Source organism: Oenanthe melanoleuca, chromosome 3 (assembly GCF_029582105.1).
Source record: "Oenanthe melanoleuca isolate GR-GAL-2019-014 chromosome 3, OMel1.0, whole genome shotgun sequence".
Classification (NCBI taxonomy): Eukaryota; Metazoa; Chordata; class Aves; order Passeriformes; family Muscicapidae; genus Oenanthe; species Oenanthe melanoleuca.
Window position 1 is genome coordinate 88,630,415 of NC_079336.1, and position 236,603 is coordinate 88,867,017.

The following is a 236,603-nucleotide window of genomic DNA, read 5'->3' on the forward strand; positions in this document are numbered from 1 at the left end:
TAGATAACTCCCAGTCTAAAAAGAAAGCCAGTGTGTCACTACAGTGAAGCTGTGTGTCAGTTCCAGGAAGGCCTGGGAGCTATGGGTTCAGGGGTTTCACACTGCCTACTCCATAGAAAGCAGCATCCTGTACCTGGAAAACTTTCAAATGCACAGGTAGAAATTGACTGGCAAAGGCCCAACTTAAAACCCAGGCTGTCACTTCATGCTTAAAGTTGTCATGGATGTACCCATGAGGTAGGAAGGAGAGGTAAGATTTTGTGCATTTTCAATTTGTGCTTCTCATGCAGGTACTATTATCATGAAGTCAGAAACTCTTTCCCCTTGGTTAATGCCTCGCAATACCAAGGGTGATGAACAGTTTGTGAGCATTGAATTGAATGAGCAGAAAAGCATGTAAACTTTTTATAGCAGTGCAAGAATGAGAAAAGCATGGCATTTTCTGTAGACGTGTTACCAAATGCCTGAACAGCTCAGTGGTTATGGCGAGTTTTAAGTAATTTCTTTGAGCTGGACTAAGTGAAACATAATAGTTAATTTCTCCTCTCTTAATTATTGCTGGAATAGACCATCTGTAAAGATGTGTCTTTCTGTGCACCCTGTTGAATGAAACATTTCCACAGATGCTTTTGCAACCAAAAAAACCCAAAAACATGTGAGGGCTGGATTTCACTCTCAGAGGTAGTCAGAGGACTTCTCTGGGCTTCTGGAAGCAGAGTTCATCAGCTGGTGTCAGGGGGAGCTGATCTCATGCTTCTTTGATGGCAGAACATGGCTATCAAACTGCTGGTGTTTCCCTAACAATGACAGGTGAGCGAGGCTCCAGAGCTCTGACATATCACATTGATCACACATTTCCGGACAAGATTTTTGAAAGTGGCTTCTAAAAGGACAAGAAGAAAAGGCTGAAGTAGAGAATAAGGGGCTGGCCTTGATCTGGCAGTGTGACATGAATTCAGTAAAACAGTGAGGGCTGCCCAAGTGTCTGTTTGCCACGGGAATGGTTCAAGTGGCTCCTAGTGCAGGTGGGAGAACTCCCCTTGCCGGAGGGAACAAAGAATAGCAGTGAGGGAATACTTGCTATTATAAGCATGCTGGCCACTGGCCGGCCATGTATTAGCAGTTCTGGAGCTGTGAAGCCATATTTCCGTGATAAAAATGGAAAATAATACCTTTATGGAGATTACCTCAACCTTGCAACTGCCCTGCAGTTCATTAGAGTGATTGCTTTTGAATCATTTAAAGCAAAGGGTGAGAAGGTGGTGCTGGTGCCTGAGACAACTTCTTAGAATGAATTACTAAAGTTTGGAGGTAACTGTGGTTTTTAACACTCACCCATTGTTCAGGGCCTTGTGAGAGTGGCACAGTCCTTCTAGCTGGGTGTTTGACTCAACTGTGAAGTGAAAGTGACATTTAGAAACCAAGAATGAGTTCAAAGCATCCCAGCTCCGAAGCCACTTGGAGCACAATGCACCCATTAAAGAGGTTAGGGTAGTATTTGTGTGCTCCTGAAAAAGAAGGAAAGACCATAGTATCTCCTGAGAAAGCTGTTTTATGGGGTTCTTGTACATAAGCAGCCACAGAATCAAGCCACTAGCTGAAGGCTTTTCTGCTTGATTGGTTTTAAACTACAAACATTCAGAGATACCCCATTTCTTTGACTGCTTTCAGCACTGGTTGTGACCAAAGTCAAGCACAAAGGTACAAAAGGCTTCCAGTGCATGCATAACTTTCATATTAGTTCTCACATGGAGAGGGGAACATGGCCATAAATGCACGGGTAAAATATCAAGCAGAGATTTCTTTCCTTAAAGACAATTGTGCTTGTTTCCCCTCCTGCTAATTATATCCTATAAATCCCCTACTCTCTCAACTCAGACAGTAACATTTTGTTACCTACATTCTGTCAGTAGACTTTACAAAGATCTCTAACACATGTTATAAAAGTTATTGCTATAGTACTATATTTAACAGCTTTGCATAAGAGAATAGAAGGCTGCCACATTTAGAAAATGCAGGTGCTATGTAAGCCCCTTTCTGAAAGAAAGAACTTAGCTCAGTTTCCTTTGAAGAACCAGAGACTTGAAATTGAAAACTGTATTAATGCCATTGTCTCCTTGTATCAGCAGGTTCCAGAGAGATTCCTGGAAGTGGCTCAGATCACGTTACGGGAGTTTTTCAATGCCATTATCGCAGGCAAAGATGTTGATCCTTCCTGGAAGAAGGCCATATACAAGGTCATCTGTAAGCTGGACAGTGAGGTCCCTGAGATTTTCAAATCCCCAAACTGCCTACAAGAGCTTCTTCATGAGTAGAGAGTTCAGCAGCTATTTATGAATGTATGAAAGTAGCAGTCCCATTCTGATGCCCAAGTCATGTGTGTCTCTATTTTAATTTCATATATATGTGTATCTCATACATATATATATGTATATGAAATTAGACTGATCCCTCCTGGATATAAGTTTTCGTTCAGTTCCAAGGGGATGGTTGTTTTACTTCAGCCTTTGGTTTACTTTTGCCCGAGACCCTTAACATTTGAAGAATCAACGGGGTTAATTTTCAGGGAGAAGAGTTTGGAAGCGTGTAAAAACCTGTCTTAGCAAGTTAGGGCATTATGTTTAAAAATGCTTTGTCAGATTTATTGCTTGCTGCAAAGTGGCATTTTGTCTTGGTGAGACTAATGTCATGGCACAATACTACAGACAATGAAGTTTATATTATGTTTATACTGCTAAAGGTCTGAACTCTGTGGAGTCACTTCATAAGCTTCGAGCTTTTTTATTTGTATTTATATGCTTTTTAGTCAATAACTAGATTTTGTTTCATACTTCAAAAAAATACATCTGTTTTAGGTACTCACTCCAAGAAGTGACGCCCAAAAAAGCAAACCCTATGCTTCATGTTTTCCTTACAGAAATGACAGATACCCTGCACCAGTAACCAACATGCCAGGTTCTTGTTACTCTAAATTGCAGCAAGGGATGTTTGCACAAATCAAATACTGTTCTTGCAGGGTTAGGCCAGTAATTCATGCACAATATTGTATCAACCACACTAATTTTGGAATATGGTCAGCTTACTAAAGCGGAAGCATTTCACTCTCCATAGAGTAAAAATGAAACCTTCAACATCGTATATTGCCATGTCTCAGTCTTACTTTAAGTGGTATTAGTCCCTACATTTTTTCTTTTCTTAGTCCATTCTGCCCCCCAAGATCCCCTTTCCAGCATACAAAGTTTCCTGTCCATATTGACATCTGTCCTGAAAAGCACTTTTTGAACCATCTTAGACATAGTAGAAGAGTCTTCACCTCACAGTGCTGAAGCAAAGGAAAGAAAAAAAAAAAAAAAAAGGCTTGTTTGTAGCTATAAAATATAATTAGTCTTTTCCTAATCAGAAGAATAAAAATTACATTTTCATAAAAATATAATCCAAGCATTATACAAAAATCACAGTGTCCTCCTGGCTATGCAGGGTTAAGATAGCCAAATTGGATTTTTAAAATTACAGTAAGTGCAGCTTTAAAAAAAAAAAAAAAAGAAAAAGAGAAATAAAAAAAATCTATTTGAGCAATGTGGCTGCACTTGTCTTCTGAGCTGGAGCTAGTGGTGACCAAAACCTGAGCTATGACTAGTGTACAGTCCCTGTGGATCTGGGTTTGCCTGAATGCTACACCACGATGTGACAGAAAGGAAGAAAGAAAGCTAGCTGCTAGTTCTCATGCTTTCTTCAGTGGCTCTCCTTTTCTCATGTTTTCAGAAAGAAATTGTCTCCAGAAGTTTGGGGGAAGGTTGAATATGCTATGGCACAGTGTATTTGTCATTTTCTTTGTCGTCTTTTGTACGGATGCAGTAAGAATTTATTGTTATCATCAATACTATTTACCCCTACATAATTCAATCTAAATCTAGAGGAAGCTCCTAATTAGCCATGAATTATATTTAGACCATTGAGGATATTGGTATCTTCTTTATTTTAAAATTACATTTTGACTTTGGAGAGTGAAAGTTTACCCATGTGACTGAAGAGCTGACCTGATCATTGCAATTTCACTTCATTTACAAATACTGCTGATAGACAGAAATGTATGAAAGCAATTATTGTTAGCAGAAAGCCTTAAAAACCTGCTGACTTCAAATTAAACAGCACAATCCTCCGACTCCCTGTCATTCTTTTCAAGCACTGGCAGTATCTGTGGAGTATAGGCAATGCAGACAATAGCATGGGATGAAGTGCCAACATTTTCACTATGCATTAAAAGCAAAACAAATCTTGATCTTAGACTCCCTGAGAGTACCTAATACTGTACTTATCCTTACAGTAGACAGGATTTTTTTTCTTTCTTTTATTTCCTTTCATTTTATTTCATTTTATTTTGTTTTCTTTATTTCATTTTTCCTTTTTATATTTTTTTTTTTTTCTGTGTGTGTGTATGATTTGGTAAACATTACACTTCATAAAGATGTAACTCCAATGAATTCTGAGTAAGAAAGGATGAAAATTGTGTTCATGCACTTTTTTTGATTTATGGGAAGAAGTGGCATAAAATGCTCAAGTTTTAATACAGTAAGTTCATCATTGGCATACCATCAGATGCAAAATATTACTTTGCATTGTTACCTTGGACATAAGAAAGCAAAGCCATACTTTAATCATACTATGTGGACATACTACTAGCTACCATCTCAACCTGTGATTTAACCGTTGCTTTATATTATTATTATTCTATTATTATTATATTATTATTATTAATGTTATTATTATTATTATTTGGCAGCAATGGGATTCACATAATCTAAATAAGTGAAATTGTGTACTCAACACTTGATGTTGTTGCATTTATTTATTTATTTATGGGTAGTATAATCTCGATAGTAAATGAGGCATAGGAATTAGGAATAGAAATTTCATCTTAAAAACAAAATAAAAACCTCCTTGGTCTGAAAAAGGAATAAATGATAATTTGATCATTTCAGTTATGTGATTTTTCTGCATTTTATAGCCATATTGCCTTTGTGCCTCCCAATTCACCTAAAATTACAAATACATGGCATAGCTTGTTCTAAATTCTAAGTAGAATCCAATCCGGTTTCTTTTAAATGATCTCAATATTATTTCACTAAAAATGGCTAAAAGGCAGGAGGCTACTTTTATTGTAATGAAATGTTTACATAGGAAAAGAATTTCAAAATCCATGTAGAAACCCCATCTTGCCATTCATTTACTGCTAATTCAGATTTATTTCTGCATATAAACTTGAGGTTATAGTCTGTGCCTAGACCTTAAATACACCAGCGGAAGGATAAAAAAAATCCTTCAAAATACCAGTTTTTCCCCCACAAGTACAATTGTTCTTGTGCCTTCTGTGGCTTACAATTTTCATCTTTTAAACTTTATTTTTCAATTACTACAGCTGCAATAAACACTGACTTTTTTTTTTTTTTTTTTTTCCCGGCTGTTTGACATAATGTTGATAGCTATGCATATTTTGTGTCTTTTTAAAAATTAAAAAAAAAAATAAATAAAAAAACAAAGCAGGAGAATACGTTTTTGAAGAAGAGAATTTTTAGAACAGTTTGATAACGCAAATTATTTTTTTCTCAATTGTTTGAGCAGCATTCGAGTTTTGAAAATTCTTGTAGAAGCCAATTTTTTGTAACTGTGGTGCAAATCTTGTGTTTTCTTAGCCTGATGAAAAGTAGTATAGAAGCAATATTTCATACGTGACATATGTGCATATACAGATACGTATGTGGTCACACACACAGGACAACATGTGTGGGCATATGTATGTATATTTACACAAAAACACACACACACACACACAAGAGGCGTATGAAGTGAAAAGCTTACCTTTTTCCTATCTAGATTAAGAACCTATTTTAGACATTTGTTATGTTTTGTGAAAAGAATGTTCTATTTGAAACTACAAAACATTTAATTCTTACTGTATCTCTGGTTGTTTAATGGGAACGTTTCACATTTAATGGTAAACACGTGGAAGATGTTAGAATGTAGTAATTATTTAAGGAAGTGTTCACCCATGTATTCCTGAGGTTTGCTTTGTGCCTCTGAGTATTATTTAATTAAAGTGTTTTAAGTTTGCAGAATCTTTGTTACTGTACCAGGTATGTGGGTGAACATTGAAAATCGAGGGGAACTTTTATAAAGCAATGTAAATATTCAACCTTACGGCTGTTCTTGCATAAAGACATAAGATTTTAATAACTACATTCTGAAAACATCTGTTGAATTTATAAGAAACACTACAGTAACTGTGTAGATAGTTGAAAGCATTCTTGAAAATCCAGCTCTCTACTTTTAAAAGTTAAGTCTCTTTCATCAGATGTCAAGGGAATGGGTAATACAGTTTCTGTAAAATTGCAGAATTTTTTTCTATGTATATGAAGTCAGTTAATAGAAAAATGTTTTTTTCCACAGGTTAATATTAATTAAGAAATAAAGGTGAAGATTTTGTGGCTTTAAAGATAGGATTTTCACCAGCAGCATTGAAAGATTATACATATATATATATACAGAAAGATATATATATATATATATTAAAAATGGAAAGTGGTTTACAAAACCCCCAAAATGAGCACTGTACATGAGAAGTGAAAGCAAAAACTATATTTGCCATGTGTATTATATAGCAATCATTGGTGTTAATAGTGCAAATGTTTCCTTCTGGTACCAACTCTGTGTTTGAAAATTCCGATACGCATTGTTTTCAAAAAGCTCCCCTTAAGGAATGTAACTGGTTTATATGAGTAAGCAGTTACTGTATTGCACTTAAATGTTCTGTTGAAGGAAATGCAATTTTGTTTTCTGTAGAACTGTTGGTTGTAAACCATCTATAAACTGAAGATAAAAATGCTCATATTTAGAGCTGGGATGAAAACTGGTAGTTAACCTTTGTATCTTCTTAGGAATATCCTTTTTAGTGTATGAAAGGTGGTGGCACTATGACTTTATTCAGTCTTTTCATCTGAGCCACAGTCACCTCTCTCCCAAAGCAGCCACCTTCCAAATGCACAAATACTGGGATATGTAGAAACAAATCTAGAAGAAACAGTGAGCTTACATTTTTCTCTAAAATCCATACCTTCTGCATTAATTGTACCACTCGAGTAAGATAGTAGACAAACACAATAACCATCTCATTATCATGTAACATGTAAGAGTCAGAAACTAAAAAAGGAGGGGAAAAAAAGCCTCTTTAGGTTGGTTTTAATGCTGCCCAGAAGAGTCAAAGGTTAAGGTTTAAACTAATATTGTCCCAGCCATTACTCATATGTATATAGTTACAAAAGTGACAAAACACTGCCTTTATATTATTTAGCAATATGTTGTAAATAGCATTATTAAGCTCTTTTTTTTGTAATAAAGACCCTTTAATTTGAAGATAGTACAATAACTGAACTGATAAAGTCAATTTTTGATTTTTTTTTTTATTTTATTTTTTAGCTAGAGGCAATTTCAACTGTGGATTTTTTTGTTGTCGTCTATTGTTCTGAAGACTTTGCATAATTTATTGGTTTAATTTATCCTAATTTATTTGATGAAGGTGTACAATTTTGTATTACCAAGGATGTACTGTAATATTAATTGATGACAAGATAAAACAATAAGACTCCCCTGTCCGTTTGGAAAAAAAAAAGGTGCAGTAGACAATTGATTGAAAAAAAAGTTACAATTCTAGCTTGGCAGCTACTAAATTTAAGATAAACACAGGAAAAATGTTGGGGGGGGTGGATTTTATTTTGTGTGTTTAAAGCTTTTGTATACTCTCCAGACTTTTACCTTTTTGCTTTGTACCACTTAAAGGATACAGTAGTTCAATTGCCTTGTGTGCCTTCCATCTTCTCTAAACTGAATGTATGTGCAGTATATATGCAAGCTTGTGCAAAATAAAATATAAATTACAAGCTCATTGCCATTGTTTACATTTATTTCCAAAAGTTTGTGTTGCCCCACGTCAAGAGGTGAACTCCTGAACTGCTCGGCTGTGGCCTGGCTGTGCCTAACACTGTGGTCCTCTGGAGGTTTTCTTTTCCCCTTAGTTCAAATTATTTATTAATGAAACCACCAGCCCTCTTGCAAAATGGATATAATGATTGATGGCCTGGGTGTCCTACCTCCAGCACAGCGCCGGTTAAGATAATGAATGTTATTTTGCAATAGTCTATCTGCCAAGGAACAACTCCCAGGAAGAGACCTGCTATGTCTGAGGCATAGACAGCCCTTTAAATTAAATGGAGCCAATGTGAGCTATTTTGTTTGTACTGTTTAATCATTTCCTGGTGTCCTGCAACAGGGAGTTCCCCAAGCTGGTGAATGCAGGGATAGTGCTTGTTGAGCTGTGGTGGTTCACATTTGGCTCATATTTGTCACCCTTACCAGTTCAGCCTTGTTAATGGTAGCGACCAGATACCATCCTCTGCTCTTTTTCTTACAACCCATCACTCATGGATCTCTTATGTTTCAAGTTGTTTGTTCATCAGCACTACGTATAAATACTCTGTTCCTACACAATTCTTCAAAATGTATTAGTTCACTGTTTTTCTTCTGCTCTTTTCTGTGTCTGCTGTTTCATACATACTTTAACATTTTGGGGTTGAGTGGACCTTAGGTTTACACAATTGTCTGGGTTTCAGATATGAAAGTTCTCTTTTTGGCTTAGAATTGGTGCAGATGGCAGTGAGACTGTAGCTTATTTAGATCACAAAATCCTGCAAGACTCTTCTGATTTTGAAGGAGAAATATATTAAAAATATATTTTGATCTGAGGTCATTTATTTTCAGTATCTTCCCTGATTCAGCCTCAGGGCACTAGAGCTGGAGCCTGAATCCAGCTTTAGGTTCATTGTAACAACCAAATAAATACTTCATATCTGCAACAGCAGCTAAAACTCCAGGTATTTTTATACAACTGGAGTTGCATTTGTTGGGCCACATCAACACCAGGTGTAAAGGAGACCTGTGGGAGGTCATGAAGCTACATCCACATTACTGATAGTCATTTAAATGTGTGATCTTCTCTGGTTTTACTGCAAAGAAATTGACTCTCCTTAGTTACATATATCCACTTTACCACACCAACATACTAAAAAATAATTTTTGTCTTAATTATAAAGACTTAACTAGATGAGGGAGAGGGAGATCATCCTCAGGTACCCAGCTAATGGACCAAAGGAGCTGCATGGGTAATTGTCAGCTTACTCTGTGCCTCTATCAGTTTTTCTCTCAAATATAGTGGTTCTATGAAATGCAGGACACTATTTGCCATTTTACCTTGCAGTGGAAAGCACACAGATCTCTAAATAAGAAATCCTAGTTGTTGGCATCTCAGAATACTGCAGGAGTTCAGAGCTAGACTGGAACTTGGCAAGTAGTCCCTGTCATTGCAGAGGGCCAAATCAACTTTCCCAGGCTTCAAGCACCCTGAAATGATCCAAGTTCTGCAGATCTGGCCATCTGTGCTTGGAAATCCTCAGTTCCCCTAATACCTGGAATTTTTACAATAAGAAAGATACTATGTTCTAGCTTTAAAATCACAAGGAAGACATGAATTATCCCTGAGCAAGGCAAATAATTGAATAATTGTATATCACTGAGACCATCACTAGCAACTGGGGTCTTTTACACATCACATTACTGAGCAGCTGATTGTGGAAGACTGCATTTTGTCATTTGAGAGCCTGAAAGGGTTAATTGCTCTCGTTTTCTTGGTCTGTACACTTATTTATGCCCAGTCTAGGTTGTGCCAACACAATTTCTATGGAGATGATCCCTTCTGATCCAGTCTTCCCTCTTTGTTAGCAGGGAGAGTGGCAGCATACGACTGACTGCATTTGGGAAATAATGGCAAATTCATCCCTCACTCTTTGCAGTGGCTTCCAGTGCTTCCCCAAACTCATCACAGTGACTTTTAAAATATGGCACTGTGTTTGTTTCAAGAACACAGTATGCAAAATTAAATCTTTGCTGAGTTCTGTTGTTGAATGGGGATGGAGGGCTCCCAGGGTGGAGGCAGAGCTGCTAGATAAAAAGAGCTGGGGGTAAGAGGGTTGTTCCCCTGCCTGGTCCAAGTGTTTGACCCTCTGGGCACATTGCAGGGCCTGCCTGTTCTCCCAGCTTTTCAGTGGGCAGGGGCATTTGGAGAAGCTGCCTATCAAAGCTTGATGGATTGGTGGGTGCAGAAAATCCATCAATTGCCACAATGGCCATTTTTGTGGTTGGTTTATTAGAACCACAACCATACCTGTACCTTAAAGAGATGAAAGAGGTATCTTTTATTTAAATAGTAAAATAATTTTAAACACCCAAAGAGATGCTTGTTGGCTTAGGTTAGCCTGACTCTTTCCAGAGCTACAGAGCAGAGTGAGGCACTGAGTCCCTTTGAGAGAAAGGACCCCCCCACCTCACTCTGCCCAGAGTCTGGGAGGCTGTGATTGCATTTTCCTGAATAAATCCTGGGCGAGTGAACAGTGGTGCTTTCCCATTTATTTGGGAATCAGTGTGAAAAAACAAACAAACAAACAAACAAACCAGCTATTTGCTTCACAACAAAACACATGAAAATGAACTGCTGTTCGTACCCAAATGCAGTTAATTGCATGCACGGTTTAATTTTATTCTTTAAAATTAGGCTTAAGGTTGAGTCTCTGTCTAGGCAAAGCAAAATAAAAACCGAGAAAGATGGCACAGATAGCTAAAGAAATACTACTTGCTCCAATGTAAATATGTTTGTGGTTTGCAAGAGACCTGCCAGTCAAGCAGCTGTGGGAGGTAACAGGGGAGAACGCATGAGAGGAAAAAGTCTTGTGGCAACAGTGGCCAGTTTCATTATGGCCACTGCCAGACTGTGAAACAACTCTGGGGGCTTGAAATCCTATTGCCTATTAAAACTGGGCATGACAGCTCTTTTTTATGCTTCACCAACCAGAGATGGAACAGTGTCCTAGGGGAAATAAGGAAAAATATTTATTACAAGTGTTTAACACCTTTTAGTACAAAACAACCCTAATATGCAGCACTCAAGGATAATTCATGCCAGCACATGTAAAACCAAGGGAAATCGTTTATCAGCTCAATAATTTGGTCAGAGCTTTTAAAGGAAGAGATGATGCTCCAGTCAAAACCGTAAGGCCAGATTTCTCTGAAGTGGAGGCACTCTAGATTTTTTTTATTATTATTTCTACAGTTTCTCAGCAATCCACGCAAGGCTCTGACAACACACCCGCCCCAGGGACTGCATGCCTGCCTGACTCGGGCTGAAGCCTGGCCATTCAGACTGGGGGTCACCTGCCCCTCCTGCATGGCACTAGCTGCCGGCATATTTAAGAAAGCCACAAGACAGTCAGGGTTGGATCTTGAACAACACACGAGGCAGAGGTTGAAACTGCTTCAAAGGCTTATCTGAAAACCAGAGCTTGTCTCACACTGCGAACAGAGTGGGAGCGTAAGGACGCGCGGGTCAAGGGGTGTCTTTCAAACCTTTCCCGACAAAAACGCGTGTTTGGAAGCGGTACAACATAAAGTGAGCTTTCTCACACCAACATATGGGTTGTGACTTCCCAGATTTGGGAGAAACCTACAACTCAGGCGGGGGGAGCTCCGCGGGGGAAAAATCAAGAGGCAGCGCTCAAACCCATTCCTGCTGCGTGCTCCCGTTCAACAGGGGGATGCGGGATGCTGGTATCATCTCCCCAGGACCTCCTGCCTGCCCAGGGCAGGGCTGGGAGCAGCCCCGCTCCCGAGCCCGGGCGGCGCTCATTAATTAACCCGGCTGCTCATTAACCCGGCCGCAGCCCGCACACGCACGGGGGTCCCACCGCACCATGCACTGCCCTGCCAGCTCCATCTCCAGGCTGAAACCTTCCCGCCTGGCATCCTCCTGCATCCCTGCGATGTGTTAGATAGAGCACTGAGCACCCGGCCACTCGCTTTCCCGGAGCCCGGGGAGCCGCGGAGGAGGCTGAGAAGCGCATCCATGGCCGGGATGAGCCCTGCCCTGAGCCAGGCTTCTCCTGCCATGCCAAGAGCTGCTCAAACGCTGTTCCTGCCCTTCCGGAAACTTCCAGCGCGTTCAGCAGCCCTTAGGCGGGGCTGGAGCTGGTGGCGGCACAGGCTGGCAGGGGAGGGAAGGGTCAGGGTGTGCTGTGGTGGGATAAGGGGAAATCAGCTCTGCCACAGTGACCCTGTGCCCTGCCGGGCAGATGGGCGCTGCTTGGGCCACAGAAGCTGCTCCCTGCTCCGGGCAGAGGGGCCCGAAGCCCTTTTGGCACCCAGGGAGTGCTGGAGGACAGCGGTGGCAGGAAGGGTCTGGACCCCCACCACAGCAGTGCCAGTGTCAGGCACCCCAGCCCTCCACGCTGCTCCCTCCCCGTGTTCCCAGACTTCAGTACCCTCCTTGGAGGAGGGGAGAGAACGGGGGTGGCAGTGCCTTTGACAAGGTGAACGTGGCAGCAGCCCCAAGCAAATAGGCTTGTATGTTATCCCCAGCAAAAGACAGCAGCCCAGTGATTCTGGATAGGGTGTTACACCACTTGCAAAATTCAGGATGTGTCCAAAACATGGTACTCTTTTTTTATACATAATATCAATAATACATAATAACTATTACTGTTATTATAACCTTAAGGAACTTTGTTATTCCATAAATATAAATAAAGTGTAGTTATCCTTAAGCTGATTTCAAATGACCTGAAAAGAGGATCAAAAAAAGTGCAAGAGAGATGTACAGCAGGGGAGAAAATGGCGAGTGGGGGAAGGGGGGTGAGGGTGTTGACTGTAAAAGAAAGAAAATTATCCCAATTCTAGCACTGCTGGAAAAACGTGAAAGTTATTGCCGCACAAAGAACCTCTTGAACTGCTCTGCCTTCCAAAATTTCTACTGCACTCTCTGCAGTTACTTGTGTATGGCAGAAGCAGCATCTTTGTATTATATGAACAGTCTGCTTCATAATCAAATACCATCTGTCGCTACATCTGAACTTGTTTTCAACATCTGTGCGTTCTGGTCTTAACAAAGCTTTAAAAACTAATTCAAAAACTTTCACAGATCACTGACTAAATATGTACATTTACCATCTTTCATATTGGTTTAAAATATTTCTTCTATAGCTGCATCCCCTTGGCTGGGAATAGTTAAGATGTATACACTGAGTTGCTTTATTAAGCTTATTTTCTAATGGCCTTGGGTAGCCAAGTGCAAAAGAGGGACACTTGCTCAGGCACCGAGAGGACCCATCATATTCTTTCTTGGTGCCAATACAGTCCCTTTCTGCCAATGAGAAACCTGAAAGTTGATCAGCTACCATACCCCAATTACTCAAAATGACACTACAGATAAAACTGCAACCAAGGGGAGAATCAACTGTATGGCTTATATGCTGCTAAAGTGTGTCTGAACAAATGGTGAAGTAAAATCATGAGAGCCCTCAGGAGGATAAGTACGTTGTTACTTTGCACATGCTTCAGAAATGTGAAGTACATCTTTACAGAACTTTTGGCCAACCCCCTGGCAGATGTTGACCAGTTTTGCTTATGTATACATCAGTTGCAGAACACTAAAACAGAGATTGGAAATTTTAATTTAGTCAAGGCAGTTGGGCTAAAATGATGGCTTTTGTTGAAACCATTAAATAGAGCTGCCTAATGAAGTACAGTACAGCACTGGCAAACCGAGCCCTGATGAGATGCAGCAGCTTCCAAACTGCAGCCCTGCAAAAGGGAAGAAGGAAGCTTGCAAGTCTTTAACTAGAGTGGAATGGCGACAGCCCTTGTAAAGCTGCGTTTGATTTTGTGTTTGAGGGCAGATGCACTTGTACATTATCACCCTGACATTTTAACCATTAGTTGGAAATGTGCCTTTGCAGTCCCTGCCATATATTTCTCAATCCTATTTGTTAGCAAGTGAGCTAATAGACAGTGTGATGGAGTGATCATAAATTCGCTTTCAGAGGGCATTTGGGTTCAGAGCCTAAAGATTGAATATGGCAAATTCTTAGGCATGGGGAAGAAGGTAGGGGCCAGGAGGGTCATTCTCACTGATGGGTTCAGTGATTGATTCCACTACAGAACTATATTTGCCCTTTACTTGGCTGTTTAACACAGAATAGCTATAATAGGTTCCCGATCCATTATTCCTCTTCTTCCTAGGGTCACTATGAAGTGAAAGAAAATATAACCTTGGCTGCGATAAAATAAACTTTAGCATTATCAGGTGTTTGGAAATTGGAAGGTGTCTGATTGCTTTGTATAGGATAGACACAAACACACACACACACAAAGGGTTATAATATAATCCTCCGTGCTGCCTCTGACAAATGGTTATTACTATTTAGTATTGGTTTTTTGCTCATGCAATAATATGGTGTCATGCAAGTCCACACAGCCTTGAATTCTTCTTATTATACACAGCCTTCCAAAAATCACGTGCAGAATGTTGCTCTTTTAATGGTGATTAACAGCATTTTTTTAAAGATAGGTGTCTAACAACAAAATATGCTTTGAGAGAGAAAAAAATTATCTGAAAGGCAAGATGAAAATGAGTGTTTTAGCACAAGGCAGCCCCAAAATATTTTCAATAATTAGAAGAGACTTATGTTCCATTTCACTGTTTTATGTGTTATATAGTATAAAGCAAGTGCCACTGTAGTTGTTTGTCAGCATTTCCCTTGTAAATCCTGGTTTTCCAGAGGGTTGCTCTAACTTGCCAATTTCAAATCACACTGGGCTAACACTCACTATCCACATTGTCAGCCCAGATGCAAATTTCTGTTGTTGTTATTACCAAAAATGAAATCAAGTGAAGCTGCTGGTTTTTAGTTCATGGCAAAAGATGATGGTTGGGAGGTGGGGGATGGTGTTGGCTTGTGTGCTTTTTTCCTTTTCCCCTGTTGCTCCTGGTTGGGATTTTGTTGCTGCAATGGTCTGATTCAAATGGGTTTGTTTTGAAAGGGATGTGAAAGGATATTTTTTTGTACACCCCCAAAAAATAAGTGACACATAGAGGGCTCAGGGAGAGTGTTCTTATCTGGTACAACTCACTCCCAGCCAGACAGTTGGCATCCAAGGATGCACCTGCTGACCCCATTCCAGGCTTGGGTTCTGCATCATAAAGGCCTGAACATGCTAATAAATGTCCATTAAGCAGCTGAATCCTGCAAGAAAACACAAAATTAATTGACTCAGCTGGAGCAACTCCTATGGAGCACAGGAACAAACCCATGTTTCCTCCTCCCAGCCTTTGGGGACAACTTCTGGGCTCCCTACAGGACCTTATAAATAGAACCACGAAGAAGGAGACAATCCTTCTTGAACATCCCCAAAGCCCACATGATCCCACAATGGACACAGGACTTTGGGGCTGCAGTCCCAAATGTTCTGTGCTTGGCAATGGAGCAAAGGGGCACCTCCTCCACTTTTAAGTAATTAAAATTATTTTTCCAACTTGAAAGAAGAATTCTGAAGCATTGCTGTTCTCTTATTGATTGAGTCTTTTATTATTTGTCTCCTGATCAGTTTTTTTATACTGGAGAAGGCTGTACTGAGATGTTCTTGGCTGCTTTTCTCTGTGGGTGTGCAGGGCTACACCTGTGAGGCATAAACATGTGAATCCAGACTAAAATCAGATTTGCAGGGGTCTATTATAAGTGGAGAAACAGGCCTAAGGTTGAAGGTTTGCATTGAGGAGGAGTGCACCTGTAGGTGTTTGCAAATCTAGGTGTTTTCTGCAAGCAAAGAAATGGGGAGTCCCTGACTGAGCAGTTGTTACCAGCTCTAGGGAGGCTAAAAACTGATAATACCACACTCCAGCTGCCTGGAGAAAGACAAATTAGGGAATAGGTTCATCTCACTTGGAAGATGCCCACAAATCCTGTAGCACTTTTAGATCAGCTGATGTGGCTGCAGGGCTGGCAGCTGGGGAGTTTGTCTTGCTGGGCAGGATGGGGTGGGGCTGGTGATATTTTTGGTGCTCTGGACTGAGAGACCAAGGTCAGCAAAAGAGCTGATGACATTAGTAGTGTTACATCAGCTTACATCAGGTGAGGTTTCAGTCTGTGCTCAATAAGAGCAGGTTATCTTTATAAGCCATTGCTCAGGTACCTCCTCCAAGATCTGCCCTGATCAGAGCTACCCCATGCACCACTTCTGCACAGAAAACAAAAACAAAGGGCAATTCCCTGCCTATTTAGTGCTAAGTCAGAATGCCACTTTAATTCTACATCCAAGCCCCAAATTGCCACATATTGATGCATTCCACCACAAAATTCAAGCTTCAAGATCAGAGGACCCCAGCTAAATGTCAAGATATTTCCACACGAAAGAAAAACTGGATTTGCCCTCTATGTAAGGCACACAGCAGATAAAACCAATAATACCTTATCTCCTCCCATGACTTCCTGGCCAGGAGCAGCAGCAATATATATTAAGATATCAATTGACTGTTTATAGGATTAAGTAAGGAATAGCTGAAATCAGTCCTTGCTTTTATTTGAGTTTAATTCATCCAGTCAGAGATCTGTGTGGTAACCACCTACAATAAAGTAATAATAGCAATAACAATAGGGCTTTGCACTTTTACAGCATCTTCCACTGAAAGTTATCTTTGTGGTTCATAAACATTATTCTTGCATCCATTCCTTCAATTCCTCCACTTTCTCCTCATCTTTATCTGTAGAATATGCAGTAATATGATAGCATGGATGGCTTACAAATAAACTAAGGCAAGCTGTTACTTCAGTGAAATAGAGAAAGAGCAAGGTAAAGTTATGTGAAAAATAGGAGGGAAATTCAGTAGGCTAGAGATGGGATATATTCATTTTTCCAACATATTATGTGCTCAGTTAAGGATAAAAGAAAATCCATGCATTCTGCTAGGTTCACTGATATTCTTGCACTAAAGGAACATAAATCTACCTGCACCACTCAGCATGTCAGGTTTCTGAGACATAAAATGAAGAGGAAGAAAAATATCAATGAAGAAAGTTTGGAAAGACATGAGTTTTATTTCTTTAGAACAGATAATATTTTCTAAAATCTCAGTCTTATGAACACATATTTCACATGTAAGTCACAGCATTGAAAAGTGGCAGGAGATGTAGGCATGGGGTTGCAATTTGAAAATCCCCAGAAAAGCAGGGCTGCCTTATTTAGGATTATAGGGCAATTAGCTCACTAAGAACTGTTATGAGACAAATAAGAAATACTAACAAATACTGACACAGGTATTGTATTCAGTGTCTTGAACTGACTTCAGAACAAGGAAAGAAGATGCTATTTTCTCCAGGAAATTCATCCCTGGAATCTCTAGCCTGTTTCCAGTGAAAAACTTCCTGGAGTGAAATTCTCTCCAAGTGGATAGCAGCACAAAGCCCATACAGCACTAAGCTTGTGGTAATGGCATCTTCTATTTCAGAGCTTTAATGCAAAGTGAAAGGTAAACAACATGTAAAAGATGAGGACAACACCTGAGAATGCATAAAATTATGCAAGCAGGCAGATTTGGGAGAAAAATGCACAGTAAAGATGAGTTTTGTAAATGGAAAGGGCTTCTAAGCAGGAAAATCCCGATATTCCACCAGCATCAGAGGCCTTTCCCCTCTTGCACTGGGTTAGGTTTGAAGATTCTCTCCACAAAGAAATTGTTCCCTCTATGACTAAGTGGCCATTTCCTTTGCTGGGCAAATCCAGGTTTTAATGGAGCACAGTGAAATACTGGGAGAGGCATGGATAGCAGAGGGAAAGGGAAGAGGCAGTGCACACCAATGGAGGACCAGGAGAATAAGAGAACTGTGGTCTGTGCCTCAACTTCCCTATCCATAAAAGAGCAGCAGCAGGAAATATCTTCCTGAGCCAAGTGGATTGAGAGGAAACTTCTTCCAGCTATTACCCCTCAGTAATTTCATTCTGCCCTCCCCCTTTTCTCAGTCTGACAGTGACTGTAGCACTAGCCCAGTAATTGGATATTTTCGTGCCTCAAATTCACTGGTATTTAATTTTTGTATCAGCCTCAGAACCTATCACATATTTGTTTTGATTTATTCAATATTGATCCTTTCTCTGACTTTCGAGCAGCTATCACCTTCCCCACTCGTTCCCAGGGAATCTGCCAAGCCAGCAGTTTGTGATTTTGTCATAATACATGTGTTTCATTTGCTGAGTGGCTGTCACAAGCATCTCACAAATGTTACATCCCCTCTTTCTATTCACACGTTCTGTATATTCAGTGTTCCCAGAGATGGGTTTTTCTTGTGTGGAGAAGCAAGGCTTTTTGTATCAGTTTGCAGGATACAAATCTAAACCTGTTTTAGCAGAGAAAGAGGAGCTTTATTTTTGCTGGATTTGAATAAATGCTCTTATCTGGCTTTCCACAATACACTATGCACACGAGAGCAGAAAAAAGACAGCTGACTGAGGCCAACCCAGGGCCACATTTTCTGAAGTGTGGAGGTGGCTTCAGCAGGTTTCACTTTGTTAGCAGTCACTTGCATTTTGCTTGCTCATGGTACAGGAGCACGTCCTCATTTCAGAAAATCAGTGTAAAATATTCTAAACTGCTTTCCCCAAATCTTTTCTTCATTAGTTCTGTATCTCACTGCTCCTACAGCGTGGCTATGAGAAGATAGCCAAATATCACTGGTCTAAACATTTTACTTTTAGGAGTTACCTTACTCCAAGTAACATAAAGCAAAGCCCACACCAAGATATGTCAAGAGCACAACCAGACCAAGGGAAGTTTTCATCCCCTTCTATTTAGACCCATCTGGAGTATCACCTCTCTCAACTCTGGAAATCAAAGAGGATATTGAGAAACTGGAAAGGTCCCAGTAGAAGGAGACCAGGACCATCAGCACATGAGTGTTGAAGAAAGGTTGAAGCAATTGGTCATATCTGAGAGGGTGAAGAGGAGGCTGGGAAGGGAGGTCAATATTTGAGAGGTAGTCACAAAGTCAGTGTTGGAAGGGTAGTAACAAGGACAACTGAGCTGCTCTTCTTTGGAGTGACAGACAGTAAAACAAGGTGCAACAAAGATTTTTTGCTGTTTACATATATTTTTATATATTTGTAGCTTTGTAGATTTTTAACATATAGATGCATAGTTTCTAGTATTTTCTTACACTTTAGAATAGTAGATTACCCTTCCTAACACATTATGTCACATTCTTGAAATTCTATTTAGTCTTACTTCCAAGAGAAGAATTTCTAACAAGGACATCTTGTTTTACACCAGCACTTGGGAGACATAACAAAATAAAGGGTGAAGAACCCCTTGGAGTCTCTCCAGTAAGGTAGGTCCCAGGGTGGGTTCCCAGGACAACTGGTCTCCTATTAGATGTACTTGCTAGATATACTAATGAATTAAACTTATAAAATGGTGATAATCTGATGCCACAAGTGCTCATAGCTATATTTTGTGCACATGAAAGATTCATTAAAGAGCTGCTCTTTATGTCAACCTCTTTAATGTGGTTTGGAAAGTTTTTATTTCGATTCCAGACAACCTAACCACGATCTGTGGCTCAGAAGACTCAGAATAGACAATAAGGAACACTTACTCACTAGAGGAGTAAGTTCCTAGTGCAGGAACAAGCTACCCAAGAGCTGGTATCTCAGTCCATGGAGGCTTTCAAGATTTATCAAGAAAAAAAGCCCCAAAAAACAGATGTGACATTATCTGGCCAGTTAGTAATAGCTGTACATTGAGCCAGAGGCTGAACAAGACCTCCAGCAGGTCCTTCACATTTCATACTTCTATGGTCAAAATGTGTTCAGAAAGTTCAAAGGAACTTCTCAAGGAGCTCTCTGAGAGCATACACATATACACACTAACAGAGGGAAAAATCAAACAGGGCTTCCAACACAAGCAGCTTCCCAAGATATTCTGCCATCAGAGTTAAGCTCCTGTGATCTCCATAGGAATTTGAGACATGAAGAAGGGTAGAATATAGAAGTCTGAGAAAAATAGTCCCTATGTAGTTTACACCCAAGTTTTTCTTCTTATCTCTCTATAAAATTCTTGTACTTGGGAAACCCCCAGCTTTCTGCAGAACCAACTGCCAGCTTCCCCCTAGCTCTTCCCTAAACAATTTTTTTTTTTTTTTAACTGTTTTCCCTTCTTGTGAGCTTGCATTCTTTCTAATTCCACATCCTGACATTATTTGGGTTTTGTCTCTATTCTCTCAGGAGCATGCCATCTTGTGTAAACCCGAGATCTGGCTCCTTATCTCCAGTAATTTCCACTCTCAGCAGCCCCGAAATAACTGGTTAATTGGAGGCATATGCTTGGGGGCTGTGTCTATTTCCACAGTTTATGCTGTGTCACTCAGGGGAAGCAATGGTGGAAAAATCTATCCTCTTCTGTGGAGAAACACCTTTTGTTTGCCCAGGCAGCTTACAAAGTAAAAGATGGTTTTGCAGAGGGAAATAGAGAGATGGGGCAGACTTTTTGCATGGATTCTTTTCAGAGAGCATTTTGCAGCATTACCATTTCTGCTATCGCGTCCAGTGTCACCAGGGAACGGTTCAGCATAAACACCTCCTGAGGAACTGTTCCAGAGCCTAATGCCAACCTGAGACAGCTGCTGATGCTGAACAACATCATCAAGGGCCCACTGTCCCTTCCTGCCACTCCTCCTCCTTCACTACCAGTGAAAGAACTATGAAAAGACCAAGAGCTGGTGTACAGCCAACAAGAACTAAAGATCTTGCAGCTGGTTGTACCACCTGTGCCTTGTGAAATTCCAGCCAAAACAACGTCCCCTCCCTCCCCTCAGATAACCCCTTTATTAGAGGGAAGGGCATCCCATTTGATCACTTTATCCAGCAGCAGGTATGGCAGGCAGTGGCTCCTGCTGTGGCCAGAGGCTGAGGGCCACTGCTTGCCCGTCCTTGCTGGGTGTGCTGGCCCTGGGGGTGAGCTGTGCAAAATGGGCTGGGAGGCACACGCAGCGTGCAAGCCACGTTGTGCCAGATATATCTAGCTGCTCAATGGCACCCTGCTGAGCCAGTGCCAGGGCACAGCACGTGGTGCTGGCTTTATTTGGGCTGGCTGGAGGGAGATGTGCAGAGCCCACCCGGGAAAGCGCTGATACGGGCGGCTCCGACACAAAAGGAAGAATCCTTCACTTAGGGCCACAGAGCAAACCCAGTGTTCTGGATTCCCCCATCAGCATCAAAGGGCATTGTACCTGTGTGGCCACAGCACATTGTCTCGGTGCACGTTCTGCCACGCAGCTCTGAGGGGAGAATTTTGCCTGAAGAATGCTGGAAATGAGTCTACAAACATTAGTTGATAACATCATTCAAGCACCAAAATATTAGACCTATTTGGTTTTGTCTTTTACTAGCAACTAATATTTTGATTAATAATGCTTATTTTAACTGAATTAGAAATGGCAGAGGAACAGTTAAGATGGAAATTAAGCACCTTCAGTCCATCTCAGCCATGTATCTATTGCAATTTGTGTGTTTTCACATGTGACATGAGCTTACACTCTTGTCCTGCTTGTGCCCATGTCCTTGTTTAGATTCAATACTGGTGAATGCTAGAGAGAAAAGGACCCTAAATAAGCATGTCTGGATACAACCAGAGTTGCTGTGATTACGGTGCATGCCCTGGTGATTAATGAGAGAGGTGAGACCTTACTTTCTCTGAGTGCTTGGTCTAAAGGGAGGCTCCTGATGCCAGCAGTAGCCCTGCCTCCAAACACCAGATTTAACTCTATTCAGTGAAGGGCAGCAGCATTCATATATAGTGACTCATTTGAAAATATCAGCATTTCAGCTTTTTTATCCAATTAAAAACATCTGGCACTAGGGTGATCCAGCTGGCAGCCCATGGCTCCATACCTAAGTTGTGGAATGGCTGCACCCTTGGTTGCCTCAGCAGAGACCCAGAGCAGCTGCTAGGGCAGTGCTGAAGGCTGAGCACCTCTGCTGCATCCCTGCATCCCTGCTCAGCTGAGGGCTTCTAGACAACCCCTGGAGGCAGGACTGCTGCCCTGGGCACAGCTGGAGGCTCAGAGGGTGGGCATCTCTTCCTCTTGACCTACAGCAGGGAAACATGGGCTAGGGGCAACCCCCTAGAAGTTTGGGGCTTGTCCTGTACAGAGTAGCTGGAAATCTATTGTCTATTTGATGCCAATCTCCTACTGGGGGTCACCCAACATTGTACTGGAAGCACTGGGAATATTTTAGAACAGTCTTTCAAGGCAGAAACTGCTTAGCAGGAGGATTTCATTTTGCACACTCAGTTCTCCCTTTCTGCCACAGAATTTTCACTCTTCCCTATTGACTCCTGAGGGTGGAACTGGGAGGAAATACACCATGACCTTCATCAAAATAAGAAGTACCATTAAGACAAGTCCTATTCTTTCTCTGCTTTCCTCACAGAGTTAAGCAAGGCACAGGAATCATCAAATTAAATGGCTGGGTCAGCTTAATGTAATAAATCTATTAGTTCATATCATCATATATTTGATTTATACTACCCCAGACAATTACTAGCATGTCATTTCTTTGTTTAGGGATTTTTAATTTGAAAGTGTTCTAATCCTTAGTGTCAGCTGTTCCTGGTGGGTGATGACATATCTACTGTGAGTGAAATATTCTGATGACATATAGAGTGTAGGAATCAAATGTCATAAGCATAAATATTTAAGCAATAAGACATGACAGGTAGAGCATTTCTTGGCCATTATCACACACCTCGGGTGGTGTTATGAAGAGGCATTTGTCCAAAGGCCAACTGACTTTAACACACTAAAAGTAGCATGATTGCCTGGAAATGTGCTACTTGAAGTGCCTTATTGACATTTTTCCCTTCTCTTGATGATTTCTTCATTTTCCAATGGGAGCCCCAAGGAATTACCACTTCCTTCCTTCAGGACATGGAAAGATTACACCTTTGAAAGATCTGAGCACCTGAAGCTACATGGAAAGGGAGCCTGAAAGAAGATGGACCTAAACCTTAATAGATGACATTCACTGCCCACATTCACAGTCTGAAACAGTAGGTCTGCCACTTCCTACCATAATAAGTGCTTTCTGAGCCAGGAAGACACAGTCAGCATGGCAATGAGGAGCTGAGTAATTTCTTAAGAAACATCCAAGCCACAGACAGCTCTTGAGGAGAAAAGACCACATCATCTTTACTTAGAAGATGCTTTCTGCAGTTCCTTGCTCTGGTTTAATAGCATTACCCTTTGTATGAGTGATACAAGGCTGTGCTGTGGAAAGCAGAGGGGTTAGTCTTGACTGAAAGTGTATCAAACACGTATTAATCCTCAAAGTTATAGCTTCAGTTCAGTCATCCAATACTGCCAAAAGCCACACTGAGATAAGCCAGCCTAAACCACTACAAGCAACTAGACCATTCACACCTCTGGATCTCAAGTCTCAGGACTTGTTTCATTTCTGTCTGAGCTGGATTATGTTAAATAGAACACTATACACAAAAACAAATGTTGTGGACCTTCAGTGCCTCTAGTAATTTTTACCTATTTGCTTGCTGTGAAGGAAAGGAAACATACAGAGGAATTTGCCAATTTGGCCAGATCTGCACCATCCATGGTGATTTCTGCTGTGATCACAATACCTTGCCTTTTTGCATAAATACTTGGCTGGGCATAATACAAATAGGTGGGAGAATATAAATACACATCTAGTGCACCTCACTGAGGAAAACAATGGGCCACATTCATGGTATGAAATTAAGAGTTGCAATGCAAATTTTAGGCATAACTGAATCCCTCAGCAACACAGTTCCTTGGCAATGTGCAAGCAGAGTCTGGGTTTAATATTACAGATATCTAAGTCATGCTTAACTTTTGCTTTTAGATCAGAAGGAAAATGCCACATCTTTTTCTTTTACCTCCACCATCCACAGAACTCGCTGAAATGATAAAGAGTAATAGCAGTAGCCACTCCAGATGAGACACTGAAGTTTCTATGGATGACTTTTTGCTTAGTGCTAAGGTGAATCCCATTTTTGTGAAGAAGGAACCATTCTCTCTGATCTGGATGCAAATCTCCCACTCTTCCTTCCTCGGCTGTAGTTCCACAGGTTCAGCACCAAGGTTCAGGTTTGTTCCTCAGCCTACAAAACCCAGGAGCAGCACTTAACACTCAAATCACAGGAAGGCCAACAGGACCATCTCAGGCAATAAAGTAACAGGAAAATTCAGAGATGGAAAAGACACCAGCAAAGTTTTCTTTGTGATCATTGTTTAACACTGTAAGTAATGAAATATTAATGAAAGTATGCTACTTTCATTTTGTGAGCAATTTAATTCAATTAAAAATAAATGGATCTCCGTGGCTCAGTGGATATACTGATATTCAGCACTGCCCTTAACTTAGTTTCAGCAGCATTTAAACCCAGCACAGCACAAAGTACAGCGAGTGAAACATAGCCCCCAGCTAACATCATTAACTCTTGCAGTCCCAGTGGCACGATTCTGTCACCCTGCTGAACCAACAGGGCCTCTCCCAGGGAGCATTGGCTGTGCAGTTTAACTTGCAGGAGCAGTCATTTACACCCAGTGTGTTAGCAAAGATATCTTGCACTGGGGCACTGTTTTCTTGAAAGGAAGCAATTTCAGAAAGACTTAGCAGGCCTGCATGGGCCTGGATCTGCTTGCATGCCGTGATCTGGTTAAGAAATATATCTGGGAACTTGATGTCACATAATGTAGAGCTATTCTTTTATTGCACTGCAAGAGCTGTTTTAGATTCCCTCTGAGCCCATATGCCATGTCTTTCTGATAATAAGAGTGTTATCAATGCTTTAATATTGAACTCAAATCTCTGCGTGAGAGAGCATCTAAGAGCTATTACTCAGTGCTGAAAGCAAAACCCAACTGTTCTGAATGGGGAGGAAAATGCCAATCTGTTGACAAAAAGTTAAACAGAGGTGAAATCTAAACTCTGGCCAACATTTTACAGCCTTAGCGCATTGTTAACTTTTCAACTTATCTGTCAGGAATAGGAAACTAATGTTTAAAAACAATGTATTGCTTTTACGAGCAAGGTCAGCATTTGTTAGATTTCAGGGTTATGCTGAGCACAGGCAGCCAGGGATACACAGAAAGAATTGCTTCAGCACCCATGGCCTGAGGTTTTCCAAAAGTTAAAATGTACAAATCCATTTAATTCCCCTTTTTTTCCACGCAACTAACAGGAGCTCTGCTCTGACATTTTCTGTTTTCACCTGTGGTAGTACAAGCTGGAGCTTAACATTAAGGGGCTGTGGAGCAAACCCCAGGTCAGAGAAATGGCTGCTGCATTTTGCTTTTGGGGGAGCTCGGGTTCAGGGTCACTCTGCTCTCTTCCAGGGCGAGGTCCAGATCTGTGCGTCTGCCCCTTGGACAATGCCAGGCTTTGTTCGAGCAGCAAAGCATCCTTGCTCAGCCATGCAGTTCCCAAGGAGCTGTGTAGGTAAGATAATACAGGGGAAGTGGAACAGAGAGTCATTCTCTGGGAGAGAGACAGAGATCTTGTTCAGAAAACGTGGCTCAAGGGTGTTTTCCCCATATGCTTTTATATTAAATAATCCCACCCCGTACACTCAGGAAGGATTTGATCCATGAAGCAACTGCATGGACTAGCAGATCATGGTGTCATTAGACAAAATCTGTGTGCAATGTCCACTGCACAGTAAACAGGCCAACAAGAGAGAAAAAAAATTAGTTTAATGCAAAACAAAGAGCTTTTAAAACATGTGCAGTGTGTGCTGCCACATTCATGGATTTGCTTTCCTGACAGGTACATCCCCTTTCTTTCCTTAGCAGTAAGCAGGTGGGCAAGACTTACCCTTTTCTGCAAGCAGTAAAAAACACCATGAATGCCAGTTTGGGTGAATATGGTTGGAAATCCCAGTAACAGAGGGGAATTTTTTATCATTCATATTGAAAGGAAATTTATTTCCCATAGAATTAAGAATATTTGTGGGTTCCATGCAAATAGGCAAAATTGCTTCTGTGAAAAAAAAAATCACAACACAGTATGATTTAGCTGATCAATCCCATAAAAGATCTGAGAAATTGCAAATACTCAAAAATTACCAGCTTTTGAAGAAGCTGTAGATCCAACTACAAAACATAATACTTAAATACAGGTATAAAAATCACACAAAAAGGCACAACAGGTCTCATAAACAATCTGGGATGAATTATTTGACCCATTCTAGTTAAAGTATATTTTGTACCTTCTGCCCCATGTGCTTGGAGACTTCCCAGCTTGTTTTAATCTCTCTAAGCAAATGAGAGCCCTCAAGGCTCATTAGGGCTATTTACACAGTTCTCAACTGGAAAAAAAAAATAGAACTAAAAAAATGAATAAATAAACAACCTGATGTGGGGTATGAATGGGAAATTATGTTTAAAATCAATTTCCAGGTCTGCTACCAACATGGACTTCCCTGGGTCTACTTCAGAAAAATAGCCATGGGGGAAAAAGAAAGAAATGGTGGAAAGGAAAATAAAAAGAAAAATAAATGGGAGAAACTATAAGAGTAAAGGCTAGTATTCATGATAAATCAGAGATGGACTCTGTAAAAAAGACCCATAAATACAACTCAGAGAAGAAGGGAATCTCAAGCCCTGTGATTTAGTCTTACCTCTCCACAGGCAGCCATTTTTTGATCTTCTCATTATTTGTAAAATAAATGTAATGGCACCATTTTTCCCCCCAAGTTATTGGTTCCATTTCTCTATGGGATATCTCTTCCTGTGGATGTACACTTCTGTGGTTATTAAGGGAGAGGGACTCTTGTTCCATGGGACTAGAGGAGCATTTGCAATCATATTGATCTCCCAGACGTGCAGGTGCAACTACTCATGGCCAGCCAGTTCCTGCCATCCATAGACACATGTTCCTTTGAATGGCAGATTGTACCTACCCACCCATCCCAAAATAACATCTATCTGATTAGCATAGCACCTGGGCTATCCACATTTTCCAGTGCTGAGCCACTTCTTGGAAAGCAGAGCCTTGCTTCTGGGAAGGGGAGGGGGAAAAAATGGATATTGCAGTAGAGGTTATAAATTGCCAAGTGGCCAATTCAAGTGATGCATGTGAAAGGAGAGGATCTCCTCATCACATTTCTTCCTAGACCCTGCAATTCTGTCAGCAGAAAATGGGGTCCTTCTCAGCCCAAAGCAGGTTTCAGTCTGCCCTGCTGTTTGTTTCCTTACAAGCACGTTGCTCCAAAGAAGAGAGCTCTAAACTGATCCCTTTGCATCTTGGAAGGCTGAACTGAAGGCTGGGGAGGAAGCATTTTGTGGTCAGTGACACCACAGCTGAGGTTCCCAGCTCTGGTGGTCTGATGCATGATCAACTTCAGCTAAATCAAGAGGAATCATGCATGCACACCCAAATGAAAATCAGCCTTGCATCCGTGGTGTGCACTCTGCATTGCAGCCAAGACACATATTTCTGAGCAAGACAAAAGTTAGAATGGACTTTGAAATTACAATCCCATCAAGTAGAGCTAACTGAACAGCATTTGCTTGGGGCAAATTCAAGATTATACACAAATATCAGGAGCTCTATCCTGAGGTTTCATCCAGTCTTCAACAATGCATTTTTTAAAAAAAATCACAAATTTCCAATACAAATGAATAACAGGATACAAATATAACATTGTTCAGCATTAACTATTAAACATGGCCTGCAGCTGTACCACCTGGGGCTCTGATCTTGACAGCTCTCACAAGTTACAAAAGACTTGACTCTGGCCAGAACTTGGACAAAAATCCTCAAAGGAGAATATAAATGCTACAGATTTTTGCTATTCAGTAGGAGTTTGTGGTATTTGAAGTGTGTTGTAACTGATGGCTTTTAAAGGCTCTTTCACTTCTTGGGGCAAGGGTGTTACCTGCCACATTCCTCCTCAGCTATGAAATGACTTCCCACTTCTCTGAATTCCCCTCTATGATTTCCACATGACACTGAAATGTCCAAGGCTAAATTATCAGGTACTGTGGCTGTGTGATCTCAAACAGTTGCTGCTTTTCTCTCCAAAGGTAACTGCATTACCACAGAGGGCAAATCACTTCCTATGGATGTAAAGTCTCTAATAAATTGCTTGGGATCCTTTGAGATGACATATGCATGAAGCAATGCTTTTAAAATAGTACTAGAATTCAAATAACAATTATGTGAATTAAAGATGACAATAAGAAAAATGTCTGCTTTTTGCTATCTATTTCTCTGTCTTACCCCTTCCACAAAAACAACAATTTGAACACATCTGCAGAGTTAGATCCAGGGCTTCACCTTCACATAATCTGGCAGCTGGAAGTGGTTTTCCCTTCAAATAGCCCCTTCAAAAGCTTTTGAGCTCCATGTTTGTTTCCTCAGAGAGTCTTGAGTGGGAGAAGCAGCACTCAAACCCTTTCCTGCACTGACAGTGATTGTTTCCCCTGCTTCTCTTCCCTTACCTTGTGGTGAAAACTCCCTGGGACTGCTCTAAGGAAATTCTGTTATGTGCTGACATTTACCAGGTGACAACAAGGTCGGGTCAGGTGTTTGATACCCAGGTCTTTGCATGTAATTATCAGGTAGTATTACAGGTAGCTGAGGCTCAGCACATTTTGAAGGGTTATGATGAAGCAGCTCCTTTACTTATCCAAGCTTTTTCTCAGTAAGATTTTTTAAAGAGGCAGGTGGAATTTTATTCCTAATTCTATGCCTCCCATGGTCAAACTTGGAGGTTACTTTTTGTGCAACTAAAAATTGTGAATAAGCAATGAGTGGGTCTGTCAGCCCAGAAAGGTGATAGTCAATAGTATCTGTCAGTGGTATGCTATGAAGTTTTGATATTTGCCACCAGATTTCTTCTCTGATGTCAGCAGATCAATCCCCGTTCTCTAAATCTTCTTAAAACCTCAAACGAGTGCTGCTTTCAACTCTTGAAAGAAAAAGCTATCCACTTTCTGGTTTTTTCTTCTATGTCCAGAAAACAGTCCAACAGAAGCTTCTTAAATCAACGAGAAGCTTCACTTGGGATTAGAGTATCAGTCGGTGGATCTGACCAGACCGGAGTTAAATTACATTTCAAAACAAAATTTTAAACTCTACAATCATCATTTCTGAGTCTTGTTTGCACACATTTCTGTCTGTTTGGCTCCTTTTAAGCTCAAAACCTTGCAGTCGCTGCAAAGTTGCTGTCTTAAGTGTAAATCCAACCTCGATATTTTCCAACAGAGGGGAAAAGAAGAAGAAGGAGAAGCGGGGCGGGGGAGGAATAACTTTGTGAGCGGCGGCGGCGGGTAGGGAAGCGCTCCCGCGGGCAGGCTGTGCGCTAACCCAGAGGCTCACTGACACCCAGCGGCTGCGGCGGAGAGCGCACGGACACGCGGGGACGGGCGGGGCGGGGACACGGGCATGGACACGGACGGGGACGGGGACACGGCACGGACACGGGCACAGGCATGGACACGGACGGGGACAGGGACAGGGACACGGCACGGACACGGGCACAGGCATGGACACGAACTCAGACACGGACACGGACGGGGACGGGGACACGGGCATGGACACGGCACGGGCACAGACACGGACACGGACACGGACAGGGACAGGGACACGGGCATGGACACGGACACACATGGACACGGACGGGGCCAGGGACACGGACACGTACGGGGACACGGACACGGCACGGACAGGGACAGGGACTCGGACATGGGCACGGAAAGGGACAGGGACAGGGACAGGGACAGAGGAACAGGGAAAGGGACACGGACACGGAAACGGACAGGGACACGGACACGGACAAGTCACTGACACGGGCACGGACATAGACACGGACTCAGACACGGACACGGACGGGGACAGGGTCAGGGACGGGGACAGGGACGCGGACACACATGAACACGGACACGGACAGGGACCGGGGCAGGGACACGGACACAGAAATGGACAATACACGCACACGGACACGGACATGACACAGACAGAAGACCGACAGGGGCACGGGCAGGGACGTGGACAGGGGCACAGACACAGCACTGACATACACGGACATGGACACGGACATGGACATGCACATGGACACACACGGACAGGGACAGGGAGGAACAGGGACACAGACACGCACACAGGCATGGGCATGGCACGGACACGGACACGGACACGGACACGGACACAGACACGGACACAGACACGCACACAGGCATGGGCATGGCACGGACACGGACACAGACACGGACACGGACACAGACACGGACACAGACACGCACACGGACACAGACACAGACACAGACACAGACACGGAGCTCCTCGCACACAGCTGGCAGCCCGGCTTAAAGAAAGCTTTTTCCTTCATCCCAGAGACCCCTGCTCTTGGCTTATTCCTGCCTTTGCCACTGCAGGGTGACCGGTTCTTGACAGGCGCTGAGTCTCTCCCTCTCCCGGCTCTGGTACCTCTCAGGTGCTTCCAGAGTCCAAGGGAAAAAGCTCTCCCTCCTTTCACGCCCAACGAGGAAAACTACATACACGCCACTGCAGTTTTTTTCTTCCTAAATTGTTTATTTGTTGCCCCAGAGAGCAGCCACCACCTAAATTCACTCAAATACACCAGACCAGGAGAGTGTGCCCTATAGCTGTAGGGCCATGGTGCCTCTGATCACCTGGGGGATGTGCCCGTGGCTGGCAGGGCTGAGATATTTCAGGGGAATAGCTACTGATCATCTGAGAAAAACACAAGAGTGGGCATTGGCAATAGAGGTACAAAACCACAGGGGGCAAAGGCCAAGAGAAGACAAAATACTTAAAATGTTCGACCTCCATCTCCTTGAATACTGTAAAAATAGGGCAAAATAATTGCATGTAGAACAGTGTAGCAGTCACAGAAGACAAGTGTCCAGTGCCTTAAAAGAAGCCCATATAAACTGACTTTAGCCTTCAGTGTACAATAACAGAGCTGCTCCACTGAACATCCCCTAACTCTGAGGATATTCCTGGTTGAAGGATTGCATCTGTCTCAACATCAGTTGTTAAAAAAACAAAAACAAAAACAAAAACAAAAAAAAACAAACAAACAAAAAAAAACCAAAACCAAAACAAAAACAAAACAAAAACAAAAGCAAAAACAAAACAAAAACAAAAACAAAACAATAAAAGGCTGTGGACTCCTGGAGCTGCAGGACTGGATGCCCAACCAAGCATTTGTTGGTACATCTCCAGCAAAGACCAAAGGCATCTCCACTGTGGAGATGGGTGTGACTGTGCTTATGTCAAAGATTAACACCATGCATGGAGTTCATAGCAGCAACAAGCAAGAGCTTTGCTTCTTTTTGATATCAGGGTTCTTGCCATGCTCAGTTTTCTGGATGCTTGATGAACACCAAAGGGAAAGTGAAAAATCAGTCTCACCATGCAATCTCCTAATTCTCACCTCCAAAATTTGAAATCTGTCTTCTTTTACTGACCAGTACAAGGAGGAATTTTCTACCTTATTTGAGACTTGGGAGTGTTGTCTAGAAAAGATGCTGTTCTCATTTCACTTGCAGTTTGTGTGTATGAGACAAAACACTAGGAGTGTAAATTTCTGGTTTAAAAACCAGAAGTGTAAATTTTAACCAGAATTATATAATCCTGACTAGCAATAGATCTGGGGCCAGTTACATCTCTTTATTTGCCCTCATGCTGAGCACCCAGTAGCTGCTGGGCACTTCACAGCACACACTGGAGTATCCTTTGAGCAAGTGGAGATGCCCCATTAGCAGCTGGAGGTGGAAAGTGTCTTAGAACAGGGCTGGGCTGGCCCCAAGCAGCCCACAACACTGCAGAAACATGCACTGGTCACAGTGTGCATTTGATTTCCTTGCATGGGTTTTCTGGCTTCTCTTCAGATGTTACTGTCAGCTTTTGCAATCATCCACAGAGGAGGTTTGTTCCTCCCACAAGATCTGGAGTGGCAGCCCCATGTGTGACACTAATCTTTTGACAGAAAGTTCCTTCAGTCTCCCTTCAATAAGCATCCCAGCAGGACAAGAGAATCCAGAGACAGTGCAATCTAGAAATTTTGACAGAAAAACAATCTAAAAAATGTGGGATGAGGTCCTAAATTTAAAAGAATGAATTGTTTTGCTGGGGTTTTGTTTTGTTTTGGTAGAGAAAATAATTCTTCTTTAGCAATTTGCATTTGAATAGGTGGATCTGTTCTTTACATTACTTTTGAGAGCCTGCATTTCCCAAATTCCTATCACACCACTGGGCTTTCAAGGACAGGAGGAAAGCCAAAACATTTCCATCTAATGCAAACACGGATTACTGGAAGCATGTTCTCATTTTTTAAAAATGTACTAGGAGCAAGAGCCAGGTTTGCTAGCACCTTCCCTGCATTGCTTCCTTGGCTTGCTGCATGTAGAGAAAGAAAACCTCACCAAAAGGAAAGGGCAGAAGCTCCTGGAACGACACAGCATGCAAAGAGGGATGAGGAAAGTGCTACTGGGCAGGCAAGCACACCCACAGCAGCTGCAAGGAGAGTGAGCACACTGATGGCTGCAGCCTTCTCCCACCAATCTCCAGAGCCAGCATCCCATTTTATCTGGGGAAGAACACCTCCAAGGCAAAAGATTCAGTGCAAGGAGAGAAGACATTTAATGCCTCACACAGTAGCAGAGATGAGATTTCAGCTGCCACTACTACCCCCAGGCAAATCCAAGTTTCCAAATGTCCCAGGTATGGTTCCAGGAGGCATCTTCAGTTCCAGGAAGCAGACCTCTGTGCTAGCAAAACCAGCGTCCAAAGCACATCTTGCTTAGAGTCTAGATGGAAACTTCATGTCAATTTGAACTGCTCTTGCAGCCAATGGATACAGCAAAGTCCTGAGAAATGCTGGTGAGATAAAGTTGTCATCTGTGTGTGTGTATGTATGTACTGTTTTAATGTGTCTATCTATCTATATATATATATATAAAGGTATTGCCTCCACTTGACTCTTCCTCTGCTCCAAAAAGTTTGGGGTATCTGGGGGTCTAGTCAAGCACAGAGTGAGAAATCTCAGCGTGCTGCTGATACTCCATCCCTGCAGAACTCATTACATGCCAGTTGCTCTACTTTGGGTGGATTGGGAGGGGGATCTATTAGAGAGAAAAAGTACAGAGTAGAGTTAAGAAGCATTTTTTTTTCCTTCTAACTGCTGTCCTTTCATCTGCTCTCCTTCTCATGTTTCTGGGCTTTTTTTTTTTTCTTCTTCCTTCTCCTTCATCCTATGGAAGTGGCACTGAATGCTGATGAGATAATAAATGGTCCAACCCCAGGCAATCATTTGCTGGTAATTAGTTCAGCTAGTGAACTTCTAAGAGTAATTTTTTTTTCCACCTGCCCAGCCAGAAAACTTGGGTGGTTAGTTACCCCATCCCTTCCCTTTGGGGAAGGGGCACTCAGAAGCTCAAGTAGCTGAGCTCCTGGATACACTCTGTAATCCCTAATTAAGCCTAGCCCTAATATTTAGTATTTTATTTACTTTTTATGGAATTCCTTACTTAGGCCAAAAGGCAAATGCAGCCCCAGTAGGACCAAATCTGAGGTTTGTTGTAAACTTCTGCTCACAATTACACTCAAGATCACAGGTACAAAACAACTGTTTAGGGAACTTGGGGATGGTGGGGGGTGCCCTTTCTCTGTTTCAGAGAAGCCATTTCAAAATTTGCCTTAGAAGTGAGATTTGGAGAGGGAAATTGTGGCATTTGGTTTAATGGGGTTGACAAGAAAGGTTCCAGCTTTTCCCTTTCCCAGGATACCCAGCCTCCTCACCCCCACCTGGCTTCTGCAGCTCCCAGCCCTGTGATGAGGAGCCTGTAAAGCCTTAGGGCTGCTGAACATGAAGCAAGCATCCTTGGAGCTGAGGGTCAGCAGGGATCCAGCTCCAGAGTGCTCCAAGTGATGCAGAACCCTTGAGCTGAGGGTCGGCAGGGATGCAGCTCCAGAGTGCTCCAAGTGATGGAGAAGAGTTGGAGCTGAGGGTCAGCAGGGATGCAGCTCCAGAGTGCTCCAAGTGATGGAGAAGAGTTGGAGCTGAGGGTCAGCAGGGATCCAGCTCCAGAGTGCTCCAAGTGATGGAGAACCCTTGAGCTGAGGGTCGGCAGGGATGCAGCTCCAGAGTGCTCCAAGTGATGGAGAACCCTTGAGCTGAGGGTCGGCAGGGATGCAGCTCCAGAGTGCTCCAAGTGATGGAGAAGCCCTGGAGCTGAGGGTCAGCAGGGATGCAGCTCCAGAGTGCTCCAAGTGATGCAGAACCCTTGAGCTGAGGGTTGGCAGGGATGCAGCTCCAGAGTGCTCCAAGTGATGGAGAACCCTTGAGCTGAGGGTCAGCAGGGATCCAGCTCCAGAGTGCTCCAAGTGATGGAGAAGCCCTGGAGCTGAGGGTCAGCAGGGATCCAGCTCCAGAGTGCTCCAAGTGATGGAGAAGCCCTGGAGCTGAGGGTCAGCAGGGATGCAGCTCCAGAGTGCTCCAAGTGATGGAGAACCCTGGAGCTGTGGCCCCTGGAAACCCACCAGGTGAAGTGAGTGAAAGGATAGTGGCATGCAGGAAGGATTTCAGGGCACCAAACCCACCTGGATCCAAGAAACACTCTGGTACCAACAATTTGGCTTTTTCTGACAAAGATTTCTTCCATCCAAGAATTCCTTTCTGGCTCTGGTGTACCCTGAGAGCTTCAGGGGTGATCTCTGATGAAGTGAGGGGAGATTTGGGGGTTTGGGTGTGCAATTAGCTTCTTCATGGTGTAACACAAGGTAACCAGGTCTGCAGGTGAGGAAAAGGATTTCTGTGCAGGCAAATAGATTGGGGGTTGTGCCCTCCCTTCTGATGGTGATCAGCATCAAACACAGAACACAAGGTTAAATAAACCAGCCATTTGTCTGCTTTGGTATTGGTAATTTATGTTTGCTGCTTATTAGATGAAAAAATAAAGCACCTTGAAGACACACAGAATTTATCAGGCAACACTGCACTTCCTGAATCACTAAAGGAAGGGCATACCCACACTTCTTCCACACAGATCATCTCCAGAAAGTTTAGTTTAAATCTTCATTTTTTAGTCTCAGATTTTTTTTTTCCAATTGTCCCTTTTCTCCTCTTAAAGTCACCTTGGGTGACAGATGTCACTAGACCTCAAAAGGGCTGCTTGGGTAAATAGGTAAATAATATTCATTAAATAGTACATGGCAGCATATCCCACTTTGCTTTTTTATCTGTTCTAACAATACCAAATTCCTCATCCCTGAGACTCACATAAAGCCCACGACAGAGGGTTCACATTCAAACTCCAATCAGCAATTCACAAACTAACAGAGAATGATCTAGCTGATTTCACTAGGGACCTCCATATGGTGATGAAATTTATTCTGAGCCATGTTTAGGTTTTGTAGTTGTGGACACCATACAAAAACCCTGAGAGAAATGGAGATTTTTAAAGCTGAGCTGGGAATACAGTTCCCACTGAAAAGAATGGATGCTATTTGCCCTCAGAATCTCAGTCACCCTAGAAGTCAGACAGAGTCCTCTATACTGCATGTTTGTTTCTCAATCAAAATTGGGATAATATCTTTCAGCTTTTTAAGTCTACAACAATTTCCCAGGATACACTTTTTTAGGCAGTACTTGTGATGTTATATCCTGGAGCTGGATACATCTTGTCCAGTTCTGATATTTTTAACCTATAAATTGTTCAGTTGGATTCAATTTTCAAAAGGGTATAATAAGAAACTTATATTCCCCAACTCTTTGAAGCATGTAACAAATGTACAATTTTATAGTACAGTATAGGTCACAGGTTTGTGTAGCTATTTTTCAAAAGAAACTTACATTCCAGGTATATTTTATTTTTTCTCCCTACAGTTATAAAAATTGATTGATTTTTTGCTTTAATTTTTGCCTGTTTAAGTACAGGACTTGGGTTGTTTTTTTCTGTGTTTTTTCCCTTCAGACAGCATATTTTCCTGATGGAACTCCCCTCCCCCCAATACACAATGTGCTTTTCTGATTTACCAGCTCTAGCATTTTCTCAACAATCATGTGAGCAAGAGCAAGGACTGAATATTTTTAGACACTGGAACTAAGCAGATGGTGAAGGATGCAGAAGATCAATAACTAGTTTTTGTAAAGTTTGCACTTCTGCTTATTTCAGTGTATTTCAAAATGCAACAGGAAGAATATAAAACTTCATGGAGTGAAATGTGAGGAATCTGCTCTGGCCTGTGTGCCTGGTATGGGAACATTTTTCCAGCCATTCTTTGAAAGCAAGCCATGCACTCGCTCCAGCTTTAATTGTGAGCTCTCCTTTTGTTAATTTAATTGTACTCACGTTGCTGCTTGGTAAAAGGTCTTGGACAGATGTGTACTCATCTGACATTCTTCCAAGCATGTCTGCATGGTCAAACTTGAAAGGTTTTTGGGAGCTGAAAGTCATCCCATCAGGAACCTGAAACAACACCATCTGCTTTAGGTGACTAAGCACATGTCAAGAATAACCACCTCCCTCCTTCTGGGCTCGAGCCTCCTTCTCCCTTGGGCTTTTGCCGGGGAGCAGCTGCCCTTCAGAGGTGCAGAGGAAGGGGAAATCATAAAGCAAGTCCTGGCCCCAACACAGTTTTCACAGCTACTTCAGGAGCCTGAGGGCTTAACTGAAGCCAGGGTGGAATCAGGCAGATGCTCCAAAGCCAGCAGCACAAAGCTGGAACAGGCACTCCTGGCCCAAAGTAAGGGCACTGAGCAGGAGAAACCAGTGTCCTGTTTTGTGACAGTGAGTAAACGTCTCCACCCTCCTTCACCATCACTTCCCAGCTGCAGAATGGGGCAGCACAGCACATTGCTGTGCCTCCTTTCCCTTACAAACAGCAAGGCTCCCAGGGCCAGCCCTGGGTCTGTCCCTGCAACCTTAAGCACCAAGCAGAATTAGGAAGGCCAGCAGCTGACAAAGGCTGACACAAGTCCTGTGAAGTCCTTAAGAAAGATTTCACATTATGGAGAGTGTTCTCAGACACTGGCTGTGGTGCTGCAGAGCAGGCACATCTCACCCTTCAGCAGGATCTGCTGCAAGCCTGGTGTGAGCAGCTCAATGCCAGAGACAAAAGGGCTGGGAGGCAGCAGCTCCTGCTGCAGCTTTCATCCCCAGCTGCTGACCTGTGCAGCCCTGCAGCTTCTGTTCTTTAGTGGCAATGCCTGCCCCTTGCTGACGAGGAGGAACTTCACACATTTCCCTGGGCTTGAACTGGAGCTGTCCCTAAAACTGGACAATGAGCACGGGCCAGAGAAGGCCAAGACACATTTTGAAGCTTTGCTTTCAACAGAGAAAAGGTGGCTGAGGTTTGCATGGCAGCTTTAGGGCTTGTAACATCCTCAGGCTCTTGGTGCTTGGTATGGCAAGGCAAGTGTCCCACTGCTGCCATCGTGTCCAGCACAGTCCAGGGCACTGGAGGCTGGGACCAGTGAGGCTCCTCATCCCACAGGAGGTCAGGGTGGAGATGCTTCCTCACACCAAAGAGCTGCTGTGGGGTTTCCAGCTTCCAGGCAGACCTCAGCACCCTAAGGGGGCCCCACTAAGTGTGTTGCTGTTGTCTCTAGCAGCTGTCCCTTCCACCGAGCAGTGTCAGCCTTGGAGCCAGGCCAGCAGCTACGTGTGGAAGCTGTTCCCTCCTCCAACCTTCTGGACCTTAGGCAAAAGAGCTACTAAATGAGCCATACTGACACCAATACTGCAATCAATTTGTTAATAAGGATCAGAGACAGACTCTGCTGCTGGGAGGAGGAGGCGAGGGGAAAGGAGATCATTATTTTTAATTTAAATAAATCAATATGTTAATAGGGGAAAGGATGCACCCTGCACAAGGATGGTGGAAGGGGGAAGGCAAATGAGTACAGCTATTCTCTTTCCTTTTTTTTTTTGGAGGAGAGAGGGAAGGGACATGTAGTTTGTCATTCGGGCTTTTTTTTTTTTTTTTTTTTTTTTTTTTTTTTTTTTTTTTTTAAAGAAAATTATTTAATATAAAAAGAGTGGGACCAGACAATTTTAAAAGTCCTGTAACAGCAAATAACTAATTCTACCCGTCTGAGACTCAGAAGCATGCCTGGCTCTTTTCTTTCTTTAAAACAAATTAAAGAAAAAGGAATGCTTGATTCCCAGGAGGGCTTATCTAAGGCCTCTCATCTCTAATACATATCTAAAGAGACAGAGAAAATATCTTTTATCACTTAAATCTCCCTGAAATTTAAGACCAGCTGGGAATTTTTTTATGTGGATATGATTCATTAAATTCATATCATTCCAAAGAAACCTTCCTGCCGGTTTATCTTTGCCACTGCAGTCATCTCTCCAGAAAAGCACAGTTTCCCAAATGTTGTCAACCCGGACAGCTCAATTTTTGGCTGAAGGTTAGATTTCATTCGGAAACTATGGAACTGGCCCGACATTTTTCTTTTCAGGGAGCTGTGTTTGCAAATCATTCTTGAAGTCAACTTTTTCCCCTCTGCTGAGACAATAGGAAAATCCCGCACCACCGTGCCACTTCCATCAGGCTTCTCAGTCCCGAGAGGTGGAGGCATTTTATTTTCACGCCACACTGCAATATTTATGCACTGTACTTGTGGGTTTAGAGTCTTTGATCAAATAAAGGTACAGGAGCTCTGAAGTGGCTCGGAGAGGAGCCGCATCCAGCTTCCTCCGGGATCAAATGCAGCAAGTTTGTGTTTCAGCGATCCTCGGAGCCGCTCCGCGGCGCGCCGATGTGCGAGCCGACAAACAGCGGGCTGGGCGTAGTTAATATTCCCGAAAGCTCCGCGGAGTTTTCGCAGGCAGGGGAAAAAATGTATGTTTTACATAATGAGCTCCTTCCCATGTAGCGCCACAAAAGTTACTAGGGAGACGGTCTGTCCTGGGCGCACGGAAAAACAAAGGGAAGTTCACGTGGCGAGATCGCTCCTAGGCGGCTCCGTCTCGCAGCCAGCGCGGAGGGTGGGGAGGCAATTCCGAGGGCAGAGTTTGAAAAGCGGAGCGGAGCCGGGGCAGCGGGGAGGAGAGGCTTTGGGAAGAGGTCAGGCGGAGGGCAGGGTGCATGGAGCTCAGGGCCGGCTGTGGCAGAAAGGAGAAATGGCCTCGGCAGATGCTCGGGGTGCAGGGAGCGCTCCACTGACACTGCATCCCTGCGGCGCCCGCACCCCGCACCCCGCACCCCGCACCCCGCACCCTGCATCCCGCATCCCGCACCCCGCATCCCGCATCCCGTAACTCGCACCCCGCATTCGCATCCTGCATCCCGCACCCCGCATCTCGCACCCCGCATCCCTCATCCCGCATCCCGCACCCTGCATCCCGCATCCCGCCTCCTGCATCCCGCACCCCGCATTCGCATCCCGCATCCCGTAACTCGCACCCCGCATTCGCATCCTGCATCCCGTAACCGCACCATGCATCCCGCATTCGCATCTCACACCCTGCATCCCGCACCCCGCATCCCATAACTCGCACCCCGCATTCGTATCCCGCATCCCGCACCCTGCATCCCTCACCCTGCATCCCGCATCCCGCATCCCGCATCCCGCACCCCGCACCCCGCCCGGCAGCACCGGCCCTGCCCCGGCACACGGCCGGCCCTTCCAGCGATAGGAAATGACAAATAACTGCAAGAGAACGTGCCCTCAACTCCCCGGATTCATCCCAGGGTACGAGAGGAAACAGTTTTCACCCTGGGATTTTTATTTTCCCCCATTCATCACAGCTCTGCCTGTTGAAAACCTCTGTAGGACGTGGCTCAGAGTAGAACTTTGCCCCTGGGCTTCCCGTTTCGAATTCTTCTTTCCCCCAGCAGGTCCCTGGGCACATCAAGCTTTGGTGTTTCCCTGGGTGAAAGCATCATTTTTCCTGTTCTGCCCTGGAGGAGCTCACTACTTCCCTGTATTTCAGTCGTACTTACTTCTCTAAGATTTAGAGTTATATTTCTAAGGTTCAGAAAATTCAAGTAATACAAATATTCTCTGTTAGTAAAGGCAGTATTATCTGCTTTAGATATAGGCACAGCCCTTAGATTCACATTAGGGCTTCCACCACATTTCCAGAATCCTCACAGACGTCCACTACCTTAAACACAGTGAATGTGATTAAAAGTATCATCTCTTCTCACCAGACTCCTGTGGGAGTATCAGATCTAAACTAGATTATTAGACTAAAACCCTGCTTTTCAATTCAATTCAACCCAAGTTAGCAGTTGGGATCCTCTGGTTACAATTTGGAGCAATCAGCAGCATTTTGAGGCCAGACTCATACAGGAATCACCAGCAAGAGCTCGAACCACAGATTTACTTTGATTTTGCAGCTCCTACGTGTGACACAGTTCTCTGCTGATCTCCAAATGCAGCCAGTAATACAAGCAAGAAACCTCCACTAAATATTCTTAAAATACCTGTTTTTAAAAGCCTAGAAAAACTAGAAAAATTTCCCTGGTGGAATAGTTCTCATACTAAAAACATCTTTTTTTGTTCAATAATTGTTTTTGCTTTAGCACTTCATGCCATCATCACAAGAACAGTTTTACCAGTGGGCAATATTTTGCTGCTGCCTTTAGACCAGCAATTAGAACAACTAACAGACAGTTCAGACAATAGCAAATTTATCTGCAGAAAGGGAATTTGCATTTCTCTTTATACACCTTATGTTAAACATACACAGTATCATACAATAATTATCACTATATAAACAAATTGCAATTCTATGGTCTTCAGAGCACTGACCTTTTGTTTTATTAGTGCACCTGCACAAAGGCTTTTAAGCTGTTTAAAATATTCTGATCTTGTTCATAGCTTTTGAGTACTTGTATTATATAATTATCAAATAGTTGCATATATAAAATATACATGGTATAATTATGTATAATTGATACACTAATAACACATTAAAATATTGTTATTAAATGTTAAATTATATATTGTAAATTATGCTTTATACATTATATTATAATCTCAAATGATGTGTCATATATTGTATATTTCATGGATTTTTTTTTGCCTATATTTCTAAATCAGTATTTCACATGTCTCCACATATGATCACACCTAATATAAGCACCTGTGTGTATTGTGCACAGATACAACAGCACCATGTTATTAATTCATAGCTGTATTTGGGACTGCTGTTTTTTAAGCATATGGTTTAAAGGAATTTCCTTAAGACATATTCAGTAACTACACAAATAAAATATATTATGAAAGTGTACATTGGTATCAGGTGTTTTCTGTTAAGGAAAGTACTATGAAGAAAAGTATTAGTATCTGAGCCTAATTATTGGTGCTGAAAGTAATTTCATTTCAAACATCCTATTAACTAAAGTCCATACACAGAAATTATTGGCTGCTTGCACCAATCCCCATTATAAAACCCGGTGAAATCCTTTGCAAAAAAAGGGAAGACTACAGCTTAAACCTTAAGTACTTTGATAAAAATATAAGATCAGTTTCATCCCAAGGTACAAATCCCAATCTCCATCTAAAACTGCCTGACCCTAAAATATATTCAGAGCTTGTTCTAATCACAGGAGATGTATTCTGAATAGGACAGCCCTCTATCATCTGCTAAGTCTCTTTAAGTCATCGTTTTCACTGTATCTGAAAAATTAATTCCTTTTCAGAAATATTCTCATCTTCTACTAAAAGAAAAAAAAAAAAGCTTTTTGATGTAGAGTGACAGGATTATGAAGTGACCCTTCAGGTCAGAAGGAGACTTTTCCTTTTCTCATCAAGGAAATCAATTTCTAAGTCCAAGTCTCTTAAAATAATATATTCTTGTGGCACGCATACAGCTTTTTTTGATCTGCTATGAAAAGAATAAGAGGTAAAGAGGATCAGGGGTGGCGATGGAATATTATAATCTGCCACACTCACACATCAGCATTTCACTAAGTAATTCCAGATAAATTGAGGATTTACATATTTAAGATTAAATGGGGAAAGAGTAGCGATGCATAAATAGAAGAATACAAAGATACAATTTAGGGAAGTTAACTCTTAAAAAAAATTTACCTGATGTTTGGTACCCTTCCACTGTACCACCTCATATTTTTTAAAGCATATAATGTTTATAAGGAAATAACCAGGTTAATCTCTTTGAGATCAACTGAGCACAAACACAGATGCCTTAGGGTTTCTCTCCTCCACCCCTCCCACCTTCTCTACTGAAAAAATACCAATTACCATGACAAGAAACAGTTAAATGCCTCCAAAGACACATACACACAGCAGATGGAAAACAGGAGGAAACCAGCTGGAAGTGTGTTTCCCTTAGAACTGTTTTTAACAGCCTGTGCACAAATAATGTCTCACTAATACGCAGATAAAAATAAAACATAAATATTTAAAAGGTGACTGGTCAAAGCAACAAGATGGCATTCGATATGGGAACTTTCCCTTTTTTACTCCCTTCCCTGCCCATATTCTGGGTTCAGAGACATCCTGATCCAGGGCTGTGATTCAGGGAAGGTAACAGAGAGGCAAAAGCCCTGGTGATGGCTGTAACCTCTCGTGTTGTGTTTGCCAGGTTTTTTATGACTCACCTGCCCAGCCTTTGCCTTTGTGGTGAGCTTCCTGCATGGAGGGTGTCCCAGCACAGCCCAGCTGAGCTCCAGAAGCAGGTGTTCACACCAGCACAAGATAAGGAGGCCAGCCCTTTACAAAATTCCTTCTGCTCTTGGGTGCTTAAACAGAAGCATTTTAAAGGAACTCCTTTTCCAGAAACTACTAAGCACTTTCTGACAATCTGGATATTTTAATAGATCTCTGTCCAATAGATCTCTGTAATCCATATTTACCACCAAGTATCTTGATCTGACACCTCAGAGTTCAGACAACATCCAAACTCCCTTGTACTCCTGCAACTTTGCCATTAGGGAGAGCAAAATCAGAGGAGATGGGGAGAGATGGAAATGTCCATGATCCCTTTCTAGGTGAAGAATAAAAGCAAGGACAGGAGCAAGCACAGGCATTACTTGCAAGAAATAAGAGGGATTTCAGAAGTCTGGGGCAAAGATACCTGCAGGGGGCAATGAAGAAGGGAAGTCCACAGTTCTTCCCTGGAATTCTCCAAGCCAGAAGCATTTGTGATATATCCTACTTGTCCTGTCTTTGATCTTAACTATTATCATCAGGTAGAACAATCTTGAGTAGATGGGTTGTCTGCCATTTATTTAGGTCCCTTCCTTTACAGTTCCTTCTCCACTGATTCTCATTAGGCAGCCCTCTTGCACTCACCAGGAATTCAGCACAGCAGATCCTTAGCTGGTGTTAATTGGTCTAAGTCCATTTGCTTCAAAGAAGCTGCTCAAATTTACAGTGCCCAGAAATTTGACCCAGTTTCACTTCTCTGCATAATGTGCTCTCTTGATGGAGGAATAGATACATTCCTTCTGCTTCTGAAGTGTTAAGCCATTGCACACATTTTTGAGAATCTAAGAAATCTGGATTTTTTTTTTGGAGCAAATAAACCCTGTGCTTGGTAACTTAGGCTCTGGAACATGAGGCAGAAAAGTAACAGGGTATCATGCTGGTCACTCAAAGGCAGAAAGAGCAAGAAAATGCTGTCATGACACATCCAGATGACAGCAGAAAACAGGTGAACACATGAACACCTGCAGAAATCTTGGCCTGAATGACCTGAGACCATCAAACACACTCTCTAGATGACTGGTTAAACGAGAAATCAAGAGGGATTTGGTGCCAATAACACTTTGCCAATCTGACCAATGGATGCATGTAGTCTGATCATTCAAAGAGTTTTTGTTTTGTTGTTTTTTTGTGGGTTGGTTTTTTGTTTTTGTTTTTTTTTTCTTTTGTTTTTTTTTTTTTTCTTTTTTTTTTTTTGTTTCTTTTTTGTTAATATATTTTTACAGTTTTTTTCACATGCCTTCAGAACCAAGAGAGGTGAGTGAGTCCTGGCCAACCCCACTCTCTCTTTAGGAGCAGCCCTGGCTTGATTGCAGAGGGTGGCTGTACCACAGAGCAGCAAAGGCAGTGGGGGGTAAGCAGAAAGGACAAGTAATTGCTGATCTGTGAGGCAAAGATGGAAAGAGAATGGTCTTACTCAGGTGGCTCCACAAGGTTCAGCAGGTAAGGAGGAGCACTTTTCAGAAGATTTTCCTGTTAAAATTCTGGCAGCACATCCCTTGCCTTTACCAGAATATTAAACATGATTTTAAAGTTGCTTTTTTTTTTCTTTTTTTTTTTTTTTGGAGATCATTTTCCTTGTTGAAAATCTACAGAAAAAGAAAGGTCTGTTTCCTCTGATGTTTCTTTCCCTCCATGAATAAACTATGCCTTTGTCTGTTTTTATTTTTGTAATGCTGCATTTATACCCAGCACCTTCAAACACGTATTATTTTAGAGATCTGATACCATCTAGTGTTATTGCTGGCTTTTCACATCTTACACTTATCAAGTAACCACAGTCAGCAACATGTCAGAGTTCATCACTGCATCACGTCAGCAGCAAAACAAAACCTGCTTCCCACCCAATATCTATATTTACACACCCCACAGGTGGGTGAAATTTGCAGTTCATCTAGGAAATCCACTCTCCTTTAATCTTTGGAAATTAGTTTGTCTGTGTGTACATGTATCATTATCATCTAGTGCTCTGCCACTGATTTATTTCAGGCTCTGTAGAAAATAGGCTGGGATTACTAATAACAAACACAAGTGTTTATAAACAGCCTTTATGCAATTTTGGGCAGGCCAAAGTCAAGGGTACATTTACTTCAAACCAACCAATGTTTTACTCCATTTTTCAGGGAATTAGGTGAGAATCAATTTTGCAAGTACTAGTGAGTGGTGCAAAGTCTTCCTAAATATTCATAGCTGCTGAGGGCTATCCAGGAGGAAGATGCTTACATGATTTCACACTACATCAGAGGGCAAGACCACCAAGAAAAGCCAATCTCTGCAGGACAACAAACTGGGTTCATCTGTTTGGGTGCTTTAAAACACAAAGGACTGAAAATATGCAAAAGCACAGTATTCATAGAGGTAAGAAAGAAAGGAAAGAACAGTGTGGATAGTCTGATAGAAGATGGTGGATTAGTATCCATGGAGACTCTTCTCTGCATTCACCCAATACGTACAGGACGTTTGGTGGTTTCTCCACAACATCCCCCAAGTGCCTTCATCTGGACAGACAGCAAACACTCTAGCTGGAAGGGTAATAGGACTCCATGTCCCTTAGCTCAAGGCCTCTCTTGCTGTATAATTGGGATGGATGTCAGTTACTACAGTCATTTCTGCAGTAGGGCCACTTCGGAGCTGCACTGGAGCCAAAGATAATTTTAAGCCACTCAGCAACCTATATGCTACAGATATTTATTGTTAGCCCTTGTAAACAACTTCCTGCCTCTAAAGGAAATTATTCTTTAATGATTACATGGACTTCATTTGGAACAGAGGGAAGGGAGATTATAATTTTGTAGTTTTGTGGAATGTATTACTATTATATTTTTTCAACGCTGGGTTTCATTTGCTCACTTATGATAGTTGGCAGGGGGTACTTAAATACTTTTACACCCTAAAGGTGTGTTAGACACTAAAGGCGTGCATTTCTGTGATGTTTACACATGCTGAATGCCTGGGGCTAGGAAACAGATACCTGTTTTTTTAGGTGCACTCTTCCAGGCAGACTTTTTCATTATACAGGCCATGTGAATGAGATCAGTTTTAGAAGGAAATGCCCTTGTGTGCCTCCAATATGAAGGCAAAGAGAAAAAAAAAAAAAAAAAAAAAAAAAAAAAGGGGGGAGAGAAAGCCCATCTAGAGAGGGCTGCCTCCAAAAAAAGAGATGTTTGTGCATGAATATTATTAAATTATGACAGTGGAGAAACAATTCAGAAGATAGAATTTCCCACCTGCCTCTGTTGTTTCAAGATGTATGGTTAATTTACAAAACAACCACTGAAGGTTAGCAGGTTTCATACGCTCCTGTGCACATTTGGAACAGAACTGCGTTGAGCACTGACTCAGCTGCAGGAGCAGCCCCTCTGCAGGTCCCCAAACCCGGCCACACCCTCCAATAACTGCAGCACTGTCAATCAACAGCTTCCCCAAAATGGAAAGAGTTGTCAGAGCACCCTGCAGCCCACTCGGGTGTGGCCCCACCCTTGTGGAAGGAGGCGTGAGCTAAAATAACAGCGTGCCAGTTTTAGAGGCTGGATCCAGCACACAGGTGATGCCAAAGCTGAGACAGAGACTTTTGGATACGTCTGTGCTTTGGTTCTGCTCACCCAGTAATCTTTAAGGCTTTACTCAAGGCTGTTAAACTGCAGTGAGAGAGGTTCCAAGGAGAGGAAAATGTTGATAGCAGAGGGGCAGTGACAGCCTCAGGACCAGCTGCTCATGAGAATAACAATACACATCCCTACGCCTGTTATCTAGGAATAGTAACACTGCTAGGCATGATGTGACCCCAAGAGTGGTTTTCCATTCCTCAGCTTCATCTCCCATCTGATTTCCTTCCACTTTTCCAGTTACACCTCTTTAGTCTCTGAGTTGTGCATGTCTCTGTGGCTGGTCTCATTCTCTCTGGAGAATGGGTGAGAGAATGTTGCATGTGCAACAGCTCTGTTGGAAAGTTTTCAAGAGGAAGGCCGTGAAAATAACTTTTTTTTTTTTTCTATAGTAACATTTTTCAAGGGCTGAGAACTGGCTTGGATATCATCTTTTCTCATTTCTCATAAAAAGAAGTGTTGACATGCCTTTATTTTGAAACAATGATTTATCAAAGAAAAAGGAAAGAGCAGCTGTTTCTCACCCTTTGAAACCAATCTGACTAAAGTATCTCATATTTCTCATTCGACTTTAAATGCTTAATTTTCATCTATATGAGAAGAGACTTGAGCAACACCTCTTCTTTCTCCTAGCATTGGATCCTTTTTAAGGTGTTGTTTGTTCTGGTTGAAGACTTGAGGAATTCCAAACCACTAAGTTCTCTCATGTGAACACAAGAATTGGATGTCACCAGCACATACAGCAACAAACACATGCACAGAAGTTTTGTGACTGAGCAATCTACCTCAGCTGATGCCTGAAAGCTGACAACATTTTATTCACTCTTATAGCACGTGAGGGCTTTCCAGTCTCAACTACTTTCTGTATTTAAATTGAATATATGATACAGCTGTATGCTGAAATGCTTTCCTTGTGAAAGGGTTCCTTGATGGACTGCAATAATTAATTTGCTTATACTTAATTTCAGAAGATAACTGTAAAAGCCCCCTCAATTTGACACTGAGTGCCTTTTATTAACAAAGCAAGTTCTTAAAGTATCCTTGTTTTTACTGTTACTACTATGTTGGCAGCTGAAATGTGATTATACCTTTGAGATCCATCATGTCACCTATGGTTATCTGAAATGCTGTTCTCAATTCATTATACACAGAAATAAAGATACAAATCCAGTTGTACAATCTCATTTCATGTGACAGCTCTCAGTCATGTGGGAGACGTGTACCACAAAACTGCATTTATTATAAATCTATATTAAAAGCCTGTCCTATATGAGCATGTGGATTAGAAAACTTGTTTCCTGACAATGTCTACAATGTCTACAGTCCAATCCACATTCCTTGCCTTAATACAGATCTAATAAAAATGTTCACAAAATTCTTAAGGGTTAGCTGCCTTTCAATTTCTCCCCCTCAGGTGCTTCCTTCCCAAGGGACTGGTTGTTTTAAAAACAAATCTACCTACTAGTCTTGTTTTTCCTAGAAAATCTCCAGATAAGCACAAGTTGAAATAGCTTTTTTTATCATCAAAGCTATTTCTTTATATCTTTGACATTGGTTTTTGTTCTTTTAAATTAAAGGGGGAATCTGTAAAGCTCTGAAACTGCAAAGCACTGAATTGCAGGTCAGTCTGGAAAAGGCCATGGTTTAAGGCAAAGCTCCCAGCTCCCACCATGTGTGAAGAGCTTTCCAGCCCACTGCACCAACAGCAGTGCCTGTGCACAGGTGTGGCCACCCCAGCTCTGGAACAGTCTGGTAATGTTAAATCATATGTTGCATGGAGGGGTCAAGGGAGGAAAAGGGAAAATGTTCCATTTCCCATTGCTTCCCACCACTTCCAAATTTAGAAGTGAGGCTGGGTGTATGGAAAAAAGGCATTGCCTCCCACAACACACCTTGACTCTCTTCTGTCATTTGGACCATCACAGTTCCAGCCATTTGACTGGTACAGGCTTAGAAGCAACAAGAGTTTAATTACACAGATATTCGGTGGGGGAATCTTCTGGGTAGCTGCAGCACGTTCAGAAAGAGCTGCTTTGAAATCCTCTGAGCAATTCACAGCATTCCCTGTGAGAGGCTCCCTGCTCTGCTGAATGGATGCAGACCCCTCTCTAAGGTAAGAGACACACTTGCACGAGCTGGCAGAGCCCACGTGAAAGCTCAGAGCTGCTCAGGGCTTTCTTGACATGTTTGCATAATTGTGGTTTTTCAGACCAAAAGAGGAAGGTAAACTTCATTCATGCCTGACCTGCTGGCCTTCACAGCTGGAACATGTTGGAATCACTTCTGGCACTGAAAAGGTTAATTGTCTCCTGCTGTGAGGTAGGAGTCTAGAAAAGGATACCACATTTGGTGGGAATTATAGTAAATGAGGTTTTCTTTATAGCACTGCTCATTCTCAACATGTTGAAAGGGCATTAGTTCACAGTCACTTTCTCTGGAATTATCAAATCTGCTCAGGAAGCCTTCATTAGGATATTAAACAAGACTTAATAAGTGAAAGTGATTTGCATCGCTGATAATCGTGTGCATTAATCAAGCAAGCTTCTGTCTCTCCCTCTGCAATATGTTTCATGTTCCATTGTAAAGCCTCTTTAATTCTGTAGGGCTTCTTAAAAGGGAAACGTTACATTTAGAAAGCCATTTTTAAAATTATTTACTTAGCAAAGATCACTATAAATAATGTTCAACTCACTCCTCAGCTTTAACCATCAATATAATTAATACTGAGGGGGTTGTATCAGGGATATGGACCAGATGTGTTCCCATTTATCAGATATAGATTGCACTTACTCTAATAAATGTGTTTTCATTCTGAGTAAGTTTTGAAACCAAATAACTGCATGTGACACTTTAATCTGAAGTCACAATTTTAGGCTAAGGCATTTATTTCTCATGCCATGGTGGACCATGCAGGCTTTCACTCCATCATCCCACATACCAGAGTCACCCTGGCAGTTCTTAATGAAATTGTTCAGTAAATATCCCCTGCTCTTTAGTGATTCCAAGGTAACTTTGCATGATTTATTCTTAGGGGCTGATGCCACTCCTGTAGAGCACAGCCAGCTAGCATGGTGTAAATAATCCTCACACTTCTGCAGCATCTCCCCCTCTCAGGATCCCACAGAGGTTTGTAAACAGGTGGAATTTTCACAGCACCCCACAAGACAAGCCTTTTGCACCAACACTCAGGGCACAAGTATTTCTGCCTACATCAGCAATGCTTGAGAAAACAGAATTAGACCCTCAGCAATTAGAATTAGACCCTCTGCTGCCCTTGCCACCAGCCTGCACTGTGCCCATGTTGGCCACCCCCTCTAACATGACCCTACATCACCATGAGGGCTCTGCACACCCATCAGTGCCACCTGCACATTGCACAGCCATGAGAATAAAAAAACATCCCAACAAACCAATCTTGATATTACTGCTCTTCACCAAACATCTCACCAAGGACAGCTGTAAGGAAAACTTTGTCACAGGAATTAGAAGCCATTGTGAAAAACGTGCAGATGCTGTTTATAGTGCAACAGGAGGGGCTTTGGCTATGGGCTGTGAACATACAGAAGTGGCCAAACCCTAGTCTAAGGAAGGAATAACACTGATGTCAGGATGAAGGAGCACATCCTCTAAACAAGTTCAGCAGTGGGGGTGACCTCTTATCCACCAAAATGAGCTGGAAACAAGGGGTTTATACACTTTTCAAGGAGAGCCTGAGCTCTTGTCCATATGAGAGACTGTGCAATCATGATCATGTGTGGCTCTTTCTGACACAGCTGTGGTTCTGTTTCTAAAGAAGGGGTGGAAATAATAGCTGGGAATCAAGGCCCACTCTTTTTGCAGGTAAGGTTATTTATCCCACTCCCTGGAAGAGGCTGCCATTGCTTACTTCCTTCATGGACTTTTTGCATTGTCCTTACTGCATTTTGTGCCATTTACATTCTCCCAAGACTCAAAAGCATCTTTTAAGAAACCATCACTAAAATTATGACCATGAAAGTATTTATTGTTCCTCAGAAAATTCTGTTTGCTGGAGCTCATGTTTTCATTCACTGAGGCTGAGCACATAGCTTAAATGGAGCTAAAGAGATGATGTTTCTATAAAGTTGTGGAGACTCAATTCATTCCAATGGCCTGAAACATGAATTATGTGCCCTGCTCCACTAACTTCATGGTTCAGTAAGCTGCTATAGCTCAGATGGAACCATTTATCTGAAGAGAGAAAGGTGTTATTCCCTGCTTGCCACTGATTTCCTTTTATTTGTGTCTATATGTGTGTTTATGTGAGGTGTTTTCTAGCTAGCAGGTGTTAAACTTCATAGTCTAACTGAACAGTTTTCTCTTTTTTCTAGAGTGTATTTGAGAAGATCAACATCCAGCAATTCCTTCCCATTTTCAATATCAAGTTTTATGGTTGGACCATTCACATGGGTGAGAAACTGTTCCTCTCAGCTTTGAAATCCCTTATGTGGATTCCCTCTGACAATAACCAAATGGGAAAAATATTCCAGAGTCCACAAGTAAGAGCAGAAATGCAAGCTTTTTTTTTTTTTTTTTTTTTCTTAATTGCTGCACAAAAGCTTTAAATTTTCAAAGCAGGAGCATAAAGTTTAAGCTCCCAAATCAATGCTTTGGTGTTTGAATGGATTTGGCCATTTATTTTGCAAGCATGTTGGGAGTTGCAGGGGAGGTCAGTGCAGCCTGAGCACGGTCCATTACCCTCTGCAGCAGCAGCAAACGTGGAACAAAGGGACCCCCTCATTATCCCACACTAGGAAAACTCTGGCAGAGCCTGAAAGAAGGTAATGAGTATATCTCCAGCGAGCAAATAGAGTGCCACATGAAGATACCCAAGCTAGCTCTAATAGACCAAAATGCAGTTTCTCTACGTGGCATTGCTCTGTGCCATGCAAACACAGCTTAAACCTGTGTTTGTGGTGCTGCATTCCTGCTAGTTCTGGGTGAAGTTAGCTTCAGGGCCAAGACCCCCTCCCAATAGTTCTGACAACTAGAAGATCAGAGATAATGCTAATGAGATCCCTCTATCCTGAATTATTGCTGCCAACTGTATCAGAGTTAAAGCCCCTACTCCTGGGATCATATGATTTGCTGAGAATCTCTACTCTCATTTAATAATAAAAAGGTAATTTCCATCAATGATGCAGAGGAAAGCTTGGAAGCATGACCAGAATATGTCCTAAAACCTCTCCTCTCCTGCCAAAAAATCCCTCAGAGGTAATAAAAGAAGTCTAAAAGGTATTATTTTTAATCTTCCAGTATTTAAGCCAATGATACAATTTTCTGTGCTGCAGCATCTTATGATTTTTGAGCGCTCAGAAGTGTTAATAATGCAGCCTGAAACAGATATTTGTGAAAATGCAGCACTAAATGGCACAGGAGAGAGGCACATGAGGCCTTCAACACAGCAGAGCAGGGCTGGGAAGGGAGGGAGGGAGAGGAATGGCCACACAAGCTGTGCCAGTGTCACCAAATAAAACATGTCCTTGCTGCCTCTCTGCTTGGAGACCAAGAGGAATGAAATTCTGGTGCCACATCCACCAGATTGCTCTCCCCCAAAACAGGGTGGGTGTGTGCAAACTGCCCCCTGGAACTAGGTGGCCACCCATGGGTTTATTTACCACGCATTTCCTGGGATAATGAGAAGGGAGAGCTGCAGCCTTGGGAATGTAGGGACAGGGTACACAGGATCTCTGCCACGGCGGGAGGAAGGAGGCTGGAAAGGGTAAGGGAAGCACAAAGGGAGCGTGTCTGCCAGGTGAGGAAAGGAAAGTGTGCAGAGCCAAAAGGCAGCAAAATGTGCAACTCTCTGAGCACTAAAATAGAATGACTTCCTGGACAGAAAGGCACAACTGCCCTTCTCTCTTTGCTGTACAGTTTTACCACGCAGCTGCAGTTTGCCACCAGCTCTCCATCTTAGCACTTGTGGAAGTTTCTTGATAAATAATAAGCTTTACTAAGCCAGACTGGCATATGAACCAGAAAGAATTCCATACCAAGTTTTAATTTAATCTTTACATGCCACATTGAAAAATCAGGCAAGAGGATATCAACCAACTGCTTTCAGGGAAAAAAAAGCCCACAAACATGCAAGAACTCATCTAGAATGAGATTGTTGGTTTGGGCTTAATTGGAGCAAATGTTGCTATAAATGGCTTGTGAATATAATTTCTCAGACTGCTGAAATATATGAGTAATATTGGTATCAAATACAGACCTGTATGATTTTGAAATAGGAGAATACCTACAAATGTAGGGTCTGCATCTCTTCATTGCCTCTGCCTTATTTTCATACCCTGAGAAATATATTACACATTAGAGACAAATACACCAATTTGGAGGAAAAAATTTGGATGTGAAATTTTTGGGCAGGCTCATCTCATGACCTGAGGCCAAGTCTGTGAAAAAAATTTTATAACCATAGGGCACAAACACAGAGGGATATGGTCACAAATATTTTTATTAGTGGAAAAAGCAAAGCAGAAAACTCTGGCCTTTGAGATGTAGGAGGAAGCAAGGAAGTTGATTGCACTAACGTAATCAAAGCACTCAGACTCTGCCAGAAGCCTTGGACATCACCTGTTTTTAACTGTGAGGGCCAGGAGGTCAGATGGAAACAGCAATAATTGCTTTCAGAAATGATAACAAACATTAAGCAGTCCTTCTCATACAGCATCAGTCTGATTTTGGTGATCATGATGTGCAAATAATAAGAGGAAATCCTTTCAAGGTTTTGTGCAAGCTTGGCTGTGGATTCTCCCAGCCACCAGCTTTCTCACTGTTATGCATTTATTGATTGCTAATCTCTGTTTGATGGCCCAGTTGCAGTGGGATCTGCTCTCACAAACTCAGAGAGTTTGTGCCTCCTCTCAGAAGCCCCACTCCTCTCCCCAGAGGCACCTTCTGAAACCTACAGTAGACAATAGCTCACTGGTAATTTCTATAATGATGTGCCAGTGGTGCTAAGATACTTTCCTTCTTGCTGGAAGCACTTGGATAACCTGTCAGTGCCTGTTATGTTACCATGTCATATCATATTTTATGTGACACTGCCCACAGGGCTGCATATATGGAGTTTCATGAGCCCCTTCCCAGTGGTCATGGGGCATGTTTGGAGCAATATTATTTTTTACAACTTCTGGAGAAACAGAAAACATTTTTGGAATTAAAATAATAAAACTGACCTCAAACTGAGACTTTGCTGTTGGCCTGATGTATGGTGCACCATGAAAAAAAAAAAAACAAAACACCAAAACAAAAGGAATGTGCCTTCTGTCCTTCACAGTAAACTATCACAAGGATCCAGCAGCCACATAAAATTGGATTCTGGCAGAGTGATCAACTCATTTGTACTCATATTTCCTGTCATTTGCCTTGTGATCTGCTTAGCAATGTCCTCTTGGTGAACCTGACATTACATCCTAAATCTACAGGTCTTTTTTTTCCCCCAGCAGTATTACCCTTCCCACATGCTGCAAACTCAGCTTTGTTGTGGAAAATACTCAAGTAAGAGAAAAACACAGATTAACCAATCAATATAAACCAGCACATAACCAAAGAAACTTAATTAATAGCAATGGAGATTTGTCATAAAGAGAGTAAATTCAAGGAGAACCATTATAGTCAGTTCTTCAAAGCAGGTTTTATATGCCCTAGTAGCAACTGCATCTTTCTTCCTGTTGGAGATGGACAGTACAGAGAGGAAGAGAGAGGAAGGAAGGAAGAGCAAATGATGTGGCTGGTTTTCTGTTTTGATATGTCTGGGTGGCACATCTTCTTCAAGGAAAACTGAAATACCAGTAAAGACTAGGCAGGAATTGTGGGAGGCCAGGAATCTTGTTTCATGCCTTAAAAAAATACATGTATTAAGACCTTTTACAGATTGGTGTTATTTTATCCACATGTCTCAGAAAGCAGCTCACCATTGTAACTTTAAAGAGGGGAGGATAACCTGGAGTACATAAAATGCCTGTGAGTGACAGGGTCAAGGATGGAACCAGGGGTCTATAAATCCCAAATTCTTGCTCTCACAAATAATTAATACTTCCTCTCAAATGTGAAGAATGATTATTTTTCTCTTTTGGGGGCTATATAATCTCTTATTAGCCAAGAAATTAGTTGTTCAAGATCCATGCAAAGTAAGCACACTGCAGTGAAAGGTGAAGATCCCATATTAATTTGTCTGTGATAGCCTCCACTTCTGAAGAAAAAATGCTCATTTCAAATGATTTTATTACAAGAGCAATAGAAAACACTCTTTTCTTAAATGAAGTTATAAAATGATTTTTACCACATCCTTCCTCATCTCCTTTTTCTGTGGATCAGAACGACAGGAACCAGATGCTAAGGCAGAAAGGACATTGTTCCACCTGCAACATCTGGCTCTTTGGCAAGCCAGACGGGAAGCTTCAAAGTTGCATCTCTGCCTTTCACATGGTAAGGCTGCTGGTGGATTGCTTTATCTTTCTGGATGTAATTTTCCTTTGATTCACCTATAATTCTGAGGAACTGATGCATTTGTATCCATTTTGAATAAGGTTCTGTGCAAATGCCACATTTGATCTGCAGGCAGATCCTTTTATTTTCATTTAAATGTTCTTTATTTCGTGCACTAGCTCCACTGCTGCTCAGCTACACTGTGGCTGATACTTGAACACATGCCACAGCCTTTTTTTCCTACACTAAGTTAAATAGCCAGGCTCTCAGCCATGCAAAGCCAAGTAGAAATTAAAATACTTTTCTAAGTATTACTCCCTGCTGCAGTGAGGCATTTTTAGAGAAGAAGCAGCAGCCTGTTACTTGCAAACATTCCTTGCTCACCCCTGTCCTCAATTCCTTAGTCCTCTTCTACCAGACTTTTTCCATTTCTCTGTTTCTTGGGAGCATTAGATCAAGTAAATTAAACATTAAAGTAACTTTCAGATGAACCAGAAAAACAAGATGACTGCAAGTTAAGACTGAGCACCAGAACCAGCTGGCCTAGTGAGGTAACAGCTAATTTCACCTGTTCCCAAGCACTTTGATGTCAAATTATGGAAAAGCCCCTGTCCCCACAAAAAGATAATTGAGATAGCAGAGGACTGTATGAAGCATGCATAGCACAGCAGTGTTCTGGCTGGGCTCTCTAGAGGGTGCTGTGAAACACACTGTTAATTAGTAGGAAAGGAGTAATGAATTACTAGCATCCATTCATTCAGGATTTAAATCCTGATTAGAAATGTATCCTGCCCTACAGCTATCAGTAAGTTTTTTACTTTGTGTTGTAATCTGTAGAAGGGAGCATGGTTCCCATCTTCATTCTGCTATTCCCTTCCTCCACCTGCACCAGCCATCAGACTGAAATGTATTTTCCTAATTATCCCTGCTCTGAAGCAGATAACATATAGTCTGTCTGGAAGCAGGATAAGGTGAAGCCTAAGAGAATTATTTTTCCCTTAAAGAACCACTTTTCTTTAGGTTCTATACCTGGGGCCAACCAAAACTCAGCAGGTGCTTCAAAACAGAACAACCCATGACAGCAGGTCAAGAAATCAGCCCACAGAAGGCAATGAGTGTGTTCCATGATGTGGCCCAGCAGTACTTGCTCCATCCATTCACTTTAAATACAACTATTCACTTTAAACACACTGGGTCAGGCTCTGTCTCATGATGGGTGGACTCTGACCTAAGTCAGAAGGAATTGCAGTTTTTCCTGTGTCTAACTACCAAGCTCAAGGACAGATCCCTTGCCACCTGCAGACATAAAGTCACAAAAAGTAAAATCAGTGGAAGTGAAAGACATGCAGGTTTCACCAGTGTATTGGCAAAAATATGACCCATTGTGTTCCAGCTTCACAAAAATCAGCAGGAGTAAAGAAAGCATATTTTCATCTAAATTTAAACTTACTTGAAAATATGAAAAGAGTACCCAAAATTTGTTTTGCCTTTCTGAGTTTTAAGGATCATTCCACTCTGAGTCAGAAAAATTGGATTTTCTCCAACCTTCAGAAATTTGTTGTCATGAAAGTTTCTAGCAACAGAGGAAGCTGAAAGTGAGGTTATGGCCCAGTTCTCCCAGCTACTGTACCAGCTCAAGGTAATGGATGGTCCTGCAATAAAAATAAAAAATAGATGCAGAAAGTGGCGATGGAAAGAGAAGCATAGAGGTGAAATCACTTACTAAGGGTACACAGCAGAGCTAAGAGCAGAATACAATTCTACTTGTGCCTTCTCCAAGTACCCACTGGAAGAGACCATAGACATCCCTCAGTTTTTCCAGGCAGTCCCCCAACTTTTGTTACCCTGGATTGGGTGCCTTCATTTGGTCTTCCTGGAAAAAAAAAATTAAAAAAAGTCCTTGGGCTGTACTTCACAGTGTTGACAAAGGACTCATAACTCCAGTGGACACCAGCAGTCACAGATTCACTGGGTTTCTCTGAAATTGCCCAGCTGACCAGTGTAGCTCAGTAGGGCTCACACAGACTGTTCCCAGCCTTTCCTTAGCTTGCTGACACCTTTGCTCGGGACTGGAAGGAATTTTTTTGTACCAAAACTCACACTTGATTTTCTAGCCTGACCTGGAAGTAGATACTTTTCTTCTGAACCTTTCCTCTCTCTTGCTGGGCTCTGCTCTCTTCTGTCTTTCCAAAAACTTTGCTATGACATTATCTGAAAGATTCATGAGCTCTGTCAAGAATGCCACCTAGCACACTCCAATATCTTGAGGGAAGGTCACAGAATACAACAAAGGAGCTGGGAATTTGGTGGGCACCAATAAGATTAGACAGGATAAAAATGTGGCCAACAGAGATGGGAGAGAGATGGAAGACAGGCATCCTAAAAGAGGTGGGTACAGACCTCCTTTGAGTCAAAAGTCTGATATGCCAGTGAAGGCTTTGCTTCCAATACCTCCCCTAATGATGGCAAACAATGTAGAAATACAGATTTATCATCTGATGAACACTGCTTTCCAGCTTTACAGATGTGCCTTTCCTCTTTCATTTTTAAGCTGTGCAGGTACAAAGATAATTCTACAATGTAGAGCTTTCACTTCTGTATAAAAGCTCTCATCTGGTTTCCAAATGGAATTAATGTTTTTCTCCATAGATATGATCTTATAATTTGTTCTTCCTCATTTACAGGTATATTGTAGTTTCTTAATGGACAGAAACCAAAGGCCCAATATTTGAGTATTGAGGACCACAAAAAAAAAAACCAATTCCCTGTGAGATGAAGATCCTTGTGTGTGTGCTCAGCACCTTTGAAAATCAGGCTCTCTTGTGCTTAGCTATCAAAATGATTGGCAGCAGTCGTATCCCTAGACAGTGTGATCTGTATGAAAGTATTCCTCCTTCAAAATCTTGTCATAATTCCAAATCACATTGCTTCAAGACTGTCAAAAATATATTAATTTTCTATATAATCCAGTCCAGTTTCTGTCCAGAAGAAAGTTTAATTTGTCCTGTTCAAGCTGGTGAGGCTATTCATGTTCTCCATTCAAATAGGCCAGCTCTACTTTTGATCACATCAGCACCAGAACCAACATCATTTCCCAGATATGGTCTCAGGATATTCACCTTTTAATGTCTCCAATCAAACTGCTGTTTCGATGCTTCTCCTTCTGTTCCCAAATCCTCTTCCTACATTTCCTACATTTTTCAAAGGATCTCTTTCTGTGGTGCCCTGTGAGACTTTCCTCCACCATCTCACTGAGTGCCCCAAAGTGAGTGGTGATTTGCCTTCTCTTCAGTCATTGTTCTTCATGTGCACCTCTGCAAAATCAACAGCAGTCTCCTTATGAATGCAGTGAAACTGTTCTTTCACAAACCAACATTAGTATTTCCCTGGAAAAATGGAATGACAGAGGGTGTCACGACAATGGTCTGGCAATTCTTCCCATTTTTGTTGACTGTGCTTACATCAGACCAGCTTGGATGTGCACACCTACCCACATGCATACATATTTTTGTAGCAAATTCTGTCCAGCTAGTGAATGAAAATCAAAAGGGCTGCACTGCCCTGTGACACATCTACCAAATGCCCAGGAGAAAAACTTAGCACTAACCTTCAATAAATGAATGGATTATATTGCAAATAATAAGATGGCTAAATATAGGCATGATCTATGAATTAAACATTGCCTAACTTTGCATGATGCTAATTTATTTTGGCATATCTTGATGATTGCACTGTGGCTGTGTCCTTCTGAATGCTTTTTAATTGTCCAGTGGTTGTCCTTTGCAATCCAGCTGCTGGCTACAGTAGAATATACAGTACTCCTTGTCAGCACAACATACACAGCTGCACACACACACTGTGCACCAGACATGGGTGGCACTTTGTGAGGTACACATAGACAGCATATATGCATACATGGCCTCATTCATTAAAAAAATAATAAAGCAAAAATTCAGTTATTGAAAGGATTAGAAATATTAGGATAAAGTCAGCAGTGTGTGATGACTGCAGACTAAAGTTTTCTGTGCCTTTCCAAACAACAAACCATTAGCATTGCCCATGCAGTAAAATGTTGCCCTATTCTTAGCATTAAATCTCTTGCATGTGGCTTTCTGTGAAAACTAGAGGGAGGCCTCTGCCAAGAAAAAGCAGCCCTACAACCACAGAAGAAGAATGAGCCAGTGCTCCAAAGGCACTCCAAGGTACAGGAGAGGTGAGAACAAGCTGAAATTAAATACACAGGGAAGGGGCTTGCCCAAAGTCCCAGGGACATGGCAGCTCCTGTAAGCTTCTGTCTGAGTGCAGGATGAGCCCAGCCCCAGACAGGAGACAGGACAGCCACTGCTGGCAAGGCAGCTCTAGGAACAACTAAAGATGAGAGAGGCTGCTGGAAGACAGGGAATTTTCAGAGGAGCAATGAGGAGCTGCAAAGCCCCACTGCAGGGTGCAGAAGGTGCTGTGCTGAGTCAGGAGGATTGCTGAGCCTGCCCTGGCCAGAGACACCCCAAGGGTAAGCACAGGCTGCACACTGGCCTGAAGGATGCTCAGCATTGTGAGAGCTTTGCTTTTACACAGCACAGTCACTCAGAGCATGGCCAGTCCTCTGCAGCACATGGCTTTGTCCTTACATGTTCATTTCAAACACAGGGGCACTGCAAGTGCCATGCTCCTTTCAGCCAGAAGGGCTGTTTGATCCATAAACATGCTTTTCACTCTTTTGGTCCTCTTAGATGCCCACCTGTGCCTTAGAACTATTTCTTGAGTAGGACTTTCAAATGCTCCAAGGGTGCTTGTAACCCTCTCCAGTCCCAGAGTTTTACCATTCTGTTCTTCTCCCAGTCAGAAAATGCATCTGAGAACAATGTGCCAATGCTTTCCTGACATGGTGCTGACTGTTCTACTAAAACACAGAAATTCAGCCTCTGTCACCTTCCCCAGCTTCCAAATGCATGGTCACCTGGAAGGAATGTGCAAAAAAGGAAAAAAATATATTTACCATTGGCCACTGAATCCTGTAAAACCTCCTGGATCAATCCAGGCATGACATACCCTGATAATCCTTCTTCCTAAAGTAATTTATGCAGATCCTGCTCAAGTTTGTCAGGTACCAATATCAATGATTTGTGTCATGTAAGGGAAGGCTGGACAGGGGATTGTCCCTTTAAAATGTGTTAACACCTTTTCTATATTTTTCCTCTTTTTTCCTTTCGAAATCAAAATATGGAATTTTGTGTGGCTTCAGATCTGCAGGGAGGAAGGTTAGCCAGCTTTGGAACATGGCAATGTGCTTCTGAGCAAGTGGCAAGCACCACCTCAAACACACAGCCCTAGAAGATGGGCTCAGTAAACTAGTATGATTTTTTTTTTTTAATGAAGAGATGAGCTTCCCATTGCTCTCTGTCATGTAAAGCTCATTATGGAGGCCAGTTTCACCAGTTGATCCCTGTGTTTACCAAAACTATATACTCAGAGCTCAGAGAAATAAAAGAAAATGCCAAAATATAAAAAATAATAAATATTGGAAATTAAATGTGTAATTTATAGAGCAAATTAACACACATTACTTGCACAAGTAGCCTGCAATGTCCTTAAAATTATTCTTTAACTGAGGAAAAGTTTTCTGACCTTTGGAGGAAATGCTTGCTTCTAGCTATGACTAAAAAGAGATTTCCTTCTTTCTCTGTTGTGTTAAGAATCTTTTCTTCTTATAAAGAAGGCACCACAGTGGTTTATAACTGTCATAAAAGCCTGCAATCCTTTTGAGGTTAAGCTACTCAGCTATTCAACTTTTACTACAGAAACTTTGAAATTCAAAAAGAAAAAATAATGTAAGTTTTTGAAGGACATGTGTTGCTGTAGGTGATCCTGTTAATTAAAAGTGATTGCCTGCTAGGAAATCATACTTTAAAAAGTTTCATGAATTTATTAGAACCCTGAAGGTATCTTTGTATGCACAGGGCTTTACATGCCATTTATGCAATTTTGTTTCAGATCTGTTTAAAGCTTCACTGACGCTCCCTGAGCAGGGAACGGCACTGCCAGCATTTGTATGTATTTTGGCTAATTGAATTATGTGAAAATACATACTAATGAAGCTTTACCAGGGATGTTTGCTGAGGAGAGTTTAAGTCTCATTTTCTTCTACATTAGCAGTATCTTTTCATACCAGATATACCTTTTTGAACAGCACACATTCCTATAGGTTTTTGTGCAGAAACTAAGACTTATTTTTTTTTGCTGTGTTATTCAGTAAGCAGTCATGTAAATGTATATGTGAATGCATGTCAATTGACACACAGCTTTCTACAGAGATGAAAAGATAAAGAGTAAACTACAATTTAAGATTAAAACATACTAGTTTTTATTAGTAGAGAACAAATTCAAATGGAAAACTAACTAAGATCTATCTCAACAATTTCTTTTTCCAACTACTAGATTTACAGACTGTATTTTAATTGGTCATTACTTAATTATCAATTTCTGCACAAATCCATCTGTCAATATTCTTACATAGACTCTTGACAATGGTGTTTGAGGGATAAATGATTGAGACAGAGCAGTTGTTTATCAGGTGTGGGTTTTTTTAAGCTGAGCCATGGGAAATATCAAAGCTGAGGTGTATGAATCCATTGCACTTGAGATGTGTGGGGATCCAAATCCCTGTGCTCACCAACGGACTGCGGGTAACTCAAGTTTGTGGCCACTTCACAAAAGCAATCAGCTTAATTGCCTAATAAAAATTGCAGTCGGGTTTGCTGCTCACATTTTCTTTTTTAGGTTAGACCATTTAAAAAGTCTTTTTTTCCTTTCTGTCATGTCATTTTTGTACTTTATAGTGTATTGCATAAACTAACCCAATGTGCAGGCAGCACCCTGCCTTGGTGTAATATCAAATACTGAAATGTTGAAAGGAAAAAAAATCCTCTGTGACTCTTACCAGCCAAGAAAAAAAGAGCTGAGGAAAAGTAACAGGAGATTTATGAAAGTTCACTGTGCACTTTGATGAATGTGTGGGCAGGTAATTTTGCACATGCTTTGGAAGATGTTGTCTGCTGCAGAGAAATTTATGCATCCCAGAATTGCTTTGGAATGATAGGTGCTGGGAGTTGTTTGGGCTTGACTGGGCAGTTGGTGATGTTGACATCATCTGAGCCACTGCACTCCCCTTTGCTGAGCTTTTCCAGATTCACACTGCTTTAAATAATGCACCAGCACAGCTCTGGACAGTGCGTATAATTATATTTCTTTTTAAAAAGCATATTAATAGCAAACAGGGAAAACTGTCATGTGGTATAATTCAGGTTTGTTTTTTTTTTTCTTAACTCTAGAGTCTTTTAGATTATTGTGCTTTGTATCAGAAAGACTGGAATTGAATTTTTTCAATATTTTTTTCAAAATATTTTTTCAAAATATAGGCTTCCCTTATATTTTCCCCCTATATTTTTAAAATTTAATAGAGGTAATACTTAGGGTTTGCATGTGGGTGTGCATGTCCATGCATTTCAGAGTAAAAGAGTTCTGCCCAAATTTTATCTTTTTAAAGACAGAATCTGTATTTATCTATCTACCTGCTGTGGCATGAACAGTTTGCTGTGTAATGCATGAAAAAGGTTTGTGAATAATGAAGCCAAGAGTTAATACTTTAGAGGATGGTGTAAAGTACAGTAAGAAAAACAAATATTCAATTTTTTCAGTCTCCCATTAACACTAGTACTGTCGATCTGGACTATAATGTCTTTTAGGATTAAATAAAAGTGTCAGTTCATCTGAATGACTGAGTGAATAATGTATTAATGTGCATTTGATGTGCACATTTACGAATATGTATCTGCCAAGCCCAGTAAAAAAATTCCTTCTACAGAGAGTCCTTCTTTCAGAAATGATACCTCTTGAGGCATTAGAAACAAACAGGGCTTTTCCCTCAAGCTCTTATAGTCCCTCTTCACCATCCAAAGTAATCAGATAAACATTATTGACATGTCAGTGAATTCATTATTAAATAATGATGAATTATCACTTCTATCACTATAATAGCAAGGTGTCTCAGAAAACTTAAATGAAGGAAGGCTGCAGGTTAAGGGGAAGACTTTTGTTCAGTCATGTAAGAGATGTACATAATGTGGAACAAGGCATCTGTAAAAACCCAGAGCCTTTTGAAAAAATTGCAACTCCTGATCAAGAGAAAAGAAGCATTTTTTACATTTTGTCTTATTTATCTGCCATGCCTTTTTGCTCAGTGCTGGTGTCTTGAAACTGCTTCTGCAGCAGGAGTCACAGCCAGTTCTACTGCAAGTTCTCTGCCACCAGCACACACTCAAACATTCACCAGCTGTTTTGCTCTGAAAAGAAAAAAAAAAGACAACCTGGTGCTGTTACTAAATGCCAAGACCCTAGTTGAGATGCAGACAATGTCTCCAGGCTCCCATTATGTTGCCTCAGCCCTGAGCTCTGAAGAGTATCGATAAGGGACACAAAATAAAACAGGGAAATCAAGAGACGCTGAGTAATAGACCTTTGAATCTTTGTTATTGTTAGATTTACAAATAACACAAACTGGTTTGGGTAGGGAAAGGAAAGCAGTTTGCAGTTCAGCTTTGGCCTTGATACAATATCATTCCTCATATGTGGAAAAAAAGCATATTTGAACACTGAGATTCATCGAGGTGCAATGAAAGTGAATAAATCATGGCTTCTGTATTAAAGGGTCAGCCCCTCCATACCCCTGAGAAAGGGGCAGCAGTGCTTGTGCTTATCCACCTGATTACATATGGGCATTGAGAGAGGGAAGAGTTTTGTGCCCTGAGTATTTTCCATCTTGCAAGATCATCTTTCCTCTGTACCAAGTGTTTTTTCATCTCACTTCATATTTTGCCTGTGGCCAGTGAAATCTTATGGTTTTCAACTCAAATAAAGATTTAGATTGAGATTCTGAATTTTGGATGAAGAACAACTGTAGATGCTGATTTTGTGTGTGTGTGGATGTCAGTTTGTGTGTGCAATTGTTCAGCCTTCTAGAAAGAATTTATAGTTACTTGCTCTTAAAAATGGCACCAAACCCAAAGCATTTTAAGCATAACACAATAGGCTTTATTAAAAACCAAAATTATTTTGTCTCTTCCTGGAAGAGGTGCCACCACAAGGTTTGCTAGTCTTTGTCCCTGGGTGCTGTCTGTCTCTGGGGGAAGCCTGATACCTTTTCCTAAGTCCTTGCTACATCACTGGCCTTCATCCATTCCAACAAAACTGTGGTGGCATAGTAGTCCCATTCCCTGTCCCACTGGTGCTACTTGCTGTTGTCCCCAGGGCAACAGACTTCAAAATGCAAAATAACTGGGATGATTAAAAATTCAATTTAGGGCAATTGTTTTAGCTGGGTTGTAGATTCAGGTTAATTCAGTTCAAATTTTTGCCATGTCTGTACAAAAATGAAAGCTAAAGATTATGCATTCAAGGGAAAACTGTGTGTTTGCCATCTTTGCATGTCTCTGTAAATACATGGGCTTATTGTGACTCTGCTGAAGCTGGAACTCTAAACACATCCTTGGCTTCAGGTAGAGCTGCTAGCTGCCTGCTTTCCAACCACACTGCCCAGTTTGGCCCACACATAGACTGATCTGTGCCTGCACAGCAGGCCTTTGTCTGAAGTGACTTGGGTTTTGTATTTCCAAGGCAGCAACCCTAGATGGAGCAATAAATACTCTTTTCTGGCAATGTTTTTCTCCTTAAGATGGCAGCTTGAGTCCCATTATTTTTAAGGTAGCCCACTGAAGCAGGCTGTTGCTTTGAGACAAAACCACAAGGAAGTGCTGAATGTGGTTCCTGGGTAAAACACACCAGGATTTCCCACCAGACTTGTGCTACAGTAGAGTTTTAATCCTCCCCAAAAAGGTACATCTTTCTTGAGACTCAGTTCCAACCAGTAAAGGATGGGTCATTCAGAATTAAAAAAAAAAAAAAAAAAAAAAAAAAAGAGAGAGAGAGAAAACAGACATGGCTCTTTGCAGTTTGCAGTCCTGACAGAACAGCCTCCCCAGCCTCTGGGGGATCAGGTAACAATGGGGTTTGATAATACTGCCCGAGTTTATTTGAGGGATGTTGACAAGCCTAATTGCTTGGCAGCTCCGAGCAGCTGTAGGGCCCCTGGCTGGTCTGGGGGGGGCATTAACTCTTGGTTTGCCTGTGGGGCTCCTCATCACAGCCAGAACAGCGCCTGAGAGAGGTTACTGTGACCCCAGGCTGTGAGAAACACTCTGGGAAAGCGTTTGAGTCTAAATCATGGGAAGAGACTGAGAAAGATACTGAGAGGATGTAACAGTAGTACAAGAATGGATAATGTGTTTTAAATGGATAGCAGGTCTAGAAGGGCCTTTCTGCATGTGTCCTCTGCACATTTAAAGCAATGTGCAGCAGTGTCAGCTCTTGCAATGGAAGCTTTTTCCTGTGTTATCCAGATAGTTGCCTGGAAAAAAAAAAAAAAAAAGGACAAACCAAGGCGAAAAACCCATGACAAATCAGTTCTCTAACAGAGACAATGAGTGAACTTCCCTCAGCAGTCTCTCCATCATTTATTTCTACTTTTCACTGAACTCTGACTTTTAAAACAAATTCTACTGAGAAACAGAAGTGAATGGGGAAACATACCCAACATCATCATTGCTGACTGTGATACAAAACATTGCAGATGAGAGAATTTGCATCATTTCCACTCTGTGTTCTACCCTACTGAAAATGTGTCATTTGCAAGTCTAGCAGCAGGTATATAGCTGTAACATGGCAGGGTAAAGTTGTTTTGGGAGTTTCAATCATGTATTTCCAGATTATTTTAGTGAAAGTGAAGTCCCCATTTTGCATTATAGCAGTGGTTTTGCAAACAATGTAGTTATCTGATGTGGAAAATAAAACACACAATTGTGCAATTGTTTTGGAACACAATAAAACTGCCATTCTCATTAGGCAGTGACCATTTGATACAGAAATCCCTGAATTATGTCTTAAAATTCTGGATTAGTACTTGGCATTTCACCCTTTAGTGGCTTGTGCTAGCAGAAGACTGAATAGCCAAAATTTTAGCAGAAACCAAGAAGCCTGCATCTCTTCACCATCACTGCCAAAAGGTCTGCATGGTGTTAGCCACAATATCTTCCTTGTCTCAATTCTCTGTCAATTGGGAGACAATCCTTAAAATTTGGCATGCAAGGGCAGCTCTAAGTCAGCCCACTTGGCACAACCATCCCAGGCCCAAAGGATTTCTAGGATTACTATCTTTCAGAGAGATCCCAGCTGTGGCACAGAGTGTTATGACTTCTTCCTGCCATGTACATAAGCTGTCCACAGATCTACCTGGTCCAAAACATGTATGCTGTCTCTAAGGGTCAAAAGAAAGTATATTCCTTCCCTTAATTATTAATCAATTATTCTCCTTGATTTCATATTTATTTAAGCATTTAAAATAGTGTTCTGAACATATGTCCCCATTTCTTCATGAAATCAGGAGTTTCAAGTCTGTGTCATCTGTATGCTCTGCACATTAGAAATATTTTAATTCTTTTTACTGATACTTGGGCATTAGTTCAAAGGTTTCTAACATGAACTAAAATCCCTAGGAGATCTGTGAGTTATTTCTAAGGAATGCCTAAGAAAAGAGTACTGCAAATAGTTATATTTTCTTTTGTAAGCACCTAAACATTCAGCAGAAACATTTTCAAGGGCTACAAATCAGAAGCTGTTGAGAGCTCCTGCTTCAGTGAATTCTTTCTGGGAATGCAATTCAGACACGCCTGCCGAAAAGATGACTCCCTGAGCTCTGAGAACACTGAAAGCTTCCTTTGCACAACTCATGTGACTTCTTTGTGTTTGTCATTTGGCTTGGATCAGTGAATCCCACACAGTGCATCATTTCTGATAGGAATGGCCAGAAGTGCTTATATATCAATCCACACCGTCTGCTGTTCAGGGAATATTTTGGCCACACCTCCCTTTGGTGCAGACATTTGGATTTTTCCTTTGGTGATTTGCAATGCTGACTTTTATTTTCTTGGCAATGTGTAAACTCTGAATAGGATAGAGCTATTTTTAGCTATACATCAACACATTAAAACAAAGAAATAAGTCCCAGTACCCATACATGAGCTAAAGTATAGGAGGATTTTAGATAACTAGTAAACTCAAGTTGCTTTTACAGGCTTTAATGTCTAGCAAGATAACTGCTCATTTTGCACTGTAAGTAAAAAATACCCTCCTATCCCTTTTAGATAGTCTCTCCTTTCATCACTTCTATCACAGAAGAATACTTTGTTTACTAGGTGCCTTGTCCTCTTAGAGTGCTCCAAGGATTGATAAAAGCTAATCAGTTCCAGCATTTAAGATACAGTAAATGACACAATTACCATCTGTGTATTAATGTACATCAAGGTGATTAATTTGATTTTCTTCCAGCTCAGTGAAAAAGAGCACAGTAAGGTAAAAGGGGCCCTGGATTCCCAACGAGTATTTTCTCCTGCATAATTTTTTTTCCACCTGAGACAGGTTTTACTTCTTCAATTTTTTTTTTTTTTAATTATTTTTTTAATGCAGCTCTTAATTCCAGGCCACCCTAGAGCATGAGCCACCCAAAATGGCATTTATGGCAAGATATCTGAACGCCACAGGACTCTGCAAGCAATATCCATGTGATGTCCAGGGCATACTAAAAGCCTGCTGTGCCGTGTAGTGCCCTGAGGACTCGGACACAAGCTGCACATTAAAAGTAATGCTTGCTTATTCTAGTCCCTTAGGCCACAAACAGCTTTGTTCCTAAGTGGCATGTTAAGGACAAATAACTGCTTGAAATATTTCCAGGTAAATACTTTGAGGCAGCACTAATTTGAAACACCAGAGATCTGCTCAAAAATAACTTGAACACCTGTGCAGAAATCCTACACCTGGTCTCTTTTCCTAATGCAGTTTAGAGTTGGTTGTGGATGCCCCATCCTTGGGAGGGTTCAAGGCCAGGTTGGATGGAGCTCTGGTACAGTGGAAGGTGTCCCTGCCCATGTCAGGGGGGTTGGAACTGGGTGGTCTTTAAGGTGCCTTCAAACTCAAGCCATTCTGTGGTTCTATGATTTGCAATTCTTCATTTCAGTTGACTCATCCAGACCATGGGGACAATCACAACAGCTCCTGCAACAGCCAGGGACCACTCCAGCCTTCAATTGCTGGTGCTTGTGAAGACCCTTAAAGGCACCTGGTTGAAGAGCAGCTGGAGTTTTATTCTGTCCTTAACTCACCCTTTGGCTGTGGATGGATGGATGGATGGATGGATGGATGGATGGATGGATGGATGGATGGATGGATGGATGGATGGAAGCACTGGCCACAGACTCCTTCCTAAGCAGGGCAGCCCATTAGAGTTTCCCTCTGCAAACATAGGAAAGGGATAGTTTTAAGTGGAGCCAGCATGGCCAGGCGAGCAGCGCATTCTGCCTGCACCCCTCAGTTTCCCGGCTCTCCCAAAAGCTTCCTCGCTCTTCGGAGCGAGGAGTTTTCTCCCAGGGACACGCTCGTGTCCCTCCGAACTAGTTCGTGGCGCTGCCAGCAGATGTCAGCAAGCGATAATAAAACGCGGTCCCGAGCCTCGCAGCGGAGCGTGAATTTGGGGCTGTGCCTGCACCAACCTGCGCTGCGACCTCGGGGCACCCGAGCCATCCCATCGCCATCCAGGGCAGAGCCGCGACCGCCTGAGCCACCTTCCAGCTTTCTGTGGGCGTGATCCCTCCCAAAACCCTCCTGGAATGAGGAAACCTGCCGGGATGCCAAGACCGGGCACTGCCCATCAGGACACGGGAGCATCAGGCGGTCCATGCCCCGGGAAGAGAGCAGGGCTGGTGCTTCCCACTAATAAATGAAATGAGCACAAAGCACCAGTGCTGGGAAGCCCTGGCTGGCACCTCTTGCTTGGCCATATACAAATAGCCAGTGTGTCACTGGATATGCTGAGAGGCCACTGCTAAGGAGAGCAGACAAAGCAACAACAGAACCAAACTGGAAAGCTCTATCCCCAAACTCTCACTGTACAGGTTTAAGCTCTATCCCCAGACTCTCCTGTACAGATTTAAGAATCACCTCAAGTGGCAAAACAGCATCACAGCAATCCCCATATTACAGTGTTTATACCACTGTGACAAGCTTTTACACAGGTATAGCTGTAGGTTCTAGTATGGCCAGAGCCAGAAGTGGGAATGGAATGCCTTCAACTCAATGCTGATCCTCTTCATAACCTCAAATAGATCTGCTGACACTTCTCAGAAACACTGTTTATTGTAAGCAGGAAGTTTTGTATCAGGATTTTTTATCAGCTGTTGGGTCTAAGAGTAGTTTAGTTCTGACTGTGGTTGTAGTGCTCCAGGCAGAAAAACAGATCCCAGAAAAACATTCTGCAAGTTATTTGCTGACTACTGACTCAATCTTGGCCTCACAGTTATTTGCTGACTCCTACCTCACTCCTGGCCTCACTATCAGAAATAAGGGTAAGGTAGCAAATTCTAATTCTTTGTGCACTTCTTGATGAACAACTTATCCCCTCATCAAGGAAACTTGAGCCATGTGAGTATTGAAAAGGCATGTGGAAAATTGCTGTCCATTTGCTACAGGAGATTGAAGCAAAGTATCACAATTAAGCTTGGAGTAATCTGTGTTTGCACCAAGCCCCACAGGCTTTCAGGAAAGCAGAATGAAATCAATGTCCTGCAGCTGAAGTTTTGAGTGAAGCACCTGGAAGCAGACAGGTCAGCACACACCAAGAGGCAATGCTGGCTTTAAGTCTTCTTTGTTCTTTGGAAAATGTATCTACTTTTCTCACTCAGGGCCACACATCAAGTTGTTACTCAGATTTCCAGCCTTTACAGGAAGACTGGAAAGCATCTGATTAAAGCAAACAGGTTACAGAATCATTTGATTTAAAAGCAATTAAGGAAACTTTTTAATAGAATTGAAAGACATTCAAGTAGCATCACCTGGCCTCATACCTTTTGCCTAACTCTTTTTCTTGTTATTGGGCTTTCTTTTCAAGTCTCAACTATCCACAAATAAATCTTTCTCACAAAGTTCAGCCCTCATATTTCACTGAACATGTTTTTCTGCATTGGATAATTTACATTTTTTGGCCCTGGTTTGAAACCCATTTCAGGTGGTTTGGAATTATCTGAGCCTGAAAATGGATTGGAACCTATACAGAAAAATATGAGTATGCCAAAGGCTTTGCCAGTTCTGTCCCAGCTGTCTGAATTGTCACCAAGCACAGAAAATACTGTCCCCAAAGGAATTGCTCCTTGATATTTATAGACTGCTAAAGTGAAGCAAGAACAAACCCTTCTGCCTTGGTCCTCTCAGGGAATTCTCCAGGCAGACAGTACTTCATCTATGCTCTAACCAATGAAGAAGATGGATGAGAATAACAAGATGGAAATTCACCAGTGCAAATTCTGGATGATGTCAGGAAGCTGTAAAAATTTCCTGCTTGTAACCTATGTATGGGAAGAATACAGGGATAAAAAGGCAATGGGGAGATGGGGCTGGAGAACATCTAGAAATACCTGTGCACTGGATTTAAGTCCCTTTGGATGAACCAGAAAGTCTGAAGCACAGGATACAGATGCTCCATAAAGATGTGTAGTTTCAGGTGTAAAGGATGTAAGAACATTGCTGAATAAGATTTACAATATCAAAGTTGGAAATCAAGAAAATTAAGTTCAAAGACCAGTTTATGGTATCTTACATCTCATTAATTGCAGCAGCTGATTCTTCAGGTACCCATGATGCATTAATAAGAATCCACCAAAGCCAGAAGGTATCACTGGCATTAATGTTTGCCTCACTGAAACCGGGCAGAGCAGGTTCCCTTGGAGCTCAGCTTGGTATTTTCTTTTATGCTACATTGCTATTGCTACAGTAACCTCAGGAAAACACGAAACCAAGGGTGTTTGCACAGGTGTACTTGTTCTTGCAGGGTTTCTCCCGAGGCTGCAGCACAGAGGAGTGAATACAGGTGCTGGAGGCCAGCAGAGCCTGACACCCACAACACAGCTCCCTGCCATCCCACCCTGCCCCTTACCTTCCTACAAAAATACCCTTGGACTATTTGTTGCAAAACTCAGCTAGGGAGGCTGTAATCTGAGAGGTTTACTGGTGCCAGTGTGAATTTTTCCTCAGGGTTTCCACAGGGTCCAGATCCAGCCCTGAGGTTGCTATTCTCCTACCCAGTTTATTTGCTGTAACCTTAAACATGTACTTGCAGGATTAAAGCAAGTGGTGTTTCAGTTCTGTGCCTGAAAGGAGAAAATTTAAATTTGTGCTTAAATGATTTGTGGAACTAAGCCTGGAAACCCCCAATTTCTCCTCAGAGTAAAGAAAGAAACAACAAATTACATGAGAAGTTACTCATGAAGTTCAGAGAATTACCTGGAAGGAAATTCAGGGAGGAGGAAGGTATTAAAAAAAAAAAAAAATTCTTTGGATACTGCTGGGAACCAGGGAAAAAGCAGCCTTGAAGCCTTGGGTTTCTCAGGCTGCTCAAGGACAAGAAATTATAGCAATGATTAAACACCTGCTAGAGACATGAGAGACGTGATGTTTTGCAGAAAGCATGTTTGCAAAGAGGTGTTGCCTTCTTGGACCAATGAGCCTTTTCTGTTCTGTTTTGCATGAACTACCCTATATAAGTGTGGAGTTTCTTTAAATAAAGCTCTCCTTCTGCTTCTCCATTACAAGAAGAACTATGTTGCATTCTCCTTTCAGCCACTCCTATAGCCAAAATGCAACAGAAAAACAAACTCAAAACTCTTCTCTAGCACTTCGTTCTCACAGAAAATATCCATGGCTTCCAGAAGAATTTAATTTATTTTCCAGTATCCACCAGAACAACAGTCTTTCTCAAAACACCAGCACAGATGCAGCATCAGATGTGATGTTCTGACAGCTGCAGGAAACAACCTTTGCAGTCCAGCAGGAAAAAGGTCAGATCCTCTTGTCCCTTTTTCTGCTCAGAAAACCCTCAGAAACCTCTGCTCTAAGAGCTGTGCTCAGGTGTGAAAACTTTGCCTGTCCCATGGCAGTTTTTCTCTCAGCATGAGGAGATGGACCTACCTCAGCTAGTAAAGATCTGGAATGATATTGCAAGATGTTCAATATATTATTTTCTAAACATTTGATTCTCAGCTTAAATGTCATGTTCCTTCTCCTTTAATTAGAGATATAACTTGGAACTATGAGTTTTTTCTCTAGTCCAGAATATATATATTTAAAAAAAAAAATTAGTGGGATGTTTGTTACCAGGAGGAAGAGTCACACAATTTCAGCATTTCACACAGTTCCTTCTAACTTATTATCCCCCCTTCACACTATTTAGGCTTCTCACTGTTCCTTTCTTTGTCTTGCCAGATTTCTCTTTCAATGATTCAGTTAACTCTGATGGAAAGTTCTTTCAGCTCTTTTCCTCACTGCTGCTCTATCTTCTTTTTCTCACTGCTATTCTATTTTTTCCAGACAAAACAAGGGTGCATCTCAGCTGCTGATGCACTGTTCCCAGCAGCCCATTGTGTCCAGGAAAGCAGAGATTTAGGAGGCATTTAGGCAATGTCCCTTCTCCTGTGGAACAGGAGGCACCCATGGATTTAATCAATTTTTTCCAAAGGTTATCAGAAGTCTGTTATGACTTCTGTCCCCACCTCTCTTTGACCACTCTGGAGTCATCCTGAGCCCAAACCCCAGCTCAGGAAGGGTGAGCACAGGTTCTTTGGGAATCTCAATGCTCTGTTTGTGTGCTGAGGAAAAATAATTCAATGTGCCATGAGACATGGAATTTTCTGATTGTAAGCAATTTTAGAGGGAATCCAACAGAACCATGAATTGGCAAAGGGCTACTCTGAGCACAGCAATATTTTCCATCAAGCAGTTGTTATCAAATGGATGGAGGTGCTGGTGTTGCTGTTTTGGTCCTGATACTGCACACTCCTCTTAGAATTTGCTTGTGCTAAGCAGCAATCCAAATATCTTTTTGTGTATGTTTTAGGAGGTAGTACAGGTTCAACAGGCACTTTGAATGTAAAGCAGTAAGAAAAATTATTACTTGTGATAACTGCAATTCCACTGCAAAGGACTGCTTGAGAGGTTGCAATATTTACCATGAAAGTGAGTTTTTGAGAGAACTGTGGCCAGAACTGAAGTAGGATCAAAGAGGAAAGACAGCAACACTCACTGAGGCATTGAGATTTATATCATAAGCCTGACATAAACTGGAATTTACCTAAGGGTCTGAAGAAAAAACAAATAAATTTGCTCCTTAGAGCAAAGCTGTCTGTATCCTCTCTTCATCCCATGTCAGTTCTGTAATCCCTGAAAAATGTTTTTAAAAATATGTTCTTCATCTTGTTTATATAAAAATTAACATTGAAAACTTGGAAGAAAATGCAATTTTCTGTGACTTGTACAATCTCAGACAGCTTTAAAATTATCAAAGGTGTAGTGAATATAAGAAGCTGCATAAGTGCCATCACCATGCATCTGTCTAAAGATCACAAATGTAGGTAGAACAAAACAATAAAAATATGGATTATGGACTCATCCTTCTAGAGGACACTTGGCTTCTACAAATTTCATTAAGGTGCCAGTGTGCATTGAGAGCACTCAGCTTTTAAAGTTAGATTGAGATATATTTTTCAAGTTGCATAATTATTTGAATTATCCCATTGGAATGAAGAATTAAGACATCACTTGAAACTGATAAGAGTATCACAATCTAACCTTAAAAGCTGAGTGCTCTCAATTCACACTGGCACCAGGCTCATTGCCAAGAAAATTAGTTAGACTTCTGAGGCAAATAATATTCTTTGTTTTACACAAATTGTATTTTCTACCAAAATCATGTGAGAAATTTCTAAACTTATAGACTTAAATCCTCTGAGGGAGGGGAGAATAGCTCCAGTTTCACTGCCTAAGTGTCTGTTCCATTTAAAGGGTATTAGCTAGCCAAATGAAAAATGCATGAATCAATCAGCAACAAGGACCTTGATCTCCAAATTAGACAATGCTGAGCTTTGAGATTTATGGTCTTGCTTCCAGAATTCCATTATTTGGAGGAACAACAACAATAACAATGGGAGATGACATCAGAATAACGTGTGTTCTTCTTTTCTTTTCATTTCCTGTTGATCACAAGATGCTGACTTTGTGTCATTCACCCCTGTCAAATGAGTAAATGTGCAGTGCTTTAAAACCTCACCAGATGCACGCTGGGCTCAAAATAAAATGAGAATATCTTGAATGAAAAGGCATTAGTGCCACTTGCATTTTGTATTGCTAATTAATTTATCCACAGAGCTATTTCTTCTCTTTTGCCTTTATTCCTTCTGCAAACAGAACTTCTTTTGATTTTTTTCACAGAGAAAACTTACTATTGGGAGGCATGCTGCAGTGGTGTAAGGATTTCATTCTAACCACTCATGATTCTTGTTTTCTTTTCTCTATAAAACTGCAGTTGCCCCTTGATTTTATGGTATCCACAGTGGGTGAACTTCCTTCAGACATTGCCTGGCAAGACCTGCCACAAGAGGCTTAAATGCTTCTGCCATAACACCAAAAGTAAAGGTAAGGAGGGGATAGATTTACTGGAGGAGGCAAGAGGAACTCTCATTAGCACCATCTGGACACAGGAACATTCACAGTTTATTTTATCTTATAGTGAAAATATGCATATATTTAAAAGTGCCTGTAAAGATCAGATTCAAACTCAGCCCTAAACTCTCTCCAGATGAGGGGATTTAGATTTTAGGACACATCAAACTTACCAGGTAAACATCTTTCCCTGATCACATGAGCCTCATTTGGGATGACAGTGAGTTTAATATAGAATACATCAAATCAGGGAGGTAAAGAAAGAATTTAATCACTCAAAATTTCCTCACCTTTCAGGAGTAACTCAGTAACTGGTTTTCTGCAATGAAAATGGCATCCACAATGAAATCATAGCCCTGTGTACCAACCTGTGCATAGAAAAAGGTAAATTGCATTGTTTAACTGCAAAAACAACAACCTCATTGACATGGAATCTCTTCTCAGCAACTTTGTGCATTCTCTTGCAAATAAACCAGCATAGAACATTATTTAGTTATTCAGCTAGCAGAAAAAAAAAAACCCTCTGAAGAAATTGGTGTACATGCTTGCCAACAGAAAACTATGCCTATTGGGGTGCCATCTCCAGTAACATGAGCAAAAAAATACACATAAATCTTAGACCTGAGGTCAATGCAGTAATAGAACTGCTAGCAAATCATTATTTCCACATTGCTAGTTGACACGTTGCTGTGAAAAGTGAAAGTCTGACCACTGAACTGCAGCAGTGTTGTTTGTAGCATGAATGTATTGTGTGAACTTCTTGTTATTCTTTGGAGGATGATCCAGTGTGCCACAGTCAGAACAGCCTTCAGTTCTTGGTAAGGAATCCTCACCTCCTAGCAGGAACACACATTAAACCAAGGATGATTTCTTCCACAGATTATTTAAACTAATATTTTGGTCCCCTCTCAGCCTATATATGCCTATCACTCATTACTTTTGCATTTGCTTTCCCAGAAAAACATCTGTTTACCATCTCAGGATACATTTTACAGACTTATGATGAAGACTATGAGGAGGAAGCAACTGCTTTTCATACTTCTGACATGAAACAAAAGCTGCTGGAGTGAACATAGGAATTCCTCACTGGCTTTGGTAAGTTTAGGATTAGACCATTTTAAAGACAAGACAATGGAAAAGAGCCATGGGAAAATTTGGAAAATATGGTGGCTAAAAAACCATCTGGCTTGGAAAAATATTATATTTAATATTAAAAATATTAGATTTTTTTAAGCAGGCATTCATTTTGTACACTTCAAATAAGTTGTTATTATCTTTTATATATTATCATTACTGGGGGTGCTTGCTTAACAAGAAATTCTTATGTTTTCAGAGATCACTTGCTCCTGCTGTTTATAGGAGCAGTTTGCTGAGCCCAGCAGTCCTCTGGTCATTTATTTCAGACAAACCAAGCTCTCCCTGTCTGGCTGCTGCTGCTGTCCTGAGTGATGCCATACAGAAGGCACTTCAGTGTAGGGCATCATGGCATTGCCTGGTGCTGGTTAGTTGATGACTCAGTGCCATTTCCAGGGAAACAAGTGACAGAAAAACCCTGTCTTTGTACTTCCTACATACCCAGGTGAATTGTGTTTTGGAGAGAGAGAGGATAAGGAAATGGACTGCACTCAAGCTCAAAATGAATCTGAAACCTAAAAAAAATAGATCCCTATGCTTTATGGCCTTGAGGAATTAGAAAGTTTGTACAGCTTTGGGAAGAAAAACACAACTCGGTGTGAGGGAAATCAGTAAATGCAAGCTGAAATTAGTTCCTATTTTGTGGCTAAATCTACCTTGTTGACATTGTCCCTGTTCTGAAAAAGAATAAAATTTCTTCCCAATTTTTCCTTGAAGCTAAGACTAGCAGAGAAAAAGCATTTAAGATTAGCCCAAACATTTTCCATATAAAGTTTTCCTGAAACGTTCCTGACAGGCAGGGAAAATAACTGGTCACAGGTCCCAGAGAGTTTTTAAAATGCATCCCACTGCAGCAGGTAGCTGCATGTACAATAAGGCTTTGACTGTTCTAACCTGCTCTCAGCACAGAGTTTCTTGACCTGCCTTTGCTGCTCCAAATGTTCTTTTAGACCATTAATGTGAAGGAAGGGTCCTTGTGGTGCTGTGATAACACTCCCTTATTTATCAATAGATGTCTGCTGAAAAAAATAAAAAAAATAAGAAAAAAAAAAAGAAAAAAGGTGACTTCAGTGGCTCCCTGCAGAAGGAGGAATCTGGAGGTCTGAAGTTGGATTTCCCATTCCACCAACACATTGTACTAACTCACAGTGGCTCTTCTGTTAGCTAAGAGCATCACCCAGCTTCCAGCAGGGCTACAGCTGCAGGAAAGACTGGCAGCTAACACAGTAATGAGTAAGTATCTATTGAGATTCACTCATTACTATTAATTTCCCCATTGCTTCCAACTGATTCAGGAACTACTTATGGAAATTCTTCTTCTGTCTTGCTGAAATCCAGCGCTGTTGCTGTCAAACCTGCCAACAGGCGCAGCAATTCTACTGTGATAAAATAAGTCCAATTCTCTCCCAATCTTGCTTTCCTAGGGAAGAACAGAACTCATTAAATAATTATCAACTGTGACAAGAAAGTAGCTGGCCAAACACTTGCTGCTAATCTAGGCATGACAGCAGGACTATACCTTTCAAAGCAGTAATTAGTTAGATGAACAGCAACATAAGTACCAGACAATGACACGGAAAGGACTGTCCCTAAAGGACAGATCCATTATTCGTAGGGTTCAGTGTTTGTGTGACTTATGAATGTTATTTTGCAGTATAAAATTACATTTCTCCTCTGCTGCCTTTCTCTTTGTTTTCTGCACAGTTTATGGAAGGGGACTGAGAGAAAATCTGGAGCTGAAGCCATGAGAGAGCAGGTGGCAGAAGCTCTGCAAGACCTTCCTTACATTCATGAAACGAGGGTGGGTGGATAGATCTCACAACACCATCAGCCCACACTCCCTGCCTGTGTGGATAAGAAATCTGGTATTTGCACCCTGCCCTTGTTTTATGCTTGGACAGATACTCACCCAGTATAGATTTGTAGGTTAGGTCTGGTAATCCTCACGACTTTCCTTTCTCAACTGGGCAGATTCTTAGGTGGTGTAAACTGGTGTAATACAACTGAAGCCAGTGGAATAATACAGATTCATCCTCAGCATACACCAAAACAGCAGTGAGTGCCAGAGGTGTTGTCCTACCAGCTAAAAGAAATCACAAGCCCAAACTGCTGCCATTGAATGTAGAAAGCAGGATTACGATCACAAGTAGAGTCGAAGCTGAAATTACACCCAGCCAAACTTGTTTTCAACGGGACTATTCCAGTGCTTAAAGTTAAGTATACACATAAGTGTTTGCAGGATTAAAGCCTTGGTTTGTAATGACAGAGCAAATCCAAATAGAGATGGATTAGCTGGCAGGGGGCAGGTGAGGTGGTCAAAGGCACATGCAGTTCATCATATGGCTCTGTAATTTACCACGCGATTATCACAACTACATATTTGGTGTGGGGATATAGATATACATGCACACATGTACACACAGAGCCAAACTTTATTGGCACAGAGGCCCCACAGTCATTTCAAATTTAGACTCTGGGCTGCACTTGTTCCAGGATTGTGTGTCTATTGCCAACACACTGAAGCGCCTCAGGCTTCAGTCTGATTCTTTGTTTGCTTGCCCATTAAAGTTCTTATCCCGCACTCCCTTTTGGCAGAAAATTTTGTTATTTCTGCTTTGTGCTGGCCTAGGCCCTTCTCTTGCCTCTGTTCCTATTAACCTATAGCAGTGACAGCCAGGAGCAAACTGAAGCAGCTGGTTGGAGATGCTACTATCAGACTGAGAAACAGCTGTTGTGCAGAGGGGCCACCCTTAAAAACTTCCATTGCAGCACTGCCGGGCTGTAGTTTGGCCATTGCAGTCAGGGAATTGGGGAAAGAAAGCACTTTCATTTTCAGATATTTAATTGCTGAAAAATGTAGGGGTGTGTGCAGCATCTTTATTGGATGTCACACAGAAGTAATGCTTTCCAGGTATTTTTTGGCACTTTGCATCATTATCCTCTTACTGCCAGCATGGAATGGCCCCATGTTGCAACTCAGCGTGAAACCGACTTCCAATTTTCCTGTTTAAATTAATATTTACCAGTTGGTTATTTTTGGCAGACTTTTATTGATAGCACTGATTCAAAACAAATAGTCAAATTCTGCCCTTGGTCACAGCCTATGACATTTGGAGTTAACTCCACTTTTACCAAAGCCACCAAGGGCAGCCATGGTCCTTTTCCTGCCTTTTTGTAGCATGACCTTTGCTCTGCCCTTACCTTTAGAAAAGAAGTGGGCTGCAGTTTTAACTTTTAGTAAGTTGGAATACAGCATTGAGTAGAGCTCCAAAATGTGTGGATTGGGCACCTCTCTAAGATATTTAATAATCCCTGCATTTTACCCTTCAGCAGTCAGTCACTTCAGAATACCATCGTGTATGTGCAGAAGAAACTCTTGCAAAAGCCCTATAAATTAGATCAGAAAATCAGTCAAAAAAATTTATTACTGGAGTACTTTTTTCTCCATCAAAAATCAGATGGACTAATCACTGCAGACCTATTTTAGTTTTTTCTAAACTAAAGATGTAGCAGAGTTGACCAGGGCATAGGACCTACACTGTAATTTGAATAAGAGCAAGTGAAGTACTTAGAGAAGCTGCAGAGAATTTCTGCATATCCTGCTGTATATTTGCCTCCACACCTCTGTAAATGGGCAGCATTCCTGAATCCAGGACGTTGACATGAGTAGAAGCCTCAGCTATGTCTATAGAAAAGCTATAAAATGCACAACAGTGCCATGTAATTGGCATGTGGGCCTCAGAACTGTTGCATTCAGCTCACATTAAGAGCTGTACTTGGAACCACATGTCCTGTTTGTCATCTTAAGGGTGGGAAACTGCGGAAAGAACAAAGTCAGCCACCAGGGCTGCCAAGCTAAGTTTGCTGTGACATTGATAAATATTCAAGCCAATGTCTTTCAAATGTTATTGTGAATCACCTTTCCCTCCTTCCTTCCCCTGCTTCAGTCATCTTGCTGGCTCAGAATATTCACCTTTGTCTCAGACCTCAGCTGCCTTCACTTTATTGCATATGATTGCCATTGTCTTTGTCTCTTTTATCCGCTTCACTGTGTCTCATTTTCCTAAAGTATCTGGCACCCACTTTTCCATAACACTGTTCCTTTGTTTCAGGAAAACATAATTTCAGGAGGCAGCAGAAATACAGTTCCAAAGGCCACAGGGTGACATCCTCTCTCACCTGATCTTTATTCATATTGGGGTTTAATGGTACTTTTTTTTCCATTTCTCAAGCACCCTGCAACACCCTTCCTCCCTGACAGGAAGGCATATTTTATTTCTCATAAAAATGCTTTCCTACCAATCTTCTGTTCTTCAGAAGTTTCATAGACCTTTCTGTTAATGCTGGTTTTCTCATGTGGATAGAACTGTTGACCTGGTTGTGGTTTATTACTGTTTTGACACTTTTTTCTCCTTCCTAGATTTGGAAGAACTTAGACGCTTCTGTCATTTCCAATTCCTGTCATATTGGCCTCAGCAGCAATCTTCCCAAATTCTGTTTTGAATACTGTGGTAGGAACAATTGAGTATTCTAAATATCTGACCTGTCTGGCTTTCTAAAAGTAATATTTTTAACTAATACCACTAATCTTGTGTTTGTGGCTCATACATAATCAACCTGCCCTGGATAGCATAAACAACACAAAATAAAAACAGAAAAGGTACTTTCTCTCAATTCTCTCATTTTACCAACTCAGGCAAGGATGCTGTTATACTGTCCTTTATGTACACTTTCTTAGCTCCCTGGTGCACTAAAAAAGGGCCCTCAGTCCATTGAAATAACACAAAACCTCAGTTGCTGATGGTAGTGGTATGTGGTTTCCTGTGTACGTTTTACACCAGAAGGTACAGTGCCTATTGTACGTCCCCATTTAGAACTCAAACACAATGGCTCATGCAGCTGCATGGTGACCTGCCAATAAAGTTTAAGACAGCATAGACTTCCACATGAATCTGCAGATTAATGAGACAGAGAACTATCTTCTTTTTTCCCCACAAAAGGCTACTGGTGCATTCAGAATGTGCTGCAGACTAAAACCAAAGTTCAGCTCGCCGCAGGAGCAGAGAGAGAAGAAACACGCACAGGATACACTCAGAAACAGCCCAGCCCTTATGGAAAACTCCTGTGGAATTTAACACAAAACCATACGCTTTCTACAGCTTTTTTTTTTTTTTTCCCTACCATCCTATAGCTCAGATACCTCTTCTATTAAATTCTATACAATGGCTCAAAAAACTTCATATAAAAGATATAATGCTCCATAGGTTTTAGAGTAATTTTATAGTGTTCTGTTACATTTCTATAGGACCCCCTTGTTTCTATTCCAATTATATTATCCAGAACTTTTCATAAAAGGCCTACCTTATAACAGGCCCTTTCCCTCTCTTTCTGTTTTCCTTTAACAAAATGTATAGATGCACATGACAAGGTGTGTTTCTTAAGATTCCATTATTTTAGACATATTAAATTCCCATCTGAGGCAAAAGCATTATTTGTCTTTTGGATAGGAAGCTTAGAAAATTAGTAAGAAAACTGTCAAAGCCAGACAAATATAAATTTAAAACTGCCTTCTCATCTTGATTAGGCCAATGAAACAACACTTGTGTGGAAGAGGAAGAAAAAAATGAGCTTTCAATCTTTTTTTTCCCTTAATTTTTAAGCAAACCCCAAACTATAAGCACTTATATAAACCTTTCTTGGCAAATGTCCCCTCAGGACCTTATGTTAGAAGGTGAAGTAAGTAGAGCAAGGGTTAATTTAGCTCCTTGAGAAAAGTCTTCAGGAAATGCTTGGCACATCACAGTCCTAAAATTATGATGTAATTCTTACATGTCTGTCTTTTTGGAATACAGTGGTTTTGTCTTGGGTATAAATTCATTTTCATTTCTAAAATAATTTCCATGATTTTGGGTTGCTTAGTGTTTGTCAGTGGACAAAGACAGCAGGTACTTCAAGGGTGATCTGACACCTTTATAATCTGAAAGTGCTAATCCACTGTGGAAAGATAGCTCAGACTATTGTTTGAGCTAATAATTAGAGGCCAGGTTATTCCAAAATGGACTGGAGAAATGACAGTAATATAAATAGAATTTTTCATTCAAAAGGTCACCTAGCTAACTGTGTTATAACAACACTGTTGTTATCTGTTATCACTAGTCCCTGTTTGGCATGGCCATGGCTCCAGACACAAAACTGTCTTCACATACATTGTTCAGATGGAAAAGGAATACAAGATATTACATATGGCCTTATGATGAGCAATGAAAATTACAGTGACTAAAGAGATGTTGTCTAAGAAATCATTTTCATTACTCACTTTTTGCATTTACAGAGTTAGTGATCAAAATAAGGAATTCCACATCTGTGAAGGCAATTGCTGGGTATATTAAGAAATGTACAGAAGACTAAAAGTTAAGGTAATTGAACCAATCAATATCACATGGCCTATTATTTTTTCTCTTAAATGAATTTCACACAGTAACAGTGTTTTGATCTCAGAGAGGCAGGAGATGGAAGCTTAAATCAAAGTGGCAAGATTTAGCTTATCAATCTGAGACAACCATTTTTAGTCATTGATCCTTGACACAAGGATACTGTGCCAGTTTTTATGGCTTGAAGGCAAGGGACCCCAGGAAGGTTTGATAAAATGACAATATCTTTAAAAAGGACCCCTAGATAATATAAGAGTAAGAGCAATCCTCCTTGAGTTGATTAACTTCATTTATTAAATAATAATTTTATGTCAATTTTGACTCATCATGAGCTTATTTTGTTCATAAGAATGCCTTTGATGGTGTAAAAAAGGTTTCTGAATACATGAATCACAATTCAATACCATCCAAAGCATCATCAGATGTCCTAAAAAGAGATAAGTTCAAATTCCCTAAATGTTAATGTGGATTGTGTATCCACATTATTAATCTTTATTTCATTCCTGAGATGACAATATTATGTCTTACTGCTTTCATGACTGTTTCCATTCATCTGGATCCTGCATACATTTCAGGACTTTTCCTTTTTTACATAACTCCCTTGAGAAGCAGCTTTGCATTGACTTATTTTCTTTCTTTCTTTTCCCTCTTTCAGAAAGTTTTGTCACTGTGGATTTTCTCTGAAGATGTTTTAACTGATGAGCTGTGATTTCAACACTGATTTCCCAAACTGGCTGAGCAGTGGAGTCACATTCTCTCTGTGAGTGTGTTTTCTGAAGTTGAACACAGCTGAACACAATTTTCAACTGACAATACTGCAATCCCAATGCATCTTCTGTTCTTTGTCTTTCTTTTGTTCCTTAAGATATTTCTTGAAGTATGGAGAATCTGTACTCCCCTTCTAGCAGGAAGGAGCAGGAGGAAAATGTCATATTCATCTTTGGGACTGCAGATTTCTGTTCCTAGTTTTCTAGTGTTTGAAAAAAATCCTGACTTTATTAACACAGTCGTTTTCTGGAACAGAATTTATGATCGATGTATTTGTCTGTGAATTCCTGTCTTTATTGTTTTCATGAAACAGAGTAAAATTGCACGTAAATACATCCACAAAGTGCAATGAGGCCAAGAGCAAGATCCTGCACACGGGTCAGGGTGATCCCAAGCACAAGTACAGGCAGGGGATGAAGGGATTGAGAGCAGCCCTGCAGAGAAGGACATGGGGTGTTGGTGGGTGAGAAGCTCAACAGAGCCTGATAATGCAGCCTGGCACCCAGAAAGCAACTGTGTGCTGGGCTGCATCAAAGCAGCATGGGCAGCAGGTCCAGGGAGGTCTCTGCTCTGGTGAGACTCCACCTGAGGTGTTGTGCCAGCTCCAGGGCCCCCAACAGAGGAAGGACATGGATCTGCTGCAATGAATCCACAGGGGGCCACAACAATGATCTCAATGTTATATCAAGACGGGCTGGGAGAGTTGGGGCTGTTCATCCTGGAGAAAAGAAGGCTTGCAGAAGTTTTATGGGTCAAAAGGGACCTACAAGAGAGATGGAGAGCAGCTTTGTATAAGGGCAGGTAGAGACAGGACAAGGGGTAATGGCTTTAAACAGCAAGACAGCAGGTTTGGATAAAATATTGGAAAAAAAATCCTTATTGTGAGGGTTGTGAGGCACTGGAACAGGTTGCCCAGAGAAGATATGAATGCCCCATCCCTGGCAGAGTTCAATGCCAGGCTGGATGGGGCTCGAGTGGGAGGTGTCCTTGTCCATGGCAGAGGTTTGGAACTAGATGGTCTTTAAGGTCACTGACAATCCAAACCATTCTATGATTCTATGCAACCAAAATATATTTTTTACTTTCATTTAATATTTGGACCATACCTGTGAGTAGATCTAAACCCATCTGTATTACCCAGATCAGTTGATGAATAACCTCATTTTCTCTCCAATAGACTGGGATTTTCCAAATTGTTGTCTTAAAGAACATTTGCTTTTCCATCTGGTCAATTATATCTGCCATATATTCTTGGGCCCTGAAGTTCATTTACCCTCTGCATGTGCTCCAACTGCATATATGAATTCTGACAACTCCAAGATCCACACAGCCTTTCTTTCTCACCCCATTAATAGGCTTCTCAGTGATATAAACTTGCAAGGCAGTCACACTTATGATAAAAGTTCTTGTAGTTTTATCACTATTATTATTATTATTATTATTATTATTATTATTATTATTGTTATTGTTATTGCTACTGTCATTCTCTTAACATTGAAACCTCATAGGCCCTGACAATGGACAAGGGAGATGTGGATATGGATCTAAATACTGAATCTAAGTGTCTGGATCTAAAATACTTTCACAGCATAATTCTCCACAGCTGAATACCTGAAATCCCTGGTCAATTTACACTTATTCTCTCTCTGTTCTGGATGTTCCAAGAGCATCCCCAAAGGAATGCAGTGGCCATGTGACAGATGGTTTCCTCCAGAAAGCATTCCCAAAGGCAATAGGGACAAGACTGCACCGTGTAATGCAGGACTACATTATCTCACAACATCCAGCCCCTCAAGTATTCCCTGTGCCACATCCCTGAGCTCACAGAACTCTGCTCAGTGGAACCAGCACCACAGGGATTGCACCTTCAGAGATTAATTATTCCACATACATTGAGCAAACACCACAAATTAAGAGTGCTCTCCTAGGCTCATTAGCCCAGGTCCAGAGCAAAAGTCCCAGGCTCTGATTACATTTTTCTTTCTTCCATCCACTTAGTGGATGCCCCATAAGCTAAATGACCACAAAAAAAAAAAAAAATTGTTTCAAGCAATGAGAATTCCCAAAGCCACTGATTGTAATAACTCTATATTTGACTTAATTTTCAAATGCACTCTGGTACCTAATGCAGAGGTGGGAGAGCACATATTTCTGTATAAACACATCTGGAGCCTTCCAGCTGCTGCTGGTGTGACACTTCTTGCCACAGTGTCCCTCTACAAATATTTAGCACTCTGCTGGATCAGGTTTCATCTCTCAAGAAGTAGAAGTACCTGTCATCTGATGATGGATGGTGGCTCTTGTCTCAGCAAAATCTGTGTATTCTCTGCTTCTGTCCATGAAGAAAAGCAGGCACAGAAGGAAAAGCAGAAGAGGTTGACAGAGAAACCACCAACAATGTGTACGTGAATTAGCCTGCTGAAAGATGGGCTCCTCAGTCAACAGGGAACCATGCCCTGTAAGAGGGAGCTGGTACACTTAAAGAAGGCTCCTTGGTTTCCAGAATCCATCCACTCAATGCCTTTTTTTTTTTTCATTCTTTATATTAAACCAGGTCAGTAAGGGAGGAAGGTAAGAAAAATGTTAATTAGTTTTCCCTTCTTCCTGCTATTACTTCATTTTGTTGGAGAAGAATAGTGGTCTGCAGCAAAAAGGAAGAAAGAGGAAAAACATGACACATAAGAAATTGAAGATTAAGATACTTGTATCTTAATCCAGCAAGACAAAATAAAAAAAAAAAAAAAAAAAAAGGGAGCATTTGAAACATATTATACACAGAAGAAATCCCAGTGATAGAATTTGCCAGGAACTAGATGAAGGTAGTAAAATCATTAATAATGAAGAAAGCCATATTCAATAAATATGTCTCTCCTTGATTTGGAAAAAGCAGGATAACAGCAGTATCATATCAGGCAGCCAAAGCCTTTTTCAGTCCATTAGTAACCAAATAGGATGTTAAATATCTACTTGTGATAAAAACCTGCAATTCATCAGGCCCAGATAACTTGCACCTGAGGAGTCTCAAATAGTTGGTGGAGGAGATTCTTCCTTCCACATGTTAATTTTTAATGGGTCTTGAAATAACACAGAAATTCCAGAAGACTGGAAAAGGACTGATGTTTTGTCACTATTCAGCAAGGACGAACATGATGACCTTGGTAAATACAAGCCAGCAAACCTAACTTCAAACTGGAGAGGAGGTGAGGGGGGAGCAAAATAATAGAATATGGGATTCAACTGATAAAGAATGAAAGGACAGGAAGTAATTAATGCCAGTCAGCATGATTTTATGGAAAATAGGTCTTGTCAGACAAACCTGATTAGATTACAAATTTGGTTAAAAAGGTAACTGCCTCAGTGTGATATACTGAGACATTTGTAAGGCATTTGATTTAATTTTGCAAAACATTCTGATTTTTAAAGAAAATATTGTACAGCCTCAGTGAAATACCCCCTAGCAGAACAATGTTTTTATTAAGCAGCAAATCTCAAAAATGTTTTATCTCTGGGAAGTCATCACTGAATGCAGATATTGTTAGTGGCTGGGAAAGGGTCAGTCTCAGGCATGGCATTTGAGCATTTTTAGCTGAGTTCAATATAAATTACTATTGACTGTACTGCTAATGCAATCTCTGCAAAAACAAATAGAAAAGTAACCAATATATACAGGGATGTGATGTTACATCTTTATATAACACTGGCATGGCTACTGAAATACTTCACAGTTTCAGTGATATTTGTTTCAATGCAGGGAAAAAAAACCCAGAGGTTTAAAGAATAGCTACAAAACTCATTGTTAGAACTGAAGAAAATGCCTTACCTGAGAACTTTAGAGAATATGGAGAGATTGTTTGGTTACAGTGAGCAAATACCTCCATCAGCAGAAAAGCAGCTCACATACTTTCCTTTTTCAGCACCCCCAGTGTACTTAGAAAAAAAGAGTTAGGAAGTCTTAGGGTCCAGGTCACCCTGAAGGGTTTCTGTTTCCACATCAGTAGCAGGATAGGTTAAATACAGCCTGGTGGCAATGGGGTGTCCCTCATGTCAGGAGGGGTGCCTGACCTACTACACACAGCAGCACTCGTGTAGGTCGTCTGCATCTGTGAAAGCTCCAAGATTTTTCTCTTGTTTGTAATCCCTCTCCAAGTAAAAGGGCAGATAAAATGACCCTGGATAACTCAGAAAGTGTCCCGGCCAATTATCCTAGGGAGCCTCAAGGAGTTATCAGAGGATCAAAGATCCTTCTCTAGTCTTCAACTCAGAAAAGTTGCAGCTAGACAACAAAAGGAGAGGCAGGGGAAGAATGTGACAACCTAATGATGCTACAGTAGCACTGGGTAAGATCCTCAACTTGAGCAAGCAGGTGCCACTCCTTCAAAGTCAGTGGAGAGTTGCTAATTTACACCAATGGAGAATCTGACTTAATATGTTTTTTTATTTGCTTGAGTCCTGCCGTGGCTCCATAAGCAAAGGTTAATGCAGGTCTGCCAGGGGCAGGCTGGAGTTAACTCAGAAAGGCAGTTGTGAGGTTGCTGATTCTGATAAAAGCAAATTGTGAACTGCAAGCATCTGAGTGTTGAGTGTCACATTCACACCTAACTGCTGCCCTTGCCTGTTCCCCACAGTCATCCAGCTCTGTCATCATGATATGTTCCTGAAACCCCATTTGTGCTGCTGTCAACTTTTTGTCTTTGGAAATTTGTGTACAGGCTTTCAATAATGACATACTAAAAATGCTTGTAAACTTCAAATGAGCGGATCACAATATGCTTAACCCAGGCAAATCACTTCCATATATTAGGCAGAAACTTGATTGTTTACTTCTTCTAGTTCTGCACTTACAGTAGGGATGTTAATACTGATAAAACTGTAGGAGGCACCTGATAGGTGAGGACAGTGAGGAGTTTGTTCTTTTCATGAAAAAAAAAATTAGGAGCCTCTTTCTAGATCTCTGGGTCTTTCACATCCCAATGTCTCTAAAGAGAAGAATCCTATCTCCATAGGGTTGCCCATCTTCTCCACTTCCACCAGTCCTCTTTGATTTGGAACAAAATTCTGACTATTAATAGAACCATGGCATCTCTAGAGTATTGTTGTCTATGTTTCAGTAGTGGGCAATGTCAACATGTCAACAATTAGTGGCACAGATGTAGAAGATAACATGAGGACAGATTTTGAATGTCATGCCCAGTCCCCTCCAGGGCTGGGAGTTAGGAGCACATCTGCCTAGAGAGGCATTGGGGACATCATCCTTTCAGCCCCCACTGAATTCTGGACTCACTGCCATCCCTGAACTCCATCCCACCTTATTTCCTCAAAGCGATTAACTGCACTTGTCTTCCTTGAAAGGCAGCATTTCCCAGCTCCTGCTGAGTTTTTACATTCACGCTTAATCTCTGGTTCACAACCTGCTGAAAAGGCACAAATCTGAACCCAAACTACCCATAAATTGCAAAGATACCAGAAACAGCTGCCTAGCTATAGCAGGACAGAGTTTTGGACAAGCCATTAAATCTACCCACAAAACCTATTAAACCAACTTATGCTTTTTTGTTACTTACACTGCACTGGGATATGTTTCCAGCTGTCCCTGTTGTGAGTACCTGTCCTGGTGAGCTGAAAGCCGCTGACAGTACCAAGAGGTTCAGAAAAAAAGAAAACCCCAAAAACAAACAAACAAAGGAAAAAAAGAACCAAAACCAAAGGATAAAAAAGACAAGGTTACTATACCAGATCTCTCTGGAAATAATTGCATCAAATATAGAAAAGGTTATACACCATTTCCTTTGTCCTTTCTCTCCCCACAGGCTGCTGGCCTATGATTGTTTCTTGTACCTACCCTGTAGCAGATTTTATTGTTTATTCCTAGCTCCCCCTCCAGTTCGCTCGGGGCCCTGTGTCTTAGCGAGTGACTCCCTGCTCCCTTCCCAAGTTCAGAACCTTTCTGGCTAAAGTCTGCAGTGACACATAACACAACAAGACAGCTCTGGGCACAGGGCACGCAGCCCTTCCTGGAGAGTGCCGGCTGCGGTTCGGCCGTACCGTTTCTGGAAGATTAAGAGATTAAGCCTAACTAAAACTGACTAATGGGGATGGATATTTTCCTGTCAAACACACAAGGTTTTCCAGAGAGCAGCTCCAAGGTTGTGAGTGAAGGTGAACAGCTCTGCTTCTAAAGACTCCTTAATTTTAAGAAATTCAAAGAGCTGGCATGACACTTTGTTCTGTGACTTTCTTAAACCTATACCCTACTTCACATCCTTTCATGAGCCATCTTCTTTCTTATTTAAAACAGTTAAAAAAGACAGAAGAGAAGTGCAAGTCTCTGCATATGTAAGGCATAATTTAGCAAAGTATTTTATCACCCAATCTTGCCAGGTCCTCACCACATTCCGTAGGCAGAGACTCCTCCACTCGTCGTGTGAACAGTGGGGAGAGAAAGCTCTCCAGTCTCTTTCTGGTGGCAGGAAACTCCCTGGTGTTGACTGTTCATTCAGCTCTTACATGCATATTTATATGGCTAAAGCCTTGAGAGTCTTCATGAATTGATTACTAAGTCTGTGTTTTGCAAAAAACCATTATTTATTTAGGCACTCATACTGATTCATAAATATGCACGTTCAGATTTTCTGATGAACGTAGTATGAAAACACAGATAAAATAAGGAGATCCAAAAGAATATGTTTTATTTACAGGTTTCTTATAAATACAGAAAACATTGGGATAAATACTCTAACAAAATACTCACCAAACTGTTTTCATTAATAACTTATCAAACCAGTTTTATTTTTGAAAACAGCCAAGGGAAGCTAAAAGCTATGCAGGCAGCTGGTTGAATTTCTCCTGGAGGGTTTGAATGGGACTGCAGGCCGGCGCTGAATTTCACTCTTGTGAATAAATCCATGGATTATCTTTTGGAAAGCAATATTTTTCTGGGTAGAATAAAGCCTATTTAGTAAATTATTATTTTTGTTTTTAAAACTAAATGACTCTTTATTAACAGAGAGACCTAGTGAAATTTGAATTTTTCCACATTACCTGAGGCATAATCAAATTGTCAGCTGTTTTACAAGGGTGATAATGTGGAACTGAAATGTGGTAACACTTGCCATCATTCCAGCTGGTGTCCCCCAAAAGACACCTTCTCACAACGCTCTCATCAGTGAACCCAGATAATCTTAGAGAAGCACAAGTTATTGTTTAGAAGGGATCTTATAATGAACATCATAGAATCATTAAGGTTGGGGAAGACCACCAAGATCATCAAGTTGATAGCTATGAGTTTTTAGACCTGTTTTATTTGGACACAGTGTCATCTGGAACACAAATTAAATGCTGACTTCTGGGAAAAATGTAGGAATCTGTCACTGATTTCACGGTGTGACCAGGATTTTTCTACTGGACTATATCATGCTGTTTTCAGATTTCAGAAGCAAATTCTCAACCATTTCATTTCATGTAGAGAGAAAAAGAGCTAAGAATATTTCAAAATAGTTTATAATATATATTATATAGCAGCTGAAGAGATGACTGGGCATTTTAAGGGTGAAAATAAAATATATGAGTTTACTAGGAGGGTTTTTTTGTAAAACCACTTATTAAGAACATTTTAAAATCAAGACTAGCTATTTCCTAGAAGTTTTGTTGTATTTTGAGCAGGAATCATTTAAAGGAATTTACTTCATTGTGCAGTGTAGGAAGTCAGAGTATAGGATATATATATATCCTATAGGGTATAGGAGCTTTGACTCTATTTGTCTAACTATAATGGATCTATAAATTAAACTGGATTGACCATAAGGGCAGTTTCCCAGTTAATGCTAATTCATTCTTAAAGTGAATACATTATCAATCACTATTTTTAAATACACTTAGATATAGAATAGTCTGTAATTAAGAGTCCAGACCTTTGAGCCTGACATCCTCAATCTACACTGAACTGGGATATAAATGGCAGTCCTCACACACTGGATGAGGTACTTGCTTAGACACTGCTCTCATTACTTTAACTGGATGCCCTAATTCTATCCCTGCAGGTCTACAGCTGGTCATGACCAACATCTAGCTCAGATGATGAGGGTGATAGGGTATTTTTCAAGGTTTGCACCTATTTTCATCACTCAGTCTTTCCTTGTGAAAAGAGTGATGTTTTAACTAATTCAAATAATGCTGGTCCAGAAAGAGACATTATTTTTGCAGCGGATCCACCAATTTTATCATATAACAATGGATGAGAATATCAGAGAAGTTAAAGATATGCAACAGGATATAAATTATTTATACGGAATAGGGTATTGTTAGGGCTCTGAGGGCACAACTACACCTTAATCTTCCTGTCCAGCTTCCCTGGGGACTCCCACCCACCCTGTCTCCTGCTGCCCCAGGGACCTGGCTCACTCCTGAACATGCCTGGGGCTGTCAATGAACCCATAGGGAGAGACTGGGCTTGCCACCTTCTCTCCCTGCCCTGGTTACCTATCCAGGAGGCCACACCACCTGAGCTCCCTGTGACCTGAACTGCAAACCTGCTCACAACTGGGGTGCCTTGATCAGGGAGGCCTTGCTGCTCCTCTCTGCGGCACTTCATCACCCTGGTGTGAAATAAGTTTCAGATTACCCCACTAACTATTCTGCTACTGCAGGCAGTATGATCCTTGCTCACTGTGCTCCTCTAGAGTTCCAAAGGAGAAGCTTGCATGGATAACAAGCAGCTGCTCCTGAAGATATTTAAAAGCTATTCCCTGAGATAACTACAATATCTTCACAGTATCATTGCACAGCAATGGAGCATGGAAGTATTTCTTGGTCCTTTGGCAGACAGAAATCTTCTGAAAGTGGTAAAACAAAACCAGCCACTTTCTTTGACACAAGAAAATTTGCAGTTAGGCATGTAAGTTAAAAAAAAACAACCAACCAACCAAAAAATCCATAGAAACTAAAACAACAGCTCAACACAAATTTTAGAGGCTGAAAAAAGCCACTGGAGTGATGGAGGAGAGCAAAATCACCTGAAGTATAGAACAGGACTCAAGTATAGAATAGGACTCACTTCACTGTCTTCACCGGGAAGTGTATGAGGTGCTAAAACAAACGAGAGGGCTGCGAGGCCAGCGGAAGAGCCCCTTCCCCGGCGCCCTCGCTGCCCGAGATCCGGCTGGCTCTGGGGGATGGATAAGCTTCCACCGCACACAGGTTGGCGTGGGCAGCGTGTGGGCGGCAGGGCCGGGGCAGGGGCCGCAGCCAGGCCTCAGGACTCGGGCTCGGTGCCGGAGCCAGGCCTCGGCGGGCAGGACTCGGGGCTCGGACTCGGTGCCGCAGCCAGGCCGCGGCGGGCAGGACTCGGGGCTCGGACTCGGTGCCGCAGCCAGGCCGCGGCGGGCAGGACTCGGGGCTCGGACTCGGTGCCGCAGCCAGGCCGCGGCGGGCAGGACTCGGGGCTCGGACTCGGTGCCGCAGCCAGGCCCCGGCGGGCAGGACTCGGGGCTCGGACTCGGGGCCGCAGCCAGGCCCCGGCGGGCAGGACTCGGGGCTCGGACTCGGTGCCGCAGCCAGGCCCCGGCGGGCAGGACTCGGGGCTCGGACTCGGGGCCGCAGCCAGGCCCCGGCGGGCAGGACTCGGGGCTCGGACTCGGGCTCGGTGCCGCAGCCAGGCCCCGGCGGGCAGGACTCGGGGCTCGGGCTCGGTGCCGCAGCCAGGCCCCGGCGGGCAGGACTCGGGGCTCGGGCTCGGCGCCCGGTGCCGCAGCCAGGCCGCGGCGGGCACGGCTCCCTGAGGCGCGCAGCCGCTCCCGGTGCGCAGCCGCCGGCGGGCCCCGCGCCGCCCGGAGGAGGCGCTTCCCGCGGGCGGGCGGGCGGCAGCGGCGGCCCCGAGTGCCGGCGTGCGCGGCCGGGAGAGCAGCGCTGCGAGCCCGCCCGGCAGCCCTGCCGTACCCTGCCCGGCTCTGCCTGCCGCGGCCGCGATGCGCTCGGAGGCGGCGGCGCAGCTGGGCGGCCTGGAGATGTTCGCCAGCGCCGGCAAGGGCCGGGGGCTGCGGGCGCGGCGGCGCTTCGCCGTGGGGGAGCTGCTGTTCAGCTGCCCGGCCTACGTGGCCGTGCTGGCCGTCAGCGAGCGCGGCAGCCACTGCGACGGCTGCTTCGCCAGGTAGGGCCCGGGCGGCGCCCGGCGGCCGCGGCTCCACGGCTTTCCCCCTCCTCGGCTCTGGTGCTGTGGCAGCGTGGAAGTTTGAGCTCACAGCTGGTGCTCAGCAGCTCGGGAGAGAGAAAGGGAAAGGGGAAAAAAAAAAAAAAAAAAGTTCTGCTCTTCCTGTTCGCTGTCGGTCACGTAGACACGTGCGTAACCATCCTCTCGCAGGAAGTTTCATTGATCCGTCTAGTTTTGCAATAACTCCGTGTTGGCTGGTTTTAATGAAGGTTTGATAAGGGAGAAAGGGTCTGCACTCGCTTAATTCACACCTCACGTTCCATAGTGTGGATGGAATATCTATGAATGAAATGTCCGTATCTCCGTAATGAAATATACAGAAATTCCTGTATATCACCTCTGTCGGAGGTTACTTTGGGGCGGAGCGCAGGCAGTGCAAGCAGTTGTTTGTCGCATGGCTGGGAGCAGTGGGGCTGGAGCGCTGCCTGCTCCTGCCTGCCTCGCCATTCCTGTGCTGGAGGGATGCGGGCTCGGCTGTGCCTCCTCACCTGTGGGAAGCGGGGGTATTCAAGGGTTTGCCTCAAGCCTCTCAATATGAGCTGCTATAGGAAAAAAGAAAGATAGGCCTATTAGGGTTAGCAAATGCAGCATGGGTATGACACTCTGGCATGCCACACCACACCATATTTTTAGAAGGTGTAGTACTTTCGTGGCTTCTGACAGCTTACTGAGGAATTAAGTGCTTACCTGGTTATAAAAGAGCAAATGTTAGTAGTTGCCTCAGTAAAGAAAAACAACTGTTGCAACTGTGCTATTTTTAGCCACACATCCTTTTTCTTTCCTCATTACCTTATCTACTTGTGACTTGTTCACTTGATTCACCCCTCTTTGCACATGAGCACCTAATATAGCTCCTAGTGAAGCTGGTGAAGCGAGTCCCATCAATTTGAAGAAGGGTACAGCTGAGATGATTTTCCTCACCTCCTTTATGCCTTTTCCCAGCCTTTAAGACTTGCGTCGAGGTGTTGTTTTTTTGGTTTAGGGTTTTTTAAAGCTCTTGTACCTAACCACAAATTTCCTTGTGCCGGAGAAACTGTCTGGTTTTGTTTATCATATTCAGATTTGTCTGCCAAAAGACCGGGGAATACTTCCATACTTCAATGCTGTGAAGTAATACTGTAAGGATAATAGTTGTCTCATGGAATAGCTTCTAGTTATCTTCGGGAGCAGCTGCTTGTTATCCATGCAAGCTCTTCCTTTGGAGCTCTGGAGGAGCACAGCGTTCGAGGGACAGACTGACTGCAGCAGGACAGCAGTTAGTGGTGTAATCTGAAACTTATTTCACACCAGGGTGATGAAGTGCCACTAAGAGGAGCGATGTCTCGGTGATGTAAGGCGATCCGCCAGCGCTCAGACATGTGTTCTGTGTCTGTGACTGTTGCATTAGCACTGAACTAGCACGTACCAGATTCCGAACTGGGCTTGTTGAACTCGCAAAGAGCCCTAGCAGGGAGGTGGTGGGCTCGGCACCAGCCGTGGGAAGGGAAACTTGGCGAAGCTGTCATGAAAACTTTCGTGGCAACATGGGCAAAACGAGGCTGTAACATTGTGTTTGCATGAGATAGTGGTTGTTACTTTAAATACGCGGTTGTAATGTCAGCAAGAGGAGTCATGATGTTAGCCCGGCTCGCTCAGGTTGCACCTTGTGTGGTTTGCAGATACAATCAGGGGATGCCAGGCTTGCTGGGGTTTATGGGCTCCAAATGCCAGTGACCACCAAAATGTTGTACACTATCACATCATATGAGGACCCTCACCCTTGATTTACTCCAGTGAGCTTACATCAGCTTGAGACTTTTTTTTTTTTTCTACTTACACCAGGGAGGGTGTGCAGACATTTTAAAAGCATTCAGTACTGCTGAGAGATCCCTGTTGCTGTCATACCAAAATGTCACTTGTTGGGTAACACATGTTCTATTTTTGGTGGGATCTTGCAACACATGCACTTTAAAGCAGAAAAGGACCTTCCTCATGGCAGTTCCCCCTGTTGGGGTATATACAAATATAAAAAAGGAGAGTGTGAGCCTTAGGTCTGCTCAGAATACGCAGATATCAGAGCAGACAGGGTGAGACAGCAAGGGGCTCTCAGGTGACAGGAGATCAAACAGTATATTTAATAACTCAGTATTTTTTCTTGGCCTTCAGAGACACTTACTCAACAAAGGTCATGCAATCTATAACCAAAGAAACAGTAGAATGATCATAGCAGAGCCAAAGGGTCAATATTGGTGAACAAGTGCACAGGGCAGTTTTAAAGTTTGCAAAACCCAATAAGTTTAGCTCATTATGCATCATATAGTGGCAAAAAATGATGCTGTCTGTCAAATAGCATAGAGTAGCATGTTTCTAAACCCAGCAATTAATCAAGAAAGCAGAGTGCTTTTGCATAATGAGAGCTGCTTGGAAAAATGTGCTTTTGAAAGTCTTATACAGTTTTCATTGTGAAATGCAAAATACTGTGCAAAAAGTGATCCAGCATACAGTTTTATTTCATTCAGGTTTCTAGAACAGAATAACTTCTGTGTTCTTTTTAAGGAAAGAAGGATTGTCCAAATGTGGAAGATGCAAACAGGCCTTTTACTGCAATGTGGAATGTCAGGTATGGTCATGCAATTTGTGAGGGTGGGGGGGAAGGAGGGTGGGAGTTGCAGAACTCCAATTTTTGTTTCTGTGGCACTGATGTTTTCTAATTGTAGCTATGGTTAATAGCAGTCCAGTCAGTTCCAGCACCACACAGATGCTGACCCTGAAGTTGTGCATTGGACAATTACAGGATTTCAACGTGGTCTGCATGAGTCTTTCAAGATCAGCAGCTTCAGGGCTTGGTACCACTGAGACTTTGATTAGAGTTGCCTGTCAACCCACTAATTATGTCTGTATTACTTCTTCTTTTAAGGACAAACCACATTATTTAGCATTAGCTCACTAAACTGGTAAGAGATCCTGTGCCTAATGGAAAAAATCACTAAATAGCCATCTTAGGAGAGAGGGGGTTTTTTTTAGGATTTTTTTTTTTTAAATATTTGCAAATATTTTGAGTATTGAGACTACCTCAGCTGATGGTAGTCATAACCATTTGAAATCTACCAGGCTTTCTCCCTAACTTACTCACTGTGACAACTTTCATTCTTTTTGTATACTTCGTTTTTTAAAGGCCCCTGAATGTAGAATATAAGTGATACTAAGGTAGAGCAAACATCCAAACATTTGCATGCAGTTTTAGATCTGTTTTTAATTCAAATTAGAATAAATTTTTAAAAAAATTAGAATCTAGCCTTTTTGGGCCCTTGACTTGATGTAGAAGAATTATCCAGTTTCAGTGTGGAAAAACTCAACAGGGTTGCTGATGAATGATGTGAGCTATGCAAGGTCTGTGGTGCTGGACACAGAGTGTGGAACAGTGCTTATGAAGGATTTGAGTCACCCAAGGTCTGGCATGAAGCTGTGTGTTAGCTATAAATAATGCAAACCTTCTCCCACACGTTAACATGCTGCTGGGTGCATGGGTTCATGCCAAGTAGTCTCTGTTGTCATTACCTGGGCAGAGATGTAGTGATTTGTGCTGGTCAGTTCCCAGGCACTTTGGACATGGCTGTTGCTTTTATTTCGAGGATGTATCTTATTCTCCTGTTGAACAAGTTTCGAAAGAAGCCTGACCTATCCTCAGCTTTCCTTCTGTTACCTTCCCTACTTCCTGCTTTCCCACAAAATACTTGTGAGTTGTGGGTTAATCAAACAGCCTTTTGGTTTTGAAGCACCAGGAGAGCTCAAAAGGCTTAACAGAAACTAGTTTTTTACAAAATTTGCTATAGTTAATAGAATGTCCAAAGTGAAAGCCTACTGTATGAGCATCCTTAAGGGTCTTGAGAGGGATCTGGATGAGCTTTAAAGACAGTGTAGAGAAAGCCTATGATTCATTCATGGAAAATGTTCTAAGAAATGTTTCCTCATGTCATTATTCCTTACAAGATTTTAACTAGATGAGGGAAGGAAATCCTTGAACAAAACAGCTTTTAGCAGCTTTTATCTGAGACTGTGAGTTCCTTCTCTTACTATATAAGATGTACAATGGTTTATGAAACAGCTATGTGAGATTTTCTGGAATAGGAAAGCTCAGTAATTTGTGCTGGGAAGAACAGCAAGTAGTTGTCATGTTGGAAGTAGAATAACTTATTTCTTCTCATCCATGGTCCTTTGCTTTCCTCACCAAGTGGCCTTCCCTCAGTGTTCTGACTTCCAACCTTGACAAAGTTTATACTTTTATATTTACAATCAAGGAAGGATTGATTTTTTTTCTTTCCCTGGTAAAGTTTTGTACATGTTTTGCTTTTTTTAGATTGATTTTTAAGAAAAACAAAAATTTTTTTGGTGGTCAGAATTCTCTCTCTCTAGAGGGACATGTTCCCAGGGTAAAAGCCTGAGCTGCTCAAACTGAGTGTTCTTAAGTCTGCAAAAGTTACTGATCAGCAAAAGATTGTCTGTCTGATAAGTTAGTGATTTAGAATCTTTCCTACCTGTTGGTGTGTGGTATGATGCTCTAGATATAAAAGACTTTTTTAGATTTTGTTGATGTCTAAACTACAGTATGACGTGCACAGGTACCAGCACCTCCCTCCTGCTGGTGATATACATGTGACTTTTGATTCCCTAGTTGATATAACACTGTCTTCCATCTTTTGGGCCCTTCTGAGTCAGCCTGATGAAATTTATGAACATTGCTGAGTTTGAATTCTTTGACATTCTTTCAAAGTTACCTTCAAGCACAATATTCTCTAGAAACTGGTCTCCACTGTCTGTACATGCTACACAGACAGTCTGCACTGCATCTTCATCCCTGCCTCGTTCAAAGGCACTTTTCAGCAGTTCAGCAATTCTTTGTCAAAGCCAAAAAGGATATCTGTGCCTTGATACTGAATTTGTAACACTGGAATGTACAGGAAATGTGTCCCTTTTGCCTCCATGGATGTGAGACACCATACAACAGTGATAGAAGGCCAGGGCTGCGCTTGAGAACTGTCATGGTATTGTTCATTTCATTTGTATTTTATAAGTTAATTTTTCCCTGTAAATCCTTTTTTTTTTTTTTTCTCAGCTCAGAAAAATTGTATGTACACAACAAGGGCTTGTTGGTTAGTACCTTGTTAGTCAATACAATTCAGTTAGGCAAATGTTTACCACAAGAGGCATACTGGGATAAAAACCCAAAACTTTTGAGCTTGCTCTCTTCTTACTTTAAGATGTCCTGTACCACAATTCATAGGAATTCTTGCTCGTTGTAGGAGGTGGATCTATACACACACACACACATGCACCACACAGGCTTTGGCACAGCTCCCTAATGTTCCTGTTTTGGTCTCTTATTTTGCTTTTAGGGTAGATAACCGTGTGTTTGGCCTATATTAAGCTGGATGTTTGCGTGGGTGTGGATTCAGGGCATGTAAGAGTGGAAGTTGCCTTCACTGTCTGTCCTTGCTGCTTTTAATGTTTTGTGGGTTGAATCTAGTCTGGGTTTGCTGCTTCTTTCTTTTGCCAAGCCCTAATCCATGTCTCCCTTTAAAAAGGGATTGTGATTTCCAACAGATTCACACCATCCCACTCTCTACTTTCACCTCCTTGGAGCACAGGACTGTTACTATAACAGTGGCTTTCAGCCCCCATCTGCAGCTGTTTGGGTCTTGACTTCTTAAATTGTAATAATTTAGTCAAGCAGGAGGAGACCTGTGCTCATTTTTTCTCTTTAGAAATTAGCTGCTGAAACACTCTGAAGAGAAATGTTTTAAGAGGGTTATGTGGTTGCAATTTTGCAATTGGTGAACTTGAACCAGCTACTGGAACTCCTCTTGCTGTTATTACACATGGCTATCATTTATCCCAGACTTAGTGGAGATCAGCTAGCCAGAGTGCAGAAGGAGATGTTTCTGTGGTGATTATCAGCATTCAAAATACATTTTGAAACATATGTGTTTTTCTTAACATGTCATGTTCAAGGCTGTCCTTGTTTTAACATGTCATGTTAAAGGCTGCTGTAGTTGGTATTGCTGGAGTAAGTGAAACAGTTATTTTAACCAGCTGCTAAAACTCAAAATGTACTTGCACATCTGTAATTAGCATTAAGTAGGTGTGTTTTAAATGGGACCTTGTAGAAATTGCCTGCTTCTCTTTGGTGAGCTGTAGAAAAAAATACAAAATCTTTTGCTGTAATGATTCTGCACAAAAGAATTTTGATACTGCAAGATTGCATTGGGTGTCTGTCCCCCTATAGAAAAACTTTTCCAATGTATTGTTCTTTGGTAAATGTCTCTGTGAACATGTTAAATGTTAACCCATGAAAGTCAAGGACCCTCTATAGCCCAGCATTTGGTAAATGATGAGAGGGAAGGATGGCTGTGAAGTATATAAAACTTCTACCTTCACTGCTTGTTGAAAGGCTGTATCAGACAACTTTACCAATTAATATCAGATATCAGAAGTTGCCTCACTGAAATTCAGTTCAAGCATTAGATGCCATTTGATCACAAATGGGCCTTAAGATTTTGAAGTGAGCTTAACCCCTGCACTGGCTTGTCCATCATTTCTTTCTGGTATTTGTGTGTGTTTCTTTTTAATTGAGTGAAATAGAACAGAGTTTTTATTTAGTATTGAAAAAGTCCATGTGAAAAAGGAGGTATGAGGACATTTGTTTGGACTTGAGTCTTATTTTTTTAATATTATATTTTGTTACTTGTTGTTTTTCTCCTACTGGGAGGTATAAGAGTGTTCTGGGAATCAATCCAGTAGTCCTGGATGGCAGAATCTTTTTGAAGAAATTGGTGAAGAGGAGTGTTCCATTCTTTGATGTAAAAGGCATAACCTTTAAAGAACTTCCCTTCCAAAAGTGTTGTCACTCTTAAATTAAGGGAAAAATATTATGGATGTAATGAAAATAGGAAGAAAATATCATTAATGTAGCATTAGGGATTCAGCTAGAACAATGCTGCTTGTTATAATTCAAACTACTTGGAGGAAAATATAGAAAAGAATGCAAAATAGTCCTGCTGTGATCGCAGGGAAAGCTGCTGTCATGGTGTTTCTATCCCAGGTATTACTCAGTCATCAGAACTCTCTTTTTTTGTGGTGTTTCAGGCTTTTATCTCATTTTGCACAATTCAGCCGTATCTTGTCCCTTTAACCTCCCCACCAGTTCACATAACTCAGTATGATTCTGCCTGGGGAAAGATTTTAATTAACGATGTGTAAAGAATAAAGGGAGAAATGGATTTTTTTAAAAACACTGCTTCGAGACAGGCACGTGATTTTGCATTTTGATTTTTTGTTTTATCAGGTAATTTCTCCTGTTTATTTAATGAGTGTGTGTGGATGAGAGTCCTGCAAGGTTTCAGGTTCAGTGCCTTCAATTTTTGAACAATCATGCTAAAGTTAGTGGGTGTCCTGGATAAGCAAGAAGAGGTGAGAGATGAGATTTCCCTCTGTCTCTTTGTAGCCTTTAGCCTGTAGATTCTATAGCAAAGGCCATCAGGAGTTTTCCAGAAAAATTTTTGGGGCTTACATAGGAAATGGGTCTCTCTGGGGATGCATTTTGTAGTGTGACAGCTGTAGGAGAGTCGAGAGTGTAATTTCACATGACATGATTACAGTGTAATATACTATTTTGGTTCTGGTCTGTATTGCCATATCCTCTTAGAATATTTACACTGGAACTTATTTCAAACAGCCTGTATGTAGGTTTTTTTGGAAGTACCATATTGAGATATCAAGGACAGCAAAGTTGGCATTGTGAGGGGTTGAATACCCTTGTAGTGTTACACTGCTTCAAATCCTACCCAAGGCTGGGACTGGTGTTGACCTTTCTTTTCCTAATAAAATAATCTCCTAAAGCTGTCTGTGCCCAGGACAGTTAAAATAACTGTTTTCAGTGGAAGAATTTTTGTTTTGATCTACAAAACCTGTGAATAAGCTAAGCAGCTGAGGCAGGAGGCACTGAGGGTCCTGATTCCCCTGACTGGTTCCTGCTTTGGGTTGTTGTATGTAGCCTTCAGCTGTAGTTCCCACTAGGAATCTGTCTCCCAGCAGACCTGTGACATATCTACCTGTCCTGTGTCCTCCTTCAGACAGCCTTCAGTGTGTCTCCCTAGTGTTCCAAATGGCTCTTGCCTTTGGTGGTTAGACACCTGAGGGGAATTGTTCCTTCTGTACCACTCAGTCACTATGATGGGCCATATTGTTGAGATTTTATAATTATTTTTAAAAATTGCAGGTGAGTGGGCCAAGACAGGGTTTGCCACGCTGAGTGAATCACCATAATGGGATTTAAGAACATTCTAGAAGGTGCCTTTTAGCACCTTGAAACTTGAAAACTTGAAAAGTTTTCACTTACAGATTTGTGGGATTAGTTGTGAGATTTTTCTCTGCTAGTGTTTTGCACCAGTTTGAATCTGGTATGAAAACAAAATTTGATGCTCCTTATGCAGACAGAGCACTATAGGTCTGTTCTAACAGTTCTATAAATCCATGTTTGGGTTGAGATGTAGCAATAAATAACTGTGCATTTCTTGAATATTTCCATGTTTAAATGAATTAATAAATAAGTAAATAAAATCAAATTTGATGCAGTCTGAGGACAGCCTGTGCTGCTGCAGATGGTTAATATGTGATTCTGTGCTATTCTTTGGAAGATTCTGTGGCCTTATGTGAAACTTATAGAGTGACAAAAGCCTGTGAGTGCCTTGTGCCATCACTCCTGTATGTTGTTACTGTCTGTTGAGCTATGAGTACATTGCCTAAACTATAGTCTGTACATTTAACTGGAATGTTTGTCTGTATTAGTGTGTTTTCATTGTCTAGCTGTACTTTTATTCTTCAACATTTAAGGAAAAAAATCTGATAATTCCATCAGAATGTTTAGGTTTGACCTTACAGTCAAATGATTCTTAGTGATTGTGAATCCATTGACTTCAGACACATTACTCCTGATTACACCAGGGTCACCTCTTAATGAGGGGCCAAAGTATTAAATGGAAATGAGCCCAATAAAGTCATCAAGCTCAGACCTACTGCATCCTCACATGCTTGGTCTGAACAATAAGAACTGGTGATTTATAAATCATGTTGTCTGTTTGCTTCTTCGTCATTTAATACTTTTATTCCAATGAGTAAATTAAGATGTTCTGACTTCAGCTTGTCCCTTGTGAATTTGTTTGAAAAAAAAGCAGGATAGCTGTACCCGTTAAATGTGACTCAAACTTTTGTTCAGATTTACTGAGCATCATCTTATTTTTTAAAGGAAACACATTTTGCTTGACCTCTAGGATCTGGCAGGACTTGCTTCATCCATCCCCTTTTTCATAAGTTTATCTCCATGGCACTTTTTTATTATTATTATTATTTTTTTCTATGTTTTCAGAAGGAAGACTGGCCAATGCACAAGCTGGAATGTGCCTCCATGTGCACTTTTGGGCAGAACTGGCATCCCTCAGAGACTGTGAGGCTAACAGCAAGGATCCTTGCCAAACAGGTGAGCAGAAGGCGAGGCTTGGGAGGTTTGCTCCTGCTCTGGGTGCCAGGAAAGGCAGGAAAATGAAAATTGACCGACAGTAACTGTCCCTGCAAAGCACACACACACATACTCTTAAGTTTCCTGTGTACAGACAGGTGTAACACAGAGCTTGAGCAGCTGAATGAGCTGACCATCAGACCACTGCAGCAGGGTCAGGGCCAGTATAGTCCAGCTGGAGACTTTTGCAGGAAGCTGGCAAAAGGCGAGTGAGGTCTTCAGCTGTAACCTATGGCCAAGATACTGCTGAACAGAGTCTGGAAATGTTTACTGATGGCTTCACATTGGTGTTTCAGCCTCTGTTCTGGTATATTTGAGCTCTTGGTTACACATGTGGGCAAGCATCAAGGCTACGCTGATGAAGAGAAAGAAGAATAAAATTTGACATTTGGGCTTAAATTTCAAGGAATGCTTCTAGAGTTATCTGGCTGCAGGCACTGGTACATACCTTTATGAGGCAGTTGCCTGTTGTAGTATTTTTCAGCTACAGTTGCATAGCATTGTGCAGCATATAACTCCCAGTACATTTGTGAATCAAAAACACCTCTGAGGTATTCAGGTATAAACATTTATGATCATGAGTTAGCTGGTGAAAACCAGAGTTTGAGAGAGAAATCTCAGACCCTCGGTCTTTGGAGAAAAAGAACATTGTAAGGAAAGAAGATTGCAATGTCAGCCTCCATTTACAGTGTTCCTTAACTATATGGATACTGAGGGAAGCACAAGTGCTGACAGGGAGGGGATGGGATTCATGAGTTTCAAGGTTATTGTGCTGTGCATCTTTGTACAGCCCTAAACTCTCTCTGTAAAAACAAATCCTCTTTGAAGCATATTTTTCTGATTGAGATCTGCTTATGTGACAAGGGCAACCTGGAAACTGTATGCAGGGAGGATTTTCGTGGCCTGCTGGGAAGGTAGCTGCATCCTTGCTGTGTGTGTAGATGTGTGTGCATGAATGTACATGTGTGTGACTTAATTAAAGCTCAGTTTGGTAGTGGTCCACAAACAAAATCGAATGTTTAATGACAAAAAGTCGTTGGAGTAAATTTCTGCTTTCATTGCTTACGGGGAGGGGGGAGAACCCTACATGTCATATAAAAGCTAAATATGCAAACCATAGTCCCTGAACCTCAGCTGCTGGGCCACCTGCAAAGCCATATTTAATGGCCAAGATTACAAAGAAGTGGCCTTAGGCCAGCAGTGGAGCATTGCTTTTGAACTCTGTCAACAGTCAGTTTATTCACTTTCCTCAAAGCAAAGCCTGTCTTCTGCCTGCTTGCTATTGTTAGCAGCTTTCTGGGTGTCTAGAACAAAGCAAATGACATATTTAAAATACTGTTCAGTTTATGTATATAAATTTGATAGGAGTTCATCTTTTGCTGCCTAATTTGGTGTGGAGAGAATATTTCTATGCCTTTACTTAGGGCAGTCAATTTAACTCATTGCTATTCATCAACTCTCATAAATTCCATAGACTATGCATTTGGATCTGTCTTAGAGGTAGGAGTTCCCAAATTCTGAATGAGTACACAAAACTGCCAAAGTGAAACATTAAAATCTTTTCTTATTTTTTTCCCCTTGTTAGAAAACTCACCCTGAAAGAACACAGTCAGAGAAGTTGCTTGCTGTAAAAGAGTTTGAATCACGTAAGTAAAAAAGGCTTGCAGGTAAACAGAGGTTTTGATTTATCTATATTAATGATTTGTTTCCCCATGGCTCCCCTCTATCAACAACTTCCAGACCATCCTGCTCCTGCTGGAGGAAAGGAGTAAACAAAGAGAATTGGTTCATCATTTTTTCAAAAGTGCAGTGCTCTTCCTTTTTTTTTTTTTTTTTTTTTTTTCCCTTGGCTCTTTGTGGGAGCTGTGAAACAAGGATGAAAACCTAGACAGAGTTAATTATGTAGCATACATCCATCTCTTGCTTCTCTGGTGTTCTAGTGTCTTTTGAGAATTGTAATGTTGTAAAATTAAAATAGCTGGTATTTGTTACCAGGAGGCATAAAATCAGAGACAGCACAGTTGCTTGATGGTGACAGTGACTAAGGGGCTAATTGCAGCACCCTCTGGACTGTGCTTCAGTATCTGTCACTGCCAGTCAAATCTGACATGTTATATATGATTCCATGTCCTAAATGCTCTAAAATAATCCAAAGAAGGAGATAAGGCAATGGCTTTCTTTTTACTGGAAAGCTACTGTTTACATCCAAGTTAGAAAATGACCATTAGTAACCATCCTGGCACAGTTTTCACCAGTCTGTTGTTTTCTTTTTTGGTGCTGAGCATAATATACACAGAGGCAATGGGTTGTATATTCACATTACTTACTCTGATGGCTTCCAAAACTTTTTACAAAATGCTGAATAAATGTACTCATTGCTAGGACTTGAGGTAGCAGAGTAACCAAGCACAGTAGTCTTACTTGCTTCCTGAACAAAAGCTCCTGTCATTGCTTTTGGGACAACTGGGAGAAAAACGGGGGAAAATTCCAACATTTAACTTTGTCTAGGGCAAGTGTAGTTCTACAGGTAAGTTGGCAGGATTGAAGTTGAGGAGAATGGATAAGTGCTGAAGTAATTTCTGTGTATTCTTCTGCATTGCAGTTTGTCTTCAATAGTTTATTAATTTGGGAGATAAAAGGCTGAAATTGTTTTTCTGTTGCAGTGTCCCTGTTGTCCTCTAGAAGCCTTTGTTTTGCTAGCAAGCACCCCTGTTCCTGCTGCTTTTTTGACTCAACTCACTGCTTATCACACCTCTATAAGTGTCTTATGCTTTGCAACATACAGAGGACAGGAAAAGGCACCTGGCTGTCAGTTGGAAGCTCAAAATTTCTTATTTCTGATTTGTCTTAAATCTCCTTAAATGGTCCAATTTAATTTTCCTCAATGCTTTTTGTGACTCCCCCATCGTTCACATATGCTCTTACAAATAATTTCTTTCTTCCACTGCTGTGCAGCATTTTCTCTCCATTATTGTTTTCAGTTGAAGAGAACAGGAGAGAATAAGTAACACTGCCACTGTGAGAGAGTGGATTAGGAAAACATTTCCAAACACTGCTCTTCAGGGAATAGAGAGGAGACCAGGAGTATGTGGTTGATCATCTAGCTTACTCTGCATGGACTAGGTAGGGAAAGATTCAGTGACCATGGCTTTGGTTAGAAATTGTCATGAGCCTGCGGGTAAATCTCTGAAGAAACCCATCATGGAATACAGTTGGCAGGAGTGATGTTGCTGCTGTCTCCTATTAGTGGATGTCTGAAGTCTAAACACATCTCTGTTGGTGGTCACCCCCAGCCCATGGAGACATGGGCACTTTCAGGCACTGTTTGCTACCTCCTGAAGCAGGTGGATTTCATTCCTGGAAACCCTCATGTCATCCTCCTCTTGCTGCAAAGGAGAGGCTCTGTAACCAGCCCCAGTGCTGTTGCTAGATCCCTATCACATGTGGCCACAAATAGTTAGGGTTTCTGTGCTAGGAAAGACCATGTCTTTCAAAAGCAGCAGGGATAAACAGCCTGAGCAGCAGTTTGGGATGGTTTGTGCTGGTAAGGACTAGGTCTGTATGAGAAAGTTTCATTCTATAAAGCATAATTTCAGGTGAGTGAGGTTTAGTGTGAGTTCACACCACAGTAAGTGGGACCTACCAGGGCTGGCTGGGCTGTTTGCTGCAGTTAACAAATGTACTTTAAAGACTACAACCCAAGAAGGTAAAGTCTGTGTCCAATTATCTGCTAACCTAAAGATGTGAGAAAATGCTTTTTAATCCTTCATGTTGGGCATGGGCTGGACTTGATGACCTTGAAGGTCTCTGCCAACCTTGTGACTCTGTGTTTTTGTAGTGCTCATGTGGCTTTAGCAGAGGCAACGTTATGTTTGTGGAAGAGCAGGCACTTATTGCACTACTTCCAAATGGTTTGTCCCTCAGGGGTTTCTGTTAAAGTCTGGGCCTCTTCTAACCTTAGCCTACCTGGAGGGATTTTCCTATTACTGAAATGGAATGTATTTTTTATCCACAGACCTTGACAAACTAGACAATGAAAAGAGAGAGCTGATTCAGAACGACATTGCTGCTCTTCATCACTTTTACTCAAAGCACTTGGACTACCCTGACAATGCTGCCCTTGTAGTTCTCTTTGCACAAGTAAGTTGGCTAGAACACAGCCTGCTTAGGTGGATGGTGCTGTAGGAGTTTAGCCTTTCTAAAAGGGGGAGGATGTTAATGGCAATGGAAAGGGTAGCTCTTTGCTTATGTTAGGGACAGATGACTATACTTGATGGAGATTGCTTCATTGAGCAGTAGTGGCTGGATATGCCCCACTTCCATCCTGAGGGGAGAGACTCTTATCTGCAGACATTCCATGAGGTGCTTCTTAAATACTGAAGAAAAGGGGAAATAGCCTTTAATAAACCCTGTCAAAAGTTGAGCTTCTTGTGGGCCAAACATAGTGTGGCTGTTGTTGAACTAACATGGAAGGCTGCTAGCTTGAGACCCTGCAGAGGCAAATCCTTCATTCAGGCTTCAAACTTGTGGAAATCCTTGCTGGTCAGGTCACCATTGTATTTGACCTTCACAGGGAGTAAACTTCAGAGACATAGAAAGAGCAGCAGAAAGCACAGCCTAAAACTTTCATCTGCTGTGTGGCTTTTAAATGTAGTCAGGTGGTTTGGCCATCTGGAGAGATGAAGGAAAGACAAGATGTCTTGTTAGATAACTTCTGATAAGTCACTTCTTTTTTCTCACCTACTTTTCATATGCATCTGAATGGAATGTATTGTAGTGGATGGAATAATACGCTAGTGGAATACTGAAAGATCCATTTTCTTCTTTTTCCTCTTTTGCTTTAATATAAGCTAGTTTTGTACTTAAGTTTCAGAGTAAAATAGTGTCTTGAGATGAGGGCAAATGTTGACCTCTGTGATGAAAGCTGAGATGGAAATATCCTGTTTGGTAGAGCTGGGCATCTACCAACAAGGAGGCACAGTTACTATTTTCTTCATACAGAAGTACTCTTATTCTGTAGAGGAATGATTCTTTAGGATGTTTAGCATCTGCTTATCATCCCTTGTGTTGTTTCTAATTACACATTTCCTTTCAATGATGAGAGTTTTTTTCTCTTTTGAAGACTTTAAAATTTATGTTTGTCAGAGGGATACTTTGAAGATGTTAGTACAACCAGTTTATTGTGGTATTTCTGAATATTTTTGTTAGAATGTAGCCAGAATTCCCCAAAGATTTCATTATTTTTGGCTCGAATGACTTTTGTTTCATGTCCTGTCCAAGGGCAGCTCCACCAGATTGTGGTACTTTAACTGATTTCTGTGAGCTGCTGACTCCCAGATCTCATATTCCATCCAGTCTTCTCTATGGAGGTTACCTGTAGGTGTTACTTGGCTCATCTTGATCATCAGGTAACACTTTGCTACTGTGGACATTAGAATTTTTTGAACTAAAATCTCCAGAAGTCATCTGGATGCTTTTCAGAAGTGTTTTACAGTAGGCAGCCTTCTGAGGTGTTAGTCCCAGAATAAATCTTTCCAGAAGAAAGGGAGGTATGCTTGTACTTGAGCTGTACAAACATGTTACCTAATGATTAGTTAACTTGACCTAAAACCAGTAGTATGGATATGCTGCTGCTCCTTTGTTTTCCTTCAGCACTTACTGTGGCCTCATGTGGTCTTCTTTTGCTCCTCCATTCCATTCCCCATTGTTCCTCCCTGTGGTTCAGGGCAGTCATTTGGGACTTGAGTACCTCTGACTCCTTCTCATTGCTCTTAGTGAACTTTGCCTGATGCTCTTCCTTACACAGCCTAAAGTGTAAGTGGTCCTTTTAAGTGAAATAAGTTCTTTTGTCTGAAGTCCTTGCCTTTCACTTCTCTCTTCTCCAGCTGTTGGCATCATTCTACTCTCTTTTGTCCCTCTTGAGGCTGGAGCTTTTCTTCCTCACCTTCTCATACTCTTCAAACAGTTTCTCTCTTGCCTCAAGTTCCAGCATCTCACCGTTTCCCTGAAGACCTTGCATGTTGTGCCTTCTTTTGCACATTCTCTTTTCCACCATTGGGAACAACCTTGAACTCCAGTTTAACTGCTGTTGTCTCCTCACTCCCTCCACTTTGCCTGTTTTTAGTCATGCATTCATCTGGTGAAACCAATGACATCTCATCCCTTCTAATCCCTCCTCTTGTGTAATTTCTAATATGATACTTTCATGAAGTGTGTTGGCTCTGGTTTAGTGGAGGGCAGTTGATGATAACTCACTACATATTTTTATCTATTTCCCTGTGATTTAGAACCATCAAGCAGTTCTTTATCAGCCTTTGTAGCCTTATGTTCTCACTTGCTGTTGATATTATCTTTCCCTTCTATTGTTTTTGCATTCAGCAATTACATTTTGGTTTTGGTTCAGGTGTGTTTTTACATTGGCCAGTGGAGCAGCATGCCCATCTTGAGAGACTGGGAACCTTGGGCACTATATTGCTAAAAATAACAGAATAAAGATCAAGCAAAGATAGCAGAGATACTGATGAGTGCATCAGGATACTTGCCTTAATTGTGAACTCACCCTGAATAGTTCATATCTGAGGAATGGCTTTGGGTATTTGTGTCTTTCTAAAAGCCAGTCCAGGCTGCATTCCAGCTTGTGGGCATATCACTTTGCTTGGTGAGCAGCCTGGTCTACTGGAAGGTGTCCCTGCCTCTGGGGATGGGAGAAAAAACAAGAGATTGGAATTCAATCTTTACAGTCTCTTCCAACCCAAACCATTCGATGGTTCTGTGATTATTTTTGGTATTATTTGTTTTCCAAAACAACTACTGCACTATGCTTGACTGACTGTTCCTGTGCCTTTTCTAGATTTAACTGGACTTGGCCATATTGTTTTAGTGAGCAGTTGTTTTAGTGCATTGCTGGTGCTTTTTTTCATGTTTGTAGTGAAATAATGGTGAATGTGGAGAGGGTACTCTTTGTGTCAGTATGTGTGTGATTTGAAGTGGAAGTGGAATAAAGTACTTGACTGAGGTGCATTTTGGCCACTTAAAGTCGTACAAACCACATGAAAAAAGCTGAAACTTCTCTAAGATTCCTTTGACTTGGATGAGAACAAAAGTGAGAAGGTTTTAAAACCTGCTTGAATCTATTCTATAAGAGAGTTTTGTGAACAAGTTCTTTTGATCCTATGTCTGTTAAAATTAGGAATACACTTCCTCTCATACTCTGTCCTTTTTCTGTCCCCTCCTATTCTATGTCTTTATGAGGTTCAAGTCTTTCTCAGTGCTTTTGTTGTTTTCACATGTGCTTTAGCTTTAGCTGACATGTGCAGTCTTGGATGACAGGTGCCATTGTAGCAGGTCTCTGTGACATATGCTCCATCAAAGCTCTGCACTGCCCCAGCCTGGCTGAGTTTGCTGCCCTTCATTCCCACATTGCTCCTTGCATGTGTAGTTCTGCTTTGGCCCTTTCCTTATCATGGCCCAATAAAGTCTCTTTGCCCCATACTGGGGCAAGGTTTTGTGTGCTCTTTTTGAGCCCCACTCCTCTTGGATGGCCCTCCAAGGAGCAATTCACTAGATGTGTCCTGAACAGGGGCAGGTGTTGGGCTGTCAGTTCTTTAGTGTCCTGTGCATTCCTTTGGAACTTCACTTGTCGAGATGTTATGGAGCTCCCTGTGAGTCCTGGAGAGGTGGATGGAAAATTGTAAACAAATTTCTGCAATTGTGTTTAATGTATGAGAATGTGATGTGTGTACATGTGGAGTACTCAGCTGACCAGAAGCTGATCCAGCACCTTTCTCTTTTTTCTTAGGTTAACTGTAATGGCTTCACAATTGAAGATGAAGAACTCTCTCATTTGGGATCAGCCATATTTCCTGAGTAGGTTGATTTTAAAATATAAAATTATTAAAAAACAGAGGAAGTAGATATCTACCAAAAGAATTAATGTATCTTGTTTTAAATATCTTTAATTGGCTAATGAAATGTGGCTGATTATTTGCAACAGTTTTTCTGAAAAATCCAGTAATTTTGGTAAAATTGCACATGTAATTCATTTTGAAACTCAGATTGTGAACTATATTCAGATTGGTAGAAAACACTTGTTTGGGTAGCAGGTTCTGGACAGGGACATCAAGTAATGATCTAAGCCAAATGAAAAGGATTGCAGGTGACTTGCTCTATTCAAGCTTTCTGTTTTGGCTGGGTATAATCCTTCCCCCAGTGCTCTGTGAACAGTATCCCTTCTACCTTTGTTCCTTGGCAAATAGTAAACCTCTTTCATAGCTTCTTTGAGCCTCCTTGCTATGACAGTGGGAAAAAACAACATGTAGAAGCTTCTTAGCTTTACAAATAACTGCAGATGTTAAGTGTTAACTGCAGTTTATGAATGGGGGACTACAGTTTTCTTTAGGGCAAGAAACATTTCTTGCATTTTTAAATCTGCCCTTTCCAGTTAATATTGTAGCAGAGGAGGGTATTTTCTGCCCCTGATCTTTGCACAGCCTGTATGAAGGTATTAGCACTGAGGCTTAGTTTGACTTCCTGGTGAGGCTTGGATTACTCATAGCTTATCTGTGTCAAAGTAACCTGAAACTTGTGGATGCCCACTTAAAGCTGGATGTGATTTTGCCAAGTGCTGCAGACAAGCAGTAGTAGCTAGTCCTTGCTTCACAGATTATTCTTCTTCTTCAGGCTGATCTGTCTGAGGTTCATATCCCTGATCTACAGATTGGAAATTAATGCCTTGAAATGCCCAAGATCAGAGTCATTGTGGGAAGAGGAGAGTATTAAACCAGGATGTCCTAGAAAAATGTCCACCACCATCCTTTGTAAATGCTCAGGATACAAGAGTCAGATACTTCCTACTTAACAGCTATGCCTGTGAGCTAAAAATACTGAAGAGACAGTTGTTATTTTACTAGACTGGAAGAGAAGGAATTAAAATTACAAATTTTATCTCAGATGAGCAGTGAACTGCACTTTCTCCAAGCTTGGTAATAAGGAGGTTTACTTTTCTCTATCCATCCAGGTTTTTGTCCAAATCATGTGCTTATATAACAGAGAGAGATCTTTTCCCTCCCACTTCAAACATGGAGGCTGTTTACATTTGAACAGAAGCCACCTAAAATTTTAACACCCATCTTAATTTGCAATGCAGCAAAGACTTTTGGTTTTTTGTATTTTCCTGTTTCCTTTTAGATTAAACATGTTTTTCTTTCTCCTCTGAGGGAAATAGTCTATCATGTTGATATTAAAGCTGTATGAACATACCTGTCAGGTGTCCTTCAGCACTGTAAGAAGGGGAAAATAATAACTTGCCTAGTTCTGCAATAATAGGATTTAAAAATGTAATGATTCATTAGCACAGCCATTCTCCATATCATTAGAATAAATAACAGTACAACAGATTCTCCCAAGGTTACCTTCATGTTAAGCCTCAGAATAAAAACAGCTTAGAGAGACAGACTGACTCAAATCTTTCAGAATTATTTATTTTGTGAAGTGGTGCTTAACTTCTTGCCTGTTGCTTGTGGTGGTGGTTGGGGAAAACATTTACTTTTCTACTTTTACAGTGTTGCATTGATGAACCATAGCTGCTGCCCAAATGTGATTGTGACTTACAAGGGAACCTTGGCTGAAGTCAGAGCTGTTAGAGAGATTGAGCCTGGAGAGGAGGTAACTGCAGTGTTTGAATGTGCTCTGTTCTCCTGCAACCTGACAGGATTCATTCTGCTTCTCAGGGATCATTTCAATTAGATGGCAATTTAATAACAGGAAGGAAGGATCTCTTGTTTCTCAGAGAAATGCAAGATGGTGCTTTGGAAAAAAATAGGATTGAAGGGATTTTTGGAGGCAGTACCCTATTTTTTGGTAAAACATGGGAAAGGCACCTGCAGCAGTCACTGTGTATCTGCCAGCCTCTCTCTCAGTTTATCCATCTGTAAAATGAGGCTGAGTTTACTGATGTTTGGCTGCTGCTTTGAAATTCCAAGATCAAAGCAAATTATTACTGCTATAATAGTTCCCAGTATAATAGTAATGTGTTGAAATTGAAGCCAGAATAAACAAGGTAAATGGGTACAGATAAATCCTCTGACTTCTGTTTGGACAGAGCATCCACAAAACATGGGACTTGGTCATATCACCTCAGTGGCATTTGCTGGGAAATCACAGAAGAACAAATGTGTGGTTTTAGGTGGAGTGAAACTGAACAGAGAGGAATAAATACCTGTGAAATTGAGTAAGGCTCTGGGTTTACCTTGAAACTTTCTCAATCAAATAATGAATTTGGCAGGGAGTTTTAAACAGTAGAGCTGCACTTTACTTTAAAACAAAACAAAAAAAAATATTAAACAGAGTTGGGGAGGATATTCAAATACCTGCAGGGAATGAGGATTCTGAACATCCTCTCTGGGGATGGAGTTTGCACAGAATTTCAATGGCTCATTTGTAAATGTTAATTCAATGGGCAAAGTTAATGCTGATAAGCTCAGATTTGATTTTTGATAGCATCTACTGTTTTCTGAGGTGTGTGATAGCAGCCTGGAAGAAAGGTAGAGAGGTTATTTTTGTGGATTATAGCTGTTCCCCCTTGGGAACAAAGTGAATTTATTTGCTGTAGCCAAGGGTGAACAACTCAGGTGAGCAACTTCTTTTGATGCCATTTGCCAGTGATGATTTGTCTGTGATGTTGGCAGTCACTGCAAATGCTTTGTGGTAATAGCAAGGACTGATTCTGGCTTCAGAATTTTGTTGTGGAATCCCAGGCATTTTTAGCATTTTGGGGGAACGTGTATCATTAGAGATAGAGATGTGGAGTCTTTACCTTGCTCAGCCTCTTCTTCAGGTTGAATTCTGCCTTAGAAGCTGCATCAGCTTTCCAGGACCTCACAGCATTTGCACACTGGCTTTTCTGACACTTCAGGGTTTCTGTACAGGAGCTGTGGCTGTGTGTGGTCGTGGTGCAGTCTCCCAGCCTGTGTCTCCATCTTCAGGCTCTGTGCAGCTATTGCAGGGCAGCATTTTAAAGTTGTTTTTTTTTGTGCTGTTAATGTGGTCCCTGCATTCCACATGCTTTGAAAATATCGAAGAGAGAAGTGTGAGGGAAAGCGTGAGATGACACAGTCACACTTAAGAAGGTGCACTGTATGAAATTGCATGTAATTTTACTTTTAAAGAAAAGAGAAACTTTAAGTAAAAAGACTGAGCAAAGCATTTGAAATAATTATAGATGAGGAAATGGAGCTAAAGGTGTTCCTTGGTCTGCAGAATGATCAACGGCGCTGTGCATAGGACGTGTTTCTTGGGGGAGATCTCATTCTAAAAGCACTGCATTAAAGCTAGTTGCAGGGGTTCTTTTCTGAAGACCATTGAAATAGAGGAAAACTTAAGAATAGTGTATATGAAGGGCCTTTAAAATGTTCAAAAGCAGGTTTCCTTTGCTTTAAAATATTGCTGCTGAAGTAAATCTGATATTCTTTCTCCTTGAACAGGAGCACTGGGCCTCTCTTCTTTTCAGAGATCTAAAGGTCTTGTCCTAAGTTTCTAAAGCTACTAGTGACTGCTGTTGCCCCAATTTTTGTAGGTTTTCAGAAAGAAAAATTTGAGATTCCAGCCTCCAAAAAACCAGGCCACTGTAATTTATCCTAGGCTGGATACCTGAAATCATTATTTTACTTCTGAAAAGTAGGCATCTCTTTGTAGTCTGACAGGAGCCTGAGATTTATGCTGTCATAGTTTCCTTATCCACACCTGAATCTTGCTGTCCTGGGTGCAAGCCAGGGTAATATTTGGGGGAAATTCCAAAAGGAATAGGAAAGGAACACTTCTCTCTCAGGTTGTATTTGCAAGTGACAAGTCCTGATGCTGCCAAGGGGCTTGGAATGTGGGGGAGTGGGCAGGTGAAGTGGCTGCAGGGATCCACAAGCTGCATGAATATGTAGTTGTCATACATACCACATATATTAGAACTAGTATAGGAAATATGTTTAGTGATGCTGCTTCTCACTAACAGTTTTTTGGGTTTCTTTTTTACCACATAGATTTTTAGCAGCTATATTGACCTGCTGTATCCCACAGAGGACAGAAATGACCGGTTAAGAGACTCCTATTTCTTTAGCTGTGATTGCAGGGAATGCACTACGAAGGAAAAGGTAATGGAACTGGTGTGAAATATACTTCTGACTGTAAAGGACCTACCCATGTCCTTAGATGTAATATCCTATCTGGCTTAATTACATTTTGGAAAGTAGGATAATGGGGATAGGGGGAGGTGGTTGTGTTCTCTGCCTTTCTGTCCAGAGTGCTTTCTGGTACTCATTCTTTCCACTGTAATTATGACACATCAGGAAATTTCCTGGTGGAGATCTATTTAAAGTTGAGCTACAAAGCAAAGATTGTTAAAAGTAGATAATTACACTGTATCTATGCTACCTGGCCAAACCAATTTAGCTCAGAACAACTCCCAGCGAGTAAATCTTGCTTGGGGCATTTCTGGAATAGGGTGCTGCTGCATTTCCCAGTTGGGACATTTCAATCAATTCTAGGGGACATTGTGTGGCATGTCTGGATGGTTTGGAGACCCAGCATAATTTGGGGAATGGTCTTTTCTACAATAGCATCATATTGGTCTGCTCAGGGACAGTGCAGTCATGGGTCACAGCCCCTTGTGATGTGCAAGCCAGAGTTATGTTCATTAGACATGAGCTGGTGCCCTTCAAAGGACAAAGGAAGATCCAGGCAGTGTTCCTGACAACAAGGTGTTAGGTGTTTTAAAGAAAAGCACTTCTTGGAGGGAAAAAGTACTAAACCCAACAGATACTGAGACAGCTGTGCCTGTGCAACCATTTCCTTCACTGAAGGTCCTACAGAAATTGAGTTCTGTGTAGCTTGTCTGTCATTCCAGATCAGTGCATCTGGCATAATCTAATCCTTAAGTTCCAGATCATTTTTCCTCCCATTTTTACCAGGAATCATTTTGAGAGCTGCTTCCCACCAGACAGCCATCTCCTTCCCCTAAATGGTGTAATCTTTTTTTTTCCAGATAGTACCCAGTATTGTTGCTTGAGACTATTCTGTTGATACCATATCACTTGTGTTTTTCCCCACAGTTACCTTGATAATTTTGCCACTGAGTTTAATGAAGCCAGGATTTCATCTGTGATTTTCAACAATGTGCTACTCTGGGATTCGCCTGTCACTCAGCCTCCTTCAGTTCTGGAAAGAGTCCCTGTAGCTCTCTCAGCTGGCAGATTAAATAAAAAAGGAACAAAAATCTTGCAACAATACGAAGCTTAAGCAGCAAAAAATTGTCTCCAGATTGTAGCTGACTCTTCATGAAATAGTATGTTAGATAGAGAGATAAGAGTAAGTGGAGCTGTCCAGCAGAAATAACAAAATATATGGAAATGGGGTTTTGTCTGTAGATCTGAGGGTTCCTTTTCTGTGTTTAAGATCATGTCACTTTCCACAGAGATATCATTTGGTAGTCAACCTGAAGTCCTTGAGCTATTATAGCCTTAAAACTAAGCCCAAATTTGTTTTAAACCCTGATCTTTTGGAAGCAGTGAAATTTCTTATGTAAAACCACTTGCAAGACAAAATCAAAGAGCTCTTCAATCTTTCAAAAGAAAGGGACTTCTTGGAAGTAGAGAATGGCAGATGAACTGGAGGGCTAGGGGATCTTAGGATTTCTAGCCAAGGCTTTAGAGAAAAATTGCAGGTGCACATTCTACCTTTGTTTTTTCATCCTTTGAAGAGCTTAAGTTCACATCTGTGTCTTTTTATTAGAGAAATTTTGTATAGCAGGTGCACTTTTATTTGTAGGAGTTGGAACCCGCCTTTGTAAGGTCCATTGTGTTTCCTTCAGGATAAAGAGAAACTGGAAATCTGCAAGCTGAATGATCCTCCATCAGCAGAGACAGTAAAGGACATGATCAGATATGCCAGGAACGTGATTGAGGAATTCAGGCGAGCCAAGCACTACAAATATATCCTTTGTCTTGCCTTGACTCCACTGGTGTGTAACATAAAAATCTTTCTTGCTGGACTTCAGAAGTTCGTGCAGGAGAAATAATAAGATGTAGAAATTAAACTTACCTCTTTCCTCTTTGTGTCCAAAGGCATTGTCAGGTAGATATATAATGAAAGGCCATAGATTTATTGCATTCCTTGACTTCTTCCTACCCCCTAGTGAATTACTGGAGATCTGTGAACTCAGCCTGGACAAGATGGGTGCAGTGTTTGAAGACAGTAATGTTTATATGTTACATATGATGTACCAGGCCATGGGTGTATGTCTCTACGTGCAGGACTGGGAAGGTGCACTGTGTTATGGGCAAAAAATTATCAGACCCTACAGGTAAATATAAGAGACTGGTTTTTTTTTTTAATACTCTAATTAATAATCTGAACAATTAAGACAAGTCTGGGCAGAGAACACTTCTCTCAGTGTATGTTGTGTAAACATTCTACCCATGATACTGCTTCTCAAAAAGGAATATTTAAATGCCAGGACAGTGTTGTTGCTATCAGAATGTGATCTGAATATATAGCAGGACTGATTTTGAAATCCTTGCTTTGGGTTCCCAAAATAATTTTGTGCCACCTTGGGTGCTGTGCTAATTCTGCTTGGCTGGGTCAATCCCGGTTTCTAAAATACTGTAATTTTTTACTAAAGAAGGGCTTCAAACTGCATCTGCAGCCGGTATTTTGTACGAGGTAATGGAGGCAAAGGCTGTGTTGTTGCCAGTCTCCCAGTGCTCTCTCTCCTGGGCAGGGCTGCAGGAGAGCAGGGCCGTGTCCCAGGGCTGGGGCTGAGCAGCAGAGGGAGCTGGAGCCGAGCTCAGCTCTGCACCAGAGCTGGGGGTGCCCCGTGTCTCTGATCCCGCTGCCCCGGAGCGGCAAGAGTGGGAGGATGCCCAGGGGGAAGCCCTGCGTGGGGCAGGGCAGCACACAGCCTGTGCAGGAGACACGAGTGCTGTTTCTGATAGAATTCTCTGTTTTTGCAGTAGTGAGCCCATTGGTTGGAGCCAGCCAGTTGTGCTGGCTGTGTCTGGTCCTGCCTGAATCTCCCAAACAGATTCTCGTCTTGAGACGTGACTCTTGCCAGCCGGGGGGAGCGCAAGGAAAGCTCTCCCTTTGGAACAGATGCCAACATAAAGTCACAGATCACTTGGCAGAGAGCAGTGATACAAAGGAGGAGCCAACATCCCCCCCTCGCCCCGGGGGCTCAGTACTATTTATCTTCCCTGGGACTTGCCCAGCTCCTCTGGCTCTGAGCCTGGCATTCCAGGTCAGCTCTGCCCGCTCAGTGTGAGCGAGCACAGACGGCCATGTGTGCCCTGCACACTGCGGCGGGCCCCTCGCTTTCCAGCCCACCAACCATTGTGGAACACACAGAGCTACTGCTGCGGCTGCAGGGTGGCTCCAAAAACTCCTAACAATGCAGGCTCTCTCTGTAGCTGGCTAGATTAAAACTAGTGGCAGAAAGTCATTGCCATCTGACAGCTGCTCAGAGGCATATGGTAGTTTCAGTCCAATTCCCAGCTGACAGGCGTCCCCATCCCAGACACAATTGGCACTGGCTCTTGGCAGTCACGGCAGAGGGGATGAGCACTGAATGGGCAGGGGCAACGAGAGGCAGCTTCTTGCCCCATGAGAGGGGGACAGAACTGGGAAAATGCTGTGAAACTGCCAAAGTTGATAAAGCTGAATTTCTTTCTGTCTTGCAGTAAACATTATCCCTCCTACTCGCTGAATGTTGCCTCCATGTGGCTGAAATTAGGGAGACTGTACATGGCACTGAAGAACAGGACGGCTGGAGTTAAAGCCCTGAAGAGGGTATTTATTGCCTGGTTTCTCCATTAATAACACCAGCTCAGCTGTGGGGTCATTGAAACCCTGTGTGCTTCTCTGTCAGTGAGCCTGGTGTGGTAGGAAATGCACCATGTGTTGATGTATTTGGTCACTGGATTTTTGGCTCAGGTTTGGTTTTTCTGGAGATGGAGGATAGGTCTGCTCGTGGGTGCCTTTTCACAGTGGGTTCATGCTGCAGCAGCTGGAGTGAGAATTATGCTTAAACATTTGCTCTAAGTTCTGAGCTAGAGCTGCACTAATGTAAATGAAGCAGAACTCTATGTTCCCCTCATTTGCTGGGTAAGGACAGGAAAAATGCTTGGCTCTTATAAAAGGCACATAGTGTTTCATTGAAGTCTGTGATTTCTATATCCAACTTAGACTAGGCATGCTTTTGGTGGTTATTTGTTCTGGAACCAATCGATTTTTACATAGCTGAAGGGAATTCAATGCATCTGGTAATGCTGAAATTGGCAAATACAGCATTTTGGTTTTATGTTTTTCTTCACCCCTTTTTGTTAGTCTGTGCATTATTCCTAAGTTTTTTATTCTGCTATTTTTTATTAGTCTATACTATGTTTCTTGACTGTTTTCCCCTATTGTTGTTGGACAGAAATTTATTTTAGTTTCTTAAGCATCAGTGGCTACTGTAGCATATAATGACTCAGTGTGGAATGTCACAATGTATTTATTTCTTCTCGCATTTAGATGCTGGCAAGTTTTTAGCCAGCAAATAAGAGCACCATCCAACCATGGTGAAAGATGCTAGAAGAATGTGTGCTCTAAAATTTAACTGTTACCTAGTTTAAAATTGGCATAGGTTTTCCTTCTCTGGGATGTTAAACCCTTGAGTAGAAATGGGAATTGTGCCAGTAGGAGCATGGGATAGGGAGGGTAGGGAACTGTGAGGTAAATTTGTTGGCATAGTTAGTTTCCTAACACAAACATTTTCTAATGACTCACTTCCAAAAGCTGTCTACAGGAACTGCCCAAAGTTATCCCAGCCTCTGATGTTTGGGATTTAGTGGAAAAGCAAACCCATTGTTCCCTGTCAGTTTGTGAGCAGCTCATCCAGAAGGTCCTCCTTTCTTTTTTGGAGCTGCAGGAGCGGTGGAGTCATTTCTTGCTGCTGAGGTAGAACCAAAAGCCCTTGTTGTACTGACTTAACAAATACGAGAGCACAAAAGTTTCCCAAGGATGGAATGACTAAATACTCAGAGAGCCAGGATACTGCCATTCCTTGCTCTGTCTTTGGTCTTTAAAGATTCTCAGACATACACTGAACTTTTTTCTCAGCTCTCTCTGGTGCTGCCTTTTATCTCATCTTTTCCCAAGGTGAAATCTTGCCCCTGCACACACTCCAGGGCAGGAAAGGTGCCAGTCAGGGGTCTGGCTGCCTGCAACCTTCCCTCTCGGGCCTGGAGCAGGCTGCAGGTGAAACACCAGGGAGCTGGGCACAGCAGTGTCTGTCCAAACCTTATGGGATCTCACTTCTGCCTAAGAAGTTGCTTCCTTCCTAAAGCACTGGCAGCCCCTGGAAGGAGCAAAGGGTTTACAGGCTCAAGTTTGAAATGCCTCAGCATTACTCCTGCACTAGGCCTGCATATCTCTGACAGCTTAAGGATAAATTGGTAGGAGCAGAGCTCTCTCTGATACTGGCTAAGTCCTCTGCCAGAATATTACCCACCACACTTGCAGTTTTCTGTCCTGGAGCTGGTTGCATTCAAAGTAGTTTTGTCAGAAATATAATTTTAAAAGGTGCTTTGGGCTCCTTTAAGATCAAAGATGTATTCTCTGAATATAAAACCTTTATTACTTAGTTTTGAATTTCATTTTATTTCCTACTGGGTTTATGACTACAAGGGGACAAAAAGTAGCTAGAGGTGTCAGACTGCTTCAAACCTCTAAAGAGAGTATTTATAGCCTGGTGTTATATATGAATCAATTGTGTGAATATATTTTTTTTTTCTTTTCATAGGCAATTGCTATCATGGAAGTAGCACATGGGAAAGATCATCCATACATTTCAGAGATCAAAAAGGAATTAGAGGACCACTGAGCCTTTGAATCTATGCAATCCTTCAAACCTTTATTTAAAAAGCCTTGTTATGGAAACCTTCAGGAGCACTTTGAAAAGCGGTAGAGTATGAACACAGTTCTGTCCTATAATTGGAATGACAAACACATGCAGGCCTAGCTTCCACACATCTACAATTGCCTTTTTTTTTTTTAAGGAAGCATCCATGGTTTCTTAAAGGTCATGCCTTTTGGTGGCCCACGTGCAAAAATGGCCATCTTTTTTCTTTAGGGATGTTGGTGTGGATTTTATTTGTGTAAACTAAATAAAGTGGTCTTGGCCCCTCTTGATTCCACTTGTACACTTAAATGGGTGCAATAGTTTTATGATATGTACTTTTGCCCTAGTAGTATTGCTTAATCTGACAAATTAGCAAAAGCCCTATTTTTCTGTTGTGGTTTGGTACCCATTTCTTTTTTTTCTTGCATCATTTTTTTTTTTTTGCAGTGGCTTAACTGAGAGAGAGGGGAAATGGGGTGATGGATTCTGTATGTTTTACAGAAATGCCACCAATGTTCCCTCAACCAGTTAGTCTGCAGGTCCATCACTGCTCCTAGCAGATGAGGATTCATCATAGCAAAGACCTAGAGCTCAATTTGTCTTGTACAGAAAGTACTGACACCTATGTTGGAGCTTGAAGGCTTGCACAAGCCATGAACTATGCAACTTCTGGCTTTTTCGACTCCTTTACAAGTTAAAGTGAGTTAGTGCCAAGGAGAACTCATATTTCCTTCCTTACAACCCTACCTTCACCTCCAGTGGATTGCAACTATTGTAATAGGTTAACAATTATTTTTAAGAGAGGAAGAGGAACATTTTCTGAGGAAAAAGTCCAGGACTTTACTTTCTCTACCCTTATATAAAACAAAATAATTTTCCCCCTCCATTTAGATCAATGGCAAGAGTTTGCTTTTAAGGATGGGGGAAAAAAGAGTGTAGCTGCAAACTTCTAGCATCAAAATTGAAATATGGTGCATAATAATATTACCTGCCCATTCCTTACTGTTGTCACAGCTTATAAAGTATGATGAGAAAGAACACATCACCCTTAAGAACTTCATTATATTTTCTTTCTTGTAAGCACTGCTCTGAAAATAAAACTGCTCGAACAAGGCTCTGTCAGCTCATTTTGCTGGAATCTTTCATTGCTCTCCAGCCAGCAGTTGTTGCTGGAATACATAAAACTGCACCACGTCTACAATTCCAGAAAGCCAAGGCCATTTAAGTACAGCCAAGCCTAGGAAGAGGGCACTATCTCACTATTTTTATCCTAACCTTGTCTTGTCAAATAAACTTTTGTCATGGAATTAATACCTTTACTACAGCAAGTCTGTCCAGAGCCCAGACCACACTTCAACACCAAAGAATTGGATTAGCTGAATATGAGGCACCAGTGGGAGCCTTGCCCCTGTGAAACTTGGATTACTATTTGCAGAAGCTTGCCCTTCTGTGTCCCTGGCTGCGCCTATCACTTTAACACGGGAAACCAACTCAGGTGGTGTAGGTGCAAATATAAACCCCTTAAGCTGGTTAAGAAAAGAACACAAACATTGTTTTCATTGAAAAAAAAAAAAAAGGTTTATTGTATACTGTGAATATGAAGAAGAGCCTTACCAAAAAAACTTTAGAGACTGAAGACATTCTCACATTTGCAGAAGCATATAAGACACTATTTACACAAAGGCAGTGAAAGGCGTAAAAAATTATTGCAGTCAATTAATGCTGATAGAACTTTTTATTATAAAAAGAGAAAGAAAAGAAACAGTGCAAAAATACTGTCAAAAGTAATCAGTTCTATACACAAGATAAAACTGACAAGCATAAGCTTATGTACTGATATGAATAATACATTAGAATATAAAATAGCATGCATAGATTTTTTTAAAGGCTTTCAATAGCATAGAATAGTTCTGCCATTCAGCCCTAACAGGAGGGGTTGGGGGCAGGAAGGGCACATAACTGATGTCTCATTTCTCTACAAAATGTGTAAATACAATGAGGTGGTGAGATTCAGATCATTGTTTTGTGCTAAACTGTCAGGTACAGAATTACAGAACGAATAAAACAGAAGGCATCACAATACTGAAGTAAAACAGGACAGTAAAATCCAGTGACATAAACATGTTATCTCATTTAACACATTCCACACAATAACATATGGGAATATTACAGTCATCTGCATGTGTAAACTTTTTCCTTTGTAAAATAACCACAGAAAGGTACTTTACTAGTGAGGAAGATGTGTTTTCCATATGGAACAACCTCAACAAGATAAACATCCTATTACCGGTGTTTCTGGCATTACAGATTTGCTTTCTTTTCAAGACCAAGCAGAAGCAAGAAAACACTTTTATTTAACATAGACAAAAAGGAAGTTCATATACATTACATCTCTAAGTTGTGGAACTCACCAGCACAGGACATTGTGAAGGCCAGAGGAATAAATGGCTTCTAAAGAGAAGGTAGTGTGATTCATGGAAGATGGATCCATGGATGGATCAGTGAGCGGGATACAGTTTGTGGGAAACATTCCTCTTTTCTGCCTTCCTGCCCAATCAAGCAGCACTACCCTTGAAATCAGTGGAACTGGCTGTCCAACCACTGAGTCCTTACCCAGATGAATCAGTGGTAGTCCTTCCCTTGCTGTTATATAGTGCTAGAATGCTCCAGTGGAAGCTCCTGTTTATCACTGATTTCCAGTTCACTCTCTGAAGGCAAAAGTCCTGTTGTTACAGAGTGTGGGAAACTCTTGGTAAAGCACAGGCAACAAAACTTCAGAGAAATGCCAGCCAAAAAACAGCAGAGAGAAACCAATGGAACTGTAAGCTAAGATACTCCAAAAACACTGACTAAATTTATTTACTTTAAATATTTATATAAACACAGCTATTTTTGACCTGTGCGCTGTTTGGTTTCACAATCTAACAATAGTTTATTTATAGTTAATACCTCCATCTTGTTTTCCCCACAGCCATCTGTTCCCTTCCTCAAATCCCAGTCCCTGCAAGTATCTGCATGTGTAATGTCCTTCTCTCTAAAGACTTAGATGGCATCTATAGATCCCTTAGCACCAGATAGTACAAGAAAACCTCTCTAGAAGACTAAGAGCAAGCTGAGGACAATTGCTTTTGGGGTTCTGGACTTGCAGCCTTTCTCTTACCAGCACAAAAACCTATCCCAAACTCCATATGTCTATGTATACATCAGCAGCTTTATACTCATTTTGTAGAAGAGTGGTCAAAGGCTTTTCATGCATGTTTTCATGCAGTCCTTCCTCTCATGGCCAGCTCAGGAGTTTGCTCCTGCAAATGTGATGCAGCCTTTATTTCCTGCAGTGGCTACTACCCTAGTGTTTCTTATCCACCAAGATAAGCAGCAAAATTTAACTCGGACCTCCCTCAGAGAAGCATGAGAGCTGCTACAGCAGAGATCAGCCTGATGATTCCAGGTTCTGAGCACACAGACCACAAACTGTTAGCAGGCTGACAACAGCTAATTCAGTCATCATCTCCTCCCAGGGGACTGGTGGGAAGTCGGCTGTTGGAAATGCAGCATTGTCAGTAGCTCTACAGATTTCTGTGCTATATCCAAGTACAAGATTGCCCATCAACATTTCTTTTAAGTTGATTGTGGACTACACAGACATAGAAGGTATTAGATCAAAAAATTATATCCTGGCTGACAATGACAAGCACTATTGAAGCACTTGGGCTGGAAAAGAATTACGATGTTTTTCCATTTGCTTTTCTGTTTGTTTACCAGAAAGTAATTTTAAAAACCCCAGCTTTTGAAATCATGCAAATATTTAATAATATTTGTACCTGAGGCAGCTGATTTAAATAAGTAGAACAGAAATGCACTTCAATGTACTTCAAGGACTGGCAATAGGTTGAGTAAGTTCTCAGAGATGTGTCTTCTGCCAGCTAAAATTAGTTTGGGGAACCTCTGATAAGGCTGAGCATTTAGGATCTCTGTATGCCTATACAGGAAAATGCTTGTGGGAACAAGCTTCATCTTTCCCCAGGTAGTCAAGGACAAGAGGTGCAAAACAAGCCTTTGTAGGACCTGAAACAAGTAGGACCTGAGCAGCTGATGCCCACCATCCTCCAGTGTGACTGATGGAGGACAGAAACAGGATCCCCGCAGCACTGAGCAGCATCACAACTCAGCTGTCATCTCTCCCATCCCTGCTCGAACAATGGGAAGCATGAAATGCTCAGACCATAACCTTAACCAAAAAGCTGATGCCATCACCTCAATACTACAGTTGGTAAGAGTTTAAAAAGGCAAAGGTTGTTAAATAGATGAGGAGTGCACTAGAAGGAAAACAGACACAATGGATGCCCAAGCCAGACTTACTCATCTGCTGCAAGTTCTCTCTTGGAAAGCATCAAGGAGTGTAGGCTGAACATGCCAGCTGCAAGGTGGGTGCCCTGGGAGAAGACTGCTTGGGTCAAAATTCCATTCATTGATGAATCATTGTGATATTTTTTTCAATCCAGACTTTACTCCAAATGGATGAAACTGGTCTCAAACTACTGTTATGCTTTGATGATAAAAAACATGAACACAACAAACAGCAACTTCAAACTGCCCTTGTCTTCTCAAAGGTTCTGCTGTTTAAAAGTCTGCTTGACAAAAACTAAACAGCACTGTTGCTTTAAGGCTCATGTGTTCATTCCTTCTATGACTAAGAAAATTGGATGCAAAATGCATTTTCCTGTCACTCCCTAAAGGTTAGGAAATACTGCCCAAGCAATTTTGGCCTGATAAAGCTACAACAGGTTCAAAGTGAGGAGGTTCATTTTTTTCCTTTACAAAACTGTATCACATTTCAACCATAAAACATCAGCATGCTGAGGGCTGCTTGTAAGCTGGGGTGGAAAGGAACCTCTGAAGACATGCACCAGCCCAATTCACTTATGATATTAACAGATCTAGTCAAGATAAAATCTAGCAGGGAAAAATACATTGAAGTCAGATGAAAGGAAAAGTTTAAAATTACCATTCTTTGACAATGAAAGGGAAAAAGTGACTCACATTGGCCTCTATCTACCATACCAGCCACATTAGGAGTTAATTGGAAATGACTGTTTACCACATGGCCACTTATTTGGCTCATTAATAGGCACTGACTTAATTTGGAAAGGATTTTTTGTGCCTTTTTCTAATTAATGTTTTTCTAAGACACCTATGATGCATCTTTGCATAAAAAAACATTTGCTTAATTTTCTTCCCTTCAAACACAGCTCTTCACACTCTCTTATGCAATGACTTTCCTGTGCTCACTGTAGCAGCAGAAATACACATTTCAGCCAAGAGCAGCTGAATAATAAGACATAAGAACAGATTCTTTTCCCTCCTGATTTTCTACTTCTCACATCCAAGTGGAGCAATGGGACTTGACAGCTCTGAGTTCAAACTTAATTCATCATTAGGAAATTATTCAAAAAGTTATAACAAGATAACTAATTTAATACACTTTGCTTCAAGGTTTATTCCTTGGCTTTTTTCCCAGATATAAAGCATCTCTCTGCAATTATCATGCAGATGCTGCTGAAAAGACTTTAAATGGTTGCTGCTAATTTAACAAGAGATATGTTGGCACCAGCAGAAAAAATTAGATGAAAACTGAAGTTGACTGAAAACTCAACTGATCCCTAAAAAGAACATGGTCAAGATATTACAGTGAAAAAATTGCTCTCCATTTTTTGGTGCCTACAAGTCTTCACCAGAAACTCTGTCATCATGTTAGGCCTGTATTGCAGAGCACCAAATCAACAGTGCAGTTTTAAACACAGCCAAGAAACATTCTGGTACAGAACCTTAGTTTAAGCTCCCCACTAATTTTAATCCCCTTAGTGCTGAAATTCAGAGTGCTTGTAGGCTTGGGCCTTTGTATATTGAGGGTTTGGACATGGGGATGCAATAGAAAAGCAACAGTAGGATTAAAATATTAAAAGTATCTGGGGAAGGGATACCGAGAAAGGTGATTTCACCATGACAAAGTAACTGCATTGCATCACGTGCCCTGAGAGGCTGTGAAATCTTCACCCTTGGGAATTCTGAAACTGGATGTGACCCTGGAGAAGCCTATCCAAGTTTAAAGTCAGCAGTGGGGTGAGTGGGGCTGAGCCCAGAGACCTGCAAGGCGCCTCTCTAGCCTGATTCTCTGTCTAACCATCCAACAATAGTTCACACACAAAGACCAAGGCAACTGGAGATGCCTTATTTCAATGAGATTCTTTTTCTACACAGGGTGAGCCTCAAGGCAATAATACTTTCAGTGTAATTCATGAGAAGGTGCTTGATTTGGATCTTTTTTCCAGATACATTTGGTTGAAAGTCCTCTGCTGTTCAACTCTCAGACCACCAGAATTATTGGAAAGAGTCATTCACTGACTTCAGCCTGTTGTAGGTTACTGCACTTCACCCTACATTGCATCCTATGAATCCCTTCAAGGCTTGCACACAGCAGCAAAAGGCCTCCTGAAAAAGACACAATATTGATTTTTTTCAAGGACTAATCTAAAATGGTAATTCTTGTGGAATTTGAACAGTTTAGCACCCAAAACTTTCTGTCCTCACAATGTCCTGTGCTTGAGCCCTCTGTAATGTGCCTGGCTGCACGTGCAGAAGCTCAGGTCTCCGTGCTGTGCCCCCTCAGCTTCCACTCACACAGAGCTGTAGCTGACTTCTAGCAGGTCTTGTTTTTACCAGGGAAGCCACATACTGCGTCCAGAACGTCCTCATGTGGGAAAAAGCCCACTGCCAAATAACTGCAGGTTTCAGAAGCTGTGCAGCAAAATAAAAGCCAGCAAGTTACCTTGACAAAGGATTGTTTTCCTTATAGACACATTATAATGCAGACCAGTCATGTCAAATGTGGTTCACTTTGAAGGTCACTATAAGTTTTACAAGTTATTAAAGTAATTCAAAAGTTATTCCAAGAAAAATAAATTATATCTTGTATAAAATAATCCACGGGAGACTAGTAAAGAACCATAATTCCTTACTTTCAAGACAACTTTAAAAAGTGCAATATATGCACACAGTGTTGTCAAGGCAGTTCCCCTTGTTCATCAATAAGGTTCAGTCAGATCCACAATGCTGGGTCTGGGATATTTGAAAAGATTAAATAAGTCTCGAGTTTTGCAGGAATTGTATGAGCACTTGGTAGACAAATTTGTACTGGGCTATGGTCTGGATCATAAACACTCTCTGCTCCCGCAGGTGTCTCAGCATCACAGGAACGTCCATTTTCTGTAAAGCAAAGGGGGAAAAAAAGCATAAGGATGTGGGTTCATTAAACTAAGCAATCACTGTCTCAAATATCAGTTATCTGAGAGAGGGAACCATACTGTAGTTAAAGAAGACAAAGGCTCTGTGGACAAAATTAAATGTGCAGGCAAAGATACAGATCTTTTCACTGAAGGGGAACTTATTACCACCAAATGATCTAGAAACTCCAACATCTGATCTGCCACAGCCAAGCGTACATTAGCAAATAACATTCCAGGAGAAACAGGTCTGCAAAGTGAAACACGGATTCAGTATCCACAACATGTGTTTTGCAGACTCCAGGCCAGCGTAAGTTTGTTGCCACCTACTGAATATCCACTGGGACATATTAGGGGTTCTCCAAGAAGGCATCTTCCAGCTTAGTTTTACCCAAAAGAAACTCACTTTTGTGCCCTGAAAATGCTCTGCAGCAGGAACTAAAGTGCATTAAGTAGGCACAGATGAGGAAATCCACTGGGAAGGCACAGCCCTAACCCCACTGAGCAGGCACAGGCAGCCTTTGATGGTCTGAACTCTTTAGCAAATGAGTTCTGTGAAACAGAGGCCCATGAGGTGAAGCATTAGAAATCACTGCACATTTCATTTAGGATGGTATAATCAGATTTCTGGCATTTAGGGAGCCAAAAACCTATGATGCTGTTGTATTTTATCTGTTCCAACAGGTACACGAGGAGCTATTGAGGAGTTGTTGAGCCATGAAGCTCAGCCTGCCAGGCTCAAATTCAAACAGCGTGTAATGTGAGCCAAGCCCAGGGACACAAACCTTTGATGGCAGCAGTAAACGTGAGCACTAACATACACACTGCTTTTGAGGAGGTTCTTGAGCAGTGCAAGACAGAAAACTGAAGAACAGCTACCCTACCAGGCAACAACATAAACTGCACTTTGTAATGGCTGCTTGCAGAAATGCCAAGAAGAACTTAGCAAGTCTTTTGACTGAGATTGCTGCTAACCCTTGGAGGCCCAACTGAGCATGGAATCTGCTTCCAGGCACATCTGAAGTTTCCTGGAAAGTTTAAAATAAAAGTCACGCTGCATATCCATTTCTGTCCATGTATATAAAACTCAGAATCTCCATTCCATGTAAACAAGTATTAACTCATAGGCTATCACTTTCTGAAAACAAGGCCAAATATTCTGCCACATACCCCAACAAGCTGTTATAGAAGGACATCTCTAGAGAGTCAACGAGTGTAAATATTTGGGATGAGTAATGTCATATTATTATCAACAGGTGCAAAGAAAAATGGAAGCTCTTTCCAGTTAACTTGGCTAACTTAGAGAAAGCCTCCCTGTGGACTCAGATGCTTATGAAATGGTCCTTGCTGAGCTGAGTCATGTGGAACCTGATCTCACCTGAACAACTCTAACAAAAATGTAGGCCAGCCTTGAGCTGCACATAATGTTCGTCTCTCAGCTTTTTGTTGCATGACAGTTCATTGGTTTTTAGTGGGCACACAGCGATCCATGCACCTCCTGAAAATGGAGATGGTTTTGCCTTATCTCAGAAATGGAAGAAAATCCCATCCTGCCTATTCAACCTTGCTATTTATAGCCAGCTTAGTATTTGGTTCCAGGTAAGGAGAATCCTTAAATTCACCTTCATTGCCATGTACGTCCAAAAAAAATTAAAAAAAAAATACACCTAATGCTTTGCTAAGCTGGCACTTGCAAACAGAACAAACAAAAATGCTACTCATTTCTGCCTCCCAAACCAAAGACCTCCCATGTGAAAGCACGCTGTAGATGCAATCATGAGTTAATGTCCCAGTGCCAAGTCTGGATTAAAAGTTGATAGAGCAAGTTCTCAATTACTTTCTCGTACTATGTGTCTACAGCAGTAAGGATGTAATGATGTGACATTTACTTGCCATGCAGCAGTTACTGAAACTCTATCCCTGCAATGAGATACAGCTTTAGACTCAACCAGCCATTGCCCAGAAGCCACAGTGACTGAAGCTGTATAGAATTTGATTAAACATGGCTTTTTACCTAAACCTGAAACCTCAGGTTCAAGAGTTCTCATGTTTGTTCCAGCACTGCTGCAGGCTTTCCAAAATGCTCTTTATCAAAATTTTCAAACTTCCTCCTGATCTTTATAAAATATTAATGCATTTACTTGCTAGGACACTTCTGTGAAAACCAGTTCCAAAGACTAAAACATTTTAAGTGATAAGTAATCTTATTACAGGAAAAATCCCCAACCAATTCTACTACAAAATAAACAAGTGAAAAGGAACTCCTCTGTACAGAATCTGTCACAAACTGAAAATATATTGTCAAGATTTTTAATATTTTTTTTTTTAATTAGGTGTTAGCTAATCAAAAACATTAACTTGGTACAATCTAGAGAAACAAAGCCCTTAATGAAAATTGTATTTATTGTTAATGATAATTTTCATTATTAATCAAGACAAAATAATGCTTTAGTTAAGGGACATCAGAGAAATCCTTTATTATTGAGCACTACCATCAGGTCCTAGTGAAGTTGATGAACACTCATATGAATGATGTCAAGGCTCACCCCCATGCTTAGACGCTGAGGTGCCAAAGCTACTCTTTGCCCAAAGGGTGACTTCTGTAAACCAAGGTGGCCAGACCCTGTGGCACAACCATTAGAGTTTGCTTCTGTGCACATACAGAGGGTGCTGTAAACCAGACACAGCTGCACTGATGCTCACAAGCAATTCAGGATGGCTCTTTTTACTCTCCAGCTTTCCCCTGGTATGCAGAAATTTCATGGCTACTATGTGAACAACAGGAGCAATCATTTCCATGTGTCAGTGCACAAAGTCAAGCAGGGTCAAGAGTTGTATCCATTGCCCCACACCAGGCAGCTACTGAGCAGCAGTCAGCACTGGGAGGCTGCTGGATTCCCAAAGCACATTCCTGTGGGCCCTTTCTTGGCCAGGATAGCTCCTCCTTTCCCTTTCTCCCCCAAATAAAAAGCAAAAGAAGAAAGTGTCAGCTGTGACAGATCTACAGGACAGCTACCCCTTTGGTGAGGCCCAAGCAGAGTTGGAGATTTGTCCCAGATGATCTGAGCCCAGGATTTGTAGGGGTCTTATAACTCCAGAATGATATCTGCTGGAGTCTTCCCTGAACTCACCCAGTGGCTGATTATTGGGAGGGGCAGAAGATGCATATCTATTTGTCATTCTTGCTGCATTCTTATCCCTACAAGCAGCTTTGGTCCTTGAGCATTTTCTTTAGCAAAAGAAATCCCTGGTTTCCACAGTTGCCATGTGGCACATTGTTAGTCAAGATGTGATGTTCTTCCTAGACAGTTTCCCAGTGACAGATGAAAATTAAGTTGCTACCCATGACTGCACTACTGTGGCTCTTTTTCTTAACTCCAGACTATGCTACTCATAATGCTGGCTGCAAATCCCAAAGCCCTATTCCCCACAGAAATCCATAAATACACTTATTCTTAAAACACAGTTAAGCTTCATTTCAGATAAGATTACAAGAGAGAGGAAGGAGCCCAAGGAGAGAATTTAGAGGACAGAAAACTTAGTTAAAAGAGAAAGGACATTATTCTCTGGCCTCTCTCAAGTAGTGCTTGTAAATGCAATATCTCTAGACTTTAATTAATACAGGTATGAAGTAGACTAAATTATTAAAAGAGGGAAGAAAGCCCTAATTTTAATAAAAAATGCATAATACCAACCATACAGAAAACTACAGCAAGTAACCTGCCATGGGGAATTTCTACCTGTCACATTTAAGGTCCTTGTCTTGCTCACAAAGCTGGCAGAAAGAAAGCACTTCAAAGCCTTTTAATTTCAGCCTGAGAAATGGAGCCAGGCAGGAAGGGGCAGCTCAGGGTTTGTAAAGGAAGCTGGCTTACCTCATTATGCTCCAAGCAGCCGATCATGAGCTCTGTGAGGATCACCACCCCCGTCCTGCCCACGCCTGCGCTGCAGTGCACCACGATGGGAGGGTTGCAGCTGTTGCTGCTGTCCAGCACGCTGTTGGTGTGCCGGCGCACCGACTGGATCTCCTCCAAGTAAGCTGCGGGAGGGAAAAGCAGGCAAGGTTGCAAACACCTACATGTCCAAATGTAGGAATTAGGAGGGGAGGGGGAAGGAATGTGGAAAAGTTATTCTCTGTCAAAGTGGCAATGATTTACATTTTTTACAACATAATAATGATCTTGGCCAGGGTGCACTGAACAGCTCTGCATCCAGCAAGTACCAGCTGGGTGTCAATTATTACTTGGGAGTCTGCTCCTTTAAATTAAATAGTTCTTTAAAAAAATTAAATTCTGTTTTCCCCCTTGCAAATCTCCAGGTCCCCTAAGCAGATGATTCTAGACATTACTTACAGCAATTCCTGCTATTAACAGGTTGGGATCAAAACAACAGCTAAGTCCCATTGAAACTACTGCCTGTCAAAGCCAGTATCAGATGGGAAGCGAGCATCCATCTGCCCTGATTCCTTTCCTCCTTCTCCCTCCTAGACTGTGACAGAATCTCCCCCCCACTCACTGCTCAAGATTTGTTTCTCAATAGCTACAAGCTCTTCTGGGAGATCACTGCTTTGTTTTCCCTGAAGCCATTTGTAGAAAGCTTGGGACTCAGGAACAGCTGCCTTGTGTGGCTGTCCTAGCATCATTCAACACATCCTGCTGTCAGACCATGCTGAGAACTTCACATGCTGGAAGCTCACTTGGCTTCTCAGCACACCAAATGGGAAGTGAGGCCTGAGCTGAACTCTCCTGCTCTGACCCTCAGTGTCAGGGCACTGCAGCCCCAGCTGTCCTCTCCCCACAGGGAGGATGAGGCTGCTGGCCTACCAACAGAAAAGCTGCATTTTAATGCACACAGGGAGATGGAACTCCAAGTGGTGGCAAACAATGGGAGAGAGGAAATGGGGACAATCAGGTTCCAATTACTGCCGTGCCCAACCACAGCTACAGGGGTTGGTAGTAGAAACAAAGTATGAAACAAATGAGGAATTGGGCAATAGCATTTCCTTGAAGACAGATGGTACTCCTTTCCTGAAGCTGAAATGTCACTGTTTATTTTTTGCTTTGGTGACAGATCTGGGGAAAGGAGCATGCACTATTTACATCCAGCATGCAAAAGAGAATGCATCACTAAAGGAGTGTAGCTGTGGCAAGATTGAAGTAGAACTAATGGATCTTCCTGAGAGAGGACTTAGCTGCCACAGAGCTACACTGCAGCTGCAAAACTTTCAGGAACTAAGAGGGCAGGCATCTCCAACACATCAGTACACCATGTACAGACTCTCAGTGGTAATTTAAAGATTTCTGCATCATTCCCTACTGTAGTGCCAGAGACGTGTCTTGATTTAAATAATAGTTTCATTCCTATTACTTAATATGGGAGTATATTACTTAATATTACTTGCTAAGAATCAGGAAGTGTTGTTAACACATTACAGATGTATATAATTGTTTTATTTTCAGAAATGCATTAACCAGGACAGTTGGGGAGGCCCTTAGGCATTGCCTGGGTATGTGTGGTTACAAGAGTGGCAGTGAGTTCAGATTTACTGCATGTGTGAGAGCCCTCTGCTCTTCTGCAAAAAGAAAAACTGAGGGAGATACACCATATTTCAACAGCAACTGATCCTCTGACCTTTCTAATCACATTTGTGTACAGCCTATTATCTCCTACATTTATTAGGTAGTTGGGAAATGGCAGTAACTTACACCGACAGATCAGCCAGCAGAAGTATCCTATTATTTAAAATTCCCTGAGTTTTTGGCACTGCTGCTTCCTTGGATTTTTCCTCTTGCTAATCACCTCAGCTCCCACCTCTGGAATTCCACTTTTTTTTCCTCTCTGAAGTATAACCTAGTTGAGGCCTGTGTACACCACAGCAACAACCATTTGCTATCAATCCCAGCTGCAACTAGGTGCAGTGAACTGAATCCAGTGTGAGCAATCTCTTTCTTATCATAGAAAATCTCTTCTCTTATCATAGAAAATAAAGAAATCTCACATAAAAAGCCTTGGACTTCTTCTGGACACCCATGGTCTGGCCAGTCAGTGTACTGCAAATGCCACACTGTCCTCTCTTGTCCTGAGAGAAGGTGCTTGACCTTCAGACCAGTAGTTGCAAAGCAGCCAGAGTCTGTGCGGAACTTGGTGGTCACCTTGAACTTCCCATAAGTGGCTGAGCTGTGCTTGGAGCCCAGTTTAGGCCAGTAACGATGGCTCTTACTTCTTCCTCCCTCCTTGATAACAAAACAAGAAAAAAAGCCATTAGTTTCTGCAATTATAATTCTCTACAAACAAAGGGCATAAAACTCTCCAGACAAGCCAAGTGTTCTTATTTTAAGAGTAAGGAGCATCCCTCAAAGTAAAGAAAATACCCATTAAAACTTAATCCTCTCAGCCATGGAATATTTTTAAGTGTAAAACTATTTGAAGACTCTTTTCTCACAACAAATGACAGCTACTGCATACAACACCTTCGTAAATATTCTCCTCCTGGGGAAGACTCTCCTTTAAATAGAAGGAGAATCTCTTCAGAAGCTTTTAAGAGTCTGTTCATGATCAGCCTTGGGAACTGGACAGTGACTGGATGTGCTGTGCTGCTCCCTGTGTTTGCTGAAAGCAGCCAGGCATGAAGCCGAACGTGGTGTTAGTTAACAGCATGTGCCAGTTTTTACAACATAGCACATAGTTCTTGGATTACAATAGGAATAACTGTTTTGCTTGGCATAAGAATAAAAAATCGTGGGGTGGTTTTGTTTGGGTTTTTTTACTTTTCTTTTTTTTTTACTTCTATGGAAACAACAGCTTCTGGTCTCTTTTCAGCTGATAAGAGTGATGGGATACAGAATTGACCTTGGACAGTGTGAAAATCTCTGTCATTTTAACCAGGAGCAAGTTCAGCACTCTCACATTCCAATGGAAACATCTTTGTTTGGCTTGGCCCAAGCAGGGGGAAGGAGGGCTCCTGCTTGTTTCGCTTTAGCACTTGCCAAACTGAGTGTCAGAAAGTTAGGAAGTATAGTATGAGAGCAGTACAGGCATATGTTCAAACAGAGCCAGAGGAAGAGGGGATGTTGATAGAAAAAACAGGTTACTGGAGTGGGAAGTGATGATAACAGGAGATTGGCTCTCATCAGAAAGAACTATTCTATATTCACGTACCTCTTCAGCTGTGACCATGGCTATAACATTCACTCCCTGTTCCCACACCATCTGCCAGAAGTCATGGCATGTGTGTGGCAGGGGCCCTTGGGTAGCAATGTAGTGCCACTCCTCTCCACCTACAGTCACCTGGGAGAAAGGAAAAAGAGTCAGTGCCTGAATTCTTGGCAGCATCAGTGCCAGAGCTGCCTTTTAAACAAAATAAACTACAGTGAAACCTTTACTTCTTTTTTCTTCTACTTTTGGTCAAAATTATGGGAAAAAAATCATCCTTTTGATAAGAGAAAATCTGACAAAACATAACCTTCAGTGATTCTACATCTTGTATTGATGCCCATAACAATAAAGCTTTGGCTAAATGACATCCATCTTACCATTGCATCTGGATCATACAGAAAAAAAAAAAAAAAAAACAAAAACAAAAACAACAAAACAACAACAAACCAAATAAAAAAATCTGGGGATTTTTTTTTTGAGGTCCTGAGTACAAATAAGCAGCTGAGTGACATCCCTGGGCTTGATGACAGACCCAGGATGAAAAAAAGCCAAGGACCAGTGTCTACATGCATTAAAAAGGCATTGCCCTGCTGCAAATTAACACAGGGTAGTGCAGAATGCCTGAGCACAAATGACCCCGTTCCTGACAAGCTAAGGGCCTCTGCTGGCTAGGACCTCCCTCAATTATTTTCCATTCAGACAAAAGTGATTTATTAAACAGCTTTTTCCTACATTGGTCACTGTTGAAGATGAAGCCAAGGCATCCCTAGAAGATGCAGCTATGCCCACACTCTGCACATAACAGATAGGCCTGTTGCCAGCTAGAGAGGGCATCAAGACAGGCTTAATTTCAAGTTACTCTTCCTCATTCACCTTGGGTTTTTCAGTTCAGTTCAGTTCAGTTAAACTACCACAAAGTAAATCCAGCACATCAAATGGCTTTCAAACTATGGCCATGAGAAATTTAAAATTACTCAAAGCTGCAGTCATGTAAATCTATTTCCCAATACACAACTGGTTTACCAACCACATCTTACAGAAATATTTGTGCATTTGCATGACATGGAATGAAATTCTTTTCAAAGCATTAACACACAGATTTTCAGACTGTAAATTGTGTAGTGCCCTGAACAGAGCCAGCATTACCTTGCAGTCAGCCAGTATAGAACACTGCTTCATTTAACTGACAGGAAGGGGCAGTTTAAAAAAAAAAAAAATCACTTGAGTATTAAAAAAAAAAAAAATCATAATTTTATGACATTTAATTTGCTATACATCAAAAACGGATCACTTTTTTTTTTCCTATCATTTTAGGCAAAAAACCAAAGTGCTTTTAGAACTTCTACAAATCATTTCAAAAGTATGCTTACCAGAAGAACTCGTTATTTTGGAAAGTTGAAATATTTTTCCTTCTCAGGCTAAGGCCTCCTAATTCTGTTTATTAGCCCAGAGCCACTTCTCCCAAAGTTATAAATCCCAGAGAAGAAGATTTACAACAAAAATGCTGACACACCCATAAATATCAACATACTGGCAGACAACGCTACGAGGAACAATCAATAACTCTGACAGGTTCAACCACATACTGTGTCTGAGGTACAAGTCTTGGAATACACTTTCAGAAATAAAAGCAATTTATTTGTTACTCAAACAACTGTTTATTAAGCTGAGATGCTTGGGGTTTTACACCTGTAAATTATATAGTTTTTGTATGATAAGAAGTTTCTCACTTCACTGAAAACTGTTCAGCCCCGTACATCAGCTCCTTTTCTTTATTTCATACTATGCAGCATTTTCTTTTTTTTGAATGATGGTTAAAAACTGCAAGACCAATGCTGGTAGACTTCTTAAGTTCTTGTACTAGATGAGAATTAAAGCAAACTGCACAGCCCTAAGCAGCATCCTGTGCTTGGACTGATGGTCTGCAGTAGTACAGTGTTACTGAGCTTTTAAAGCCAATACTGACCTGACACAAACAGTCAGATGAAATGTCTTAAGAACCTTTGTGCTTAATCCGTAAATGCAATTACAATTTTTTCTCTTTGGTATAGATGGTGATCTTTGTGTTTTAACAGCAATGATCCATGGTAAATAAGCAGAGAATTACTGTAAAACTGTGGGACTTGCAGACCAAGCAGTGGGAGCTGGAATCCTCCAGGCATGGATCTTATCAGGATGATAGAGGAGTTTTCTTTGTCTACTGACTTCTGGTCCAAGCTTCCTGGCACATGACATGAAAGGCCCATAAACAGTCTGAAGGGAATGGGATGCCTGGAATGTTTGCTGCATTCTAATGCCCTAACTGCAGGAAATTAAAAATTAAATATTGGGCTGAAAACACAGACACACACTGTGCTACTGAGGTAAATTTCACAGATGCAATTTCACCTTCTAAGCAAAAGCACATCTGCTTGGCTTCTGAAAGCACTGCTCTGAGTGCAGGAGGGAAGCCCTGCCAAGGCCCTCTGTCAGGCATCAAAACACTGCTGCCTGCTCCTGGGTGCTCCATGGACATGAGATGTGTCTGTGTCCAACAGCAGCACACAAGATAAAATGTGGGCTCAAAACTGGCCAAGGAAAATAGCATCGTTTAGGACTACCTTTTTGTTTTTCTCCACCTACTTCGTAGGTAGAAAATTTGGGGCTCAGAAATTCATCATCATAGCAATGTTTTGATCATGAAAAAACTCTGTATCTGCTTCCTACCAGACTATGGAGAAAAGTGACAAACTGCCAGGACCATGGCTCAGAAACTGTTTGGAATTATCAGGATTTAACACTGTAAATCACAGCCAAGGCCAGCAAGTCTCTTTAAACTTTTAGAAGGCTTTTACTAAAGGAAAATATTAATTTAACAGGACATTTTATTCATTATTTTTAAATTATTTCTTTTTAATTTGGATTTTGACAATGAGAAAACACAGACAACCCTCTCTTACAACACAATCTGTCATCTGATGTGGAGGATTTCTGTTACTTCTTTCAGGGTACAGAAAAAGCCAACAGAGGACTTTGCAAATACTGCTGGAAGCTTTAAGAAAAACAAGCATCTGCAGTCACTGGAACATAGCTCACTGTTAAAACTGACCATGCCTGTAAATATAGTCAGGTCATATCTTTATTTATTTCTATATTGAATTAACATTAAATCTGAAGTTTCTTGTCAAAAACATCATTTGAAACATGGAAGTTCAATGCAGTTTCCAGTCAGAGATGCAGGGATCTTACTGGTAAGGTCAGCGCATACTTTAAAATTTTTCTTTATCACACAGCAGGTATTGGGGCTGTTCTAATGTTTCTCATGAGGTTTGAGGAACAAGGCACCTCTTTCTGCACTAACCAGTAGAGTCATTCCACAACAAGCTGGCAGAGGTGGGCACAAAAAGGCCAGGATGCCTCTCTGAAATGACTTCCCAGCCTCCAGCAGTTAAATCCACTTATGTGTGTCAGTTGATAGGACACTTTATGTAAAGGTGTAATGAGACATCCTAAACTTCTCAGAAGCTCCAGAGGTACAGAAGAGGCTGCTGTGCAGCCAGCAATGCACACAGAGCTTTAGCACACCTTCATTTGCCAAGCACAACTCAAAGCAGCCCTTACCTTGATGTGTGAAGCGTTGATGTAGCCTGTGTTGTTTTCTTTGGTTGGCACCAGCTCCACTCGGTTCTCCTCGTAGGGAACGACCTCCCTGACGCGGTTGCGCTCCGTGTTTTCCGGCAGGGCAGCAGTGGTGAAGATCCCATCTGCCTTTTTCTTTGGAATCTGCTCGTATTCTGTAAACACCATCCCCTCCTCCAGCTTCCTCCTCAAGATTTTGCACTGGGATTTAACAGAAAGGAGCACCAAGCCATTAATGCTTCTGGGGAGAACATTTACCACTAGATCCATCCATCCATTCTTAGAATTCCAATACACAGCCACAGCGCTCTCTCACTCACTCCTTCTGCAGTTATCTCAGGAAATATGACACACTTCTTTCTACCAAGTGAAACCACTGGCAAATTTTACAATTTTACATTCCACCTCCACATTTTTGAAGAATGATAGCATAAAAAGCAAACCTGTGCCAAATAATCTTGGTTCAGTAGGAATTTCAGTATGAATATATGATTTCAACATAATAGATATTATAATTTTTTTTCTTCCCCAGGAAGAAGCGTGATGTGGTCCACATTTTCAAAATACTGCCTAACTCACAAGGCTGCAACATCTGTGGTTGAACACAGCCCTGTAGACAAGGTGGAGGTGAAGTGCTACTCCCTGGGTACCAGAAAACACAAGGCTGCAAATTTCTATCCAGAAAACCACAAAGATTCTTTGCAAATTTGCTTCTCAAATCTTAACAGCAGCAACTGTTTTTAATATCTGAAATTCCATATACACACACACACCCATGTGTGCAAACATCAGGAGGCAAACAACTTCTTTTTTAAAAAATTTAATCCAATTAGAGACATTATCAAACTCCTTATCTGTATCAGAACATGAAAGACAGTATCTGTGGGTGAGCACTGCAGACCTTCACCCAATCAGGTGAAAAATGTGCAAAGTGTTAGATTTACAAATTGATCATGCATGTACAGTCAGGTGAAACAGAGAACAGTCTCCATTTTCATGGACTTCAGTAAATGTTCAAGACATTTGATGTTTGCCTGCATTCAAAGACATACCAGTATTAGCCACAGAGTTTTTGCATAAATGGCTCTGAAATCTTTTAAGATTTTTTTTTTTTCACATTTAAAATCAAATTTTAGTATTTTAGATACTTCCTTCTGCTGGGAACAAAGGGAACAAGCAACATTTTGTGAGGCTCCATCTTACCCTCTCATCCATTGGCACCTTGGTGACTTCATCCTGGCTGTCCTCCGGCACTGGAACCCTAGCAACCGAGAGTCCGTTCAGTGCTGCCAACATCAAGGGCCTCTTCTGGGCCTCCAGGCCTGCCATCTTCTGCTTTTCTAGATTCTTTTGGCAAGAAAAGGCACGTTTTCATCTCTGTGTGATTATTTATAATGCCAGTAAAATGCTGGAATGTTTTTTTAATCTCCAAAATCTGCAACTCTCTGGCCAAGGAATGCAGATGATCACCATTAGCATCGTAAATTCAAATACAACCTCTATTCTTCCTGTTATTCCTCAAAGGCCTGCTCCTACATGAGCACAGAATTTTAATTTCAAAGAAGCAATCCCAGCATGTAATACAGTTTGCATGCCATCAAAAGACACACAAATACAATCTCAAGCATTTTCCTGCAGACATTATTCTGAATGCAGGACACACAAAGTATCACCCTGTTACGTTAAAGCAGCGCTACCAAAGCCAAGATACCTGGGGCATCTTTTGAAAAGCAATAATTTCAATCTATAGCAACAAACACTAAAACACAGGCCATTGTTTCTCTTCTGTGATGGTAATGCTTAAAATGAGAAGTCTTCTGATGCACTCAGCCTTTATGGTGATTCAAACAGCACCCATGATATATTCTGCACTAAAAACTGAGCTCACACGCCCCAGAAACTGAAAGCAATAGGGAGAGAAATTATTTATCATATGTATGAATCATATTATGGTATGACATGGAGAATCAGAGCATGAATTTTAAATTCATCCTGCTGCCCCCTCCTTATGCCACTGGGAGTTGAAGCATCAAAAAAGACAGAGCATCTCCAGAAGTATCCAAATTAGAAATATTTTATTCCATTTCCTTAGCAGCACTTTCTGCTGGATTTGGAAGGAGGGATAAGCAGAAGGGGTGCCTGGTTCTCAGCACACATATGGAAGCTGTGGTCACCAGATGGGCCAAGCTCAGCTCCTAGAAACACACAACGAACCCAAATGCCCTCAGACATATGTATATGCCTTGATTTTTCAAAAGCTTGTGAGCTTTTTCCTCACCACTGGGCTCCTCCAGAGCACTAAGCGAAAAAACAAACATCCAAACCCACTCTGGCTTCTTTTTATACCTTGAGAAAGCAGGAAAATGCAAGTATTTTTCCTTTGTTTGGGAATTTTATTGCTTTTTACTACTCCAAAGGTGAAAGAGAAGAAAGTCTGCTTAACAGATGAAGGTCACCAAATTACCATTAATATAACACCTGGTTCCTGTGACAAAAGAAAGGTCCACACATGTCAAGATTCTTGATCTAGACTGAAACCACCTTCAAAGCTTAATGTTAAGTCTACCCCTTTACTTTCAAAACAACAAATAAAGGACCTTTTGACAAAATTATCTGAATGACTATTGCAGAGGAAGAATATTCAAACATCTAAGATCTCTTCTCACCTTCATTTCCATCCTAAAATCCTGTAGGCTCCTGCTTTTCACTAATTTTTCTTTCCTCAGAAGATCAAAAGAGCATATGCATGCTTATTGCTATGCCAACATCTACTCATTAATGAAATATCACGATTTATAGTCAAATACCTGTTTTACATTTAAAGTTTAGGAGTTGTCAAGGATTAAACTCAGTCTCCATGTTGCAATTTAGTAGCTCAGTTTGTATTGCTAACAGTTACATCAGCACAAGGATGCCCAACGGACAAGAATGGCAATGGACAAGTTTAGAAAATTTCTTTGAATATATTTAAATTTAGTGAGTTATTGATCTAGTACACTACAAACTCTTTTCTGCTTTGGACCATTTAGATGCTTTAACAAATTCTTTCAGGAATTGGTTTTTTTTCAGACCTCAGTGCTAAAAACAAGAGCTGCAGCATACACTTGTGTTTCTGTGACTGCAGTTGCACTGCTCACAGCACTATACCAGGTACATATGTAGGTCACTAAGTGATAAGCACCCCTCATATTTCTGTCGTTGCCTTTAAATTCTTCTCATTTTAAATTCTTTCCAAGCTTAACAGAATCCTACTTCTCATACTTGAGTGCATATTGAACAAAATAAACAACCCAGATGCTCAACCACACAGCCTCTACATCTGCTGCTTCTCTATTTAGATATCCAGTTCCTCAGTTACTGGCAAAACTAAAATCTGTATTCTAGGGCTACCAGGGTTTTATTCAGATAACTATGTCACATAAAGTGGGAGGAAGGGAATTAAAGAGAATTTGAAAAACATCCTGAGTTGCCATTATGTTATGCGATACTTCACCCGACACCCTTGCAAAGGAGGAATAAAACACCAGTGCCTCCCATCCATCTTGGCAAACGCATTCCAGACTCACCCTGCCCTCAAATCCTAAAGGGAAACAGGCATCAAGAGGGGCTTTGCCATCAGCCTCCTCATCCCCAGCTGCCCGCCCTGCCATCCACCTCCAGCCAGCACTGCTCCAGCGTGGTGGGATCCTCAGCTGGATCTGACACAGGTCTGGCCAGCAGCCAAAGAGCCACAGCTGAGGCAACAGACAAGCCCAAGCAGTGCAGGGGATCAGCCCCTGAATGGCCCACAAAACCAAATTGTATGTGGCACTTAATATCACATTTCCCAACTTTAAGCAAATCCACAGCTTCCCACCCACACGTTCCCTGCAGTTTACTGACCCAACAGTTTTCTGGTATGGAAGTTGACCTGTGAGATTACTAATTTCCAAGAAGCCACCGCAGCAGAGGAAGGCACTTACCCTCATCATGATCTCTCTCTCTATAATGCTGTCCTCAATAGAAAACATTTCAGACACAGGCCTTTCCTTGACTGGCTCTTTCTTGACCCTCTCCTTCACACTGGTGAGGTCAGGCTCCGAGATAGAGGGCCCCAGTGAAGACCCATTTATGGCCACTTGATCAGTTCGGGAGACACTGATGGCTTTGGAAGGCCCCGGCCTCATGGCCTTGGCCCTGGCTACAGCCACGGAGATGCTGATGGGGTCCTGCCTCAGTGCTCCGTTGCTGACACTTTTTCGAGGCCCAGGGTACTCGGGAGGAGGTTTATTTGGTATCCTAGCCAAGGCAGCCTGCAGCTGAGCACTGTACTCCATGTTCTCATGGAGAGCTGCTATCCGGGACACGGATTCTCGCGTCTCCTCTTCCTCCTCGCTCTCGCTGCTGTGTATCAGCATTGTGGCGTCAGAAAACGTCTTTTTGTGGTGGTAATGAGGCACTTGCTGCACCTCGTGGCCCATCTGAGCGGCCTCCTCGGGCTGCAGCTGCTCCCTCAGCGTGTTCCTGCGCGGCAGGGGGGCGTTGAGCGTCTTCAGGGCCATGGCCTCGATGCCGCGCACCATGCTGCTGATCACCTCCAGGCTGTGGCGCTTGTTGACGGCCGCATGGTGCTTCACGGCCACCAGGGGCTCGCTGACCTCCTGCAGCGACTGGCGCACCACGGGCGAGCTGTCCTCCTGGAAGGTCTTCACCGAGAGCTGCACCTTGCGGGTCACCAGGTCGGGGCTGCTGCCGCTGACGTACCTGTGCCGGTGGCTGGCCAGGTCGGGCGTGCTGGTGGCCGGCCGCGGGCGCGGGTAGGGAGGCGGCGGTCTGAACAGGTAGTTCTTGAGCATGTGGGTGGTGCTGTAGCTCTGGCCGCTCTGCAGCTGCACGTTGGCCAGCTCCGGGGTGCTGACCGTGTGGGAGATGGCGCTGGCTGCCGCCTTGCTCTGAGCAGCGCTGCTGGGGTTCACCTGCTCAGACGGTGCCACGGGTTTGGTATAGCCGCCCCCCTGGGGCCCGTAGGCCACCGTGTAAGGGTGCCGCTCGCGGATCTCGGGCTGGCTGTAAACCAGGTCTTCTGGCTGGTTGTAAGCGTGTGTGTTTCCGATGTTGAGGTTCCTCAAAGACTGACTTTGGCTATCCATCTGGATCACCCCTCTCTTCATCTGCCTCATGACAGTTTCGTAATCGGGGGTTGGCCTGTAAGACGGGACGATGATTGCGCTGTGCCTGTGGCTGGGGATGTAGTCTGCTCTCATGATGTCACTTCCCGGGATGCTCAGATTTGAGGACATTGGAGATGCCTGGATGAAGTTCTGTGAGCGATTGAGGGAGTTCATGCTGTGGGCACTGCACACACTCCCATTGGGTCCATTGCCATTCAAGTAGCTGAAGTCCATTGGACACCTATCCAAACTGGTCTGAGACCTACAGTAGAAAGTTTCTTCATTTCCATGGAAAATGCTATCTGTGTAGAGTAGAGAGAGAGAAATGTTTACAATTTTAACCTGTCATGGGTTGCGATACAGAATGTGACCAGAAATGTGTATTCTATCACCGTCTGTTGAAGCCGGGTGGGGCAGTGACCCTTATCTCCGTGGCACATACCATCTGCTAATGGGCCTTCTTTAAACCAGCTGGGACAATCATCTTTATCTTTTCCAAAACCCATCCTCCCTCCATGAAGACATCATCTGCTGCTGGCCCATTGAGTCCCACTGTGTGACTGATAAAATTACTTCATCCCATTGGGAGATGCTCCAGCCAGGGGGAGGAGCCAAGCCTTTCCTACCTTGATAAAAACTGAGATTTGGAACACAAAAGCAGTCTTCTTTCCACTGGATTCCAGAAGAATGCCAGACCTTTCCACATCATCACTGGACCTCCAAAGGAAAACTGCATCCTTCTACAGAGCACTGCTTCAGCTGAACCACATCTGCCATTGCAGGAGGATGCAGCCACCATTTAATGGGACTGCTACCAACACCCTGACTGACAGGGTGACAGGTTGTATTCTTACTCTGTCAGTGTTTTTGGGATTGTTCTTTGTAATACTGTATTTCTATTTTAATTTTCCAAGTAAAGAACTGTTATTCATATTTCCCATATCTTTGCCTGAGTGCCTCTTAATTTCAAAATTATAATAATTTGGAGGGAGGGGGTTTACATTCTCCATTTCAAAGAGAAGCTCCTGTCTTTCTTGGCAAACACCTGTCCTCCAAACCAGGACATAACCCACAAGGACTTATTCACTGATAACAAAACTGCAAATGCAGTCTGTACCAGCCAGCTCAGGGCACACATGCAGGGAATGTTTGGTCTTGGGAGCATCCTTGGGCCATTGAAACAGAACTAAAGCAAAACTACCAATGTAAACATTCCCAACACTTAGCAAAATATGGTAGTAGTTCAGATCCTTGTGGGAAACATGAAAGGGGGAAAGAGAGGAAGTGTTTTTGCCTGAGGTGGCAAGGAAGAATGGAGGGGCATCTCCTCCCCCAGCATCATGAAAGGTTCATTGTTGCTGACACCTTAAAACTCCAGTGCTGCAAGCATATGGTTAACCTGAAGAATTCTCTTCTTCTCTTCAGTGTACCAGAGGACTGTGGAATTGGAAATTCTACTTAAGACAAATTAACCAATCAATCAGTTTTGAGGATCTGAAGTAGGACACATTTGGGTGATCAGAGCTCAGGGGGGAAAAAAAAAGAAAAAAAAAAAAAAGGTAAAAAAACCCCCAAACAATAAACGATCCTACAGATGCACTACAGAATGTTAAATACTTCAGCAAAGCATACCTGAGAGGAAATCAAGACAGTAAAGATCATATCTTGGATCACAGCTTTACTGCAAGACTGTCCTTGTTGAAAATATTGTAAGAAAAGAAACTTCCCAAACTCTGAAATCAGCTAGTTCTTTGAAAATGTAGAAAAGCCTGTTGTAAAACTAAGGGAATTTTACAATTCTTTTAAAACTGAGAATATCCTACACAGCCTCACCTTCACAGTAGAACAGTAGTAGCCATTAAGTCAAGTCTACTATATACAAGGAACTCTGTTAAATGGCTCCTTTCAAAACTTAGCAAATTCTACCTTAAAAATAGACCCCACAACCTAAAACACTAACAGGTGTGACTGAGAGTTCCTCTGCTGGTGAGAGCACTTCAACTGTACCTCTCATGAACTGCAAAGAACAGCAGCCTAACAGACCTGGCTACGTGTATTCCAAAAGGTGGGGTGATTAAGGGTGTGAGACTCAAGCTCTTTAGGGGCTGGGCTCCATTCCCAGACTTGATCAAAGTAACCTGGCACAACCCCTTCAAGAATTTATTTGTCAAACATGGGCATATAAACAAGCTAACCCTCCTTGTGTAGGGCTAACAATGCAGGCAGATGGTGGTGAAAAATCTGCAGAAAAGGTTGTCTACAGATACAGTTTCATGGACAGAACATTATGATTTCTCCCACAGTAAGCTTTTTGCTGTCTCCTTTTCCCTCACTTGGTTTCTCTCCCTGGCCCCAGCTGGCACTGCCTTTGAGTACAGCCATCATACTCCCTTTAGAAATTATTTTTTCAGCTCACTGAACTGGAATACCAAGTTTAAGGTCCATATAATCATACGCAGATATTTTAGGGAAATTTGAAAACTGAAATTGGACTTCAAACAGAAGACTTACTGCAACATTAACTATAAAACTGCTAGTTCTCCTGCAGCAGCAGCTCCCATTTGACCATGATGGCATTATAAATCTAGACATAAGGCTTAGGAGCTTCTTTGCATGCACATAAAATTGAAGTACATTAAAGGGAAAATACATGCTTTAAGTACCTTGTGAATTATGTGTTTCAGTATAGTGTTCTCCACACTGGACATGCATAGGAGGCAGTATAAAAGGATGTTGTCTTGGCTGAAATGAAAGCACAAGGAAATAAAAAAGCATTAGAACTTCATTTGCTACAATTTTTGCAACTGAAACAGGAAAAATGGTTCTGTGCCCTTTGCACTGAATACTGCTCTTTCTTACCCAGCCAAAAACACGTCTTGGCAGTTCCTTTTAGAACAGAGAATAACTTTTTGTAAATTGCCTGCTAAACTTTATTACAGAGCCCAAAACTGACCAGTTAAGATTCATTTAAGCTCAACCACTCCAGAAAACAACATCTACAATTTCAGCTTTTTTAAAATTCTTCACATTTTTATTAGAAGCCCTTGCCCTTGAAGAATTAAACCCAAACAAAACAGACACCTAATCAGGACAAAAGCAGACATGGAACAAACTCAAGGATTTAGGACAATGTTACACAAGCAATAGGACCACATATAGACTTAAAAGAACTCTGTAAATTACATGAACATTGAATTCCTCAGATAATGAATTGGAGTTTACTCCAATAATCTGCACTGAAAGAATTTTTTAATGCAAATCTCAGAGGGAGAAATTCAGCATTAAATCAGCAGGATCATTTACAGAAAATAAATCAGAGCTGATGCCATATTCCCCAGCTTTGTCCCTTAGTAAACCATGTTTTGCAATTCTACTTTGCCACCTGCACTACAATGTCCTGTCTGGTGTCACTGAGCAAAGTTTATGAAAACATATTTCAATATATGAAGTAAGCAGAAAGACAAGGAAGACACTCCTGTCTCATGATTGTGTCGTCCTTAGAAGCAGAATAAGAGCTTTTCATCCAGGCTGATTCACTTAGTTCAGACTATTAAGGAATACTGTGGATGCCCAAGGCAAAAAACCCCACATAATCTGCCTTTGTGTGCACATGCACCAAATGAGCACCATGCAAGCTTGCTAGCAAAGAGGGGTGGGGAAGGGGTAAGATTTACATTTCTATGTAAATGGTGAGAAGGAGTGAGAATCAAAGATACTGAGCTCGGTATGAATTCTTGCATACAAAATAGCTGGGTTAAGCCAGAGCTGGGAAACAACAAGAAGTATTTTTGCTACAAGAATCCCTTCCAAAGGTATAAAACCCTAGTCACACTGAACAACCTGGGCCAAGGAGACTGCTGGTGATGGTTTTAGGAGAGGAGAAGAGGCTGGAACTATCTGAGATGCTGGAAAGCCTAACAAATGGAGGGCAGAGGAAAAGTGCAAGGCAAGAGAAGTGACTTCTACTTGGAATACAGTGGAGCAGACATATTTTCTTTGTGACAGATGTTATGAAAGGTATCTACAAGAAACTGGGAATTTTTATTTCTAAGGCCCATCTGCCTCCTTTGAAAAAAGAGAACCCTGTGGTCTGCAAAACAACATCATCCAAACTAATGATGACTTGGATTTTTATTTTTTTTTTAAATCAGGTAATTAAACATAGCATTATATTAAGATCTCCTACACTGAGGGGGTTTTACTGGAAAACCAACATTGCTGGGTGGTCTGACAGGAAAAAGAGACAGCAGAAACCATGCCAAAACCATATAAAGGGTCTTGATCTGAAAGTAAAGAACATGATCCCTAGTGAAGTGGCAGAGCCTCACCCCAAAGATTCCACTTCACTTCCCATTTCTGCCTACTGATTTATTGCTACACAAGACAAATGAATAGGTAGGTGTATGAAGGTATGTGCAGTTCAGACAACAGTCAGGAGGGCTTTTTTTTTCCTCCTGAAGAGAACTGTTCCAACAAGTTAACAGAACAATTAAGAAAAAGGCAGCTGAAAGTTCACAGTGAGCAGTCAGCAACCCAGTGCACTTTTCAGTTGATGAGCCCACATTCTTCCTCTTGATCTTCCTGAGACTTTGGGGATTTAAAGCTTGTTGCATGCTTATGTTTTAAACAGAGTGGCAGCAGGATTTGTTTTCTTTTGAAAGAGCAGATTTCCATCTTTCATATATAATTTAGAAAGCAGTTCACTGTACACCCTCGTGATATAACAGAGGTCATAGCAAAAAATGCAAAGCACAGTTCACTTTTTCACCTTCAGTTTCATAGTCATTTCCTGGGACCTAACTCACAGATACCAAAAATACTGTAAATATGCTACAGAGAATGCAATATAAAGCCTGTGCATTACATCACAACACCTAGAAACACCTTAACAATGGAAGAACAAAGAAATCTAGAGACAGCTATAGCAGCTTTCCTGCCAGGGAAACAGAGTGCAACTCTTAGATCTAATGAACTGTATACATACACACAGGAAAATAACCTGTGTTGAAATCTGCAAGGATAAAGCTATCCTCAAATCAGTACCTGCTTAAGCTTAATTTTGGAAAATTTTCACAAGCTGTAACCATGCTGTGGGGAAATGTCAAGAGAACACTTGCCCACATCAGTTTTCTGCCATGTAGTAATAGTGTAATGGACTTTTCAATCTGAAAAGGTCTACAAAGTAGGTATAATCTATACCACATGTGAAAACTGGCAACCTGCACGGAGATAATATTGCCTCTGTCTAAGGAACCAACAGTGTTACTTTTACAGAAATTCAGAATCTGTTAAACTAGATTTAAAAATACTGACATGCTAGATGTTAAAATTTAATCCAAAAAGAGTTTCTTTAGAATGGATGGGAGAAAAAAAAAAAAAAAAGACTCACACATGAATTTTTTTTGTAATATTTCAGGAAAAATTAACCAGTTTTGTCAGATTGACAGTGTTTCTGGGGATTAGTTAAAAGAAAATAAAAACAATTAAAAAACTCTGAATCACAATCCTGACTGACTAATAATTTAACTTAAATTAACAGCAGCTTCACACATCAAATAAGGTCTTAACCCAAGAAGCTGGTAACTTGTAAGCAGACTTTACACAAAAACATGAGGTTTGAAGAAATGTGAAACGTAACATTATGTAATGACTAGATTTGATGCATAGAGCACAAGACATTTCAAATTCTTTCTAGAGGATTATTTTCTCTACATATTGAAATAACCTCAATTCAGCAGAAAAGATGCTCAGTTTCTGCAGGGCAAATGAAAATACAATGCCTTGAAGAGTGTAATTTTTACTACTCAGTGGTGATATTATCCAGTTAACCAATCTGGGCAGTCACACCCTTGAAACTCATTCCAATCATATTGCCAACAAGAAATGAGTTAATGGGCTGATTTGAAATTCAGAAAGTAGCTCATCTTACACAATGCCTCATCCCATCAGAAATGGTATAGATACTCTTAAAGACCTCACAGTGGCACGTACCAAAGATGACCTACTCCAGGTTGGCCGTCGTCGGATAGGGGGAGGAGAATTTGATTGTCTGTGGAGGAAAAAGAGAAATGATAGAAACCACAATATCTCAATTCTGAGTCAAGAATGAATGGGAAAAACAAGACATGAAGAATCTGTTCATATTGCTCATTACTGAGATATATGAATAAATGAAAACAATCCAAGTTCTCCTTTAAATGCAGGAAATGTTCCCATTCCAAACTATACATGCCTTTTGTTCATTATCCTATTTGGCTCTTGGAAACACAAGAAACAAAAATTTTGGTTTAAAATTAATAAAACAAATCTCTTAACTAAAAAAACTGAACTTGGCACACAGGTGACTTTATATGAACATTGAAACAAGGACAATCTCATGAAATTGATAGCAATCACTCCAAAGCAACACACACAGATCAGGAAGAAAAGGAAAATAACAACCAACTGGTTAGACAATAGTAGCAGAGCCACATACAGAGTTAGAATAGCCAGTAGCCAGTGGAAGGAGCAAGGAGTGTAGGAGGAAAAAAATACAAGGAAGAGAAAGAAACAAGTTGAAGGAGGTAGAAATATAGTGCTTACGTGAAGAGAGGAAAGGTGGAATTTGTCCTCTTACAGTTTCTGATCTGGTGAATGATGTTATGTGCAATTAGAGGAAGGGCACACAGGAAAACAAACATCTATCATTTTAACACAGAGGGCAGGAAAATTATTTGGCTAGAAAACACACACTGGCATCAATATCTGTAGCTCTAGCACACAAGCTTATACCACGTGAGACCGTGGTAAGGAGAGCAGCTCTAACGACAAAAATACATTGAAACTTGTTATTTCACTCTCTGACTTCGTGACATTCCCTGCCTTTATGAGTCCAAATATTTGCAAGCTGGCTATGAAACTGCTAGGCACAACATATTCATAGACCCACATACTCATGGTTCAGTGTTTAGGAAGAAACATGATCAAAAGCTGTGGCTTCTGCAGTCTGGATTATGACCAGTAACAGAAAGTTCTCTCTGTTGACCCCAATACACAGCTTCAAAGGGGAAACATCCCAAGGTGACAGACTATGGTATTTTGTTTGCTTTCTTGACTGTCACAGGGGAAACAACCAGGAGCTCCCTTTGAATTCAATCTCTCTGGAACCATTAAAATTGAGCTTAGTATTGGACTGTTGAAATCCATTATATGCTGCTAAGAAATGTCTTTTCTGGTCTTCCACTCACCTGTCATGAACTGTAAAATCTAAGCAACATCTCTTTTCTGTAAGTGAAAAGATCACTTTGAGCAGTTCACCTCACTGGACTCTCCTATGCTCTAACTCACCATATGTTAATATAATGTGTGCACACGTGAAAGACCTTCCAATCTTCCCCTCATCATTTTGGCTTTATTTTCCAACAGATGGCATTACCCAGCTGAACAGATGGGATGTCCAGCTCTAAATAGTGTTGTTGGTAGAGATGAGACTTCTTCATGGTAAGTTTTGCGAGAACTTAATGTTCTCTGCTATACACACCCAGCACACCACAAAAATTTCTCAAGACTCTAACCTTTAGAAAGTCAAATTTATCTCGATTGAAAATGTGTGCTGGTGTAAATGAGACATCTCAGCTAAGAAAACAGACTTTTGAATTAAAGCTAAAGCCTAATGAATTCCTCCTTCAGTTAGAAGGAATCCACCTGTGTGAGAGGACTAGCTCAAGGCCAGTTTCTGAGAAAGTGCTCAAACCAGAGCCTAAAGGAGACTTCAGGTTTAGATTTACAATCCCTGCTGTGTTGTGGCAGTACAGCTATGCAGATTAATGCACCCAGGTGTCCTCCCTCGTTCAGCATGCATAAGAGGCAGATAAATTATCCTGCCCAAACTAGAAGATGACAACCTGCACTTTCCAGTGTCCTTAGCTGCTGGATGGGCAGTGCATCTGCTGCTACAGCTCACATTTTGACATGATAATCTATGTCACCTTTCACTCCAGTTTGGACTAATAGTCTTGGCTATCAACAGCAGACACCAAGGCCTTTGATTCAAGACCCCCTGCAGGATTTGGCTGCTTGGGGAGCATCAAAGTTCACAAGGCTTAGAATGAAATTTCAGTCTCAACTGTCTGTTCTTGCTGTTGGTTTAAAAAAAAAAAAAAAAAAAAAAAAAAAGGGAAAGGGGAAAAGAATAACTGACATATATGACTAGGAAAAAAAAAAAAAAAAAAAACCACCAAAGTAAAAACCCCAAAACCCAAACAAAACCAGACATGCAAAAACTCAGACCAATACCAAAGCAAGGTGTCAGGAAACAACTGTGAAGCAAGAGTACTCACTCTGTGCAGATTTTGTTCTGTTTGTAAAACTTGTGTCTTGATGCAAACAGACGTGAAATATATTTGGCATTTTCAAGGTCATCCTTTAAAAACAAGAAAAAAATGGGAAAAAAAATTAATTTATTTTGTTATTCTTACCAAGAAGTGACAAAAGTTTCTTAAAAATCCAGCTGCAGGAATGTTTGGTAAGGTCTACCATGTACAGAATTTAGTACCCAAGAACACATCTAGTGGTCTGAAGAGCATTCAAGGCACAGGATTATTGAAACCCAGTGGTGTGCATTTACACACTGCTACTTCACTGCTAAGGGGGGGACCACAACAATAAAATGGCTCAAGCTTGCTGGTCCAGTTCCTATACTGGCCTTAGTTCAGGGATATGTGGAATGATTTTAAACAGCACAGAAGAGCACCATGGCTCTTCTGAGTTCCAGTCCGTGCACACAGGTAGCTGATGCCCAGTTTCTACTTATGCTGCTGTATTTATGCCATTCAAAAAGCACTTTTTGCAGACTTCCAGCATAGGATATTTCAGCATGCTTGGAAGAAAATACAGAAATTAGTACCTAAATTAATTTAATTTCTCTTTTTGCATAAAGTGCAAGATGAACTTTGAGGGGGATGGTGTTATGCAAGTGAGCCTCTTTAAGAGAGTGGAATTTTAAAGTTTTATTTTTACATAAGTAGCTCTCATGATGACACTGATCAGATCTTTTTCTTACTGTGTGAAAGAGTACATTCTCTTCTTTGTTGATCAACTCTAGAACAATTGAAGACTTGTTATGAGCAATATTCCCAATGTCATTCCACCTGCAGAGTAAAAAAATGCATTGGAGTTTGCCAACACATACATTCAAACATTTCACAAACACAGTAAGAATCCCTTAGTCAACACCAGTCTCATTTTATGGGAAATGTTTTCAGTAACTTTTTGGTGAAGAAACCTGGTCAGGAAAATAAAGAAATCATGTTCTGATTAAAAGTGAAAAAAAGCTCTTAACCAAAGCAGGAGAGTTAAAAGCTCTCTTTAAAAACACAAATTTGAAGACTCACAATAGAAGACACATTGAAAACACATTAATGATAATCATTTTACTGAACTTTGGCATTTTGGAACTGATTGATTTTAGCCATATGTAATAGAATTATTTTGTTTTAAGTGCCATTCCTCCCCAAATGCTGTTTCCACCTTTCATTCAGTGCCAATTATTGCTAAAGAAGGTTACATTGACAACATGGCTATGTAGGCTATGCATACCATGTTAATACTCTGGCTTTATGTTTGCAATCTTTTTTTTTTTTTTTTCCCCAAGTAATTGTCAGGTTGCCCAAGATCTGAGTTATAATCTTCTTACAAATAGCTGACAGACATTTGCGTACATTGCATGCAATCCACGGGGATGGAAAAGACTTGTTTGTTCTGTTTGCAGCATGCATTCCTCTTCATGTCATGGCAGGATGCTTGCAGTGCATATTTCCAAAGAGTAAGAATCCCAGCACCAGCCCTCATTTATACATGTAAAGAAACTTCTTGCTTTTGTCACCTGGCCCAATTAAAAGATTATCTAATTCCTTCTCAAAATTACATATGCAAAACATCAGCTATGGGGAAAACGGAGCGCTAACATTTTTCAAGCTGACTAATGAAAGCTTTTTTAAGGCAACCCTCCCCCCAGAATTCCAGTTGAAGTCTGATATAAGCCTTAGCTACTGACTGAAAATCAGTGTACCTCAAAAAGTACAACTTTTAGGCTGCACAAAATTCCTCCTCTAATCACAGGGATTAGTAAAAATCCAGTTCAAGTAAACAGCAACAGTAATAAAAATACCTGCTAGAAAAATAGCAAAGAAGAGTGAAACTATCCTCCCTGGAATCATGGAGATTTCTAGCAACATTTTCATACAGAACAAACTCACAAAATAAAAGTTAATGGATAAGTCATTCTTATTAACCAAAATAAACTGCATAATAAACAACAGAGTGACAAAGTCATGCTTTTCAAAATCACAGAATGAGAAAGTTCAACATTTTTTCAGTGGGGCACCTAAATGTGGCAGCCAGATTTTCAGAAGTGTTGAGCTCTTAGGCTGCCAGCGTGAGGTTTAACAGATTTGCATCCAGAAGCATCAAAGAAGAAAGCATAAAGACAAGAGAAGGAAAGGGATCAAAGCCTTGTAAACTAGAACAAGATACAGGACAGGCTACTACAACTTTCTTGCCACCCAACCCATTCAGAGATATCAGAAATTATTCTTTATCTAATCTCTTTGGGCCAATAGACCAATCCTGAAAACAGCAAGGTTACTACTCCTCAGTTAGAGGATTGGCACTATTACAGTCACATATGCAAGTAAGTAAAAAAATCCCACACATAGAGCGCCAGAAAGAAACTCACTTTAAATACAAAAGACCCTCATTTTTACCTATAAATCACAGTTGTCCTTCCAATTCTGTTTTTTATGAAGATGCCCATGAAGAAAATACCGAGGTGTATGTCATTTCCATGGTTATCCTGCAGAAAAAGGATAATAAATTTAATTTAATAAAGAAACTGGTCAAAACTTGTTTATAGGAATGCATACTGAAGTACCAAAGAGAAGCCCTTCAGTGTGGATGCAGGACTAATCTATATTTTGCTGCTTGACTGGACTCTGATTTTCATTATTTCAGAGCAGCTAGCACTTAAGTGGATTCATTGTGCTCATTAATGAGAACAGATGAAGGGTAAATGAGCTCAAAGTTCTCCAATCTCAAACACCATGCAGACCACAAATTGGCATTTATTGTATAATAATACCCCACATCCCCTATCTTTATGACTACAGCTACCTAGAGCCTGTAGGAATACCAAAAGCAATAGTTGTCTTTCCCAGCCCTGGTATTTCTCCAGACATCTGTTAAAACATGTAGAGATTTCAGAACACCACACCTGGAGATGGAATCCCTCTCAAAAGCTCTACCCTTCACACTTCCTCCTTTAAGTACTCCATGTAGAAGTTCACAGCATGTCACCCCAAAAAGTACTTCCATCTCTATGCAGATACATCCTCCATTGATTATCAATTGTTGGGTTAAATGTTCAACTGCACACACCACATAAAACCAATGCAAAAATAGTGGAATAGAAATCCTATTGTTTTTGCACCTACCCCTGTCTCCTTGTAGGCTCCTGTTTGAAAACCACATACTCCTGATCCATTCTGCAATCAGTTTTCTTAAAAAACCTTTTCTATTTTTTTGGCTACAAAAGCTTAACACTGTTGACAAAGAGGTTTTTCTACATTTATCAGCAAGCAAGAACAGTTCCCCCTCAGCTGCATATACAGTAACTGATTCACCCTTTAAAGTGGTAAATAGAAATCATCCTAACACCACGAGTGTGGTTAGAAAGCATGGCTAGAAGAAAGGATATGAGAGAAGTTAATGTGCTATGCCTGCACACACTGCAGAAACCATCAGGTGCCCCTGCATTTCAATAGACCAGATCAGAGCTGTTCTCCTGGCCTTGCTGTGCTTCATCCTCAGCAGGCAACGATGGACCTCTGCACCTGTTTAGCTACTGAGTGCTTGGCCTTTGGCAAAGAAACCATGGCTGGCAATTCATCCACAAGCCAAGAGTCACCAGTTTAGTTTGATTAGAGGACAATGCATTCTTCTGCCTTGTGCCAGAGAGAGTTTTACAAGGCAAAAAAAATGGGAATGCATGGGGGAAAATGTATGTATTTGCATGCATACAAGTACATATATCTACTTATGTGTGTGTATACAACAAATACCTACATGGAAAGAAAGACACGTATTTCTAATTTCTACCAAGAAAAGAAGATAAAGCTTTCATTTTCCCCTTTGAATGCAGTTCTGTTTTTCTCCATGGCCAGCATGCTGCTCCTTGATGCAAGGCTAACATCTTCCTGCCATCTTGCAGAGCACCCAGTCCACTGTTCATACTTAACTTTACTGACCCATGCAATGATATCTAATGACACTCCCAAGACAGAAATCTTTTGCAGTAGTGTGAAGCATTATTCCAAATGAATTTCAGGAAAGCTTCCATTTCATTCATTGGCAATAAGCATTACAAATTTTTTTTGATAGGTTGAAGTATTTTTTACCACTCAGCCCCTCCCCTCCTGGCCAGTTCTGAGACTGGGACCAAAGGATCAATTTTGACTTCAGCAAGAAGCTTGTTTTGTTTGGTGTGTGTCTGTATTTGTTTTCAAATTCCAAGTTATCTTTAACTAGCAGGAAAACCACTTACAATCCACCACTTAGGGTGGCTGGGTAAGTTAGCAAAAAGGAATGGGTCCTGTTGAGAACAGCAGTTTTCAGCTTCTCAGCACAACTTTACCATGGCAGCATGTGCTCCACAAGGCCACACATCCAAACAATCCATGGCAGAATGGGACTTCCAGTGAAGGAAAAGTGACTGCAACTGCAAAATAATCCCTGAAAGTCTCCCTTATTAAAAATGTGTGGTGGACCTGTGTGCACATAGAGGAAACTATGGAAAACTTAAGTTAATGATGGTAAGTAGCAATTTAGAGACAGGAAAAGGTCTCATTTTCTTATCCTGTTAAAGGATAAGCAGAGCTGAGATTCATTTGCCCTGGCCACTCTCCCATATACAGCACATGAAAGAAAAGCAAGGAGCACCTCTTATTCCTCAGAGAGCACACCCTAGAACATAGCAGCCTCTTCTGTAACAAGGATTTTCATGGAAGAGAAGTAGCACTACAGGCCTAAGTAACCCTCATGTTGCAATGTCCATTCCAACTACCAGCAGTCATTTCACCCTCTGGAGCAGTTAAACAAGTCCTGTCTCTTCTGGACAAACATGACTTGCACGCAGACCAAAGGCTGCTGCAGAGTTCTGCATCATTTGATTCAGAGGTTCCTTTATAATACACACTAACGTACCTTCACAGGGAAAGTTTCCTGTCCAAACCCATCCAGACGTTCCACTTCATTGATGTACATTAGCTCAGCCTCTGCTGCTGTAATGCCACTGCAATTAGATTAACAAAAGGCAGCAAATAGTTCAATATTACACACGAATACTAGCAAAAAAAATGTGAGTTTCACAAACCACTTGAGAAGACACTTTGGAAATGCTGCCTAGAAATGCAGAACACAAAGCTAACTTTCAACATTAGGATCATTATCAGCAAGGGGGAAAAATTTACTAAATGTCGCTAAGCTGAGGTACAAAGCCCAGTTCAAATGACAGGAGGAACAAACAGAACTGGTCACATTACTCAGCTTCTTCCACACACATAAAATCTTCACCAGGCTTTAACAAACCATCAGGTTGTGGATAGTTTTGGATGGACAACTTGAACCATAGGGGTGCTAATCTGCCTGAATATTATACAAGGCCACTGGAGCTTCTTGAAATGACTTAAAAGCAACATTTTCAAGTTGGCAGTTCAAAAACACAGGCACTAAATCCAAAAGTTGAACAGATTCTCTTTCATAAGAGAGAACAAACCAGCAGAAAAGTTTTACACACGTGTCTACACACGCTCCTGTCACAGCTCAGGAATTCAAACAGATTTCAATTCTCAAAAGCAGGTCAGAATAGATTGCAGATTGCTCCAAAAGAAGGCCACTATTAATTTTTCTCCTCTTTGCTCCTACTTACCACAGCTTACAAACAGAAATATAGGAACCAGACAAATACTTGGGAGAAGGGAGGTGGAATACAATCTACCTGCTGAAGTGAGGGGAAGTATTTGCTCTTTGTGTTGCAGAAATAGCACTATAGAGCACAGCAGGTGGGAAATCTTTCCTTTCAAGTCTGTGAGTTAACCAAGATCACACAAGCAGCCCATGGCAGGGGGAGAACAGAACCAGGCCTGTTCATGGCTGGCTTGGAAGCTATTCCTTTGGTTGCATCAAAGGCCCAGGCTTGCATTGAAACTCAAAACTGAGAATGGCCTCAGACTCAGAGACAGGTATTTGTCCTTTCACAGCCACTTTCTCTCATGTAATGGGGAATGCAGCATCCTTCACATAATATTCCTATTGCACTGCCATTTTCCCCATAACAGCACTCTAGAGGTTTGAACACTTCCACCACTGAAACACCTGGACAACATGAAAGACACCTGCTCACAAAGAAGGATTTTTTACCAAAGCACTAATGCACACACTCCTAGCTCATTAACTAGTAACACTATACTGTGTCTTCTCCTTGAGACTTCAAACCCAGTTCCTGTTATTTTCATTTCCATTACACTGAGAGCATTTGTATCCCCCTCCTCTTGGAAGAGGCCCTTGGATTGCCACCAGTCAAGTCACAGGGTCTTTCACCATCAGGATTTAAATGAAATCAGAAAGAGAAAGGAACCTACTGCCTAGCAGAAGTAGTGTTGCACATGCTCATTAAGCCTAAAGGTGTAAATGCTCGTTTATTTGGGATTAAGTTCCTCAGCCATTTTGTGTTTACAAGAGGCAGATAATCTTCTGTGATGGACTAATTAAAAATCCAGTGGCACAAAGCATAATACAAACATGAAGATAAGCTGGCTAAACACTGCCAGGAATGCATGGGGAGGCAGGGAAGTACTGGAATGATGATAAAAATATTTTTAAAAAATAGCACAAACTTTATCATGTCAAGCTCACCTGTGAGTTCGGTGTTCCTGAGCAACCTTTTGAGTCAGCTCCTCCAGGACAGCTTCATCCTGGGTCCAATCCTGTAAGAACATGAAGCAGCATCAAAAACTAGTCAGCCAAAGAGAGAGAGGACAAAATGGCAGACAGAAATTATGACAGCAGATGTTTCAAGACTTGTAGTTACAGAGAGAACCTATCACTGACTGCATTGAAAATTCAAGGCATGGGATGCTGAAAATATGTGAGAAGAGCACAAACTCCAATTTTTTTATGCCTTCTTTTGAGAGGGTAAAGATATCTGTTAAAAATAGGAGTAAGGTCCTTATTATACCAAAATAGAGAACAGAATATAGAGCACAGATAGAGGATTTTTTCCTGGATAAGCACTGAGCAAGTCCTTAAAATATTTGGAAATCTACAAAATAATATATACCCTTTAAAAACAGTCCAAAATAATACAGAGACCATGGAAAAGGTACTTTTTGTACTGCAACATACAGGTGCTCCCTTCCTCATGTTAAAGGGATTGAAAGTTTTGCTACTTCTTCAACTATGCATTACAACCTACTTTATGCTTGCAATACTCTTCTGAGATGAAATTTTTTATACCCTCCAAATTTAATAACGTGTGGTAGAAACAATTCTGAAATAATTGGGAGCAAGTTAATAAAGGAAGTCTACTCATAAATTCAAGGCCAAAAAAAGGAAGCTGAAAAAACTTTCTTGCAAAACCTCAAAGCTCTTACTTTTATTTAAGAGAGCCTTAAGGCTGAATGCAATGTACTTAAATACACTGCTTCTTGCTCAATGGGGCCCTCCCCTCTGATATTTGCTTCTGCCACAAAAAAATGTGAAAGTGGTAGCGTGCTAATGAAAAATGGCATGGTACATGCCTGTGCACAGCCACACACCTGTGGGGTGTACTGTGTACATAACTTTGTTCTTTTCACTGCTGAAGAAATGCCATTTGACACACATTGTAGCCTCACAAGATCAAACAGCACGAAGGCAGCTGCCCCTCCCTCATCCACAAGCTCACTTCACTAATGAATTTATAGCAATGCTCTAGGAGGCATTTTCGATGCCCCAAATTCACTCAAATCCTCCAACTTGCTTAGGGACTCGTTTGTATCTGCAGCACTTAGCTGCTGTTACTGAGCTTGCAGTGAAATATTTACTGTTAGCTTGTCCATCCTCCCCAGAAGAGCAAAGAGAAACAGTTGAAGAAATGTCTAGAGAAACAGTTGATTTAAGAGTAGACTTCTGAAGGTGTAGGAGGCAGACACTCTGCTGATCTTCTTAAATTTAGCAATAGTCGCATGGATGAAAGGCAAGATACCACAAAGCAATGGCAAACATGCACAACAGAAGAGAGCTCACCACACCACCATGAAGGCAGCTGACACAAAAACAGAGGTCTTAAGAGATGGGCCCAAAGAGTAAATGAACCACCTGAAAGCTCATCCAGAGACCTAAAACCTCCCCTAATGCTTCTCTGAATAGAAAAATAGAACCAGATATCCTTGGCAGTGCTCAAGGCTAGATTGGATGGGACATTGAGCAACCTGTTCTAGTGGGAAGTGTTCCTCCTCATGGCAAAGGGCTTTAAACTAGATGATCCTTAAGGTCCCTTCCAACCCAAACCACTCTGTCATTCACTTTGCATTGAAGGAACTTTGCAGAAGTTCATTTACAAAGTGACACCCTGACAAAAACACTTTTCTCCATATATATTTTTTCAGCCATCTTCTTTCCCATTTAGGCTATCAGACATGACTTCATAAGCCATCAACTACACACAAGATCATCAATTACTTATCAGTAGTTGAGATGGCTAACCAAAGAAATTCTGTTCCATAGAGAAGTTTATTAGTGCAAGGTTAATACTGAAGCCACGTTTTACATGTATATTCTACACAGAGCATATTGATATCTCTGTACATTCCCTTCTTCCTTCTGATTTTTTCAGAGCTATCCAGTGGCTCAAAAATCGCACATTCACTTCAGGACACCACACAGATGTCACCTTTTTGGACTTAAGATCAACTTTCCTGTGCAAAGAGCATGGGCAAGTGGGATGAAATGCTTCTCAAGCCATCAAATTACAGTGAGATGAATCACTCTACCACTCCACTAATTGCAGAGGGAAACCAGATGCCTTAACTTCCAGGCAGCTACACTCAGGGCATGGGAACCCCACCCTGCTTCCAAATATTTTTTCCAGTTAGAAAGAATTCCATGATCTTTTATATTTATGAAGCTTACACTAAACACTCACACTGAAAGACTTGTTCATCTAAGACAAAGCCAGCCTTAGCTTCAACATTTGTTCTGGGTTTTTTTCTTCTCTAATTCATCCTCCAAGAGAGTGTCAATGTCACAGACTTCAAGTGCTTGGCATCAAATTTCCTTAGATCATTAGTGACCTAAGCTCCTTCTCTAAGCATTCAAGTTATTTGCTAGTTTCCAAATGTACACCAAATTTACAGCAAATGTTCTCTGGAGAACATTTTGACAAGACTTGATTCAGGCTTCACTTCAGTGCAATGGTCAGCTGATGTAAATCCACACTCTCCTCAGGAGTGGCTGCATGGTTTGTCCTGGGACACAACATTTACTGCAGCAGCAGCTCTTATACCCCCTTGATATGTTGCTAATGGCACAGTACTGCTAATATACACCTTTTAAAACAGCTGCAAATCTTTTTTTGATTCAAAGATGCCTGTCTCTTTTGTGAGCACCTAGTGGAGGCTCAACAGGAACTGAAAATGGGCTGACATAACACAGCACAGAAGCATTCAGCTGCAATCAGGTTTTGGAGAGCAAATTTTGTTTCCACTAGTCCAGCTCTGGTGCTTTTACTCTGTTATCAACAAAGCCATCTCTGAGTCATGGAGAAATTATTCACAAAAGACCACAAAAGAGAGGGATAAGGAACTCACCATAGGAAACAAGACATATTCTCTGAGGAAGTCATGAGATTCAAACTGATTATAGTCTCCAAAATCCGCTGGAAAAAACCAACACAATTACTCATTTTGGCACTTTCCACACATGTTAAGACCACACTCAACCTTTGCACAGATGCTTCATTTCAAGTGGGAGAGTTCTCTCTGAAGCCACAGCCCAGTACAAAAACTTTTGCTTGTACTTTAGCTTTTAACATGGAGGTCTGAAAATAATAGTGTTATTATCAAGGATCAAATAACAGCCAACAAGTAATTTCTTTCTTTTGATCTCTAATATAATGACCATTTGCAATGCTTAACCACCAGGAGTGCAAGAGTTTGTTTTTCTGAAGCCTGCTTGAACTCATACCCCATTTAAAAAATGCTGGGATTGCTCAGCCTCTTTAAAAATCATGCACACTTTTGCTTCTCCACCATTTCCAACCCTGACCAGGCAAAAATAAAGAAAATTTAACCTAACTCTGCTCCAATTCTAAACAAAACAAAATATTAATTTTATAGCCTATAAAGGTTAAAATCCAGTAGGCAATTTTTTTAAAAATTGTCAATAATCAGCATGGGGGAAGGTTTATCCTTCTGCAGCCAAGCTATCAGTGCAGGCACTGTGCTGGTTTAACTGACTGGCCCACACCTGTCTATTCACTTTTCTGCTTCTTCTACATCTCTCCAAAAGATACTCATCTCTAAGCTCACATTCACTCATATGCCAGGTTGAGGATTCTTGTCTAAATGTTCTTGAGACTGTGGAGTTTTGGAAATGCTTCCTAAAGGCTAAACTACATTAAAAAACCCCACATATATATATATATTTATCTATCTGTTAAATATACAACAGCTTATATCAAAAGAGTATCTTGCCAGGAGGTTTTTATTTTATATTAATTGAACAGGATCAAACACCATCTACAAGATTCTCATATTATAGCAGCTGGAAATCCCCACCATAAATCATTTTATCTAAACATGCTTTCAAAGCTTCTAGACAATTTCACATATTGCAGGATGCCAAAAATGAAGTTTCATTTTGTTTCTACCTCAGAGTTATGTTTTAACATAAACAGAAAGAAATCAAAATGGGCATGAAACAGAGCCTGCAAGTTTAAAAGAAGTAAGTATTTCAAATACTTTTGGTTTCATCCCATACAAAAGGACAAAGGAAGCAATGTCAGAAATAGTAGGATTGATTCACTCTCAAAATAAGGAAAAGCTCCAAAAACACAATGAAACATATTCAGTTTCTATTCAGACCCAACTTACACACTGGAAAAATCTTCATTTACCTAAATTAAAAGATTCATTATGGAATCTTATTCACATATATCCCTTTATTAGACAAGCATTTCAAGATTTGACGTGAAACATTTTCCCTTCAATTTTTAACAAAGATATAAGATACAAACCCACCATTTCTACTGGTCTAAAAAAAAACAGACCTTATGCTTATATAAGCATTTCTCTCCATTGAAGCTTTAATTGTCTAGAATCAGGTCCTCATGGTTGCTATATATGTATATACTTTCCCTTCCCACTCATCAGAGAGTATGCAGAGAACATCTTTGCTGAAACTCTGCCTCAAGTTCTCACAGTCACTCGTGTATAGACTGAAATATACTTTATCCAAATACAGGGCTTCTTCCTCTGCACATATACATTAAATGATCCTACTTTTATTGATGTCCTTAGGAGTCTCAGAATAAAAATCATGTTGTAAGAAGTTAATAATAAACTTATAACTCACATAACAATTATGGTCATGTGTTCTTTCATACTTCATATAGCACTTTACAGCGAAATGAGTTTTTAATTAAAGGCAAAATTAAAGCTGCTGCCATGCTCTTTGATGCAATTTGCATTTCAAACCAGAGAACGTGAAGCAAATTCATTACTGCAAAGTGCTCCGTGGTCAGGGCTGGAAGAACTGGAGTTTTGTTGAGATTTGCTTGAATGAATTTTAGAAATAGGAAAGCCGAGCGCTGTGATGTGGTCCCTCATTCCCTCCCTGAGGCAGTCCACCCATGCACTTTGGAATCAATTGGAAACCCAGCTGCTGTGAGGAGGAGTCATACAAGGCCTCAGTGCCCAGTCAGGGTAGAGGACAAACCAAAAGAGCCATTCCTGGACGAGGGCTATGGGGTCACATCCCCTACCTTGCACTGCCAGACCAGCCAGTCGGATCCCCTGCTCGAAGGAGGATATCAATCGCCCATCAAGAACATCCTTCTTCACCTGGAGGTAATACTGATATCTACAAAAAGAAGAGCACAAATGAGCACAAATTATAATATCTATATGCCTGCACATTTCCTACAGGGAAAATAAGATTGTGGAAAGGAAGGAAAAAGTCACCCCAAACAGGTCGGGCTGTTGAAGAGAGGTCTGTACCCAGCTTCAGAAGCTCCACATTACCACAACAAATCAATATGATCTCTACCTGTGCAGTGCTTCCAGATGGATGAAAGGGAAAAATAAAGGTTCTAGTTTGTGTTCCCCAGACCACATGGTAGAGGGGCATCTGTGAAGGGCATTTTTTGTAAATTTTACTGAAGATCATGCAATACCCAATGCAAAAACAGGCTTTTCCATTCCTATTGTTTTTGCTCCATTGTCACCATTTTGATTGAAGAAACAGAATTTTAGCTATACACTTTGGTCTGCTGATTTACCTTAAACTATGGCCCATATAAAAGTTTTTTTAATTGGCATTTTTCATGTGTAGGGACGACTAAGACACACAAACCAAACAAACACAGCTTCTAGCACAGTCCATGTCTGCACTCAGCCTCATGCTCCCAACCTCTGGGCACACCTGGGTGATCCAAATTAAGAACCTCAAAACCCAACATATGGCCTTATTCAGGCTGTGAGCAGACACAGCAACCTGAAACAGCTTGAGAGGTTACTGCACCCTTCAGCTGCACGCCTGCTCACCCCCTGAAACTGAAAATGGAGTGTATCCACTTCAAATGCCAGGGATTTAGAAAATAATTACTTGAGATAAACTGGGATAGAAAGAACTGGTACACAAGCACACCAGCCAGTCCCAGAGACTGCAAGCTCTGCAAGGCAGACAGTGAAGAGCAAAGTCTGTGGGCAGCAAACTCCTAGCTGTGCTCAGCTACAACCAGCACACCACATCTGACCTTACCTCTGAACCTCTTGACAAAGAAGCTGTTCTGGCCTTGTTTCAGAGTGTAAGTCACCTTCCCAGTCCCAGCAGAAGGGAGAACCACTGCAACATCACCCACAGAACAGGAACTGTGCTGCCTTAACCATGCTTGCAAATGTTACTGTTTGTGTTGAGGTATAAAACAAATACAATCTCATTTAAAATGCTCAGATTTGGCTTTCACACAGCCTAATGAAGATTAAAACTTGAGGGGATTTTGAAATTTGATTGAGAGAAGCAGACTGAAAAGCATACAGCTTCTCAGCCTGAGCCCTGTGCCTCAGCCCCAGGTTTCACACTTGCTCAGTCCAAGAGACAAATTAGCTTCTTTCCACTCCTTTGCTATACCCTAACTCCAAAATCATGCATGCTAAGTTATTAATTAACTAAATCTTAACTCTGAAATCATGCATGCTTTATCAACTATGCAGGTGAGCAATCGTTTCATGAATTTGGTCTTCAAGACTTGTAAGCCCAAAAGCAGCTATTTGGGACCAGGCTACATATATGTAAATACACACAAGTTACATATTCTAGTCTAACAAGGAGACTAAAATCCATATCTGCCATAAAAACAAAGCTATTGTTAAAACAAATACAGTGTTAAGAGGCTACATGAGAGTCAAACCAATGTCAAATGTTATAGTGACATCCCAGCTGTACAGAAGTCAAGAATGTCACCAGCTGTAGTGGAGCCATGATTTCAACCACAGTGTTCACACAATTAAAGATAAATCACAGGAAGAATTAATTAGGCAAGCATCAACAAAATACTATGCCAATGCAGTTACTGTAGTATCAAATATTATGACCTAGGCTTTCAAAAGGAACATTGCTGTGGGGTTTGAGTTGCCATTTGACTTGCCCTTGGAATACAGTGTAAGCAAGGAAGGAAACATTGCTTAGTGTCTGCCTTGGACAATGTGGAATTCTCAAAAGTTGTCTCCACAATTTTCCCCCAACACTGTCTTTAACCTATAGCTGCCAATTTTATTTTTTTTTTTAATTTTAGAAAATTTTAGGGTAAATACAGAGCACACACACTGTTACACACCCACACTCAGAGTTACACACTTAGTATTACACACTCACACAGTTACACATTCACAAAGACAGCAAGCAGCACCCACAATCTGAGAAAAATGTCAATTTACATGTGTTTCACTTGACAGTCAGGAAGAGGTCATATTTAAAAATCTTATTAGGAATCTTCTACAATATTATAGAATCATAGAATGGGTTGGGTTGGAATGGATCTTAAATATCATCTAGTGAGTTTAGGATTTATTATATACTGTAGATTGACATGCAGTAAGAATTTAAGGGATGTACATAATTAGTGCTCTGACATTAACTAGAGTATCTGTCAGGAAAAAAAAAAAATCTCATGGAGAAAGTTGTGTCACTTCTCACAGGCAAACTCACTGAAATGCAATCACCTGCTGTGGCTCTGGCACCTGTTTCAGTGGAATTGCCAAGATAATCTGAAGAAGATTGAGGCAGAAACCTGTGGTTGGTACCTGCCTCCCCTTTACCCCTGGACTGGCAGTGACAAGTGACATCCACCCAAAGAGTCCCCTGACATGTCTTTTCATGGTGCCAAACAAAGCAGGAACTGGGACATCTGTCCCCAGCCATGCACTGGGGTGGCTAATTCCAGTGTCAAGGCAGAGGAGGAGGATTCCCTGGAGGAAGCTCCACTAGAAGGCTCCAATAACTCCACCAGCCATGGATTCATGGCAAAATTGTGGTCAGGCTCCCTGCCCAGCCAACAGAGAGGAGCAATTGGCCCACATTCTGTCAGGGATTTGAGGCTCCTCCATCTGAAATTAAATTAAATGCTGTTATTATACCACTATGCTAACTGAGACTGCTCTTTGTTCGCTTGGATTGCAAAAGTAGATCTATAATTTGAGGGAAATCAAATATTTTAAAAATGTTTCAGCTATAGATTCACTGAGGAAAGCTGTTCCAGGACAGCAGATAAAAACATGCATTTCATAAGCCTTGCATTTGGTGGTTTAGTTGTGAAAGCATATGGAAAGTCAACAAAAGAGAAGTTTGAAATCTGCACCCCCAAATAATAAATGACAAAAAATTCAGAATTAAGATTTACAAAGCTATAATCACAAAGCCATTCTGGCATACCAGAGGAGTGCAGGGAAGCAAAGACACCACCATAGCTGAGTCAGCCTAGAGCTGAAATCTCTCACCTTCATTGCTCACTTTGGGTTAAATATTACTTGCAGAGCCATTGTGTATTTAATATAATAAAGGCTACTGCAGTTTGCCAGCCTGTAGCTAATTCCAAGGGGAATGGGAGTGGACAACAAGTCTGAACAAAGCCATCATTATAAGGATATCATTTCCCACAACTCTATTTAGCCAACACACAAAACATTGGAAGTATATTTGCATGTATTGCATCAAAAAGCACATTTTTATAGAGTAAAGAAGCTGCAACTGGATGAATATGAGACAACATCTCAACTCCAGAGTAAACATCTGTATTTTGGCAATCCATACTATAAAAGGAAAAGAAGCCCAGCATTATTAGTAACCAGGAGATAAGGGCACTGGTTTTTTTTAAATTTAATTGCAACACTCAGATTCAAACTCTGCTACAGCTACATAAATGTAGGGAAACTCCATCTGCTAAAAAAATTCTGCATGGACCTGCCCCAGGACCAGTGTTCACATTTGTTTTCCTGTCACTTCAAAAGAGAACGTGGGTGTTTGTACAGTGTCACTGAATTCATTGCACCCTTCCATCACCACTGTTTATCTGATGTAAAATCCCTGTTGCTATTTGATACACACAGAAAATAACTCAATTTCACCAATTTCCATTCTCCTCAACAACCAATGTTTCAGATATCACAAGCCACACAGAACCTGGCCTGACCAACACAAGAAGTGAGGTCTTTGTAGAGAAATTAAAGAATAGTTTACTAAAGTAAGAATATGGGTTAGGTTTGCAGAGTAATTGCACTGCATCCTCAAGATTTTCTTATTTTGTGAATTCCACAAAGAACTACAAGGCAAATACTTCCTTACCTTAATAATTACTCAGTATAATTCACTAGCCTTAGTAATCAAGCAGCAACACATTCTGCTAAGAAATGTAAAGGAACAGAACAAAAAATTATTTTTGCTCCAGGAATTTACAATCTAAATGTATATTTTATGCAAAAAAGTGACAATATTGAGTTAATAAGGTTTAATACTGTTTGAATACTGCAGTGTGACCTGTATGGATTTATATTATTTTTCCCTGGTTCTACTTTCCTTCCCTGTGCACCAGGAAGGGTTTATACCTCCAATGCAGCAGAAAACACTTTAAAAGTTTTTGGGTTTTTTTGGTTGTTCTTTGTTTGTTTGTTTTTTTAAATCAGTTTGTTTTATTTGGAAATTTCAAGCCAGTATAAATACATCACAGTTTCAATATCAATAAATATTTACCTTCAGTGTATCTGAAAATAAACAAAGCACTACAAAACTAGTATTAGTTACCCAAGAAGTACAATTCCTTTACAATCATTTCTAATGATGCAATTACTGGCATGACTAACTTTTTTATAACTCATTAGGTACCATTTTGGCACCAAGCCTATCTGTTGGATAACTGCATAGCTATGTAATTTAACTTCTTCTCTGGAGGAAAAGAGAACTGCTTTACCATTTCATACTTCCAAAAGAAGAAACCTTTAAGACTCAAAGGAGAAACAGATTGGTCCACCTGCGGTTTAGCTCAAGAACTTCAGCTCTTCTCCAACTTCAAAAAAAAATTGCAATTAGAGTACAAGATGATCTTCTAAAATTAGGAACATAATAAAAGTCTCATTGAGTCACAACAGCAGTCCAAGTCAGCTCGTGTGAGATTATCTTAGTATGCTAATGCATTTCTGAGGAGAGACACTGCACTGTACACTTATGCAATAATGTGCCCACAGGGGAAGCAGTTTCTCCAGAACAGACATCTTTTATCATTTACTAAAATTATTTTAAGGACCAGCTTTGATATTGATGTGCCTATTGCTCACCTGACACCTTAAAATCTGCCGTGATTTTGGCTTTTATAATATTTAGCAACAGGACTCCATAGATACCTATATGCTACCTTTGAAAGAGAAGCCAATTTTTTTTTTGAGGACATATTTTCTCAGCCTTTGAGGTAGAAGAGCCAATTGGCTACATCAGGGCAAAGAAACTCACTGATAATGACTGAAAAGTGATTTCTATTTATTTGCTGCATATTTAAGACAATGGTGTTATTACCTAACTCTTACTGGTAGCTTTTGTGAGAAAAACATGCTTTAGTGTATGAATGATCATTAACCTAATTCCATGGAATATCTGAGGCTGCTGAAGCTACTCATGTAAACCTGGGCAGGAATCCAAGGCAGATTTGTGAGATCTAGGTTTGTTCCCAAATCTCAATCCAGAGCACTACTTACTGGATGATGCTCATTTCATGAGGGTCACTCAATATACTGCAACAAATCTGACTTGCAAACTTGCACTGGGTTTGATATGGCAAGGGAGGCAGACAGGCAGACAAGACTGGTCTTTTCAAATGCAACATCAGTATATTGGCAAAGATGGTGTTTTGATTTCTGAGCCTGAGCATGCTGAAACACATTTTGGAGGCAAGGATTCAATCAGCACATCTTAATCTTAAGGCACTTTAAAAAAAAAAAAAAGATACATAGATCCATGATGTCATTGTCAGTAAGAGAGCTAATGCCTCAGCTTTGCCACTTTAAAAACTTAGATGGTGTTGATAAACAGAACATCTCTAGTTCACTCCTTTGGAATTTCATCAACTTCTCTCCCAGCAAAAGTCTGCTGTTTCACAGTACTAGACAACAACCACTTATCTGGGATTTGTGTTAGAATATAAAAAGCAATGATAGTGTTTCCACTAACAGAAGGGTAATATTTTTGGAAGGGTATTATTGAGAATGAGTCTACCACACCCTGTCACAGACCTTCAGGAAGATCAGCAGATTTGCCAGAAAAAAAAAAAAAAAGAGCAACGGAGACGAAAGAGCCTGTGTCACACATGCAGGAGGAAACTCCTTCAGAAGTTCAAACTGTCAATGCCAACTGTGCAAAAACACAGTCATAACATCTTCCAGGGTAAGAGCTGTTTGATCATAATAACCTTAGAGGGTAGGTCAAGGCTAGCTTCAGGTAACTGAGAAATTACTCTCTTCAAAAGCAGCATCCAGCTGCTACATCCTGGTTTCCCCCAGCAGCTGGATGGAAAACATGACTGACACTAAAAACAAATACATGGAAAGATTTGTGTCATTCTCCTTCCTAATGAAACAGAACAATGCTGGGATAGCATCATATTCACACATTTGACTGAAAAAAAAGGAGAAGAGATGAATACACAGTTCCTATCACCTACCTCCAGATCACTCTCTCTTTAAAAGCAACAAATTATAGTTGAAGGGGAACAGAGGGGATTTGGCTACAACAGACTAACTTCACAGTGATGGTTATTTTGGTGTGCAGGTTGTGAGATAAGGACAAGTGATGCAGAGCCTGGAAGCCTGGCTTGCTTGGTGAGCTGCAGGTGAAAGGACAGGCACCACAGATGACCAGTGAGGTTCCTACCAAAGGCCAGTGCCTTCCAAAGGTTAAGGGCCAGCTACAGTCAGCTCCTGGCTAAGGATACTAGAACAGGAAAACCTTTGCACAGCTGAAGACAGCATGATAACAATTGTACACTGCATAGTTGTTGTTTACCACCTCCATTTCAACAGTTGACTACTGAAAGGTTGTTCATTTGATTGCATTCCCCAAAAGACAATTAAAATACCAGATCTCCACCTCCTCCAGTTCTTTACACAGCTGGCACATGATTTCAGAAGTGAATGCAAAGTGTTTTAAGTGCAGTAAGGTTTTTATTCTGGTGTTAATTAGTCAGTAATGCCAAATTTTTGCAGAAAAATAGAGTGCTTAAAGAAAAGTACGTTTGCATTACAAACGGGCATTGACTGTTTAGGATAGTAGCACAGGCTCTATAACCTCTCCCTTATAAGCAGTATGTGCTTCCAGTGCAGCCTGAGCTGAGAGTGCTGTGGCTCTTTGCTGCCCAGAGTTCAAGGGATGGCCAGTGAAGCCCTCAGCAACGAGCCAGGAGAAAACAGCGTCACACTCAGCATTCTCCTGGCAGCAAAAGAGGAGCCTGCATAGGAAAGAAGTGCTCTGCCAGTGGTTTTCTTTTCCTGCCATTTCTGATGGGCCACAAGCACAGACATGCACCCAGGCTCTGTTGCAGCCCGCAGACATGACACAAGCCTTCCAAAACACACACTCCTTCCATGAGAGGCTCAGCCACCAGATGCAGCCCCACAGTATCCACCAATTCCTCTGTATTTAAACAGAACCCCCTCAACCACAATGGGTCCATCCTCTGTACTTGTGCATTTTTTTAAGAGCGTATTATGCATTTTGCATACTCCAAATTCAAATAAACCCACAAGCACAAAGTGAAACTTTAAATAAAAAGGCCAGTAATGGCATGCTTTTGCAAGAAAGGAAGGCATGCCACAACCTGATCTCGATTTTCTGCTCTTGAACTATTGAATTAATTATAACAAATTACAGGGAGCCCCACTACAATTTATAAGCACAATAAACTCCCTTACAACCACCTATAATTTTATCAGAGTTAATCCAAATACCTAAAGAATTATACAGCACAAAACTTCAACATGCCTTTTAGACTAAAAAAGAAAAACAAGGGAAGCCATATTCTCTTGTCTTCTGAACCTTTTCACTTAGAAAAGGCTACGTTTGATCTCTGCAAATTGGAGTCAATTGGAGTCCAGCAAACCCTGGTGACACCACCACAGAAGGCTGGAGTGGGATTGCAAAAGTAAAGCAAAACAAAATCATATAATGCAAAGAAATCTGCATTTTAGCATTTCTAACTGAACAAAAAACCAACCCAAAACCAAAAATGTTCAATGCAAGCATAAATATTACACGGAAACACTAGAATAGAAAAATTGGGAGCAAAGAGTTTGTTATCCACGTCTTTGAAAAAAGCCATGTATCCATTTGGTTTGGGTTTTAAACACATGCTAAAAGTATTATTGTTCAGCCTAGGCTTGAAAACATGCCCAGCTATGTGCTCATACCCCCTGAACTGAGCAGAACACATGCATTTGGCTACAGAGATCCAAAGGTTACAGATCAGGAAACTACTTTTTCTTTTCAGCTTCATGTTCTTTTTGATCACAAAAAAAAAAAAAAAAAAAAAGGTGGGTCTGAGTCTGGTAGGTGAATCACAGCAATGCCACATATTACTTTTCACAACAATAGTTGTGAAAAGTTGCATAGTTGTAGGTTGGGTTTTTTTGAGTGCAAACCCACAACTGCAGCCTCCATCTTCATCTTCCTCCAAGCACAGTTTTCCTTGTTCCCATATAGGTTCCTCCTCACCCTGAGCTGTGTGTCCCAGAGGCAGCCCCTGCCCTAATGCAGGATTTTGGATAATAAACCAATTCTCCCAGCTAGCACCCATCCTCTGGTGCCTGGCACACAACATGGGCTCCAACCAAGAACACGAGCTACAGCCACGTACGAAGGTGCCATGGCAGGCAGCCTGCCCAAGTGCCACTGCACACTTGGTTAGTCACATCCTCACACCAGCAGGTCCCACACACACAGCAACTCATGCCCACAGATCTTCAGATGGAATAAAATAAAATAATTTTAAAAAAATCCTGAAATGGCAGCTGTAAAGATTCATCCTCACAAAGATGCAAAAGCACAAAGATAAGCCATGACTATGCTGAAGACTGCTTGACCTCCTGGGGAAGAGGAGCACAAAGAAACCCTGTTGGTCTTTCCTGAATTGGAATTAGATTTCAGCAAAAATGAGGTTAGACCCCAAAATGTTAATAATAGCTTTTATTTACTTCCTTTATTCATGTGTGTTGACTCAGTTCAAATACTCTGCTCCCTGCCCTGAAAAACAAGGCAGCTAACCTTCAAGCTGTATCTACTGTGGGAAAAGGTGGTTTAAGCTACATATGGAAGCAATATGAGTCAACAGTTTGAAAATTCTCCTGGTAGCTAGCCAGGTTAATGGCCAAGCAGGTTAGAATATCATGCTAAAAAAATGTGGTGAGTTAACTAGAACAAATGTATACTCAAGCTCATACTATGCAATACTGAAAATAAATAGATAACTTTTCTGTTTTGTTTTTTTTTTTTTTTTCAATGGCACTTAAGTACAGGCATAAGTATTCTTTGGACCCAAAACAAGCATGAACAGTTCTCATTGCTCCATTCCTTTTCCCACATTGTGTCAGTTGTAACAATAAAATATAATGTATATACCCCATAAGTCCCATATCATTTTCCAATATATATTTTAAATATTCTCCTTCCATACAGCTCTAAACTCTGGAATTACTCAAGTCCACCATGTTTTTCTGGCTAAATGCAGTATGTTCTGCTGTGCACTGATGCAAGAGCTGAACTGAGTGAGCACATATACCAGTGAACAACTGGCATGCATATGTAAGCATCCAGAACATCACAAAATAATTGCTTTGTGGGTGCAGAGCAGCATGCAAGTGTATTCAGGTGTTACTTTATTCAAAGAGCGAGTGAACACGTTCAAACTTACAGAAGAATGTGTGCTTAGCCTGAACTTAACAAAACAAACAAAAAAAATTTAAAAAAAAAAAAAATAAAGCTCTGGTGAGCCTGCAGTGAAATCTTGTTTATGAATTTATAGAGCTCATTTACAAAACCCTGTCAGTGAAACCTTTATGTAGTATCCCAACCTCACCCAATCAATGTCTGAGAAAACTCTATTGATTTAGTGGAATTTTACCTGGTGGGGAGTTAAAATCCAGTTGCCTTTTACAGTAATCTGCCCTGGCAATAAGAAAACACTGCTTGAAATGTGACACAATGAAGTTGCTGCCTATCTATAGGTCATCAGTACAACACCTTATATTCCTGTGAAAAGATTGTTGGAACATCTACATTAGCATCACTGCCAGCAGAAAACAGGAAAACTCAGGTTGCTTCCATCTCCCAGAAACCCCAGTGACCCTTGTGTTTCCAAAGGAATAATTGAAAACAGTCAGCCCACACCTCAGAAACTCATGCAACAAAACCACAGCCCAGGAAGTTGTAACATCCCAGTGAAGGCAACCCAGCAAAAGTGAACACAGCTCTGATAACCACAGGATGTTGCCAGGGAAATCTGTGAATCAGTGCCCTGTTGGGTGGGTAAAATAGATCCATTTCATGAAATGGATAATTATTCTTTTTAAAAGCTTCAAACACAGCTGAAGATATCAAGTGCAAAAGCAGCTGCCAAAGATAAAACAGTGAACCAGTAAATCTCACTGCACAGGAATCTGCCATCTTCTACACTGATATTTTTGCCAAATTCTTGTTGAGATTCTCAGCTGCACAAGGGCCTCCACACAAATGCTTCTTTTAAACACATTTGGAGACTTCAGGGTTGTACTGAAATCCAATTGCAGATCCTTTACTGCTGCGCCCTGCCAGCAAGGCAAAAGAAGTTAAAGGTATTCTGATCACTGAAAAAGGTAAGTTTAGAACTAAGTTTTCATGATCTGTGTCTCAGCTATAAGAGAAGGGAAAAAGTTTGCTCCAGCAGTAGAAACTTCAATATTGAATACATTTAATTGAAGACTGGCAGTGCTACCATAACCAAGATTTCCACTGCCTATTAACTTCTCAAATTTAAAAAGCTGATAGGAGTCCCAGTCAAAACCCACACATCTGTTTGCTCACATGCTGCTGCTGCTAGTGGCTTGACCCTCTTCCTGATGCTGTAGAAAAATTTCAGACCATCTGTCTGGGACTTCTAAAGAGAAGACCAGTGACCCACAGTTCCCTTTTCAAACACACAGTAGGAAGGAGAATGAATCACCTGCAGAAAGTGATGCACAACAGAGGAATCCTGAATCACTTTGGAAATGCCCACTTCTCACTGATTACACAGGAAGTCTAGAGCAACCTGCACTCTTTAATACTTTATCAGGAGTAGCAACATGACTGAGGCAGGACTGGCATGTGTCACAAGGAGTATAAAGAGTACATTCTCTAGCAGTCTGCACTTCCCTTGGAGAAACTGCTAAGCCTCTGTTGCTGCACCATATGGGAAGGAAGACAAACAGGAGAGCTCCAGCCCCAGCCTAGGTAATGCAGTCATCTGTCCAAACCAGTGCCTTGAACCACCCTGGGAGACAGGTCTGAAGCACATGCCAGTGTGTGAGGTGCCCCAGAACACCCACCCCCTGCACAGTGCTCCTTAATGAGTGGGAAACCTCCCTCTGCAGTGGCACACACATTGCTGCTACACCTGCAGGGGAAAAAAAGGGCAGCCAAGCAGTTTGCAACAGTCTGAATGACAAAGGCAGAGAGCAGCTCAATTGCTATACTAAAGGAGGAATTATCCTTTTCATCTTCATTTGAGGAGATGCAAAACACTGATGGGCACTTCTGTGACTCAAGCAGCTAGGGATGACAAGTGTTTTCCCTTTTTCCAGTATTTTACCCTTTCTCCTTTAAGCCAAAACACTGAAGCTATCATCTTTTTTTTTTTTTTCTAAGTCCTTCTATTTGCTTTTAGTTGCATCTGTCTGATTTCAAGAGACAACAATACACTAAGAACCTTCAGGTAGCAAAATCTATCATAGCTGATTTTATTGAGAGTCATTCCAGCAGCAGGGACTTACTCATTAAGTTTACAGAAACCTCTCAGTCTGTGGATGGGAACTCCCTGTCCATCATGGTGACAGCAGCATGCTCCCACTGGTCAGGAAACATTAGACTTGAATTTCCAGTCTACAGAATATTAGATTTTTTTCAGAAATAAAACTATTATGGAAAAAAGTCTGTTCTTTGTTTCTCTGCATTTTGTATTTCTGAATCCTGCCTTAGGCCTGACACAATCCTCAAGAGTAAATACCTAGGTGAAGATTTCCTGTAGAGTTTACAAGTGTAAGCAGATCCAGCAAGGCCATGTTGTTAAATACAACTTTTGACACATCCTCCAGCTGCATGAGCAGAAGTTTACTGTCCATACACTCATCCTTAACACACTGCAGTTCAAAGAAAACAGGACACAATTCTCCACTTCATTCCAAAAATTAGGTTAAGTCACAGTTTTCATGAGGTTCTGCTGCCAATTACAGCAAGATTTAAAATCACCTTTCAGCACTATTTAGGATAACTGGCTACTAACACAGAACAAGAAAGAGGGGCATGTTCAGATCATACAAGCAGACCTTCAGCAGACTTTCCATGAATAAATACACACACAAAATGGGTACTGCTAGCAGTTCAGCTACAGATATGCAACCATGTGTCTGTGTGGCACTGGGAAATCTAACAGGAGAAAGCCAAGGAGCAAGAAAAGCTGGATTTAAACAGAAGATAACTCCAGGTTATCAGAGTGATCCACCTAACACAAGTGCTTATCACCAAGCAGTGGTGAGCACAGCTTCCTCAGAGGCTGAGAAACAAAAAACAGTCAGTGTGACTCATCCAAACACAGCTCTAGACACCAAGCAAGCTCTTCACTGATGAAAGCAGAAGCCCAGATTTCTAGCCTCAGCACCATTTCAACTGTCAGATATCACAAAATAAATATATAGGCCACTCAAATGGTTTTTGTTTCCATGCAGGAAGGCAGAAGATCTTTTTTTTTCCTGCAACAGAAGCTGGTTAGACCTTCAAAGCAAGTTTCAAAATGCTTGATGTATTTCCTTCTCTTTAAGGATTATAAAATGTCTCGAGCACTAAGTTCAGTCTCATGGAGCCTCAGCTCTACTTTCTGGAATTAAGGTTCAGTCTATGTAATCAAGACACATTTTTAACACAGTGGTTTGCAGCAGTGTCCTAACCATAAACAGTCACTTCCTCTGGTGATCAGGAACAGGACACAAGGAAATGGGATGAAGCTGCCTTAGGGGAAGTGCACTGGGATTGTAAAACAGGGACAGAGCAGGGCCTGTTATGATAAGACAAAGGGCAATGTTTTTAAACTAAATGAGGGTAGATTTAGTCTAGACAGACTAGACATTTCACTAGACAGTGAAAGTGGTGAAGCCCTGGAAGAGGTTGCCCAGAGAGGTGACGGCTGTCCCATCCCTGGAAACATTTAATATCAGGTTGGATGGAGCTCTGGGCACCCTCACCTAGTCCCTCCTCATTGAAGGGAGGTTGGACTAGATATGACCTAGAAAGGTCACTTCTAACCCAAACTATTCTATGATTCTTCTGTGATTCCAAGTTCAGACTGGACATGAGGAAAAGATTCTTCACCTTTAGGGTGGACAGTCACTAGAATAGTCACTCTCCAGGAGAGTGACTACAGTGCCAGCCTGGCAGTGTTCAAGGAGCATCTGAATGATGCTTTAAATCATTTAAATTTTAGGTAATTCTGCCAGGAGCAGGGAGTTGGGCTCAGTGATTGTTATGGGCCCCTTCCAACTTGAGAGATTCTGTGATTCAGTGAATCCTCTTCTGCACATATCCACATTTCTATCCATCTGGTTCCTTATGCACTTTTGAAATGGATGCATGATTCATGTACTGTCATCTTTGAAGTTTCACAGGCTATACATCAACCCTCTCAAAGCCATACTATTATTGAAGAATGATATTTCTCTGTTTGGTAAAGCTAACCATTCTTTTTCCTTCTAGTTTTTGAGAGCTATAAAGTATTTGGAATCATACCTTCCATGCCCTTGTTTATGTGCCCTTTACTAACCTAGTCTGAGTTTTGTTCTGAACATGTAAAAAAAAATCCCAGACTGAAATTCATATCATTACCTCATTCCAAGATCTTCCATGTTTAGGGAAAACCTTAACATAATGAAAATCACAAGCATGGACGATAAAATTGCTACATTGTACTCAGCTGCAGAATTGCTTTTTAAAAACCTGAATCATTTACAGCTGTCAGCCATGGTAAAAGCCATTCCACATGGTTTATCCAGCATACAGGTTCAGCCAGTGCTCCACCAGCACATATGCCCAGGTGGACAAGGAAAGGAGATCCAAAGTACTTTTTTCCCAAGTGCAAATGCCTCCACTACCATAACTGCATGGAAGGATTCAACCTGGACTATCTAGCACCAGAGAAGAAGCCCCCTCAGCTTGTGTAAATGATTTATCACTGCTATACAAGAAGAACAGAATCTCAGAATGTAATCTTTGCTTCCACTTAAAAAGGCCCAATAAATAAAGGCTAGATTACTCCAAAAGTATCTGTTCTACTAAAACTGAATGTAGAAATAGCTCCCATCAGGAAAGCAAATATGTTAGCACATGTGACTTTATGCCAGAGCATAAAATTAGTATTATTTCCTTATGATCAGATATAAATGTGAATCTGCCCAATGCCAAGACATTCCTGTTGCAACATTTCTAACCATCACAGCTACTGCCTTCAAAACACAGTAAAGCAAGAATGCAGGCTGAAAGTATCCTGCACTGTATTTATAGTTATGCAACACTATTTTTTAGAGTTGCTACATATGTACTGCCCAACCACACACATGAAAACACATTCACTTTCTGGTCTAAAAGCCAGTATAATGTAATAGATTAGATCTAAGCATCAACAGTTTCTTAAAATATCTGGCACAAAGAGCTCAGCTTTCAAAAACCAACACACAGAGAACAAGCTCCCCATTCACTGAAGAAAGTCAGCTGGGAGAAGGGTTTGCCCTCCTCAGCAAATATTTTATAAACAGGGAATTAATGCTGAATCTTAGGTATGCCTTGAAGGAGTTCTTACTTTTAAGTCAAAGTTTAAACATCCACTAAAATACACATCCAAAAAGAACCAACTGAAAAATACTACTGAAAAGTGAAACAACACATATGCTGCAATAATGTGAACACAACAAGACCCAGGCAAATACTGCAAATTATTTGTTGTTGCTGTCCTCTAAATACAACATGAAAGCTAATTAAGTATCAGGGTGTTTACAGCAAGGCAGGTACAAGCCTAGTGTGTGTGTTTTATGCTGCATTAGCCACTAATATTAAAAAAAGTCTAATAATTAAAACAAAACAATAAAACCATCAAAGGAGCACCAAAATGCGAATATCCCAGGCTGTCTAAGCCTGGGTGGCCACCCAGGGCTTTTAGGACTCATCCAGCTTGCATGCAGTTCCAGAGCTGCTCCCTTGCCTGGACAACATGAGCCTAAATTCCTGCAGCTAGAAGAAAGGGAAAAGAAAACTAAAAAAAAAGGCCAACATTTCTAAGTTACTTCATGACCCACCCACAATCTTTTCCAACAGAAAGGAGCTGGGATCCCTGTGGACTCAGGACCCCCTGACGCACTCAGCAGTGAATCCCAGAGCTTGCCTTTCTCCCAGCTTTGGGAGATGGGGTGCAGCTCCAGTTGTAAGAAAACCAACTTGATGGCCCTGAACTGAACTAGGGCCTGTATGGTCATGCAGGCTGTCAACAGCCATCTGAAACCAAGGGAATTCTGTTCCAGCAAAAATTCATTTGCCTCGTGTCAATTAATAACATTTCAACTCCAGAGTTCCTACTGCTTCCTCTGGGGGATCCCATCCTGATATCCCACAAACACTCTGAAGAATAAAACACTTATATTAGCACTTGTCTTCTTTTGCTGTGTTTCAATACTCAGCACATATCTACAGCACCCTCTATTAGTTCTTCTGGTTAAACAGGAAAGAAATAGTACCTTAAATATGGGGCACTTGGCACCCCATGCCATTTCACTGTTGTTTCATTCTATTCCTCTGTAAAAACTTACCCAGTAATTTGACTCCCCAAATCATTTAACTGAAAGCAAAAGTTTTGATGAGATTCATGGAATTATCTTCCATTTCTAAGCTCTGCCATCCTTACACAACAACCTGTCCACTTCTGTTCATCTGATACAGATTCCATGTATAGCAGCAACTGTTTTAATTCATGTGAATCATTTAACATTGCAGTCCATTGATCCAAAGCTTCTATAAAATAGAAATATTATATATATATGTATATGTGTCTATATATAATGATAAAGTTGAAAATACTCTAGAAGAAGAAAGAAGCTACACTCATTTATGCTACACAAGGGTCCAGCTCAATTTAAAAAACAAAGGGAACTGGCAAACTTTTTACCTGGCAATAGTTAAAAACACAGGACTCCTCTAACCATCAATATCATATTTATGTTGGAGAGAGCACTGTTGCTTCTCAGTGAAGAGGAGGTGCATCATCCTTGCAGCTGGGTGAGCCACAGCTGCTCCTGGTGCCAAGAGGGAGGGCTGTGTGTCAGGGCCCTTCCTGTGTGGTGTGAGTGGAGCTGATCAGCACGAGCACCATGGCCATGACACTTCCCAGAAAACCAGGCAATGAGTGCAATCATTTTTCTGGAAACTACATAGCCTGCCTGCAGATAAGATCTGTCCAAGGCAGCAGGCATGCTCCTAAAACATGTGCTGGTAAGTACACAGGACACACAGACTGACAAAGGCTCCTAGGAAGGGACAAATTTGGACAAGGCAGTGAGATTTCTGCTGCCTGAAAACTAAACTACTTCCCCACTCTGTTACACTGAGGGGTTAAATTCTGACTTAAATCTCCGGGTTTATCTAATAGACCAAACTCTGGACTTTTTTTGTTTTAAACACTCCACCTTCCCATTCTCTCTCATTTAACAATCCACTCAGCTAAAACATGCATCTCTTTTCTCCTCCCATCCTGCATGCTATTTTTCTGCACTTTCATAGAAAATTTGTTTAGTGTCAGTACATTTTAGAAAACCATTTGCATTAAAAAAAAAATCCTATAGATCTATCTGTGGTGTAGTAACAAGCACAGCCACACAACTGGTCACAATCCTCGCTTCAGGCAAGCACAGTCCAGGATGTCTGGAACAAATCTGATTGTACACATTGTCCTGTTTTTTCCAGCACAGTGTGATATTCAAAATAATTATTTTGGCCAATGAAGCCAAACCAACTACCATGAGCTCAAAAGTACACACAGAGACTTCTGCAGCCACAAGCTGCAGGTGTGACCAACCATGGAAAGCAAAGCAGCCTCATGTACTTGTCACATGTAAATGTTACATCCTTAGCAGCCAAAAGAGTTCCACTTCACTGAGCCTGCCACAAAACCAGGCTGGCACAGGAGGATATGTGATATCCAGCCTTAACACAGAAACTAAAAGCCCAGTGTAAGGAGCAGTAACTAGCAGAAAAGACAGCAATGACTGGTAGAAATCTGCAGCTGATTTGGCTTGTATTAAAAGCTAGCTACACAGGAGGATGTGAAACTTTAGCTTTAAAAAAAAAAAAAAAAAGAAAAGCACAGCAGATTAAAAGCAAAGATAAGCTCAAGTAAGCAAGACATCTAACAAGGACTTTTTTGAGGGGAAGGCAAAAAGTCCAGTATTTGTTAAAACAGATTTGTGAAAACATTTTTCCCTGTAAATATGAAGCACTCAAACACTAATTTTTCCTCTCTACTTTATTCTCACGCAATTTTAAAATTCATATAGTCCTTGGAGTCTGTACCTCTTTATGCCTTACAAGAACTTCTGCTCAAAAGGTTTTCACCCAACACTTGTAGAAAAACAAAGAAAGGGAAAGGCTGGGAACAGTGAAGAAGAAATATTTCCTTAGAAGACAAACAAAACAACAGCTACAAGAAATGGTGCAGAAAAGGGTATGGCAGCAAAATATCAGGGAGAACAAATATTCACTTAGGTAAAAGAGGCTGAATTTTCACAGACCCTCCAGAAAAGAGGCCTGGGAGCCACAGGCTCTAATTTTCCACCTGTGGAAACATTCATTGCCACACTTTGCAGGTGCAGCCGTCCCATTCCAAACAGTGTTTCCTTTCACAGGAAAGCTGTACAGCACGTTCTGCTGGGGAAATGCAGAGCTGAGAGCTGAGCTCGGGGCAGAAGCCCAGTGCAGCACACTGCAGCTGCTGGAACACATCCCTCCCACCATGCAGAGCACCAGGGGACCCAGCTCCATGGGGGCACCATCCTGGAACTGCTCTCACTTCCCACGATTACATCCCAGGCTGCAACAGCACAAAAGCACACTACTGAGTACAGAGCACCTAGTAAGATACTGAAAACTTCTTCCAAGAAAGAAAAAAGAAAACCAGACCAAAGCACACCTTTATTCCTTTACAGGAGGCACAGCACTATCACACACTAAGAAAGAGAGAACTGTGGGGAGCAAAGTGTGACTTCAGTTTTCCTTTAGAACTGTGGGAAGGGGAGAAAAGAAAAAGGCCCTGGATTGTCTGATAATTGTGCAGAAAGCAGCATTGCACCCACATTTTCAGAAAGCCACAAGAGTGTGTGGGTTCTCTGTTTTTGGAACAAGAGCACAATGAAAGCAAGCTTGTTTACTTTAGACACTGTACAAAGACTTTTTTAAAAAATAAATGCTTGAAAGGATGCCTCCTCTCTGAGGAGCTAGCAGAAAATAAAAGGCAGATTTATATGTCTAATCTATGCAAATATCTACTCTACAGGGCATCACAAAGACTGCTTTATATCAGACAGTATGCAGATCCCAGGTGCTTTAAATATGCCAAAAGCATGTGCAGCATCTCCATCTGTGATGGCTGCTCACTGAGAACAGCTGGATGACTAAAAAGAGGTTGTCTAAGTAGCCTTCCATGAAAAATGCTTTTTGCTAATGTGCCAATCCCCATACTCCCACCCAAATTACTCCTGCTATAACTGCCATTGAGTCTGAAGAGGGTTTTTTTTTTTGTTATTGTTTATTTGTTTTGGTTTTTAAATTATGTTTATCACAAATTCTTCTAGAAATTTTCAACTGTACAAATAATAACATGGTGAAAACTCCTACTGACAACTTAAGGAATTTTCATGGGGTTTTAATTAATCTGTAAAAAGGGAAAACACCTGTGGGACTGGGGACCAGTAGAATGCCATGACCAGTGGCCAGGGAGATGCTGGAGTCACGAGATCTTGGAAAAAACAGGATTAAGATCAGGGAATATATACAGATAGGAGCCTCAATTCAAGAGAAAAGAAACTGAGTAGAAAGGGTAGTGAAATAAGAGGTCTAGAGGGTAGGAAATAGTTTTCCTAGGAGAAGGCTTAATGCCAAGAGTACAATGCTATTTCATTGAAAGTAAGGTATGACAATAATATTTATGTCATGGCCACAACCAGAGAGAAAAAACAGGTACTCTGCAACTGATGACTGCTTTCTGTATGTTTCCCTGGGACATCCTTGGCAAGCTTCCACCCCAGGTCAGGAAACATGACTGCCCTGAGTAGCCCCAGCATTTACATTCAAAACCACAAAGTGAACAAGACTGAAAATGTCCTGCACGTGCTTCTTACCCTGTCCCACTGATTAGCTTCATCCAAAGAGGAAAAAAAACTCTGCACCTTTAAGCAAGAGTCAGTTTTGTAGCAAAGAAGGAAAGGACTGCAAGCCAGAGCCAGATCTGACCTACTAAAACAACTAATGTGCTCCCCAGAGTACACTTCACCTTGTCTTCTCTTGCAGGTCTCAGAGGCTGCCTTCAAAGAGCTTAAGAGCTAAATAAACTGCTCTGGCAGTTTCATCTTTTCATTTTCTGTACCACAGGCTCACAAAATTATCAGAAATACCTCTTACAAATTAACTACAGGCATCCCACATGAAGACATGGCAGTACATGTGTTTATATGACAGGTGCCTGCAGCTCTGCAGGTCCTAAATAACCAGTTGCATGGCCAGCCCAGGTAACCCACTCACCCACTCAGCATCAGTCCACAACTTGAAATACATGGTACACCTTATAAATATAAACCCCCTTCTTTATTGCAAGGGTCACTGAACAGATTTCTCAGAGTAAGTGTGGAATCTCTCCTTCCATTAATATATTCCATACCCCATGGGAAATGGTCCTAGAGCAATCTCCTCCAGTTGACCTTGCTCTGAACAGACAATTTCCAGAGACACCTTCCAACATCAACCACTCAGCAATGCTGCTTGCATTTCACTTGAGTAACTCATCTGACCTTCCCACACTGTGACACCCTGTGAGGGACAGCACTGACTCCTCACTCCACTGCTATTCCACTCCTCTCCCAGCATGTCCTGTGTGGACAGGTCTCCATGGAGTGCTCAGGGCAGTGTTACTCACCCTAACTTCTGCCTCCACACTTGGCTTGTCAATACAGGAGGTTACCAGAAAAACCACAAAGAGCTCCTGACCACTACCAACACCTGCAGGCAGTTAAAATCCAGGGGCCTGGAGGCATAATTAGCATTTTCTACTTCCAGCAGTAATGATAAGATGTAAAGGAGTTATAATTTTATAAATACTGTCCTGTTGGTATCAGGATTCTCCTGTTGGCCCCAACCACCAAACAACAGCCAAACACAAAAAGGTTCACATATTGTTTTGAAGAGATCTTTCAGATGATTTTCCAAATGAAATTATTAAGGAACACTACCTCAGAGCAAACACTCTAAGAAATGCTCCCCTCAACCAACAGAGCCTAAAAGACTTGCACCATTTTCCCTTTTTGCAATGACAGTATGTGAGGCACAGGAGGTTGCAGTCACTGGAAACAGGAAGGAATATTCAATTTGGCAGCAAATTTCTCAAAACCAGCTATCAAGTCTATAATCCTACAGATCAGAGGAGAGTAAACCAGCTCAGGAAACCAACTCCCTAGTTTTTGAATACTTGTGCATTATGTCAATGTTTGCTGAAGCATTCTCAGAAGACTTCATCATCTTCAAGGAATATTAATCAACCCTGGAAACCCTGGAGTCTACAATTAACTAAAAGCTTGCTGCTGAGAGATGGGTTTCACCTCCAGCTCCAAACATAGCCAGGCAAGCTCAGGGCTGGAGATGTTTCCACTTGGAGAAGGTTACAAAGGTGACAGGTTCACTGCTGGCAGTAGTCACCACTTCTGCATCTTTGGCCTTTGGTGGTGGCTGTGTTCTGGGGTTGGGTTTGCTTGTAGTGGTTGTGCAGCCTCCCAGAAGGGGATGAAGTGTCTCATCACAAGTTCTGCATTTCAGACAGATTTGTCATTTGTACCTAAACATGAGTCAAATACACAGGCACTGAGTGGGCGAGTCCAGTGCCTACCTCAACATCCCACATAATCATACCATGATCAAGTCTAACCCTAGAAGCAGCCAGCATCAAAATAAAAACAAATGTTGAATCAATTTACCAAGAGCCAAAAAAAGCCCCTATAAGCCCACATCCATCTGTGCATCTAATCAAGTTTTAAACTAAACCTTTCTCTGCCAGTTGTTTCAGAAGAATCCTCCAGGTCCCCACGTTGCCTCAAACATGGATCTACCTATTGTACAGTCGAAGGTTTGCTCACATCACACCATCTACAGTGCAGCAATTCCACTCCATGAAACAAACAAGCAAATTTTAACAGGCTGTTCTATATCTGAAATCCTCTACTAAAGTGCTGCTTTGCTACACACCTTTAAAGAAACATAAAAGCCACTTGTAAGACTCTGCAGCTTATGCTATCAATCACTTCAGAAAGAAAAACAATTCAGCAGCCACTCCAATTGAGAGTGCTGTGAAGTTCAATTGTCACTGAAATGCTTTGTTATTACCAGCCTGGGCAGAATGAGCAAATATACCTCTGCAGGTGAGCTATGAATGAGCAATCAGCACTGCAGGCTGCAGCTTGAAGAAATAATAGCATCCAAGTAGCTACAATGCTTCCTTGCACACAACTAGGCCAGGATTGGGCTGACAAATTGAGCAACACAACATTTCAGACATTCCGTCTGCACCTTAAAATAATTCTGAAGGAAAAGGTACCGAGGCTTCCCTCTCCCAGGGTGTACAAAGCAGGAGCACACAGAGACAGACAAGCATCAGTGTTTGGTCTGTTCTCAGAGAAATTGAAGTTTTATGATGCTTTTATCCCACTCTTTGGCAAGAATTCAGCACACACAGTAGTCAAGGGATGGCTTGACAGCTGTCATTTCAAGCACAACTTTTTCACATCCTACCAATGCCAACTCTCTAGTTCAGAGTCAAATAAAAATCCTTCAAAATACACAATCTGCAGTACAAAAAATTGCTTCATATCTTGCATGCCTTCTAGAATTAAGGTCACTATTTCTTCACTATTTATATATCTTTTCCTAGCTATTATGACCATGTGGTGAATTCCATGTTTTCAGCTACAGCAGGTTTTTTTCACTGGCAAGGCTTCTGCCTCCCTGAAATTTTTCACCCACTTATTGCAGGCTTTACCTTCAGTTGTGCTGATACAACTTTGCTTGAACTAGATAAATGAAATAATTTTGGTTAAAAAGAAAACAATTCCACCCCTTTTTAGGTGAGGTGGGCTTTTTTCTCCTCACTCTCTTTTTTGTATTATTAAATTTCAATGCAGAACAGATGTGCAAAAACCACACAGTGATGTGGTTTACAAAAATAGCCCCTCAAAACAGTTGTATTGTTACAACTGCAGCACAGGGCTCTGAATAAAAGAGTAATTCCCACTGAAGTTGTTTGCAAAGGTACGCCCTGATCGTAATTAAAGGACTAATGCCCTCTTAACAGTTTGAATCTTTTTGTGATGCATAAGGGAAAATCAAGAGTGGGATGAGCAAAACCTGGGAAAAAAATGCCAAAGTTCATTTTCACCAAAGCACACGTAGGCTTAAGAATAATAAATTAAATTCTATATTTGACTGTGGCTTCCTTTTCATCAGTAGAAAATTACAGAAGAAAAACCATGGTCACCATGGTCCTTTTTAAAATTTATCTCAGATTTTTAATCATATAACTATTGCTCCCATTTTTTCCCTGTAGTTGGTCATGCACAATCATTTGGTGAGACAGCTTTTTTTTTTCCTTCCCAAGCAGACATAATCAAGTGGTGACTTCACATTTTTTTCCCATTTAGGCGATCACCGGGAAAGGAAATAACCAGATGATACCTGAGCAAATACTGAATGCCAGAAATGGAGCAAATATTTCTCTCAGATGCTCTATCACAGTCCCATTCTCCCCCAGCTCTGTCACAATACTGTGAACAGAGGGAAGCACATACCTTGTTACCTCCTGCTGCAGTCGGGAAACACTGGGCACATAGAACATCACCCCAAAGAAAAGCAAAGGCTCATTGGCAAATTTGTCCAGCTGCTTCTTCAGAGGCTTTTCCAGTTCAACCCAGCGGTCTTGCTGGCTCTTGCTGAGAAACCAGAGGCCAAAGTAGTGAGTCTAGACAAAGAAACACAGGAGTGTCAGTTTACCTTTGCCAGCTAGATCACTCACACCATGTCACAAATGCAAGTAAGTACAGGTGGCATCGTGTACATTTCTCCATATGCAAAATCAGCATAATTTCTGTCCTTTTTTGTAGGACATTTTGAAGACAATGACAAATTAATATTGCAATATGCTTCACAGAGCACTATCTGCCTCCTACTATCTCTCCCAAATGCATACCAAAGAATTCTGCCTGTCATTGTGGCACAGGTGACATAAATGATTTACAGAAAGTGTCTGAGTCTTTGTTTCCTAAAGGGACATCTGTGCTTTGTGAACAGACAGCAAACACTAAGTCTGAATTAAAGTGCAAAGGCTTCACAAGACTTTGGATCAGGCCCACTGCACACAAAGGACAAGGACTCTTCCAACTAGAAAAAAAAAAGAATGCAAACCCACATGCATGTCAAAATATCTCTACCAATATCAGAACCATTTACCCAACACAGAATTGTTTACTCTTCTTATTTTTAATGCACTCACAAAGTTTTATGATGGACAAGTATACACTTAGAATGTGCACATCACACACAAGTTGTTTGTGTAGGCTCTACAGGAATACTCAGCTGTGTCCTGCCACATGGGACTGCTGGTGAATTAACACAGAGCAGTGCTCAGAACTGGAGCTACAAAGTGGCAATAAAGCAGCTGATGGAATAGCCAATCCATCAAGAAGGATTTTACTGAAAAGCACTTAAACATCAAGTACTGTGACTACAGATCTGAAGAAAAAGTGAAAAACATTGTAGCAGACAAATTGCAGATGTTTAAACTTTGGAAAATCCACCACGAACAGCTTGTTTCATGCTGGTAGGGATGTTTCAATAAAAATCATTGCACACACCATGACTTAGCACTCAACACAAGGACAAGTAATATAATACCAAAAATTTTAAATGTTTACAAATGGCAACAAACCAGCAGGGGAAACACTGCTCCAACTACTTTATAGCTGAGGGCATGCAAGAGACAATCATGCAAAACTCTGAATGGGAGCACAGGTGTACTTACTTTAGGGTCTCATTACACACATATTTTCAAGTTTGGACAACAGCCAGACTAGCATTTAACTAAGGTGATAACTAATTCAACTTGATTCCTCAATTAAGCCTGACAAACAGCTTGAGCACTGCTCAGTATGGTACAGTGAAGCAAACTTGTTCTTCTGTAGTATTTCTTCCTAGAAATTAAAGGTATCTTCAATAAACCAGTCAATCAATCAAAGGTACAAATAAAACACGAAGTCAGCATCTCCCATAGGATAAACTTCAAACAAAACTAATGTTTTGTTATCACATATGTTCCCTGATACATTTCTACTCTTCCTTTGTAGTCACCAGTGGATAAAAAAGTTCTTTCTGATGAGTTGACCATTAGATGAAAATAAGGGTGGGAGGGACAGTGGAGGCAGCAGAGAAAAGGAATTAATGTGAAGGCAGAAAAAAGCAGTGATTTTACCACCTCTTAAGGAAAACCCTTTAACACACTTGGAAATCACTACAGAGCAGCTCATCCTCAGCAAGAAACAGCATGGAGACGTGAAAACAGAGCTTCCATATTACTTGAAAAAGCAAACATTCACAGTGCCTGGAACCCAAATTAGAAGTGTGAAGGACTAGTAAAACATCTAGCAACAAAGAAGATTCAGACTCTGAAGTCTGAAAGAGTTATTCAAGGAATTAAGGTTTTGCAATTAAACAGCTGGAATGAGCTCAGTCCCTCCCCTTTGAGTAGGGGCTGGGAGACAGCACAAGCTTAGATTTTGTTATAGTAGAAATGCTCCTGGAGTACCAAATCCAGAAGAAATTCCAAGGAACAAGAGGTAAATGAAATACAGAGTTGAAGCTTCTAGATCACAGCAGCTACTGTGGAGCAAACACCACAGCACAAATTCTGCACAGCTAAAAGACAATTGTTTTCCTGGAAAGCAGCCTGGAGAGGATCAAGCTATTGCAGCTGGAGCACAGGAACTCATTTGAGAGCACAACTCATGCCACAAATACTTGCACTTTGGAGAAACAGCCCACACAGTTATTTGAACATCAGCTCATTATGGATTGGACTCAACAATCTTGAAGGTCTCTTCCAACCTAGAGATTCTGTGACTCCCTGTTGCCAGCAACTTCTTGAAAATGTAATGTGTTTTTAAAGAACCCACAGTGGAGGACTTGTGTGGCCACTACTGTGCATGCCTGAAGAGCTCCTTCCCCCTAGGAATATCAAAAAGGAATCTCCAAAAAGGAACAGAAAAACGTGGGACTGGAAACAGCTGGAACATCAAGTTCATCATCATGCTATGAGAAGGCAGTTGGCTCTCCAGAAGGTGAGTGATGCCATGCTCTCCAGTCCAAAAAGCACCCTAAAAAATAGCTGAGGTTATAAAAAACTGGGATCTCCTGTCTACAAGCAGCTGATTGATAACTAGGCTGATTGCAAAAGCTGGTCTGTTTGTCCATCTGCCCAAAGTGAACCACAGACTTCACTCAGATTTCCACAGAATCAATAACTACACCTACAGCTTCAGGCTCTGAAGTAACACATTACCCTCAAGATTTTAAAATTTCTCTGACATTCACATGACTTCATATGTGGTACAGGGAAATCAGTTTACACTCCTCCAGGAGCTGTGGTCCTCTGCTAAAGTAGCCACCAAGAACCAGAGCACCTAGGTGCCCTAATGAAAATGTGATTCTCAAAATATGGTGAGTCAGAACACTGGACATAAAAAAACTGCACAGGGAAATCTTAAAATGGGTGACATTATAGCTGCCAATTCAGAAGGCAACATATTTGTTTTGGACTTGGCCTTAGCTATCCTCCCAAGTCCAGAACTACCCCTGCCTTTATGTTGAGCCAAACAAGTAGAATTGTCAACCTCAGGAGATGACAGAAAATTACTAAACCAAGCCCTGCTCAGTGTTTGTTAAAGCATCTGGTTAAGCAGCCAACTAAATATTTATCCTTGAGAATGAGAAGGATTTCCAGCTTCTCCAGGCAAAAAGTATTAGGCCCTGCTCTCCCAGGGCACTCGAACAGAGGAGAAGGTGCCATTTACAGCAGCCAATTATTCATAGAAGGTCTTTTGTCCAAGCACTGCCTGAACCCCATTCTCAGCTTTGCTGGCAAGATGAGTCAAACCAAGCCACACTTGGAGGCAACCTGGCTGCAAAGCCCCAGGTTCCAGTTGTGCCCTAAAGGGGCACCAAAGCAAAGGTCAGAACAACAGCAAAAAGCCACCTCTGCACAGTGGACAGCATCTGCCTGTGGTGCTCAGCTCACCAACCTCCTGCTTTGGTTTGGGGATTACAGGATCACAGTGATGGACATACCACTGTGAAATTTAACTCACAAGAATAATTCTGGTTGGGAAGAACCTTCTTGCCCTCACCCACACTTACAATACATCAGAGCATACCAGTTTTAAACATTTTAGCATTCTAGAAAGTGAATTTAAAAGAACAAAAAGGAGAAGGAAACATGAAGAATCCCAACAGATTTGTATAGATTACTCTGCACATTCACTTAGTCTGGAAGTGGAATGGAAAATTGTCATTATATTGGGGAAAAAATCCTTTTTATAACCTGTGCACATACATACAAGATTATAAAATGACGTTTTTGACCTTGTCTTTCCCTTCCTCTCCTTCCCTCTTCTCATCTTTACCTTTTACATAATGCTGGACTAAGAGCTCATTTTATTGGAACCGGTAACTGTTCAAGTAGAAGACCTGATGCTTTGTCAAGAGATTTGCTGAAAAGGATAAAACCAGATTTTACAGTAGTTACATGGCTCCACTTTCTACTGACCTATTCCTGAACCCTGAGTCAGTCAGGCAGGGAGTTGCATTCCCCAGAGATCAAATAGAAATATGCATAATCCATTAGATACTGTTTCTCAGTCATGTGTGGTATGATCGACAGTCCCTCACAACAAGGCATAATCTCAAAGAGTTTTGCTTTTTAGCAGGAAGGGTTTGACAGTTTTTTGTTTATTTCTAAGAAATTGGATTGAGTGAGACGTGGATGCATTCCTAACTTGAAGGTAAAAGTTGTGGTACAGCTGGGATTTATTTGAGCATAAGACCAAACTGAGGTAATACCTGAGGCTGCATGAAGGAGACAAACAGTTTTGTTAGCATGGGATTTAATGAAGGTTGCCTTACTTGAACATCACAGTTTGCAAATCAGGTTTTCTAAGAAAAGGCATATGCCAGCTGCAGTTTTTGCTGCATTCAGGGAATTTTAAAAGTCTCTCTCTGATATGAATGCTTGCAAGGATTTTTGCCTCAGTATACTTAACACGCTTCTCAGCTATCCAGTTGCACAAATCTTGTAGAAATTTCAGCTTTGTGAAAGTATTTTTGACCTTTCTGTAGAACTTATCTGGACAGTGAGTTCAAAAACTATGGCAAAGCTAAAGAAGAAAGTGGACAGTCACCAAACTACTTCATTATCCTTACAAACAGTGGCAGGAAGACTACAGGGACAGAAGAAGAATTGAATTTGGGGTCTGAAAGAAAGAACAGTACCAGGCACCTCCAAGCTTGCTAGCTCCAATTGTTCCTCATCCAAGGAGCAAAGGAGGATACATAGGGACCCTCTCAGAGTTAAAAGAGGTAGGTAATTCTCTCCTAAAAAAAAACCAAAAACACCCACTTCTGTCAAAAAAAATGCTGTACTGCTGAAATCTGAACTTTACAAAACCAGTTCGACATTGCCAAAACCTTCCTTAGAAAAAAAAAGCAGGAGGGTGATGAAAGAAGGGGAATGCGTTCCAACAACATCAAAGCATTCTCTTCTATGTTGTTAAAATATTTTTTTATCTTGAAACACAAACTTTTTGTGCTGACATATTTCTTTTTGGATGACAGAAATAATTTTGAAAATTAAAAAATCCAAAGCAAGAGAAAACCCCCATAGAAATGAACACTGACCAAAACAGCTTCCTTTGCTTCTCTACTGTCCAATTTAATTTCTCTGGAAAATTTGCAACTTCAGGCTTTGTTCTGAAGTGGAACAAAACACGTTCTGAAATCACAAAATGCTTTGTGGAAAAGAACACTAACCCCCTGACAGAGCTATTGTTTGCAAATGCAGGTGGACCTCCAGAGAGAGCCAGAAGGACCAGACTTCTGCTGCACCAACTAGATAAGCTCACAAGGAACATGAGGAGAATCACTTCTTTCATTTCACTGCTTTCTGCACTGGAAGGAAAGGGAGAAGTTAGGTTCTTCCCTAAGGGCACCCTAGGGCATCACCAACAGAAAGATGAAAAGAAGGGAAAAATTATTTATTAATGAATCTTCATCTCTGTAAGTAAAGGGGAGGGGAGATGATTCTGTAAAAATTCATATTAAAAAACAAAACAAAAAAAAAAAAACCCCACCCAAGAGTGAAAAACACAGTACAATGTTCCCTCTCCCTGTTCCGCCTACACATTCTCCAGCCTATTCTGGACACACTCATAGAGCGAGATTCTTCTCCCATTCTTCATCATTATAAAAGAAAAAAAAAAAAAAAAGTAATAAAAAATATGGTTTTTTTAGTTTTCAGATATTGTAGGTATTTGTATGCTACCTTCCAGCTGCCTCCACTACCATGGGCCAACTGCATAAGACATTGCAAGATTTTTAATTTCCCAGTTGTGCGTAGAGAATGATGATAACACAGTGACTTCCAGGGAATGGGTTTTCACTTACGATTTGCAAAAGTCTAGAAGGACATAGGAAACACACAGGGAGCCCACAGAAGGTAAGAAAGTCAGTCAGTTCATTTGTGCCATGCACATTGAAGAGCTATTTCCATAAAGGATTCAGCACTTAAACACTAAAGTCTACAGCAAGGAAAAGAAAGAATTTCAGTCTTGAATAAAGACTGATTTCTTCAACTTTTCCAGAAGCGCTGAGAATGTAAAAGAAGCCTTTCAGGATTTCAGATGTGAAACATTAAACAAAACAAATGGAAGAGAAAGCCCACCTTCCTCCCATTGTTACTGGTAGAACACAACTGTCAGTTGCTACTGTTGCCTGCTTCAGTTTTATAGGAACAGGACTATTTCTATAAAGGAGGATGTTTAAAAGCCGGGATTCTCCTTCCCACTTGCACTACTCAGCCACCAGCGCCGGTGAAACCAGGGTTACATTCAGAGAAAAATTACTGTAACTTGTCCAGCTCGGAAAAGTAACACTCACGGTTTCTAAGGAAGGAAACTCCGTGCTACAAAGGGGCACCAATGGCATGAGGGACGCGCACAGCCAGCCCTGAGCGCCGCCCTGCCTCAGTTTCCACGCAATCAGAGCCTGCCTGTCCAAGCTCCAGCTCTGCTCAGGTCTGGCCAGCCCCGAGGACAGCCCGGCTCAGACACAGAGCCCGAGCCCGAGCCGAGCCCGGCTGTGGGCGGCCGACGGCCCTTCCCGCCTCACCTCGCGCAGCTCCAGGCGCTGGGCCACGGCCTCCAGGCACTCCTGGCCCGTGCTCTCCACGGACAGCGTGCACTCGATCACGTTGCTGTCCAGCAGGCGGATCCTGGTCACGAAGCAGTTCTTGCTGAGCACGTTGTAGCGCCGGGTGCGCCGCAGCTTGAGCCCGAAAGGCATGGCTGGAGGGCGGCGGGGCTGCCGGCCCGGCCCCGGCTCTGCCCGCAGCGCTCAGCACGCCCGGCCGCCCGCTCTCCTCCAGAAACAAGGGTGGCTGGCCATTCCAAGGGGCTCCTGCAAAACACACACGAGTAAGCGGACTCCAGTTCCACTGGGGTGTGAAACAAGGTGTTCCTGAAGTTCAGCGGGAAAAAAAAAAAAAAAAAAAAAGTTAGAGTCACATTTAAAAGCATCAAATAAACACCTCCACGCACAGGATTGCCAGGCACTTACTACATATCCCAAATGAATGCCTTATACAACGAATCTTCCAAAATAGTGATTTGGCGCTGAATTTAAAGCACGGATTTAATTGCAAAGCCGTTCTTTGAGAGGCTCAGCACAAACAGCAACTCCACAGGGCACTCATCCAGAGGTGCTAACTCTCCCACCATTACCCCCACCACAGGGGTCTATAACATAATCTTCGAGTCTTCATGCCCTCGGGCCAGCTTTGAAAACTAGTTTAAAAAACTAAGGAATAGAGGCATTGAAAAGAGGTGCGATCTTGAAAGAAGAAAGGCTGGCTGCAGTCCGCAGGAAATGCAGGCGCTCAGCACCTCCGAAAAAAAATCAAACCTAAAATATGCATGTGAAAAGCAAGAAGCATCCGAGCCATTTCAGAAGAGCCTCCTCTGAGGCAGCCCCTCGCATTTTGCCGGCTTCCAGCTCCAAAGCAATCCTGCATTTCACCCTTCCAGGTGGAATGAGTGACGGCAGGAGCGCGGCTGCCAGAGAACACATATTCTAGATATTGTTTCTAACTAGAACTCCCAAAATCAATCAGGGATATATGCAACTGCTGAGCCAAAACACAAAGTAGACAGAAGAATTAGAGATGCACAGGTGATGACATTTAAGAAGCTATGATCCTCACCTGCAAGAACAACTCATTCTAAAGCGAAACAAACAAAAAAAAAAAAGTTTAGTTAAGAGCAGGTTCAAGCTAAAACAAAGTGTTTGCACTGACATAACCAGCTCTAAAATGCCACTTTCCATGTGGTGAGAGGAATGAAGCAAATTACTATCAGGTCTTCCTGGTGTTGTTCGAATGTTCTGGAGCAAAATGTAGAGGAACACTAATGGTGGCATTTAAGAGTCCATTTCTCTTAACCAATAGTTTTGCAATAGATCTCATTTCCTCACATCTTAAGAGAATCAAGGGAAGGCACTGCCAGCAGAGTATGCATCATTTGAATGCATCAGCTGAGTGTGACATTTCAAACAGATAGTACATTGCCCACACATATCCCTTGGCACACAACTGCATGAATCAGTTATTTTCACTTTTAATTGAATTAGTTGCTATGGAAATTATTAAAAGCTGCCTGATTGACTACAGTGGTCATCATTACACTAGTAAAATAACTATCACATTTTTACAAAGTGTATTTTCCAAAGCCAGTATAACTTGACTTTTTTAGGGAGTTAAAGCAACACAAATAAAACAAATAAAAAAAGCCCCACACAAAAAGAAAACCACTGGTTAGGTGTGTGACTAGCCTAGTAGTCTATCAGCATCACCTGAGAAAAGCCTAGAGACTGAGAAGGAGCACTGCTACCTGACTGAAATGCAAACAAACCTATCAAATTAGCTGCTGTGGTTTAAACTCCCATTTTTAGCTTTCATGGGTGCAGACATCATGTATTACTTTCACATAATTGCATGAGAGCTGTTATACCTTGCATCGCTCAAACATCAGAAGCCATCAAAGACATATAAATACATCCTCACAACAATCTGGTGAGTCAGGGACACGTTACCCAAGACTCACAGAAAAGGAATTGAAACAAACAAACATTCACCAGCTTGTCCAACACTGCTCAGAATGGCTGCAGACCTTGTACTGAGCAATGCAGGACAGGCTGCTGCTTTAACCCCTGGCCAACGACTCACCAATTGCCTTGCTGACCAACCTATCTGAAACTACTGCCTGAATCTGAAAAGTGGGAAGAATGAAAGGAAATTACAGAGAGGGAAGGGTGTAGAAGACTACATCTTATCCAGAAGAGAATTTTTGCTCAGTCTCTGGCTTCACAGATTATTTTAAGTTGGACACATGGAGAGTTCTAGCTAGCCAATTCAATTTCAAAAGAGACTTTTATCTTTCATTACTGTTAGTTGCACACATTTCATTGCAGAGCAAGGAAACTGTACAGTAATTGTACAGTTAGCAGTAGCCTGAGGATGTTAGTTAAAGTGTTTGGCCTTGCTGTCCAGGTACAGCTACAGCTGCACAAGCCATCCCAGAAGGTGTGTGTGCAAACATGCTATTCTGGAATGAACCCAGCAGCTCCTGTATATCAGAAATGTTTACATGGATTGGACATTAATTGCTCTAAGTTGTATCATACACTCAGGAAAACAAGGCCAGTATTTCCCCTGCTTTTCAAAGGCAGTAAAAGAACAGGAATTCTTCCTTAATTCTACTGAAGACAATTAGCCAGCACCTTTTCTCAAGGTGCAGATGCTCAAATGAGTTAATGGATGCACTTTGTGTAATATGGACTGGGTTACATTTTCATTTAACTTAAATGAATGAATGCCCAATGACATCTCTCTCACATGAAAGGTCACACTTAAACTAGCTTCCAGTTAAAGAATTAAATGGGATGGCAAGGCTGGAAACATTTAAAAACAGCTCAGATTGACCCAGCTTGTAAAAACTAATAATTCTCAAATCAATGCAAGTGTCAGTTTTCTGTTTGCACATATTCTGGATGTCTGACCAACTTCTCACTGGGTTTTCTGTTAAAGTTACTAAGGAAGATCTCAAAGACCAGTCACTTACAGGCAACAAAAGGTAAACTAGGTTCTTCAATGTTTGCATCACCCTAAAAGCATCAGGAGCATTCATTTTACTCATGGTTATTTTGTAGATGACTGAAAAAAAGAGACAGACAGAAATGTTTTGGTCTTTGAAATGAAGGAACTCCTTTCCCCATTTAAAGGTTTCCTGGGAAGCAATGTCCCTAACAAAGTCATCCCAGCTGTGCAGGCATTCACAACACTCCCCTCCCCAAACTCACACTTCCACTTAAAACAAAACCAAACCAGTGAAACTAATGCAAGCCCAAAAACAGCTTATCAGATAACCATGAACTTGTTCTAATGTTAACAAAGGATTTCTATTAAGAGCTTTTCAGATGTGAAAGGGAGACACATAATTTTTTAAACTGACATTTTCTATCAAGAATTTATTTTTATACTGGGCTCCTTTGGGACTTTTTTCTTTTTTGTGTATCAATTGCTCTTTGCAAATTAAGCTCATTCTAAGAAGTATGCTGAATTAAACAAGGTTCTTAGAGCATAAGCTTTGGAATTTAAACATACTGCTAAGTGGAAATTCCTTATGCTTAAAGTACATACTCTGTAGGCCTCCAAAACACACAAAAAACCTTAAAGTCCTTCAACCATTTCTCAGAAAACAGTTACTAAAAAAAAAAAAAAAAAGTAGTATTTTAGATGCAGTTTCATCAGTACAAAGAGATACAATGTCTTTGTGGATTCTTGGTAAAATTTTATATTCCTCTACTTCATCAGACCAAGAAAAAACAGAACAAGATAGTTCCTTTGCTATCACAGACATTGGAACCAGACTTTTTACAGTATTTACTTGAAAAAGCCATATGGATAAAGTCAATTGCTATGGAATGGTGATGAGCAAAAATGGGAAAACAGAATAAAGAACGAAAACAAATTTCAAATTTGACACAGAATAAAACTAAATCTTTAATCCATGACCTCATGCCAAGCACAAGTTCTCCTAAGAGCCTTCACTAGCAAACAGCTTAAAGAAAACCATGTACACCTCAGCTCAAGACACTCTTACCTGTCTCTTTTCCTATGTGTGACTGAAGAGAAAAATCTCCATTTGCCTTACCAGCACACTGTCTGTACAAAAGCAGAGGTATGGATCTCTCCAACAGCATTTGATTCCTCCACAGCACCACTGCATCTTGCAAGGGGGGACAGAAGGAGTCCTTGACCATTCTTCTCTGTATAGAATGGGTTTCAAGAGGTACCATTTCCCCACTGCTCAGTCATAGAATACTGCTGATCATGTACCAAAAGGTAGGGGGAGGGGGGGAAAAAAGGCATAAATCATACAACCAAGAATATCTTGAAAGCACCATGCTGGGGACCAAGCAAACATCTTCAGGATGACAGAGCTATAATGGTTTAGGGAGGGAAAGGCTGATCCATTAGTGCTACCTATTAGTGACATTAGCAACTACCCTTCTTCACTGGTCAATCCTGCATGAAGAACTAGGTCAGATTCACACTGTGATACAGCATAGAATTGCTTCTGATTTTTAAGAAAACTTTGTTAGTTTCTGCATAGAATAGAAACTCTCCCTATGATTTTAAGTTAACCTGATGCAGATAAAAATTTGTGGCTTTCCAAATCAGTAATTTTTGGGGTGTTTTTTTTGTTTTTATTTGTTTACTTTTAAGGAGACATTACCGTGAAACCAGGTCAAACACCACTACTACACAAAAAGCAAATGAAGTAATATTTGATGTGTTTTTCCAAACCTAAAACCAAAAGAAGGCAAAAATAATAAAAAAAAAAAATTCTTCCTTAGTTCTCCCAAAGTCAGCTGGGACTGGCAAGATTTTTGTTTGTTAGTAATTTTGAAAGACAGACTGAAGGATCAAGGGAAGCTGAGCTGCTTGTGTTTCATGAGGAAGAAGACATATGACAGAAAAGGGCACTGCTCCAGTCACTGGGCATTCTTTCACTTTCTTAAATTTATCTGAAGGCCAGAAGTGAAGAAAAGCTGATAAATAATTAAGGCAAATATAACTCTCAGGACATTTCCAAGTACGTGACTCTCTCCTCTATTACAGACAACAGGTACAGACTGTACTGCATCCAAAGAGCATAAAAAAAGAAAAAATATCATCTGATATGAAATGCACTTAAAGCAGAACGCTTCCCTTCACTTCATCTGCTCTTGTACGTAATTTCTGGAACTCCAGGAAGAGAGCAATTATGTCAAACTGCAGCCTGTATTTACCAACAGTGCCTGGCAGCCCTCCAGCATTCCTGGCACTGCAGGAGCAGCAGCACACCTAAGGGAAGTATGTAACCCTGGGCTGGGCACAGACCGCAGCATGGCACGGCATGCAAGAGGAGTGTGTGCTGGCCTGCAGCTGTAGGGAAGAGCAAAAATAGCAGCAGTGCATGGGAGACAGGTCTGACACAATCCACCTCCATCTAGCTGAGCTGTGTCTAGAGGAGGAGATCTCTCTCCCTGTCAAACAGCTTTCTCTCCCCTGAGTGCTCTCATGGCAGAGTTTCATGCAGGTAGAGCACAGCAAGGAACATTTCTGTGCTGTGGAAGTCCCATAAAGCCTTTCAGGAGTCAAATTCATCTCTGGGCAGATAAAAGGGAGTTTTAACCTTTACATAATAAAAAGCCTTCTGCTGCAAGGCCACTGTCTTCAGCTACTTGTTTATACAGTCCCTGGTGAGACATAGGCATCATCCTCAGGCATTTAAATCTCCTTAAAAATTCTTGCAGGCAGGAATTTAAATATTTTCCTAATCCAAACAGTAATAAAACTATTAACTCTCACCTCTACATTCTGGAAAGGGAGTCAAATGACAACATAATTCAATTTTTATATCTAATATTCTCTACAGAACTTCTAAGAGTCCATAAGCATCTAGAGATCCCACAGGTGTGTGCACGAACAGATGCCAAGGCTTCTCTAAGACACCGAACTCAGAAGACAACTGCTACTGTTACTACAATTGCTGTGAGTCACCAGACAACAATACCCAGCGGCCAAAGATCAAAAAACTATCTTTGTTAGCATTTCTACTTTCCCAATCCAAACACAGCTTTCCCTTTCCAGGAAAACTTGTGTTCTCCATCAGATCCACCTCTGCTGTAACAGATCTTTTTTGACCTAAGTTGTTGTGTGTTTTCACTGTATCCAATTTGGGTCAGCTTCTGGTTTCAGTAGTCCAGATAAAACATCTAGAGAGGTTTAAATAAAGTCAAAATAATAACTTCAACTCAAACCAGTTAGAATTCTTCCTTCCTCTCCTTTGTGGCAGTACCCAAGAGAGCACATATTCAATAATTCTGAAGCACATGGAGATTAGTACATGCACCACTTGTTATTCCTCCCTTGTCTCCCCTGAAAGTACCACACTTTCAGTGTAAACACATCTTTTTTGTGCATCCATAGAACCACACAGTTTTGTGGGTACAAATCTGTCAGGCAGCACCTTGTCTTCTATGACAAGGTCCACAGGTACCCAGTACTTTTATAGATTCTAGTTAGTCTAGTTAGTCTTTGTGTCCAAAAAAGTTTCCATTGCAGACAAGATGTGAACTTCCCAAACTGCAAATTAGCACCTTATCCGTTATTTTCTTACTAATCATTCTAGAATACCCACAGCAATTCAACAGGCCTTTCTAAGGCAACTACTGATGGAGGGCTCTCTTTGAGGTAGTCTAAGCATTCAAGTTAGAAGTAACATCTGCATGAAGTGACATACCTACCTGCCTTGCATTGCCATTGTGATCAGTTTTAATCCACATCATATCAGTAATGAAGGCAGAGTTACCACTCCCCTTGTAGAACTTCACGTTCTAAAGTTTAAAAAATAATAATAAAAAAAAAAAAAAAACAACCTACCAAATCAAAATGCCTGACTCCAGCACTTTTCCCCTCCAAATAGGAAATGCTGCCTGACCATGCCAGGTGGCTGCAGCAGCTCCACCCCTGTGTCATGGCAGGGTTTAGGTCTGCAGGGTACAGCAGTTAACCATTTACAACCCTCTCACACCTTGGCTGTTATTGCAAGACCTCAAATTAGACACAGCCAAGAGCCTGGATGGCACCCATCCAAGGATGCAGTTTTGTACCTGAGGCAATCTCATTTAAGAGCTCACTTCTGCCAGGAATGGAGAGAGGTCCTGATCTCTTCTCCCTCCCTTAATTCCAGAGCACATTACAACTTGTCTTGTGCCAACTCTGAAAATCTGCTGGAACCTCCTCCTTGTTTAGCCACTTCACCTCCCTAACTTAGTAAGAGAATATGATCTACCCCTTTTCAGCCTGGGTAGTGAGTTTAGATAGATCACAGCAGAGCCCAGAGTGAGTAGCCCATTTACTCAGAGGGAAGAAAAGAACCACTCAGCACAGAAAAGGAGAAATAAGAGCAATTCTTCTTAACTGACCGCAGTTGGTCAGGTCTGGAGAGCAGTTTGTGAAATCACAGGCCAGGGAAGGCTCCTGGTCTCAGGAAACAAAGGAACTCCCCAGAACACACCCCCATTATTCCTGTATTACAAAGCTATGTCAGAACCAAAACTGTTTTTATCTGAAATACCCAGTTGGTTCAAATTGCACTATTTTTTTTTTGTTCCCCCCCCCACCAGTACATCATTCTGTAATTGAATGTCTATAAGAGGAGTTAATATTGCAACATCCCTATGTTTATGTTTTCTGCATGGGATAAGCCATTCAGAAGAGGAGAAGAAAGACCAAGACAAGCATTCTGGTATTTTGGCACATCTTTCTTTCAGAACTGGAACAACAACTGATGACTAAGTGCCACCCTTCAGAAAAGGCACCAGGTCCTGCAGCCTAAATTTTCACTGAATCAAAGATCAGAAAAGCCTAACCATTATTGTAATGGTCAATTTAAAATCCATTTTAATCAAGTGACTTAAAATGCCTGAGAATATTTGACAGGATTTTGTCCCTGTTTTACCCTACTGACTACAATCATAGTATTGGTTCCATTTAGTTTTCCCCTAGTTAGTTAGCTTTTTAAAGGTTTTCAACTCCTTTGACTTGCTAGAGCTACAGTGATTTTTAGGAGGCTACATTTCCTGCTAAATGTGATTGATGGGCATGCAAAAACATTATAAAAACAGTGAATGATACGCTTAGTAAAATCCACAGAAAAACTTCTTACAGCATGTTTCATTATTCTCTCATGTTACAAAGAAAGACATTAGTAAAACTAAGAAGTTCTAAACACAGGATAACATGAAGAGCAGAATCAATAGCTCCAACAGATCCAAGGATTAGATAGGGGTAAAATTATATACCCCAGAGCATTCTCACTAGTTAAACATCCACCAGCACACACTGGTGCCAGTTGGTGTACTAGTTTAAATAATGCAATAAAAACTTCATTAAAAAGAAAGACAAAAAAGTTCAAACATCATCTATCCTGCTTTAATGAAAAAATACCTATCCTCAAGAGGTGGCTGCAATTTCACTTCTGTACTGGGATTTTGCAATGGAGCAGTTACAAGGGAGCACTTGGAGCTTAGGAAGCAAATAACCACTGCTCATGAGACTGAAAGATCAGCTCATTACACAGATCTGGTGTCAGATGGAGACTGGAAGCTGCCTATCTGGACTCACACAATGCTGCTCTCAGCTGAGATCCTGCTGGGAAGGTGTGTTACTGCAGCAAAATATAGTCCTATGTGTTTAATCAAGGTGTGATATGTCTGCTCCTGCCTTTCTTCTGATTTTATAATGGTTGATGCACGTGAATTTTTACAATTTCTGCTTAGTGGTAATGCTTGTGTACCCTCTTCTCCATTTTATATATATATATATCTAACTATATATGGAAGATTGTAAAGTCTTTCAAATAAACAGAAACTGGGAAAACCTGGGTTATAACTACAGATTTCCAAAATGTATTACATTACCTCCAGCTCTTGCAAAAGTCAAAAAGGTATTTGTTTCGCAGAAGGAAGTTGCAACACGTGGATACCTTGCCCCACAAGGAAAGAAAATGTTTTCTTAATATGTACAATTGGGGGAGAGGGGAAAGATCAACAAGAAACACTGAATTTGGAACATCTCAAACGTTAACAATGTGGTGGCCACTCTAAACTGCCAACCTGCCCTTCTCCTTACAGGAACAAAACCCAGTCCAAAATCCAAGTCAAGCAAGACCCATGCCTGCAGACTTGCAGTAAGAATAAAACTTAGTTCGGTTTCTTGAAGTTTAGAACAATCCTGGAGAGGCTCAATTAGTCCCATTCACCTATTAGGTAATGAACAGAGATAATGCAATGGAGGAAAAGTGGCTGCAGGTAAACAGTGAGAGCCAAGTGTGATAGAATGAAGAAAAAAGAGAAGAGGGGGAGAGAGAGAAGAAAAACAAAGTTAAAAAAGCATGCACACTGTCAATCCCAAACCACAACCAGGCACATTTAGTTACACAAGTAGATACTTCACACAAGATCATAACATGAACTTTTGAACTTGCACGGAAAAAAGCTTCTCCACCACTTAATGCATTAAAACATCAATGCTCCAAAATGCTGAAAAAATTCCTTCAAGTTGTATCAAAGGAGGATTATATCATGGGCACATGCATGAAGAAAGCAAATCTGTTATCTTTACTGAATATAGGCCTTGATGTAAATCACACAGCCCCAGCCTGTGAATAACTGCATTTGTTTCGACAGCAAAACACCTCATCTGAAACACAGAATAGCTGCGGAAATGAGCTAATGGCACTTTTCTTTCTGTATTAAAGGATTATTTTCCAGTGCCCACTGTGTGGGCTTAAACAGTAGACTGAAACAGTCAAAATACTTAGAAGTAAGATTTATGGCTAGAAAGGGGGAGGCTGGGGGGAACCTTCTTTGAAGTGACTGACTTCTTTGACCGGTGTCTCAGAATTACAAGGCTACAAAAGAGCCCCTCTCTGTGAGCCCCCTGCATTCTTCCTTCATCTCTGTGGCAGATCATATCAATAAACAAGATTTGAAAACAATTACCTGGAAATCACAGTGCTGGATAGCACAGAGTAACTGAGATATTATGGCAAATGTCTTTTTATTTTCTAATTCTGATTTTTAACAGAAAAACTCTTCTACCTCAAACACTGCTTCAGGCATCAACATTTATCCTTCAGCACTACAATACTTTTCAAAAGGTTTCAAATGAGCTTGAGAGAAAAATCAGGAGTTCAACCTTCCACTGTATTCCAAAAAGTCTTGCTAATTACATTGAGAGAGGAAGAAATTGTACCAACCAATTGTACCAACCACATATTCTTTCATTATACAAAAGTAGAATTTTCCTTTTTTAGTTGCAGCAGTACTAAAATAGATTGGTTTACATTGACTGCTTATTTCCCCTAACATATTATTTGTCATTAATCCTACTCAAGAGAACAGCTTTAGGCTGAAGGCTAGTAAAATTGTATTAGTTTTGGAGTGCAAAATGCATGCTGCAGCTTTATATACAAACCCACTGTAATACAATCTAAAAACTGTGGCATGCCATTCTTTTTTCACCTTTCCAAACAGTACTTTGATAATCACTTTACAACCTTTCACCATAAGTCTGCACAAAATACTCACCCTTTAACATACGGTGATAGCTTTATTTGGAATCATATCTGAGGTTATCAGCTTTTAATGAGATTATAAACTGACTCTTGTTAACTGCCCCTATTAGAGAAAGTAGTTGCTTTGTAGCACTTCAGAGTGAAAAACTGCTTTGCAGAAAATTTTACTTTGTCATAAAGAAATTATTCTTTAAACTAAACCATCTCTATTTCTTGCTAAGATTAATCTATTTTTATGTTAATATCTTAGTATATGATTGGAGCAATAAAGGTCAAAACTGACTTGCAAGCTTGTGATGCTCTGTAGCTCCTGTAGTAGACTTTGTATATTAAAATAGAGAGAGACAAAACCCATCAAAACAGAATATTAACAATTTCTTGTTTTGCTGTTCTTTACAAGCAACTTAGCTTTGAAAAACAAGAGTTAGTCTGACTTTTAGTTCTCAAATGAAAAGCAGCAAGGTTACTCTAAAGTTAAATTGCACAATTTATTAAAATAGCCTGGATCTAAGCACAACTTGCACAAAATCAAAACACCTTCTATACAACCACAGGTAGGTGTATTTATTGTATGTTTGTATCAAAGTGGCACAAATAGGCCTTTGATCCACTGGATCCACTGCAGTGGCCATTGAAGTTCTGCAGGCAAAGAAAAATACTATATATAGGTTATGTGAGTTTATTTTCTTCTAAGTACAAAACCTAAACACCAAAAGAGAAGAAGGTGGAGTAAAATAAATAATAATTAAATAGTCTCTCTGTGTGCATCAGGTTAACTTATTTGTAATCACATAATTGGACTTGCAGAAATCTTAGGTGCAAGGTATCCCTAAGACTCAGTTGAACTGCAACACAGAGAGAAGCAAGAGAAGAAACAAGGAACAAAAATAAAAAGTGGAGAAAGCCCTTATGGTACAGCCCTCCCTGTAATCCTGTCTCTGGTTAGCAAATTGGAAGCATTTCATTTTTCTGACTTGAAGCCTGATATTAACATTCCTCTGTGGCTTAATGTGGACATGGACTACAGATTGCACTCATGTCTTAAAGGAGCTAAATGATTTAGCACAGCAAGCTCACAAACTCCAAGAGGGATAGCAAGAAACCTTATATTCCCATCCACTTTGAAGAAAAGGAAATTAAATTTCTTAATTCCTAGCTCTGTTGCAAAGTAGGCAGTGCTGTGTGGATGCAGTGATTGCCTTTACCAACAGTAAATAAAATCTGTCCTTGGCAGTTGAGAAGACACTCAAGCCTCCTGAAGTGCTGCTAAGTGTGGCCACCACTCCTGGGAAATCAAACAACCTGTACCAGCACAGTGTGGGAGTGAGACAAGTCTGCAACTTCAGCCTTTCTAAATCCAGTGCAAAGTGGCAGCAGGCTGAACAGAAATGAAAGCAAACATCACAGTGAAGATTTGACACCAGTGTGCCTTTCATTCAGCAATTTACCAGAAAGATCAGCCCATGATAACACAAATTCCTATAATCATGGAATAACAAGTTGCTGTATGTGATGGAAAAAATGGAGCAGACTAAACCATGCCTGATTCTGTCTCACAGCAACATCTACTCCACATGAGACACCAGTGTCAGTGGGAAGGGAAAGGGAAATGCTCCCCACCAAGTGGCCACAGCTCTGCAATTCCACCCAAGCTATTTATTTATTGCTGCTAAAGTTCAGTGTTTGCATTTGTAGATGCAAAATTCTAGGACAAACTTGCCAAGAATTACCTGGCCTGCCTTTTTTATAAAATGATTAGCTGTGCTTTTGAAAGAGTTACTAAGGACCAAAGGGTCACAGGGTAATTATTTACAGAATGAATGCCAGGGATAAAGTGACAGATACAGCAATTACAAAGATCATGCAGAGTAAGGAATAAGAAATTCCTGCAATTTTTGGTCTATCACTGTGAAGTGTGATTCAGAGATAACACCAGCTCTGCTCTTTCCTCTTTAGAGTGACAGACTATAACGACTCAAGATCTTTAATTCTCCATTTCCAGCTTCATACTGGATCTATTTAAGAAGGCAAAAAAAAGATGAAATCAAGCCCATCACACAGCAGACAGACATCATGAAGAGGTGATGTTGCCTTGCTTTGGTTTGGAAGGTAATCAGCCTGATTGTGACAGAAATGAAGTGTTCCCTTTCAGCTAAATAAAAGCTGTGGTTGCAGTACAAACCACTGCCCTGCACTAGGTTTACAACCTGCTCTTGACTGGAGGCAGCACAGTTCAGCCATGACTCTCTAAGAGGGAACAGGATCACTGGAAAAGAGGTTTAGGAATCCTTGTGAAAGACAGAACAGCTCGTATCTTCCCAGCCACTCCCTCACTGCAGAACACAGGACACTCAGTCCAGAAGCATTTTCAGTGCCTAAATATAACACAGGCATTCAAATAACATAAATAGGAGAATCCTCCTGAAGGGCTGTCTTCAAAACAACCTCCATTCTTCAGGAGGGCCAGAATTCACAGTCATACACTGGCATGTCAAATTCCGGATATCCTCCTAAGAAAAATGAATTTGTTGTTATTATACCTGGCTATTTTTATAAAGTTTCTGGAAACAAGAAGCATTAACTGTGCTTAATTAATACTTGTACACCTTCATGTTTCTCTTTGGTCACAAGCCAAGGAGATTTGATGGAATATGATCATATCCTTATGGGATTCCATAACATGAGTTTTCAGTGGCAACCACGGATTACATACCCCAAATGAAGCTGCTAGATTTTTTCAGTCTTTTTCCTAAGCTTTAATACATAAACTTGTCAAAGAGAAAAACAGCTGACCCTTAATATTACAGTTCATGCCAAAAATAATACAAAGCTATTAGAATCACAAAGCCTAGAATTCAATTAGAAAGTGAATGCTGCAAAATATCCAAGCATGAGCATTATGATTATATCAAGAAAGAATATGCAAAAAAAGTGCCATTTTGAAGGAAAGCTAACCTGCTACTCATGATGGACAAATTTCAAAATCCTTTGTTTCTATCTCTAAACAGTCCATTAAATCAAACATTTTAACTGGCAGTAGGATGTATGTACTGGCAGATAAATGTCTGCTGACAGTGACAAGGACAGCACTAAATCTACTACCATGTTTTCACAATGGAAAGTCAAAAAATAAATTAGTAGAGCCAAAAGACCAAGTTCATATTGCTGGAACCTTCTTCAGGGCACTGGGCTATGTAAGCAAGACTCAAATAGCACCCACTCACTACTATGACTTATGAAAATACTTGGCCTGACACTAGGAAAAAAACCAGACACTATTTATTTAGTTAGTTTAAGTGAGAATTTCATTTGCAGAGAGGGGGAAAGCATCACTTTGGCATAAAGTGGAGAGAGTATGGAGGAAAAGAAAAACAGCTTGGCAAAGAAAAGGACATAGAGAAAACATTTTTTCAGTGCAGATAGAAAAGGGGAAAAAAAACTTTCTAACTCTTGGCCAATTTATGTAAGTTTCAAAAGTGTTCTGAAGAAGTAAAATAGTAAGTGGCATGAATATCATGTAAAATACATAATTCAGAGGCCCATTCTTCTTCTAAACTCCTTTGCCTACTCAGACTGCACTTTTTCCCCACTGCAATTAATGTTCATTTTTTTCCTTGCAGAGAGACAGTAAAAAGCAACTCTAACTCATCTAACTTGTGTTCTAAACATTAAAAAATGCACAAAAATCTGGGTCTCATATTACTAATCAAAAAGAAACCTAGAAACCACCTGAATCCTAATGTGTGTTTTAGCCTCTTCAATGGAGAGGTCCAACATACTCACCACCCATTCTCAAGAGTCAGGCTCATCCTTTTATGTGCATTATTACCCAGACAACAGATGAGAGCAATTACACCATTTTATGAAAATAAGTTCACATTTGCTTATTGCTATCATCTTGTACCTCATAGATGTAAGAATTACACATTTTTCTCATCTGTACACAAATATTACAGCAGTTCCAAAAGGTCAGAAAGATAATTACCCCATTCTGGAATCAAGCCTGCCTGCAACCCTAGACATCAAATAGCCTCCCAGATTCTCACCTTGCTTTTCCTTGGAACACTCTGTGCATCTTAAGGGGTTATAGAAAACAAAATTAACTACTTTCATATACAAGAAAAGTAATAATGTACTACATAGTTTTCTTCCACTACTACAGCTATCTGTGGAATCTTAAAAAATTGCAAACAAGACCAATTTATCTGTGATCTTGGGAAAAGAAGGGAGATGTTGAAGCAAGAACACATAAATTGAATAATGGTCCACACAGCTGAGGACATTGCAACACTTTCTTTTAGATGGAGAAAGAAGGCAGGAATTATATAAAAGCTCTCAAGTGGTATAAAAATTATGTGTCTTAGCTGTATCCCATATATAGTTAGCTGCCCTTCACAGGGTGGTACCATGAATACCATACAATGAAAACAGAGGAAGAGTCTATAGACATCAGTATAAATGTGCTGTTGCAAAGATAGTTTTCCTTCTACAGAACTAAGAGTGAAATACCCCATATGACATTTCATTCTCCTGTAAATAAAGAATACAACACACAGACTTCCTGTAGTGGAAGACACTTGTCTTTTCCATGTGCAATTTAAACTGCCAAGTTTAAACAGAGAAAAATATTATATGTATCCATGGATATCTAATTTTAGAAAGACAAACAATTCTCCTGTTCCAACACTAGGGGGGAAAAATGGTAAGAAAGAAGTAGTTTTTACAAGTCTTATGGAAAGGAGCTATGACAATACATGACGTGCACAGAACACAGTAAGGACTGGGTTGGGCAAGTGCCCACGAGGAAAATAAAGCTTTTGTGGGCTCTGCATCTCAAATGGACAGGCTACAGTTAAAGCCATCACATCTTACTGCCAGCTTCATACACTACTTTTTGTCCACTTTGGGTGGGTTGATGCCTTTAGAGTCTTTGTGGCCATTGTGAAGCTTGGTGTCATATTAGCAAGAACAGAGATTGGCATCATGATGGTTCCATAAAAGCAACTGCATTGTCTGCTTGTAATTTATACACTTTAGTTTCCAAAGTCCCTGGGACTTTCTGGGCCAGAATTTCTGGGCCAGAATTCTACAGAAAATCAACTGGGCAATTTTTCTTCCTATAATCTGAAGTAGGACATGGAGAGATAGATAGTTTTACTGCATACAGGCACATATTCGTCATATACTATAGTTCTTGCTAAAACAAAACAGCAAAAGCTAGTATGTAAAATGTAAAGACATACAAAGAAAAATATTTATATTCATACAGAACCAATGTGCTTTAATGAAGAGGCAAAACAAAAAAGGCAAGCATCTAATAAGAGAAAATGAATAAAACCCCTGGATATTCTGGAGCAAAATGCCAGACTCTCCTTACAAATGCAGTGCCAGTGCTGGAAAATTCATGCTAAAACCAAGATATGGCAAAGCCCCTGTATTTACCATAGGTAGCTGCTAAAGGTAGCAGCAGTCTCCAAGGTAAAACTCACTAGCTTCCAGTACCAGAAAAATGTATTCCTCAGAATTACAAACTGTCTAATTAGCAACTGAGTTAGCTAGCTAGTGTCAATTATGAACGAGCAATTCAGATACACCTTCAGGTTGTGCTATGCCATTTATAAAACACTATTATTCTTTAAAAACATTGAAAACAAGCATTGCTATCTCACCTTCAGAATTGAAGCGTGCCTTGCATTTCTGATTTTTTTTGTCCAGAATTAGTGGACAGAAGTTTACCAGTCCTCAAGGCATACTGAATCCTATTTAAACTTTCCAGGTCATCTGAGCTTAAAAATTACATTTGTTTTCTTTCCCCAGCTCTTGCTTATAGAAACTCCCAATCAGAAATCAAATTCACAATCTTGGGATGATCCTAGATGCTTGGTTTTGTTTATTAACAATATCATTAACAGAAGGAAAAAGAATATTATCCAGAAGGACAGAGAAGGAAAAAAGAATTGAATGATCATGATGTCAAAAGTATTACAGGACTTGTGACTTTCTAAAGACCAAAACAAAAAATTCACTGTTCAAACTGAGACATTGATAATGCTAAATCCTAAGAAACACACCTCCCTGGCCTTAAATTCAATAAAATATTGTTCAGAAACACACCTCCTGTTTAATCCAATTTGCAATTCAATTATCTTGATTAAAAAAATAAACATTAAAATACACATAACTAAAATTAACCTCATTGTTCATTAATACTAAACTTTACGTAGATGGTCTAAGGACAAAGTAACCACCCAAGGCCAACAAAAAAACAAAAGGCCAGAAAAAGAAAGTAACAATGCATTTTTTAAAGGGCAGTTTTGAAATTTACTATAAAGTCTAGAAATAGCCACTGGACAATTACAGTTACAAATTCAGCTTGCCAAATTACCATTGCATTGCACAAATCCAACAAGTTATGCTGGACCCCATGCAGGGCACGAGCACCACCATCTCAAAGCCCTGCTAAGTCCTTTTAAAATACAGACCAACTGATCTCCCTCCTTTAACTCCCTCTTTGGCTCTTTGTTAGTGCCTGACTCAATTTTCTGTTTCCTTATTTTTATCACACATGAGAACACTGGGATATTTAGACGACTTACAATATTCAAAATGTTCTTAAATTAAAAAAGCCAAAATAATCCAAATAAAATTAATCAAGAGAAAACAGCGATACACAACATATTTCCCTCTTTTTAAAACCCTGTTTTTTACCCCAAATTTAATCTTCCAAAAGTTTACCAGCCAGACTTCCTCCCCATGCTCCAGCCACTCAGGCACTGTGAAGAGGCTGAATCTCTCTCACAGCAGCCAGCCAGGAATTCCCTAATTTCCGACCCAAGCAGTGACCCATGCTGAGCCAGAGGTGCTCTACCAACCAGGTACTCCTTGCTTCCCACTCCCTGTGCTGGCAAATCTCAACACAAATTCTTCTTTTCAAACAATATGACTTGAAAACAAAAAACCAAACAAAGGCTCCTAAAAATTCCCATAATAGGGAGTTGAAACTTGCCCATGGATGCACACACAGATAAAAAATACCTCAACCAGATGTAGTGTTGCATAGGAAGGCAGAGCCCTGTTGGTGTGTTCAGGACCTGACAGAGTGGTTTGAAACATGATACAGCCCCTTTGATACAGCTCATGAGTTTAGAAGCGGAGGGGCCGCATCCTATTAAAAATAACAGGAAATTGGCCACAGCAATAAATCTAAAGCTTTGGCTGCTGCAATTTCTTATCTTCCATGAGCAGCTGGTGGTGTGCAAAAAGAAAACATGCAACTTGTCCTTCTCAGAAAAAGAAAACAAACAAACAATTTTAAAAATCACTCCAAAACTGTAGCCTCCACTAGCTTGCATCAGTCAGTTGACAGCCTTGGGAGACCTAGATCCCCAAGATCTTTTCCTGCCACACCAGGATACTGAAGGTTTACTGCTGCCTCCAGGCAAAACCACGTCACTGAGAAAGTGAAGATGGTGCACCAAGGTTGACAAGTCCCAAAGAACCTCATCAGAGGCTTTGGCACTCCTGGCAGTACTTTTCTCATGCAATTTCTGCCTCCAAGTGATCCCTCTGTCTCCTCTGACAGCATTTTTCTCCTTACCTACTGAAACAAATTGAGATCCAAGATGACAGCAGCTGCTTCTAATGGCTTACCAACACTTAGAAGGGACTGCACCAGGCAATATTATCTCTGCAATGCCCACTGTGGAGAAGAAGCTTCTGCTGGGCTGGAAAAAAAAAGGATGAGGGGGCAGGGAAGAGGTAGCCAAGACTCTTCCTCGAATGGAATAAAATACATACGTCAGAGGATTTCATTCAACTGGCAGAGACTACACTGAGCTTTTCTGCCAGCAGAACTGCGTCTGCTGTGGGTATGACTTGTTTTCCCACTCATAAAAGGAAGAGCTTTGCCAACAAAACTTTAAAGACTAAGACCAACAACGTGGGTGTGGGGTTCTCTGTGTTTTCTGTACACATGAGTGAAGCTAACTATGGTCCAGTTTCCTGCCAATCTAATCCACACATCATGCAGTGCCAGTATTTTCTTTGTTTCTTACTCTGATTAGGTCCTGCAAGTATTTCTGGAGCAGACTTTTCAGACAGACAATCCTCCTCTGAAGCAATTTTTTTTTTTTTTTAATCACAGTGTAAGATCCCAAAGGTGAAAAAAACTTAAAGGCCAAGTGGTTCAATACAAAAGCCAGATGTCTACTTTAAGAGCTAAAAGCACTTTTAAAATGTGTATTTTACCTACATTTAGACAACCACAATATGCTAGTTACATGAGATACAATGGAAAGATGAAACCACTGTACCAAGTAAAAATCCCCCAATCATCATCAACAACAACAAAAACCCACATTCTTCCAGCCCTAGAGACTTAAAAACCAAAAGATGAACCTCCTAGCATTAGGACTAATTATAGCAGAATAGTTACAACATGTTTGGAGATCACCTCACCTCTGAGTATCTGCCAAAACCAGGGCTCAGTTCTCTCTTGCTCCCTTGGAAGAAGGTAGGAGGGAAGTAAGTTCCAGTTTGGGTACTGTAGGACCCCAAGAACTATCTCCCCTTGGGGAAAAAAAAAAAGTATATAAGAAAACAGATTGAAGAAACTTCCTCTCCCTTGCATACACAAATTCTGTAGAGCTGTTTCTTTGGCTGGAAAAGCTGTGCTAGAGCTATGTGCACCTTCTCATCTCAGTTATCCAATTTTGAATTTCAACCAGCTCCTGATCCCAAGCATGAGGAAGGCTCTCCATATTTTTCAGCAACCTCCAAGCACAAAAGGTTATGAGCCAAAATGTTCCATTCCTTGATATTACTCTTGCACAGTTTCTTCTCTAGCACCAAAAAGCCTAAGACAGAAGTCCACAGAGTGCCTGGTGATCCCACTGGCAAGAAAACTAACATTGGCAAAGGAATTACTAGGCCACCAAAATTACTTTCCACTAGCATTTTATAAGGGAGAGTTAGGGGTATGGAATTTCTTCATGCTTGAGGGCTAACTCTCACCAACACCAACCCCTCTGTCATACCTTGTTTTATGTCTGCTTTGATTTCTTTTTTTTTTCTGCAAAAAAGAAATGCACATCAGAAATGTTAAAGACCACCAGATTTGTTTCATATACTATCAAAGCTAAACATTCAAGCATTTTATGGAGATTAAGAGATTAGAGTCCGAGAGTTTTTATTCTTCTCTGTGCAAGGCTCTCTCTTTCAATCAATTTAAAAAGTGAAGTTCTAGGTATGTTGTTAATTCCTGAGGGGAAATGATACATAACCCACACACACAAAGAAGTTGGCTTGCAAGCAGTTGTTTTTACAGCATGGAATCTGTTTCAATCTATGTTTGTTTAACAAGATGCAAGTCTAACAATGGTAATTTACTAAAAGCTTGTGCACTAAGTATGTACAATACCAGAAACAATGGTCATAACTCCTTCCAAAGATACAAAAGCATCTACAAAACTATCAAAACACAAGCACTGCCCTGGATTAGTTGTTTCAAAACCCGACATTCCAAACAGCTTTATCATTTCAATAATCCATCTATAAACATTTAACTAATTTTGGACTACTGTTTTGCATTCCAGCAATGAGTTACTGCCAGTCAATCCAACAGAAAATTTCACTATTTGTATTTTCACTGATTTTTTTTTTTTTATGCCAGAGTATTTCAGTTTGCTCAGACTTTTGCAACAGTAAATCGTGACTTAAGTATTGAACTAGGAACACAAATCATTCAAATAGCTATTTAAAATAATTTATAATAAGTAATAAATAAATAATAGATAAATAATTTATAATATAATATATAATATAATATATAATATAAATTATAATATAAATTATTTATCATTATTATTTACTACTAAGCACCTCAATCTATATTTAAGCAGTGAGTAACCAGCTGCTTGTTGGGAGCACACAGGGTAGGGACTGAAGATGCTTTGACCATCTGATGCAATAGCTAAAGGCACAGGCTGTTCATCACAAAGATTCATTTAGCTCTATCGGGTTCTCAGGAAGAATATTCTGTTGTAGTTCTTCAGTCCCCACCCTGTGTGCTCCCAACACTTCTATTTTACATCTCACCATGATTTGTACCTGCTCACTGTCTGCACCATGAGACTGAATCTTTCTTTGTCATGATGAACATGTAAAAAAACATTTTGGTTCAACATTTGCATATTGCTCCCAGACAGTTTTATGCCAAGATAGCACAGAAACTTCTAAATGGGCAGGTCACTTCATTAGAAAAGAATCAACCAGAAAACAACCAGGTGTAGCAATTCCCCTCGAGCCTTAGAAAACAATTAACACGTTTACAAAGGGCATTAAAAACGTTAGAAATACTGGCTTGGCAACAACAAACAATGCACAAACCTGTTCCTGAGGACAGCTGAGGAGTGGGTTGCAGACAGTTTATTGTAGTAAGGTCTGTAAACTATGGGTGTTGACAGTGCACTTCTTACCACCTTCAAAAATAAAGTGTTTCACACTTCGGACACACTTGGTCTAAGTTAACTGCAGCAATCAGTTAACCCTCATTCAATCACACATACTTGGAGGGTGACTCATCAGAGGTGTTTAACTTGCATGTTCCCCAAGTAACATCTAGATGCTGACATGTTTTTCTTCCTTTCCTCCAAAGCACTGTGCACAAATGATCACAGTAGTGGGAACTTGCATCAGAGGATTAATATCATTAGTTATCATGGTTAGGATTAATATCATTAGGAGAGATATGCAATGCCATAACCTCTCTGAATCTTGTAGCAAATGAGAAGCTGCAAGTTATCTCTGTAAAGAAAGTAATTAAGGGAATGGAATTTCCTAGATTCTTTGAAAATTGTTTTTTTCTCAATTCTTCAGCCACTAAAATGCAGGCAACACTATTATTTTATTTTTTAAAATAAATATAAATTCAATAGTGCTATGTATTTGGAGTAGACCTGGCATTTTAATTTAGCACATTTTAAAACAGTACCAAGTCATACACCTCATTGTTTTTCCCTTACTGGCAGGCATCAATGTATTCAGCACTCATAGAGCACCTGGTTAGCAAGATGTGGCACCCTTCAGGTTTTGGAATTCCTTTCAGTGTTTCTCTAAAAGAGAACTGTTTTGATCCCCAAGTTGGTCCAGATAGTATCTCAGAATTGTCCAACTCCTCCTCTCAAGATAGCTGCCACTATTGCTCCAGAGGGCCAAGCAAACAGGCTTTTCAAAGCAAGCCATCACTACTGGAGATGGTCTATCTGAGGAAGTTCACAACATCTAAACTCTCTGATTAGCACTGACAGAAGAGTTTCTGTAAATCAAAACTATTTCTGTGCCAGGCTAGAGCTCTGAAGTCTCATGCAGCTGCTGGGCTGGTAGCACCAGGTGACAGATTTCCTCAGAACTCCCCAAGTGCTGATCCCAAAACTGCAGCAAACAGCCTTCAGGGTTGGCTTGGACTGGTGAGCCTGATTCTACAGCTAGCAAAACATCAGAGCTTGCATGAAAAAATCAACACACTGAAAACACTTGTCAGCAACACAAGGAGGCAAGAAGAGCAATTCCCACAAGAAGAGAAGATTCTGATTACTAAAGCAGTGCCTCATGTGCCCAGCAGACCTCTGAGAACCACAAAATCATTAAGGTTGGAAAAGGCCTCCAAGGTCATCAAATACAATCTCTGACTGAACACTACCATATCAACTAAGTGCCATGTTGAGATGTGTTCCAGGAATGGTGACTCCACCACTTTCCTGGCCTGCCCATCCAAGCTTACCCAACCTTTCTGTGAAGGAATTTTTCCTGATGTTCTAACTGAACCTCTCTTGGTCCAGCTTGAGGTCATTTCCACTGACCACTTTGCATAGGCAATAGGTTAATGCAATTCATCATGTAACCAAATAAATAAAACAGCTTTCTGATCCTTCAATAGGAAAAAGTACATGTAGATGTACTTGTGAAGAGTTCATTGACAACAAAGCACTGCAGACTAAAGCCAAGCTTCTTGTACCAAAATTTTACAAGGGAATTAGAAGGGTATCCTTGGCCTCATGCAAAGTAACATCAATTTTCTGCAAATTGTATAAAAAACACTGACATTGAATGCACCAGAAGCATTGCCTTTCTGCAAAATCCAGGCAATTTAATATAAAAATTATATTAAATTTAAAAATATAAAAATTCCCTTTTAGAAAAAAAAGCTGCATTTTTAGCAGTTCAATACAATGAGAATATAAATGCCAGTACACATCTTGGTGTCTACAATTTAATCCTTTTTACTTGCACCGAATCTTCATCTACTATGTACAGTTATCAGGAATCACATTTTGCAGCTACTAAACCAATTTAGAAAGGAAAAAGGGAAGCATTTATTTTCACTTTTTTGGGCGGGGTGAGACTTCAAGGAGTCAACAAGTGTAACCTGAGTAACCTTGGAGTATACAGAAAAAAATGCTTTGAAGAATTCAGGGGACAGGGAGAATAAAAAGCAGTTATCATCATCATCATTACTATTAACCCTTTATACAGATAAAACAACCAAGAGGAAAAGAAAATGAGGTGCCTAAAGTTTCTCAATAACCCCAACCAGAGAAACTAACACTCCTCAATGTTTTGGAGAATTCCTTTGTTTAATCCAATCTAGAAGTGAAATTATCCTTTTGGAAATGCAGAAAAAAAAAAGCTATGCAGAGAAAGTGACTATATCACTATGATTAAGGAAATCCTCTTCCTCCAGATGGGTTTCTCCACCACAACACTACACATTCAACAAGCCACATTTGGTCCAAGTCTTTAACAGCTATATACATTTTAGGAGGTTTTTTTAGCCAGCAAATATAACATTGCCCTTAAGCTATTAAGGAAAAACTGTCACCTTTCCAGGAAATGCTCCAAAAATAAATCTCAATTAATGAAAAATTAAAAGTCACCTACAACTATTTATTACAGTCCTACATTATCTGAATAAAAAAATACATTATGTCACTTGGATATGTTTTTCAACAAGAAGCCAGACAAAGCACCAAAAAACATTCTCAGGTTTGTAAACAACAAATATTAACTTCATTAAAAGGATATGAAAAACATACCCATGTGCAAGTTACTTTTATTTTTAATGGAAGAGTTGCCTTTGCCAGTACATGTTCATCTTCTCAGAAAAGTGTGTTTTCCATTCAGCCCAATACTAAAAATATAGTCTTCAAGTATGGATACTAAGGCATGTATTTCAAATACTGCACCTTTTTATTTTTCTTGTACTCTAAACCAATAGAATATATTTCCTCAATGTAAATATTTTCTTCAAATTGTTAAAATGGATTATATGCAAAGTCTATTTAACAAAAACTTGCTACATTTTCCATCAGCCTTAGCAATTTGAATAACAAAAAAGGTGCTAAAAGCAGAGCTGCTGAAGAAGAGTAGCTTTAGATACAAAGCTGACCTGTGGTGAAAAAGCAACATCTAGCAAAGCAGCAAAGAGACTGTGCCAAAGGAAGAGGTTTTTACATCTCTTCTACCCAGACATATAAAATTCACACACAAATAATTTCTCTCTTAGCGTTGAAAGGGATTTTTGGAAGGTAACATTCAAATCCTTCAGAAAGGCATTTCACAGCAGAGCCCTCTCCTACAACAGGCTCCTCTTACATTGGCATTATCCAGTTTCTTTACATGGTGCAAGCTACTGAGCCCTTAATGTACTTTGCCACCATTCAAAGAATACTGAAGCAAAATATTGACCTCAGCTAAAAATGTGCAACAACCAAATCACAAAATTGCAGGTACACCTAGCACAAATCTTGAACAATGATGTACTTCAAAAGCCCAGCCCTGGGGCTGATGAATGCACTCACACACAGAAATACAGAAGCAATCTATATTTCTGTATGCACATGCAGCACAGACAGGGTCCTAAACTCATAGTGGTGTCTGGTTTCATAACATATGCCCTTCCTTATCAAATGTCATTTGTATTGCCATCCCTGCATCTGTCTCCACAGATGTCATCCCATGTAATGGAGCATATGGGCTTAAGCTGACATTGTTTGCAAACAGGAAGAGCTTTTGGCAAGAGGAATCAAACATAAAGTGTTCTGCGGGCTGCCTCTCTTAACCCATCTTTGGTTGGCTCCTCTGCTCAGCTGAAACCGGTCAGCTACTTTCTGAGAGGGCAGAGTGCCAACCTAACAGATGGGCAGAAGTAAAGCCATGCCAAAGAACCAGAATGTGCATCTAATTTGATAATTAGGGGCTGAATTTCCCCTTAGAAATATTGCAATGGCAGCACGCACAAAGTTTTCAAGCTTAAGGGTAAAAGAATATGCTTCAGCCTATACAGCTGAGGGTTAATTCTGAAAATGACAAAAAAAAACAACAGCAGAAGTGAGCCATAGAGGAGGGAGGAGACCAGCCATGGACTCCTATCATTCAGGATTAGTAGTCCTCAAGGAGAGAAGAAATGAGAGAAGGGGAGGAAAGACACAGCAAGGTTTAGCCTTTATCCTGAAATAGCTCTCCACAAGGGGCACCTGCAAATCTTGGCCAGAACATTTCTGTGGCCCTGCTGAAAATAATTTATGCTGAATAGAGACAAAAGCAAGGAACTGATGGCCACTTTACAAAGCATTAAACACAGCTTTCCTGTCCACAAGGAATAGCCAAGCCAATAGCTAGTAAAAGGCAAGGGACAAAGAGTGTTTATGGCTCGGTGGAAATCAAACATAATAATGTACACACGTACTTGGAACTGTTGAAAATTATTGTCTTGGTCTTGATATACAGTGATACAAAGCTGTGGCATTCAAATAAAAAAGTTAACAGTAAAAGAGAGAGAGCTGGGAACCCAATTGAAATTCTCTTTTCATACATTTTACAAGTTTTCATGCAGTAAGGCAGTGGTCCTGTGACTATCTTAGAGTCCTGTCAAAGCAGGCTCTTCTGGGTAATTTTTCTCTTCATCTTGTGTGTTCCCTCCCCTTTCTCAAGCCACTTTACTCAGCAGAATGAATGCCAACAGCTATGCACAGCTCAGTTTGGAAAAAACATTGTTCTAATTAATTCTTCTTTTTCCAGTTCTAAAGTGGCTTTTCCAATTTACAGCTTCTGAAACAAAAATATTAAGAGCAATAATTATGATGGTTTCAGTTAAGTGGGATTTACAGGCTTATGTTTTGGATAAACAAAGAAAAATTTTAATCCTGTCTTTTTATCATAAGCCCTGTGTTGAAAAATACTCCAAGATGCTAAGAGGTTACTTACTCTCACTTTGCCTGCTTTGGAAATATGATGTTTCAAGAGGGCTTTCAAGTTGTCAGCGGATGAAAATTAGCTCTCCAACACAAGTAGTGTTCTGAGTCACATCTTTGGAACAGAGCAGAAGGCTCAGTCACAAATTTAAAATAATTTAAAAATGATAGCGGGAAAGTGTCTAAAATCACATGTGCTGCTTTGCAGACCTCCACTGAGACATTTCCTTCTGAAGAAATTGGTCAATGAAATGTCCTTTGTTGTACTGTCAAATTCTGGCAAGCTGCTTCCCAGTATAGCGGGAGACTTAATTGGGCTTTTGTTTAATTACCACCAAGACAATCACGCTCAAATGAAGAGCACAACATCAGCAAATGAGTGAAAGCAATCAATTAGGATGAGCCTGAAACTATCTTTCAAGAGAAAGGAAAGGGCTACTCATTACTGCAGTCATAGGCTAAAAATTCAAAATATAAACATGTCATTTACTAAAAGCTTTCAGAAGCAAATAAATGAAATAATAGACTGTTACTCTAAAGAAGCAGCATCATTATGAAGCAAGATCAAGATTTTATACCACAATACTGCTGCTAAGCTTAGATAAAAAAGAGATTTGAATTAGTGGATTAAAGAGAATGCTGGTATCAAATTGGGCAAAACTCTCCTAAATGCAGTACAGGTGCATATTTAGCAACATACTAGATGATGATGTAAATGAATCAATGAACACAGAAACAAACTGTCACAGAAGATTTTAGGTATCAATTAGCTTGTAATGAATCAAGAAAGTAGCTGGCATCCCCAAAAATAAAACACGACAAAAAATGTAAACATTATCCTGGTAACTCCTAAAATCAATAACACAACTGAAAATAAAAGAAGACAAAAGGATCTAGTGTATATTCTATAGAAGTAATACAAGACTTGACATGAAATCCACAAAGAAACATCAACTGGCAAAACAGCAGCTGCAAAGCCAAAAAAAAGGTTAATCGAAAGGCTAAAAACTAAAGACAAGCCTAAGGACCTTCACATCCAGTCTTCACTCACACTGAAAAGTGCAATCTCCAACACTACAGGCAAACATACACCCTAGCAAGCAAATTATGTCTGCTGGTGGGAAATGAGACTTAACCAGAAGGGATACACAGAAGATCGAGCAGGGTACACAGCAATGGCAAAATGTTTGCCCATGATCTAACCAAGGTTAGACTGACCTGAAGGAGTTCTGAAAATTCAGCTCCACTTTTTGCTTTAAAACCTCACATCTAGGTTTACCTTTTGGTTTGATAAGTAAATGAGCACATGTAAAATCCCAAAAATCCATTATTTTCAGTGGCCATAGTTTTAGATATTCAATTTCTACCCTAGATGAGGCAAACATAACACTGTGCATCTCAGTTATTTATTTTCTCAGCCAGAGTTCTCAACTTCAGGGTCACCTATTAAACAACAGCACTTTCCCCACAGGAGCAAGACTAAGTAGTGATACAGCTAAACAGGTTGTAGAGCTTTTTCTACCATTTATATATGCACACCAATTTATATAAGCAGACAGAAGTTGTGTTATGCTTTCTTGGCCTGCATGTTATTACAATAGCATCTGCCATTAAATAAAAGGAAAAAATCTGGTTAAGTATCAGAGTTGAAAAGATATTTCAGACAAAGTAAGGAATGTGGACAGAGGAAAAATTTAGAAAACACAACAGGAAAAAAACCCCCAATACATAATTGAAGTGAAACCTTTATTACAGAAACATGATACTGGTACCTCCTGAAAGAGATGGTAAAAATAATGGAAAAAACCCTGGTGAGACAGGAAGCTTAAACACAGCTAATCTCATGATAACTTTCATAATACAGGAAGCAAGCAGGCTACCAAAGAGATGACAAAACCAGAGATTATTTTAGGTGTTTACTTATTCCCAGACGAAGCTAAAAAGTGTGTGAAAGGAGCTTGGGGTAAGCACGCCAGACTGACTGCTACAGCCTCTTGTTTTAAAATAAAATCACAACACCCAACTTGGCAGGTTCCATCAGAATTTACTTTGGTGCAAGCTGTCAGGAGTTACTGATCCCTTTCACACACTCACCTTTGGAAGTGCCATTTCCTGCTGCAAACTGGTCTCCTGATGCAAACTGGTCTCCTGATGCTGCAGCCTCTGCTCACACAAATGCCCTGGTTTGGTGAGCAGGGCTGCCAGCTGTGCTGGTGGCACATGCCAGCACATGCTTGGGGATATAGTGCTCACCAACTGGACTTCCTGCCTGGAGCTTTCAGTACCAAGGTAAATAATTATGATACCACACTGACAGACGTGTCAGAGGTATGAGGTATTAATTACATTTACTGCAGTCTTGAATAACTGGGTTGTAACTTTCCGCTCTCCTGGCATGTGATGTAACAACGTGAGGTGTCTTACAATGCCAGGATGTACCCAGCTGCAACACTTAACCTTCTGTCACTTAGAACCCATGTGCATTGCACTGCCTCCTCTTGCACAAGACTCTGAGCCCCTTTTGTCTAATTATGCTGCTCCTCCACCGAAAGAATTTAACAAAGTCTCAGTTACCTCTGCCTTGTAATCTACCGAGACTGACAATTTAAGAAGTGTTTGGACAACATTCTCAGACACGTGGTGTAATTCTGGGGCTCATTCTGGGCAGGGACAGGAGTTGCACTCCATCCTTGTGGGTCCCTTCCAGCTCAGGATATTCTGTGGTTCTGGTCAAAGGACACAAGACACAGTCGTCACTATCATGACCCTGGCAGGACAAGGATAGTGTAATCAGTGCTCAGTCTCAGCAGACATGGCAATCAGGCATTCTTTTGTTTTTAATTTCCTCTGACCTTGCAGTTTGTCCTTGTAGAGTTCTCACTGTTCTTAAGCTAAGGCATCTATGTTTGAACAAACTTAGTACACAAACTGCTTCCACACACTCGATAACGTCTTCTGCTCAACATTCCACCAGATCTTCAGAACCACAATTCATTGCCATATTCCTTAAGTCAAGGAGATATGAAAGTACAGAAACCACTGAAAATATGAAAGATTTGACACATAGTCTTTAAAGGCATATACAGACAAATGCTACAATGAAATACCATAATTGATTCCACTATTTCAAAGTGTCCTAAAAACAAAGTGAACTTTTCATTGTCTGACATTTCTGAGAGATATAAACAGCAGAGGTAAAGCTCATGGTCATGTCTAGACACCACTTATCCAGTGCACAATGCCACAATGGTTGTGGTGATAGGCACTTGCAGCACAATCATTCACAGTCCATAATAAAGAACAACACATCTGGGAGACTACATTAATGGTCTTCATCTGTTGACAGAACTGCTCTTAAAAGCCATATACCTTTGTTATTTTATAAACTTAATTTACCTTTCCTATACATCTCTACCACTATGGGGATGAGATACGTTTTATAACAAAACAAAACTACAAAAATCCCACAAACATTTCAAGCTCTCCTCAATCTCTTTTCCTACTGGGTAGAGGAATCACCACACAAAGACTTAATGAAACACCGATCACTGACAGCATCATCCAGAACAGATTCTGCACTGTTGGGTGCAGAGCCCCTTCCTGTGCAGTTAGCACTTGACACCCAGCCCTATCAGTTTGTTACCCTGATTAAATTCTTTTAGGTTTGACCTCTGTACACAAAAATCACCACACATACCAGCAAAATAACTTCACTGAGATAACAGTGAAGGAAATCTACATTTAAGTCATCACTCAGACAGTTCCTATTCATGCTGGCTCTCCATGAGAGGCATTTAGGACCTTGCTTGGAGCATGTTGCAGAGAGCAGGACAAATGATGTCCAACAGAACGTGGTGTACAAATAGCCAACACAAAACATTCCTGGGATCACACCTCAGGACAGCCCCAGGTGGGGCAGGAACACACAGGGGTGGATGAATGCATGGCCTGTCAAATGCCTCAGGATAAAGCAAATAAGCAAATGAAGCATCTGCCAAAGTACAGATAGGAAATGCTTTGTTCAGGAAGGCCCCAAAACACTGCACTGCCAGAAGTACTTAAAGATTTGTGGATTGGTTTTAAACTACCATTTTACCAGATCCTTTGCTAAAAAATGTGTTCAAATACTCCAGCAAAAAAAGAAACCCCTCAAAACAACCAAAAACACTTGTTTTTTTCCCCAAGTTCAGTAACCCAATTCATCTTTATCCCTAAAAGAATGGCAAAAAATAACAATAAAATAACTGGAGCTAATGTCACAGGTTTTTAAATTAAAAAATACTTTATTATTTCAAACTACTATGAAGAAAGTGACCTGTTTGATTAAAATGCCAGAAGCTTGTCCATTTTTCTGACAAAGACTTAGACCTTTCAGTGAATGCTTCAGTGGACTGTTGAGTCTTATTTTAACACAGTTCCCACAACAGAGCAATTCCTAAGAAATTAATACTATAAATCATAGAGTTTATTATTGGGAAGTTTTCATAAGAAACAATCTAGACTCTGCCTTGAACTTATAAAAATATTTTAATAACTGTATTACCAAAGGGTCTTTTTCAACACGGAAGTTTTAAATGTTATTTTCATTCAGATATCTTAATTTTTGCAAAAGGGACTCAACAAAGCTAACATGTTCTGCTTTCAAAACCACTGCCACAGGGTGCTCAGGTTGTGGCAAAAAGCCTTCTTGAGATAAACAGGCACAAACCTGTTCTCTTCATTATAGGAAAATATTGGAATAATGGAGGATATCCTTTGCTGTCATTGTCCTATCCTCTGCTCCTCTCTTTGATTGAGACAAACAACATGAAGAGACTGACAAATGGGCTTGCTCTGATTCCATCCCAAGTAAAAAAATAAATTACTTTATAAATTCACACTATTAAAGACAGCGGAGAAAGCAAAACTAAGTGGCATTTAACACTGGACAATATTACCTGAAGTTAGCTGAATGCCCCTTTTATTGAACAGATTTATATGCAGAGGACTTACTGTATTATAACCAGCTCATAATCCAGCCAGTCATGACCATTTTATTTATGCTGAATGTATGGGGGATAGCAAATGCAGAATTTCACAGCTGCATGCAGAGAACTAGTGGTACTTGTCAAGGACACTGACCACACAAAGCTAACATGGAAGTTAAACCACACTTTACCAAAATAACACAAGCTGAAAATATAAAGGTAGGTAAGAAACCTTATACAACCTTAACCAAAGTTGACATTATTGACTAATAGACAAAATGACTAATTGTCTCCAATGTGCACCCATCCCTTGTCAGATGTTTTGACAAACTAATTAGTGCATGGCTGGCAGTCCTCAGACCTAAGTCAGGCTCAAGGAAAAACCGTAAGACTACATCACTCTCTCCAGATAAACCCATTTGTACATCAAAAGAGACAACTAGGCCATCATTAGACAAGGTTTTGAAAGTTCAGCCTCTCCACAGTAATAATTTGCCCTTTCAGCAGTGAAAAGTTATATGCAAAGGTACACTACAGTTTTAGGTTATTACATCAGCAGCAAGGAACAAGAGCAGCTAGAGCAAAACTAACACAGAGCTAGTAGAGATCTCATAACCCAAGCTATTGCATTCTCCTTACAGGTGCTTCTTTTCATCCCAGCTCCAGAGAAATGCTCATCACTTCACAGTGTCAAGCAGGTCCTGAGGTGGTGTCAGTTATTTTCTTCCAAAACAACAACCTCAATTACTGAACCACAAATGTGCATTTCTGAATTTGCATATTCAAATGCACATGACAATTTCCCAATCAAATGCAGAAACCAGAAAAACTTTAAAGAGGTGAACCAGCTTCAGAGGGCAGGCTATGAACAAAGAAACCAAAATCCTTATAATACATGCCAGCACTCCCTAACATACCCTCTCTGCCTATTGCACCAATTTCTTCTCCTCCTCCTTAGACTGTAATTCAAGACATGGATTTTGTCTTTTCCTATTTGTAAATTTCCCAGTACATTCTACAATACAGAAAGGAATGCAAAAACATTACTTATGAATTGAGATGTATCTCTCCATATACAACATTGTATTTAAACACTTCTTTGTAGATCATGTTAAGCAGCATGCAACATCAAACTGCACAGCAAAGCCCTAAAATATGCAAAAATAAAAAATAATGTTCATCTTTAAATGGCAGCTTTTATTTCCTCCTTGTCAGAAAGAAATATAATTTTAAAGAAGGAAGTGAAATTGCTAGCAACCAATATACTTACCATTTAGATGCTAAACATCGCACCTCAATAATGCTCTGCTGCAATATTTCAGTTCTGTTTTACAAACAAGATTTCCAGCTATGCATTTTGGGGCACCAAGCTAAGAAGGGGAAATGTACACATGGAAGAGAACTTGCAAAAAAAACCCTGCTCTCAAAATGAACCACAACAAAGTGGGGAGCAGCAGCACATCAATACAGTGATTTCGTTTCCTCTGCTGTCATAGATTCCTCACAGCACAGCCTTGGCAGAGGTGGAAGGAATCACAGGAACTTTACTCAAATATGTCTACATGAGTTGTTTTATTCACAAGCAGGAACTTGCCCTGTCCACCCTCCATTCTGAAACTGCCAGAGCTCTGAAGCTCTGTCAGTATTTCTGGCTACCAGCAGCAGACTGCACCAGCCATCCCCTTCAATTAGCAGCCCATTTCTTTATCTGGTAAGCTGACCAAGCATCTTCCTAAACAGGCTGAATCTTCACAACACTACAAAGAATGTAAATAGACATCAATTACACTCAGTATGCCAAATACACTCTTAAAAGTATGCCAAACTAGGAAAAACAAGAAAAATGAAATAAAAATTATTCATCATGATATCATTTCAGATGCCTGTTTTCCAGGACCTTTGAAATAAATTCCCACTCCCAAAGCTCATCAGGGTTTTTCTTCCTGAGGCAGGTCTGTACACATAGGGCATTTCACAAAGCTCTTAAGGGAGAAGTTAGATTTCCTCTGAAATGCCTCTTTTCTGTGTTTGGGGCAGGACTTTGAAGGCTTGCTCCCTCTGAAGGCACCAGAAGTTTCACTCCACCTCAGCACAGGACACATTAAGCCACTAAACATATTGCTTTCCCCTCTCCTCTCCCTGTATTCTGAAAAACAACAGGCACAATGATTTGTGTAGAAATTCCTTTACACACTGTCTCCCTTTCAAAGTACCTGAGATAAGCACTGCATATCACATAACCAGAAAATGCAGAGTTTTCACCACCAACAGGATACATTTTGCACTGAAAGAACAAATGAAAGTCCTGTGTGAAGGGGTCAAAATCAAAATGGCACCAGAGATAGACATCAGATATAGGATCTGGCTTCTATCTGCTGAATCTCTGATTGGCAAAGTCCCCTGATTTTGCACAGACTTGTCCAAAAACCTGGCTTAATTATCATCACCAATAAAAACCTAAAGGCATTTTATCTACAAGGTAGTGAATGCCTCCTCTCAAAAAAGAGAGTTCCATGATAAGAGCTAATCTCAAAAACCTTAGGAATGCAAACTATTTTCTCAGTTGTAAAAACAAGAAGGAATTTCACAAACACAAGTTAAAACAACTACTGGTGACCTCCTGCTTCTCCTACACTGCCAACTTCTCCTGGGCTAAGGCGTACCCTTTGTCCTTCAGAGGGATATGTTTCGAATCCAGCCCAATGGCCAAAGGATGTCCCAGGAGAGGGCATCACTTTTATGCACCTTTACAAATGAGAGCCTTCCCATAAACTTTATTTTCTAAGTTTAAGAAGCAGTGCAAGGCTCCCTTCACAACAGCTTCAGTCTTTTCAACGGGGAAGGCAAAGCCAACCCACATTTTATTTTTGCAGATAGCTGCAAGGCAGGCAGCCTGTAAGACAGCTCATTCTGGCTGGTTAGACCATCTAAAAGTTGCACAAGTACTGGCTTTTTATTCTTTAAGCTGCAGCATAGTTTTCTGAAACTTCTACAGACAGCTCTTAACTATGTTATACACTACATACACTAGCCTGTTAACATGAGGTGTTGACTGTTAGATCAATCACAGTAGCTGCTACTAAATCAATCTTTCCTCCAGTAGATAGATATGCAAGAATTCCATGGTGTTGGTATACTACTGCTTTGACAATATTTTCTTTGAAATACCCATAAAGCTGCAAAAGATAGTTACCTCCATAAACCACTCCTTGTGCTTCTCACAGCCACAGAACTATCATTCTGTTACAGAAATCAAAACTATTTATATTAACTACCCAAATTTAAAAAATACCCCCTGTCCATCAGAAAATACTAGAAATCATAACCAAATTGGCCAATAACAAATATCAGTGCTATCTGCCTTTTAAATAAAGCCTATCACTTCTGTTCTCAAGCTTGAATGTGTTAAAGACTTAAAATCCAATACATGCTTTCCATGAAACCTGAACATATATAAAAAAATTAATCTTTCAATTACACCTGCATGAATATGTAATTAAAATCAGCATATTTCACAGTACAATAAACTAAATTACTAGTGTGTTTAATCATCAGCTCAATATCCTGCATCTAAGAGCAGCTTACCCTGTAAGAGAGCATAAAAAATATCACAACAGGCATATAGAGCGTCATCTGTCCCAAGAGAAATTTCTCAATCCATCAGATAGGGCTGATTTACACCCTAGAGCAGTACAGTTAACATCCCTTCACTGTAGCTGTGACTGTTCTTCCTGTCCCTAGAACAGCTCACTAACCTTGTTCATCCCAACAGGCTTTTGGTTTATATGATCTCCTTTGGTAGTATACACCGGAAATGGTGATTTAGAAACATTATACACTTTGTCTTTCAAACTACTCCCTATAACAAGTCATTGTATCAAAGTGTAATGGTCAAGTGCTACTTTACATATATACATCCTACCTCCTCTAGCTGACCCCCTTGAAACAGTGCCACATTAATATTTTCTGTTCGGCTTCATATGAATATTTTTCAATCACTCTCCTTTAATAGGAGACCACAAACTGATTATTCCAGGTGAATTCGAGCACCACTTTAATAACATCCTTTGTGTCATTAACACAATATTGCAAAAGAACTGCAGCATTTTTCTTCTGCCCAACACTAAGCATTAAGAAGGTGCACAAGTTCAAATAAAACACTGTTGAAATCTTCCTCTCCACCTTAATAAACAGTTAATTTACAATCCAGTAACATGAACAAGTAATTTGATTATTCCGTCTAACATGCATATTCTTGAATTTATCAACATCATCTGCTGTGCTTCCCTTTCACCCAGCTTTCTTGGATTCCCTTTACAATTTCTCAGTCTTCTTCAATCTTGCCTAATCCAAATACTTTTGCATCATTAGCAAGTTTTGGCACACCATCATTCATCTAGTTTATTAGATCACCAGCATGCATGTTCACCACCCTCTTTTCAGAGGTGTTTATACATCACATAATGTAATTTTAGGTTTATGCTGTTACTGACAAAACAAAAAAAGTATTCTTAGTCATAAGGACAGGTAGACTGATTGAGAATTAGAAAGGAGAGTTGCAGTTTCCAGAAGACGTGCTTGGTGTTGAGCAAAGCTCTGTACCTGAACTCTTTACATGAGCAGAAAATAAGACTGTCAGAAGGGCTACAGGACATCAGAGGGGCCAGCATTCTCTTCTTCCCCAGCCAGAATGCATCCATTATGTCATACACACAACATCCTCAAGAAAAGTCCTCTGGTCAGAAAACATTCTTAATGTTAGCTGAATTTACAGTCACGTAAGTATTCACACATAGCTGACAATAAAATGTTCAACTGCTTATTAGGACAGCCATGATAAGGTAGGAGATACATTTTAGAACAAATATGCACTTCTTTTTACATACTTTGTGCTGCACAAAATTTGGTGTCCTTAATTCCTTTCACCTTCCTGATTTCTCCTCATTGCCTCCGACAGCGCAAAGGAAAGGGGAAGAGTCCTGGGCTGCAGTTCCTGCTCCTGGAGCTCTCTCCACACTGGCAAGGAGTCCTATTCCTCCAGAGGCTGTGACATGTCTCCTCACCCATCACCTCTTCAGCTCCACATGCACAGAAAAACAAAAGGCTCAAGGGAGAACAAGGGCACTCCATGGGACAGACTACACTTGCTCTGGACATGGACTGAATCCAGCATCACCAGAGGAAGCTGCACCTGCCCACTGAGTTTTAAGGACCCCTGCACCAGGCACAGGAGGATAGGGGTTAGTCAGTGAAACCAAAATCACATTTTTACTACAAACATGGACTTCTGCTCAGGTCTACCTCCATTCCTTTAGGAGCTACTCTTTAATGCTTGCTTTAAAATACATATTTTTAACAATTTCATATGTGGAGGCAGCAGTTTTCATGAAGTCAATGAATAGAAAACCAGTAGGTTTTCAAAAAGGAATCTGACTTTTTCACATAAAACTTCAGAGAATCTTGTGCACAATCTTGTACCATACTCCCTCCCCACAGGAGGAAAATCTACATGGTACTGCTTTATTTTCAAAGATCTGGATTAGTTCCAATGGAACTCCATAAAGCATAATAGGTGACGGTATGCTGTACTTCACAGTGGACTTAGACATAAAAAATACTTTTAAGTCATTTGCTCAGCATAAAAATTAGGCCTTTACTGAAATCTTCTTATGACTGAGCTGGATACACATGCACAAATATACTGCATACTAAGTATTATAGCCTGGCTCCTGCAAAGACTTGTATACATGTTTATTATTACGTATATAAAAGCAATCCCATGGTTTCAAAGGCACTATTCATGAGCGTGAATTGAAGCACATGGGTGGGTCTTTGCAGGACTAGGATGTCAAAGCTGCTGAGCAGCACTGCCTGCTGAAAACTTTGTACCTGTTGTATATTACCAGCAGTTTATACATTCTTCTCTCAGCTGACAAACCCTTGCAACAGAGGATTCACTTCCAGCTGAAGAGACGGAGTTCAAGTACACTTTTCATACTGCATACACCTATGCTAAATGGAAATCCATATTAAAATGAGCTACTTAAGTAACAATTAATCAAACACAGTCTCACTGAATATGAAGAGAAACAGAACGAAGAGCAGCAGGTTGGCTCAGCAGTACCAAATAAACATAGAAAAAGGAAGCTACAGAGTTATCAGAACTATGCACACAAATCTATTTGTGTCTATATATGTAAAATACTTTCTCCATGATTGGAGGAGCCACTATTGGCCAAAGCAATTTGCTAAGTGCAAGAGTAGATGCTTTTCATAGGAAGCCATTCCATACCTAAGTTACAATAACTGACTCATGGGCTTCTGCTGGACAAGAATGACCAGGAGAAAAGTCAGTCATTAGTACTAACACTGGTTGCTAATTAACCCTCATGAACAACGCTGCGCCAAAGCTACTTCTGCTACTATTACAGACACATTTAAAAGGCACGTGTAAAACTCTAAATATAATGTACATACAAAAGCTCATATTGCTCAGTGCAGAGATCAGCCCAGCAGCCCTCCCTCTGGCCTTGGTCTGCACCACTGGATTCCTTGAGGATGCATCAAGGCAGTCATGCTTCACAGCTTCTCACACACAAATGCTCTGGCAGGACTGATGGCCCACAAGCTCTGCCACAGATTTTAGGGACTAGCTTTTAGCTGATGGTCTGTGCTTCAGCCCATAAGTTTGCAAAGCTCCCAAGTTTTGTATCATGACCCATGAAATATACACAAGTGCCCTCTGTCTGTAAGCAACTCTGGCACAGCCCTCTAAAGATAGCAGAAAGAGTTCAAGTACTGCCAATAACAGAACAAGTCCTAAAGCTTATTGGCATTACTATAATATCAACACACGTTCTATTTTATACCATGTAACAAGTACTAGATGTCAGCAACTAAACCCCCAGAGGCCAAGAGCAAAAGCTGTTTAATCTCTGTTTTGTCACTCATATTTGATGGGACATTCTCAGCTGGATAAGATCACAGTCCCTGCTGGGACTGCCTTCCCCTCACATCTTTCCTTAAAAAGAGCTCTCTCCTCTCATAATATGGAAGTTGGCAGGTGGTGACTAGTGATTTTTGGGGGGAAAGCCATTTTACATGAATTCTTTTCCAAACTCTGAAGAACTGCAGCATGTAACAGTGCTTTTTGGAATAACCAAACCCTGTAGCAACTATCTGCATAGAGCTTAAAGAAAAAAGAACTGGCTTCTGGTAAAAGCATTTCTTCTATGGTTTCAGGCTACATGCCAAAAATCCCAGAAAACTTCTTGGGCAACAAGATATCGAATCTGAGCCTTTTACGGGTCATTGTTTCCACCTTGTTAAAGTTACAAACAATCAAAGATGTGCTTATAATGGTAACATATGATTATTTTATGCAAATCGGAGAGATAAGGCATACTCGATAGGAAAGCACACATCATATCCACATACCACACATACATTATGTAACGCTTGTCCCAAATACACCCCAATAAAGTGAGCTGGTTTGAGATCTTAACAATTCATCGACTTTGCCACATCAGAAACGAGAGCAGATGTCACTCTTCCGTGCCTCGCCGCGATCCTTGCTGCAGCGCTCGGCAGAGTTACAGACTTGCAGAAGACGGCCAGTTTAGGCTTGACTGTAACTAACAAAGAGCGAGGTAAAGCCCCGGGCGCGGGGGAAGGCAAACACGGGCATGCCGCGATGTAAATAGGGGCAGCCCAGCACGGAGCCCTGCCCGCTCCTCGCTATTTACAAATACCTCTTGACTAGACAAATGCCGCGTTACCTGCGCGTCTAACAGATTAAATCCACGGGCTGGACGGCCCGTCCGAGGCTCGCTTACCGCCGGTCACCGAGTGGCACTGGCAGCCCAAGCACGGCTCACAGACAGCGGCGCGGAGCCGCGCTAGCCCGCTGCCGCACAGCGAGCCCCACGCCAGCGCTGCTCGCGTTTCAAAGTCTGCGCGGGGCCGCGCCCGATCCCGAGCTCGCTCCTTACCTGCTGGCAGCGCGGCGCTCCGGCCCGCGGAGGGAGAGCGGCTCCCGCCGGCCCGGCCCGGCACCGCGGGCAGCTCCGGCGGGGCGGCCGGCAGGGCGCCGGTGGCGGCGCGGAGGGCCGGGCGCCCCGAGCTCCTGCTGCCGGCCGCGGGGTGCGGGAAGCAGGGAGGCCGGGCCGAGGGAGGGGACTGGTGTCCTGCGGGGGCGAGCGGGGCCGGCGGGCGGGCGAGCCGGAGGCGGCGGGGCCGGGGCCGGGCTGGGGCCGGGGCGGCGCGGGGAGTCACGGCCCAGGAATGCCAGGAATGTGGGGCGGCCGCTGCGGCCGCGGGGCCCGGAGACGTCGGGGACGCGACTTGGGATTTCTTTTCTCTTTCTCCTTCTTTCTTTCTTTTTTTCTTTTTCGTTTTTTTTTAACTCTTACCCCCTCCCCAAGGAAGGAGGAGGAGGGTTGAAACCCACCCCACGGAGGAGGGAAAAGGAGGGAGGAAGAGGAGGGCGCAGGCTCCTGCCAATCCGGGCGGGTGCCGGCGGCGGCTCTCCCGAGGAGGGCAGAGCTGCCAGGTGCGGTGCCGGCCCCTTCCCTGCCCCTTCCCGGCCCTTTCCCGCCCCTCCCGCCGCGGGGCTCCGCGCACGTGTCGGCCCGGCCCGCCGGGAGCTCCGGGGGAGATGGGCAGCACCCCCAAACGGAGTTTGGGAAGGGGAGCTGAGACAAGCTCTGCACGCGTGGGCCTGGGAGCTCCTGAGATGCTCCTTCCAGCCCTCCCGTACGAAGGCGCGGTGCCGCCCCGCTCCTCTGAAATCACTTTTCTGCCCTTCCTTAACTCCCTGCCCATCTCCTGCAGCCTTGCGCGACAGCATCGGTTCTCTCCGTTCCTCCCTGTGTTTGTTTCTGCTCTTCCCATCTCAGCCCTTTCGGTCTCCTGCTAACTGCGTGACCCTCACTTCTAGAAGTGTGGTTATTCCTGCTCTTCCAGCTGCTCAGAGGGTAAAATACCCGTGATGGAAAAACACACATGATGCCACCACCGTGCCTCTGTTCCTTGCTGGAGAGCAAGCAGGAGAAAACCTGAAGTTGGCCTAAAACGTGGTGGTTTTCGTAATTACACAAAATACTCGACACTTGGCAGATGTGGGAAAGTCCATCTGATGCCTGGTGTAAATGAAAAAGGAATAGGGAACACATCACACTGTAGAAATACTGTCAGGAAGGTTGAGGCTACCAGCAGTGTTGAATAGATCACACCAAATCAGGTAGGCATAAGAGCAATGTGAATGTTAGAAATTATGTGTAGATGCTCTTGTGCATCATTGCTAATGGGCAATTTGCAATTTCTTTTCCTGAAAAACTACACTTATTCAAAATTATCCACATTCCAAAAATAATCCACATTCTAGAAAGTATGTACAAATACCTCTGGCACCAATGGGCATCTAGAAATGTCAAAGGCAGGTATGCCTTTAAAACAACTGTGACACTTTGAGGAACTTAAGGACTCTTGCAAACAGGGAAAATTATTAAAAATAGTGATAAATGAGAATTGATACTGTTTTGGAGTTGCTGTTACTGTTTGTCTCTTGTACACCTTACTGAAGGAATAAGTGAGCAGATTCACTGGAGTCAGGATTACTCCGATTACTAATGGTAAGAGGATCAGAAGCTGAGAGAGGGAGAAATAGCACAGATTCTTGATTTTGATAGATAAGTAATTGTATTTAAACACTGTACATGGAATCACAAGCCTATGCCTTACCTCTGGCATAATAATATCATAATTATATTTTGCAAGCACTCCTTTTCATCTGAGACTCTGAGACATCTGCATTTTACAAGCACCACACCTTAATGAAGTAAGCAATTATCCCCATTTTACATATGGCTACACTGAGGCACTGAGAAGTGACACCGTTTAAGATTTAAACTTGAATTGTACTTGACCATGTGTAGATAGGAGAGCTTAGTGTAACAATCTGTAAGAAATATCAGATGTCAGAATGAGATGATAAAATGTATCACGGAGCCGCTGCGCTCTGTGATACAGAAAATGGATTACTTGACTGGGTAGGGAGTTGCAAAGGAGTACACATCAAAACTAGGGTTCAGCTTGTTTGGTTGCTGTCCTGTCCTCCCCGTGATGGGCCAGGTGTAAGGATGCTGTTTTTAACACGGTAAACTTGTGCATCTGTGCCTCAAGGTGGTGTGCTAGCTCTCTAAAGCCTTTTACTCCAACTCCTAGTTTGCAGCTGGTCGCTTTCACTTTCTCAGGTCTCTCTGCATTTGAAACTTATTTAGGGAGCTTAACTGCAAAGGAAACAACGTTGCAAGAATCACTGACACGCTGAAGGATGAGAAGGTCTGGGGGGGAGATTTGACGTTTGTGCTACTCACAGGATAGGGTCCCCTAGAAGAAATAAAATTAACTAGAATAAATAAAATCATACTGCTTCTCAGCAAGAGCAAGGTCAGCTCAACAAACTATGCAAAATAAAATGCATTGCAAATTTACAGTCAAGAGAATCTCCCAAAACTGGAAATGGTGATGACCATTACTTTTCATGAGATTACTTAGTGAAGTGATTAATATCTGTATTAGACTCTCATGGATTGTAGCAGAAGGTGCTTTAAAACACCAAACTTCCCAGACATTATAGCCAGTTCCTGCAAAGAGGTTTCCATATGCAAATCTGCTGTGCTGTTGCTACTACAGCTTTCTAGGACCATTAAAACCTGCAATCTTTACATATACCTTTGTTCCTCAAGAGCAGTCAGGACTATATGAATTTGGGATTAAAACTAACTGTTCTTATCTGTTAGTTGGTGAGTGATTTAATAAAAGACCAAAACTACCTTAGGTCTTACTCAAACTGTTTCAAGAACTGGAGGTGAAAATAACACAAATTATTGATTTTGCTCCAAATGCCTGTTCTGGCTCAAATTTGTCCAGAAAAAATGATGGTTAATCTTTTTTCAGTTGTATGTGAGCTGGCAATTTTTTTAACCTGAAAACATGACACCTCTAAATTGTATTTTGAGATTTTATTGACTTGCTGTAATGATTTATGGAGTCTAGCTCAAAAATATTTCCTCTGCTCTGGTATAATTAAATTTTCACACCGGATCCTTGTACAGTATCACTAGGATTATTGTATTAAGCATTCCACAAAATAGAATAAATACTAAATAGCATACAAATAGAAACATCTCAACAAATAGTAAATAACTCGCTGACATAGGACTGTACCTCAGTTACCTTAGCTATCAGTTTTTTGGCTGATGTTGGGCATGTAGCAGCACAGCCCTGTGTCTGTTTTCTTGTCTGAAAATTGAGATAATGATAGTGATCTTAAGAAGGTGCTTTTTGATTTCCAGATGAAAGCAACATATGGGAGAGAGACATCATTTAATTTTTTTACCCAAATTTTGGATTTGGTAGGCCTGAATGTTTTCTCAAACCTTTGTGAAAATAAAGCCCAATACCATTCAGCTTGACCAAATGGCTGACTGTCAACAGAGGAAAACTGACTTTATCTATGTCAAAATATAGGAGACATTTATTATGAAACTGTACAAGGAATTTTGAAGTGACTTAGCACCTTGATAGCAAAACCTGTATTAAACATATTTTGAGTGTGTTAAAGAATCTTGTTATGGAAAAATCTCAGTCCTTGTTGATTGGTGAAACCATGTCATAACCTGTTTCATACAAAACTGTCTTTAAAGTGTGCTTAAGCAACAGCTGGTGGTTTCTCCTGTGAACAGTAGATGATGTTTAATTAGCTTTACAGTCATCTACATTACAATCAAATCAAAGAATGCAGTTGCAACACATTCCCGATTTGTATTGTAAATGTGACCTTAACTGTGTTCCTAAAATCTCTGTCATGTGCTACAGCTGGGTACACTGACCTGATTGTAATGTAAGCAGAAACTTAGTGCACTAGCAGAAATTCCCATTCCTAAAATCATATTAGTTCTTTACGAATTGATACTTTTAATGTTTGAAGCTTACCACAAAAACAAAATTTACTTCTCTAGTATTCAGTGCTATCATTAATTTTCATTTAATAATGCTTCTCAAAATCATCTCTCAGAAAAGGAATTTGGATTACACAACCTTGGAAAACAAGCCTGTTGCCACCAAGCATGAGCTAACATGTTATAGTACTCTATGGCTTATCACAAGTAAGCCAGCACCCAGTTTTGTAGTCCAGAAAAAGTCTTGGTTGATTATCTGTGCAAATAAACTATGCCCTGTTGAATATTCTAGTTTGCATAGAGTTGTATTCTGCCTGAGGAATTGTTTAATACCTGTGTCTCTTTTCAGCTCTAAAATAAATAAAACAAAAAACTTCTTGGTATTTGTGAATAAAGTAATGAACTTTTGATTCCACAGTTGCCAGTACTCCAGAGGGGTTTGGGACAATG

The 236,603-nt window shown here is 41.1% G+C and overlaps 3 protein-coding genes across 12 annotated transcripts in view; 2 read left to right on the plus strand and 1 right to left on the minus strand.

Moving 5' to 3' along the window:
- Nucleotides 1-26,160, plus strand: part of PROX1 (prospero homeobox 1) — a 67,865-nt gene extending 41,705 nt beyond the window's left edge. For 5 of the 9 annotated variants that reach the window (XM_056487347.1, XM_056487349.1, XM_056487348.1 and 2 more), the window contains one exon: nt 25,350-26,160. In XM_056487347.1, coding sequence (XP_056343322.1) covers nt 25,350-25,604 — 255 coding nt within the window. In that variant the 3' untranslated portion in view covers nt 25,605-26,160. Of the gene's footprint in view, nt 1-2,126; nt 7,937-25,349 lie in introns of those variants that run through there. The other 4 variants (XM_056487355.1, XM_056487356.1, XM_056487357.1 and 1 more) reach the window with 2 other exon arrangements.
- Nucleotides 26,161-92,554: 66,394 nt separating this feature from the next.
- On the plus strand, nt 92,555-121,696 carry SMYD2 (SET and MYND domain containing 2). 2 transcript variants are annotated; one of them, XM_056487121.1, is made up of 12 exons: nt 92,555-92,847; nt 95,443-95,506; nt 102,308-102,418; nt 104,043-104,103; nt 106,473-106,597; nt 110,256-110,323; nt 112,018-112,120; nt 114,487-114,597; nt 116,313-116,433; nt 116,630-116,804; nt 118,177-118,285; nt 120,279-121,696. In XM_056487121.1, the coding sequence occupies exons 1-12, from the start codon at nt 92,666-92,668 to the stop codon at nt 120,357-120,359; spliced, it is 1,311 nt and encodes a 436-aa protein (XP_056343096.1). In that variant the 5' UTR covers nt 92,555-92,665; the 3' UTR covers nt 120,360-121,696. The 2 variants fall into 2 exon arrangements, with proteins under 2 accessions (XP_056343096.1, XP_056343097.1); XM_056487122.1 differs by lacking the exon at nt 95,443-95,506 and having other exon boundaries at nt 92,557-92,847.
- Nucleotides 121,697-122,093: 397 nt separating this feature from the next.
- PTPN14 (protein tyrosine phosphatase non-receptor type 14) lies at nt 122,094-232,685 on the minus strand. The gene is made up of 19 exons (XM_056487123.1): nt 232,182-232,685; nt 193,402-193,689; nt 186,762-186,931; nt 163,634-163,731; nt 161,460-161,527; nt 158,527-158,597; nt 156,817-156,904; nt 154,323-154,411; nt 152,621-152,708; nt 151,899-151,981; nt 149,572-149,629; nt 146,244-146,322; nt 142,393-143,882; nt 139,634-139,777; nt 138,413-138,631; nt 134,816-134,944; nt 133,656-133,890; nt 131,533-131,696; nt 122,094-127,640 (listed from the first exon to the last, which is right to left on the minus strand). The coding sequence occupies exons 2-19, from the start codon at nt 193,573-193,575 to the stop codon at nt 127,512-127,514; spliced, it is 3,576 nt and encodes a 1,191-aa protein (XP_056343098.1). The 5' UTR covers nt 193,576-193,689; nt 232,182-232,685; the 3' UTR covers nt 122,094-127,511.
- Nucleotides 232,686-236,603: the final 3,918 nt, after the last annotated feature.

Coding starts and splice junctions, on each gene's coding strand:
- SMYD2 (XM_056487121.1), top strand. CDS start 92,666: ATGCGCTCGGAGGCGGCGGCGCAGCTGGGCGGCCTGGAGATGTTCGCC. Junction 102,419..104,042: donor CAAGGATCCTTGCCAAACAG/GTGAGCAGAAGG, acceptor TCCCCTTGTTAG/AAAACTCACCCTGAAAGAAC. Junction 114,598..116,312: donor AATGCACTACGAAGGAAAAG/GTAATGGAACTG, acceptor TGTTTCCTTCAG/GATAAAGAGAAACTGGAAAT.
- PTPN14 (XM_056487123.1), bottom strand. CDS start 193,575: ATGCCTTTCGGGCTCAAGCTGCGGCGCACCCGGCGCTACAACGTGCTC. Junction 149,630..151,898: donor CAGAACAAAATCTGCACAGA/GTGAGTACTCTT, acceptor TTTCCTCCACAG/ACAATCAAATTCTCCTCCCC. Junction 143,883..146,243: donor TGAAACACATAATTCACAAG/GTACTTAAAGCA, acceptor TACTCTACACAG/ATAGCATTTTCCATGGAAAT.